This window comes from Athene noctua, chromosome 5, assembly GCF_965140245.1.
Source record: "Athene noctua chromosome 5, bAthNoc1.hap1.1, whole genome shotgun sequence".
In the NCBI taxonomy this organism is placed as follows: domain Eukaryota; kingdom Metazoa; phylum Chordata; class Aves; order Strigiformes; family Strigidae; genus Athene; species Athene noctua.
In genome coordinates, this window is record NC_134041.1 from 53330076 (window position 1) to 53534388 (window position 204313).

General features: G+C 44.7%; 3 protein-coding genes across 6 annotated transcripts; 1 reads left to right on the plus strand and 2 right to left on the minus strand.

Annotated features, from left to right (window-relative positions):
• Positions 1-2793: 2793 nt before the first annotated feature.
• CALHM1 (calcium homeostasis modulator 1) lies at positions 2794-4671 on the minus strand. The gene is made up of 2 exons (XM_074908445.1): positions 4123-4671; positions 2794-3261 (listed from the first exon to the last, which is right to left on the minus strand). The coding sequence occupies exons 1-2, from the start codon at positions 4669-4671 to the stop codon at positions 2794-2796; spliced, it is 1017 nt and encodes a 338-aa protein (XP_074764546.1).
• Positions 4672-10269: 5598 nt separating this feature from the next.
• On the minus strand, positions 10270-12771 carry CALHM3 (calcium homeostasis modulator 3). Its single transcript, XM_074908034.1, has 3 exons — positions 12485-12771; positions 11630-11885; positions 10270-10659 (listed from the first exon to the last, which is right to left on the minus strand). Exons 1-3 carry the CDS (start codon positions 12769-12771, stop codon positions 10270-10272), a joined length of 933 nt encoding a protein of 310 aa, XP_074764135.1.
• Positions 12772-33633: 20862 nt separating this feature from the next.
• NEURL1 (neuralized E3 ubiquitin protein ligase 1) lies at positions 33634-203698 on the plus strand. Of its 4 annotated transcripts, XM_074907665.1 has the most exons (8): positions 33635-33918; positions 104346-104409; positions 105165-105296; positions 131850-132091; positions 137276-137597; positions 181073-181753; positions 199328-199474; positions 200800-203695. In XM_074907665.1, exons 3-8 carry the CDS (start codon positions 105272-105274, stop codon positions 201039-201041), a joined length of 1659 nt encoding a protein of 552 aa, XP_074763766.1. In that variant the 5' UTR covers positions 33635-33918; positions 104346-104409; positions 105165-105271; the 3' UTR covers positions 201042-203695. The 4 variants fall into 4 exon arrangements, with proteins under 4 accessions (XP_074763763.1, XP_074763766.1, XP_074763764.1 ...); XM_074907662.1 differs by lacking the exons at positions 104346-104409; positions 105165-105296 and adding an exon at positions 90597-90662 and having other exon boundaries at positions 33634-33918; positions 200800-203698; XM_074907663.1 differs by lacking the exons at positions 104346-104409; positions 105165-105296 and having other exon boundaries at positions 200800-203694.
• Positions 203699-204313: the final 615 nt, after the last annotated feature.

Consider the following 204313-nt stretch of genomic DNA (forward strand, 5'->3'; position numbering starts at 1 on the left):
GGCGCCTGCCGCCTCGGCTGGGGACCCTGGGGCTCAATCCATGCTCGGGGCACTGCTGCTAACTGGGCTCAGCTCTGGGACTGCAGCCAGGCTGAAATCCCAGGGGCTGTGTGGAGTTCCCTAGCAAAGGCTCTTCTCCTGAAGGTGATGAATGATGTCCCCAAAATCTAGCAGAAAGAGGATAGCCTGCCTGCCCTTTGGGGACTTAATGGGACTGCTGAAACTGCTGCATGGGAGCAGAGCTCTGATCCTAAAAATCTAAATTGAAAGTCCAAAAGCTTCTCTTTGCAAATGCATGGGGGGTTTTTTTGGTATCTTAATGGCTCTGCTGTGGAGCCTGCCAGTCCTGAATGCTGCTCACCACTGTGAGTACCCTGAGTGGGCCTTTCTGGGTGAGCCATTAACAGTGCTGAATAGGAGTGGAAATTGCCTTTATCTTTTAATCTCCTTTGCTTTGTAAATCAGGTTTTGTGCCTACTAATTTCTGGGCAGGTGCCTTAATTAAAGTTTAGGGTGTGAAGATTAATGATAAATCTGTGTCACGCTCCTTTCTCCTGAGACTCAGCCACATTCAGCCTGCCCTTGACTATGGGCTTGCTAAGGCTCTCTCACAGCTGCTGGGAGAATTTCCTCGTCATTTTGTTCCTTTGTTCTCTCCCCACAGCCTCTGTGGAGTTACACACTGATAATTAAGGTTTATGCAAATGACAGTCACCTCAGTTACCAGCCAGCTATAATAAGTCAGTTTAAACAAGAATGAGGGGATGAGCATTTTGACAGGGACGCGGCAGGGGTAAAACTCATCCCTCAAAAGGGGTTTTCTTTCTGCGTATTGGTAATAAAATCAGGGCCACCAGGGAACGCTCTTCCGGGCTGCAATTTCCATAGTCAACTCGAGGGTGTGCATCCCGTCATCCTCAATTTCTATGGAAATGGGCAGCCACCTGGTATTGCGTAGGGTTGGCAGCACCTCCCCGGCTTCTTTTCTGAGTGACAGCTCCAGTTCACCGCTGGCTGCCACGCACCGGCAAAATGTGCCAACTTGCATGGCCTCAGCACCCCAGGCTTAGCCCAGGGCCCCTGATACAGAGAAATGATTACTTGTTTTGAGACTTATTTACTTATAGCAAACTGCTTAGCAACTTATTTACTTACTTATAGTATTACTTATAGTGTTTTTTAATATTACTAAGAATCCTGCTTGCCCGGACTGTTCTGTGGAATTTTACCCAGGACTACTGTGTTCATCAAAACAAAGCAGTTTACTGTGAAAATCTACCAAGAACTGCAGTGTTCAGCAACATATCATGTTTTTGTCCTTGGGAAACAGATGTGCTCTAGCTGGTTGGGTCTTAGTAACGAGTAAAGGTAGCCATATACGGATGGTATAAGTTCTATTGGTTCTCTTAGATAAGACAGAATGAGTAAATCAGCTGAAAAACACTCTCGTTATTCAAGAAATTGGCCAAGAGAATCTGCGCATGCTCTGGGAAAAAGTACAAGGTGAGAAAGACTACAAGCCTTCCTCCCAAAGGCCCCCGAAGACAACCACCAGAAGGCAATGCGCAGGTGCAAAGAGAACATAAACGACACCAGCATCTAGAACTAACCCCGCCTTACTTATGCATGTGTATATTTGTGTTATGTAATCTAATGAATATGTATATTTACACTCTATAAGTTTTTGGTAAAATGTGTGGTGGGGGTGCAAGCTTTGTGGTGAAATCCCCTTTGCACCCCAGTGCTGGAGTAAACGTACCTGCTTTATAACTCTCTCTGAGTTGTAGGGTCTGTTTTCTGCAAGTCATCCCCCCAGTCCTTTGCATTGCATTCAAGTAAAGAAACACCAACAGCTTTTGTAAATAGCTTTTATGAATCATTGTGCCTGAGCACAGAGCTTGAACAGTAAGCCTGAATTATTTATTTGGTTCCTTAAACAAACACCCAGGTGGGTTTTTAACATCAGTCTTTGTGTCAGGGAGGAATCCGGGTAAAATGGCAAGAACAAAGTGTCCTGCAGCAAATCTGTGGCAAGAGGTTGGCCTGGCCCCCACCCTCCATGCTGCTGAATGATAGTTGCTCTCCTGTCTAGACGTTCCCTTTGAGGAGCATCTCTGTGGGCTCCTCATTGAATAGTACCTGTGACACCAACCACGCTGCTCCCATCACATGTAATGCAATATGGGATGTCTCTTCACTAGCTCATTGCTTGGATCTAATTTATTTTAAAGGTTTTCTTGGTCTGGAAGCTGTATGCGTCCATGGGGACATAGTGTGTGGAGGAGTAATAGGGAGATTTTTAGGGTTTCACAGCTTAGCATGAGAAAGGGGCACCCCCAGCTTGTTTCCCACAAGGGGGTTTTTAATATGATCTAAACCCACATGCACTGCCCAGTGCTGAGCATGTGGTAAAAGAAGGGAAGTTTTGCACATTTGGTAGTGTCTGCCTTGGCAACTGCAACAGCACCAGCCTGGTGCTTGGTGATGTGGAACACATGGCACATCTGTTTGGCTGCCACATTGCACCCTTCAGCATCCACGGGGCTTGTTCATCATGACCTTGAGTAGCCGTCCGGCTCAGCACAAAATGTGGCCCGAATTACCAATGCTATAGGATTGGATGTGAGAGCAGATGAGATCGCACCGGCACTGCCGAGCCCTTTGGATGTCTGTCCCCCTGCAGCCCCCATGGCAGTGCCCCTCGCCTCTGCCCAGCTTGGACCTGCCTGTCCACCCTCTCTGCAGCCCCTCTCCCAACAGCGTGGCTCTGCTTCTGCACAGCCCTGCACCCCCTCACACCCGGCTGTAGTAGGCAGCCATCTCCCTTCGGGGCACAGGGGGGTGGGGGGGGGGCTGTTCTTCCCCTGCCCAGCCATTGCCACTGGGGAGGGCAGGTGGGTGGAGGTGCAGCGGGGGCTTACATCTGTGCCAGCTCTTCAGGGCTGTGTTCATGGTGCCCTGGTCAGTGATACCCAGGAGCTTCTCAGCAGCTTCCCCCACATCTGCAGGGGCTTTTCTGGGTGGGTGGCAGCGAGCAGACGCCAGGTCCGTGCTCATACCCTCGAAGAACTGCTGGATGCAGACCTTGGCAAAGCTTCTGGCATGCTCCGCACATGTCTCGTCAAACAGCTTGCGCTCGATGTCTATGTAGTGGGACCAGTACCTGCTCTTCAGGAAAGCGGCTTGGGTGAAGCAGGGCCGGAGGGATCTGACCAAGAAAGCCAGCGTGGTCATCAGCAGGATAAAGCACCAGCCCAGAGCCTGCAGGGACGAGGAGGGAACTGGACATGTCATAGGCAGGCAGAGCACCCGCCTGGCACTTCCCACCAGCCGGCAGGAGCTCCCCAGGCTGCGAGTGAGCCTGGCTCCACTTTGGGCTGTTTGACTTTTGGCTGCATTTACACTGCAAAGCTGGATGAGGAGACCCTACGTATCATGTCAGTGCATCTGCACTGAAACTTTGTTTGCAGCACCCACATAGGCAGCACCTCTCCACTTCTTGCCTTGTATAGCATCAGCAGGCAGTGACCGTAAATAACACCAGACTGAATCCTGCACCCATCCCTCAGTCCTGCCTTTGATACCACCATGCCTCACCTGGGTCTAGATGAGTCCTCTGACTCGCAGCTAACGTTGTTTCAGATGCTCTCTGGTTAATAAATACATGTTGGTTGTTTTCATGCAAGTGGCAGAGGCAAGTGGCCTAGATGGTTATTAGCCCATTGCTTGCATATGTTTGTAATAAGCAGCAAGAGCAACTGCAGGCAACCAGTGGGTTATGGGAGGGGGTGACACCCCACCAGACAGGCAATAATATCTACATCAGCCCCTTCTGAATGCAAGATTCTAAATGAATCTCTTCATACACCTTTTGCTGCCCTGCGGCCCCAGGCTGCCCAGGGAGGAGGGGGACTGAATTGTCAGGTGACCTACAGCTTCAATCTCTGCACCGCTGGAGGTGTAACACTGGAGCTGAGTCTGAACAACTTGTACCCTTGCAAAATCACCACCCTCTCCTCCTGCAGCCTGATTTCAACAAGGAGATTCCCTCAAGGGAAGAACTAAGGCTGGCAGTGCTTAACCCTAAACCACCAGCAAGGGCACAGCCATGGTGCCTCTTACCTGCGAGATGCAGCGCAGGTACCTGACGGCCACTTCATTGGCAATGAGCTCCTGTCCATCGTAGATCTCCTTGCAGGGAATGCGGGCAAGGACCCGCTTCATCTCTCCCTGGGAGAGGCCGGGGTGGCTGGTGTTGCCCAGGGTCTCCACAGGCACCGAGGTGCAGAAGGCACAGGTGATGCACTTGCCATCCAGCAGCGTCACCGAGACCCAGACCGCCGGGGCGATCATGGCCCGCTGTGCCATGGAGCAGAACATGTAGCGCAGGACGGCTGGGTCCTTCCCTCGCTGGCCCTGGGGCCTCCTCCACTCCTCTGCCAGCATCGAGACGTTGTTGTTCAGCACGAAGCCCAGCAGGAACAAGATGAAGGGAGGTACCAGGAGGATGCCCAGCCCATAGGCCAGGTTGTAGTGCGGCAGGCAGGGGCAGTTGAAATCAAAGGCTGAGTACATCTGGGCACTGGCGAGGGCCATGATCCCACAGATGCCATTCATGAAGGATTCCTGGTTGGACTGGAGGAACTGGAAGATCATCCGAAACTTGTCCATCTTCTCTTGATGTGATTCCTTCCCCCACTGGGGTCTAAGATGTGGCCTTAGTTTACTTCATTCTTTCAGCCCCCCCTCTTCAAAGATGGGCATCAACAAGTCTCTGTGCAGTTCACTGATTTATTCATGCCCTGTTACAACCCCAATATTTAAAGTAGGAAATTAAAACATTATTTTCTGCAGATTTTGCTGCTTGCAAAAGTTCAGAGTTTGCTTCCTCCTGCTCTTCTTTGGGTCTGTGGGACCTGGGTTGTTTCTGGTTTGCTAAACCTGGCTTTGTTCTTCTCCACATCTCCATTTCTGCAGTCTCCCAGCCACTGGTCCCCTTGCCTGGAGGGTGCAGGTGTTACCTGTGCCCTCCCCAGAGTAATCTGTGCCCTGGGCTGGAAGGGGAGTTGGCTGGTCGGCCTCTGTGAACCTGTTTGCAAATACAGGAGGTGGGTGCTCCTCCCACGACCGAATGGGACACCTCACCTCTGCCGTGCCAGTGCCAGCACACATGGAACAGCGGGATGCCAGCGCTTCCCCCCTCCCTCCATGTCTGCGTCACATCAGCAGCATCTAATATAAATACTGTGCAGGTCTGCCAGCCCCCTCCTCTGTATCTGCTTTACTGGGAAATGCTTTTTCTGTTTTATTCTGCAGAGGGAAGGAGAAAAGGAAAGGCAGAGGAAGGAGGGATAAAGCTCTCAGTGCTCTATGATGTTGTATCTGTATTGCCAAGATCTGCAAACATCCACATTTCAGCCTGACTTAGAAGATGACACTTGTAGCTCCTTGGTTTTCACAGCCCTGTGCTCTGCTCTCAGGGCTTGCTAAAATATCCTACAAACTGTAGTTTGGCAACATCCAGAGGCACAGTGCTTTTCCTGGCTTTGGGGCTGGGGAAAAATAGGCATAGAAAGGAGAGAGGCCTGCAAGGGTGCAGGGGATGCATGCTGCTTTGCAGGTGGGTCCTGCTGAGAGCATGTGAGCCCTGGGTACCTCTGATTTCTCAGGAGAAGCCCCCTGACCAGCAGAGCTCTGAGGTTCAGGTTTTTCCCTGAGATTTCTTCTTTTCACCCACTTTCAATGATCATTTCTGAAGGGCTTGAGTGCACTTTGCTCTGAATGACAGTGATGGAGGCTGAACAATTTTCTTGCAGCTGCCTCTTGTGGGTATAATCCCAGTCCCTTGACAAATTTGGGTTGTGCAGGAATTGGGAATACAAAGACGATGAGTAAATCCTGCCAGTGACCTCCCTGGCCCAAGGGCAGCCACTGTTCCCTGAGGGACTGTGTTTCCCAGCAGTACCAGATCACCTGCAGGCATGGACAGTGCAGAGCCCTTCCTGCCCATCAGGCCAGCCGGTACCAGCAGCCCTGGGGGCTGAGGCTGCAGTGGAGCTGCCACTCTTCTGAAAGGGCAGAGCAACGACTACCTGGGTAGGTAGTCCTCCGTTTAGCAGGAGTGGTTGGGGCTGGGATCTGGCCATGTGCCTTCACCTGAGGCTAAGGTGTCTAAGGGCACATTTCCTATGCAGCCAGTGCATGGTGCAGGAAGGACTGAGCTAGCTGGGTGCTGGGGTGCAAAGCTTCCCCATCCCTTCCGTCCCTCTCTCCTTTCGCAAGGGCACAGCTCAGTTCAACTGTCAGCTCTGCAGACCTGGGCGTGTTCTGGTGCAGAGATCCTGGGCACGTTTGCCAGCACAGAGCCGACCATACAGACTCCTCCCCATCTTGCCAGAACTACGACAAACAGTAATGAGATGGGATAGCTATGGCTGGGCCAGGCTTAGCTCCTACAGCACAGACCTAAAAGAAGTGGACTGTGGTGTTGGTGCCCTCCTGCATCTCTATTCCAGTTCACAAAGCAGCTTTGATGCACTAGGTTGCTCCCTCAAGCTGTCCAAAAGATGGGGGAATATTGGGACTACAAGTGGCCATAAAACAGATGGTTGCAGTATTGATCACCTGCAAGGTGTTCAGTCCCTCTGATCCAGCACCACCTGTGCTGTGGACATGAGTATCAAGATACATCTGACTGTCTGGGCACCAGTGTGGCTGCATTGGTGGCTGTGAGACACATCACCGAGGCAAGCTGTACGTAGGTGGGTGGCATGTGGGAGATACTTTTCCCCAAGGTTTTGCAGTGCGTCAGTACAGAGGTAGGAAGCCAGACTGGGTATTTTGATTATGAGTCAGCGCTGCATTTTCTGACGTCTCCCCCCACACCAGCCCTGGGGCTCAGTTGATAATACCAGGTTCACCCTTAGATGCCACCACATAGGTGACCAGAAAGCATATAGGTAAGTGGACAGTCTTAGCTCTGCCTGCTGTGGAAAGGTTAATTGCATGATCTCCTCAAACGGGAAGAGATTTGACTGCATGAATATAGATGAGGCTTATAGTATTGCTAGCTAAAAGCTCAGGCTGGCTTCCCTGCTCACCTGGCGAGTGGCTGTTTGAAGGGCAGTTCACATCAAAGCCTGCATGAATCAACCTCGTAAAAAGCAGAGAGCTTTTTGATCTCCAGGAAAACTCTGCCTTTCATTAAACATGAATGAAGGGTCTGAGCCTGCTTGGTGTACAGTACTGGCAGTCCTCATTGAAGCCAGCAATAAATCAGTGGGATCCAAAACAGAGCCCATAGAAGCCAATGCCTGGGTCTTTCTTTCCATGTTGCCTTGTTAGGGGGAACCTTGTTTTCATGAGCTTGCCAACAGAAAGTTCACTCCAACCAATTTGCAAGAGAAGGCAGAGCTGGTGCTTCCTCCCATGATCCCAAAATGCTCATGCTTTGAAAACCAGGTTCTGGGAAAGATGGCACATGCCCAAGTCCCTCCCAGCATGGGGTCCTGCACCTGGATGCCAAGACAGACACCAAGCCCGGAAGTCAGAGAGGGCTTTGTGTGTTCCAGTCAATGTAGGATATAGAGAGGAGGGACATGAAAACAGTCATAATTCCTATCAGAAGAGTTTGAGAAAAAATTGGGGAAGTTGTCTTGGCAGCCAGCCTTGCTGTTTCATGGGCTCTTGGCAGGTGAGGATCACTAAGCACAACAGACATGTCTGTAGGTCAGGTATCAGACCAGCCCTGAGACAAAGAGCTGCTAAAGTTTGTGTATGACCCTCTCTGCTCCCACGTCCACAAGAGGGTACACACTCCTAGCAGACCTGGTGGGAAGGGACGTCTGGAGATTATCTGGTCCACTCCCCCTGCTCAAAGCACACATCTAATAGGGTTGTGAATATCTCTATGGATGGAGGTGCCACAGCCTCTGGGCAGCCTGTTCCATCACCCTCTAAGTAAGTAAGTGTTTTCTTCTCTTTAAATGGAATTTCCTGTATTTTGGGTTTGTGTCTGTTGCTTCTTGTCCTGTCATGGGATGCCAGATACTGTTTTCCACAATGGAGAAGAGTTCTCTGACTTCAAAGGGGGACACAGCACAGGACTCAGGGAGGCTGGGAGGATGAAGTCCCGTCCAACTGGAGCTACTCCATGACCAGACTGACCATCCCAGCAGTGTGTGAGCCATTATAGACCTGCAAAGGTCTATGGCTGTGCCCTTAAATCCTCTGGCTTTCTTCCTCCTGAAAGATATAGCAAAGCTGTTCCTCTTCCCCTTTTTTGCATTTCGTATTTTGTGGCCACTCTGGGATGACTTAGAATCTGAGAACATGGAAAGCAGCATGCAAAGGGGAGCTGCTGACCCCTGCTCTGAGCTGGTTAGGAAAATAGCCAATTTGACTGGTGTGGAGGGGTGAGTGCAAACTGAGTCTCAGCCTGAGATTTGTGATGTTGTGTCTGATAAAAGTACACCAAGAGACGAAATTCAAAGTGCAGTGACGATTTCAAAAGAGAGCTTGGAAAAGAAGCTCCCTGGACCTAAAGAGCTTCTGGTGGGAAGACCACTGTGTTGTTCCCAACCAGCAAGCGTCACACCTGGCTTTGTGCCCTCTCTGAGCACATCCAGGGGGCTCGGGCATTCAGCCAGAGTTGATTTTACTATGCAAATTAAAAAAAAAGATCTGCAGCCCATCCCTCTGTACCCCACAGCTCCTGGCTGGGCCTCAGCTGGCAGAGGCATGCAGCTGCCCACGGGTGGGCCATGGAGTTATTTGGCCTCCCTGTGTTTTGCCCAGCATCTCCTCCCTCCTTGACCCCCTGCACACAAACATCCTGGGGAGGAGGTTACCCACCTCCCAGCAGCTCCCCAGGCAGTAAATCTGGGCGATTAATATGTGTTTTCAATTCAACCTCTTGTTTTAGATTTAGTCACAAGATGGTGGCAAGTTTCTTTGCTCCTTTCCCACCCTCTTCTTTCCTCATGGAGGCCCTGCTTGCCTCATCTATCCATGCATGGCCAAGAAGACATTTCTTCTTCACCCCCCCCTCTTCACAGCCCCTCCACCTTGCACCCCTCACTCCCAGGACAAAGTGGGCATCAGTGTGAGCCTCAGCCTGGAGGAATGTATGTGTCTGTAGTAGGTTAGTTTGCAGTAAAGAGTTTAATGCATCCAAGCAGCAATGCTGGACAGAAATATCAGTCAAACTGGTACCATGGGTGGCACCATCTACAGTAGGGGCCGGAAAAAGGCAGGTAGGAAAGTAATTAGCATTAGAGACTCAGAGATAAGGTTACATTCGAACAGTTTTGAAACTAAGGGTGGAAATGACCAACTAGGTGATCCAAGGACGATCCTCTGAATCAGTTTGTGTTAAATCTAGCAGGGGAGTGTTTAAAATCTGTGTTCAGACTTCTCAGGCAGAGTCAGTGTGTCCTTTCCATGGCCCAATGCCAGTGCTTAGAGCAGCCACCTGAACCCCAGCACAGTCCTGTGGTTCTGGATATGTTAAGCAAAGCCTCTATTTCCTTTTCCTTCTGCAAATCCAACCGAATCCAGGGACATTTATCCAGAGGTATCGTCAATTAAATTTATACTGCTCCATGAATTTCAGTGTGTTGCCATATTTTGTTTTGAAAATGCATGGAAGTATTGACGAGTTGTTAGAGGGAGGTGGAACAGTTTGGCAGCTGGGCTGGGGGCAGCCAGAGCTCTCAGCAGATGGGAAGACGTAGGAGGTGGTTTTGCCTTTTTAAGTAAACATGTTGGTGTGGTACTAAAAGAGTTGCCAATTAAATCATTTCAGTGACAGCACTGCAAACTCTCTGAACCAGGTTTCACTGGCACGGGCAGGAGCTCCTCACACCTCTGTGAAGCTGCTGCTCCAGTCAGTTTGCATACGCAGCCAGATATTGCTGCTTTGGTTAAATCCTTCCTGGAGCCAGAAGGGTTTCATCACAGCTGTAAGGAGCTGCAAACAATTTAATATGACAAAAGTGCTATGCAGAGCCCTTGGTTGAGAAATGTCATTAACAGCAATTCTGGGACCTTTGGATTTTCAAAGCTATTTTATTTTGAAGGTTTTGCTAGGCACACCCTGGAGTGGAGCCTTTGGTGTTGGGGTTTTGGAGGACGATGTGAACACCACTGTCATCTATCTGCTGGTACTTGCTTTGTGCAGAGGTATGGCAGTGTCCCTCCAGTGTCTGCAGGACAAAGCCCCCTTCACACATCAGTGTGCTGGGAGAATTTGTACAGTGTACACTGGTCTCACCCCAGGGGATGCCTCTGGGTTGTTTGGCTGACATTCAGCGGAGGTTTCTCATAGTACCACATTTTCAAAAGTTTGTTCACCTGGTCCTTATCTGTGATGTCCCGGAGAAGATTTTCCTCTCCCACAGCCCCCTCTCCCTCTCTAGGCAAGCTGAAGCTGTGCAGTTTCATCTCTTGCCGCATGCTTTCAAAGAAGTGAAGGATGCATTTGTGAGCAAAGAGCCGGCTGTGCTCACAGCACGTTTCCTCAAAAATCTTTTGCTCGATGTCAATGTAGTTGCTCCAGTGACGTGCCTGCAGGAGGCTGGCCTGGTTGAAGCAAGGTCTGAGCCAGCAGGCAAGGAAAGCTGCTATGATAAGGATCAACAAAATGCTCCAGCCGAGTGCCTGGGTGATAAGAAATAAGCAGTGGAACAGGAGCAAGACAGGCACAAGGACAGGCACGAGCTGTTTGCCTGTATCACTGATCAGGGAATCTATGTGGCTGGAGGGGAGATGTGGCATATCTCGACTCCCATCCTTGATCTGTCCCTGAAATCCAACAGCCCCAAAATGCACTCAGAGGGTCAGTGTAATCTCCACCCAGTGAATATAGGACATTTATCTATGCAACAGTAGTTCAGTAGGATCACTGTTTGCAAAGTTAGCCTGGAGCAGCCAGGCATTGCCTTTGAGCACAGGAGCATCCCAGGGGAAGGGGACTTCAGTGCTCTCCTTTGGTGCTCACTTATCTGCAGTGACACCTTCATCTGCCACCTACACTGGCTCCAGGGCCCAGGAGTCCCAGCAGTGGGGTGAAGACAACCCAGACGACATGCAGCTCCTTTGGTAAGAAGGAAGGGCTTTTCAATGTACTCCTACTGGTCCTAATACCTGACCTGGCACTCCTGTACCAAGAGCAGGTGCTGGCCAGGCCTCCACTCCCCATCGTGTCCTATTCTATTGTTCCTGAGCAAGCTACTTTCATCTGTCCCAGCTTGCACTGTCCTTAAAACAGCCAGTCCTATCTGCGAGGTTGCAGTTGGAAAGGTCTTCTGACACTGGACAGGGCCTTAGGAGACACCTATATTCCTTACAACCTACATTTTATTGTCTGGGTTTAGAATTTGCTGGTTCTTTTAGGAACAAAGTTCTTTTAATAAAACCATCATTTATTTCCTTCCTTTTCCTTACCTGAGTGACTCTGGAGATTATCACTGAGGGTGGCAAGAAGCACTGGGGCATAAAGAAGCAAAGAGCAGTCTTGCTCCCAGCCTGAGCATGGTGAAGCAATGACAAATCAAGGAAGAGTCGGAGCAGATGGCACATGCCCCAGGCACCTCACTGACATGGGGGGGCTCTTCCGGCAGTGACCTACCTGGGACCAGCAGCGCAGGTACCTGGACACTGCCTTGCGGGACGTGTTGTTCCTCATGAGCTCATCATCCTTGCAGGGCACCTTGGCCAGCAGCTGCTGCACCTGCACCAGGCTGGTGTTGGCAAAGCCCACAAACTTCTCAGGATCCACAGAGCTGCTGAAAGCGCAGATCAGGCACTTGCCATCCAGGAGGGTGACTATGATCCAGATGACAGGGGCAATCATGGCTCTCTGCATGATGGAGGAACACATGTACCTGGGGCAGGAGAGGGAGAAGTGAGTGGGTAAATGCTCGGAGCTTTCTCCTTATCCATAGTCTTGCTGGATGCAGGCAGCCCTATGCCAAGCACCCCTCCCAGACCCAAGGAGCTAACTCCCTAGACTGTCCCCAGCATTGCTTCAGCTAATGCCTCTTCTGCTCTGGGATCGAAAAAAACTCAGCTAAAGGCAGGGAAACCACAAGGCTATCAATAAAGAATGACTGTGATGGAAATCAAACTCTTTCTGTACATTTACGTGGAAATGCCTTGTCTTTTTGCACAAGTAAGCCCCAGGAGAAACCCTGTGTGTGCACGACAGGGCGGGAAGCAATGCAGTTTCCCAGGGTGGCAGCATAATTCCAGCCATTAGTGTGGAGGCATACCTGCCCTTATTTGCTGGGATGGGATGACACTCTACCTTCGTTTCTGCTGTTGGAAATGCATTTACCATGCCCCTGCCCCTCCAGGCCCATGTGAAAAAGTCCTGGGAGCTGAGCTTAGAAGAAAGTTAATTACCAGAAGGATCAAAGCTATGGAGGCGAGACATCTAAACGGGAGGTTAAAGGAGGGACACCACTCCCAGTGCAAACCCCACCTGATGACAGCTAGGTCCTTCTTTCTGCACCCCTGCGGTCGCCTCCACTCCTCCAGCATCACCAGAGACTGTCTGTTGAGGATGAGTCCACAGAGGAAGAGGGCAATGGGGGGTACAAACATGATCCCCAAGCCATACGCCATGTTGTACCGAGGCAGACAGGGACAGCTGAAGTCAAAGCAGGTATACATCTTTACACTGGCCAGGGCTAACAGCCCACAGATCCCATTCATTACAGACTCTGAGTTGGACTGGAAGTACTGGAAGATCATCCGGAAACGGTCCATTGTGTTCTTTTGACCAGGGGGTCCCCTCCTGGGAAAGCCCTGGCACAGTCTATTTCCCTTGTCCCCACTTCTGCTGCCACGGGGTGGGGGATACAGCTCAGCCCACCGTCGGTTGGGGCAGGAGGATCGAGATGGAAGAGAGCTGCTGTGTCAGGGGGAAAACCCCGTGCTGAGGTCTCCCCAATGGCATACAGCTTTCACAGGTCTGTCTCTCACCCAGTGCTGGTCTTCCCGGGCAGTTGGTAGCTTTTCTAGGTGAGCAGATGGATACAGCCTCCGGCAGATGTTTTTTCCACCGCGATTTTCATTTTCAGGGCTGTCCCACATGACAACCAGTGACAGCCAGTGGTAGTGCTCAGTCCCTCCCTCCCAGAGGTGCTAATTCTCAATGGAGAGACATAGGTGGATGCCTGTGAACTGTCCTGTCTGCTGATTGAAGGCTGTTGAGCGATTCATTGGCTGGGAGAAACAAGACGAGTCAAATGAGCTCATCTGTGTTACTGCTGCCACCCCATTTCTTTTCCGTGAAGCAGGTCCCTAGCCCCAAGCAGGGCAGGGGGGAGGCAGGGAGCACATGCCTGACTCTGAACATGCCACATCACCACGAGCTCAGATTTCCCTATGAAAATAGGCTGAAAGGACAAACCCTTCAGTCAGGAGGCTGTGAGAATTGATAGCTTTCAAAGCCTGGAAAGGCACTATGGGGCAAAGACTGCTCTTGGCTACACATCATACACATACTGTGACATTTGTTCGTACCTACATCCATGTCCAAGGCCCTTGCACTGGGGCTCCTTCTTGCTCCCTGTCAGAGGGCATGGTAAATCAGAGCAGCTGACTCATTTGTCCCATGGGACTGGGTTATCATCTTCTGTCCATTTAAAATATCCCAGAGGCAATTCCTCTTTTCCTCTCCAAAGTTTATTTTGCAGATAAATACAGCTCATTGCCACACAAGGATGCTCTTTTTTTTTCCTGACATATTCAACATAATTTTTCACTCCCCAGCTTTCATCTGAAAACATTTTCAGATTTCTTCTCAGCTTAGGTTTCCACATGCATTCAGGAAAGTGGAAAAAAAAAGGTGTTACATTTACCTATTTTGTTAAAAAAGAGGAACCATCTCTACAGAAGTACACTAGCTGCCAGCGCTGAAGTTCTGCCCACGCCAACTCCCATTGCAGGGCTGATTGCCTTGATGGGATCACGCCAAAAGGCAGCAGTGCGAGGGGTACCTGTAGTTGCTCACAAGCACGTACAGCAGGTGTGCGACACACGCTGACTCACAGGGCCACAATGATCCTCTGATCTAAGCAACGACTCACACAATTACTTTAATGAAATACAATTGCACCAACCATGATATTTGTGTTCTCCTTTAACATCAAGTGGAAATGACTGTTAAAGTTCATCCATCAGCAATAAAAAACCTGTGGCTAATCAGCTGATGTTTCCATTTTGTCATTACAGGACATCGGGACCCCTCCATTTTGCTGTTACAGGGCATCAGGACCCCTGGCTGAACTCCACAGGTGATTTTTAGCCAGGGTGCAGCCTGTCTCTGTTCCCAACTGCTTTAATGCTCATTGAGTTTCTCATTTGCATTTTTGTGCTGACTCGGGTTCAGAAAGCATTGTGCACTCTCTGTAGAACAATTACTTTAGACAAATAATTATGCCTTTCCAGCTCTCTTGGGCAAAAACATAGTAAAGGCTAAATAGTTCCTCACAGCTCAGGAAAATAAGATGTAAAAAGAGTAGGAAGCATTCTCTGGACAGCACTTCTCCCAGATGCAATCGCCTGGCCTGGATGTTAGAGATCTGTAAAGGATGCCTCAGGGTAATTACTGCACTCTGTTGTGATCTGTGATCTCACCAGTAACTCAGAGCTGAGACACAGAGTTGTTGAATCATAGAAGAAAGAGAATATTTCTTAATTTGCAGCAGAAGATGTCAGGATCTTCTTGGGGAGAGAGAGAAAGGACCCTTAAGGTAAGTAAATTGCTAGACATGGGCAAATGTTCAGAATTGTTCTCAAAATGAAGCACATTTGATTACTCAGTTCTTAGGGTGAAACAAAGAGGAAACAAGGACTAAAATCATCTATCTATCTCCTCTGCTCCAGCAAGGGGACCTGCCCCATGTCCCCAGTGGTGTAGTCACCCTTCTGAGCCTGCTGTGAGGCTGCCTGTGACTCCTGGGCTGCTGGAGAGGGGCACCATCCTCAGCAGAAGGCAGCTGCTCCTTGGCAGCAAATCTCCAAAATCGCGCTGGAAGCTGTTGTTCCTCAGGGCATCTTTTGGACATTCACGTTGGACAAACCTTTGCTTTTGCCTCAGCACTGCAGAACATGGCAAGAGGGAGGGGGATGCCCTTCCCCTCTCCTTTATGGAAGTAAAATACCAGCCATAGGCTTTTTGCCTCTGATGATGGACAGGGTTCTGGGTACAGATGCAGGAAACCCTCACCCTATAGGTGAGAGCCCTTTTGGTGCAGCACAGCCATAAGTCCCTCTTGCTTTGCAGAGAAGGTTGACTTCATCATCAAAATTTGAGTTGGTCATTTAAAAGAGGACAAATTCACCAGAATGATATGGTCAGTTTTGTGCCTGAACCCGTGATGCTGGAGCAACACTGATGCTGTGCACGCGGCATGCATGCCTTCGGGGTGTGTGTATATCCAGAGCAAGACCTTAAACATATATTTAGGTGGGTAGCAGAGAGCCAGCAGTGCAAGTCCACTGTGTCTGGGGCTGCACCCTCGGTCTGTGCCACCAGCTCCACCTCACCATTGTGTTGGTCCCTGAAGGACAGAGGCAGGAGGACTGCGGCTGTGCCAATAACTCTGCTTGCTTCCTGGCCTCCCTCGAGTCCCAGCAATGGGTGAGCTGCTGGGGATATGTGTTGCTTTGTCACACCTTGTTTTCCCTTTTCTGTTCTGGGACTGGACCTTCTTTCCCCAGGAAGGCCAGTGTTCAGGAACAAACATTTCACCCATCCTGAAGCTTGATCTGTTGGAAACAGGCCATTGCCACCAGCACTTGTCCCAGCAGTAGGGAAGGGGCCTCAGGGCTCCAAAGGGAACACTCCTGGCCCATGTTGTGGGAGATGATGGGTTATCTCATTAGGAGCCGTTTGCAGTTGTTTATAACTTTGACAAATTATTTAATTATCCAGAGTGATTTTTTTCTGTCCTGAACATCTGCCTCAGGCAAAATATTTTTAGAAAACTGTTACATGGGTTGGTCAGCTGTTCCTGAGATGATGTAAGGGCAGAAAAAAAAAAAAAGTTATTTTCCCCTGTTAAAAAACAGGGCGTTGTGCAATTGATCTGCAAAGGCACAGCAACTCTGACACCTGACTCAAGGACACAGCAGTGACTATCCTGCTCCAAGTGGGTGCTGCAGGTGGGGTTGCCCCCCCCAGCACCACAGGAAGCTGAGTTATCCCCCTGCTCCTTTTTGTGCCTCTGTTGCCAGCTGTGGAGTTACCCTAGGAGAAACCAGGATGGAAAAATGACCCAGCACATTCCCGGACTGGAGGGGATGGCTATGAAATTAATTTAGCTCTGAATTCCTTCTTAGTTTCTTGACTAATTGCCACATGAGGATGCCACCTCCACACAGTGCTTGGTTAAAATGAGCACTGTATGGTCACAAGGAGCAGGTACCTAGCAACGTGTGTTCCTCACCGCAGTTCCCCTTTTCAGGAGTAAGTGTGGATTCACATAGAGCCCCACATCGGGTACTGGGAGGATGAGTAAGTCACTGGTAAAACATGGCATCCCTGAGGCATGAAAGCAACTATGTTCTCCCAGGTCACCACAGGAGGACTGTGGTCCAATCTCTGTTTTCAGCACCTCTCAGCCAGTAAATTGGAAAACCCCTTCCACCTGTCTGTGTTTATTCAGAGGACAAGAGTTAATGTTTTTTCAAGGTTTAGAGGAAATATATCTTCTTGTGTTTAAGTGAAGGCTATTAACACCATAAATCACGTTTACCAGCAACAGTGCCTGCAGACGAACATCTTGTTCCTCTGTAGTTCAGGTGGGCCTGTTGCCAGTCCTTGGGCACACAGGTAGACACCTCTGAGAGCCTGCCTGTACTTGACCAGCAGGTTGCAACTGAGATTTATTTTCTATTACCTTTTTCAGACAGTTTGGTGACCAGTCTCCCACTGGTATCTGAAGACAGTGGAGCAGCATCATCGCCGCCTTTCTTTGCAAAGCTGGCAAAGGATTTTACTCCTTGCTGCCTAAAAATCTTTCAGCCATCTTCAACAGCATAATCATATCACAGCAGAAATCACCTTCCATTTCAACTGCCCATGAATAAGGATATAGGTGGTATTTCCTCCCTCCAAACACTACACAAACTCCTGATGGTCACTAGCAGCAGAGACAAATTAGAGCACTGTTGGCTCTGTGGGGCAGGGACCACCCGAACCCGAGTATTTTTTCAGTTGAGTATACTGCCCAGACTAAGCAAATAATGAGTAATGACCATTAAATGATTAATGAGATGCTAGCAAAAATAATGGCAGCATTGTGAAATGTAGTTTGTCTTCACTAATAATGTTCTCTGGAGATTAGATACTCCTGTGTTCTGCCTTGTAACTTCATTAAAGCACCAATATGCAGCTGACTGCCAGTGAGGAAATATATGGCTTAGTTATGTGTTGTTGTTCTTAAGAGCTCATTATATATTGCTCTCCTGGCCGTTAGCACTTAGTTTTTTGGCTTATGTGGAAGCCCTCTTTCCTGATCTCTGCATTATCCCAACCTTGACCTAATTCACACCATTTCTGACTGAGAGAGCTTTTTGCAAGGCCATTTATCTGCTTGTCTTGGAGCTGATGCTGTGGTGAGATCATTTGAAATGGAGTCTCCTCTCATCTTGAGAGTGAATTAGGGAATAAGGTGGAGAATTAGGGAATCAGGCTGATCTCTTAATATCCCAGCTCAGTGATTTTCAGACTCTTTCTGATTTGCTAACGCTCACATATCTTCCAACAGGGCTGAGGGCCCCAGATAGCAGATTTAAGGCTTCTGACATTTCTTGTTATTTTCTTGTTATTTTTCTCAGGCTCTTAAAATTAAGCTTCAGCCTGGGGAGTCCACAGTTTACAGGCTGAAAACCACTGATAACAAACTCCTCTTGAGAGATCAGTTTGTCTTTAGTTTGCAGAGATGTCAAAAGAAACTATTTAGGTGCTTAAAGGGAAATGGGGGTTGGGTGGGTGATGAAAGTGCCATGACCCTGAGCCTCTGCAGCTGATGGGGTTTGGGGCTGACACAGTCCTTGTCTGGTGTGACTACTCCAGGAAGCAGACCAAATCCTTCAATAGCTGGATTTATGGCTTTTAAGCCAAAATTTCTGTCTGTGTCATTAATTGACCGAAGACGCTCAGGTGAGTTACAGCTAAAAGCTGATTCTGCCCCCTAGTTTTTGCCAGTGTCCAGAGATGCTCTTTGTTAGCAGGTGTACGAGCACTCGACTTGCAGATGTTGGCTGCCAGTGCTCAAAGCCCATGCACAGGTTGGTTTACTGTCACTTTTCTCCTGGCTGTTATTTTGACAGTAAGAAAATAAAATCTCGTTTGATATAACCGTAGGGAATATGGCTTTATAAAACAACCTCCTGATTATGTTTCCATTTCTCATTACAAGTTGTTCCACATTGACAGCCAAGAACACATGTAATATACAAAGTCAACTTTCAGTTGACTCTTACCAGTGACTCAGGCAGTAAACATTTGGGGTACTAGATAAGGACTCTTGAATTTTCGAGTTGTAATCCATAGCACAGATTTCTTAAAACACTCCTGTGGCTACAGATATGTTGTTGTAACATGAATCTACTTGCACTGACTGTGATTGTGATTGAATTTAGTCATTCTGGGATGCACAAACAATGATGTATGAGTTCCCTAGAGACAAACTGATTAATGTCACAGATCTTTCGTAAAGAGTGAATCCTATATTTCTCTAATTTACATGTCAGGAATGGAAGAAGTTTGTAAAGACAGAAAGAGAAATTTATTACCAAATTTCACAATCCCCCCCCCCCTTTTTTTTTTTTTTAAACTTGAAGCCTTAAGCAAAACTGACTGTGTTTTTGAGTCAGGAATAGTTACAAAGAAGGATCCCAAAGAAGTATCATTGCTGTACACTCCGGTGCAGGAGAGCAGGGCTTTAAAAATGAGGAGTGAAGTCTGTTTGCACCCAGAGGGACTAGAGCTGGGGGGAGGGAAGAGAGTGGAGCAAAGCCTCTAAATGCCTTGGAAACACCTTTTCTTGGTGCAACACAAAGTGACGCACCGGTCTTATATAGCGCATTTAAAAAGAGCAAGCTTGCATCCGTGTGCTGAACTTGCAGAGGGACCCATCACCACGGAGCGGTGCTGCGGCTCCTGCCAGCTCGCAGCCGCTTCTCCCCGCACTGCCGCACGCTGGAAGGGCTGGCTGGCCGGCCGTCCCTTCCTCCGGCTGGCCGGTCATACTCAGAGGCAAGAGGCAGATTTTCCAGGAATGCTGAGCATCCCTGGAATTGTCGCCAGGCAGGCGTTGATCAGTGATGCAGCTGTCAGAAGTCCTGCGGCATCCACGTAATGCTGGAAGGTGAAGCACAAGAGCAGTTGTCATTTGGGATGCTTGGGCTCATCTCATTTTATGTATCTCAGCTACAGATCTTTATTAAGTTTTAAGAGACATCAGGCATTTTCTGGGCTAAAAGTGTGATAGAGCCATGTTAACTCTTTGTTATGCACTGCAAATAAACTGCAGAGGTTGTACTGGTAACTGAGAGTGAAGCAATCCCACTGGCAGGGCTGGGTGGTCGTAAGGGTCTGCTCCTCTGTGCTGTAAACCATGAAACAGAGTTTCCCAAGAAAAGTGAGGTGTGCATCAAGATACCATAACCAAACCACTACAGGTGTTTTCTTATTACAAGAAAACACAATCTCTCTCCACAGGGGTTAAAATTAATCTTATCTCCATGTTCCTTGGTGCTGTGAGGTGGAAGATTTACTCTTCCAGTGCCTGGTGTAGTTATTACTCTTGTATACAGTGATGGTTAAAAAACCCTCCCTCTGTGAGATAAGAATGCGCATTCAGCGAGGCACGCTGTCTGCTTTGCAAAAGTGTAAGCCATCACACACAGCAGTATTTAATCTGGTCAGGGTTTGAGTTTGTCTCAGATTTCTTTCAGGCACCAGTGCTGACTCCAAACTTGCTTCGGAGTGAGTCACAGACAGAAAACTCAGCTCATTGTGGCATTTCTCTGAAGAGAAAAAACAAACAAACAAGCAAACAAACAGCAGCCATTTCTCATCAGAAGCTTTCAGTCACATCCTTTGACAGCCCCCTTTGCCAACCACACTGGCCCTCGGCAGCACGGTCACAGGGGTGAAGCTTCAGCTGCTCCTTATCCGAGCAGACACGACCCCGCAAGGGCAGCAGCTGCAGCCGCTGTCACCAGGGATGGAGCCCGTGCAGGAAGGACTGAATGGCTCTGACATCTCTCTACCCCTTGCTGCTGCTGCTTTTCTAAAAGCTTTTTTCTTCCAGATAAAAATCTATCTTGTTTTATGGACTCCTGGAGTACAGATATCTTTTTAGGTGTCTTGTTCAAGAGTAGCGGCGACAGGATTGCTTAGAAACTATGAAGAGGACATCTTAATCATCCAGGCACATATCCTAGCTTCTCTGTACCTGCTGTGACAAAGGAGCTTTTCCAAGCATCTGAGGCTCAGGCAACAGCTTAAATACAGGAGTTGTGAGAGCTTGTTATTCAGCGTATGCACATACACACATCGGTTCCTCTGCTGAGTAATAGGTGACCTCTGATCCTAAGTAAAATCCATGTTCTGATATGAAAATACCATTTCATTCTCACACTGACGCTGGGGTCACCTAACCTAAAACACATATCCCTGAAGCATTTAAAACTTGGTGCTTCACAGTAGCTGCAATTCATCTTCCAGCAAAATGAGTCCCGTCTCACAAGTTTGTCCTGTCATCTAGCTCTTGACTTTATCTGTGCGTCTAACCCACCTTCTCACATTGTTAATCTTCTTCTCTGTGTATGTTATATGGTGTTCGGTGTTTTCAGAATGCTGTGAACACAAATGCAGTTATCCAGCTATGGCAATTCTTTCTCCCAGGAAAATACCAGCCTGCCTTAACCTTCTCATGGGCGTCTCTTCCTTTCACCAGCATCAGATATTCTCTGTGATGACAAGTGACTTGTGAATGATCCCTGTGGCAGATTTCATCTATGCTTGGCCATGATAAATGGGAAACCAGCAAATCCTTGGAATCTCAGGATGTTCAGACTCGAAGGTACAGTTTTTCTTTCACTGCCCAACTCTTATTTCTTCTGGCTCACACATTCTGATTTTGGAGCTTGTCTTTCATCTTAAAAGCCTCAGAGCTTGAGCTCTAGCACCTTACCAGAGGGAAGATGGGAGGATAGAGGTGGCTGCAGGGTGTTGTGGGTTTACTGCTGCATTGCTGATCTCTGGCATGTTCCTGTTTACTGTCCCTGGGTACATAATCATGAGTTAATCATAATTCATTCATGTCTTTAGAAGAGACAGTCCCAAGAAAGCAATAAACTTCATCAAAAGCAGCAGGTAAACTAATAGAAACTGTATGGTAAAACCAACCATCCCAGTCCCCCCACAAACTCTTGTAGACAGTTGAGGACAAAAACATGCCATCATCAGAGACCGATGGTTCTTCACAGAACAGACTTTTCTCTCATAGTCCTGGTCCTCAGTGCAGAGCACAAAATACCTTTGAAAGACAAGATTATGGACTGCAATTTATAACTTTACTTAATTCTAACAATGATAGACTCATCAGAAACAGTATTTTAAGGCATATTGCAATTTTCCATATTCTCTGTCCCAAGCTAAATCCTTGTGGTCCTACAGGCAGTAATTACCTGCTGTGCCTTGTGTTCTGCAGAGGATAATCATCTTCTCACTTTGCCTTTGGTAACATCCTGTCTCTGTTTAACCACCCCTGCCTTTCTGAATCAAATAGCTAGAATCACATCGTGTGGGTTGATAAGCAAATGGCTAGAATCACATCCTGTGGTGTCATAATAGCCACCCCTCTGCTCCTTTAGGTTTTATCTCCAGTAACAGGGCTTTGGGTATGGGCCTTTTCCAAGGTTAATTTACAACAGCACATTAAATGCTGCATTAATCCCTGTCCCTTCATCAAGACCTTTCATAGGTAGACCCTCCTGTGCCCCCTGCCTCTTTCGCTCCCTTCTCTGTAATGGGCACATGTCCCTTTGAGCCCTTTCTTGTCTTTAAACCTCATTAAATTTTCCGTTTCCTTTAGCTGATGGCAGTCCACCTCTGCAAAATACAGTGTTGTAGTGACTCTGAGGGGCACTACTGAAAATATTTTAATTTCATGTCAGAAACAATGATGGAGTGATAGTGTAGGTGAGTGAGAAGGGTCAGGACAACTGATCCCTCTTTGGCTTAGTCTCAGACAGGGTCCTCAGCAGTTACTGGCTGAGCAGGTTTCTTACAGCTAATTTCCCAGCCATGAAGCATCACCTTCAGCTCAGCTCAGTGCCTCTGCATCATTTTTGGTATTCGCCTCCACTTTCCTGACCCCTTCTTTTCATCTGGCCTCCCTGGATTCATTACCAAGAAACACCCTTGCTCGTTAGGAGTAAATCATGTCTGTGTGATTGAAGCTGATTTTGGGGGGAACCAAGACAGCACACAGTGGCCACAAAAAAACCCACAAACTGGCTTCACTGCTGCTGGTTACAAGCAGTGCCCAGAGCTGATTTAACTTGGATGTTTGCTGGCTTCCAGCCATGGCTTTCTGACCTGAGCAGTGGAGCAGAACAATTAAGCCATATAAGTGCAAGGCAGGGTTATATTTTAGGTTATTTCGGATTATCAAATTCTCAATCTTTGCATCTGGCATAATAATTGTTTTACCGCCTGTGTCCTCCTTTAGTTAGAAGAGCGTGCTGGAAGCAGACAGAAGCATTGCAAACACAGCTCTTGCTATTGAATTCCTTCCCAAAATGAGGCTAGATTCCATCCTAAAGGGTTTTGACTACTGCAAAGATGGAGAGGGTGAAGATAAGAACTTTAAGAATTATATAAAAGCAAAAAGTCTCCCTTGGCAATTGGTCTTGACTACTAGTAAGGCTGTAACTAGGACCTTGACCTGTTCAATTTGTGGAAAAGAAGGTTGAATGGTGGAACCACAGTTCGTAAGTATCTACTTTGACTGTTGAATCAAACAGAAAAATGAGCTCCACTGACATGGAACTTGCAACTCAGCAAATTCAGACTGGAAAGGAGTTGCAAGTTTTTAACAGACAGCCATTTAAACAGTGCAAAAATTACCCTAATAATTCAATTTTAAAATTAAAAGGGAATTTGTTTTCTAAATGTCTCAGAGACACTGAAAATCTCATCATTAATTCACAGGCAGAGAAGTAAAATTTCCTTTTGAATCCAGTAGGTGTAACTCATGCAGAATCTTTTAGAAGAGATAATAATGTCAGGGATATGTTCGTCAGTAAATGAGAGCTGAAAATCTGTATCTGTTTGTAAAGTGAGTGATGATGGGTGGTGCTAGTTACTAGGTTCTAATGCTGCCTGCAGGATTTTAGTGACAGCATGAACAATATGAGTGGTGCAGTTCGAAACGGAGTATGTATTCATACGGGAAGGGAGTGTTTAGTCCGTATGTTCACATTTACCAGAGCCCAGTGACAGTATCTGATTTCATATTGTGATCTGTTGTGCAGACTGAGAATTCTGAGAAAAGAACAGATCTGTCAGCAAGATTATTCAAATAAGCCCTGGCGGGGACTTGTACTCTCCTCTGTTCCTCCCTGGTTTAGTTTATGCATTTCAAGATTATTGTTTTGAAATGCATGCTAGCTGTTCCTGGCTGTCGAGCCAAAATTAAGGCTAATATTTGCCTGTGGGGCTAGTCCTCACTGCTGGGACAGGTCTGTACCCTTGGAAAAAGAAATAGTTGCACCTGTTTTGCTGAATTCAGCAGTCCCTGATATTCTCCTGGTGAGAAGTGTTTCCCATCATGAATGCACTACAAATTGTCTTTGAGAATTGATGGGGCTTTATGATACTAAAGTTGACATTTTGAGTTTCTGGCTGGCTCCCACTATCCAAGTCAAGGAGCAAAGAAAAAAAACGGTGACTTCAAATGCTGCCAACAAGCTGCACATCCAGTGCCACCAGCAAGGTTCTGTAGACTGGGAAGAGAAAGTTTGTTGCAGTTTCCAGGTCATCTTTTTGAGATTCAGCCAACTCCAATGCAATCTGCTTGAGACTCCTCACAAAGGCCAGGAGGGAACTAATGAGCAGCCTGGTCAGCCTGCCTGGGGACCTCTGAAGGGTGTTCAGCTTCAGGAACTACACAGGGGCTGACCAACTTGGATGGGAGCTTGTCAGGAGGACAAGTACTGGATATGTCCTGTTTCTAAGATCAGTCTAAGGGTGCGTCTGATGTGGGAGGACCATCTTTGTTGGCTGGCTGTTTGGTAATGCTTTTGTTATGCTGCATGGTGGTGTTGGGGGGCTGTTGGTTGTCCAAGAGGTCTGCAGACTGTAGAAGAATGGGAAGTCAAAATCCAGACTTTTCTTATTTTAAGTTATTTAAGTTTATTTAGAGTTTGTAAACTTTGGAGACTGTGAAGCTGCACTGCTGCCCTGGAACTAGATGGTAAAAGGTTAAGGGAGTCTGGATGGGAATAGGATCAGTTTGGGCCATCACCATGCTAGCAGTGTGGCCAGGGGCTATAAGCAGCCCTTCCATTGATGAATGTGTTGAGCGGGAAAAGGAGCTGGACCTAAAAGGTGTTAAAACATCACCAGTCCTCATGTGCAATATGGTTGGGAAACACTACCATAAAATAACTCCACCTGTAGGCAAAACAACATGGAGGATCAAGACATACTTAATACTTTGACAGCTGACTACTGAGAGGCATAGCAAAGCTGTTGTGTGCCTTCCCTTTGGTAACACAAACAACCATTTTAGGCACTGAGGATGTCAAGAACATTTAGAGGTACAGGCTAACAGCCTTTAACACACTTCCCCTTTCTCTAACTGACCACGTTTAGTAAAAGGATTTTTTTTTCACAATATTTCCTGAGGAGGCTGACTTCTCAGCATGATGTAAAGTTGGTTTGTGATGATCCAATTAGAAATCTGGGCAACTCAACTGTTAATTTGGGCAGTAAATTTAATTAAAAGCAAATATTTGGATGCAGAAATAAGATATGAGGTTGGCACTGGCATCTGTCATCAAAGTCTGGATTTGTCTCTGCTTTAACAGAAGTGCATTTAGGTCTGCAAAAGAAAGTAGGATCTTCTTTAGAAGGCAAATGTCCTTCAAACTCTGTGTTCTGCCACCTCAGTAGAAATATCCACCATCTTGACCAAGATGTGAAAGTGAGAAAGAAAGTGAGAAAGTGTCCAAGAAAATGTTTCAAGGGAGAAATAACCCAAAAGTAAAGTGAATGGGAGAAAAAAACCCCTGCAATACTGGTAAATCTATGGAGCTGGCAAAATCACCATAAAGTGCCAGGGAGGAATTCCTAGCTCATACTGCTGGAAGAAGGAGTTCAGCCTGGCTGACAGGCAGTGAAACTCCAAAGGGAAGAACAAAGGCTTGGTTATTAGCCATGCTAAATTCCTCTTAGATTTCTCTCATAGATCAAAGCACCCTTTAAAGAGGGAGGAGCTGATTCCCCTGGAAATATCCTCTGCTCAGTACTGGCCTTTCATGTAAGTCCCAGCTCAGTAATAAGATCTGGGCCTTTGGGATATGGCACAAATGTGCCTCCTGAATCTTTCTGCTGTGGAAGGAAGCAGCCTTGGGGTTGCTCTACCATACACTTGGGGTTCAGCAGGCTCTGCCAATTTCCCCAGTGTGAGAAGGACAATAGGCTTGAACCAAAAGGGACTTAAATACTTCCCACCTAAGTACTGCAAGACTATAACTGATACATGCATGCCAGAGCTCAAAAAAATACCAACACTATGTGTGGGAGAAATTAATATTTTCTAACCACCCTATTTATTCTCCCTTGTTCATAACTGTCTTTATATAACTGACTTTGAGCATAGTTCATAACAAATACATTAAAAAAACTTTGAAAAATGGCTCCTAAAAAAAGCGAAGATTTCTCCAGCTTCTGCTTGTCAGTGTAGGGGTCAGGCCCTTACTATGACCTCTGTCCTATAAGCAGGCTGACTTCATTCATTACAATGAAACTTCCCAAATGAATCAATTGTCCAAAGAAAGCAATTCTCTTTTTCTTGCTCTTTCATATAGTGCAGCTATTGGATTTTTATGTATTTCACACAAGCAGCTTCAGAGGGAATGTAGCAACCAAGTGCAGGAAATGGAAAGTCAAAAGGTGATAACATAAAGGCATGTCTACAGCTGGATCTGGTTCTGGAAAACCTGTGAGAGGACAGGATTCCTTCATCTGTCAGATGAAAACACTACATGATGCCAGGCTTGGAAGTCCAAGTTAGCAAGCTTACAGTGCGACAGTATGCACACAATTTTAACTGTGAGGTCAATTGTTGTTGCAGTAACTTCTCTTGAGTATGAGATCTCTGCTATTGCACAGTGCTTTCAAGTCAGGGTGCAGATCCTCCTGAAAATGCTGCTGTGGGTGAGCCCCATGTTGCTCCTGCGGTGGCAGGAATTGTGGGGTGGAATTTCATGTCCTCTGTTGCACCAGAGCGAGATGCTATTGGGATGTTGGATATCGTGTTGAGTGGTGGTCTCTGCACAGCTGCACTGACTGCTGGGGAAGGCTTCCAAGGCACTGCAGCAGAGTCTTTATTTGTTAATTTTTAAGACAGATAAATGAAAATGGTAAGTAACTTTTATGGAAAGTGTCTTCTAAACAGAAAGGGCAACATGAAAGAGGTGCTCTCCATTAAGCTGGCTGATGGAAAATTTAAGAAGTGGTTGATACAGGGCAAGAGATCTCAACCTAGCAGTTGCAGAGCATGAGAGGGAGGAATGTAGGAGGACTGGAGGAATAAGAAACCCTATGAAAAGTCCATGCAGTCTCTCTGTGCCTTTCTGTCTTCTTAAAATTTTCCCTTTCTGGTAGATGTGAAATAAAACACTGACTTAGAACAACTGATGGGAATAAAAGCCAACAAGGGCTAGGACAAGCTTTGCCAGAGCTTGCAGGGCAAGAAAGAATATGAATTTCATAGTGTGGGGTGCAGGGTTGGAAATAGGCAAGAACTTCAGGGTCTATGAGTGGACTGGATGGAGTCTGTATGTGAGCATGGGCTAATTTCTACAGAAAAGGAGAAGAGGGCATAATGACAGGCTGATGGATGCTGGCAGTCAAAGTTAACTAAAGACAAGAGTCAACCCTGTTGTCCTGCAAGATGGAGCTGGGGCTCTGAAAAGCTTAGTAAAGCAAGTCTAGTAGCTTGATGCCATCAGGAAGAGGAATCTGCTGGGCTGCACAAGCATCAATCCAGGAGAATGATTTTTCCAGCAGCCTCCAGGATGGATTCTGTGTTTATGTGAGGCACCAAAGTGTCATGTAAGCACTACTGTTGTTCTGCCTTGAGGGTCAGGCAGCAGCTTCTGTTCTCATGCAGATCCTGTGTTGATGAATGAGAGAACTGCTAATATGCATGTCAGAAAATAAACAGAATCTGAAGTATCAAGCTGGCTGTACAAAACATGTTTTCCCAGTCTGCACACTGTAGAGCCAGTGTATCAAGAAACCTGGTCACTTCTTTCCTATCCCACTCAAAGAAAACAAATATCTACATTTCTTACAAAAGAGGCAAGCTAGGATTTAGCTTTCCCCAGGAACACCAAATTAGATGATCACCTGTTGTGATCACTTTTTGTTGACTGCTGTCTGAAACTAAGCATTTATAAAAACGTTGATGAGGCTTTACATCTACAGATCTGTTCCCCCTCTTCACTTTAAGCTAATACTTCTAGAAGTATCTGTGCAGACTGTGCTGGCTGCTGCTGTGAAACCTGTTGTCCTGTTAGACACAGAAACCCACAGGCAAGTAGTTGTTCACCTATGACTGACAGCAGACTCTTGCCATCCTCTCCTATTTTAATCCATAATGCTGAATTTGCTTACATCCAGCTCTGCATTGGTTTCAGAGGTGACAGGAAAGGGGGACAAACCTTCCTGATGTAGCAGCTGCAGGGCATTTTGTTTTGGGGTGATGGTGATGGATGTTCTGATCTGGCAATGAGCAAAGAGCCTGGGTTTCAGTGCAAGCCTCTTTTTTCAAGTGAAACCAACCACCGTCAAAAGACGAACAAACTATTTAGGTTTCAGACTGAAATGCTGGGGTTTCAACCCCAAGCCCCAAATTAAGGTTGACATATGGGTGATTCCCACAGCCCTTCACAAAGGGGGGGTGAGTTTGCCTTTAGGCTTCCCTCCAGGGTGCGGCCGGCCTTGCAGACAGAGCCATTGGGTAAATGACCCCAGGTGTCTGCATTAAGTAACCCAAGGTCAGGTGTCCCACTTGGGGATAAAAGCTGGGACCATTGCAGGCAGGGGCAGTGTCTGTGTGTGAGGTGGATGCCCTGCGCAGAGTTCCCTGTTGGGGAAGGACCTCCTGCCTCCCTGGGACTGGGCTCCAGTCAGGTCTGGCTTTTGTAAACGTGGGCTGTGTAGAGATTCAGTATGTGGCTTCCTTGGTCTTATGTGTTTGGCTTGTTGACTCAGTTGTCTCCTGTCCCTTCTATGGGAGACTGCATGTCACCCTTTATTCCACCCATTGTTGGTTGTGTGGTGGTGTTGTTGGGGTCAGTGGGATTGATGTTGATTATGTATAATCTGACTGACTTGTTTGTACTCCCAGGGCTTACCCATGTACTGACCCTTTTGTATCAAATACAATTTGGTTATTGGTTCATCTTTATGCTGGCTGTGTCCTTTAGGCTAGGCCTAATAATTGGCAAAACACAAACCTGATTATTCATGATAATATCATTTTGGTTGAAGAGGAGGGAGCAATGAATCCTGGGCTGCATCAAGAATGCCATTGGCCAACTGTCATTCAGGCAATTAAAAATAAATAAATTAACAGAATAGCCCAAGAATTAGGTGCAGTGAATATCTCACAATTGATCTTTTCTCCCTGTAGCATGCAGATCTGTACTTTTCATGGATAGGTATGGCTTTTTCTTCCAAATCTGTTGAAGTTCTGATGTCAGGCATTTAATTATAGCAAATCAAGCCACAGCTGACTTCTTTTGCAGATCATTCTTTAATGTATAAGGCAAAGAATTAGAATAACAGGTGTGTGAAATCAGCAGGGTCTAGTGTAACAAACCTCACTCTGGAAGGGACATGTGGCATATCCCCATCCTCAGAGCCTTTGCTGCCTTGAGTGCCACATATGCCAAATCAGCTTGTTGCCTCAGTTTCTCCATCTGGAGATGGAGGGAAACAGGAAAAAATGAGTAAAACATCCACTCCTTTGGATTATTGTTGAGATTAATGTAACGTTTATAATGTGTAAAATGCGGTCAAGACATGGTATGTCCAATTTCTTAGCGTGGCAGTGAGTGCTCCAGGCTGCTGGAGCCCATGAATTTCAAAGTCAAAAGGACCTGGGCAGCATCTACTCTCTCTTCTGATGCTGTTTTATTCTGTGACACTCTTTCCCTGGGTCACACCTCCTTCTGTAAACATCCTCTCATGGTGTAAGTTCTGGCATGTGTTTGCTCAAGACTCTGGCAATGGTGGTTCAGGCTTCATGTGTTCTTGTGATTCTTCATAATTATACCTTGTTTGTGGTTGCCTGGTTTCTTGTATAACCCCTTGAGGGATGATGTATTTAGAAGGCACGAATGCAGGCTTTGCAAAGACAATTTTTAACTACATTTGCTTCATTGCTGCATAGCGTTTCAGAGTTAGATCTTTGCAAAATACCCAGAGTGCTTAGATGCAAATGTGCTCATCTGGTCTTGCCCCCTTCGCAGTCTGAAAGCATCCCTGTGCACCAAATCTACCAGTCTGTCTGGTCATCTTTCTCCAACAAGCTATTTTGTGTCTAGATGCTACCCTCCAGCTGTCTAATGAATCCTCCTCCACTTCTCTCCATGTCTCTTTCCTCTTTCACATATGCCTGAGCTGAACAGCTGGAGCTCATCCTTCCACCCGGCTTTTGGGTAGGGAATTCACGGGTGGTGTCATGACTTACGGCAGTAGATGTTTTCCATGAGCAGATGTGACTGTGAAGTGCTTGTCTCCTTGTGTTTGTTCATAACGATAACCATGATGTTAGCACCTTTCCCTGAGCTGATGCTCTTCTCAGACGAAGTTCAGGGACTGACTGCATTGACTCCATTTGACTTCTAAGCACAAATTACAAATTAGTAGTCAGCTGCCCATGCACAAACAGAGAAGGTGGAGAGGAATTACAATTCAGTGCAAACTCAATCTGCTCTATCACATGACACACTCTTTCCACCGGAACCCCCACTACCTGACAGGATCGATACCAAGAAATTGCATGTCTTAATTAGCCAGTTCAATTGATACCACTAATAGTAAGACACAAGGAATATCCTGATTTACTGGCATGAAAGCCCTGCAGTTTGGCAAGCTGTTTCAATGCTCCCTGTTGCTACAGCACAGGAAAAAGGCAAAAACCCAGAATCAGTGTGATCCTGTTTTGTCTATCAAGAGCATATTTCTCATCCTGCTCAACATTTTCTGCGGGAAGAGCTGACATAAATTGGCAAGGACAGCATGAAGCCCCTCCTTACTCCTTCTCCAACCAGTGTCAGGAGCAAATTCAAAGATTCTTTGATAAAGTGAACCAAGATACAATCACAGCAAAACTCTGGTGCTGTTTTGCATTCCTCCCCATGGTGTTAACTGCAGGCTACAGTGTCAGGCAAAACAAAGCCCATCCCTCACAGAAGCTGAACATGTTGCTAAGGCCGATCTATGTGCCTCCCTCCTTTCACTGATGTCACCATGCTTTACCTCAGTTCTCTAAGGTGAAAAGGGAGCTGGTCGAGCCATATGGGGTATAGTTTAATATTCACACTATGGTACCAAGATTAAATTGGTGCCTGGAGTGTAAAACTCCAAGTGGATTTGGTGGAAGCAGAAAGCACTTGGTTCTTCTGGGAGCGGGTCTACCAGGCGGTGAGCTATCATACAAGGCATGATGCACGCATGAGTGCCTGTAATTTAATGGATGACTGCACAGAAATGTTCCCTGTGCTATTATATGGATGTCCCCTATGCCTCCAGTCCAAAACTCTGGTACCTTTCCTTTTTCAAGATCTCTTTTATACAATGGAAAGATGCCTCTTTCCATTAAAATATGCCTTATGCTGACAGCTTTTTCTGCCACATAAAACATGAAGCTTCCCAGAAAAGTGACAGTCTTTACTCAAGACTTCTTGCAATTCAAGGACAGGCACAGAGAGAGATTAAAGGAATTGAGAAAGAACAGGAATTTTTTTTGTTGGTTGCAGGCAATTAGGTTCAGCAGGATGGAAGGTATTGCATGATGAGGAACCAGAGCTGTCTGTCTAAGGGCCAGTCTAGTCCTGCGTTTCTTCATCGGCTCACTGTAATGAGCTGGCTGGAAATACAATGTTCACAGAGGATTACAAATAAAGATGGGACTCAGTTTTACTTAATCTCTGTCCCACCTCTGCTCATGAGCTTTTTGCCTGTGGAGGCAGCTGGTCGACTGCTGGTCAACTTATGGGGCCAGAGCAAAAGCCGATACAGGGGGAGCACTGAACATCAAGAGGCTTGTGTCTGAGCAGGAGTTCAAGCCCTGCACTATCATGGCAGCACTCTGACTAGCATGGTCATCCCTTTCTGCTTCTAAGAGAATGAGAAAGAATACAAAAACATTGTGCACATCTCACCAATATTGCAATCTAAGGCTGGGTAGGATGGTGATGATTCCTGAGCCCGGCCTCCTGCATCACATGCACCAAAAGAAATCCTCATCCTGATCTCAGCATCAGATTTTGGTTGAGATTGTCAATTGTTCTCATCAGGTCTTACTATTTAACCTCAGAAGGCTTCCCCTTCTCCTCTAAAAGTTTTGTACTTGAGTGGTTTCAGGGAATAGTGGGCCTTTTGTTTCTCTGGGTGGGGAAATTGTGTCAGTAACGGTTTTCAAGGTGAAAATGTTCATGTGCGGTCCCTGATGAGGAAGGGCTTTTCTTACATTTACTAGGAGGTAGGAGAGGGAAGGGTGGAGGTGGATGGGGAAGATTACTTTTTGGAAGGAAGCTGAACATTAAATTTTTTATTCAACAGAAGGAAGGAAAAAGACATTTTACAGCCCTCGACACAGCTGAACTGAAGCTGCTCTCTAGTCTTCAGCATTTGCTGAAACTCCAGATGAAGTAAATGTGTGTGTCTCCAGAACCTACAGTCCTCTTTAAAGACAAAGGTAATGTGAATATGCAATAGACCAGCATCAGCTGTGGATTTATTTTAATGTGCTACCAGCTGAACTCCTGGTCCTGGGCTGTCTCATCATAGCAGAAATCCCTGTATGGGAGAGGTGCTGCTGGGGTGAGGGCAAGGGGAACCTCACCATGCTGTACAGTCCTGGCTGCTTTCATGGAGCAGCTCTGGGTGGCTCCAGAGTGGGCAAGGCAGAGAGGAGCCCCACGTCTGGTGGTGGCCGGCCGTGATATTAACCCAGGACCTCCTTTCTTATGGCAAGAGAAAGCCACGTGGGCATGGCTTGTGCAGGTAGGAGTAAGTTTGTGTCTGCAGCACAGCACGGATGCTCGTGAACACGCTGCTGTGCAGAGGCTCATCTCTGCACAGAGGGCTCCAACCGCACAGGGCCGTCCCAGATCGTGTTTATGTCGCAGCAGCTTTCAGAAGCTGTGTGTGCAGGCACTGCCCCGTGCTAGCACTTCCCCAGCACAACCTCCTGACCCTCCATAGCAGACCTGTCAGTGAAGTGTTTCCCTTCACCCCGTTCCTACCCCACCCCACTTCCCTGAGCTTGGCTGGAGCTCCCAACTGCTTTGAGCCACTGGGGTGAGTAAAGCGGTGGGTGCGGGCACCCACCCACCTTGCTGGGTAGGTTGGGGACCAGTAAGGGACCTACTCACCCCTCTGACTATCTGCCTTCTTGTCCCCCTGCCCCAGGGCTGGGGAAGGAGCCGCTTGCCCTTCTGCTTTGCCTTCCCCTGAGCGCTGCGCTGACATACTTGCACGCGTGAGAACCCTCACCGCTATAGGACAGCTGCATCCCAGCACAGCACGTCTGCCTGGGTGGATGCGCACGCGTGGGGCAGCTTCTTGGAGGGGCCGGGATTCTGGGGTCAGCCGCAAATTTCCTTACCCGGAGGGTGCTGGGCTGGCCCTGGGGAAGCGGGTTTAGGGCCAGCAGGTGTGCGGGAGGCCCAGCCTAGCACCGTCCCCGGGAGATGGAGGTGCCCCACGCCACGAGGCGCTTTCCTCCTGGGCTGAGGAATAATGTCCCTGACCTGCGGCTGCCCCTCGGGGGTGTTTTAAGGGGCAGCCGGGGCTGCGGGGCCCCCCGGGGGTGGGGGTGTGGCCGTGTGTGCCCCCGTCCCCCCCGCGGGGCCCCGGCCGTGTGCCCGGGACCGAGCCGAGGGGGGTGGCGTGGGGGTGTCGGGAGAGGGTCCCGCATGCCCACACCTGTCGTGCCAGCGGTGGCACATCTGGACGGCGCGCGGCGGCGCTGTCCCCCCCCCTCCCGGGGCGGAACAACTGTCTCCATGGCGACGGGGCGCGGCGGGGGGGCCGCGGTGCCGCCGCCGCCCCGCCCCGCCGTACCGAGCCGCGGCGGAGCCGAGCGGAGCCGGCGCGGCCCGGCGGAGGGCGATGGCACGGCGGGGCACGGGGCCCGGCGCGCGGCGGGCAGGAGCGGCGCTCTCGGCGTCGGAGTGAGCGCGGGAGGCGCCGGCGGAACGCTGCCCCCCCGCCACCCCCGGGCAGAGACCGTGCGCGGTGCCGCCCGGCCCGGCCCGGCTCGGATGCCGCCATGGGGAGCCGCTTCTCCAGCATCCCCGCGCTGCCCCGCGGCGGCCAGGGCCGCCTGCACCGCGCCCGCCACCACCACCTCAAAGGTACGGCTCGGCCGGCACCCCCCGTCAGGAGCGGCACCCCCCGCAGGACGAGCGCCCGCGGCACCCCGCTGCACCCTAAGCACCCGTGCAGCCCGGAGAGGCGTGGGTGCTCCGGGCACCCCGAGGTGGGACGGGCACCCAGGCAGGACACAAACCCTGGGCACCCGAGGGACCCCGAACTGGGATGAGAGCCCTGGGCGCTCCCCGCACCCTGAGCACCCCACGCCGGACAGGCAGCCCGGGCACTGCGGGCGGGCAGCGCTCCCGGAGCACCCCGGGCGCCTCGGGACAGGCTGGGCTCGCTGGGCACCCCGGGGTGGGGTGGCCCCGCGCCTGGCACCCCGCGCCCTCTGGCGCTGCGGGGCCCCCCCTTTGCTCCCGGCCCTGCCGCTGCTTCCCCGGCAGTGCCCCATGGGTGGCTGATGGGCGCGCAGGGCTCCCCGGGCAGTGGCACCCCGGGAGAGCAAGGGACAACATGTTGGAGGAGTTGGACCGCCAAAGAGTCCCCAAGTGTTCCTTGGTGAACAAAAGCTTTGCTCTGGCGTATTATCTGGGTGCTCCGGGAATGCGTGTGGGGGACTGTCAGTCCTATTTGGAGGAGGGCAGGGGGTGTTTGGGGCTCCTTGTCCAGTTTACGTGGTTATTCTGTTCCTTATAAATCCCTCTTCTGAAATCCTGGGGAGCTGTCGGAACCAAATCGGATGGGGATGCTTTCTGTAAGGTGGGCAGCAGTGGCTGCCCAAGGTCTCCTCTGTCCTTGCCTTTTTTTGCCCCCTTTTGCTGTAAGCTGGGAGGGTGGTAGCAGAAAATAACCCATCATTTTTGAAAGGGATTTTCCTGGGCAGTGGTACGCACTGTATGTGTTCAATGCTACCTGGGTACCTTTTCACTAAGCACCTTTTCACAGCCAAAGGCACTGAATGATGGGGGTAGAGGATGCCAGACATCTCTCAGTAAGCAGGGAATGAGGGAAGGTGCTTCTCTCACAGCCATTTCAGGTGATGAAAACTTGTTGCAGCTTCCCCAGTGTGTTGCAGAATTTGCAGCCACCAGCATGGAAATAGGGATGTTGCTGTTCACCCTTATTTTTACTGAGCTTTTGAATACTACTTTGGCATGGTCTAGGGAACTGGAAATGGTTAATGATGAGCTGGGCAACTGGTTGTTATACTGAAGGATTTTCTAATGCTAGCATTATTCTTCTGTTACACTTGTCTGCTCCCTTCCTCTGTACTTGGATGATTTGAAACAGTTGTGTGAACTAAGGGTGATTGTATCGTAGTTTTTTTAATAGCCATGCAGTATGTTACAAATGCTTACTGCTCTGTCATGGACAAAGTCAGTCAGAAACTCAGTCCAGACAATAGCTGTGCTTAAATTTAGACTTGCAAGGAGGGGGATGCTGATACCTAAATGATGAACCATCATTCTCTATCAGTTCAAACATGAAGGCACATGCGATGCTGTAGTAGTTGGTATGCAATTGTAAACTGCCAGGGAGGATTTGTCTCTTAAGAATCATGCTGTCAGCTGAAAATCTTTCTGGAGCAACCTTAAGCAGATAAGAATTCATAAACTGGATCCAGAAGGGACACTGCCACTTAATCCATTATCAGTGGCTTACAAGTGATTTTGAAGATGCTCTGTATGGATCACCTTATTTTGGGGGGGTGGGGGTGTGTGTTGATGGCTTTTTGTTTCTTCCTTTAATTTCCATTTTAATTAAATTTTACCTGTGTTGAGGCAGCAAGCAGAAGTGTTCTCAGGACTGTAATGTAGCAGAGCACTGAAATAATTGTGATTTGGAGTAAAGAGTTAACAAGGCATTGCCTTCTCTGTAAAACCCAAGCAACTGCCAGGGACAATATGTGCCTCTTCTGCCTTTTTTGAAACTGGACTGCCTCAGGTTCTACATTTAAATGCAGAATAAACAAGTCTGATTGCATCTGACAGGTTCTGGTAAAATAGTCTGGAGGCATAGCTGCAAAAGTATGAATGTCACACAGTTTTGTTACAGATCTGCCATTTAACATTTTGTGAAGTGTATTTTAATTGAAGATCCCCTGCTGTTCTTCCCTCAGTGTCCAGCTCAGTGTTAGGGATACTGAACTTGATAATTTGGCCACCATCTAGTACCACCCTTCTGTGACGATCTCTCCCTAACCTGGTGCCGGGTTGATTTAGGCTCATTCTTGCTAAAGAAGCAGCAAGATTGCATCAAGTTATGCTAAGCTATGATTGCATTAAGTTTCCCGAGATGGTCTGGGGACTCTGAAGGGTGTCCCTGAACCTTACAAGTTCATCTCTGCTGTAGAAGAAATAAGACCTCCGTACATAGTAGAGCTGTTGCCCACATGTACTGAAAATTTTTATACTTTTCTGTTAATCCTGCTAAAAATGGTCACCTTTGATTAAGCAAATCTTCTGAAGACCATGTGATACTTTTGGTGGTATTGAAGGAGTAACACAGAAATATCACTGAAGACTGACATGGCTGGCAGAATACTTGCTTTGCTTCTGATGGTCTTGCATAAGAAGGAAAGCACCCAACTTGATTCTTAGACTTCAGCTGCAGTTTTAAAACCAGGTAGTTGAAATAGTTAGGCCTTTACTGAAGGTGCCTGCAACAGTGAACCCGTGACCCTGGGCTGATGATTTTAGAGTTGCTTTCAGAGTAGGACAGTACTTTAAAATATGTTATGTCCAGCCCTTTATAAAAGGACTTCACATTGCTGTTGACTAGAAACAGCTAGGTACGAGCACTTTGGAATTACCTGTTCCGAAGCAGTATGTCATGCCTGGATTGTTAATCCAGATTTTGGTGTCACAGTTGTGCCTGCAGATTTTGGCTGGTTTGGAGACAGTGAAAACTGAAGTCAGTGAAAACAGAAGTCCTCCAGGACTGCAGCTGATCAGATGCCATGGTCCTGATGTGGCTATTAATGTCATGGCCGGTGGTTGGGAGGAGGTTGTCACTTGGTCATACCATGATGGGGAGGTTGAGGTGAGATTATTTTCATCATTCCTATGAGTATTTCCCTTCCCGTAACACAGACATGGCTGTTTCTCTGGAGTGACAGAAGGTGATCCATTGTGTACTTTCCTAATGCTGAGCAAAGGATTATGATTATCTGGTAACAATCTCCTTAATGATGAAGCCAGATAAACTCCAGGAAATTTTTGCTGTCCACCCTCTCTGAAATATGGTTTGTGATAACTATCAAACAAGGTGTGTATAGCTGTTTGGAGTGGAACAGAATGGGAAAACTCCAGCCGTATCTATCTCCTGGATTCTGTGACTGAAAAGATCAACCTTTGCATTGGTGTCTCTGTGTACTGTTTATTTACTAGTGCCAGGGCAGTCTGGCTTGAACTATTCCAACCAAAGAGATTTCTATTATTTCTCCAGACATACATCCCCAGTCCAACCCATGTCCCTGCTCCAGGGTTCTTCCAAAATAGTCTATTCAATCTCCTTTCTTAATTCTCCTTTATAATCCTGGTGTGGCTTTGTAAATTACCCTCATTGCCTACTGTTGCATCTTCCAAATCTCTGTGGCTGTTGCATTCCTTCCTGATGCTCAGCCTTGCTGGATGGGTTTAACTCTTCCTAGTGTGATGTGTGGGCTGTGTACCCTGTTAGAGATTTGTTGGTCCAGGATGCTAGAAATGGAGTTTCTGCAATCCCTTGGGCCAGAGGTGAGGCACAGGACCTGAATGCCATCTCCCAAGCTCCATGGGCAAGCGGCTCTTTATGCTCACTTGTCTCCCTGTCCTTAGCTTCAAGAAGGCTTAGCCATTTCTGTGGATGCCAGATCAATATTACATTGTAAAAGCTAAGCAGCATTACTATCTTCTCTCTTAAATCCTTTCCTCCAGCCTCCTGTTCAGGTTTGCTACCCTATCCTGAGCCCCCTCTTGCCTTGGAAGGTAGCTTTCCATGGTGAGTGACAGCGAGCAGGATTTCTTCCTGTCAGTTTTCTCACAGGTTAATGCACCTATGATATTTATGCAAAAGAATGCATGCGCTATATTACAGAGACAGCCCGAGCTAGTCAGAGATATACTCATTTCAGCAGTGGCTGATTACTCATGGGTTATTCTTTATTATTTGTATTACAGTGTCATCTGGAGACTCCCGTTGAGATCTGAGTCGTGTTGTGCTGGGTACTTCCATGGTCCCCTGTACTTAACTGCTCATTCAAACAGATAGCTATTACTCATGTGTCTGGGTGTTCCCTGTGGGATGATTTGGGATTTGTATCCTCAGAGTATCACCTGAAGCAGACTGGCACCTTGGCAGGACAGTTTATAGTCCCTTCTTTTGCTAGGAAACCTGAAGTCAGAGTCAGCAGTGGGTTGCTGAAGGGTGTGACTGCCTTTCTGGCTGCAGGTCCCCTGAAACACTGCCTGTTGTGCAGCCCTTTATCAAGGAGGCAGGGGCTTTGCTGCTTTTCCTGGCCCACAGGGGATACCAGTCATGATTATACAGTCTTTGCCTGCATTTTTGCAGTTGCTGTTCCAAACTTTATATCCCACCGACACATAAATATGTCGGACTTTTTTATCTTTTCACTGGTATTTTATGAGCTTCTGAAATACATGCAGAAGATAGCAATCTGGCTGGTGTAGGCATTTCAATAATTGTATGTTGTTGATAGGAAAGACTATCCTGCTGCCAGCTCCATTTTGTGCACTCACTAGGTAAAACTAAGTGGGAAGTAAAAGGACGTCAGCAGCTGATCATCGTGGGGATTAGAAGTTGGGGTGCAAGCAGTGCACTGGGAGACGATGCCAGTAGTGATGCTGTGAGATAACCTCAGCTCCCACTGCTGTCATAATTGGTTCTTCTAAGTGCTGTTTCATTTTCGTCCAGCCTTAGAGAGTTAGAAGTTTCATCATTCAAAGCTTTGAAGGATGCCTCCTGCTTCCTGCCCTTCTGCTTTCATTCTGTCCAGGACTGTGCTTGTTTCCCTCTGACCTGTCAGTGTGTCTGGGTTGTAGGTATGAAATTTTTCCTGCCTGAGGTTCTTAGGTTTATGTGACCTTCTTCCAAGTGCTAGATTTTTTTCTCAAGCTACTGAACTTTGATGTATTGCATTTAAACTGCCTAAAATTGCTCAGTGCTCCAAACACAGCAATTTGTCAATCTTACTTTTCCTTTCCCATTGTCCTTTTCATAAGGTGCTGAAACTTCTTGGTGGAGCAGGTAATGGTGCAGCTTGTCAAAAATTTCCCAGAAAATCATGTGCTACTTTGCCCACAGGTGATGCTCAGTATTTCTCAAGGGCAAGAAAGGCTACTTTTGAAAACCAGTAGGAACCAAAACATTAGTGGGGTGATTGAGTTGAAAATGTTAGTGCAAGGCTCACTAGCAGTTATAAAAAGCAAACAAATTACTAGAAATTATAAGGGAAGCCAAAAAGAAGAAAATAGAGGCCATGACTAAATTGTTTTATAAATCTGAATGTTGTGTGTAGTTCTGGTTCTTCCCCTTCTACCATCTTAAAACAGGAGAACTGGGGGTGGAGGGGAAAGGGGATTAATATTATATAGAGAGTGATTGAATAAACTAGGACTCTTACCTCTGGAAAGAGGGACAACTAGGGTGGGAAATGACTGGCATGTGGAGAAGGGGCAGAGCTCCATTCTTCACTGTCTCTTCCAGAACAAGAATTAGGAGGATATCAAATGAAGTTGGTAGATTCCAGGTCTTTTTGAATGAAAGGAGACTGTAGCCATCTGCAGTGGCTAGTAGCTCTGTAGAGCTCATTAATAGTGGATGTTATGGATGCTAAATGGGCCCAATTTTATGGGAGATTGGAGGAGATCATGAAAGAGGAATCCTTTGAAGTTTGCTATATACAAAGACCACACACTTGCCCTGTTCATATGGACTTCCCAAGGGCATCTTCTTAAGGATACCTGTGTTTAGCTGATAAGGATAATGCTGAAATGAGAATTTAAAACTACTTCACACCAATGAAAGCTGGAGCTGGGTTGTTCAAACACTGCAGTGGTAGATGGAGGGATAGAGCCCGCTCTGGTGTTGGTTGGTCTCTAGATGGATCCATCCTCTTTTCATGAATGTCCCTGCCTGAGTGTTTACAGAGCAGTTCATTGCCATGGCAGCATCAAGTCATGCACAGAATGTCCAGGCTTTATTTGGGAGACAGTAGAGATTGTTAAGAGGTCCCTTGCAAGCTTTCTCTGATGAGGCTGCATCTCCTGTGTTTTGTGATTTTCACAAAGGTGTTTTTGCATTTGTGGGCTCTTTTGGAGTAAGAGAAAGGTCCTCTTTGCTTACATTGACTTCCCAAATGACAGAGGCCTGAGTAGACCCCACTTCGTTTCCTAGACTGTTGAAATAGCAGCTTTTGTGAATATCTCCATACCTGGGTAGATTTCTAATACAGAGGCTTGGAAGATTTCAGATTTGGCAGCTGTTCTTGCCTACTGCTGCTAGGATAATTGCAGGAACCCGCTACTTCTGCATCGCTGAAATTGTTGCCCGTGGCAAGTACATAAGTACATGTTGTTGTACTTAATGGTGCATACCTTCATGGTGGCTACTTATTTCAGGCTGGGGATCCACACATGCTCTGACTGGTTTGCTTTGAAATTTTAGGACATCCAGGTAATCCAATTCTGAACTGTCCTGAGGAGTGGGGTCTCAAATGCCTGTGTTTCAGGACTGGCTCCATCCAGAAATGGTTGATCTAAGATTAACCTTAATCACAGCACAGTCCAGGTGCTCAGTGCTGTGCTGCAAACTGCCAAATCCCAAAGTAGTTTCTTACTTTAATCACAGCACTGTGCAGGTGCTCAGTTCTGTGCCACAAGTTGATAAATCCCAAAGTATTTTCGGGGACAAGAGCTGAGTTTTAACTGAAATTTAGCAATGGTTAAAGTTTCTGCCGTGACTGGAACATCTATACATGAACCTGAGCTAGTTTTTAACCTAGCTAACTAGGGTGTTGCTAGTTGTGTAGCTGGGGGGGACGGCAGACACTTGGATATTTTCCCTAGGGTCTGGTTTGATGCAACTATGTGGTTAAACTTGAGGTGGGGTAGTTTTAAACTCCATTCATTCTTGGGGTTCTCTAGCTGATAATAGCATGTTGTATATAAGATTCCAGTTCATGTTTACACTACTGGTTATTTGACCTTCCAGTTACAGGATTAAGATAGGATTGTGTTTTAAAGGTATAGGGCCGAGGATGCCATGGTGGTATTATGTTTATACAATTCTTCATTAGTCTGCCTCAGCTCAACTCTTTGGTGAAGCACAGGGAAAGATTCTGAGCTCTCAGAAAACTGTCTGGTTTAAACTTCAGGGCTATTTTCTGCAAAACTCTGAAAAGTAAATGTTAATAGTTCCCAGCCAGTCTCAGACACAAAATACCATGCAGGGTTTTTTTGTCTTAAAAAACCCACTTAATGTAAACATTTTTTGGAAAAAACAGTATTCAAATTTTAGACAAAATAAATTCTAATATAATGACATTGCTTGCAGAGTTTCCTTCCTTAATGTGTTCCTTTGTATTCAGTGTTTGGGTTTCATACTGGTAACATTGACACTTGCAGATGTTCCTGCATGTGTGGACTTACACACATGTGCATGGGCATATGCAGAGATTCCCTATTGACTGCTGAACTCATCATTTTTATGATAGGGCCAGAACACATCCTGTGCCTAGCATCAGGACTTGAGAAGATTGATTCAGCACAGCAATGGCTGGGGAGCTCTGTAACTGGCCAGTGACAGTGACAGTAACTAACCAGTGGGGTAGCAAAGAAAGGCCCCAGCTTAGGAAGAGGCAAGGGACCATGGGTTGCTGAGCAGAGATGGAAATCCGGGATCTTTTGTCCCAGCGGAATTAATCAGGGGCTGTTTTGGCATATTGGTTTCTTACTTGGGGAGATGAATGGGAGCATGGAAGTCTTTGTGTGCAGCCCCTGTCTGCTCATCTGGCCTCACCTCTCTTGAAAGCTGTAGCTCACACCCTGACCCAGTCAGAAGAAACATAATCATGATATGTTTGATTCATTCTAATTTACATTGACTTCCTGTATGTCAACATACAATTTAAAAACCCTACTGATCATCTTTTATCCTCTGTTAGGCATAAGCTCTGCTTGATTTCCCTTTAACTGCTACTTGGATGGAGATGTGACTGTGTTTTGTGCTCTGCTGCTCATCAACACCATCTAATGGAAAGCTTAGTGTTAGAGTCTTAATGTGCTACTGGACAGGCTTTTGCCAGATAAGCCAAGCAGCTGTAGATCCAGAGCTTATTTACCATTCAGATTCCAACTCTTTATCAGAAGGTTAGTTCAAATCTCCCCATTAAGGGATACCTGTTTAATATAGCATTTAATTGCATTGATAACATACAGGATTTCTTTGATTTGAGCAACCGATGCCATTGTGTTTTTAAATATCTGTCTATCTTGCAAGATAATTTTTGATATATATGATAAATGTCTGGTTTTTGTATTTAACAATTATTTACTAGGTAGGAAGGGAAGAGCTGGTTTCCCATAGAAATATCGAGTCACTGTAGAAGACAGGATACAAATAACTGTAAATGTTGCAAACAGAATCTGTGTATTACGTGAGTGAGTGAGTCACTTGAATGGATGTGATAGAAAATGGCAAAGAGAAAATGTGCCTCACTACTTGATTATGTTGCAGCATTTCAGCAAGTGCTGAAAGAGAAGTGGTTGAAATAATTTATTAAAAAATGCAGCAAACTCATTATAAGAGACCTGGGTAACCTCTGATGTTAGTACTAGACTTCTACATTCCCACTCCTATTCTGTATATCATTTAGTGTACCTGTTCAATGGTACAACCATTCAGCAATTATGTCCTTTAACGGGCATCAAATAAAATAAAGGTGCAAAAAGATCTCCCTATTTCAATCCAAGAATACCTTTTGTTTTTAAAGGTTTAGAGTTGAGATGCTAAGTGATAAGTACTGTCAAGTTGAGAGCTTTGCTCCTCCACTTGACATCAGCCCTGCACATCAGTTGTGGCAGAAAGTTCTCACCATCTGCTGGGTGCCTCCTGGCCTGGGGAGATCATACGGTGTTCGGTGCATTTCCTTTGAACAGTTGCTCTCAGACCCTTTTGGCATGAACTGGAGGATTTAGCAGAGAGATTAAAAAGCAGCTTGAGGTTTCAACCAGAGAAGTCCTGCAGGTGGGACCTGTAGCAGCGATGGGAGTGAGCTCTGGTTGCTCTTGCCCACACAGTGTGTGTTTGGTGACTGAGCAGATATTGTCAGTCTCCAGTTGTCAGTCCAACATGAAGCCCAGGAGGAAGAATTACGGAGCGATGGGTGGAAACAGAGGCTGAGGGTAAACTCCCAATTTGAAATGTTAATGCTACATCCATTATTAATAACCCCAGTGAGAAAGAAAAAATGCTTTGCTGCAAATGAAGCCATGACACAGGGAAGTGGCAGGCAAAATTAAAATTTCATACTTGCCATGGTCTTACAATAAAGGGTTTGTGATACACCCAGCAATGCCTCTATAAATAGTCTCGTTATCTAATCTTCCAACTCGGAATATGACAGAAGATTACAAGTAGGAAAACAGTTCAGTGTTGCTTTTAGCTATTTTCCCACTGCTTCCCTTGCTTCTGCTGAAGCATTATTGCTGTGCCCCTTATAATTCATATGGAGACAACATTATTCAGAAGTACAGAATGTCACTAGGAGGAGAAGAGTTCAGATAAAACCCAGAAGATTTATGACATAGTTTAGATAAGACCATGTAGGAACTGAGATGAGGGAAGTAATGATAATTTGCAGTCCAGGGGCATTCTTTAGGGTGTGGTGAGAAATTCATGCCAACACCATTGGGTCAGATATGGAGCGGGGCATGTTTTAATAAGGTGCTCTACATGCTTGATTGCAGAGGGAACCCTTTTGCTAATAAATAATCCAGACACATACAGTATGGGCTCTGTCCACATGGGTCTAGGACCTGATCCAAAACCAACAGAAAATCTTCAGAAAATTTCACAGGCGTAGTTAGCACAGAGAAAACGTCTTTTTTCTTTTGATCTTATTTCCCATGGGAGAAGGAGGAGTTTGCTGGTGGCAAGGATGATGCCTCGGCTCCTCCCCTCTCTGCCTTGCTGCTGATGCAAATCCTCATTTTTGACCCTTCCTTGGAGCCCTCCCCAGCATGTTTCACATGGGGTACCTGAAGTCATCGAGGAAGGCTGAGTCCTGGGAAAGCTCCACTTGAGCAAGGGCAGCTAAAAACAACCTTCTGCAGACTTTGTGCATGGACACAAGTAACCCTGTCCCATGCAGGACTGTTTCAATGTAGGACTGACTCTTTCCATGTAGGATTGCTTTCTAAACCTTCATGAAGTTTTCTTGTGGCACCCATGGGAGAAGGCATGAGGGAATACAGTTGTTGTAGATCAGAAATCCCATGAGACTTGAGCCATCTTCTTTTTGCTACATGAGGGGAGTTAGGAAGACTTTGAGTATTTATTCAAACCCCAGTACTGCTTGCTCACTGCAGGGTGGCTTCCCCACCATGTGGCTTGGAGAAGGGTCTCCACTGGCATCATGTTGGTACATGTCCAGGCAGCTCAGCAGAGTGTGCTGGTGGCACACACATGCTCTTCAGCCATGGCCACCTACAGAAATCTTCTGTGTCTATCACACCTTCTTGTGGAGGAGCTAAAACAATGACAAAATGTGAGGAATTGAGCCTCACCACAGCTGTTGAAGAGAGGTGGGAAACAGAGCTTGACCCATCCTCTCATTCTAAAATAGGCTGATGTCTAGGGAAGCAAAATTATTTATATTTTTCACAACAGTTCAGCAGAAGACTCAATTCATCTGTGAACTCAGTAGTCCTACATCCCCCATTTCCCATGGAGTTCACGTGATCCAGACTTGGGATCCAGTTTTGCCTCCTAGAGAAATGCTGGGACTTGAGGGCTTCCCCCTGTATTTCCAGCCCATCCATGCAGCTGAGCAGGTGTCAACCTCCATCTGCCCACATCAGCCCCTCCCTGCTCAGCAAAGCATCAGCAGCGTCCTTCTGCAAGGAGGCAATGGTGTTCAGCTGCCACTGACTCAGTTGGGCACTTCTGTCTCTTGCAGCCCTCTGAAAAGCATCTTAAATATTATTAAAAGCACAAGAGCCAAAGGATATACCTGCCTGGCTGAACTGGGGCCTGATACTGCTAGCAAATTCTTTACCAGCCCAGATTCTGATATTTCAGCTTAAATTCCCAGGCATAAGCAATTACAAGTGCTGGCAGGCGAAATGCTTTCTGGACATGGGCTTTCTGATGCTGTAGCCTATTCAGCAGGAAGGAGAATTACCTCCTTATGATTGGATTCTGTAGGCAGATCAAATTTGCTGTTGGAACAGAGGTTTTATATCTAGTAAAATACTCCTAGGTGTGCTTTTTTTGTAGTGCTTCTGACTAACGCAAGGTCTTATTAATAAGAGGCACCCAAACCATATTATGCACTGAAGCAAAGCTGGCACAGGGTGCTTTTGCTCTGATTTAGAGAGCTGATTGAATTCAGTGACTGATGCCAAGTATTTATGTCCTTGCCTGAGTTTATCTGTTAAATTTGAAAGTGTTAAAAGCAGGAGTTATTGTTGGAATAAACATATTAAATAGTGACAGAGAGTTCCATCTAGGTATTGGTGGGATGGTATTTTATTATTATGTGTTGTTGTCCAAAGTGTACTGCTCAGACCATCAGACTAGAAAGCCGTTGTGTTAATACATTGCTCTGGATTTGCACCCGAACACTTGAGTTCAGAGCCTGGTGCCCTTGCTTGTGACATTGCTTGGTATCATGAAGAATACAATTAAGTTCTATTTATTGGATATGTACAACTGCATATAATATAGTTATGCAATTGTTATATTTGCTGTAAAGTTCTAACAGTTGTGTGTATTTCTACATTAACTGGTGTGTGTGTGTGTATTTTAAGTATGTTTTTTAGCATATTGACAACTGTCCTAAATCTAGAAAAGCTGTTACTTGCCTTGGAAACCATTGCAAACCACCTCCTGGTTCCTTTTGCTCACTCTCCCTCCTACCAGTAGTCTTTTGTGTTTCTTTGTTTAGTTTATTCTGTAACTTCACCTAAAATAGCCCCTGGCCTTTATTTTTGTTTATAGTTCTTAATAGTTTTAAATTCTTTGATTATCACCTCTCTAATGAGTATTTGACACTATTCGTCATTATTTAGCCTTTTAATCTTTCCATGGGCCATCTTGAAGTCCTTGAATGGTGACTCTTTGCAGCTGAACCAAGACTGATAGTGAGGATGAACAGCTGACCCATAATCTTCAGGCAAGTTGCTGCATTTCCAGTGCCCCTGAGCCATCTTGTGCCTCAAAAATTAATGCTACTTACAAACTGCCTTCTGCCATGCTCCACCAAATACTAAGTTTCTGTAACTATTTATGACAGTTAAAATTTTCGAATGTATTCAAATAATAGCTAAACATACAGAGAAAACACATCCTGTAGAGGAAGGTTATAGTATGAAACAAAAGATGGCTTGCTTTGTCTGCAGGTCACATTGACAGGTAAGCTAGAAATACATGGAAGAGATGGAGACCTAGATGTGCTAGATTTAAGGGGAAACTCTGTAGCTGATGCCATTGGACTATTTTCAGGTGTTTGGATGAGTGAATGACTCAAAATTAGTTTAAGCCTGTGACTGTTTCATTTCAGTAGCAATGCAAATACGGTAGGTGAAGTCTAAGAGCACTGCATCTAATTTAGCAGTGTTGCTTTAGCAACATCGTGCAGGATGCAAATAGTCTCCTTGGTAACACTTCCTAAGTGTCATTAGATAAGCAATGGTTATAAACACGGAAGCAGATCAGAATGAGAGACATGCTCTTGTGCTGTGCCTTTTTATAGCCCCAGACATCATGATTAGCAGGATGGCAAAAGGAGAGAGAAAAGCTGTTTTGAGGATTATAGTACTTGTTAGTGTTTTATATATTGTGCTTTGGAGAAATCACGCTAGTGGTGATGGTGTCTTCTGATTTGGTTTAAATAAGGTTTTAAATAAAAAATCTTATTTAAACCTGCCCACTGATGGCACCTGTCAGACACATACACTAAGTGTCATCCTGTCTCTCCGGGGGATGCGGATATTGACCCTTCTGCCCTCTACCCTAAGGGCATACTCATGTCATGTGAATTTTGAATCTACAGGTTAGGAAGGGGAGATAAAAGGACACCCCAGAGCTCAGCGTGAGTGTGGCCCTTCCATCTTCACCCTGGAGAGGATGTGGAAGTTGAGGTGGTGGTGGAGGATCTGCTTCTGGGCTGGGATCAAGTACAGGATCTACTCTCCTGCTGAGCTTCCCCTGCTCTGATATCACTGGCAGTGGATTACCCCTCCAGAACCAGATTTGGGTTTCTCTGTTGAATTCTCAAGACCGTTTCCTAGGGATCAGCAACACAAGAGAGATGAAGGGGAGAAATGGGGTTACTTAGTGCTCAGAAACAGGGCAGTTGTTTCCGCTGTTGGCATTGTCATGTAGAAAAGAGTAATGAATTGAGGCAGCTTTTCTAGCTCTCATGATAACTGATTTTTTTCCTAAAGCCTCAGCTGCTGGACTGAAGGGATTACATGAGAATCCTAGCTCTTGTTTAAACCCCCCTCAACTTTCTGTACTTCTCTCTTACAGAGGAAAGCTGCAAAGTATAGAAGTAATATGACCTAATGGCTCAAAAATCAGAAAGTGCACAAAAGAGCGACCAATGCTTTTGTTTTCAACTGATATTTATTTTAATCCCACTGGTTGGTGCCTGAGGATCTCATCCAAGAAATCTGAATGCCTGATAACGTCAACTAGAGCACATGAAAGACAGGGGAAGGAGCCAAGTCCACAAGGGCATCAGAAATAGGTTTACTCTGGTTTGGGATGAAAGTCTGAAAGAGCAGGTGGTTTTATTTTATTGTGAGCTTGACCCTGCTTCAGTAGAGGCAGACAGTTGGTGGACTTTTGTATTTTTTCTGGAAATTCTCTGAACCAAAGCTAAGCCAGACCCTTTCAGCCAAACACCTCTGGATCTGTGACCTTCAGGTCCACACACAAGTCCAGTGACTGGACAGTGGCCAGTCCAAGGGTCCCTTTTTCATTCCAGCAGTGTTCAGCACCTTGCAATTTAGATAAATGGCGAAAGACTGACTGCAATTTTTCCTATTCTAATGTAGAATGGAATTTAAATTACAGCAGTCTTTCTTTAGGAGGAAAACTCAGAATAAAACCCAAAACAAACCAAAACAACCATCCCCCACAGCCCTTTTTTGCTCCCAGATCCTCTTGGAATTCATCCATCTTCATATCACTCATATCTCATGGCTTCTGTTCTAAACATCAGTGCTAATTAATGAGACCTTGGTGCTCCACATAGTTAAGATGAGTAACAATCCAACGTTTGTTTGTGAGATGGTGGCCTCACATCTCCCCTTCCCAGGGGAAGGTGCTGTGGCTGTTAGCCTTGTGTGTGACAAGGGGCAAAGTCCGAACCACCACTCCACCTCTGGCGTCAAAAGCATGCAAGTGAAGCTCTCCTGAGCTGCGTGAGAGAAGTGTTTCCTAAACCTTTTAGAGATTCAAATGGAAAGTCTGGGGTCCCTTTACTGAATTGCCCCTATCCCATTCCATCTCATCTCTGTGCTGGGCTCCTGGGAACTCATTTAAAGGCACGGGTGAGTTTTCTGCTTTGTGAAGGAGACACTGGAGTTGCTGGACCATGGGATGCCATTCCAGCCCTAAGGCAAAATGCTGCTGCTTTCCCTGTAACAGTTTTCATGCAGTGGGTCTTGGGACTGATTTGAAGGCAAACTTTGTCTCTGCATCCAAATTGTTTTGCAGTAGAGGGACTGAGCAGCTGTTCCTCACCACTATGGCCTGTGGCTTAGTAGGACATGGGAATTTGGACAAATGACTGCTAAATGGGAGCTCAGCCCTCAACCTGCCCTTCCTTCTGCTGTATGTAGAATAGAGCGTTTCTCTCCAAGACAGCCAAATTGCTGTGCTTCTGCCACGTGTGATTTGGATATCGAGTTCTTCAAAATTTGTAGGCATTATTTTTTAAACCAGCTTGGGATAGGAAGATTATCTTTCTCCCCAGTATTCCTGGCATGTTTCTGCTGTAGAGAGATGGGATGAAGCCTGTGCTTCCTGGGGAGCATCAAAGGGCAGGAGGGGTAAGTGAGGTTTTTCTGCATGTCGTCACATAGCACATCGGGATCTCCCAAGTAAAAATGTATGAAGGACAAGAACAGACCTAAATCCTCTCCTTGTCATTGCTTAACATGTCTCTGTGACTCTTCACTGAACCCTGATTTTGCAAAACCAAACATGAAACTATACAGGATAGTTTAGACCTGATTCTGACTTGGTCTAGCTGAAATGCTGGCTGGCATTTTGTTCCCACAAACACCATGAAATGAAAAGCACTGTCATATGTGACATTAGCAGACTTTCTTGTTGGACACGGCCCAGGGTGGAGTTCAGCCTGAGACTCCGTTTCCATGACAGGTAGGACCATGCCAGCTCATCCAAACGCATGCAGTCATTTTTCTACCTGTGGGGATTTCAGGGGGGTACCTTGGCCCTGCCTGGCGCCCCCCAGCTCAGACATTTCTGCACTTGCACTCCAGTCTCATTCCAAATAGCACCTCTGCAAGATGCTGGTTCATTGCCCGTTCAGCAGGAAGAGCAATGCTTTTGTATTCACCGCCCTGCTTCCTGCAGCACCTGGGTTTTCCTTGGAGATCTCCTGTTGAGGCATGGAGCCAGCTCTGCTTCTTGGGGCTGATGGGAGCGCAGGGCCCTGTGGTGAGGCTGTGAGCCAGAAATCCCCCAACATCACCTTGTGCACCTGAGACCAGAGGGCTCTTGTTGTTGTGCAATTGTAAACTCCCTTTAAATCAGTGCTTCAATACAAGCAAGGCAGCTCTGGCTTTTCTAAGATGTTTTTTTTTTTTGTCTACAGTGGGAATCAGGAGTTTCATACCCCATTGTGGCTTCCTAACCCACAAGGAAATCCCTTTTTTTCCCTCTTGATTAGTTAATGCTGTGGTTTTGCAATTCAGCCTCAGTTAGAGATGGAAGAGCAGTGCTGGATCACACCGTGGCTCTGACAAGGGATGCTCCATCCCACTGGGGGCAGTGACAGACATTGCTCCCCAGCTCCTAACCTGCACTGCTCCTGTCGCCTGTGCAGTGGCTGCTTTGTGACTGCCAGCCAGGCTCTCTGTGCCAGCCACTCATGGCTAGACACTGCCCCTTGCCCACCTCCTGGCAACTGCAGGGCTCTGTAGGTGGGGACTGAAGTGTGTTCCCACAATAGGAGGGCAGCCCAGTGCCCAATCCAGCAAATGAGACTCCTCTCTCTAACTCCCCCCTTCTGACCTCTGGTTCTCCCTTTGCTGCTTGTTTCTGTGAGTGTACTCCTTTTTTTGCATTTCTTCACAGAAAAATAGAGGAGATAGCAGCCAAAAATCCTTCCCAAGCAGCTGGGGCAGCCGTGGGGCAACTCTCCCTTTAACACAGAAGTCCCTTATTCAGTATTCACCTCTGACAGTAGCTGACTTTTGGCCACTCTGTTCTTGCTTAGATGCAGGTGTTATCTGTCACTTGCTGGGCGCTTCCTCTGCAGCTGGGAGCAGCTTTCACGCCTGTGCAGTCATCCATCGTGTCTCGGACTGGCACCCCTCTCTGTTATTTTTATATTTTTAGTGGCCTTCCTTGTGCAATAACATGAATTATCTTTTTTTTTTTTTAATAAGAATCTTCTTAGCAGAATATTAATGTATATAATTAAGATAGTATTTGGCTCTTCAATCACACTGTTCGTCCCAAAATTAACTTAATTACACAGCTGTTCCTCTAGAATGAGACTGTTTGTTTAAAAGCTTAAATAGGGAGATAGGGGCAAAATTTCTTCCTCCAAGGAGAAAACCTCCATTTCAGACTTCTAGCTATGTTGAAACAGTGACTCCTCTGTTTTAAGGAGGGGAAGAAGTCAGGGGAATGGTACTGCTGATTTTTGGTTTAATCCTCTACATAGGGAGTGAGCCACAAAGGCCCTTGATTTGTTATTTTGTTTGTTTGTTTTTTCCCTGCATTATTGAAGGTAAAAAGCTTGAGGCTCTTACATTCCTTGCGTTGGTTCACGTTCGATTCCTCAGGTTTTCCTCTCTCTGACATTGTGAAACTCAGGTATCCCTAACAGCCCAACAAAATCTGTTGCATAAGGCACATGGTTTTCACTAGCTTCCAGTTTGTGAACCATAAACCTAGCTTTAACTGCAGTCTTAACCTCTCAGTGTTTCAACAACATGGAAGAAAAATGCCTCCAAACAAGGCTGCAGGATTACTTCAGCTTTCTGCGAGGCAGTTGAGAAGTTATGTTCAATTTTGCTGTCAATTCTTCTGCTTCAAACATTGCTGCTGTAAACTATCAGCCCCTCCTGCGAGTATGTTCATGTTTGGAACTATGCAGTAAATCAGATTATAGTGCCCTTTATTAACTCTGATGCACAAGATTTTAGCAGTAGAGATTTGATTCAGAGAAAATGAATGAGGATAGTTAAAGTCAAATATAAATAGAGCTCATTAAAAAACAAACAAACCAGCCTCTGTTTCATTATGTGACTCTTAACTGCACCATGAGAATAGGAGTAGCTCTCATTAAAGTCCCCTGGCAGCCTTGTTCTCTTCATCTTCTGCAAACTCTCTCACAAACTCCTAGGAGCTCTTGGGGACATGAACCTAATCTGCACCTTGGAATGGGAGAGAAAGGGAGAAAGCAAACAGAAGCAGCCTGCTTGCGTGTGTACGCAGTAAAATGAGCGTAGCCCTGCCAGCACATCTGCATTCCATCTGAGCTCCTAACTGTGTCTGTGCAGAGTACCACTGCTTCCTTGCACCTGAGACCCGTCTTCTATGCTCACAGCAGCACCCTGTCCTCACCTGGTTGGACTAAGCCAGAGGGGCCCCCCCCACTTTCTCCTCCTTTGCTCAGTGCCTTGGTTGGGTGTTGTGCTGTGGAGTTTCCCCCCCATGTACCGCTGCAGCCAGCTAGTACCTGGGGATGGGCTGTGCAGTGGGGTCAGGAGCGCTCCCCAGCTGGGGGGGAGAGCTTCGCCTCTGTGCCCCCCTGACCACCACAGAAAAGCCCAGCATTGTCTCTAAAATGAGAATAAGCTCCTTATTCTCAAGCGCAGTCTGTGCGGACCCTCTGTCCTTTCATCACCACAGCTGCGAGAAGAGCTCAGAGTCTGATTTACACACTCACCGTCCCTGTGTAGGTGGGTTTGTTCATTTCTGGTGGGTTTTTAAGTACATATGTTTTGGGGGAAGGGAGAAGGTAAAAAAGCAGTGATGTAGTCAGAGCATGGGAAAAATCCAGCTACAGTAACAAAATATAGTGTATAGGAGTCTGTGCTGAAGAAGGAAGGGTTGCAGAATGGTCCCCAAACCTTCCAGTTCACTAATATACAATCAACCATTAAATTATTGAGGCTTCAAGCTATTGCCTTAATAAATAGGACACACTTACTTTCATGAGATCCTGAGCATGCAGGTACAGTGAATGGGAAAAGAGTCCTGGAAAGGAGATTGGACAGCATTCGAAAGGGAGACTTTTAGCTCTGGAAAAGGAAACTACTTTAAAAGCAGTGTTAAAAACATACTTTCTTTTAAAAAGGATCTATTAAAGAAAAGTCTGCATGAGTCTCATTAGTGGTAGTACAATAGCACAAGTGGGAGATTAATATCCTGCTTAAGGGAATAAAGCTGCAGTATCTCTTGAGCAAACCTATTCCCACATGAAGAGGGGAGCTCAAAAGCAAATAGCATCTTTATGCTACTTAGAATTGCACTCCTGGAACACATGTGGAGCCTGCAAGGGACCTGGCTGTATCAATTGCACTTACCTCATGGTTTCCCCCTGTTAGAAGCACCAGTTCAATCCCATCATTAAGTAGCACTGGGAACATGAGGTCATGGAGTCCTTGGTATTCTAAAGCAATGCATCATCTACTGCTCCCTGCAAGCTTAACTGGCATGATGCCTGAGCACCCACCACAAGGGCTCGCACCATTCCAACTTTATGTGGAAAACCATTCCAAAGTTTTAATTAATTTTAATTGATGATTGCAGAGCAATTTGGTGTGTGCAGATGGAAATCAGTAGAGAAGTGTTAGTTCATCGTGCTTTAGTATTTTTTATGAATACATATGTTTTTGCAAAGAGAATTGCAGCTTGCTCAGAACCTGGACTGGACTGTGCCTGACTGTTTAATTACTGCTCACACAGAAGTAATTTGCAAAGTGTCAATTTCCGAAATCAATGCACTCTAGTCCAATAAATATTTAATGCTTCCATCTGCCATTTTTAGGTTAGTTACCAACCCTGTTAGATGGAGTCTAAGGAACAGTTGTCTGCTGTTGACATAAAGAAGGGTTTTGGGATCCAGCTTGCATGGAAACCTAGAAAAAGCAGATTTCCTGAACCCAATTATATTATCTTTTCTATGTTATGTATAGAGAGAACATTGCATATGGAGACAGGTTTACAGCATGCAGGCCCTTATAAAATTTCATCTTAATTTTATGAGGGGAAATACATTGAGTCTTCCCTAGTGAGACTGTGACTGCAGATCCTAGGTCTGAATTTTGGGACGAATCTTGCTGGAGTGTGCAGCATCTTTTCCAGTGGGAAAAGCCTCCTAAACAAAGGCATGGTGGCCATTTCAAAGAGCAAAGAGGAGGTGGAGAAGCCCCCTGCAGGAGGGAAAGTGTGGGGCTGCACAGGCAGCCAGGGCTCCCATGGGTGGTGGTGGGATGTCGACCTCGCTTTCTGCGTAACTAGGGGTGGCAAAACTTGCCTCCCTCTGGCTGTGCGGCAGACTATTTAATTACTGATATTCATGGAGGATTTGGAGCTCTCCGTATGGGAATGCCCTGTGCCAATGCAAATGTCACTGCTCGTGGTACAACATGGGGGCCTCGATGATTAGTTCTGTTTTACTGTTTTTCTAGTATAATTATGTTTAATTCATGTGTTGTTTCATAAAAATGTCTGTCACTCAGGGCTTGGTCTCATCTTCTTAAATAGCTGGGTATAAAATTACAATGTGTTCCTCCAGTGAGACCATATTTCCAGAACGTCATGACAGCTTTATTATGACACAGGGCTTTCTGTTTAGCTGAACGGATACACTGAATTATCCTTTTAAAAAATCAAAATCTCTTGTGGTTGGGTCATAAGACTTATGCCATATTCCATACAGGGTTACTCTAAATCAACATAATAAGGATCTTGTGTGGTGGCCTTTAAGCTTTCTTGCTGGGTCATGGTGGACCAGTAGTTATGCAGGAGGCACCTTGCAAAGCAGGGCTGATTTTCCAGCAGCAGATGTTCTCTCTTTGAGTCCTCTCACAGCCTAGTGGCAGCTTCCAGGGATTATTCAGAAAGTAGTGAACTAGTGGAAATGACCCTCGTGTCCCCATGGTGCCTAAAGCCCCTGTAGGAACTGGAGGAGCGTTGCTGCCAGTACCACCACGCTTTGAATACCAGACCCCAAACCACCTGTGTGGGCTGCTGCGAGATGTGTGGAAGCCTGTTCCTGTAAAGATGAATCTGTCGTTTAGATAATGATTTTAGCAATGCATTCAAATTATTGCCCAAAGCTATTCCCCACTACACTCTTGCATGTAAAAAGACCAACCTGTCTAAGCCTAATGGGACCCTAATGAAATTGTTTCCTATAGCTTTATGCTGTGCAGCTGGATGTAATAACTCCAGCTAATGCACCAGGGACATGCAACAGCAAAGTTCTCAGTGCAGTTGATGAAGCTGCTGCTGCTGTAGTGGATGGAGGGCTTTTGGGATGGGTAGATGTGTCAATCAATCTATAATGAGACTTCTAGATTAAAATTGCTGGATTAAGGAACAAGCTTTTGAATTGCTACTGTGATGGGCTACCCTTGTGTAACCAGGTACCACAGTCTCTTTTTGGCTTTCATGTGGGTGGTAATGTGCCAGAAAGGGAGAAGAAAAGAGAAGCATGGGAAATTGTGTTGGAAGCATAATTTGCAGTATTGCTTTGGTAAAGTCCCTATTTTTTTAAAAAAGATGGCTTTTAAACTTTGTGGGGCAGGTGCTGAATGGTTGTTCTGTGGTTTGATTAAGCAGCATCCAACCTCAGGAAATCCCCAGTGTCTGGAAACAAATATTAGATTAAGCAATCCTTTTGGCTAATGGCTGTGCCTCTACTGCCAGTAAAGTGATGTCCTGGGCAGTTTTCTTGCTGCTTTTATCTGATTTCCTGAGGGAGCCAGGACCACTGCAGTCAGGTGAAGTGCAGGGCAACAGGAACCATCTCGCAGTTTCTTACTCTTGATTTCAACATATGCATGGTGGTGGGGCAGTCCTAAAGAGCGCAAAGCAGTTTCTGTCCCCATCATCTCCTTTGCAGCAACCTCTGCATGAGAACAGAATCTGAACACTGCAGAAATCTGCTTGTTAATGTAAGACAGCATGGTCTACTAGTCACAGCAGGCTTAGTGGAGATAAATCCCTCTGCTTCATGTTCCCTGCTCTCCCACACAGATACCAAGGCATTTCACCTCTCTGTGCCTCACAGTGCCTGTGCATAGGGATAAAGGAAAGAGAGACATACAGTTGCATTTTTGTTGTTGTGGTCTAATTCTAACCAGAATCGAGCAGCGGGAAAGAGAGGCAGTTCTTGGTTCCTTCTATCATCATTTAGACCCCAATTAGTGACTCAGTGTGAGTTCAAAGGAGGCTTGAACTGATCAGTATGCTGCAGGCCCCCATTTCCTTCCCCACCACTGGTGGTCACGTGAGAAAGTTCATCTCTTTTGGTGAAAAAGCAATTCATCTTCTCCTCACCTCTTATTTTGAATGTTTAGTTTTCAGCTGGGTCAGCTCCCCTGTATGGTCTTGCTCTGCCATGTGATGTGTCCTGAGGCGAGGGATGGGGTGGGATGGTGTGGTGAGGGAGAGAAGCCAAGTCATCCCTGTGGAAGGATTATCTCACATGGCTTTGCTGAAAATTAAACTTCATTGGAAGGTTTGTACTGAAGACTGAAAGCATGTTTGAACTCAACATGTGAGTTGTCATTTGACCAGCTCGTTGGCTTGAATTGATGAGCTTTTGTGTAATTTAGGGGAGATTCTCCTCCTGTTGACACCTCTTCTACTCTCTGTGACAGCCCTGTGCAAGCAAGACCTTCCTGGAGATCATAGAATCATGGAATGGTTTGGGTCAGAAAGGGCATTAAAGATCATCCAGTTCCAGCCCCCCTGCCATGTGCAGGGACGCCTTCCGCTAGCCCAGGTTGCTCCAAGCCCCGTCCAACCTGGCCTTGAACACAGCTTCTATGGGCAATTTGTTCCAGTGTCTCACCACCTTCACAGTAAACAATTTCTTCCTTAGATCTACTCTAGATCTACCCTCTTTCAGTTTAAAACCATTACTCTTCATCCTATCCCTACACTCCCTGATAAAGAATCCCTTCTCATCTTTCCTGTAGGCCCTCTTTAATTACTGGAAGGCCACTGTAAGGTCTTCCTGCAGCCTTCTCTTCTTCAGCATGAAAAACCTGCTTGAGCAGGTCTGTGTCCTTCTTAGATTGGGGGCCTCAGAGCTGGACACAGCACTGCAGGTGGGGTCTCATGAGAGTGGAGTGGAGGAGAAGAATCACTTCCCTCATCCTGCTGGCCACACTTCTTTTGATGCAGCCCAGGATATAGTTGGCTTTCTGGGCTGCAAGTGCACACTGCTGGCTCATGTTCAGTTTTCCATCCATTACTGCTACTCCCAAGAGATGGCTGTATGCACACTGATTTGCAAGGCTGTCCCTTGCAGCCTCCTGAAGGACAGTTTCCCAGGGCTGTGATTTTCATGTTTTTGTGAACCAGGAGTCCAGATGTGCTTCACAAATTCACCAGATGAAGCCAACAAGGCAGCCTTGTCCTACTGCTTCCATCCATGTATTTCCACCACAGGGGCTGATCTCCTGTCTTGCACAGAGGCCAGGCAAGACAGCGTGGTTTGTGGAAGAGCGGGCCTCTTGCAAGACACAGTACTTTGCCTCTTCATCATCTCACTACAGAGGCCTGATTGTGCCGTCTCTGTAAGCTTGAATTGAGGAACTTGCTTCCAAAGACCATATTAATATTCTGCAAAGAAAATAGGAGTGCTTTCTTCATTGAGTCAGCTCAAAGGACTAGTGTCTGTCAGCTGTTGTTGGAAATAAAATGTCTGCTGGAAAAAATAAGCATTTTTTTTAAACTTATGTTCTGCACTGAATTATTTAGGTTCAAAAAATAAGTTGGTTTAAAAGGGTGGGGGCTGGCTCAGGAGAGCAGTGCTGTGAGAGCCAGCAGCCCCCCATGCCTGCAGGATGAGACCCCTGGGTACAGTTCGTAGTCTCCTGCAGGGGAGCCAGCACAGAATGAGCCTTGTGAAAGAGATAAGCAAAAGCAAGCTGGGGAATAACAGCACTTCCATAATACTACATTTCCTGGGTATTAGAGTAATTCTATGATACAGGAATTTAATAGTACAAATCCGGCTGATAACCATTTTAGTAAATAATAATGAAAGAGCTGTGACAGTTCAGCTCTAGCTTGACTAATGCAGTGATAGTATCTATCCTGAAGAGAAAAATGCACTAGCACAGAAAGTTTCTTTCTGCAATTTGCCAGGCCTGCAGATGTCATTGGGTGACATTCAGGTCTGTGTAAGGGACCAGCACACACTTACACACCTTTGGGTCTGTTTTAAGCCTTCTTAAAAAAACCTGTTTCTGTGTCCTGAACCTTTATGCTTGATGTATTTCACCCATTGTATGGAAAGCAGCAGCTTCCTTCCCATATTTAATGTGGGAATTACTTCTCTCTAACAGGCAGGAAAGAGTGAAATAACAACCCAGGCAATCTGTTTCTCCTTTACTATGTTAATAGCATTTGCTAGTGTTAAGAGACCTCTGCAGCCCTAGGCAGCAATATGGGTTGTGTGTTTTTCTTATTTAATGACCAAGAGGAGCCAGAGATAGGTGATAAACTTGGCTAAACATCAAGTAGTGAATGAAAGGGCTTAATATCTGACTAGGTGGGAAATAGCAGGTTCGTTGCTGTGCCTTCCTGTACTTCCTCAAGTGTACCTTACATTAAAAACTTGGCATTATTTTGCTTTGAGTAGAGTTAATTGAAATTAATTGGAATGGGCTGCTGAATCATCTCCTCCAATCTGCATATTAATGCAACTTCACACAGTTCTTTCTTTCCCATTCAGTCTGAAAGCAGAGGGATGAGAAGACTGCCTGGGAGTATCTGTGTGGCAGAGGGTGGGTGTTGAAGCTCTGAGACCTGGCTCCCCTCAGCTGTGCGGTAACTGCTGGGAAATGCTCCCTTCCACTAACTTGTTTGCTTTAGATTTGCCTCTTTTGCTTGCAGTCAAGGTACCCTACATCTTTCTCTCCCAGATAGACACTGTTGTTCTTGTGTGACTAGTTCAGGAGAGGTCTGCATTGAGCAACAAGGAGATGTTTGGAGCTCTGCTTTTACCTGCATGTGTGCAGTTCCTAATCTGTAGCCCAGATGAATTGTCAGCTGTATTTTCATTTAAATTATGCTTCTTAGGACAAAGAACACAGAGGCTAACCCTGCTCTCGTTTACTTGGATGAGAACAGGCTGTGGCTTTCAAAGTGGTAATAACCAGTGTTGTTAGAGTTTATTTTATGGTAAGCCAGAAGTCCTAGCTAGGATTATGGTCCATGTGCTCTTGTGCAGTAAGAAATATGCAGGCTCTGTCTTGGAGAATGTGCACCCTTCTTAAAACGGTCTCCTGTAGATTTGTATGACTTGCCTGCCAAGCCTTAGTTAGCTCTGTGTCAAAAAGAACAGTTTTAAGTGCCCAGAAGTTCAGCTTCATTCTTCTTTCTTTTTGTTGTTTTCAAAGCATAACTAAATTAATTAAAATGGCCACTTAAGTAAGATAATGTTATTTCCAGCTTTCTAAGAAAGTGTTGGAAAGGGAAAGTGCAAGCCTTTGCTAGATTTGGCAGCTTGCTTGGAAACTCTATCACTGTGTGAGAGCGCATTAAAAATAATGCTCTCTGGCAGCTCTTACGGAGCCTGGGAGCTGAAAGGTAGTAACCAACTCTGTATCACAGACTTCTTACATCTTCATTAAATCAGAAATCGTGAATATCTCAGACTTACTACTCAAACTCATGGGGAGAAAAGCAGCTGGTCACACTTAATTTTAATGATGTTTCAGTATTACGTTGTTCTTCCTCTTTCCCCAAGCCCTGCCATAAGGTGTTTGCTCTCATGCGATAATGCAGGATGAACCTCACTAAGTCTCTCTGGCCAATTCCTGTGTGTAAGTTTGCTTGGAGCTTCTCTGCTGATGCCTGCTGCTATATTGTCTCTTCAGCTGGGACTCCATCCAAGTTTGTAAGCAGAGATGAGGCTCAGCCTCTGAGTTTGGACCCAGCTCTTGAGTTTTCCTGCAGTGCCAACTGGCTGAGTGTTGGGTACCAGCTGTACCAACTCCCCTAATAAATCACATTATTTCGGGTGACAAAAATAATTTTCTAAATCTAGGATACCAAAGAAAGTGGTAGCAGTTATTCAGTGGGGAAATAGATTTCCTCTCCAGTCTGAGTTATACTAATCAGATGTGTGTTGCTGGAAACATCCTCTTTATTTTTGTGTCTCTTTCCTTTATTGAATAAAGATTTATCCATTCAAAATTTATCACAGTGCAAGAGTATTAGTAAACATAAGCTTTTTGATATTTGGCATTCTGATGCTCAACTGGAGGAAAGATCTACAACTTAAAAGGGGGTTGGAATAATAAAACCCCAAGCCTAACCTATGCTTGGGAAATAACAATGGTTGATACTAGCCCTGAGGGTGTTGGGTTTTTCACTGAGCAGTGAAATGAGATCCCTGAATGAGAACTGTGTAACTGTGCTGGAGCTTTGTGTCTGGGGTTGTGGCTCCTGTTCATCTTCAGTGTGACATGTGACCTGAAGAGTTGCTTTGCTAAGGACACTGGGAGATTTTACTGCTGTGTCTAGCTACAAGGTACCTCTGTGATATCCCTAAGTATAAGAATTGGTTTCTTTACTTCTCTGTTGCAGGCAGGGTACTTTCTCACTGTTACCTTAACTAACAATGATAGATGTTCAACAGAAGCATCCCTTGAGGTCATGCTGTACCTCAAGAAAACAGATACTTTTCTCACTTTGCACAAATGTTTTATGTTAAGCAGAGTTGTGTGTGTGACTCTGGAGAGGAGCTGGGGAGAAGGCACAAAGGCTGGCTTGACAATGTCATATATGCAGTGGTTTAGTGACATGCACCCTGATTTTTCATGTTCATTATCCCACAACTGTTTCAGCTCCCTGGCACATGGCTTGGGTCCTCAGCACATGCTTTATTTCTAGCACAGTGATTTGATGCTCTTTTGCAATTGACTGCATTTAGTCTCTTGCATTAATTCTGGACACCTCGTTACTGGAAAGACTAACACTCAGAAAAGAATAAGTATATGGTTATCAATTGGGCTGAAAAGATTGATTTTTAAGAGCAAAGATTAAAAGAGCTGAGTATGAGTAGCTCTGCCAAGTAAAGTCTAAATAAGTAGATATGTTTTTACTGTACTTGATGGGTGCAAACGTGAGGAAGACTCATTCAAAGTGCTCACTGGATACAGCAAGGATGAAACAAGAGTGAAAGACTTGATGTGATTAGCATGTAAACTCTGAGACATCACTGTGCTATAGAAGTCACAGGCCTTGTAACACCAGACCTACTGATTGAGCTCTTGGGTAATAAATTCAGTCTAGGAACAATCCTTCTCTAGTAGAGAAAAATAATAGATTTGTGCCTGTAGGAGTGGTTCTGATCTGGTTCCTGCTACAGTAAGTCTTTTCCACCCTGAGTTCTCAGTGGTGGTATGCAGCCAGGGGACCAATGCTAGCCTTGCAGGGAGTTGGCTCAGGGAAAAGGAGAGCAACATTAAACCCTTGTGGAGATCCCAAGAGGATCAAAATCCGAAGACCTGGTCTTCCCCACTGTTATCTGTTGAGGCTGAGAACAGACAAAAGCATGAGAGAAGGGGCCACACCACCTTCCACACCAACAGCCAGGAAAACTGTAACAGGGAACACACTAAAAGTAGGGCAGCAAACATCAACCACCTTGGACAATTACACAGTGCTTTTCTGCCACAAATCTCATTGCTTTTTCCCTACTATCCAGGAAAAGCCAACTCCCTGCAAGGCTAGCATTGGTCCCTTTGCACAGCCATCTTGCTTTGCTTTCAGCTTGAGCCCCTTTCTCTGCCCTTTGTGTCAATGGGACAATGCAAGTGTTCTGTGCAGCAGAAAACATCCTAACCTCCTGAGGGATGGCACTGTCATCTTTACCCCCTCTCCTTCTACACAGCTGCATGTGTACAAGGGTGTCAATGCCTTCTTTCCACACCCTCCATTACCCAACTGCCTGGTTGGACTACAGCCCCTGTGAATTTGTGGCTAACTGCAGAGCCTCTCATAATTTAATAACAAAAAAAACCCCACCCCAAAACCCCACCCAAATACAAAACCAACCTGCAAAATAATCTTTTTTTTCCCCCCACCAGTTTTCTAATTTTATTTCTAGGGCTCCAACTTTGCTTGCAGGTGGGTTGGGAAGTGGAGGGCCACCCTGCATGGAGCAGAACTGTCATGTTGCTTTTGCTTCAGCAGCCTCTAGTGGGGAGGATTCCTCCTGGGCTGTAACTCTTCTGATTTTGTAGACCAGCCAGGGGAGTGTTAGTGTCTGGAGTCTGAGATGAACTCTCTTTTAATCTGTGTCGTAAGCGAAGACTTATAAGTAGAAGAATAGGCTATTTTTTTTCCGAGAGGCCAATGTGGGAGATTTTTTTTTTCATAAATTTCAAATGTGGGGGAAATAAAACTATCTGGAGGTGAATGAATCACTTTCATGAGTCACCAATAGTGGGAAGAGGGGATTTAATATTTGTGAATCAGAAGCAGAAAGTACAATCTGTTCCCTGCTTGGTGTGAGAGAGAAAAAAGTGGACAATTTCAAAAAGCTATTTTCTCCCCAGAAGAAGAATAAGAATCTGGTTTTAAACTCTTCAGCATCTCAGGGTGAATGGCTGCCACCCTTCCTGGCACTTTGGTCCCTGGGCTGACTGTACCCGAAGGTGCTTGTTGCCTTGTGAGTTTTTTCCAAATCTCAGGACTTCTGTCCACTCAGCCCCTGGCTTTCTTGGTGTCATCTTGGGTATGCCTCCCCACCACTTGTCGCTCACTTTCTCCTTGATGATATGAGGACATTGCCAGTAAATTGAAGTTTTTGAAGATCCAGACATCGTGCCTTCAGCAGCCCATTTTCTTCCCCACAGAAAGATGTGCCGCAGGGAGCAGGAGGAGGTGGCAAGCAAGCTGCAAGGCGGTAGTAAATCATGCCCTGGCTATGCTAATAACTCTTTCAGATGCCTGGTTGGTGCTGCACGTAAGAGTGTAACCACCCAAACTCTCCTCAGAGGGAGGGTGTACAGCCCTGGCGGTAACAGGACCGGGGCGGGAGGGCTCAGGCCTGGGCGCTTTCTGCTCAGAGGGCGCAGGGCCGCGGGCACGCTGCGTGGTTCCTCTCCCCAGCGCCTGTGGGTTTGGATTCCGAGGAAGCAGAGGAGGATGGTGGGGCTTTCCCCCCGTGTCCGCCAGCTGTCACTGTTGCTGCACACATCCGGGGTGGCCGGTGGATTTTGTCTGGCTGTGGTTTACAGCTGAGCCTTTCAGCACTGACCCCCCTCCACGCAGAACCGGCCCCCTCGGGATAGACGTAAAATGGGCCCCTGTGAAATGCGTAAGATGATGTTAGCTGCCCTGAAGGATTGAGAACTGAGGATGTTTGGCTCATCTGCAGTGTTATTTAGCCTCATCTTAACAACCTGTTCCTAAAGCCGCAACTTTATTGCCTATTAAAAGGCTCTGTAAGAGCTCCGGAGATAATTTTAGTGCATACATATTTCCCCCCTTTTGGGTGTAACCATTTTAGAGAGATTTTTTTTTTTTTTTTTGACAGATTGTTACAGAACTAAAACTCCCTCAAAGTGCTTCTCTGATTAAACAATGGTTTGTAAAACTATGGGGGGGTAAAAGTAATAGTCAGTTAGGAGGAGTGGTCCCAGCAGGATCTGGCAGGCTTTGGCAGCTTGCATACACACACAGAATCAACCAGGTTGGAAAGGACCTTGAAGATCATCTAGTCCAACTGTTAACCTAGCACTGACAATTCTCAACCACACCATGTCCCGCAGCGCTATGTCAACCCAACTCTTAAACACTTCCAGGGATGGGAACTCCACCACTGCCCTGGGCAGCTCATTCCAATGCCCAACAACCCCTTCTGGGAAGAAGTACTACACACGCATATCTACATACCGATCTCTGTGTACATAGACACTCGGCTTCTTCCACCTTGTATTCTGTGTGAATTTCCCTGATTTAGTTGAATTAATGAGAACTGCTTGTGCTTGTAAAGTGAAGGAGATGGAGTTTTGCCTCTCCAATGGGAAACAGCTCAGAGATGGAGGCGTTTCCGTGTGTGCTTGCTGAGGGCTGCTGTAAGACTACTTGTAGAAACAGTTAGCATCTCTTCAAGGTACTGCACTTTTACCATCTGAGCTGATAAACTCAGAATTTAGTTGGTACTCAACCCAAGACAAGTTGTCTGAAATTAGACTGACATTCACCCTATGGTTTAAGAGACCATATAGCTATACTGTAATCAAGTTTTGCTTGAGTTCAGATATCCCACAACTTGATACTTGAGAGGACTGAGTCAGCATAGTGTTACTTGAATTTACTGTTGATGTACTTTGTGGTGATTATGCAGCAGCAAAAACCCACCACACCATGTTTTACATGTACTCTTTTTTGGATTTGAGTTTGCAATACTTAAATGAACCAGATTCTGCTGTGAGAGGTACAGATGTAAACTAAAAGTCACACTATCCCTCAGTGGTGCTCCTCTAGACGTTCAGCAAAGAGCAGCATCTGACCTTTAAAACTGAATTCTGGTAAAAACAAGCAGCAATCTACACAAATTTCTCCATTTAGGTTAGATCCTGCCTCATACAAACATAATTCAGAGGAGAAAGTGAGCTCCTGGCAGAGACAGATGGATAATCCCAGCTCCTGCCTTGTGCTCACACACTTGCTGCTGTCTCCTTTCAAACCTGTATTTTCTTGTTGGTTGTCTCTCTTGAAGCTAAGTGTTGAGAACAGCAAATTGATGTTTTTCAATAGTTTTCTCAATTCCTGACTGGATTAGCAGTGCTGACTACAAAGGGGAAGAATTTGTGGGGACATGTGGCTGTGCACAGCCAGAGCTGTGCGAGGAGTCTCCTGGGAAGAGCTTGGTTGAGTTTAAAATGGATTTCCTCTTTTGCCTCTGCGCTACTGTGTCAGTTGGACATCTTCTGTGCTAGGTGGCTCTATGGCTGGGGTGGGGAGGGCATCTTTTCCGTCTGCATTTCTGCTTTTAATTTGGCAGCGCAGAGGCCTGGTTTGCAGCCAGGTGAGTAGCCGTGCTTGCAGCCGTGCCTGCGCCGTCCATGTCGCTGTGTGTCTGTACCACAGGCTTGGGAATGCAGAAGAGGCGAGTTATGATCAAAAAGGCCATTTGTTTCTCTAATAAGGTATTTACATGTGCAGTTCAAATAAACACAGCCAGAAATGAGGAATCCTAGTGTGTGCTTTGAAAACATCGCTGGACTTGGGGATGTGGAAGGAGGCTGATAAGGAGTTTGATCCTTTATGAGCTTTTCTTGCTGCCTCTCCTGCTTGCAGCTGCCGCTGCTCAGTGCTCCTCCAGACTATTTTTAATTGCTTTCTACTGATGTGGTGGCTTCTGTCTGCATCTCCAGGGAGCCAGCAGCAACACAGGTCATGCTCCCTGCACAGCAGTAACAGTGGTCGGTCCTTAGCTGGGAAGCCTCCTTGTTTTTCTGGCTACAACAGTTCTCTGCCTGCTGCAGCCCCAGTGCTTTGCATGTAGGGTGGGGAGCTAGCAGCCCACTGCACTGGGCTTTGGGAAGAACAAGGCCTCTCAATAGCTTAATTATGGGCAGTAATGTATTCATAGGTTTCATGGGACTTAGTCTTGATTTATGCAAGAGCTGGGGATGGGTTTCCTCTAAGTGTTGGTGAATGACTCATAGGACCTTCCCTTGTTTCTCTTCTGTCTCTCCCTCTTTGTTTAACCACAAACACTGTATTGAAATTCTGTTGGTGAATAAATGTCACATCCTCGGCAGTATTTGTCTTTGTTTTCCATATTTCTTTGCCACAGTGTGGGCTTATCTTGTTTATCAGTTTTGAGTAAACAGCCTGTGGCTATACAGAGATGGTGAAAAGCAAAGGAAGGGTTAACTAGGCAGTACCCAGATACTGCCAGCTGGGATGTGAACATATGTCCATGTGTCAGGCAGAGGCAAATTCAGTTTGCAGAGGCTGAACCTGAGTAAATAAGCTCTGCTGTGAAGTGGTAATATTAGGTTGAGCTCAGCACTGCACAAAGTGGTCATACAGCTTCCATGTGGCTTAGGGAACAGATAGAGTAAGGCTGCATCTGTTCAAGGAGTGCAGCCTAAAATTACCTGAATCAAGCCTTGCCACACTATCAGCAGTCCTGATAGACAACTGAGTTTAATAACAAGGGAAATAAAGTGACCTGCTCGTATTTACATTCATGGCAGCAGTTAAAAGATACAGGCTATATGGTGTAAGCTTGCTGCAATCAGTGAAATTTCCCCAGATCTGAAATTTAATAGATAAGCTTAAAAAAAAAAAAAAATCTAATTTCTGCATTGGCAAAAGTAATGGGGAAATACAATAGAAAAGCTGCCATGGAGCCACACATTAAGCCTCGTCCACATTGGGATAAACTGGAGGCAGATGGTGTGGTGGCACCAAAGTGTGACTTGGGCCTTGCACGTGCTTACTCCTCACTGAATCTGTCCCACAGACTCTTAAGAAAAAGGAGATAACCCGATGCCGTGTTCACTGTGGCGTGGTTTCCAAAAGAGGCCGCTAGCCGCAGGACTCTCCTTCATCTGCACTCTGGAAACAAACAACCAATTTTTCATTTTTAGTGGTTAATTCTGAAAATATGAAGGTCTGTTTAGTCTTGTCTCCCTAACATAAACCAGCCAGAACAAGGCAGCTTTAGGGGTTTGCAACAAGTTCCCTTATTTGGAATAACAGTCACTGCTGTGATGTGGCAGCTGTGGGACTCTCCCACCTCAGTGGGGCTCGGGGGGTCAGGCTGGTGTTGCGATGCATCACAGGGCTGCCTCGGGGGAACCGAGGCGGTGGTGTACATGCCCTGAGCTCTGCCTGTTGGTTGCACCCAGTTTGTAGGAGCAGGTTGTGATGTGAATGGGTCCTGGAAAGGTGAAATGCAGAAGAAAGTAAAATTTGTGTGGAGCCAAACATTTTCATCTAGCTTCCATGACTGATTTTCTGCTTTCCTTCTATAAAGCATAATGCCATCCTACAAGCTCTTCCAGGAAGAGCTGCTGTCCCTTGCCAGTCAGGTACTTGTGTGCCGGTGCCGCCTTTGCAGGACCCTTGTGTCATGGCCGTGAACAGGCTGGTGCAGTGCCTAGATGGCTGTGGACCTGCCCAGCAGCTCCCTATTGCTGCCCTCCTTCCTCCTCCTCCACAAAGCCATTCTCACCCTGCTGCTCACAGTGATTTTCATCTTGCGGAAAGGACCACGCAGTGGTCCTTTTGCACATTATATTGTGCTTCATGTGCTCTATTTTTCTCTACGAGCATCAGATTTTCAGTAAGTTGCTAATGGTACAAAGTTGTAAGCCTTTCGAGTTTACAACTTTGTGTGGTCTGAAATGACATCCCTTCGTTCTCGGCAAAAGGGGGAATGATTTCTCTGAGCTAATGCTGAACGTGTACTGGGAATTAGGTTTTGGTGAGCTGGGCTCTGCTGGAACTGTGTCATGTTCTTCATGTTTGAGGCCTGGTTACTATTTACCTTTGACAAAAGTAGAAAAAAAATTTAACATGTACATTTCATTTCTCCATATGGCTTTTAAGTTGAGTTATTGTCACTTATGCTGAACTATTTGTTTACACTCTAATGCTATCTTTCTCCCTTCCGTGGTGGTATAAGAGCTTTCTTTTGCTCAGCGGTTGCTGGTGAGTGCTCTTTCTTTCTTCTATGTCTTCCACTGTTAAAACATCTTTATTTGTTCTCTTTGTTGGAACTACATTGCATGCTAATATTGTATGGCAAATGCTAAGCACACTTAAAATATGATGATACTTGGATATGCATTCATCACTGAAAGAGCCTCTTTTTTATTTGTTCAGTAAAGCACTAATGACAAGTTCAGATCCCAGACAAATTCTGTGTCCTCCCAAGATTTTCTGCAGTATCAATAAACTTTATTTTTAATGCAGCTGTCTTTTATTAAATTTGTTCATAAATTTGCAAGGTAAACTTGCTTCTACAGGTAGATATTTATCATTTCATAGTCTTCTAACCAGATTTCCATAAATGGAGTTTTAAGCACTGTCTAAATTATTTCCATGCCATCTCAAATGTTTCACAGACCATTTTTGTGTCCTAATGATGATTCTAAGACAATGGAAATATGCATTGACATGAAGGAATGTTTCCTTTCACACAGCTTTTTTTTTTTTTTTTTTGAGTCGCTATAATAACTTGTATTCCTGCTCAAGGTACTTTATAAATTCTGGATCTAGTTCAGTAATACATTCCTATTTAACAAAGCATTTAAGCATATTTGAATTATGCTGCCACAAGAGAATGAATCCAAGTTCACATGTCAGGAACAGGAGAAGACCCAGAAGAACCTACTTCTTGGCCCTTGAACTGACTAGAGGATCTTGAGGCATTGCTGTGAGTGCTGCAGTTACCTGCCCAGGGTTTCAGCCACATCGCCACTCAGATTTCTTCTTGAATGAATTAAGATGGGATTGGGTGAGCCAGAGAGCTCATCTGAGACAGTCTGTTCAACACTTGTAAAATCAGTAAGTTTTGTCACAATTGCCGCAATTAGCTCATGTTCTGTGCTTGGAGGATGGAGCAATGTGGGAGCTGCCCTGGCTCTGGGGATGGTGGCAGCGGGCTGTTTCCAGGAGCTCCTTGGTCCTGTTCAGACTGCGCAGTCCCATGGCATTTTGGAGCAGCCAAACTCTTTACTTTTGCCTTCTTACTCAGATGGGTGGGATGAGCTTTTGTAAATTTGCTTCTTTTTTAATATTTCCATTACTAACACTTGCTCTTAATTGACAGTCAGAACCATAAGAGTTTATTCCCCCTTTCCACCCACCTTTCCCTTTAAAGCTCCCACTTCCAGCTTGAGCAATTATTACAGATGCCTTCACATTACTTTGCTCTCTCTGTAAACACAGAGCCTGACATCTGGCATATTTTGAAGTTACTTTATTGAATCTTGATTGTTTCTGTAACTAGGCTGTGCATGTGTCATACCTCAGTGACAGTAAATAGATATATCTCTTCCTGCACAGACTGAATGGGAGGTACTCTTCCAGGAAACTCTGTGGTGGCCACAGGTTGGAGGACTGATGCCCTCAAGGCTGAACTTGTGAAACAGGGATGGTTTCTACAAGAGTGGGAGGGTGTACACATGCTCATGACTACACATTGGTGTCAGGACACTGGTAAGAATGGATCATAAGATGGATAAGCAACACAGAAGAGACAAAATGCTGTTAGAGTTTATGGCTGAGTCAGTTTTGGGGGAAGTTGTGTTTTGGTAGACTCAGATGGGGATGGGCATGAAGCTTTTCCAGATTTAAAACCTTTTTTTTTTCTCCTGTGAACAGAAGTTCCTTGCTAGTGTAGTATGAAACTCTATAGCTTCCAGTATGAGCCAAGTGTTAAAGTAGGTTTTATTTTTATAAATTGGGAGATACTCTGCAAAGCTCCCCACATAGCTCTACAGTTGAAAAAACCCAGGAGCTTCTAGCATGATGGTGTGGAAATCTTGTATGTATAGCATAAAATTCAAAGACAGCCAATGGCATAGGAACCAAGAGAATTAACCTGATTTTTAACTTAAAGGTGAAGTCAGTGTCTTATGCACATAGCAATCTGGATAATTGGTGCTCTTGGGTTTAAGATGGCATTTCCTGCCTCCCTATAGCTAAAAGTGGCCCTAAAATCGTTAACAAAGGCTATTTTCAGGCTTTCTGCTGATGTGGAAGTGTTGTGCCTAACTTACAGGTTGAGGAGGAGACAGAGGGAGGCGAAATGATTTGTCAGGGGTCATAGAGGAAGGTTAGTAGGATTAAGAATTGATCCCAGGTATCCTAAAGTCTCTTCTGACTTTTTGGCTGTGTCAGGAAAATCAAATTTTCTGCATTTACTACAGGAACTGACAGAGGATAAATGTTTTTTTTAAGTTACATTTGGTATAAACACAATTCCTTTTCAATACTTTGTGTTCGTGCGTGTCTTACGACAAAGACTGAAATTTGTTATGAAGGGCTATAATTCTTGCACGTTGGAGGGGGAGGAATGAAATATTTCAGTTAATCTCTATAGCATATTCCATATTTTTCCTTGCTTTGGTTACATTTTTTGTGAGGCGAACTATGAATTCCCTTGCCTATTATTAATTTATTGTTACTGGAACATAATAGTGCAGAATGCAGTTCGTCCAGGAAAAAACTTCAGCAGGGAGTGAGTCATTGATGGTAATAAACTTCTGTCCCTCTCAATAGACCATAGGACCGTTTAGAAACATGTTTTTGCCATGATTCCTGAATTGCTTGTGCTTTGTACAGCAGCTGGTAGAGATAAAACTGAATGGAGCTGGGCAGACTCCCTGTCTCCCCGCTATTACTATAGCATGTTTCTGAATCATACACAAAAAATGGTTTTGGTATGTAAAAGTGACTTCAGAAAAGCAACTCTGACTAGAAAACAGCCAGCACTGCAGTGAGGATGCATGATATTGAGTGTGATATCTACCACAGATACAGTGCTCAGGGAGTTAGCAGTGCATTGACCTGCAGAGCTGAGCTCTCTCGCATTACCCTTCCGCGAGATGTGTTATCTCCTAGGAGCCCTGGGGCCTTCAGGAGGTCAATCTGAACTGAATCAGATAGTGTTTCAAAGCTGCTCTGGTTAGGATGCAGCTTTGCACGTTACTGTCTGTAACCTCCATCTTGTTTGGTGTGCAAGACCTCAGTTGCAAAAGGCTGGTCTCTTGTTTGATGGAGCTGTGTTGCATGTTCCCTGCTCTGCTGGATCCAGGTACCCAGGAGCACGTGCCCTCTTTGGGTCCAGGAGAGTAAAATGTTTTTCTGGCCCTGATCTTTTGCTCTCCCCATGAAGAGGCAGTGTGGTTAGTGACCGGGTAGATAATAAACATCTTTTGAGGATCTTGGATCTATTAAAAATGGCATTGCTGAGGCGTGAAGAGCATAAGCATTCCTCAGGCAGAGAACAGTTTCTGTGGCACGGGTCTTCAGTATGTGGTGGGAAGGGTTAAATGCTTTTAATATAATTTCCAGCCTTCTTCCATCAGAGTCCTTTCAAGGCTCCTGGTCCTCCAAGATACTACTGCATCCATAGGGGAGGGTGCGTTGTAGCATTGCTTTCCAGAGTATTCAGGGAGCTGTGTTGTTATCAAGAACTGAGCATATAACCGCAAGGGCCAGATTCGGTACAGCTCATTAGATGGTGTGTGAGGAACGCTCAGTTACCAGTTATCAACGCCTCGGAGAGGTGCGGGGTGAAGCACTCTTTATTACGTTCTTGCAAGACCGAGCGCCCCACCAGGTGGAGGCGCCTCACAGCCCTCGCGCAGTGGTTTATATCCCTTTCTCCCAACCTTGAGTTCCCTCCCCTGATTCCTCACTGCCTGAGTACTCCAGGGTGTACAGACTTCCCGAACCGCCTACCGACGCGCCCCTTCATGTATGCGTTCATACGTCGCATGTTCATGGAAATGAACCTTGGCTTTCTCCGGGGCAGAGAAGTTAATATGTATGAGCTCATCACGCAAGTGTACTAAGACAGAAAAAGTTCCAAATTTATTTTCCGAGTCCCTCTGCATCCATCTAAAGCTATTTCTAGGTACTGGTCATCACAGTTGACAAAAGGACTACCTGTCTTCTCACCCTAGGCCAGGAATTTCAGTGGTTGTGAATTTCTCTCGCTAATTGTTTTGGTGAATCGCTCTTGCCATTCCCATCAGGGTGAATATGCGAAAACAACATTCTTTCCCTTACAGCATATTATGTATCTGTGCAGCAGGCTGCCCCATCACATTAATGGGCTGAGTCAAGTAAACATCATGACTGAAGGTTTTCCATCCCAGCCCTAAGTGAATGGGAAGGAGTCGGGGTAGGTGTTGTGTGAACTCTAGAGCTATGGCTGGACAGACACTTTTATAGCCCAGTGCAAATGGAAAGCTACATTGCATAAACAGTAAATGAACCCAGCTTTGTCTGAATAATGCTTTTATTTCTAGTTTATCATATGATGGCTTTAGCTGACAGATTTTATGATTCTAGCGAGTGCAAATTGCTGTTATCCTTCAGGGCATGTTTTCATTGTAAAGCCTGCAATTGGGTGACTTTTCTTGAGTGCTGTGGTGTTATCTGTAACACTGCCTATTGGAGTGCCAATACAAACTTCTTTATTTTTTTAGTAGAGTATCAAGCCATATTTTTTTTTTTGCAGGCGATAATAAGGTATTATGAAGTATTTCATCATTTTTATCAGTGTTTAACAGATTTCCAAATGTTTCTTCCTTAGAATAGCCTTTGTAGATTTCACATATTTGCAAAAATATTTCACTTTGTATTTCTCCCAAGTGTCGCACTGCTTCTGGAGTGGTGCACAGCAGCAGCACCACGGGTGGGGATATGCAGCATGCCCAGGTGAATGGCACACAGACAGTCAGGCTATGCAGGTTCCCAGCCTGTCATTATCTCTCGTACAGGAAAGCTGTAGGAGAGATGCTCAAGTATCTTAGGGTTTATATCTCCTCTGCCAAAAGAAGCTTTTTTTGCAACACTATGACGCTATCATGAGACTGGTGAAGCCTCACAAAAAGAACCACTTCCTTCCCACTTTCAGCAAACAAAGGCTTTTCTGTATTATATATAAAGCTCCTAGCCTTCTGTTTAGGACTTTGAACATCCTGCAGATACCCATGTACCTGGCTTCCTGTTATTTACTAGAATACACAGTCTGTATATCAGCATCCCGTGCAGGTCAAGGTTGCAGACAGACTTCTTGCCTCTCAGTCCAGAAGGTACCCTCCTAAATATTTGATGCTGCCTACTTGCTAGGGTTTTAGGCTCCCTCATGCCTGCTGCTGTGCTCTCCATCCTTGTTCTCTCCATTAGTATATTCAGGAAAGCAAATTGCACACACATAAAAAAGGAGGTATTTGCATTCACAAAATGAATGTTTGTTTGCACCACTGCTTGTCCTTCAAATGCTTTCTCAGCATGCTCTGAAATGCTTGATAAATCTCCACAAAACTCCACTTGGATGTATCACTAGCTGTTGATGAGATAGATCCTCTAGACATGCAAATCCCACCCCCAGTGCAGAGCTGGGCATCTCGGCATTTTCGTGATGCAAACTCCCAACAGCTGAAGACTTGGAAGTGCTGTGGTGTGCTACTGTAAGGGATCTTGGCAACTCACTGGAGAAGATGGAGCTGATGAGGCTGTTGCAGAGGTCAGAGGAGAGCTGGAGCAGATTGTCCCCAAAGCACACAGCCTCAGCCTAGTGCAGTGCTGCCCACTGGGGCAAGGGGGAATAATGTTTTTTGCTGATTCTGCTCACAGAAACAGGTATCACTTGGGAGCTGCTCTGCACCTTGCTTGCATACAGCCCATCACGCTGCCTGCTCTTCCTCTCTTGCTGTGATCTGGAGCACCACTTGCATGATGCTGCCTTGTCTAAGTCCAGCAGTGGGGCAGTGGCATCCTCCTGGGCTGTCTCCATTTCTTGAGGCTCAGTGGGCACCTGACTCTGATGTCTGCCTAAAATGCCATTGACTTCTGTGGAGTAATCCTGATTTGGTTTTACACAAACAAGATTGAAACTGGGCTGCAGCACACAGATTCTGAAATTTTAAATGAAATACATTGTTCGCTCTGTCTGGAAATCTTAAATGTTGTAGGTACAGTCAAGGGGGTGACTGGAGACCTGACTGCCAGGGGCTCTGAGCTCTTGGTCCTCTGCTGAAAGGGAATGGGAGCTGCACAATCACAGCACATTTATCAGTCAGGGACATGTGTGTTAGATGCACAAATATTGTGGGTTTGACCAACATCCAGAAGGTGTTTATTCCCTGGCTAGGACTGACTTCATTTGTTTTATCATTAATTGTTTAATTTCTATTCTGGGACAGGCCAGCAGAGTATAAACAGAAGAATAATACAAGTCACTGCAATTGTATTTAAACTGTTTGAGTTCATAAAGCAGAAGAAAAATTATTACATGTACTCCTGTTTTACCTAATGAGCTCAATGAGTGGCAGGAGAGGAGTGCACAGTGAAATGCAGGATGGACTGTGTGTGCTCCCTGGTAGTGCTGATATACAGTTGTGTGGTTGTTTAGGTATTTTTCAGTGCTCACATTTAACCATGAGACAACGAGGCTGAAGGTAAGGGAAGGAAAGGGCAGAAGGTAAAAGAAGACAGAGCATACTTTTTTTTGGACATCTGGATAACCGCTGCATTGATGTTCAAAAAGGGCTGTGCTGTGGGTACAGGGCATGCAGTGTATAAATGTGAATTGCAAGTGCAAGGATACCCTCTTTGCCCTCCGTACATGCTGCATCACCAGGCAGTCTCAATGAAAGGGTTATCGCAGACTCCTGACCAGCTGCAACAGGTTTGTAGAAAGCCCAGGAAATTCAGTGCCAGTTCTGAATAGGCTAATGAATCTTAAAATCCTTGAGAGCTGTGTGGGGAATCTCTAAAGAAAATAAATGTGGAGTGCTGCAGGGAAGGATGGCTGGATGCTGTCTGTCTGCTGTCCCTGGGTCTTGGCTGCTGTATTCAGCTGCCCTTGTAATCCATCAATCACCTCTATTCCTGTGGGATGTTCTCCTTCCCTGGTCCCTGCTGACCACACTTGCAGGTTGCTCTCTTTTCCCAGCCTGTGCAAGCTCTCCTGACCTCTTCTTGGTCACCCAAGTTCACCACACAGCACTGCTGCCATGTAATAGTAAAATGCAGCAGTGCTAAATCTAACAGCTATTGCTTTGCTTGAGAGATACACAAGTCCTCTAGAAACATGGTTCATGCCAATGTTGTGGTCATACTGGGGAGCTTTTGCTAAAGTTGTGTTGCTCACACTATGTTGAAAGAGCAGTCCATGCTATAATTTGGTTCCGCCACTCCAGACCCATAGCATGGGAACATCTGCTACTGGTATCGTACAAATCACTGGAAATCTTGTCACTAAATTCAGCCTGGGCAGGGCTCAGTGGTAAAGTTCCTTCTTTGCAGGGAAGAAGGAATTTGCTAGGTAGACATCGTTAAGTTTTGTAATCAGATAAATATGTTTCATTTCTGCATTCTACTAAATATAAGGAAAACAAGTGCTGTCCTAATTAATTCTAGATAATTTTAGGTAATGTGGATATGTGGTGTCTGGCATTGGTTTTTGTCTGCATAATTATTGGACGTATGGGCCATAAGCTCCCCTGGACATCTTTCCCAACCTAAAATTAGTAGCAAAGAAACTTTCTCCTAGATTTCATTACTGCTAATTTAAGCCCCATGTGTTTGCTTCCTTACAGAAATGGGATGCCTTTCTGATACAGGAATTACTTCTGTTGATTCTTATCCAATACAGATATTTTGCAGAACTTTTCTGTCTTCAGTGACTGGTATGGCTTTGCTCTAAGCTTTTTTTTCCTCTTGTTTCCTACTTCTATGATTATCTGATGGCTGCAGCAGGCAGTGATCTGACTATCTGCAGTTGGTTCCCATTCTTGTACGTATTTTTATCCTTTCAAGCTAACACACAGCAATTGCTGTCATTTTCACTGAAAACTAAGCATACAAGTATCCATTGTTACTTGTTCTCATTTGCTACCTATTCTTCAGAATGATGGCAGATGTTGAGATATAGTTCGAGCTTAACACTGAACTCCATCGTGACCAAATGGAGAGTGCTTGTAATCTGTGAAAGGAGTTTGTGTGCCCAACAGCTTCCTAGTGGATGTGTCTGGAGTTTACTCAGGTCACCTCAAGTTGTGTTGCAGGTTCAGCATAGCAGGTGTTCATTTAAAAGGCAGAGAAGTGATCTATTACATTTCATTGCAGAGCTCTTCCCTTTCGATCAAGCGTTAGTTATACAGGATGGGTGAATAGTGGTCAGTTTGTATAGATACTGTGGAGAACAGCTTCTTCTGGGTATCTCTGTTTATCTGCACTCAGAGGTGTTTTAAGCAGATCTGTGAGGAGTAGGTGTTGCTCAGTTAACATGGCACGTTTGGTTGACACTGTGTTTGTTACATTAAACCTTAAAGAGGAAATAAAGAAAAGTTGCTGCTTACTGGCAAAAGCTGGGTTTCCCCCTATAGCAGGCATCTCTCCAACAGGGCTCTGTATTTTGTCTTTTAATGTTGTGTAATACACTTTAAAATCATTGCTTGCTTGTAAATATTTTATTGTTTGAATACACTTTAAAAGGCTCTTAATATTTAAATCTGCACCCTGAAATGTTTTCTGCATGGCAATTAGAGTGCAGCCAGAGAACAGTGCTTCAGCTTAATGGCTTGTGAATTCAAATTGTAGCAGTGCTGTTTTCTAACAAGCGTTTCTCTAATTTTCACCAGCAAAGACCAGTGCAAAGCTAAAATATTCACCATGTTGGAAAATATGTCTTTAATCCCAGGACTGTGGAATCTGAAATAACGATGTGTGACCCAACAGGACTTTATTGTGGGTGGGAGATTGTTAGCTGAATGATATAAATTTAGCCTGCCTCAGTTGACTTCAGAAATAATTCTACTTATTAAATAAATATTCTTACAGATTTTCCACTCATAAGAATGGACTGGAAATTTCTGTATTGAAAGTATATTTCAGGTGTAATCACCATATATCATACACGATCACAGAGACCATAATAATCCACATCATCATATAGTCATCCCAGACCTCTGCAATGACTCAGGTTTTTGTGCTGGCCTCATTCACGCTTGTATCAAATTTACTTTTCATTAGTGCTTGTTAATACTCTTCAAATGGGTAGGTTTCCCTTCCCCATGGAGTTTATATATTAGGGTGTATTTTCTTCAGGATGTAGCACATTTGTATCCTTGGGAGTCTGCTCTCCCTCTCCTGTCTTCTGCCATCTTTCCAAGTGTCTCTTGCTTATTTATTAATTCTTCCTAGTGATTACATTTCCTAATTAGTGTGTTCTCTCATTTCACTTAATGTGCTATGGCCCTCTTCAGGTGATGTGACTGGATGTGCATCTGTCCATCAGGTATCTTGTGGATACCTTGGCTAACTTCCTCCCTAACAGAGGCATCTGTTTCATAGAGTGTAATTATTAGAAAACATCATGAATATCCTCATGGCTGCTGGTTTCTTTCCGTCAGCTCAGCTACTTACATCTATTAATGGACTTGACTGATGGAATGTGCATTATTCTCAATCAGCTTTTGAAACAATTCCCGTCTGTTAAATTATTTAATAATTCTATCAAATTCCTTTCACCCACTTTTTCATATAATTTTGGATTTTAGTTAATTTCATTTATTTTATGAAACAAGTGTCTTTTTTCTGAACAGACTTTTTTCTGTAATTGTCACTTTTCTGACATCTGGTAAAATATCTCCATCATCAGTCATATTTTTCCATTAATTCGCTTTCCCAGCTAATTTTGCTTGTAATTGCTTTCATTTTTGTGAGTTGGGTCTTTTTATCATATGCATTGTTCTGTAATCACTCTTTTGAACTTAGTATATTTCACATGCCAAATGTAATCAAGTTGAGGAAGTGGAGCACCTGTCTGCTACTATTTTTATTCTTTAACTCCTCTTTCTATGTGAAGATGAGATCTTATGTGGCATTTCTTATGCCCTTACTGGCAACCTCAGGAAGTGAACAGTCAAATTACAGTTTAACTTCAATTAAACACTTGGGTCTTGCGAGACGTGATAGGAGCTTGTTGCTGATGGCATTGCTGGGTCAGGCTCTCGCTGCTATGGCTCTGTGTTCTGTGTCAGCCATACCCAGTGGGACCCTCCCTGTTGTCCTGACTGGAACTCTCCTGCAAAAGTATTTGCTGTGTCTTTTTCCCAAATGACTTCCCAGGCTGACAGCATCCGAGATCCTCACTGTGGATTTGAGGAGCCAAACACTGGGCTTGTGCTTGCCTTGCTGCTGCACCAGGAGTGCAAAAAATGCAGTGCTGCATCTGACAGCATCAAGGCTGCTCTGAAATAGCTGGTAAGAAGAAATAGCCAGTAAGCTCCTTTGTTTTGCCTCTTCTCCTGGAGAGTCTTAAAATATTTGAGTTATTTGGTGAAGTAGTCTACTTGTCACAATCTCTCTGTATTGATTATCATTTGTGTGATAATTAAGATGTCATTTAGGGCAGGCTCTTGATGCAGAAGATGTTTCTAAAATAAATATTGCTAACAAACCTTCCCTAAGGAATAGATTCACCTCCATGATGAGGGAAGCTTTAACATTTTACTGTGTGTTTCAGCGGGGTGCGAACTTGGACGTTGCCAATTAGAATGGCTCACTTCCTGGAGGGTAATTAGTTAAGTAACTAGTTATGTGCCCATGTCTTTAATCCTTTAACTAGATCAAAGACTTAACCTAGCACAGTAATTCCTAATTCCTTTATGAAACTTTACTGAGATCCTGGACTCCTTCCAGTCCAAGAGGCTGCTGCTGTTTCATTAGTGGTTAGCTAGGAAAGCGGCTAAGAGCAGCCTTTAGGATTGGTGTCAAGAGTGACGTTAAAGGAATATTTGTTCTTATTTGAGGTGCAATAAATCATTTTAAAAGCAATGAATTGGCCCGAGAAAAATCTCTCAGTCGATCAAGTACCTCTCTGCTTGTGATATTGATCTTGCCCTGAAGAGATGAGCTCTAAAACAAAGATATGAGGTATGACTGCTGGTGATGACTTTTTGGGAAACTAATTTTTTCTAGTGACCTTAAAAACTGATAATTAACAACTGTATCAATAGCTATATTTGAAAAGATTATTATCTGAAAAATGCCTGCCTGTGTGCTTTTGGTGGTTTAATAGCTGAGGCAGGCTTAAGTTCATACAATTCTCTGAAGGAAGTAATTTCATTTGAGTGAAATGTGCAGAAAGGTAAGTGCAGTATCTGTTACACCAGTGGACCAGACCTGGAAGCTGCTTTACTCACTAGAAGCTCAAAATAATCTTGATGATACAGTTTGAGAAGTAATTTGGAGTTGGCAGATGTGACTCAATAGAGACAGCAGCGTAATGCTGTTCTTGGACAGAAGAATTCATGGGTGCAGATGAATATTAGTGCAACGGGGATCTGGGAGACAAATTAAGCAAGAAGTGGTGAGATTCTGTTGCAAAGAACAAAATTTTATTCTCAGAGGAATTGGCAGAAGCCCCAGAGCTAGGTGGGGACAGTTGTTCCCCTCAGTGACAGGGTCTGATCTGGGATAACATGTCCAGTTTTGACCAGCATGCTTCGAGAAAGATGTGGAAACACTTAGAGCCCAGAGGAGATGAACAAGAACAATGAGGCAGAGGGAGCTGTTTCCAATGAGAAAACTGTAGAAGTGGATTCATTTCCTTTGAGGAGGTGAAGCTTTCCTTGGAGAAGACTATGAGAAACTGCAGAGCAATCTCCTGTCCTTCAGCAGCAGAGAAGGGGCAGCCAACTTCGGTGGAATGTTTTAGTCAAATATGTGGGAAAAACTTCTAGTGGTAATGATAGATAAGCAGTAGGACTGGTTCCTGCAGGAGAAACCTGTTTCATGGGAGGTTTTAGTAAAAGTCAGACAACATCCATCAGGTCCAGCTCCTCACCATGCCTTGTGCCCTGTGCATGCTGCAGCTCACTCTGTCCCCTCTCCTTCACGTCCATCCCTGCATGCATGGTACACCCAGGCCTGTCCTACTGACGATCACAGGCTGAGTCCTTGCAGAGAAAGTCCACCTCTAATCTATGCAACAGGTATCCTGCAGGCGCACCAGTGGGATGAACAAGAGGACAGTGGTTTAATCCTGACCTGGTGGGACCACCTCAGGGGTGAAAGGGTGCTCAAGCCTGTGGAAGAGTATTATATTATAGGATTAGGATTGGTTAGCATAGGGGTCAAATGGGCAATCCTGGATTTCTTTTAGGAAACTATAGGTGAAACCTAAACTACAACCTTAGTTATAAAATCTAAAAAGTGAAAAAGCCCCTATTTGTAAAATTCATAAAAGCAATTTATAGACACTTTGCTGATCTTATCTCTTGCCAGTGGAAAGGAGGAAAAATCAAGGTGGCTGTATCATGTATCTGAGTCAAGAAGCTAAGAAAAGTAGGCAGGTTTTAGGTCTTGTCTTAGTGAATTTGTTTTCCTTTCCTCTTCATTATAGATGTACCCGTTTGGTAGCATTTTGTACCTCCATATGTCTGACACAATGAAGATTTTTCTGTCTTTGATATAGGAGTATATTGGGAATATCACTTGAGAGCTGAATTTTAAGGTTTAACTCATTTAAACTTCTAAATAATTGGTCAAATTTTCACAAATTTTGAAACACTGCAGTCCTCTTAAATTCTTTCTGAGGCCTCCGGAGTTTGACTGCTCAGTGATATCCAGCCTCTGAAAATCAGGCCTGTTTGTTTATTTGCTCTGAGTGGTGCTGCTTAAAGTATTGTGTGATGGGTGAAGCTAATTGCTGAGCACTCAGAATACACCTGATCTGGTGCTCACCCTCCACCTGTATCCAACCTCCTGTTCTTTGTGAGCATCTGCACTATGCAGCAGGATCCCATAATATGAGAAGTAGTCAGGACCGAGCAGAAATGAGCTTTGTGAGAGCGGATAAGAGCGACTTGTGCTGGAACAGCAGTTGTGATTGTTGTTTTCTACAAGTAGATGATTCTCTAATCCTCTTAAGGACAGCCTGGGTAAAATCCCCTTTGTGACATTAGGCGCAACTCTGGGCCAGGTGGCCTCAGCTTCTGTCACTGGCTTCGTGAGCTGCTTTGCTCAGAGGAAGCTCTCTGTGCTGCTGCTGAAAAGACACCATAGAAACAGCTGAGCTGCCAGGTGTGCGGGAAGAGTCCTGGGTAACAGCCAGCGAGACCTTTTGCTGAGTACAGCTAAGCTAAGCGGTCCTGTGTGTTTTTAGGTCCTTGGAGCCTGTGGGTGTCACAGAAATGCTGAGTGCCCTTCCTAGCAGTTACATATATAAAAGTATAGTAAAATATTGGGCAAAAATAAAAAGGGATGGCAGTGTGAGGTGAGGGACGAATGAGATAGTATGGGAAAAGCTTAATGATGTGAGCTGAGCTGGCACAAGGAATATTTTGCAGCTACCTCTGCCTTTCTCTAGGGAAAACCACTCCTTTCACTGATGTCTCTGGCCTGTGCAGTTGCAGAGGAAGGTTTCTCCATGTGGTTGGATTGTGACTAGCATGGTGAAGGAGAGGTCAGGAAGTGGGATGGTGGTCTGACACCTGACATTATTTCCCTGCTATGTCCTAGACTTTCTATGTGACCTTGGAACATTGAAGGGACCCAGACTATCTAAACAGTCTGAAACAAGGACTTCGAAGCTGGGACATTTCTCCCACTTGCCTTAGTTGATATTCCTTGTACAAGCCAGTAGTGACCTGTTAGAAAGTGTTATTGTCCATTATTTCATGCTTAATAAAACGTACCCTCATCAGAAGTCAAAACTCAAGCTCCATCCCATTGCTTTCCTTCTACGGTGCTTTTCAGTACCCCTTCCCTCTCCCATCTCCTTGCACCATACTCAGTCACCAAAATCTGCATCTTGAACACTCCTCCCTCTTAGCGCTACAAGTAATGATGAAGACTCTGTATGAATGCCATATGGCCACCTTCGTATTTGTAGCATAATGCTGAAATTGTTGTAAAGACGAATGGCTTTGAGATTGTTTTCCTTTCAGTTTGGTAATTATTTTTGTCTTTGCTGTGACTAGCCAAAGAATTTTGGTAAGCCAAAATTCATCTTTGGAATGATACAAAATGCATTGTGGGAGCACATCAGGGCTGTTAAGTTCTCTGGATTTTGGTGAAGATAATTTTGGAGGGTGCAATCCTGAGGTTTTTACTTGGGCAAATCTCCCACTGACTCATCCAAGACTACCATGTTAAAGTCATCAAGAGATTATGAAAGGGTCTGAGACTGTATGCGGTATGTTTCTGTAGACATTTTTCAATGTGTCCAAAGCGACTGCTATTAGCTTTATTTTCATGTCTTCTGGTTTATTTTTAATTCCTTCACCACTCTTGCTTGTCTGTTGTAAAAAGACCCTTCCTGATGTGAGAAAGGAGCCAAACATTTCTGATCTTTCGTCCTTTGTAAAGAGACGGTGATGGCAGGGTCTAGGGTTGCTGGTAGTAACATCTTCAAGGGGGAGAAGATAATATTTCAGTCCAGTTAACCACAGCAGCTTTTCTGTGGTGACATGTACCACCCTCACTTAGTCCTTTTGACTCAAGATTCAATTGATAAAGCAGTTGGGGTGCTGGAAGCATCTCTAGGCTGGAAGAAGTTCAACATCTTGGTATCAGTCAACTACTGACTCTCTTCTACAGATTGTATATGAACAATATTGTCGTGGTTGGAGCACAGAGGGCAACTCAGCACCATGTAGCTGCTTGCTCACTCCTTCTCCCTTAGGAATGAGAAGGAGAAAAATACAACAAAAGGCTCAGGAATTGAGATAAGGGCAGGGAGGGATGATTCACCCATTATGGTCACAGATAAAAGACAGATTCATTACGGGAAGAAAAAGAACATCAATTTAATTAAAACACGACCACTGTTTAATAAACAGAGTAGGACAGTAAAAAGTATAACCATATCTTAAAAAACATCTTCACCCCACTCCTCTCTTCTTCCCTGTCTCAGCTTTGCTCCCAATTTCTCTAACTCCTTCCCCTCCGTCCCGAGCTGCACAGGGGCAGGGGATGTGGGGACTGTGGTCATTCCCCCCTCTCCTTCCTCCTCAAGGGGAGGACTCCTCACACTCTTCCCTGCTCTAGCATGGGGTCCTTCTCACAGGAGGCAGTCCTCCATAAACTTTTTCCCAACATAAGTCTTTCCCACTGGCTGCAGCTCTTCACGAACTGCTCCAGCATGGGTCCCTCCCATGGGCTGCAACTCTTCCCAGACTGCTTTGGTGTGGGTCCCTCCTGTGTGTTGCAATCTTCCCAGCACCAAACTACAGCAGCAGGGGCTTCCCACAGAGTCCCAGCCTTCTTCAGGCACAGCCATCTGCTGCAGCATGGGGTCCTCCACAGGCTGCAAGTGGACATCTGCTCTACTGTGGACCTTCATGGGCTGCAGAGGCACAGCCTGCCCTCTCACCACGGCTGCAGGGGAGTCTCTACTCTGGCACACATCTTCCCCTCCTCCTCCTTTCTTCCACTGACCTCAGTGTTCTCATAGGTGTCCCTCTCACAACTCCAACTCCTCCTCCTAGATTCCCCTCCTTAAATATGTTACTACAGAGGTGCAGCTACTGATGCTAATTGGTTCAGCCTTGGCCAGAGGCAGCTCTAAGTTGCAGCCGAGGGAGCTTTGAGAAGCTTCTCACAGGGGACTACCTCTGCAGCTCCCTCCCCTGCTACCAAAACCCCTGCCACACATAGGAACCCAACAGAAATGTGTAACATGCAAGATGTGTCAGTTCACAAAACAACTTTCAGATACATACTGTGATTTGCTTGCTCTTTTGTGAGTTTAAATAAACTTATGCATTTCAAAAGAGCTTCCCTCTTAACTGTGCCCTAACATCTTGCTGGAGGTCCAGTGTCTGCCATGGAAATCGATCTCCATGGCTCCATCATTCAAGCAGGACCAAACCGCCCTCTGAAGGTATTTTTCTCTGTTCAGTATTCTTCCTGAAACTACTGTTTACAAAAACAGACTACATGAAGGAGTCTGTGGTCTGAGCTTTTAGATGTTGAAACATCTGGTTGTTGAAATCTGGTTACCCCAGGACCTGTTCCTGGCTTTGTGGAGCTCCAGTCTTCCTGGGTTTGGGTGCATTTCATGAATAGGTAAAAAGATGATTAAGAAAAAAATCAAGGCAGTGTTTGCTTCAAATTAGCTATTAACAAGCTGTAAGGCATGGGACTGTTGCAGCATTACTTTTTTGCTTCAGTGGAGCTACTCCACATTTCAACTGATGTAAAGAAGATCTGAATCTGTCCTCTTGGCTGCTCCGCTTCAGCAATTGATTCTAAATCAGCCTTGCTATCCAAGCACGTAGAATTAAAGATTTGTTACTAATTATGTAGCTGCAATTCCTGACTATTTTTCTTCCTAGTTTAGTCAAAATCTTTCTGACATTTAGCAGATTGACATTCTCTTAGCATCTCCACAACAATCTGTCCAGTTTGTTTAAGAAGGCAACATTTTTGGAAGAAGCTGCAGCATCTCTGCTGGAAACTCAAGTACCTGGCAAGAGACGCTTGAGATACTTGTTGAGCTGGCCAAGTTCTGCTGCTATGCTTAATGATTGCAATGGACAGTTGTGTGACCTCATGTGTCTTTGATTGTCTAGGGTTCACCTTTTGGTTTTTTTGCTAGAAGGCTTGGGAAAAAGCCATGTGGGGTTATAGACCACAGCAAGAGCCCTGTTGCCCTGGGTGGTTCATTCTCTGCAGTGCTGACTGCTCTCTTTGGTGAGAGGTGATCGATGCCAGCATGACACATGGTCCTATTTCTAGTGTGTTTGCACATTTCCTCATTCCCATGGTGGGAATAATGACTGCTTGCTGGTCAGATGTTGTCATCAACACTCAGTGAATATTTGACTCACTCACCTCAGGGAAGGTGTAAGTGGTGGATGATGGTTCCTGTTCCCAGAGGTCTGGAGAAGACTGGGGCAGGGGGGAAAGATTTCCATATTAAACTTGCTGTTTTGTGACTTTATCTTAAGGGTCTACCTAATTAATAATTAAATCTGTCCTAGGCTAAAGATACAGGACCCATGTCCTCTGAAACCAAGTAACTACTGAAAGGCAGTCTTCACTCTGAAAATAAACATGATGGTCAAACAATTTATCCCTTACCTGGGGGCTCCCAACTCTGCCTGGGGACTGCATTTCTTCAGCCATCCAGGCTGCTCTCTCCGCTGCTATCTAACAGTGCTCTGAGAGCCTCCTTGCACTCTTCCTTGTGATACCTGAATAGCTTTGCTCTGCAGTTGATTTTTATTTCCACCAGTTAGTGGTGAAGCGGTTCTGTCAAAGAGCCTTAACAACTGTAAAAACACTTTGAAGTGCATAAAAATACTTTAAAGACTCAGTCTCTTATTGTTTTATGTTTTGGGCTGCACTCTTCTGGGTGTTTACACCTGATGCATTTCACATTTCAACATGATCATGCTGACCTCTGCTGATGCCTGTGCAGATGGAGATTGGGATGAATACGTGATCTGTGCTCAGGGTGAGGATCAGCTTTTTTTGTTCACTTGTTTGTTCTTTATTGCAGCAGTTTGGTGGCTGCAGGCATTGTTCCATCTTGTCAGGCACATCAGTTATCTTGCAGGATCAGCCATGCTTATCGTAGGCAGAAGTGGATTGTGTCTGTTTTTTACATAATTTACTGCACAGCAACAATCGTTTTCTGTTGTACATGATGACAGGTACTGAATTCCAGGTTAGTCATATTGAAGTATGCGCTATTTTTGCTACAGTCCTTTGTGGCCATTAGTGAAATGTAGTGATGACTTCGGGTGTTACCAACTGATTCAATAAGGGTTACTCAGAGTTCAGCCTTTTAGCAGATACTTAGCTTATCTGTACTTGTCCCTATTGGAAGATCACTGTTTATTCTCATTTTGAGCCCCATGATTTGGATAGCTTTTTACACATTGCTCATTATAAATTATACTTAGTGTGTTTCCATTTGGCCTGGATTCCTCTCCTTTTAAAAGCCTCTTCCAGGATTTGTTCACTATCTCTGTTTCATATTCAAGTGGCCCTTTTATAACCTTGGTGAGAATTTACATGTAATTTAAAGCCTTGTGTCCAGTTTCAGTTTACAGCCCCCTTTCATTTATGGCAAAAGCACGAAGTTCATTCTGCTGTAGATACAGCAGTTAAATCAATGTTGTTGAAAAGTGGTGAAGACTGGGTTGCAGAGACAACTTACTGGTAAACCAGTCACTGTCTTAATTTCAGAATGACAGCAAATACGAGGACTGTGCTGAGCCAGAGCATCAGTGATAACACTGTAGCAATCAATACCTGTCAACAAAATATTTGCTGATGGATTCCCACTTGTCAAAACTTCGGGGTAAAAAAGGCTGGAATAGATAAAAAAGTTCTTTCCCTCTTGTCCAGGGCTTTTTGTCTATATCTAAAAGATAAGTTCTGCTTTGTTCTTGGTTGAAGAGAGAGTATGACTTCCTTAGGCATTGCTTACTCTGCCTGCTGCTTTGCTGTCTAAGAGGCCATCTATTAAGTAGTACGCTGGCAGAAAATTATACTCTTTTATATAGCACTTGTCATTTGAAGATCTCTAAATCTGTCCAAAGTGGAGGAAATTTATCATCTCTATTTTGTAAATTTAGAAACTAGAAACAGACAGACACTCAAGGTCAGAAAACCATTGCCAGCACTGGAAATAGAACCCAGCTCTTTTGAGTCATGGTTTCTGATCTTGGTAAAATCTAGATTGCAAGTGGGAAAGGAAAATGTTTTTTAAAACTACCGTTGTTAATTTACTTCTGAACCTATTTTCTGTTGCAGTTAAGTTGCTAGGCTGCCATGGTCTCTGATTTACGTATACAAGATAGATAACAATATAAAGCTGTTTGTACAGTGTAACCCAAAACATTGCTTTACATGCAGTGGCAGTAAACCACTGCATATCTTAGGAGTGTCCGTGTCTGCTCTGGGAAGGGTTGGGTTGTGTGGGCCAGCATTGTCCTGTAACGCAGCTTCAGCTATAGAGCAGGATTCAAAGGAATGGGAGTTGTCTACCCGTAACTATGTACAGAGCTGGCAAAATGATGTCTTCATCCTGCTTTGATCCAAGATGTTACTGAAATGTAAATAGTATAATAATAGATTTTTAGATGCAAAGGCAGTGAACGTGTAAAAAGCAAATGGAAAATCCTCATGGGTTGCAGCATCCAGTGAACCTGCTATGTTTTCTTGCTTCCTCAAGTCATTCACACATACTGTTTCACTCCCTGTTAGTGACTAGGAAAACACTTGCAAACCTAATTTGGAACCAAGTACAAGAGAAAAATAGTTCTTTGTGCAGAAGAGTTACTGAGACTTTGTCTTCTGTATGCAGCTGTCTTGGAGAACATTACTGCTGCTTTTAAAAATACCAGATTCTGGCTTGCTGTGCGAGGCAGCATCTCCCTGGGAAAGAAGCTCTCCTAAATTCTACCAGTCTACAATTGGAGAAAAGGGTGTTAATTTTTCATCCTGGTCTTTAGTGAAGGCATTTCCTTTCAGTGAATCACAACTCATCTCTGCTAGGGGTGGCTGCAGCCTCATCATAATGAAAAAATTTCAGTTATATCTATGTTCATAGAATGGTTTGGGTTGGAAGGGACCTTAAAGATCATCTAGTTCCACCCCCCTGCCATGGGCAGGGGCACCTTCCACTAGCCCAGGTTGCTCAAAGCCCCGTCCAACCTGGCCTTGAACACTGCCAGGGAGGGGGCAGCCACAGCCTCTCTGGGCAACCTGTGCCAGTGTCTCACCACCCTCACAGGGAAGAATTTCTTCCTTATATCTAACCTGAATCTGCTCTCTTTCAGTTTAAAGCCATTACTCATTGCCGTAACACTACATGCCCTTGTAAAAAGTCCCCCTCTGCTTTCGTATAGCCCCCTTTAAGTACTAGAAGGCCACTATAACATCTTCCCGGAGCCTTCTCTTCTCCAGGCTGAACAACCCCAACTCTCTCAACCTGTCCTTCTAAGAGAGGTGCTCCAGCCCCCTATTCATCTTCGTGGCCCTCCTCTGGACCTGCTCAAGGAGGTCCATGCCCTTCTTATGTTGGAGGCCCCAGAGCTGGATGCAGTACTCGAGGTGGGGTCTCATGAGAGCGGAGTAGAGGGGGAGAATTGCCTCCCTCCACCGGCTGGTCATGCATGTTTTGATGCAGCCCAGGATACAGTTGGCTGGCTGGGCTGCAAACGCACATTGTTGGGTCATGTTGAGCTTCTCATCGACTAACACCCCGAAGTCTTTCCCCTCAGGACTGCTCTCAGTGTTCTTAAATTGTTTTCCATCACTGCGTTCAAACATCTGCTCCCTGGGGAAGACCATTTGCTTCAGTATTTTGATTTGGAAACTGTAGTGGCGTAAATAGAAAGCAACATCAGATTCAGCATCTTGAATGTGCTTTCCAGTCTCTGCATATCTTTAGGCTATCCACTAGGAAAAAAAGATTGAAAATATTTCTAGTGAATTCACTTAGATGTTAAGTCATTTAAATTCTCAGACTTTTTAGCTGCTGTTGTTACCAGACGTTTGTATGATGGCACAAAGAAGTGGTGTTCACTGCCTCCCCCTCCACTTTCACCCCAGCGTGTAGTCAGGTGGGCTTGGGGACAGCAATTTAATGGGATCCCATTGTTAAAATGGGCAAATCATCTCTGAAATGGAAGGCATCTTAATCTGATTGTAGATGGTGGGGTTTCTTTTTATGGATTAATGCAACAAAATGCTCCTGTGTTACACTGACATAATAAGACAACTTTAAAAATCCTTGGCTTGAAGTTGTCTCAGGTGACTGGTGCATCCAGCCACCCTAAGAGCAACTGGGAGTCTGAAAGGGAGCCTACCTCTTGCTTTTTTCTCTGTGACCGTGCTGGGAATATATTTTTCTAATTCTGAAATGGGAACTAATTGAATGCTGAAGACCATTTCTGCAAGCTGCTGCTGAAATAAGGTGATAAAAATTCCTGAAAGGTTTGTTAATCTAAATCAAAGTGAAGGTGTCTGCTGTGCTTTGCTACAAGATGTCCCAGCAGACCTGTTGCGTTAAAGATAGCTTATGGAAGGGCTGGCCATCCTATTGTGTTGTCTTTTCTGTTTTATGTCACGTAACCTAAAAGTCTTTCTTTCACATTCTGTTGCGGTTTTTTAAGTTTGGGGTTTTTTTCCCCCCTTTCAGTTTTGCCTGCTCTAGAAAGGTACTGATACAGGACACAGTGAGAATAAAAATGAAATCTCGATGATCTGATGGAATAAAACGTTTTTAAGTTGAATGCTTGGACACTTTCTTCAATTAATACCCACTGAATTCCAAAATCCAAAGGGCAGTTTAGATTTCTGACCTAGAGGTTAAACGCTTATTGAATTCCCTTTGATTATCCTCACTGTGAACAGGCCTGGTGGCTGTCAGGGTCGTTCCAGCAGCACAAATGGCCAGATTTCATACTCTTAGCGTAAAGCTCAAAACCAAGCTGGGAACCAAAACAAGTCATTCTGTATTGTCCAGACTGCTGAAAGCATCAAGAACCGACGCTGTTCATGGTCCCACCTTTAGTGAGTGTTCTACAACTTCTCAGTAGAATCTCCTTGAAGAAGTTCATTGCTCATGGTCTCAGCTCCCCTGATAGATGTGCAGGTATCAGGAAGGCTTTGAAGGACTGATATAAGAAAAATAACATTCTGCTTGGGCTGGATCAGATAGTCTCTTGCATATTTATATGTAGTTTTTCTTTTGCAGGCCTGCTTGTCTCAAGGTGGATGCTGTAAGCAATAGTGAACAAATTTAGGACTAAGCTAAACCGAAGATGTATGTTTGGTTCTATAACTGTAGATTATTGTCTTAATTACTTCCAACTGTGGAAGAATGCATATATTTGTAAGGTAGTGAGTACCTTGGTCTCTTAAACTGTAAAACATTTAGCACCTGTGGGATTTAACAAACCACGTGTCTCTTTTTCTCTCTGGCACATGTTGTTTTCAGCTTTATCAAAGTGTGAGAAATAGCTCATGAATCAGAGGATGACCTAGGTCTATTCTAGTTGTAGAAATAAGGCAGGCGTTTTCCATCGGTGCTGTATCTCTGTTCCGCCCCTTTAACTTCTCACTACTCATTTCCCAAATGAAGCTCCTGGACTAGAGACTCTGGGGCTATCTGTGATGGAGGTACCCACTGCAGAGGCATAGGGAGTAACATCCTTGAGATTAGCCACTAAACTCAGTCACTTTAAAAGCAAAGTAAAAATGCTCTTTGTGTTGTGCTTTTCATTTGTGGGTGTTTTGTTTTGGTTTGGTTTGGTTTTGGTTTTGTTTTTTTACCATGCAATGAGCTTTTAAATGCCTCAGAAAAAACGTACTGCTTGGTGGGATTCAATGCACAAGGAGAGGCTGGTCTATTGAATGCAGCAGGGTATCACTCTACAGCCTCCCCTTGTCCCCAAGTCTTCTCATGCTATTTCTGTAGTCGGTTTCCCCCATATAACTGCTGCTGGCAGTATGACCACCTCTTTCAGGCAATAGAAAGAAGGAAAGGCTGTGCCCAGCTTATGTGTTTTCATCACCTTCAGAGAGATCTGTTTATGAATAATATCACTAAACTCCCTACTCTGCAGGGCGAAAGGACCCAAGCCCGGGGTGCGTGTCTGGAAGAAGGCTCAGTGTGGTGTGTTGCTTACAGTGTCATCCAGGGGTTGTCCAAAACAAGAATTACTCATGTGGTTTTATGCTAGTGTATATTTAGGAATCCTGAACTAGACTATGTGAGAGATTTTGAAGCTAGATAGAGTATCACTGGGCTGGCAGTGCTGAGGGTAGGAGACATCATCGTGCTGGACTTCCTGCATCCTCCAGTTGATTATCAACTGATTATTTCCTGCGGTCTCTGCTTGCAAATGCTCCCCTCTGCTTGGCAGGCTGCATGGTGAAAGCTTGCTGTCTGGCAGGCTGCTTCCAAACGTCTGAGGTGTCAGATTGCAGCAATGCTAGCAGTGAAAAGAAAAGTGTTAATCATGGTAATACCTACTCGATCTTTATGTTTACATATCAGAGCGTTGCACATTTTGCCCCTGTAGACCAAGTGCATCGCATATACAGCAGTTATTTATGTCTCTATATTCTTCCCATAAAGATCCCACCTTTTCATCCTGCATTTTGGAAGCTCCCTGCACCCCTGTCTTCTGAACAACATTTCTCTTCCTCTCCTTGCTCAGAGCTCTGTGTATCCCATGTGCCACTTCCCACAAGCCAATGGTTTGTGTGGCTCCACTTCTCTAGCTTTATGGAAGAAGTCATGTAACTTGTGATTTTCCTATAAACTTTCTAGGGACGGGGGACAGAAGTGAGATGAAGCGTTGTCTTGGCCACCACTACCTGTTCATTTCATCTGCATGTAATTACAGAAGCAGCAGCTGTAGCATGTGCAAGTTGGATGCAAACAGTCTGTGTTGCCCCTTTTTTTCCTTCTGATTTTTTTCTTTTCCCTAATGATCCTCTCCACCCCCAGTTGATAGCTTTCTGCCTTGTGGCGCCTGGAAGACTTCCTTGCATTTTGCAAGGAATCCAGCAGGATGTTGCAGAGTTGTGCTCAGAGAGAGCAAACTGATTGCTTATGATCTGAGCAGAATAACTCGCTCTTCTCACTATTTTGAGTCAGGAAAGCTTTATGTGTTGTCCTATCAAACATCTCTGACAGGCATAGGCTCTTGGGAGATGCAGTTCACAGCAATCTCTCTCTATTGATGGGTAGCTGAATGAGGGATCTGTTTTGCTATTACTTATTGAGCCATGGCAGAATGCTGCCTATGAGCACAGAGTGGACTGTGGCACTGAGCAATGCAACTCTCACCAACCCTGGATAATACAAAGATTTAGAGGTGCATTTAGTTTCCTTGTCTCTTTTTTATATAATTTAGCAAACAGTGCTCTGCTCCACAAATGTGAAAAGGCAGTCAACTCAGAGAGAAGACGGCACGTGCAGCAAGCATCAAGTGCTGTGGCAGCTGCCCCACTGCCACCTCTCCTCATGTTTGGAGGAGAAAGCCCTTCTTTCCATGGTGTTTCCTTGGGTCCCATTTGGATAAGGATAACCTTGTGCATCCCTGTCCCACCCTCAGAGCCACAGAGGGGTAAGCAAAGGCTGGTTTGTGGATGGGAGGAGAGTGGGCATGTGAACAGACTCTGCTCCACATGGAGAGAGGAGTGATGACTGGTGAGCGATGACTCCATCCACAGCCTTGGTCTGACTCTGGCAACCACCACACCAGGCTCTGTCCTGTAAGAGACATTTTGTTCTTAAGCCTCAAAGCAAGAAAGTGCATTAGTCGTGTTTTGCCAACAGCTGATGGTGTAAACACGTTGAAATGAGTGAGCTGCAGTTTAAGAGGGTGCTGTAGACACGTTATTCTCTGTAGACTGGGCATGGAGCAAACGCTGTAACTCTTACCAAGGGTTACAGCTGTGGGTTTTTTTCAAGATTTCATTGCTGTTGACAGTCATTTATCCTCCGGAGTCCCTCTGGATGCTGAAGATAGCATATGCTGACTAAAGTTGCTGTGTGGGTGACCCCTGGGAAAAGAGATTTTGCTTTTGATCCAGTTCCATTTTCACATCACAGGCAAGAAGAATCACCCTTGAAATTGCTGTTTTGCTGAGAGCGTAAGCAGAGAAGCCCAGGATGGTGGTGGCTACACAAAAGGTTTCCTGTAGAAGGTGGTCTGGGAACTGAGGGAAGGGTTTGCTGCAGTGGCACCTCAAAGTGGGTGCACTGTGTGCAGTGAACAGTTTGCGTTGTCCTGTTCCCTGTTCCTTAATTGTCTTTAGTAAATCTGGGATGTTTACATTTGTGTTTGTTATCTAAAGTTTGTCTGCTCCTGGTTGAACAATTAATTGCTTCTGACCTGTTAATAATAACTGCTCACCTCCCTGGCATGTGACAGATCTCTTCAAGATAGTACCTCTACTTACTGGTAGAGTGACTGTAGCTGTCTGGTTTGGGATGGGAAATATACTTTCTCCAAATATTCCTATTAGCACAATTTTGCTTGTCTGAGCACTTATCAGTGGTGAATACAACTTATTTCTGTGTATGGTGGATTTATATTTGCCATCAGTGTTTCAGAGCATTACAAATGTCTAAGGTCTGTTTTAGGGAGAACTGTGATATCATGGCCATGTTGTAGGGCTTGGGCAATGAGGAGAGGCATTTATGTTGTTTGATTTTTGCATTTTTTAACTTCAAACTATGTTTAAAACAGTTGTTTGGGGGTTTTTTGTTGTTGTGGGTTTTTGGTTTTGTTTTTTTGTTTTTTTTTTTTTTTTTAATTTAATGCTATAAATACTATTTTAATATGAAGAAATAGCAAAAAAAGAACTTGCTCCATCAGGGAAGCTTCCTGTACACAAACAGTAATCAGAAAAGATGCTGAACTTAAAACCACATGAGATTTGCAATCTCTGGGGCTGGTAATGAGGAACTTGCCAAGTGTCACAGCTGGTCCATCACCAGTGATGGTCCATTAAAATGTTTGCTGCTTAGCTTCCATCCCTTGTGCAAAGAGGGGCAGAGGAGCAAGCAGCTCTCAGGCACTGTGGTCCCAGTTCTGTGCATCTGGTGCTGGTTGCTGCTTCCATCTCATCCGAGGTCTGACCCCCTGCTGGTTGGGGAATGGCAGTGTGAGGTCCTCAAAGGATTTGGGATCTGACCCATCTGTGACATCCCTGGCTCCTGCTGGCCATGTTTAGATGTCAGCATTCATCCAGCATTACTCTTCCTCCTCCACACCTTGCCTGATGTCAGAGCTCTCTGGTGCCTCTTCGTATTACTCTTTGCTTATTTAAAAAGGGGAAAGCCAGGTGGTGTCAGGCTCCATTGTGCGTGCTGTGAATTCACCCTCTTGCAGCCCTACTCTAATTTTTCATATGTGACTAAAGGGGAATTATTCCATTACTGTTCCAAAATATTTTTCAGAAATTTCTAGCAAGAGTGTAGAGAATAACTGATGGACCCCCACATTTTCTTTTTTTTAAGATGAAACCTCCACGTTTTATTCTTTTGACTAAAAAACATGAACACCTGACATTAGGTAGAAAACATATGGCAGAAGCTTGAGGGATAGTGTGCACACACAAAACATCTGCTAGGCAGACAGTATTTAGAAAATTATGATATCAGAGCCTGTTGCATTCTGAGGGTTGTAGATTGTGGAAACATCTCTAACAAGCACAGTTCCCAGAACAGGACCTAACCCCAGATTTGGCTGCCCTGAAATGCTAGACCTGTGTGTAGTTGTGGTGACTTGGTAATGTTCAGCTATTTACCCAAAGGTTAATTGTTTGGGGTTAGTGGGAGATGGTCTGGCCAAAGAATCTACAGCCTTGAAGTTGGTGGCCAATCTATATGTTAGGGGCACCTCTAAGGACAGTGAGTGTGTGAGTAGCAGTATGGGGGTGTCAAACAGGAATTTTAATAATTCAATTGTGGACAGATTAGCAGTGTAGTTATGTAGGGTTTTGTGGTCCATTCAGTCTTGATGACTCTGGAGGGACTCTGGTGTGATTGAGCTGTGAAGGTGTAACCACCATGTGGATAAGGGCCCTCCAGCAGCATTTTACTGGCAGCATCTGAACAAGTGACTTCTGGGGGGGAAGGTGACACATCTTTCCTACTATCTTATATGTCAATATTTGTCTTTACTATGGGAATCTTGAAAAATACTTTTTTTTGTTTTGAAGCTTGTCTTCCTCCTCGTGGCTGGGGGATGGATTGTCCTTGCTATCATCAGAGGCTGCTCAGCAGCTGCCTCCCTCCTGCAGATGCCCAGGAGAGGAGCCGGCAGGGCAGACCCCATGCTCCTGGCTGAGACTTGGAGCTTCGTTTACTGTGGTGATATGGTGAGTTTGTGCTGGGGGACACAGGAAAATTTCTTCACATCTCAGCCGTGTGGCCTTTTGCCATGAGGTTACCACTACATTGTAATGTTTGGGTGACACTCCATGCTAAGTGTAGGTGGTGCCTGTCTGGCCTCTAGCTTCAGCTAAACCCCCTGGTAAGTGAAATATCAGCAAAGATATAGCAGGTAATTTTTAATTATGTCAACCAATGTACAGCCTTGCAATTTTCAGTTTTGAAATGCTTCTAAATCAAGCTATCAATTGTGAAAAAATAGGTATGCTTAATGACTAGCACACTGCTGAATACCTTCTTGGCTCTGTCTCTGGGAGCTGCTAAAATCCATGATGGTGAGAGAGATGAGCATTTCTACAGGTGCTTTCCTTCTGCAGTCATTAGGCATTTCCAGTGCATCTGCAAAACTGCAGCCCTTGGAGTGATGCATCTGACACTTTCTGTGTCCTGGAGCTTGGTCTGTGCACGTGCCAGGCAGACTGCCATTGCTGCCAGCCACAAGATGTGAAGGACTGGAAATACCCACGTGAGGTACAGACTAGCTCACGCTCAGGTTGGTTTAAAATAAAAACGCACAAAATGTTGCTCGGTGGGAATCTCTGTGCCTAAAATACATTGAGCAAAATCTTCACTTTTTAATGTAGTGGGAGTAGGACATGGAGGGTCATGTTTCCAAGCATCTGCCATGCTGTCAAGGGTTTAATATTTGCAAGTCTGGTTAGGAAAAAGATTGGTGCCCCTCTTGCTGAGAGCTCTTTAAAAAATACAACCTCCTTGTCTGCCAACTCGATGAAGTCGAGAGCTTTCTGAAACGTCTCATCCCTCCCACCCTTTTTATTTCTTCTTTCTCATTCCTCTTCTTGCTTTCGGGCTGCTGGGTAAGTTGCGCTCCAGTTTCTCACCCCGTTCTTCTGCTGTTTCCCAGTGCGGGTCTGTTGCCTGCACAACTAAACTGCTGAGTATCCCTGGGTTTTCATGTGATAGTCCAAGTCCTGCTTCTCTGTTCTGCCTTGTTATCTTCATTATATGTTCTGTGCCCAGAGAGATATTAATTTCTGAATACCATGCTTTCCATAGTGACTGCTCAGCGGCCATCTCATTATGATCTTAAAGATACAAGTCCAGATGTTTTCATTTATAGTGGATAAGGAGTTTGCCTCTGAGGCTTATATGATCAGTTCCCAAACATTAATAATTTACAGAAATATTTTGCCTTTTACATTCCAAGAGCTTAAGTTTATGAGGGCTATTTCAACAATAAATTATTTACAACAAATTTTATCCAAACTTTTTCTATTCTCAAGCATGCATCTTAATCTCTATGTTGTTTGGGGTTTTTTTTCCTCTCACATGTTCTTTTGTTTGGTGTCTTTATAGATTTAGCATGACTATCCAAATGGAAAATCTCTTTCTAAATATGACTCAGCATAAGCAGCCTTTACAAGCTTCAAAACTCTCCAGATCATGACACCCTCATGCTGTGAAAATGGAAGTTTAAAACCATCCAGTGCCTATGGTATATTATTTATCCATCTCATAGGCTATTAACTACAGCAATTTGTATGAGTAACATAGCAAATGTCAGATGTTGTTTCCATTTCTGCTTTTGTTTTGCTTCACTGGCAAAATTCTTATTGATTTCAGTGGTGGCAGATTAAGCCCTGCATATGTTTCATTTTCATGAGCCAGCAAAAATGTCTTTTCTCTTTATTGTGCCCATCTCCTTTAAATATTTCTGTGTGTCTTTACACAACTCTCCCACACGAATTTTAATGTCTTCCAAGTCTCCTTCCTCAGCTCAAGTTGTCTAAATCCCGACAAGTATTGGCTCAGACTGTGGTCATACACAGATAAGTGTCCATCCCAGCGGTGTGATAGAGACACTGCTTCTGTTTGCTAGAAGGTGAAATAAGGTATTGAATAAAGATAATTTTCAGCGACACCCGAGTTCTGAGGTCAGAGTGTTAGGTGTTTCACAGGCTTGCAAAGCAGCAGATAGCTAAATGGTATCAGCAATATACAGTAAGTTGTGCAGAAAGAAGTATAAGCTACTGATCTTTAGGTCTGCTTGAACAGTATCCAGACGGAATGACCAACAAGAAAACTATGGCCTCTCAGCATCCAGGGACAGACGGCTCCTCGCCTTCCTCAACAAGAGCAGCTGATTTGCAGGGGAGTTGCTGGCGTCACTGTGGTATGGGTTGCCCACATGTCATACATATTCTCTTAAATAAACCTCTGCTTTGACAGGTGGTACTGGGGTTTGTCTTGAAGCAAAAACTTACGTCTGAGAAGATCATGAACTCCTAAGACATAGATATTGAATAGACTTCTAACTGTTAAAAGGACCATAATCTGAAATAACATCACGTCCATGTAATGTACAGACCTGTCCTGCTAACACTGAACAAGCAGAGATATTAATATTTTTATGACCATGTCTGATTTTCCTATCTTAATCTAGATGGATGGAAAGACATTTATACTTCTAAGCTACTCTATATTAATGAAAAACGTTCTTCTGTTCTCCAAACACACTCTGCAGCTGCAGGGGAAATAGGCTCTGAAGTGGGAGTGAGACCGTGGTCAGACCTTGAGTCAGGTCTTGGAAATGTTAGTGGTCTGAGTACATTGTATGTGAATTAGAAGTGAGTCACAGCGCAATGTGATGAAGATCTGGTTGAAACTGGGGAGCACAGAGTGTCAACTGTCTGTGTATTCTCCTTGGAGATGAAAGCTGGGTGACAGTCAAGTGGTGATTTCCTCTGGGAAGAGCAAAAGTCTCCTATGGGCAAGGGCACACTGATGCCTCCAAAGCTTTGGTATTGGCTTTCACACAAGGCAGAAGATCTGTGATAATGTCCACTTCTGCCGTGACAGGTCAGAAACGTTGGCAAAGAATGTGGTGGCTGATCCACTTCCAGAGAGACACATGGAAATTTGCTTTAAACAGAGCAGCCTAGGTGGATACTTGGTGTAAGCCTGGTTAAAGACAGTATCTGCAGTATGAAGTCTCTGTTGCTACAACTGTGTTGATAAAGCCATTGCAGATGGGAATTTTGTCTGTGTGGCTACAAAAAAGCTAAAGTGACAAAAGTTATTGTAGTTGACATGTAGCTGCACAGGTAAAAATGCTTTTGTGTTGATAAAACAACTCCAGGACATAAGAACAGCTGAGTTAAGATGGCCTGATAGGGACGGAGAGACGCTCTGTTTGGGCTGATGTTGTAAATGATGTCATTGCTGATTTTTACCAGCTTGGGGTATGGCTCACAGGTCACCTTAAGAAAGCAAATAGCTGCACGGAATAGCTTAGAGTTTTTGAGTTATCCTGTGGAACATACATTTTAGTCTTAATAAACAATGTTTATACCTCAATGAAACTAAAATTCTTTTGTTCTGATTCTGTGTAGGAATCACAAACATTATTTTTAGACCCTCACAATGAACGAAGCTCAGATGTATTTTATCTGTTCAGTGACCAGTTGTGCTGGGGTCAGATTCTGTCTATTATTAGGAATGTGTGAATTTAATAAAATCTCTTGTTTTATCTAAGTTAACCATTTTTTGGTTTTCAGATAGGTGTGATTCAACCTATAATGTTCCTGTATTAAAGACATTTTCCTCAAAGAACGTGTTCTCTCAAAAACAAATAATAGTTTGGGAGACTGAGTGAAAGAAGGGTGGGAAGAAGCAGACATCTAAGTAAAACATATGTTGAATGGGAAAAAAATCAGTCATCCTGGGTTCTGGGCCTATGATTATTTCCACATGCCTGGACTGTATCGCTGTGCTGTGTGCCATTAATGTCATTAGATGCTTTATACCAGAGTGGATTTTTTTGCATATGTAAATGAGATTGCAGGATTGGGACCTTGATGGGTAAAGACTGCTGGTGCTGTGTTGGCACCGTGGGGGTGCGTGCTGTGTGCAGATGTCTGCATCTTTCCAAATCCCCTTCTTGTGCTGCATGTGTGGGCACATGCCCAGCCAGCCCCGCAGTCCCTGAGGTGTTGATAACCGCCTGGCTGGTTAACCAGCCTCTGGGCAGCAGAATTTGTCCTCAGCCCTTTTTAAGAAAAGCAAACAAGAAAACTGGCTAATCAAACCCCACCTTGTAAAAATGGATATTTTTAACTGGTGTTTGGTGCTGGAGGAATGCATAGTTAAAAATAAGCTTAATGTTCTTGTTCAAAGGTGCCTGTGTGTCGGGAAGAAATGCCAGCCTTTCCCCATCATTTTTGTTGGGGCTGTTTTGTGAGAACATGAGACCTTGGGAGCCATTGACATTCCCTTTGGTTCCTGGTGAAAGGAAAAGAGATTTGATTGCTCCCTCCAGATGAAAATACGGAGGAGTCTTCTAGGCCAGAAAACAACTTCTTTTTTTTCTTTTTCTTTCCTTTTTTTGTTGTCATTTGAGCCTGCCAGATTGGTCTGCTCTCTGCTCTCCAAGTGTGTGGGCGGCACAGAAGAGGATGCTGAGACAAAGAATGGGGGAGGGAGGAAAGAGAAGTTAAAAGGACCTTTGGATTGGAAGCATGGTGTATAGGAGGGAGAGAACGCAATGGCAGGGGCAGTGTTGTTTTGGTTTGCAAAAGTTTGCAGCAGATCAGAAGAAGCTGTGGTAGGTCAGAGACACTCAGTCTAGATGCTGTAGTGATGACTATATTAGCATGGTTTAGATCCTAGGCATAGAGACATTTTTCTGCATTTGGTAATTTTATGAAGCTCATGTCCTACTGATCTCTCATCCTTCCTCCTGGAAATGGGGATGTCAGATGGAGGGGAACATGACCATTCCTCTACTCAGCACAGTATTTGCATTTTATGTTCATCTGCTTTGTGCTTTGGTAAAGTAGATCCAAAAGAAGTGGCATTTTGTGAAGGTAACACTCTGATTTTTATACTGGTTAAATCCTGTTTCCTTGAGCTGAAGAACCAAAACTCATTTCTCATTCCAATTACTGCTGCTCCCAGTCTACTGCATCTGGCCTGTGATCTTCCATGATACTTCTGTGAGACTGAGTTACATGCAAAATGTCTTTTAGTTTGAGGAATATAAGAAATGAGTTAAAAGATACAACAAGGGAAGAAGGGTAAATTTCAGATAAAGCTTGAAAAGCCACAAAGAGTCTAGGAAGGGGAGGTACAAGACAGCAGTATCTCGCGAGGCAGAGCAGGAGAACAGAGAAGGGTGAGCACAAATGAACAGAGGGAGTGGGAAAGGGCAACACATGTAACAGGCATTGCATGATTTGTTTTGTATTTACACCTGCAAGATTGATCTTGCCTGGGCTGGAAAATTTCACCCTTGCTGTGCAAAGTTTTGCCCTTGGAGTATTTGACCTCCAGCTCCTTTGGTTCCCTGAAGTCTAATGTAAAAGAGCTTGAGAAAGCAGCCCTGTGAGGACAAGTTTTGTAAATAAATCCCATTTCCTATAGGTTGGCTCTGTAGCAGGAGGCAGGGGAGTTTTGGGATGAGAAGGGGTGCATGTGGAGTCAGTCCTGGGAGGGGATCAGGGACTTCTCTCTGTGACCCTGGGAGCCTTTCCAAGCCCAGGCTGAGACTTTGTGCGGGCACACGCGGTGGGGGACATTGTCTCATGGATGGGTGGCATGTCCCTGCCTGCCAGTCTCACCAGCCCAGAAGGTTTCTTTTGGACCTTGCTGCCCTTCGCTGCCTTCTCTGAAGGACTTTCGACAGGGTCATAAAAGGGTGTTTCTCTGTTAGACTAATATTTACATCACAAACATACTGGTGCGTTTGCTTGGTTACAAACATCAGTGCATTCAAGTGAGAGGCTTTTCTCAGGAAGGGTGGGATGGGAAGTACAGAGGTTATTCTCTCCTGTCACGCTATTTGCTAAGAAAAATCTTTAGAAATTACACCTCTATGCCAAGGGAACATTATTAAGATTACAAAGTCAAGCTCTCAAAAGCTCTCACACGCTGGAGTGGAAGCTGTCTGTCTAACCTTCATTTGTACTCTGGTGCTGGTGCTGTCTGATTACTTTATTTACCTCTTTGGTTTCACAGACCTCCTGCCTGTGCCGTTTCCAGAAAGCATTGAATGAAGATTGTTAGAGCAAATTAACCTGTTGCTTGTAAGATCCTTGCTTAACTTTTTGCAGAAATTCAAAATACGCTGCTCTAGCTCAGGCAGAGGTGCATCACCTCTTCCTACAGGAATACTGTGAAAACAAATGTGGTATTTACTCAACAGTCACATGTTAAAGGGAAGATGCCATAAAAATGCTGATGATTCCATCTGGTAATTTCATTTTTCAGTGCAGAGTTTGGATACTGCCTATGATAAAGTGTGAATGAGCTACTTTATATAATATAAAAAGTATATACATGTACCAGTATTGCCTCTAGCTCTGTATGGAAGAATACTACGCTTTTGTCGCTAATGGCTGTCGTAGTGCCTTATCGCATGGGATGATACTATTTGAAGTTTCCAAACATTTAACAGCCACAGAACTGGGCTTGAAATAATGGATTTCTTGGTTCTGCCATGCTGCTGTTGTGCTGTGCCTCCAGTCAGAGTAAAAATATTCACATGAGACTAAAGAATATATTTTCTTGATGATAGAAACTGTAGTTTTCTCTCTGGTTCTTATGCTTGTTCTGAAAGCAAAATTCAACTTCATCAGGTGAGTGTTACCAATCAGCATTTCTTTGTTTTTTTAAGTGACACTGTTTCTTCTAGTGAGATGCTTTTTTCTTAATTTTCCATTACGTATGGATAGGCCTAAGATTCCTCTGAATCTTGTTGTGCTTGAAGAGTTAGTCTGAAATGGCAGTGAGAGGCTAAGCTGCTAATATTAATTTATCATATAAACGAAGGTGAGGACTGGAAGCATTTGAAGGTGTAGTTGACATCATGAACAGCATGATACTTTTCCCTTGGGAATGGGCTTTGGGCAGATTCCAGGGGTATTGCACCAAAGCAGGCACAGGTTTTCTGTATCATCTAAAAGCTACTTTTCAGAAATGCTGGTTAGCCCAATGCACGCTCATTTGCAGTTTCTGCTACCTTGTACTGACCCAGAAGGTTTTTGCAATATATTATCCCAAAAGTATTCAAGGAGGAGGGGTCACTCTTGGCTTTTGGGGCATTAATTTCTTTCCTGACACCTTCATGCACTGAGTCACTGTCTTTGAAGATAAATCCAACATCCAGTGGGGGCTTGCGAGCATTTGCATTCTGATGGAAAAACGTCATGCACCTTGGCCTGAGGTCAGTTCATTTCTTTGCCTTGGAAATCCTACTCATTGCTCAGCCTCTTGCCCCTCTCCAGCACTGCAGACAGTTGCTCAGGGAGGTTATGATAAAACGCTGAGCACTGGTAGGGTCAGAGTTAAGCTTGGAATGTCTGTGGCAGCTTTGGCTTTGGGTGAACAGGGATCACAGCCCCCGAGGAGTGACATGAGACCTCGGGCTCTCCTACCATTGCTGTGTTTCCTTCACCAAATCAATCCATATTCTGGACATCCATTACAACACCTCGCTGACGTCTTCATTGCCCTACCAAGAGGCAGCCTTTACCACTGCGCCGCTGCGGCTCCTGTCACTAAAGCAAACGCAACTGATGTCTCATTTAAGCTGAGTGCAAATGTGAGGTGGATAATCAGCCTAAAGATTTTCCCTGTCCTTAAATTCCCCTTCCTGCTGTGTCTGCAGAGAATTGTACTGGGATAATTGAGTGCTTGGGTTAGTGGTTGTGGTGACGTAGTTTGTAGGTGAGTGGTGATTTTGATTTTAAGAATTTCACCCAGAATTTTGAATATTCTTTGACTTACACATTGAGATTTGGCTTTCATCCAGAGCTGCAGCTTTATAATTATGCTTAATAATGACATAACTCATTATATTCTCAAATGGCTGCATAAGTGTCAACTAATCAGCATACCTTTTGCTAGGGCAGTATCTGTATCGTTGCATTACAGATAAAGAATTGAAAGCGAGACATGTCTTTAGTCTAAGCCCCCTCCATTAATGGCAATAAATTAATGTTAAAAGCAAGCATAGAATGCAGGATTTCCTAGCTCTGATTCCTGTTCATTGTGCACTAGCACATGCTGGTGAGATCTCTTGGATATTTTCCTGTTGAGAACATCATTTTTCCTCTGGAGTTAGAGTGGCAGAGGTTCCTGGAAGAAATATGTTTTCTGTACAGGTAAAGTTTTCCCTTTAATAGCAGTCAGTGACTCATGCTGAAAAAATACCTGAGAATATGTTCCTCTAAATTCTTCTATCTTCCTAGATGATCTCCAGCTGTTTGCTGAGAGCTACTGTACTGAGTGAAAAAGGACAATTTCTAGTTAATCTGTTTGTTACCATAAAGTCAAGTGCAAGTGGTAATACAGAAATTGATGGCACGTTTTCAAACATAAAAAGCATTAAGAGAAGATTCCACATCCCTGGCAAATATCAGATTGATTTCCACAGCTCCTCCCTTTTCCCCATACTGATATTCAAGGAAACTTTTTGGACTGTTTCTCGGCGGGATGTGTCTACCTGCAGCACCGTTAAAGTCAGTGAATCCCCCACCAAGAGAGGTTGTTTTGTCATCCTTAGGAAGAGTAATCTCCAGTTCTCCATAGAGCCAAATCCAGTCCCAAGAGAGTTTTAGCTACATGAGGCTCACATGAACTGAAATTTCATTTTCCTGGCCTGGCCTGTGCGTGTGTATAATCTTATCCTTGATCTCCATGAGATGGATTTTTCATTCTATCCTTCTTCCCTGTCTCTTTGTACCTTTTTTCTGTATCTCCTCCTGTGCAAGGCAGGTCCTGCAGAGCTGGCTTTCCCTGCCAGGGTTCCTTGGAGATATCTCTGCTGCTTTCCATCAGTTGGGGTGGAATGGGCTGTTTGGCCACGTTGGGATGTCTTTTCCCAGATCATGGTGGGTCTCCGGCATGCTCCTTGCTGACTTTTAGCTTTCTGACCAGGACACCAGGGAAGCAGTGAAGGTGCTCATGACCCCTCAGCTTCATACCCAAACCCACTGCCCAATGCCCAGGGCTGAGGGTTTTATCCTGGGAGGGGTGGGAGAGGTGCCCTGATGTCTTCTCAAGGCTGCTTAGAATGATCCCAGGTTTTAGTCTAATACACAGCCTGATGACCGTGAATCTATCTACAGAAGTCATCTGCAGCCTCAGTGTCCTACTCTTCTGGTTAATAGGTATATTTAGCAAGATCAGATGCTGCCTCAAAATACTCCTGCAGCAGATTCCTCCTGGCTTGGACAGCAGCACTGCTGCTTGGCCAGAGTTTGCTGGACGCTGTTCACGAATGGGAATGGATTTAGGGGCTGGGTTTCTGTTGGGTCCAGCCCTAATAACTTTGTCAGTGATTTAGAAGGGAGCACAAATGGTGATGATATTGATTTTTATGCTTATTTTTATGTGTATTGTCAAGGGCAAAGAAATACCCCCAAGGGGACCTAGAGGGTATTGTCAGAATTGTAAAATAGGAACAGGGTTGTAGATAGGTTTTATCTATGTCTAGAGCAAATCAGAAACATGAAGGACTGAAGAGGAATTTGGAAGAGGGCAAGGTCTGAAATGAACTTGGAGGTGATAAGACCAAATCAGGAATAAGTTCCAGCACAACATGGCTGTGAAGGGAAGATTTGCCATATGGCAAGTAATCCTTGAGGAATTATCATGGAACAGGTCAGATGTAGGCTGTTTGACTACCATGGATGGCTCTGTTGGGCAGCGTCCCCCAGGAGCTGCTCCACAGCAGTGGGGGAAGTTCAGGAGGGGGGTGCTGGACTTTTTCTGAAAAAAAGGGCAATTTTTAAATCAATTGAAATTGTTTATAATTTTCTGCCAAACAGGATGACTCATTCTGGCAGTCTACCCTCTCCACCCTCCCCCTCAGACAAACAAACAAAGCCAATAAATTGCAAAAAATAAAATAATCTGAAAAGATAAGAATTCAAAATTTCCCTTTTGGTATATTCAAAACAAAGGGCTTAATGGTTTTTTTAAGACATAATTTCAGAGCTAGATTCAATGACCATAACTTGAAAAAATGAGGTAAAAATAACTCCAAAAATAAAATGCTTCATTTTGAGTTAAAGAAACATTTTGTTCAGTGAGATGCACAAAGCATTCAGTTTTGGGCCAACATGAAATGAATTTTTTTTTCCCTAGCAATCTCTTGGTTGAGGCAGTGAACCAAGAAGTCAATTATTCACAGAGCTGTAGCAAGATTAAGGTAAGGATGGAAAGCAGAACTAAAATGAGAAACTGAGGGAGAAAATTTGGGGTTGAATGACCAGGTAAATCTTCATTCCTCCGAGTGAAACGTGGTAGTTGATGGTGTAAGCGCTCGGGACCCTTTGCCGTCAGCCCGAGTGGGTGGGCAACCTGCCAGAAGACGAAACTGGCAATGTCCTTGTGGCATCTGTGGGTCCCCAGTGGCGTGGCAGGAGAGCAGGGTGCTGTGATGGGTTGATGTGACCCAAGAGGTGTCCTCCACCGTTGGGATGCGGGGACCACGCTGCGGTGCTCCTGGGGATGTGTCCTCACCCCGCACCACTGCTGCTGTAAATGCAGCATCGTCTGGGAGGGGAGGGGGAAAAAATAGAAGGAAAAAAAAAAAAAAAAAGGAAGAGTCTTCTGCCAAGAAGCTGCCGTAAGCTCTGCAGAGTGTGACTTTGGGCAGGGAGGAGCGGAGCGCTGCCTGCGTGCTGCTCAGCTAGGAAAGAGCTGCTGCTTGGCTCTGGGGTCCGGGTGCGTGTCTCCTCGGCTGGGCAGGCGGCAGCCAGCGGGTGAGCTGGTGGTGGTGCCCGCCTGCTGCTGGCGGGCTGGGGAGAGGCTCCTCTCGCAGGTTGGAAATGCTGGGCACAGCTTTCCTCACGCACGCAGCGTTAGTGCAAACACCCTGACTGTGCTTTACGGCTTGGGCTTTTTTTGCACTGTTTTGTGGTGGTTTTTTGTTTGTTTTTGGTTTTTTTTTTTTTTTTCCAGAAGTGCTGAGACCTCAACACCCAGCCATCCTAAGCAATAATCCTTACAACACAGGCAAGAGAAAATCTTATTTCCCATTTTTCCGGTGGCAGAGTCGAGGCAGTGGGATGGCAGGATTTGCCCAGCACCATGGTAAGAGTTGGGAGGCAGAGCTGCACTTGCGGCTGCATAAGTTTGACTCCCGCTCCTTTGCAGAGTGAAGAGCGACTGCGGCGTAGCATAAAGATGCATGAGCTAGTTTTAAATGATCCAACTGGGATATCCCATGGCCGGCTGTGGCAGCTCGGTGCCTGCTGTGTTAATTTACCCTTAGAGCAGTGGACAGAAGAGATGCCCGGAGATGTGTGTGCGGGCAGGGGCGTGCGGTGCTGGAGATGGAGAGGAACCGCAGGGTGCAGAGAGCAACCGAGGGACCAGCCCTGGCTGCGGCACCCAGCGCACCTCCCTGCACCACCCTTGGCATCCCTCTGCTGTAATAACACTGGCCATTATCCATCAGCAGAGGGAATGAGCTGGAGAGCAGGAGGCGTTCTATCTGGGCTGAGCGTGCAAGCCTCGCACAAAAGAGTTTACGGGGGGTAATGTTTTTATTATTACAGTCTGTAGTGAACCGTTCTGCATTTCAAGCACTTCTTTGGTATTGAATAATTAATAATTAACCAGCAGAGGCCATATGAAGACTCTGGTGCGGTGATGTCTGGTAATAATTTTTTTTAACTTTTTCTTTTTTTTTCTTTTCCCCCATTCTAATTTATTCCAGGGCTTTGCGCTAGGATACCGAACCACTGGGTAGCGAAAGTTTCAAATGGCTAAAGTCGTTTGATTTTATAAATGAGTCCTTACTTTTTTTTTTTTTTTTTTCTTTTTTTCAGTGAAGTTGGCAATGCCTCCTGCTTTGTTCGTGGTGTTGCCGGGCAGCCGGGTACCGCCGGGTTTCCAGCCCGGCCAGCAGCCCCCTCCAGCAGCACATAGCGAGGGCAGCATCGCACGTGGATGCCTTTGCCCGCTGCGTCCTGCACTGTGGGACTGCGTGCGTGTGAGGGGGGGGGGGGCGAGTGGGGAGGGGACGGGGGGACACGCTGCATCGATGAAACGCCGGCAGCTATTTCAGGAAGCCGCGAAGTCTCCTCCTTCTTATGTAAATAAACATGACAGCTCCTAGGGCCGGTGCCGCGGCGGGCGGCGCGGGAGTGGGTGGAGGCAGCCGGCGCGGGGCAGCCGGTTCCCGCGTGGGCCGGGGCGGCGGAGCGGGAGCCGGCCGAGCCCCCGCCGGGCTGCGCGGCCATGGGGGGGCAGGTGACGAGGAGCCTCCTCTACGGTAAGGACCGGCCCGCCGCCACCCCTCCGCCGCGGCGCGGAGCGGAGCGGGGGGCGGCGGGGGGATGCGGGCGCTGCCCGGGCGGCGCTCCCGGAGCATCCCGCTCCCGGCGGCGGCGCGGCTCGGGGGGTGTGTGCTGCTCTGGCCGTGCGGCCGGGGGGCGGACACGAACCTGCCCCTGCGGGGAGCGCTCGGGGGAGAAAAGAAAGTGACTGTGTCGGGGTGTGCGCGGTCTGACAGCCCCCCCCGGGAAACACCAGCTGAGCGATGGTAAAGGTTACTGCAAGGCAGCTTGGTAGGCGCTCGAAACAGTCACCTTGTTTTTCCTTTCCACCGCCAGTTTCTTCTTAACACAAATTCTGGTTTATTTCGTTTTAAATTGCTACGGCTTGGAATGAGCGTTGGTTTGAATTGACTGGTTTTAGACGAAGCTAAAGCCGCTGAGAGCAGCTCGCTGTCTGCGTTTGCTGGCTAATGTAAAGCGGGGGAGTGGGGGGAGCTGGAAAGGATCTGGAATATCCTGCACAGGCCAACGTTAAACCAGAATTTGAATCTATAGGCAACGTGCGATACTAGCCATGTCCCTGTCTGCACAGATCTCATGCCATAAATACTTCTGCAAGAATATTGCACTCCTTAATGTTAAACTTGCCTATTGCTCTGAAATGTTCCGGTTAACTCTGGATGTAGTAAATGTGCTGCGTGTTCGGTGCGGTATGAATGCATTTTCAGAGACACTTCCTTGCTACAGTAGTAAATATGGGTATGAAGGACGCAGGTAAAGCATCGCGTGGGCTTGGAGTATCTCCTATCCTTTGAATAGAGATGCGTGAGGTATATAGGCTTAGGCTGTGAATATTCACCTAACAGTCTTCTCATATTTTCCACCAGGTCCAAACCCTGTCGTTTAAGAAACAAATGGACATAGTTAGGAAGTAGATTACTTTCTTCCTAAAGATACTTTGCAAGCATGTCTCAATAGAGATTTTTATTTGTTCATTGTATTCTGAAGTTTCTGTGGCCTGACCATATTTCTTCTCTAATCTCATGATATACATGTAATATGCAGAATAAGAGTACTGTTGGTCAACATAAAAAATGAGCTCTGGCTGTTGTCTTGTGATTTTAAGTGCCTTTTCCCCTTTGAAGCATTATTTGAATGAATTTGAAAAAAAACTCTCTGGGAAAGAATAATAGTTATACATGTTTCCTGTGTATGCCAGGGACTTGGCATTCCTTCTTTCTCCTGCCTGCAGCCGACAGCGCACTGCACAGTAATCCTGCAACTTCTGCCTTTCAGCGATTCTACTCCAGCGAGTGTGCTTCTCTTTAATTTTTATTTTGCTGGAAGAGGCACACTAATGAGGAGATGTGGGTAATTAACTCAAATTTCCCTCTTCATACAGAGGGGCTACAGGCTTTTTTATATTCAGAGGTGATGCACTGCTGTGTTTAGCACAGTGATGCTTTAAAAAAAAATGGATATGCATCATATTTTAAAAAAATAATAATAAAAAGTCATGCAACAAAGCACATTTAACAAAAATAGCCTGCATCTGCACTTGTGGTTTTTCCGTGGCTACCGTTCCTCCAGTTCCATCTTTCTGTTGAATATTTCTGTTTCAGATGTGTCTCAAAATAGCTGGGGAAAGAGAACTGAAACCTTATCCATTTCTCTGAAGCATAATTGAAAATGAATGTAAGGATACTGAAAGGAGTTGTATTGACAGCCCTGGGGGCTGCCATCCTTTGTTGTTAGAAAGCACAGGTAAAACATAAATTCATGTCCTCCAGACATTTCTGGTGACCTCTCTGTGTTGCAAGGATGGGCTGGAATTTTCACAAGCACCTAAGTAATTTAATCTCACTGAAAATTAGCTCAGATGGGGAGATATTGCACAGGCTGTCTGCTTGTGGCTCTGCTGAGCTGGTCCTGGGGAGGCAGCTGGTTTCCACAAGACGTGTGCCCAGAGCGGTGCCCCGGGTCTCTGGCTCCTCTGGGGGCCCACCCTGACCTTGGCAGGGGTTGGAAAAGTAATTTGGGACAAAAGCTCCTGAAGTGGCTTCATAAGGGAGGCACCCTTTCAAAAAAGCATAAAATCAGGGTGGTGATGTTTAAAAGCTGTAGGTGCTCTGATATAAGGATAGAAGTTTATAGCAGTTGAGTGCGACCATACACAGACTGTCATGATGAGGAACACCTGGCATCATTTTACCCTCTTTCACCCACCAGTCTGCTTTCAAACAGCAAAGCTAAGCCACGCAGCATTCCTGCTGGGCAGAGGACTCTCAGTATCCTTTGGCAGGAGGAAAGCCATGGGTGGGCGATGCATCATGCGCAGGGATGTGTGGGTCGGTGGTGGTGACGCTGGATGTCCCCAAGTCTGTGCTGCTGCTCAGGTCTATTGTATGAAGCCCTGCAAGGTGGTGCTGTGCTGATCCCATCTGAGCCATACAGTGAGGTACATGCGTGTTCGCATGGGCAGGCATCTGCCTGAGTGAAAACCCTGCTTTCCCATTAATACAGTGGCAGTGCAGGAGAGCTGCACTAGTCTGTCCTAATGGTGGAGTTAGTGGGTGCTGAATGGCTCCTGAGTCACCTGAAGGAAAGTGTCCCACCTGATGGGACTGGGAAGAAAAATAAGCTTTGAACCTGGGTCACTGAAGGATCAGTTGCCTGAGCTTTCCAGGAGAGACCCACCTCCAACTTCATTGCTCACAAGCAAACAAACCCCAATGGCCTTGTACCATGAGAGGCAGCACCTTTGTTTTTGAAATGAGGCATCTGATGGCTTGACATGTTGGGACATGGGAGCTGGTCACTCTTCTCTGTGAAATGATGTGCAGTGCTGAAGTGCACTCACAGTCTCCATCTGTTTCCCTGCACTTGGCACCCTAATAGTCTCTGCTCCTGTTCCCCATTCCCTCTCCCTTTCCCACCGTCATCAACAGAAGCCCTTGGGGTGCTTTCCAGAGCTCTCTATGCAAAGAAAAGAAAAGTTGAGATAGGAAGTTCAAAGGTAACACAACCTTGATGGACAGGATGTTTACTTGCTATTTAAAAAGTAATATCTATACATATTTTAAACAGGAAATCTTAATATGATTGCTTGTTGTTTGCTTTAACAATATTTTAACAGGAAATGTTAATATGGTTGCTTGTGTTTCATCTGCGGCTGGTTTCTTCAAGAATAATTGTATACTATGGTCTTCCTATAACATAGGCAGAATTTACTAAATATTTATATTAAGCTACTTGCTACCTAGTCATGTTTGAAACATATCTCTAATAGATGCATATGTCATAATATGTATGTTCTTGTTATGAGTTTGATTTAACTGTCACCTACTGCAGTAATTTTTAATTCCTCCTTAAGGCTATGAGCAAGGAACTATTTGCAGAAGATCCTATTCTTAATTTTATTGGGCCAAGTCCAGGAGTTTCTGTCTGAGGAAAAAACCCACTGAAGTGTTTTTTATTCCTCTTTCACTCAGAACCAAACTGACACAAAGTGATGGTTTAGCCAAGTAAGCTGCTGCACTGTGCTGGAAGAGAGATTCAGTGTATGTAGACGTGCAGAGGTTAGTGATTGACTTGTACGCATCTCTACAGAGGGCTTTTGAGTAGCTAAAGCTTACACAGTGGATTAATTCATGTGCAGGGAATACGTGAGTCTGTACGTACCTGCACATTTGCTCAATAACCTTCCATCCTACAAGTCATAATTACTATTAAGCCCCTCATTGCATGACTTAATTTTATTTTTGTTTTAATTACAGCACAGGCATTCATCAGTATTTTGCAGTGAAATAATTTTTACAAGAAGCAGGGAAAAATATATCTGGTGCCACATTTTCCAAACTGTAATTGTATGGCATCGATGTCGTTGCAAAGAAGTCCCTAGTGAGAGCACATCAGCTTTTTATCCTGGGAAGCAATACTGATTGACAGATATGATTTTCAGTTTGAATGGATGAGTTTTTCAGCTGCTTGCAGATGATGCTCTATAAATTGTGGATACAATATAAATAATGGCTAGGGTGCCTTTGTGTGGTGTATATAGAGGCCCATATAAGTGTTACGCATGGCCAGATTTTGCCCTTACCACGTGTATAGGCCTGGTCAGCAGCGCAGCCACAGTTGCGTGGTTGTGCTGCAGAAAGGGAGAGGGAAGCAGGAGTTGCAGTGTGGCAGGACTCCATCTGTGCTGTAGGGCAATAACTTTTGGGTGGCTGGCTGGATTCATTTCCCATTTCATCCGGATCTTATTTTCCATAGACTTTCCTGCTTATTCCTGTGCAAAAGACGCATGAAGCACTGGCATTGTCCTTCCTCTGTGTTTTGTTCTCCCAGAGAACAATTTCTGGGTCTGGCTCACACTCTTTGGCCGGAGGTACCGGATATTCAGGTGCTGTGTGGAAGCCCTCAGCCCTGGGGAGAGCTGCAGAGCTGCTGCTTTGAGAATAGCAGAGGGTGGAGGCCATTTCCCTAGTGTAACATAGCTACCCTATGCAACGTCGTTAGTCTTACTTTGCACAATAGAGCTCTGTTTTTGTCTTCCTCTTAATTCATTGTAGTGTAGTGAATGGTATATCTATATGCAAGTTCTGAAATCAGCCACATGCTTTGTTTCTCACTGTATATTCATTGTCTATACCGCAGTGACCATTCAAAATATCAAATTTCACGCTGAAGTTAGTATCACTAAACAACGTACTCCACGCCACACTGTTGTATGCACCTTTGCATTTAATAGTTTCCATCTTCTTATACCTAATTAAAACTGCAAATATCCAAGAAGAAACAACAATAATGAAAAAACAGAGGCCTGACAGCACCAATCGTTAGTGAGATGTCTTTGCAAATTACTTTGTATTCTTATCATCTCTAAATTATTGCCTAGTTTTTGGGGTAACTTCTCATTTGATGGAGTTGCTGGTGATGGGATCAGCCTCACTAGGGGGTTAACATCTCCCATATCCTGCAATTACTTGTTGAGAACTGATACAGAACTGGGGAGAAAAGGCTCTTTCTAAACTCATTTTGCTTTCAGCACAATTGGTATATAGCCCTGAAAGCGAATGAGTGTGTGTGTGTCTGTGAGAAATTAATCCTGCTCAGGGTTGGATTAACTGGTGCAGAAGACCCTGGGCAGGGTGCCAAGGCAGTGTTGGCATTTGCTAAAAGTGGAGCTTCCAGAGATTATTTCGGTTCATGCCTCTGACCTGTAGGTCACCTGCCAATGTCCAAAGGTGGCTGATAGTAAAGTGTATTGACTGCTGACAACACTTCTGAAAATGAAGTGTGTAGTACCTCTGTATATAGAGTTTTAATGGGTAACCATGTTTACACTTGAAAACTGTTCTATTTATCGTGAAAAGCAAATTACTTTTTCATCAGTTGTGGCAGTATTTGACTGTAGGGGTCCTGCTACAAGTGGTGAGAGCAGAAAGCATCCCCGTTCTCATTTTGTCCTTTACTTTCATGGCATTTTTGTGTTAGTTTTTCTGTGATGAATTGATACTCTGTTCTGGTGGGACCTAGGGAATGAATGTTTTTTGTCAGATTTTGTTTCTTATTTGTCTCCTCTTTGACTGATCCTCTCTCCCTCTTTGAAGTGGAAGCATTCTTACCTCTTGATTCTTCTTCACGTCTTCCTTACTTAACGCCTGTTTTCTTAAGAATTATGGGTGATCTGTTTAGCTATCATTCAATTAATTTAGAGGTACCATGTGTCTCTTCAGGAAGGTTTGTAGGATCCTTTGACGTGTCCTAGGGAATCATTTGCATGCTTAATCAAAACAAGTACTCCCACAGCCAGAAGATCCATGTTGTTAATAGTATAAAATAAATTTGCTAAACAAATACAATTACCATCTAGCAGGAATTAAGAAGAGGTGGCCTCTAGACATATATCTCAAAATTGAAGGGACTGCTTTCATTTCACTAAAGAATTTTACATTAATGATATCCATACATGCAGATGGTTGCATTGAGATCAATCTGAAAAAGGATTAAAACTAAGGGAAAGGGAGTTTCCTGGAAAGTGAAAGCAAAGCATTGATCCTGATCGATTGCCCTCGGGAATTGGCAGGGATTACTGATGGCTCAGCAGGGTACTGAGCTGGAGGTCAGGAGAGATCTTGCCTCTCAGAGACTGTAAGAGCGTGGCTGCCAGCTGCAAGCCTTGTGGTACAGGTGCCCATGGTCAGAGCATATGCTGCAGCCCTGCATATCTCTGTGCTGTGCTCTAGAGTTGCTCCCTATCAGTGTTGTTGTCTGTTCATTTTACTCGCTAGCTATCCCCCCCATCTAAATGAATGTTTTGCTTTGAAAACGTATTTATCTGAGTAAAGCTGGTCAAAAATGAGTCAGAGCCACCTTCTCTAGCTCTTGAGTTAGTCTCTCCAGTATTTCTGTTCCTTGTTGCTGTCCTCGATTGTCTCTTGAAGGCTGGCATTAAAAATAACATTCAAGATGACTGCAGTTGGTAGGGCTGGGGAGAGGAGTCCTTTGGTTTATCAGAGTTTATCTTTGGTTTATCTGTGGGGTCTGACAGCACAGCAAGGGAGGTGGGCTCAGAGAGCTGTGATAACTGATTGGATGCATTAGCATGTTTTTTCCTGTTAGAAATGTTGATAGCACTTTTATTTTAAAGAAAAAGGGAAATTAGTAAAAAGGGGATGCAGTAAAAGCTGTATACATTAATAAACATGACACAGAATGTAAACAGTGTGCCTCTGGTTGCCTTCCCCCAACAGCCAGTGTCAGCAGAAATCTGGAGTTCTTGCCCTGTCCATCAAGTTAAAATCACTTTTTAATGAGAAGCCTTTGTGATAAACCAAGGTCCCTTGCTATGAAAATCAGCTCCTTTTTGTGGTTCAGTTTGCATCGTGTTCTGCCTATACTAGTAAATACTTTCTAATACGGAGGGGAGGCATGCAGGCTCAAGTAACACAAAGTACCCGCGGTCTGGATTTGCCCCATCACGTTGTAGCTAATATGGCAGTTCTGTGCGGGGGCTGTGTGAGGCTGGTCCGTGTGAGGTGACCTACCCAGACATGCTGGTTTAGGCCCCAGGGCTCAAGAAGTCACTCACAGCTGGCATTGTCAGTGAAGTCTGGAGAACAGCGGAAGACCCAACATTTGTCGCAAGCAGGATGGATGTGCAGTGACCTCTCTGTGAAATTTACCTGGATAGGAGAAACCGGTCCCATCTTTGACTACCTTTGGAGAGAAAGCCTTATGGATCAAAGCACACAGAGACCTAATGAGACAGTGCCCACAACTGACTTCAGATGGCTCAGTGTGGCTCTGAGAACGCTGTTTTAGTCTTGCTGCAGGTAGTCTTTGGGTTGCTTGCTGCGATTTCATGAAACTTTCTCTAACACTGCCATATTTTCTCTGTGATAGACTCTCCTGTGCAGCCACGTGGCACCACGTGGATATGACACTGGAAGTTTTTGGCCAACAGATTTGTCAGGGAAAAGCAAGACCTGCTGTGAGATACCAGGGCAGGACTGAAAATGTGTTTTTCAAGCGTCTGTCAGGCTTGTGGCCTGGCTTAGGCAGAGCTCAGGCATTAAGGCTGCAACCTCAAAAGCAGTGCCTGTTGAACCGGGAGGCGCTTTGAAGGAAGCATATGCCTGTGTTTGAGTTGCACCTTGGCAGGTCTGGAGGTTGGGGTTTTTTTTGACTCTGACTCCTGCAAGGGCCTATTCTTCTTCTGTTCCCTGAGGTGCTTCCTAGTGACGGAGCCCTTTGCTTGCTTTCTGATCCTCAGACTACTGCAAGTCCCAGACCTGTGTAATCAGCCAGAGGGAAGCTGTGTAGCCTCAGGGAGGGTGGATGGGTTTGAGCCTGGGAGAGCTCTTCCACTGTGGAGAGGAGGTCTTCACCTGCAAAGCAAGGATGAGGAAGGTCCTACGCAAAGGCCCGCTGCGATGCTACCCCCTGCTTGCAAGTGTAGAGGGGGAACTGAGCTGTAAACCACACCGTGTCACACAAAGAAGCCATTTTGATTTCAGTCTCTGCTGGAAGCACCACATGGAAAAGAAAATGTGATCAGTGTAAAAAGAAATGTTTATGTTTCTAGGAGCATAGACCTCCCAAATAATTAACATCACTTGACAAACTGCTGTTTAAAATGCAAGTGGTTTAAGTGCTGCAGCTCAACAGGCATTCGTCACAGCTCTGGCCTAAATGCTGTGGATTGGTTGCTACTTTAAAGATTTCCGGTAAACACTTGAGGAAAATAATCTTCATGATTTTACTTTTTCTTGCTTGGAAAAGCGAAATGTTAGAAAACTGAACAAATGGCAACTTGGTGGCAAGGGCATTGGGGATAGAGTTTTTGAATGAGATAAATCCTGGATTTTAGTTTCTGTTGCACAGATCAGGCTTTCAGTCAGAAGAAAAACAATTGTCTTATTGGATTTAGCTTTTGAGACGAGGAGAGACAAGAGAAAGGGCTTTTGGGAGGAGAGTTTTGGAAGCTACAACTTCAGATTTGATCTGCCTATCTTTAATATTCACTAAAAGTACTTTAAATAAAACCTTACTTTTCCCTAGGGCTGTTGGGAGACTGACTGGAGTCGTAAGGATTGTCAAGAAATGGTATTTTTCAAAGGTTAAAAAATGACAGCTGACAAAGAGACAGATAAAAAACAAAGTTAAAAGCAAAAGTCTCTCTGGAAGATTGAACTATATGGGTGTCTGTAATGAACTGAAGCATCCCAGATCAAAATGACTTCTGTCTTTGCACACCAAATAGAATCAGATTATCAAATATAAATAGAGCCTTAAGAATCTAATTCCTTTTACAAAGACATTACTGATGCCATGAATTTCATGCAACTTAGAAAAGGAAAATTGCTCAATTTATTTTTCTGGTTATCCTAAAGTAGTTCAATGCCACCCTCTGATTTTTCATCTCCAAAGGGAAAGAGGCTGTCACTCATGCTGCTGCCTTGTTTTCCGATTCTGAGTGAAACTAGGCATTTAGAAGAGGTGCAACTTTGGGAGTTCTGATGGGTGCTGGTCCATCTTACATAGAGCTGGAGCTGCAGCATGGTGGCATGGTAGGAGTTGCTGTCCTTCTAGTTAGGCTTAATCCTTCTGTCCATCAGTGGCTTTGCAAAATTATCTAAAGAGACCTTGATCAAGTGGCACGGATGTTCCTGGACAACCTATCTCCTTTCTGTCCAGCCCAAGGCTTTATTGCTTGAGCAAGGGCAGGTGATTCAATACTGAGATACCATGTCACTGTACCTCATCGCGTGGATTTTGTATGGTGACTGACTGTAAAATGATCTTACTCTCCTTGACCTGTGCTATTCTGTACATGGCTTCTAGCAGTCAGGTTTAGGTGGGAAAGGGGGCAAGTCTGTCTTTGGGATGTGGTAGAAGATCTTGGATCATGTTAGAAATGAATTCCTGAAATGGAGATGCAGTGATTACAGCTCCCTGTATCCTTCCTAGGCAGGTGGCATTTGTCATACAAAGGATAAAACATTCAGGCTATCTATTCCTATGGTAGAAAGGTTAAAATGCAGAGAAATATCTTGCAAATGTCCTACAAATAGATTTGAAAGAGCGTTAAAGTAATTCAGCGTGTTTTCAAGAGATGACTGCAGTTCTTAATGCTTTTCACCAGAGATCTGGCACCTCAGCGATTTTGCTGGAAGGTGTTTCTATCCCATTATCTGTAAAGTGACTACCTGAGCTGTCTTTACGCACTTGTGAGTTATCCCACAGAGACTTTTCTGCTCTGAACCCTCATACAGCAAAGCTGCTCACTGGGGACTCCAGGTCGAGCCTCATCCCAAGCTGGTTGCAGCTTCAGACTGATCAGTGTACTTGCTTGAAGGAGACTGAGAAATTCTTTAGCATGTGATAACTGGAATCTTTTGAGATTCATTGGCTATATATACATGACAGTATACACTTTGCATTTTCTCTTAATCCTACACTTTGGGAAATCTGTGCTTGAACCCTCGTGGACTGACTTTATCCGTTTTGTTTTTAGCGTGGGGCAGAAGCAGTAGTTTTATGACATATGGGTGCCTGGTACTGCTAGCTCAGTTGATGCAGGAGGAGGTGTGTAGTGTTGTGTGGGCAGCTGTAATCAAGTGTAAATATGTGCAAGTTACCTTAAATAACTTCAGTAGTCCAGAGAAGTGATTTTGCAGTGCATTCTCTGGGAAAAAAAAAAAGATTGATATCAGTTCTGGATTTGTGCAACTTCAGTTTGGTTACAAATATTTTTTGTTTTTCTTCTATGTACTGTATTTACAGCAGTAGGTTCAGATTATGCATTGAGATCTGTTTTTAAGTGCAGAAAACTAATCAGGGAAATGCTTCATGGCCCAGAGGTCTGGATTTGCAGATTCCAGTTCAACAGCTGCATCTCTCTAGGAAGGAGCATCTGTCAGGGATGCAGTGTGGTTCTTATTAAATTATAATTCAGTGCTGTGGCTTAGAGAAACAGGTGCAATTACAGACTTAAAAAATAAAATCCAGTGGTCTTTGTTGTCAGAAGAAATGCCCCTTAGCTGGACAAAAACTAAAGGATTTTCCACAATTTTTCAAGCTACAAAGAGCAAGGAAAATGGATGAATGAATTGGCCTCCACACTTAATTGTTCCTTGCTCTCTGAAATAGTGTAGGTGTCTTTCCACCAAGAGAATAAAGCTCCCTGAGCCCTTTAGGCTTGTTTCCTATTCACATATGACCTTCAAGGCAGTCACGCCATGAATGTGGCTACATCAGGAACAATGCTCTGAATCGCGTGACATCAAATTTCTTCCTCTTTCTGCTCTTATCAATACCCCAATATGCAAAGATGCCCTTTTGCATGAGTTTTAAAATAGTGTGTTGTTCCTATTCCAAGCTGTCTTGCTTTTCTAGCACATCTCTCTTCCTTCAGCTATTTAGAACTGCAGTCATCTTTGTCATCATGATGTTGCTCCCGAGTCACCTGCTGTATGTTACCCAACTTCAGTAAATGGAAACTGGTCATCTGAGTCAGGAAAGGTCATGCTAGTAAGTCTGCAGCAGTATAAAATGGCTGAAGACTGAATCATTGGGAAGTTTTCTTCTGCATAGCTTGCACACATTGATGTTAACACAATTTCTAAGCTAAGGGTGGCAAAAGTTTTCTTGGCACCCTCTCACAAGAAACACTGGGGTAGTCTCTTCTACAATATGACTCCATTACCCAAGTCATAAGAAAATAATAATGAAAGTTTATGGGACTTCTATGAGGGCTTATAATGAAAAGCCTTTGAGCTTATAGTCTGAAGTGTATTTTTGCCTATGCAAATCAGAGGACTGAAGCTCTTCCATATTCTGTTATGGTGACAGAAGTGTGAAGTCACCTCCCGCTGTCCTCTGGTGCAAGGAATTACATCGGCTGTAGTTATTGAACTACACATGTCCTGACAGATTCATTCAAATCAACTGAAATTCAGATAAAACATACTATTACTTACAAAGTTATCTTCATGTTAGTCCCATTTATTTGCTGGTTCTTTTCTTATATGCAGACTGTAAACAGTTTGGGGGCATGACCCATCTCTTCTGTCTTTGAGATTCAGCATGAGGGGGTGGCTACCAGGTAGGATCACTTTTAAAGAAATAAAACATCTCTACGTGCTCTTGTTCTCAGGCAATAAGGATTCGACAGCCTTGGTCTTTTACTGGCTGACCTGTTGTAGCAGATGCTAAGGAAAACAAGTTCCTGTATGGACTACTCCAGCAGCTATTTATAGCAAAATGTTAAGTAATAACTCTGTGGGTCTGGCAGTGGAATTGCTAGGATGGAATAGGGTGATGGAATAGTATACATGCTTTTTCTTTGGAATAAGCACCAGAGATGCGGTTTATCTTTGTTAAAATAAACTGTAACTTTATGCCCTGACTGGCTGTTGGAAGTTTCATGTTTTAATTGAGTGGTCCAGGTTCACGTGCTGGTCTGCTAAAGAAACGGGGTTCATTACTGGTAGAGCGTGTTTAAACTGGTTCAAGCATGTGCTGCAGAGCCAGATGAGAGGGGGAAAGTCAGTAATTTAGATTCCACTTGTGACTGTGGTACAGAAAGTGCAGATTAATGAAGGAATGAGTGCGTGGATGGCCAAATTCTTGCGTAAAGGGAGAAATGTTGCCCTTTCTCCTGGTTTCACCTCAGCAGTACTTAAATTATTTTCCTGCAAAAAAAGTAATAATTTGATTGTGTGGTAGCTAACACTTCTAGTGCTACTGGAGACCTTTCTGGTCTGGGCAAAAGTCCTTGGTTATAACTTCTATTTGTGCAACGAGAAGTTGCTGGAGAGCAGAGCTGGTGTCCTGCACTGGGCTGGCAGCTTTACTTCTGTCCCTTGTGCCACTCTGCCAGGTAGGCTGGAAGTTTAACAGCTCAGTGGTGGGAGCTCTCATGCTTTAATCCCAGCAATGCACCTGAAAAAATGCCATTTTGATGAAAAACTCTGTAACCTCACTTAGTACCCAGTGCAAGTTACTTTACAGGAATACCTCACAGATTAACTAGTGGGGGCTGCCAAAATAAATCCATCTGATTTGTGAGATTTGAGAAGCCTCAGTTAATCACTAGGACCTGTTATGTTTCAGGAGAGGGATGGTGTTTTGTTTTGTTTTGTTTTAAATAAGAAGATACAAGGCATGTTTGTCTTGAGGAGAACAAACCAGGAGAGTGCAAAAGATTTTTTTAAAAAAAAAAAAAAAAGTAAACCTAAGTGAAAGAGAAATGTTCTGGATAAAGTGAGGCCAGGGAAGGAAGTGGAAGACGTGTAAGAGGAAAGTGGCTGAGAAACTTTAATGCTTGTGACAAGGGAGGTGAAGGAGGAAGAAGATGTGTTGAAGAGGAAGAGATGGCAAAGCAAGCAGAGGGGAAGGTTGTGTGTTCTTTGAGTTTTCTTCAAGGGGAAATGGGCAGAGGGAGAGATGAGGGAGAAGAAAGGAGGGTTTGAATAGAGAAATGGTGGAGGGGGAATTCAAGGAAGCAGCACATAGCTCCTGTAATCCTGAAACATTTAAATGTGTTAAACATGGCTAAATAGTAAAGGCAATAGTAAATTTTCACCTGCCTGATAAGGTGCTAGCTCTAAGAACCCCATACTGTAAGGATTTATTTGCTGCCAAACATAGTCAGGAAAAAAGCCACTGGAATCGGTATCTTTTGGATCTAGTCAGTGTGTAGCAAGGCTAGGATTTCAGGTGCATTCTTCCTTTGTGAGCAAAGAAAATTCATGTTCCATTTCACAACGACGTAAACCCTGCAGCCAGGAGACCCTCAGCAGATGTGTGTTTAAAGATCTTCCCTTTAGGATTGCTTTTGGGCTTTATACTGAATGAAAATCTTTGATATTTGAGTAACTGGTGTGGGTGGAAATAGTTTGGAGACTGTACTGACAACAACGTGAGCAGTGCAATTTTCTTGTGCTGAAAAAGAGAGTTTTCTGTTGATCAGAAAGAAATGAGAACAGACAAAAAAAGACGTAGGGAAGACATACTGGATGACAGTATATCTACAGCCACCAATCTGCAGAAAGGAAAAAAAGCAATGGCCTGAATATGAGGATATCAACACCAGAAGGTTTTTGCCAAAGATTCAGAGGCCTGCTCACACAGCTAATTGTCCTTAGACAGAACTAAATGCTCACTCAGGTGGCTCCTGGGGGAACGTGGGCAGACCCTCAGCCCCAGTTGATGAGAGCAATGCAGTTGCAGAACGGACGCTGTGGCAGTCTGGAAATTCTTGTGTCCCCATTGAGTGGTGGAAGATCTCCATCACAGGAACATCTGTAGCTGGACATTGTCCTTCGGCCAAACTGTCACCTGGGGGTGTCCCTGGCCGCTCTGTGGGAAGGGGAGTGCTGGCTCTTGGGTCTGGAGGCAAACTGTTTCACATGCACTTGCAGGCAGACATCAGTGGAGATGGTGCAATTAAACCACTGAAAGGAGGCAATAGGAGCATTTACGCAGAGCACCACTTGGGCTCCAAAAAAGTATCACTACATCTCAGAAGTGCTTGTTAAGTTTTAAATACGGATGGAGTAAGGAGCTGCTTCTGGCAGGAATGCTCTCAAGAGACACTGCAAGGAACAATAGCAGGGGACTTAAAGAGGAAGAGTGTGAAACAGGTATGACTTGAGCACTGCGTTTTTAAACAAGACTACAGACGAAATGACCCAACTTTATAGTACCTCAAAGTGACTTTATAGGGATGGTTTATATTAGGAAAAAAAGCACACTCCACTGTCATGGATGTTAGAAGAAAAACTTCTTCCTGAAATACTTCAGAAGTGGCATTCCGGCATAAAAAACTTCATGGTATGTGGTACTGAATGAGAAACATAATCTACACTGTCTAGCTGGGTAAGAGGAGAAGTAGAAGAACAGACTCTCTGATATATATCCTGACCCATCCAAATGCTAAATTAAAGTGAGGGCATACACATATGACATTTGCAATAAATTCAAGCAGCCAAATGCAGAAGAGGCAACAAAGCCACTGGAGATTTCACAACTGCAGTCCAAAGTTTTCAACAATGTTTCTGAACTGACAGGAATGCTGACACTCTGCTGTAAGGCAGGAGCACATCAGGGCTGTGCTGGGTGTACCTGTGCTGTACTCAGAGATGGGTATTTACAAAGACACAAATCACATGTGGATGCTAAATCCCCAGCATGACTGAGCCCATGAGCTCTTGAGGAAGAAGCTCTCTGCTGTTCGTTGTGGTCTAAGCTCACCTAGCGTGTTGGTCTCTGAGCTTTTTGTGGCTTTGAGGAACTGATAGTATTTGAGGGTTAAATTGCTATCATCTCAGGGATATTTCAGTCAGTGCAACTCTAGAGTTTGCTGTGATATGAATGGTGCTGGCCCTGTCTTGGAGTGTTTTCCAGGCTCTTTCTAGAGGCATCCCTCTAGCAGTCTTTGTTCTCTGCCTTGGAGCTACAAATAAGAGTCCAGCACCCATACCACCTTCTTGCAAATGTTGTCTCTGCAGAGATGTTCCTGCTTTCTGTCCTGTGTTGGGGAGCTTGTGTTATTCCAAGGTCTTACTGTTTACTTGCCTTATTCCAGGGACACTTGGAAAAGTCAAAATTTTTGCAGAGAGCAAGGTTGGATGGCATCTCCAGCCTGGGACTTTTGTCTTTCTTGATGAGAGGTGGTTTCTGATTAGAGAGCTGTGCTAAACCAGACACTTAGGATATGGGAGGTGACACAGGAGATTTTTGGCCACAGTGTTCTGCATCCCTAGTGAATAGTCTCATGCACTGGGATTAACGGTAGAGCAGTGGAAGAGCATCCTCCTGTTGATGATCCAGATGAGAAGCATGTTGCAGAGATGCTCTTTATTCAGAGATCCTCTTAAGACCCTATCTCTTTCCACTGGTGACAGAGGGAGTATAAAGAACAGCATCCTAATTTAGCTCATTATATTGTAAATATGCAGTGTGAGTAGACTGCTGCGGACCCAATTCGGCATCTTGAGTCTAGAGGCACATCTTTGATTTTACACAGGTATAACTCAAAGCTAATTCAAGGGCTTGAGTTCAGAACCACAGCTTCTCTAACTTGCATTTTGTCTGCGTGGTGGCTCCAACATTTTCTACCATCTTTTGGATTTTGGTTCTACAGATCCATTTGCTTGTCTCTACCACTCTTATGCTTGTTTTTTTCCTGCTCTCCATTGCTCTTGCCTTCCTTCGTGTCCTGACAAATACCTAAAGTTTAACCTTGACAGGTTACTTCTCTTTCTGGTGAACTCTCAATATGCAGACTTCCAAGCTATTGCACTGTACATGGAAAATATGCCCAGGATAGACTTTCCATTAAACTGTATTTAAATTGGAAGAGAATGCTGGCACCTCTACAAGTATTCCAGAATTAGATCCCAAAATACTGAGGCTAGTTAATCTTTTGGAAGAACAAAAACTCTTACTGATTTATATTTAGCAGAGGGAATGCATTTTAAAAACACAGTCTATATGAGGCCCCTTGAAGAAAACATCTTTTACATTGATTTGTAGTGCATGGAAATACTACATGTCCATAAAATATTTGCAGTTAGGCTCTGCTTTTATGTAGCTACTTCTTTCACAGTGTGAACTGTCATGAACCCTCTGAGAGTGGCTGCTCTACTGACTGTGGGCTGTGCAGGGCAACGCAGCTACCTCTGGGGCAGCTGTTCAGCTGGTCATCACAGCTGTGCCCGGTCTTGCAGGAGGGGAAGGGAAAAAGCAGCGTGCAGCTAGCGCTACAGTGAAAACACTAGCTCATTGAGGATGAGGCTTTGGTTCAAAACTGATGCAAGGTTTGTACATGTACTGCACCCTGGGACCCGTCTAGCCCAGGTGCTGGCCTCTGGCAGGGGAGAGGGGATGGGCAGAGCACATCCAGAGCCATGGCAGCTCCTAGCAGACCCGCAGAAGGACATGAGTGAGAGCAGAAGCTGAACTTGCCCTCTCTGTATGCTTGTACGAGATTAGAGAGGGGCGGAGGTTGTGTTTGCCCTAATCTCAGCAGCACTGCTCTTAGTTAAACGTCTGCAATAACTAGTTAGTCCTAGTTTACATGGTTATAAATTAGGAGGAACTCTGTAATGTTAATGCAGGTGTAAAATGTTCTGTGTATAGTTCTGATCTATACGAACAAAATGAGTATCTGAAATTATGGTAGATGGGAGAGTTCTCTGGCTTGTCCCAAGTGGACAGTTTATGGGAAAGGAGCTGTGGTGGGGAACTGGTTCATTATGCAGTGGGGCAGAGAAGCAAACATAATTTACTTTATAAAGTACACATAATCTTATGGCAAACAGTATATCTGCTTATCTTGGAGAAGATAAAGATTATCAAGAGGAGGTAGCATGGAAAATTTTGGGGTTTTTTCTTCCTTCTGTCCCACCATCTGCAGCACAGACAGATCAGCCATCACCCTGGGCAAGCTGTTCCTCCTCTTCCTGAAGCATCAGATATTAGAAAAGGAGAAGATTCCCAAACTGCACATTCGCCAAGAGAAGGATAAACAGAATTTTTAAAACATCCCTAAATCTTAAACTGAACTGGATTTAATCTTGCTTTCTTTTGTTAGAAGACATAAATACGTTTTTACATTTCTCATTAGACTGCTGACAGACCTGACCTGATTACAGCAGAGCAAAAATGCTCTAAATCACGAGAGAGATCTTGGATGCTTCCAAAAGCACAATTTTTTACTTTGATCTTCTAATTTCTTACTCAACATCTAACTTATGATGCCTTAGTAATGATAATAAAGATGCGAAATCACCAAGATGCAAAGAGAGTAAGGTCAGAAGTGCCTTGCTGCTCTCTAAATAATTATATGGCGTGTGCAAGTCCTTCCCGCCTGTGGATCAGAGGAGCTTCTAGAAGATAGTGTGGAGAGAAGTGGCTGCTGCTGACGGAGGGATCTCAGTCTCCTTTTCATGGTCTAGCTGGACCCTGAGTGTCACAGCTCCTGAGGCAGTTCATCCTGCTGCTGCTCCGCATCTTTCGGGGGGGCTGCTTACTCCTTCTGTCCTTACCCAGCAGATGGGAGCATATGGCTGCCTACTTATGCTCTTGCTCTTCTTATGTGCTTAGCGGACTTATGGTCTGCAGGGGCTCAGGGGGATTTGCACAGGGAGAGGGTGAGGAGGGTTCGTGCAAAGGGTGGACTGCACCACTGGGAAGCGAAGCAGTGCTGGAGGTCTTGTGGCCATCCTCCATGGCGTGCCACGTTGGCAACTGAATTACTGTGAATGACTGTGAGAGATGCTGGTAAACAGTGTCTCATTAGAGACCAGGAGATGGTTAATGATTACAGAACATCATCACTGAAGATGTGAAGTTTTAAAATTAATTTAGAAGGGGAAGGGGTTTCTTCTTGACAGCTTTATGTGCATATAGAAATACTTATAAGTTCACACATCTCCCTTCTGATATCTTCCCAAAAAAAAGGTGTGATCAGCCATCATGGTGCTTGGTATTCTTAAGTGCTTTCAGTGCCATCAGCTGGATCGTTCCTCCTGTAGATGGTGTGTGTGAGGATTTGCCTCCCCAGCTCAGTCGTGCCCTGCTGTCCTCTCCTGCCTCTCCTGCATTTTGAGGGTCTTCCTCATCTTCCTTTCCACATCTGACAGAGTCTCGTCTAGGCTCTGCCCAGGAACATCTCATCTCTTTCTGTGTAATTTCAGCCACAAACATTAGTTCAGCCATATCCTTCCTATAGTCAATTAACAGATTCATCTCTCCTCTGTAGTATTAAATCTCCTTTGCCCAACTCAAATTTTTGCTCTGGGTTTGTGTTGTTTTTTTTAAATAAAATACTACAAACAACTCAGGCTTCATATAACTGAAGCAGAGCTCTTATTCTCTTGTCACTCCTCAGATCTTTCACCTTCTTTTTTCAAGCCTTACAAAAATTGCTACCCTCCTGACCTTTACTAATACCTCATAGCCTCAGCATCGTCTTCAAGCAAGGCTTCGTAAAGCCTCACATCCCAGTTGTAACCAGGAACTTATAAGTCAATGGGTTCAGCTGATGCTGCTAAAAAAGCCCCACACCCAGGTAGTCCCTGGCACTTCTGCAGAGGTTATTGTCTTTGCATCAGGAGTGACTGTTGAACAGGACACATCCCTGCTCCTCAGCTACTGCACTGCATACGATGGAGGGCAAATGCACATCCCAGCTGGGCAGAGGGGCAGAGGAAATGGCAATCTGTTTCAGCTCATCCTTATAAATCTGCTCAAACATATCAGTGTCCTGAGTCTTGCAGATTCTGCCTGCATCTGTCCCATCTTCAGGACACAGCTTTTCCCCTTCCCTTTCCTTTCTGCAAGCCTCAAAGTCTTTTCTCTTCTGCTGTTGACAGAGTCTTGCCACATTTGTATTTATTTCAAATTTGTGCTCTTGCACCTGTTTACCTGCCCTCTGTCCTTATTGTCACTTTTTGCATCTCTTTTGCTAATTTTATTTTTCTCTGTGAAATTAAAAATTGGCTTCTTCACTTTGAAGGCACCTTGCAAAGTGACCACTCCCTACCACCCATCAGTCAGGTTTGAAAGATGGATGCGTTGTAGATCATCCTTCAGTCAACTACAGCTTCTACTGCTCACTTTTTATACTGGGCCGGAGCTTCTCATAAATGTCTGTAAAACCACACTTGTTGTCTTTCAGATCTATTAGTTTAAACACAGCTTTGCTTTTTTGGCCTTAAAAAAAAAGGGCACTACTCCAAGCCTCACCCTGACTGGTATTATCTCCTTTCATGTGCATGTGGTCTGTCTGCACCTGCCTCTTGTCTCCTAGTTTGCAATTTAAATGGAAAATCTTACACTATGTGCAAACTTACTCTCTTGATACATCTCATCACTGCTAAAATAGCACAGATGAAAATAAGTTACATTTCGGCTTTGACTTGTTTTGGAGTCTTGGATGGGAGTGCTAGATCTGACCTGCTGGCTGAGATCCACCTTGTAGATAGGTCCCTAATTCTCTAAACTTTAACCCAAGATGGTCTGTAATTTCAGGTGTTTTGGACTAATATTCCAGAATTAATCCTTTTCATTTTCTATCATTGAATACCCCAACACCTGCAAAGCTATAGTCTGTCTTCATGGCAGAGGAAAGCTTTGCTTTTGCTTCCTTGTCAACTCGTCATGCCAAGAGGAGTAGTTGACTGTGGTGACAGCAATCTGATTAGGGTCATTATCATTACAACAGCACAGTGAGAGCTGGATATAAACTGGAGATACATGATTACTTGTTCCTTCAAGAACAGCAAACACGTTTTTTAAAGGCAGTGAAGAAACTGTGGTTTTAATTTGCATTAATTTATGGTTCTTCTTCTGTGCACATGCCCTGGGTCAGGCTGCATGTGAGAAAACAAGGTTTGCAACCCCTTTTCAGTTTCCACTGGTGTTAAGCTAATATTTATTTTTAGTAAACTGTATCTCAAAGTATGCTTTTAAGAATCCATTTGCAAAGCCTAGCACAATGAATTCATTATGGTTTTCTCCCTTTGAACTTTATTAACAAATGTAAAGGATTAGTGTAACTAGTTACACTGTATTTCACTGATAATTCTCAAAAGTATGGGACCACCTCAAAAAGTGGTAAGACTTACACGCATTCATCTCATAGCTGTTTTTTTTCTTGCTGTGCTGCTAGTAATCATCCAGCTTTGGAAAGGCTGTGCAGGTACTCTTTCAGGGCTAGGGCTTTTCTGCTGAACCATGCATGCGTCCCTGGGGCAGGGCTTCCCTTGCATTCCCCACACCCGAACATGGTTTCCTTTTCTTCTCACAATCCTTCCTTTTAAATGCTTACATAGTAAGGCTACCTGCCAGATAAAGCACTGTCTGTCAACCTCTTTTGAAAATGTAATAGTTTAGAAACCCTTTTCTCCCTTCATAGTGTGGTGTTTTGCCCCATCCACTCTTTTCACTGTCGCTAGCCTGTGGGACAGGTACCTCTGTCAGCACCCCCAGATCTCTCCTCCTCCCCAGGTGGACGGGGATTTGTCATTCCCACTTGCTACTGCATGTCAGTCCCTAGGCTCTGTTTTGAAGTCTTATTTTCTCTTTCTTTCAATTGTGAATGCCACTTATTTCACATGCTCTAAGAAGTTTATCTTAAATACCTTGCAGTTAGTTTGTAGTCTGAAATGAGTTTTGACAGTATTCTGATAGGTGCCTGTCGAGATTTTTTCAACTGGAAAAAATGTATTTAAAAAAAAATCCAGTCACTTTTTGCAGCATTTAAGAAATCCCAAGCCTTTAAGATTATGCCTAATGTTTGCAGAGCATGAACACTCCTGGTGAAAACCCCTAATAGGCTTTGGGATGCATTTTACTAAGCTGAGAACATCTAGTGCGGCCTTTTATACAGTGTGTTGATGTTGCTCAGGAGTTGAGATTCAGGACACCAGGGATATCTAACGTACATGGAGGGAGAAGTGTGCCACCTTTGAGGCTGTCTCAAACAGGGCTCTGAAGAGGATGTACTTAGGTGTGGGACACGGACGGCAGAGCGGTTCAGACTGCTTCACATTGCAGTTCATGTTAACGTCTCCTTCAACTTGGCTTGCCAAGGGTTTCAGAAGATCCAGCCCACGTCTTGTGGCTCAGGGGAACAAGTGGTACATTACCACTTTTGCTGCTCTCTTGGTGGGGTTTATGGAATAAGGGGAAGGTTGTGTTCATGGTTCAAACAGCATCTAGTACTGGGTGTGAATTGAAAGCTGAAGTCTGTCAATCTTTAAAACCATAAGAGTGAGCAGATGCTGTTCTTTATGACCCCCAGTGTGAAACTTGGAAAGCTGTACAGGGGTCCATGGTGCATCTCTAGATTTGTAGCCCTTTGACACAGAGGCTGTTTTCAGACAGGCATGATTTTGCTCTTGTGACTTTTGTCACAAGATACCAGTTTGCGTAGTCCTGGCATGTTGTTACAACTCCTGCTTGTCAGGGGGAAGTTGTGTTAAGTTGTGGCATGGGAAACTTGCAGTGCCCTTGAACATGGTCTCATATATCAGCCTTCTTTCAAATACTTATTTGTTTGCGATTTTTATTTCAAGCAATTACTTCACCTTTGTTAGGTGACTGATAAGTCAGGTTGCGGCACCGGAGGAGTCTGGGTTAGACTCTCAGTTAATGGAGTCTTGCATGGTTGCTGTGAAATCAGGAGGACTGGGTTTGTGAGTTTCACTCAGTTCTTTTATATAAAGAAAAAAAAATTTGAAACCTACTGTAAGGGCCTCAGCTGTATTGTACTAGTATTGCTGGTAGCAAAAGCTGGGCATGTCAAAATGTGTAGTGGTTTAAATAAGGGCATGGGAGAAGAATGAAGTCCAGGTCCAGCCCAGTGAGAACAAAAACTTTAAGCACATGATTTATTTTATTTTTAGCTGGCCAAGCAGGGACAGCAGTGTATCTCACCAGCTTATGTTTCTGAAGTGTCCCTTTCCTTGTCTAAGTCCAGTCTTAGGTGTTTGTGTTGCCATCTGAAGTTGCATGGTGTCTCCAGCTTTTGGAATGGATGTGCTACCCTGAAGAATTTGAGCAAAGGCCTTTGTATTTGACCCATTGCTTTGTAACTTCTTCAACTATTTGTAAGGTATAAAACTCCATTATTAAATAGTTGCACTTTTCGAAAATTAAGACCTTTTCTGGTCCTTACCTGAGTGTGTTCATCATGCAGGAGTCGTTACTGTGTAAGAGCGTTTGGGAGAAAGGAGGAGGTCTCCCCATTTGCATTATCTGCCTCTATAAGCTGATCCTGGGATGGTTTCTTCCATTCCCATGAAGCATGGTTGCCCTGTGTTTCAGCTGTCTGCGTGGGGGGCACTCATCCTGCAGGCATTGGTCTGGCATGGGTTTGGCCCGTTCTTACGTAACAGTGTGGAACTGTCACAGAAAATAAGTATTTGTCTAACATCCTTTCCCTGGGCTCAGGCAGGACCCTACGGCTCCCTAACGTTGGTTCAGCAGATGCTCTGGACATATGCGGTGTTGTTATCAGAGACTGTTTTGAAAGCTGTGGGCAGTTTTGGTGTCTCCATTACCACATTTTAAAAGGGCACGATGTCCTGTGGAGAGGTGCGGCAGCTATTACCACAGCCAAGTTATCTGGTTATATTAGAGCACTGAGATATGTGAACAGGTTAAAATTTTTGTGCCTTTTTGCTGGGCAAGTTTGTTTTGGTGAGTGACTGCTAGCAAAAAGTTTGAGTTACAAAATTTAGATCTGGATGCAAAGATGACATGCATTGAATGTATATTCACTGCTAGTTTATTCTCTTTCGCATATATGCACCCCTAGAAACTATCAAAGAGGTGTTGAAAAGAACAATACTGGAAATCACCAGAAAAAGTTTTTCGTATTTTCCTATGGATCCTTTGACTTTAAATTATCTCAAACAATTGATTATATCCCTCAATACATGTCTTGTTTCAGAAATGACTGTGACTTTATATGTATTTTAGAGAAGCTGAAAAATTTAGGAATGGAAGTTTTTGCACTAGATATTTATTTTTAGTTAGTCTACCTATAAAAAAGAGATATAGCAGAAACAGAGAAACAGCTAAGAGATGAGCAACGAGGAGTTCCATCAGCCTGAAAAATTTATGCCAGAAGAGAGACTGGGATGGTTTGCTTTGACCATCTGTCAACGGACTTGTCCCTACAGACCAGCATGACCCACTGGGGAGGTGGAGTGGAGCAAGGTTAAGTTGGCCGGTTTTGCTGTCTCTGGCTCATAATCATTTGTGATGCTGAATAGCATCATGTTTGCAGTGATAAAGGAAATACTTCATTGCAAAATACCATTAAGCTTGGGGGAACTCATCAGCAAGGTATCACTAAAACCAAGGGCTTAACAGGGTTCCAGAGGGGTGATAGCAGAGAACACACCTTGTTTGGAAAAAAGCTAGTGATACTGGAAGGGCTTCAGCTTCCTGTTATTTTGGGCATAAGACAGCCTCTAATTAAACAGGTCTTAGGAAGTAACCTCAGAAGGTTCTATCTGTGGGGCTGCTGCAGCTTGTGTTGTCGTCTGACCTCCCAGTCTGGGCTGTGGGAAGAGACAGGGTGCACTGCCCTGGGTCACTAGTGTGCCTAAAGGGAGAAGGTCAGGCTTACATGAGCAGTTGCATCCTGACCTTCTCCATGGCAAGTTCCCCCTTCCATGCAGTCCGTTCTGCTGAAGGTTTCCCTCTCTGACCTGCTTGCTCAGGTGAACCTGCACCTTATTTCTCCCCCTCCATGCGTGAGGAGCAGAAGGAAGATGACTTATATTCCACATATTTTTTAACATCAAATAAATCCCAGTTGGTTCATTTCTCCCTTAAAGCATTAATGAAAGTATTTAAAGATAACAGCCCTGTTTGGCCTCCCTGCTCTGTTATGAAGGAATAGCAGTGCTGCTGAAAATGAGAGAAAAAAAATCATGAGAGATGAGAAGGCTGGCGTGACTGATGCTGAAGTTGAATTAAAATGTTCTCATCGGAAACCAGGATTGTAAGTTTTGTTGGTAGTTATTCAAGCTTGCCCTGATGATACGCCATTACAACTTCATATAGCTACAATCTAAAAGTACCCCAAAGGCTGGGAAGAATATGGTCCAGGCTTTTTATTACAAAGTCAAAAGTTACATTAGAGGTGTAAGCATTTGTTTATAGTAGGTATATAAAGACATAGCTGTCAGCAATTAATTTCTGTGAGGATTGTATATAATTAATTTCTATAGTTTGCATGTTTGAGGAATAGAGTTTTTAACCACAGTATTTAGTCACGCATCTTTACAGCTCAAACTGGCAGACTGTTAAGGTCATATTTGCTTTTGTTGCATCCCTGACACTATCACAGAATAATCCTTTGTTCTGTTGATACTCTGTTTCCAAATCTACGAGTATCTCCTCCCAAACATATGTGCATAATGTAGTATATATGTGCACACAAGGAAAAGGAAGCAGATGACTTGTGTTCAGTATAATGATTGTTTTGTGCTTGAACTGCTGCAGGGTCCCTGTTGAAAAGAAACTCATGCATCCATTTGTTCCTGAACAAAGCTGCTGTCATGACTGTGTTGATCATGCATTGACTCTTTGTGTAGGGCCTTGGTTAGAGAAAGACGTAATCTCCTTCCTGTTTCATAGCCTTTCTCCCTCTTCTCTTTCCTCACCGTAATCGTAGTGTGCTGATCAATGCCTTCATGGCAGGTGGCATCTCAGATGAGGTTCCCATCAGTGGAAGAGAGAGGAGAATGGATGGTGGTTGGTGGAGGAATCCAGGTGGGTTATTGCTGAGGGGTGTTTGAGTATAAATTAGCAATGTATGTGTCTGAGCTGGCACTTAGCACAGGTGGATAGGACAGCATCCAAACACACATGGGTTCAAGGATCCATGGAGTTGCTCTTGCAAAGGAGGAGTGAGAGAAATGATCAAGTTGTGTGGGAGTCCTTGGGAAGTGGAAGATTTTTCCCTGAGCGTGACGCTTTGATATAGAAACTTCACACATGCTTTCTTCTAATTTTGGAACCAATTCTTGCCTTCTCTTCTGATATGTGGCCTCAAGGGTGGCTGTGATTTCAGTGCTGAGCAGTCTCTGTGTCATGCTCTGTACCATCAGACTGTCCAGATGGGAGCCTTCAGTATCCTCGTAGCCTTTTATTGTTCAAGATGCTCTAGAAACCCTTAGTGATACACAGAGTGGGGATTTGACTAACTTTAATTTTGTTCTGTAGTTCCCCTCTGAAGTACCCCTGCTTTTTTTGGCTTGGAAATTTTTTACTTATTACTCACAGCAGATTTGAAACCCTTTTTCCCCCATTCTGCTTTCAGATTCCATAGGTGGATCGTTTTCGGCTTCCTCCCACCGATGCCACCACAAGCAGAAGCACTGTCTCCCCATCCCACAGTGTGGAGCTCTGTCCATCAGCCCTCTGCTTTTCCATCCTCACACGAAGGGATCCCAGATCATCATGGACACGACGCAGAAGGCCGTGAAACGCCAGGCTAGTTTCTGCAATGCCATTACCTTCAGCAACAGGCCCATCGTTATTTATGAACAAGTCAGGCTTAAGGTGAGTAAATGATACCTTCCCTTATTGCCATGGGAGCTGCTGTGAATGAATGTTGAGGTGTATCAGGCTTTGGTGCCTGCACCAAATCTTTAGCCCTTCTGTGAAAAGCACCGTAGTCAGATTCTGGCCTTAAAGATCCACAATCTTTGTCGGTACATCTGCTTTTGTCTCTGTAGTTCTTGGAGCCATTTGTACCGATCGCTGTAGAAACTGGGAACAAAAGTGAAATCCACACTCCAAAAGAGTTTATCTTGATGTTAGACAAGGAACAAGAGATTAAGTTGAGATTGATTGGAAAACAGCAAGAAAAAAGAGCTGTATTGGTCATTCCAAAAGGCAGCTGCCTCGGTATGCCTCTAGCCAATGTGTCCTCTAGGCAATGTGTCCTCTAGGCTTTGCATACATCCTACAAAGGAGTTTTACTGGGCAGGCTGAGGGAGGGTGAGGAGTTAGTTAACTGTTCAGTTCCACAATAAGCACTTTCCTTCCTATAAACAAGGCGGTAATGAAGGCTGGACTGATGGAGGTGGGAGTTAGCCTCTCCATAGCCAGCAGGTAGGAGGTGTAAAGGACCTGGAAGTGAAGGTGCTTGTTCATGTGCTTGGCGGGGAAGATAAAAGGGTTTGGCTGACGGGGTGAAAGGAGCTGTTTAAGAAAAGGATCTTTCTGGCAGTCTGCTGAGGACTTTGTTGAATCAGTTGCCTTATAGCATTAAGGTCAGATGAAAGAACATAGCAGTCATCATATTTTTCTTGCTGGCAGAGGCTGATTTCATGTCCTTTGTGTCTGTGGTAGCCAGGAGAATGGAGCTGGTACCCCTTGTGCTGCATCTGACATGGGAAGTTGTGCTGGTTTTGGCTGGGATAGAGTTCATTTTCCTCATAGCAGCTAGTATGGGGATGTGGTTTGGATTTGTGCTGAAAATAGTGTTGATAATACAGGGGTGTTTTGGTTATTGCTAAGCAGTGCTTACACAGGGTCAAGGCCTTTTCTGCTTCTCACCTCACTCCACCTGTGAGTAGGCTGGGGGGTGCACAAGAAGTTGTGGGGGGACACAGGTGGGACAGCTGACCCCAATTGACCAAAGGGATATCCCAGACCATATGGCATCATGCTCAGCATATAAAAAGCTGGGGGAAGAAGGAGGCAGGAGGACGTTTGGAGTGATGGCGTTTGTCTTCCCACGTAACCATTACACGTGATGAAGCCTGGCTTTCCTGGAGATGGCTGAACACCTGCCTGCTGATGGGAAGCTGTGAATTAATTCCTTATTTTGCTTTGCTTGTGTGCATGACTTTTGCTTTGCCTGTTAAACAGTCTTTATCTCAACCCACAAATTTTCTCACTTTTTCACTTTGAATTTACTCCCCCATCCCACTGGAGAGGAGTGAGCAAGTAGCTGGGTGGGGCTTAGTTGCCGTCTGGGGTTAAACCATGACAGAAATTCAGCTTGTCTAAGACAGCATGCCTCCGAATGTACCTGGAGCTGCTTCTTGATGAAGAAATTCATCAGTCCCCTTTGGAACTGAAGCACTTTTTAGGGTCTCAGCACCTTGTGCTTGGGGCCTTTTAAACTTCACCCACAGATAATTTCCAATCTTTATGCCCTCTAGTGTGTGGGACTGCATTTTTCCATTCTTAGCTGATTTTATGCCTCTCATTGGCACAAAGTAGGTCATCTTCTTTGGCAACTTTAGTTCATGGCACAGATGAAAGATCTGCCTGCAAATCTTTAATTTATGCACAAGGAGTTTTCCAAGAGGTTTATCTGCATGTAGCTACTGAGTCTGAATGATCCTGCTGTTGCCCATTGCTAGAGATCCCAGAGCACTGGGCCCTACAGCAGCGTATCAGCTTTGCCTGCCTCTTCCCTTAAGCCAGCAAAGGAGCAAGAAATTAGGAAGATGCCTCCTTTTGAAAATAGATATTTCCTTTCCTGTGGAGGTCTTACTGCTTCCATTCAGGCTAGAAACCCAGCAAGACTCACTCACATTGCCTAATGGGGTATTTTTCATGTTGGCCAGCAGTTTGGACAAACAACCACAAAAAACGATTTGGGAGGAGATGAAAGGAACATTTTGTTTTTGAAAACACCGTCAAAGATTTGAGTGGGTTTAGTGGTTTAGGCAAAGGTTCTGGGTTATTTCTTCCTCATTCTGAAACAATGTAGCTATCTCTGGAAATTCACACTTGTTTATCACTGTATATTTTAGGATTTTAGCTTGCATAACATATGTGAAGAATACGCACAGGGGATTTATGAGCAGAACTCCCGCTGAGTCCAGTGGGGAGGTCTCATGGGAATAATCAACAGACTTAGCAGAACTTGTACTCTAGGGATGAATGGAAATGTGAAAATATCTTTGCTTTCCTGATAAGTCCATCCTGCAATTGCCTTGTTAGTGTGTGTGCCTGTGGAAAATGGTTTCTTAAACCTTCTTACCAGCTAAAGACTAACCACGAACCCCATCATTCAGGTCCTATAAAGTCTAAACTCTCTTTGGAAAAATAGAGGAAAGAAGTCAGGAGATTTCATTCTGTTTATGAGATATTGTATCTCAGGTTTTATTCTGAGATTTTTTTGCAGCTTTGGGAATAACCATCAAGCAGTCAGATTTCCTCTTTCTTTGCCTCTGACGTATATGTCCCAGTCTGATTTCTCCTGTGTAATTCAGGGTACTGATAGAGAGTGGTGTGAGGCTGTCAAAGGTGACACAAAGCACAGGGCAGTAAAGAGCAGGAGCCTGAATCTGTGGAAGCAGCCATGGCTTAGCAGTTTGGGTGTAGATTGTATCTTTTTCCTCCCCTTCTAGTACCCAGTGGACCTCCCAAGCTTTTCTGCTAGCAGTGGCTGCCGAAAAGATAATTTGGTCCATCATTAACCATTGCCTTTTTTAGCAAAACTGCGTACCCTTTGTCCAGCTGTGTCTAATTCTTGGCAGGCTTTATACTAGATTTTAATTTGGATATTAATTTGCCTGTGGTCAGATGGTATTGAGAACTGTTTATAGGTGCTGATTAATACATGGAACATGTGCAGCCTTCATTACCATATGAATATTTACTTCATGCAGCCTGTGATTGCTGTGAAGTATTGGCAAGAGACTGTGAAAGAGTAAATTGTACAAATAACAATGAGGCCATATTTATCTCAGACCCAAAAACTTTTAGGGTTTGCAGTAAATTTGCTGCAATAAATAATCCAGGCTGCTTCTTGGAATGTATGTATGTGCCTCATTTTGTTATGTGCGCATCCCATACACCCCCCTTCCGCTGGGGAGATGCATGATCCCATCCCATCCTGGTCAGTGTATAAAATAGCAAATCTGCTTCAGCCCTTTTTAGTGCCACCCCAGTGTGGATACCACAAGCAGGAGCTTCCCATAGTTCCTGGGACTGAGGTCAGTGCTCAAGTGTTTTATGTAAACAGTTTAGGTGCTTGGCTGAACTGAGTAGGGATAAAGAGCAGCACTCACTTAACCAAGGAACTGTCTGTTGATGACATTTTTCTGAAGCTCTATTTTCTCTGATATGCTAATTATAAGACAGAAATCTCTAGGCTTTGAACAATTCTTTTGTTGTGAGCTTGTTGTGCCCCTAGATTTGCCTTGGAGAGGAACATGTGAAAGAAAAATGCAGTATTTACAAATGTGATTAGAAGAGAATTCTAAAGTCCAAAGAAAATGTCGTGGAGGATCCCTTGTTGAAAATCCTGTGCTTCCAAGCTGGGACATGAAGGGCTGTTGCCAGGCTTTTGAGGACAAAGTCCTGCAGTCCTGGGCAGTTCAGTCTCTGGCACTGCCACTCGTCTCAACCATTAGTAGTTTGGCAGAGCAAGAAATTACAATAAGGTAGCAAGTTTTGTGTGACATCTGGTAGGTGGTCCCTGTCCATGTTTCTGCTGTTGTCCTTCAGTCAAGAGTGAAATTGCTTGAGGCTGCCAAGGCTTTGATGGAAGAGGTCTATCTCAAGTGCTCTCATGTTTGCTGCAGGTTCAGTGCATGAACAGAAACACCAGTTATGTGTCAGCTGGCATGCAGGAACTGTCCTGGCCCCACATCAGGACTGGACCCAGCTTCCTTAGGTCTTTCATTTCATAACCTGTATGCTGACAGGCTGAATCCCTTTGAGAGGAACAGTTCCCAGCAGGTTCATACTCAAACAACAAAATGAAAAGTTCTCCAAGGGCATCATCTCAATCTGGGGACCATACTAACCCTGCTTCCATGGGAATAAAGAGTCCTTGTAACTGCATGGTGGTTTAGATGTGCTGTACATGTTTAGGACCTGCTGCCTGCTCCCCTTAGATCCCCTTCAGTCCAGGGCTCAGATCGTGTGAGAAGCTGACGGCTCTAGAGGCATCTGTGATCTTTTGTCCTGATGTCTCTCAGGTGCAGAAGGGTGGATGTGACACATGCACCATCCCAAAAACTATAGCAGATATTCTTGATGCCAGATACACTGAGAAACCACATACTGACAGGTGGCATGTAGATGTGCACAACATCTTTTGAAAAACACCACTGGCAGCTGAAATAAATAGGTTTTCCCCAATCACAAGGCAACATCTATCATTGCCTCCTAACTGTGTGTTTAAATACAGTTAAATACTTTAAATTGTGTTTTCCCACACACAAGTTCTCTGCTGCAAGGCTGTGATTTCATCCAATCTGACAAGCTAAAACGGGGGAAGACTGTCTTTTACTTGACTGGGAAACACAGAAAACCCTATAGTAGTGGCTGTGATCCTGGAGCCAGTGTTTTTCCCTCAGGTTGTGAGAGACCCCATCATCTGAGCACTACAGGGGGTAGAGCTCTGCTGCTGCAGGTGCTGAGATAAAAGCTCTTATGGCCATTTTGGGCACATTTTGTGAGAGGATGATTCTCAGGCCAAAAGGAATTACCCGAGAAATAGAAGTGAGTCATCATGCAGCTCTAATTACATTTCATCTCTCCACATAGATTTAATTTGATTTTTTAAAAAATATGTGCATTGTATCCTAAGTGTGCAGCATTGCTGCTTGCAGCTGAAAAAGCTACAGCAGTATTTGGTGGGTAAGATCCTTCCTAAATCTAGTGGGCTCATCTGAGTGGTGGTTGGTGGTGCTTGATGGCATTGAGCTTGTAGTGTGTAAATAAATGTTCAAGTGCCAAACACTGTTATTGCTTCTGTTATCTTTGCAGATCACTAAAAAGCAGTGTTGCTGGAGTGGGGCTCTTAGACTTGGGTTTACTTCCAAGGATCCATCAAGGATTAACCCTGACACGCTGCCGAAGTACGCGTGCCCTGACTTGGTTTCCCAAAGTGGTTTTTGGGCCAAGGCTCTTCCAGAAGAGTTTGCGAATGAGGGAAACATCATAGCCTTCTGGGTGGACAAGAAAGGACGGGTTTTCTATCGGGTGAACGACTCTGCTGCGATGCTTTTCTTCAGTGGGGTGAGGACAGCAGAGCCCCTCTGGGCTTTGATCGACGTCTATGGACTCACCCGTGGAGTGCAGCTCTTAGGTGAGTACCTGGGCCCAAATGCACAGGGGTGATGCTGAGCTGTCCCTGACGAAGGGCCACCCTGCCACTGCCTGCTGCCCTTGCTGTGCTGGGGCAGGTGCAGGGAAATGGCCATTGTTCCTCCCCAGAGGATCTCACGACCTCAGCCTGGATTGGTGGGTGTTTGAAACTTAGCGTGTAAATATAACGTGAGTGGGAGGTGGGAAACAACCACTACAGTATAGGACTAGAAGCCATCTGTAAATAAGCGGATTTCTGCTCAGGGGTGTTGCTCTATCACAGCATAGTCTGGAGCGTGGCATATACCTTGTAAAACTTTCTTTTTTATTTTACCTGCTGCTTTCCCCATGCCGAAGTGGGGAAATACATTTTAGGTGTTACAGATAAATCCTTTCTGGATGGCGCTATTATGATTTTCTGGCTGGTTTAGTGGGGAGATCTGAAACATGGATATCTTCCAAATTACTTGGGAGAAGATGTGGTTGGTTTTGCCAGGTTGTTGCTTTCACAGAGGAGTTTGATTCATCCTCTGGAGCCCTAAGGTTTTATGTACAGCTGGGGTTGGAAGAAGAGGAGTGCTGAGTGCCTGTGTCTTCTGCCGTCCTCAGCTGAAATGGAGATAGTTTGTCATTCATGAGGACTCAATTTAGCCCCAAATGTGCAGGTTGTCAAGGTTTGGGCTGTGTGAGTTTATGTATCTTAGAGGAACTGATAAGAGTCTTCAAGGACCCAACTTAAGGGGTAGCTAGGTTGCTGGGGGACCAGAGGTGTCAGCATGCAGCCTTAGAGTTGGCTTTGCATTGTCACTGGTGGGCAAATCACTGCACTTCTTCATGTAAGAGTAGTTTCATTGGTCTTGTTTTCACCATGGAAAGCTTAGATTGTAGCTGCAGACCATCATAAGCTGAAGTTCCATCTGAAGATGGGATGATCTTGCTAGGCTGAGAGAGATCCTGGCTTTTTCCTGTTGTGCAGCCTGATAATCTCTGTTAAAATGATATCTTCATGCCATATATCAAAAACTTTAAGCTTTTCTGACAGTTCTGCCTCCTTTCTGCACTGCTTGCTTTATTAATAAATGTGTGGCAGGAGTGTCTGTAGCAACCTACACGTCAGGGAGGAGGGATGTCGGTTCAGGAGGTGAAGAAATGGGACTGACCTCTTCTTGCTGCAAAAGCTACTGGCCCAAGATAGCACAAGGCAAAGGAATTAAAGAATTTCTCAGCAGCTTTTTGCTTTAAGAGCAGAAAGATTTATCCTTTGTTGTGAATCAGCTTGAACCAGAGCCACTAGGCAACTGTTTGTAGGCCAAGGTGGTGATATTTGAATTGGGATCTAGAGTTTGGGCAAATGTCATGCCAAGGGTTCAGTTAGAAAGAGCTGATAAATGACTCCAAGTCCTCCGGCTGTTCTTTTGAGATTTGGCACCTTGGGACTCCTCCGCCTGATTAATGAGGGCCCATAACTCTGGGTTATGTGTTTCCTTTCAAAACACCCGAGAAATCATTTCCTATCCATCATCCTCCCCTGCATTGTCCTAGCATCTTCCACATCTCCTTTCACAAGGAAAATGTGACTCTTGCCAGTCACTGACTTGCCTCTAGTCTAACAGGCTTTGGACTCTCTGGTGGGTATAAAGTCCCTGAATGAAGCAGGCAGCTTCTGAGTTTACACAGTTGGCGTGGAGCTCAGATACGTATTTATAGTTAGTTCCAGCAGCCTTCAGCAGGCTTTAAGCCTAGAAATTGTGCTGAAATGTCTTCAGCTTGAGTCTTCTCTATCTCCATTCATTATTACACAGCACTAAAAGTCAGAGCAGGGAAATAGTCAGCTGTGTTGCCTCTGGATCCTATAGACATACCCACTGCAATGCTCTGCGTGCCTGTTTTAGTGTAGCAGACCACACATATAGTACAGGACAACTTGCCAAAACCTCCTGGACTTGATAAATGAATTTCATAACTTTGCTACAAACATATGGCTGAATTCAGCCTGGTATGGCATGCAGGGCATCTGATGGAGGGTGGGGATGCTGGAATGGTATGTTGAACAGAAGAGCCTAGCATTTCAGATTCTAGTTTAATGATTTATTCTATCCCCCAACCCCAAACGTGTTTCTTGTTCTTGACCCTCACTATTTTCCTAATGACTGTAGGGTAGCAGGGCCATACTGCACCTCTGCACTGTTGCCATTTGCTCTTGTGTGTATTTCAGCCAAGAATTGACCAAAAATTTTACCATTTCTGGTGTCTGTCATTTTGTTTCTTGCAGAATTATTCCCTCCCCACTCCCAATAATGCAACTTCACTTCCAACATCAGATTTGCCCCAAGGAAAGATGTGCAACAGCAAGTCTTGTGTCACTGCAAGATCCCAGCCATGCAGGGGAATGCACAGTGTGCATTTGTGGCCCCAAAAGTCACAACTTCCAAAACATCACATTTGTGTTTTGCTTATCTGCATAACAGTAGCAGTTCCAGCCAAAATAAATGTCCCAGTAAAGCAGGGCAAAGACCAAGTCTAGTGACACTGTTTGTCTTACAGATTTAATGAAGAGGCACTTGAACAAAAGGGGGCCCAAAGCCTGGGGGATTGAATGATTTGCCAGAGCTTATAAAGCAGTGCCACCTGATTCAGGGATGCTATCAGCCGTGTTGCCCAGCTCAGTCCTGCCTCCCTCTCTATCAGCATCACAGGCATTGCACAACACTCTGGCATCACTAAATTGTGCCTGTGGATGAAAGAGAAACAGCTGGTTTGTACCTTAATTTTTCATTTCCTTCTTATGGCTTTAGCCATAGCATCAGCCTTACTGGCAGTTACCCACATGTCATTACTGCTGTCAGTGCACTGTTGCAGATGTTTCTGGGTCTGACTGCCCTTGCTGTATCTTCAGAAGCAGAGCCCTTTAAGCAGCATCTTTGCCTGCTTGATTTTGTTCTGAAACATGCAGAAACGGCTTGCACAGTCCACTGCATCTCAGCCGAGGGGAGGTCAGGAACTGAGTTTGGACCACGTCTTGCCTGTGACCGCTGGTGTGAATCAGAATGAGAGACTGGCTTAAATCCACCTTGAAGTGCCTTCAGTGATGAGGTTGACAGTGCTCACAAGCTCAGTCACAGTTGAGAGGCTAGTGCTTGCTCTCCTTGCCTCTGCCCATGTTATAGAGATAAAAAGGCTTAAAGTCACCCAGGAATCTGGTCTCCTCTGATCACACAATCTCAGCTGGTTTCCTGCCACAATGTAAAGGCCTGCATAGGTGAGGTTGTTGCAATCCAGTGCATGCAAGTTCTGTGTTTTAGGGCATGAGTTTCAGTGTAGATGCAGGCTTATGTGACCTGTAAACATGCCCTTATACAGCGACTCTCCTGCCAACATGCTCAACTTGCAGGCAGGATGGTTTACAGCTCTGCTTCCCTTTTTGGGCAGCTAGTTTTGCACAAGTGCACTTTTACATTCCAGGATAATTTAAAGTAATATTTACTAGAAATGTGTCTTAGCCTTATGTTATCACTTCAACATACACACATGCTCATTCACACTTTAAAAAGAGTCCGAGAAAAATGGAATATATGCAATCTGCTGCCTCGCTGCTGTGATAAAGCATCAAAAAAGAAAGGGAAAGGACCAGCTGTTTAAATCCTGGGGTCCTCGCAGCCCTGGAGGAAGGATGGCAGCTCATGGAAACCAAATGGTGGTGTCTCACAGTAGCTAACTTCTTTCAAGCACTTGGCTAGTTAGCCCAGCATAGACTAAGAAGTGTTCATGTACACTTTCTGTGGACTCACTGCAGGACGGCAAGGATGATGACTTTCCTCAGTGATGTGTATGTTAAAGCATAACGTGTGTTTTCAGCATTTTCCTGTACCTTTTGGTGGGGAATTCGAGGTTTATCTGTTCTATGGTGCCTTTTTGAAAATGTCACCATTTTTTTTGCCATTGACTTTGTAGCCCAGGATTGCAGAATGGTTAAGATTGGAACGGACCTATAAAGATCATCTAGTCCTACCATCTAGTGTCTTATCTTTCAAAGCACGACACGTGCTCTGAAAGCATGGAAAATGGGACTGCAAAGAAATTATGATTTCGGCATACCTCTCTACCCACCCTGTATTTCCAGTGGTCCCATTCATGACCAGCATGGTCAGCAACCAGACCCTTTTACTGCTCATTATTACCCTGTTCATGCTCTTCTCCCATCCATCTGTATTTTCATTCATGCAGTATTCAGTGTAGTCTTGGTCTTTTACCAGCACAGACTTGAAAACCAAGGATAAGACACTGAGAGGCACCTGTTGAAAGCAAAGCTTTATCACCTCTTGTAAATATAAAATATGTGAAAAACTAGTAAGGCCTTGCAAACTGAGAAAATGTTAAATGCATATGTATTTATATATGTATTTAAATAACATAATGCATTTTTATGTATTAGGTTTACCTGAAGTAGAAACAGTATAAAAATATACTTCAGTCATAAATGCATATACTGATCCTTGTAGAATTAACTGGCAGCACTGTATATTATATTAGATATTTAGGAAATCTTTTCTTTCTCCAGATTCTCTTCCTAACTTCTTACTGCTTCATGTTTACAAAGTATCAAAAGTCAAGATGTGGACTGTTCATGGATGGAAATGTTCCCATCTCAGGACTCAACCTGGTGTATATTTGGCAAGGAAGTTGCACATTTTGTAGGGAAAGAAGGAAACGTTTTTATTTCTTCACTCCTGTCAGTTTTTAGGTAAACTGAATCTCTAGCTCCAGGGCACCTTTAGAAAAAACATTAAATAAGCCTCAAATGAGGTGGATTTATGGGCAAATTTCAGGTGTGAATGGTATAAGACTGATGATAAATTTGATTTATTGCATGCATCTGGAGTTTTACCATGTGGTTATTACCTTTTTATTTTCCAAGTGCAAAACTTATTTTCCATTGCCCACGGGAATCCATTTTTGTTGCTATTCTGACACATGCAAATAAGCAGACTGATCTGCTGAGAGTGCTTCGCACTAAACAAAATTGGATAATCAAATATGACTGCAGTGTATTTTTATAGTGTATTGTTGAAAGTGGAAGCTATAAACTATTTACCCTCTCTGTGGAAGTCTGTGACTATCTGATGGAAAAGAATAATATGTGTTTAAACAGAGTCCTACTTAATGAAGGCAAAATATACACGACCTGCAAACAGTCAGTTGTCGTTGTTTCTCCGCATCTCCTAGGGGGAGAGAGAATTTAAATTGCTCATAAAGTTTTATTGTCTGTAGCTGTTATCTCTATGGCAGCTGCAGGAAGCTCTCTAACACGACTAAAAATGTGAAAACACTTTAATAAATAACTCATCTCTTGCCATTTTAATTAATCCCTGCTTTGCCTTGGCACCTCTGGAGGGATGTATTTTTCCAGATGTGACAGATACCCAAAAGCCCACAGCCCAAAGGCAGGTCCTTGTGCTTGAAAGTCTGTCTGTCCTCCAGGTCTGTCTTGCTTAGGATGATAAGGCTGCTGGACACAGCACTTTCAAGCAAGCCAGAGATCTTGGCCACATCAGTGCAGTGGGTTTTTTTCTCTCTTTTCATTGGGTTGTAAACAGTGGAGAATTTGTGCCCATGAGCTTGGGCTGGCCCGAGAGCCTTTCTGCCCTCCCGCTGCCTGTGCTGGCAGCGCTGCGGGGTTCAGGCTGTGCAGCTGGATGGCACATAGCAAGTCAGTCAGAACAGCCAGAAGCCAAGTAAAATAAGGTCTCTGAGGGATCATCGTTTCAGGCTTCACCAAGTCTTGATGAGGTGCTGAATTGCAAAGTGGCACAGAGGCAGTGTGTGTTACATATATTTTACCAGTGTTGCTCGTTGGTGTACCTGTTGCTTTCACCTGAACCACCATTGCCTTAGTGGGACTGCTTGTGGAGCTAAGGCATTGCTGCAGGTGAACAGGAGGGACAAAATCAGGCACATAACGTGTTATTGGGCACATTATATCCACAAAATATGCACATTGGTGTCGAAGAGCCTGCAAGAGGACCAGGGTAAGAATAAATTTAAGAGGGATTAGTCTGGCTGTTGTTGCCCAGACTGGGAAAAATGAAGACTGTAACAAGACAGAATGACCAGTGGAAAGATAAGTTACTTTAGTTCTGGTAATCTGAAATATTGTTCCTAACACAGGCAAAAAGGGCTACATAATATTTTCCATGTTACCCGTAAAAGCCCAAGGATATATGAAAACTCTGACAATTGTAAGTGGTGTTTACATTATAGGTATGTGTACACTGTAGTTCAGATGCTGACACTGCAAAGATAGGCCCCTGTGTTAAAAAATGTGATGTCTTCATATTAAATATCTGCTGTAATGATTGATTTGGCTGTTGCTTTAAGGAGGTAAATATTGATGGTTTGCACTAAGAAGTTTATCTTGCCTTTGCTAAGTGTTGTTATTTTTTAACAGAAGTGTGGAACCTGTAGTCTGGAAACAGAGATTTCCAGATAAAAGGGCTTTGACCTTCTTTTACTTCTATTAAAGGTATAAACTACTGGAATAATTGAATATATTAGACAGCGATAGTTACAGAAGTTTCTGGTATAGACAGGCCCTTAGAGAATAATAACACACTGCTAATGGAGCAGTGTATTCTTTTGAGAAGCATTTCAGAAAGTTCCTATGTTAGCAAAGATTTTGGTGTTCTGATTTAAACCATTAGGATAAGATATCTATGCTGGTTTTTTAAAAAAATGCATTCCCTTAATTGATACTTAATGCCACATATAATTGTATTTTCCTTAGGTTGTCTAATGTGATTCCTATTGTAATTCTGTACTAAGTGTCTTTAAAAAGAAAGGTGAAGAGAATATCTTGGTACAGGGTATTAATCTTTGCAGCTTTCTTACTGCCTTTCTCCAAAATATTCAGCAAAATAATTTAAACTGTACAAACCTTGGTCTGTAATGCTGAAACCTAGTTCCTCTTCATTTATAAAGCTATAGCTTGACAAAAAGACTGCATTTACGCCAGTGTGAGACAGTTGGAGCTGGAAGTAAGCTTTGAATGTGAACTGAGTAGATGATATGGTAAAAGTATAACAACTTGTGTTAATCTTACAATTCCAGCTGTTCCAGCTGTGGAGGCCCTTTCCCCTAAGCCTGTATGACAGATGATGGCTAAGCATTGCTTATATGATAAAACTAAACACCATCTCTGTACATTATGTCTCTGCTGGTGTGAGATAGCAGTTTGTCATTTGAATGTCTAATTTGCATCACAGCTGCTGAATACCCAATTTTCTGTACAGAGAATATGATTTTGTTATCCCTGTAGGTGTCTGGGTTATTAAAAACATTTGTCACCTTTAATAAAATTAAATTCGCTTTTCCATCCATATCAGCAACACAGCTAAAAAAGAGATTGCTTTGTACTCCAAAGTCTCAATTTTTTTCTTTTCCAAGCTTTATAAGCAGAACTGTTGTTGCACTCCATCTGGAAAACCTTACCTGTAGCCCAACTCTACTCTCAGTTTTACCAGCCTAAACTTGGAGCCACCTGTGCGGTCACTCTGGTTTTATACTGTGAGCATAATCTAGCCTTGGGTTTTTGCTCATTCATCACTTCTCTTTGGCCAAACACTGAGCAGCAGAAGCTCCTCCAGACCTTGACTGGTTTGTCCCGAAGAAAACAAAACATTTTGAGTCAGGGAACCTGTGCTGATTCAAGCCAGGGCCTCTCCTTCCATGTACTGTTCTCCAGTCCAGGAGAAATGAGCCTCTCAGGGTCTGTGTAACTGTAGCTGTTCACGAGTAGCTGAAAGATGGCAAAAATGCAGGTGGCATCATCTGCTTGTGCAGACTCAGATCTTTCACTAGTAACTCGGGTCTGCACTACCTGCAGGCTGCTCTCCCAGCACTGATGGACTGGTGCAGCAATGCCCAACCCGGTCAAGTAAGCAGTGCTGCCTGCCACAACATTATATAATGCTGTCGATAGAACTGTTGCTAAATTCTTTGATACGATTCCCCACAGCCTCCTTCTAGAGAAGCTGATACGTTAGACAAGTGGCCCGTGCAGTGTGCAGGGATCTGGCGAACAGGCTGCACCCAGAGGGTGCTGGTAAATAGCTCTTTTTCAAACTGGCAACCTGTCACAAGTGGGGTCCCCCAGGGATCGATATTAGGCCCAATGCTGTTTAGTATCTTCATAAGTGGTCTGGATGATGGGATCACGTGTACCCTGATGAAGTTGGCTGGTGATGCTAAAGTGAGTGGGGAAGTGGACACTTTGGAAGGGAGAGCCACCCTGCAGGAAGACCTGGATAGGCTGGAAGAGTGGGACAAGAACCTGATGAAGTTCAACAAGGACAAGTGTAAGGTTCTGCACATGGGAAAACATAATCCAGGAGTGCAGCACAGACTGGGATCTACCTGACTGGAGAGCAGCTCTGTGGAAAGGGACCTGGGGATCCTGGTGGACAACAAGCTCAATGGGAGTAAACAATGTGCTGCAGCGGCAAAGAAAGTCAACGGGATGCTGGGTTGCATCAACAAGGGCATCACCAGCAGAGATAAAGATGTTGTTATCCCATTCTATTCAACGCTTGTCATGCCACACCTGGAATACTGTGTTCTGTTTTGATCCCCACTATACAAAAAAGATGTGGACAGGCTGGAGAAGTCCAGAGGAGGGCCACAAAGACAGTCAAGGGACTGGGAAGCCTGCCCTGTGAGGAAAGGCTGAGAGAATTGGGTTTATTCAGCCTTGAGAAGGCTTAGGGGAGACCTTAGTATTTAAAGGGTAACTACAAAGATGATGGAGACTCCCTTTTTACAAGGAGTCACATGGAAAAGACGAGGGATAATGGGTACAAGTTACTCCTGGGGAGTTTCCAATTGAACACAAGATGAAAATTTTTCACAGTGAGAACAATCAGCCACTGGAATAATCTCCCCAGAGAAGTGGTGGATTCCTCAACATTGGACACTTTTAAGATTCAGCTGGACAGAGTTCTGGGCTGCCTTGTCTAGACCATGCTTTTGCCAGAAAGATTGGACCAGGTGATCCTTTAAGTCCCTTCCATCCTGGTATTGTATGATTCTAAATCATGGTGCATTCTTCTGGCATCAAAAAGTTATTGTCCATGTGTGATGCATAAGAGTGTGCCTGCTACCTGCTACCAGTAACTGCCCTTAGACACTAAGTTTCACACTAAATTATGATGATAATACATGGGCTAGAATGACCCCCTTTCTTCATTTATGCTGAAAATATTAACTAGTTGGGATTTCATAGACAGAAAAAGCCTCTCTGCTCATCAACTGTACGTGACTTTTCTGGTGGGTATGAAATGCAATTCACATGACTGTGGGTCAGTACAAACAATACAGTGCAACTTTGGGGTTGTCTAGATAGAGGATGGATTGAGTCAAATGAAAAAATTTCTTAAGTAGAATTTCCAGTGGTACTTCCAGGGCAGGCAAATGCAAAGGTATTACTGGTGTTCTCAGGGGTTGGGGAGAATTGGAGTGTGCATGGAGGAGGGATCCCTGTGCTGGCCCACGTGTGTGTGTGTGTTCTTCCCTGCAAATCTTCTTCACCCCGTGCTGGAGGCAGAGCCTGAGGCTGAGTGAGCCCTTGGTCTTGCGCCACTCTTCTGTTCTCAGCTTGCTGCAGTCTTGTTCTTAGTCCCAGCCTTAGCTTGGGCCACACACACTGGGTCACTGAAGGTCCACTGAATCCAGTGTCCTATCTCTGACAGTGACCAGCATCTCTAGGTCCTCCTTGGAAAAAAATTCGGCAAGTACAGATGTTATTTTCTCCTGCCTTTCATTTTTAGTCATGCTGAGCTGCTACTTCTGTTCTCTAAGATGTACTACCTGCGTTGAATCAACTCCTGATTTTGATGCAGATGTTACATCAGATCTGCTTATGATGCAGCTGGTCCTGCAAGGTGCTGTGCTCAGTGAGATGCTGGGCTTCTCTCTCCTGCTCAGACATTTAGGAAAATTCTTGCATTCTTCTGTCACACTCTTTTAATCATATCTTCACAATAAGTTCTTCTGACATTATTACATGTTTCCCTTATGTTGAGGCATTTGATGAAAATACCATCCATTGTACTGACATGTACTAGATAAATGCTTCTTCATATTGTCATGAAATTATAGCAGGTTACTGTTGGCAGAACTTTGCAAAATTTATAAAAAGCATTTCTATGTATATAGGCTAGAACAGTATGTCCAGTCACAAGTTTTGATTAGCATAGTTTTTGTTAAAAGCTTCTACAGAAATATTTAAAGAGAAATTTCCATGCCATCTACTCCTATTAGATTTTGAAATTAAACTTATTTGCGATTGATAAATTTTTAGTCTGTAGCTGGGGATAAAAGATGGATAAATCAGATTGATGGCCACTGAATCAAATCTTGTACCACTAGCTATGGCTGGTGTGTTTAAGAAGATGAAAATCTCTTGTGATTCATCTGGCCACCAGTGTGACCCTTCACAGACAATTAATTCTCTTCAGGGGAAAAAATAAAAGTTTAATTGCTCTATCTTCTTTTAAGAGGATAAAGACCACTCCAGGGAAAAAGCCTTTAGAATCCAATAATCCTATTCTTGCACTGGTACCATGCCAATAAATACTGCACCACTTGCATGGAAACATCTGAAGCCTCCAAAATCTTTAATGCAGTGTTCCCCCTCTCTCTGCATGCCCGAGTCCAGAGGACCCCAGCACCTCAAAGCCATGTAAGTGTTTACTTTAACTGAGAGACCGATGACAATTTGTTTGATGTGTTTCCATAGACATTTGCATTTCCTTCTCATTGTGCAGCGGTGTTTCCCTGGTTGATTTTCTTTGCCCTCTTTGGTGTCTGTGGGCAGCAGCCATCACTCTCCTGAGCCTTTCACAGACATCAGCAGACAGCTCTGTTATCCCAGCATGGCCTGTGTGACAGTATGTTTTTGATAAAAACACTGGTCCTGTTGGTTTCTGCTTCTGTTTCTAGGCCTGGTGGGTTCTAGGTGGATGTGATTCAGTGACCCCATACACAGCAATATGCTCAACATCTGAGGTCAGTCTTGATGTTGCCAGCATTTGTCAAAAGAGTTTTTTATTGCTTCTTTCCTAACATGGAAGAGTCTGTGATCTTGTCTGTGACACTGCTTGGCCAGGTGGAAGGAAATTGGCTTCATGCTGGTCAGTGATAGAAACTGCTGGAAAGAAAACTGAACTGATGGAGAATTTCACTGTGGAGCTGCGGGGACTGGCAATTTCAAGTCAGCCTAATTGGTTCACTCAAGAGAAATGCATAAATAATTTGATCTTAGGCCATAAACACTATTATAACTATTTGTATGATAATTTCTAGTGTTTCAGTTTTGGATGAGAGACCTAAAAGTCTAGTGCTCTATAAAAACTAGATGAAGACTCCAGAGAGTCAAAGTAACAATCTAGTGGTGAGTCAGAGGGTGCTCTGCATTTGCAGGCTGAGGGGTGAAGGCTGATGGAGGAAGAATTCAAGTGGGAAGTAAACCACTATTTTTTAAAGGTGTGTGATTTCCAGCTGGACAGATTACCTATTCTCAGTTACTCAGAAAAGAAGACTGATTAGGCTGCAGGGTGGTTAACTACTAATCATCAGCAGGATGGTTAACTACTTACCCACCTCTTATGGATATGTAGTTGTATCTGGTATGCCAGAAATCAGGTATATGCTTGAGTAAGTATGTTAATTCACATTCCTAAAGATAGCTATGTGCTTAAGTGCTTTGCTGGATCTCTTTCTTTGGCATCTGCTTGTTACTGGGTTCTGTGCAGGGCTTGCTAGGTCAAAACCATTGGTCTGTGGTTAATCAGTAATCAATGGTTATGCAGGGATTAGTCTCTGTGCTTAATGTTTTTTCTGAGAAGCAAAGACTGTTTTAGGAGGAGAAGAAGGAGGAGAGAGATGAGCATGAGCAGGGGAGCGTGGAATGCACTGCTGAAGTTGGAGGGGAGGTAGAGAGGTTGCCTCCCAGCAATGCTTGCTTTTTTTGGAAAACATGGCTAGTTTCTGTGCAGGAAAGTTTAAGAAGGGGTCCAGAAGCATGAGGGGAGTAGGAAGATGAAAGCATGGAAACAGGGTGTACTGCTGTCTGAAAGCAGTGGAAGAAGGACAGGTTTGGCAAAGAGAGATCAGGTTATATTGATGGGGAAGTCAAGAACAACAATCCAGTGACCAAGATACCATTCCTTTCTTGCCTGGTTTCTCCACTCACAAAAGGTTCCATTTATACCTGTAAATCACTGGCTCATTTTGACTTTGTGGTGATAATTCATAACCCAATGGCTTTGGTTTTTGGTTTCCTTTTTTTTTTTTTTTTCCTTTATCTGGACAGCACAGGGTGTTAGGTGTGTTTGAACTGTTTTGCATGGGTCACTGTGGATGCCTGGCATGTTCCTTGAAGATAAGTGAGCTCTTTTATCAGGTCAAGTACATACTACCAACACTATCAAAGGGATCATGAAGATACAGGAGAAAAATGACACATGGGGAAAAATCTGAGTCAGATGTGTTTCTTATGTCCCAGATTAGTCTGGTGGCTCTTTATTCCGCTCTTGATAACACCTATTCCTCTTTGTGCAATGGATCTTTTAATCATATAGTTAATTTATTATAGAAGTCTTCTGCTAACAACAAACATTGACAGATCTGTCAAAGGACCGTTTTGGATGAAGGTGAGCAGGCTCTGTGAGGAGAGAGGAGATACTCTTTTGTTTGGCAGTGCTTTGCAGTTACACTCTTTAGTCTGTGTCTGTGGAATTTGCTGCCAGATAAACTCCTGTCTATGGAGTCGCACTTTAGAGTCTAATCTTCCACTTAGTAGCATCACTAATTTGCTTGGCTGAGAAAAAAACCCCCACAAAATCTTGTTAAAATATGTACTGAGCGTAGTCTTTTCCTACAGAGGGTTTAGTTACAATGGACAACCTAGAAAATTAGTGCAAATTCATTGCAAATATGGCTTTAAAAAGGACTAGTAATGCTAACCTGAATAATTTCTGTGGGCAAGCATTTAGAATTGAAATAGCCTGACTTTGGTTTAGCTAGATTCAGAGTGAGCTCAGCTTTACTTTAAGAGTTTTGTTGGCAACCACAAAAGTGAGGAAAAAAAATCTTAGCCCTTCTCTGAGATGGGCACAGGGGTAATTGGCAGCTACTGGAGAAACCCAGGCACCCATCTTTTCCTGGCTTTAGCCAAAGGGTGAAAACTAGCAGTGAATGATAGGAGCTTGTCAGACTGTTCTAGGTTGACCTAAAGATAACTTCACCATCAGTCCTGGAGATGTGTCACTGTTGGTTATTTTGGCATAAATGTAGGCTGGGGCATATTCGCAGCCAGCAGTCCCAGATGCTTACAACTGCAGTCCCCTCCTCAGGATGTTTCTATTGGCAGCTATTTGACCAAGCTATTATTTTATGGTATATTTAGTTCTTTTTTATCTTTCCTCACTGTCAGTCTCTCCAGCCCAATAATCATGTTTTCCTCTTTACCACAGCCTCCATATCCTGCTGTCATTCTAAAAATGTTTCTGTGATGTTAAATCTTTTCCAGTTATATGATGAGAATTAATTCATTCTGACACAGCCATGAAAATCTGATTCAATTCCTTTTTTTGGTATCTCAGTCACAGTCCTTGATCACAAATCAGCATGAGTCAGAATTTCCCAGGTTATTATTTCCTCAAAAAGGCTGATTGCAACCCTGTCTCCATATTTAATATCCTTTTTCTGACTGGTGGAGCCAAGCAGTTGAGGCTGCAGTGATTTTGTTTGGAGAGGTGTCTGTTGTTCTGACATTCAATGCCACTGGTGGAAAAGGTAAGACCAAAGAATATCCTACACCAGTTTTAGTGTTGTAGTTTCCCATCATCAGGTAGTTGAGTCCACATTGGCTCTACAACATAAAGAGGACTGCAGAAACTAACAGGATTTATTCCTCTGGAAACTAAGAAATCTTGGGTCTCAGGTGGGGAGGGAACACAGTGGCCTTATCAGCTTGTGCCAGGACATGAGAATTTAGTAATGAAGGTTTTCAAACTGGCCATATTGTGCTGAGATCTTCTGCCAAAACAGACTGTCCTGAAATGTTTCAGATAGATAGGGTTTGAATCCTTTTGGGTTCAACTGGTTGAGTAGCTTATCTGGAGTTACTAAAAGTAGACCACAATGAAAAACAAGTGAGAAATACTCTCTTTGGGGCCATTATCATACATTTATTCTTGCCAATACATATTTGTCTCTCAAATTTTATGTCTGGAGGCCAGGACCACGTTGGCTGCCCATTGAAAGAGTGGAGTGCCGTCAGACTGTTCAGCGTTGGGCTGTGCTTTGGCTAGGAGGGGTTTGGCGGCACGAAGGAGGCTTCCTTTTCCTTACACAGAGTCTCTGCCTCCTGAAGCAAACACAGGAGGAAATCCTGCTTCCACTTGCTGCTGTACTTCCCCTTATTCTGAGGGATGTGCTGTCGGCTGAGCAGCAGCTGAAGGGGCTGCAGGAAGGAGTAGGCATTGCTTCTTGCAGGTCCCAAGAGGCAGGTGAGATCCCTGAGCCTGCCTCAGGGGGTTGTCACTGCACAAACTCAGCCTGAGGACTAAGGAACCATTTCCATGTTTTCTATTGATTGCTGCAGTTTCCTTTTGCAGTTCTCTTGGGTTCTTCAAATAGGGCAGTAGTAGCTTTAATACCCACTTGGGTTTTTTGCTTGCTTGTTTGTTTCTTACCAAGCTCTAGGAATATTTTTTTTTTACAAAAAAAAATGCCCTGACAGATTGGTCCATTATTTTTATGAGGGAAGACTATTTATTAGGATTTAATTGTGCAGGAAAAGCAACCAAGCACTGCCTGCAGGGGAAAGCCTTTACACACTGGTGTGAGTACATCAGATCAATAACTAATGGTTAACAGGAAGGGACAAAAAGTAATCCTTAATTTTAGCCATAAAGGATTAGGCTCCTGATTCAGGCTCAGATTGTTCATCTTCCTGAGACAAATCACACAAGTGCCTGCTTTCTGCAGGATAGAGATACCACTTTTCTTCTTGACAGGGAACTGTGGGTTTCAACTCCACTGAGTTATTGGATTCCTCATGTGCTAAAGTGGGCAAGCCAAGCTACTGGTCCAACCGAAGTGCTTTATCTTTGTTTGACTTGCGCGCCTTGTGAGTGTGTTTCTGGCAGAGACTTGAGTTACTGTTTCATGACTCAGTTTTGTATTGTGTTGCACATGCTAAAGTCTGTGCTGTGATGCTCCTACCCTGCTTGACACAATGGTTATTAAAGCTTAGGTGAGTGAACTCAATTTCCTCTAAAATTTCCAAACAGTTCTAGGCATTATTGGTGAGGATAATTAGGATAAGATGCTGATAGCTGAGCAGAATGTGAGCCTTTGTGAGACTCATCCATTATTAATCAGCCATGTAATTTCCCTTAAGTGACAAGGTGTGATTGGTTTTTTTTAGGCCCAATTGCATCTTCATGCTATGAGCAGAGATGAAACCCTCTTGCCTGCATTATTCTGAATTACCCATTTGGGAAATGAGGTTGCCATAGGTTGGAGATACTGCCTGGGAGCTTGCTCATGACAGAGAGAGACAATCAGATGCTGAATAAGCAAGAAATTAATTATTCCTTCCCTTTTTTCCACATAAGAGATGGGTTTGTTTTTGCTGGAGTTTTGCCTGTGTAAAGGCTGCAGTATGGCACGAATGTGTGCTGTCACACTTAACCTTTGACACGTTAGAAAGCATCTTATGGTGGGGGCAAAAAGCCTTCTCCGATGGCAGTATCTGCTGAGCCTGCCGGGGGGGGCTGGGGGGAGCCAAGTGCAGGGGTACCAGCCGCATTACATTAAAACACTGGAAAACAAACTTCACAGATGAAACAAATGTACTGATTTAATACAACCTAATAGTTGTGCTTCAAATGACTTTTAATGAAGAACAAATCAGTATACTCTTTGTTAAAAACAGAGTGATAGCATAATAAACATAACCTTATTGAACTCAAGGAAGCATAAATCACTTGTAATTATAAAAATTATGATTCACTGCTGAACTCTGTTTTACAGTCTGTGAAAACTTTTTATGTTTTGCTTTCAAAAGGCATTTCTCTTAATCAAAGTTGTTGCAATTAGAGGGAGTGGTAATGATCCAGAAGATAGCTGAGTGATGTTGCCTTTTGAGGATCTCTACAGCTGCCATTTTCATAGCACGTTGGCGGAGAAGCTCCCATGGATTAGAGCTCCAGCAATTGGAAATGTTGTGTTTTGCAATACACCCCCATTCCCCCAAACCTACCATGATGTTGAATTCCATCCACTTAAAACACAGCCTATGTTTAACAATAATTTAAATCATTACCCTGCCTGTCAGCTCGGAGTTAAGGGGCTATGCAACTGTGATTCTCTGTTTAGAAACTGCCTGGAATAATAACTTTCAGATGTCTCAAATATGCACCACTTATCTATAACATCTAAATACAAATGTCTCCCTGCTGAGCAAGCCCGACACTGTTTACCTATCGTGTCCAAACCATTCCAGAGGGCTTGCTTGGCGTGGAGCGGAAGGCCCTACATCCGCAGCTCTGACAGCCCTGTCAGTGTAAAGCTTTTCAACTCCTCCTCACCTTTAGGTGATTGCAAAGAAAGAAACAGCCTAAGCCCAGAGGTGACAAGTGAAGAATGTCCCTGTGTGTGCATGCTCCCCTCCCACCCCCACTCCAAGGGTAAAAGTGCATGCGAGCCAGCCCCGCGCTCTTGCAGACGGGATGATGCTCACGCCGTTGGGTCCCTGCCAGCCTGCTGTGAGATGATCCAAATGCTGGATCCCGCATGCCCCGGGCGCGCTGGGGCTGGGCAGAGTCGAGGCGCTGTCGCCGGCTTGGGGGCCTCAGGCTCTTTCTCCGTGTGCAGACCTCAGTGGGACCTGTCAGGTCTCATTGAACATCAGGCTCCGCAGTTGGCTTGCGCCATATGCTCCCCCCAGCTATGGTGTGCCAACGCCGTGTGCCGCGCAGCCGGATGGCTCTGCTGCTGCCTGGGGAGCTGCTGTGCTGGATGAGGGCACTCAGTGTGTCCCTCACAGAGCTGCAGGGGTGAGGGTCTGTGGTGTGGGGCTGCCCCTGCAGCTCATCCATGAGTAATCAGAGCAGGGAGAGTGAAAACACCCTCCTTGCCTTGCTGTGGCTAACCTGAGGCTTGTCATGGGGGAGCCCCTGTGACTTTGGGGGCTCTCCCAAAGGCTGGGAGTGTCTTACCACCCACACCTGGCATTGGGTACCAAGGGCCTCTGCACAATGCTGTGCAACCTAATGGGATACTTAGCCTCCAAATATCCCAGGGAGCCCCATGCAGTGCTTGGGCTTTGCTTCCCCTGGGCACACCGAACACCCTTAGCTGGCTGCACTGTCTTGATGCAGCCAGCAAACATTAAGTAAGGAGAAATGAGAAGCATTTAACACATCTTTGCATCATCTCTGGTCCCCAGGTGAAGTCTTTGTCACAGCTTTTATTTGGTATATCAGATGTACGCATATGTTATTGACTTTCTTTCTGTGTCTCTTATCCATTTGCTCTCAGTTAACTCCTGCATTATTGTCCAGCCCCTGCAGCACTGCTGCTCTCCTCATATTACACAACAGCAGGTTGTCTGAAAGGTACGTGTTCTGGGCATTGAAAATTGCTGTTATTTTATTAGTTCTTAGAGAAAGCATGAAAGTTAGACTGTTAGCAGGGGCCAGACTTGGTACCAAACTTTTTTATGTGGCTGTGGCTATGGAGGCAGGCCTTTTGCTTTGTCCAGTTTAGACAGCAGTTAGCATGCGTGTGTGTCCCCCACAGCCACCCAGGGCTGCCACAAAGGAGCACTGCTGATCTGTTGCCTCTGTGGCCAGGTTTACCTCACGATAGTGTTTTTCAGAACAGCTGCAATTAGTGAAGTGTGCATAGCATTGGCTGAGCTCAGAACATGGTTTCTTCTTCCGTTTTCTTTTTTTAATACAGGCTTCCTTGTAGGGATGTGGCTTGGAGAGGAGTTCTTTGTAGCTTGCTCTCAGCCTGCTCAGGAAACCAGATCAGTGGGGCTCAGTATCTGATGGCTTCCTTTATGCAGCATGCCTGCCTCCATGCACGTGAATATGCAGTCCAGTTTGCTTGCTTGAAATGCCCAGACGGTGTTTCTGTTCTTCATGAAATATTCATCTGCTTGGATGTAGTAAGCCAGTTTTTTCTGGTGGAGGCATTTCTGGACAGAAGCACGCGCAGGCACGTGGCTCCTGTGCCTGCTCAGCTTGCTGGAGCTGCCTGTCCCTCCTGCCGGTCCGGCACGGTGGTGCCTGGGGAGAAGCTCTGTCTGGGGAGCTGCGTGGCTCTGCCACACTCAGGAAACGAGCTGCTCTGAGGCCGCCTTCCCTCCATTCATCCTCCCACTCTGTATGGTCGGAGGCTCCATCTTTATGGGCCTGTCCTCACTTCTGCCAGTATCGAGTGGTTGGGGAGGGGAATGAGAGCAGCATGCAGGACACACGGCTCTCTGTCCTCAAGCTGGCTCCTCCTGCATGCTGACTATTACATCAGTTACTTGATCAGCATCTTGTCACCTCCTCAGCAGGTCTTCACTGACTTTCCCACCATCAGCCATGCCAGAGGGCCTGGAGCAAGCTAGCACATCAGGAGAATTTAATACGTTTAACCTGTTTATCCATTGCTCTGTTGTGTACCTGCATTGCTTTTGTGTGATAGTTGAAAGCTACCTATTACCACTCACACAGAGTATCATCTTTACCAGGCATTCTCTGATAATGGTTTGCAGCTTGGCCATGTGTGCAGGAAAATAATTTGCAGGTACTGGAGTTGCCTTCATGCTGTTTGTTGATCTGAATTTGTACTGGGTGTTTGCTGCCTGGATGGAGAGAAGGCTGCAGTTCTGGATGCCGGCATCTCAAATGTCTCCAGTGAGGGATGACCAGTGACATGTTTATTCCAAAGTGGCATCCTGAGGTGACATGACAGAATGACAGACAGATGGTGTTAGGTTGCACAAGAAGCACTGCTGGCCAAAATGGTATAAGCAGCTAGTGTGAAGCCCTGTGATCAAGTCCAGCCATTCTCTGCAAGGAGCCATGGGGAGTTTCATTTATTGGGGGTGGGAATTGTTTGCTATAGTAAACTAAAGGTTCAAAGCTGAACTGAATCTCAGCTCCTCCAGAACCCCCAGCACTCTCTGTTCTGGTGTTTTGATTACCTGAGCCCATTTTAAATGCTAGCTCAAGCATCAAGCTCTCAGATTTCCATTTAGCTGTTCAAGGAAAACAATTTTAATAGCTACCCAGCTATTCATCAGGATTAGGCCCTGCTGGACTAGTTTGGATAACATGCAAGCTAAGTGTAGTGCAGTGCAGTCTGAGCTTAACTTGGAACATCCAGAGGCACGAAAAGACATTTGCTTCAGTAACTCAAGCGCGTTCCTCAGCCCCCGCTCTTCATGCCGCTGGCCATGTCCCGGTACCAGGAGAGGAGGGGCTGGGGGAGAGCCCACTCTCCTGTTATTCCTGGCCCTGATGGAAACAGGAAGAAGAAGAAATACCAGCAGGAACTGTGCACTTCTGGAGCTCCCACACCGGAGTCGATGTGGATGCAGAGGAGAAAAGCATCCTCATACTTGGGTGCTTCCCCAGCTGTCCCCCATGGCAACAGCACCTCTGCCCATTGCTCACTGGCATTGCAGCATGGAGCACAAGCAGCCTTCCAAAAGCACCTCTGGGATTCCAGTGGAGAAGGAGAAGTTAATTCTGTATTTATTGTCTAAGTTTAGATAGCTAGTGTACTGCTCTGCCAAGTGTTGAGGGAAAAATTCCTTGTTCCATCTTATATGTTTCTTGGAATGGACTGTTCTGAACTGAAAGCCCTTGGCCAGCCAGCGCTGAACAAGGTTCCATGTTGGCGCTGAAGATGCTGGTTTGTTGGTGGCTTCAAGACTCAGGGATGCATATGGGTGTCCTCTCTTGTCCACATATCTTCACACAGTTCTGCTTACTTAATTTCCAATATTTAGTGGGAAAATGCTAGAAAGCGTTCTTTTTTAAAAAAGAATTAATAGAAGTTGAATAGATTACACTGGTTTCCATGCTGTAGCTGCTGGCTGGATTTTCCCTCTCCAGATCTCACTGGAAAACGTTGGAGGATTCCTGTGAGACGCTCAGGCACCCAAACAAATTTGGGCACTTAATTGCCATAGTGGTGGGGACCTGTCAAGGGTGATACTGGCTGCCTGCTGTGTAATCGTTGAGATTTGGAAGTGGGAGTTGGAAATCCCCTAAGAATCTGGTTTCTTTAAGTGCTTTGACCCTTTGGATTGTCTGTGGAGGCTCCTAGGACAGCAAAATTTATGCGAGACATTTTGCAGTGTCATCTTTTTTTTCAGTTTTAGGAAATGTTGAGGCTGGATGGAGTTCATCAGGGTGAAAGAAATGGTTCTCTTGCATTTAATAACTGCTGCTGCTTGTTTCTGAGGTGTGCTGGTTGCTTTACAAGAGGAGGGAGGATAGTATCTGCTTCCTATCTGGTAGGACAGCGACCATTTTATTCACAGAATGGCCTGAATAAAGATAAATTACTGAATCTTGTAGAAATCCTCATGGTGAGACAAAGACCTCTCACTAGCTGAAAATAATAATGACTTTTTGAAAATCTTTATATAAATATTTACAGCTCTCTCTATGTATGTAGGTATGTATAAAAACAAGCAAACCCCCCCCTCCCCCCCAACAAACACTGCACGAAGACCAGAAATCTTCCAGACTTTCACCATTTTCATGAAAAGCAAGGGGAAAGTAATACATTAAATTGTTCACAGTGTTTTCACTTGTCTAGACAGTGCTACACTGAAATAACACAGTGTGTCTAGTTGAAAAGGGAATTCACTTAGGACTGCAGATCCCATGCAGACAGCAAGGAGGAATTGTTGTAAACCTTTGGAGAATGGTGAGAGCAAGCTGCTCACTGTTCACCCACCTGAGCGTTGGAAGAGGTGCTGCAGCTGCAAGTGGCTGTCAGCTGTCCCTACTGCTTGGTGCTATCCTTGGCACCGTGTCCATGGGAGGGAGCAGGAGTTCAGCTGGGACCTTCAGCACATCTGGAAAATACAAATGGTACGGGAAAAGGGGCCTCATCTCTGCTTCTCTTAAAAATAGAGAATTACCCATACTGAAAGTAAAATTACAAAGGAAGGAGTTTAGCTCTTACAGTTTATGCCTTCACAATACTTTAAGGATCTGAAAAAAGGAGAAGAGTGAATGTGTTGTTGCTTCTGTTGTCATGGGACTGTTCTCCTGGCCCTGTGCTTCCCTGCATTGCGCAAGCACACGATGCAACTTCTGTATAGGGGGAAGTGTGGCAATTCCCTTGAATACTTAAATACCTCTTGATTCCTCTGTTGGACATGCAACATCATGCTCTTATTGTTCTTTCCATCCTCCCCGCCCTGCCTCCTCAGTCAGGGAGACACCCAACACTGCCAGATGGGCCTGGGCAGAGCTGGAGCAGTGCTGAAATATTCAGGCTCTCTCACCTGGGTGGCTCTTAGAGCAGGAGCAAGTGTGAAGACAAACATCTCCTTACAGACTATGTCCTCTCTTCACCCTGCTTACCTTCAGGCATGGGATGAAACCTTTTCAGTTGAACACATGCTGTGCAGGGAGTAAAATCAGAGCAGGATGTGATGTGTTTGAATTTTAGGCATCCTAGAGTTTTGTAGATCATAGCTAATCTGTTTATTTTTCATGTGGGCAGAAGATTCAGCACCATAACTGCCTACCAGCACAAAGTCCATCACCTGTGGCAAAGTGATCTACCAGGAAAACATTCAGGTATGACTGGGGTGGACCCTCATGTTGGGAAGCACATTAGGAGCATTGCAGTATAGGATGGTGGATGCCCTCAATGAAGAAGCACTGAAAAGTTACACCAAGTGTCTCCTCTCTATCTGTCAGCATCGTCTTAACTGAGCAGCAATATGTGTTTAAGCCAGTGCTTTGTATTTCTCTTTGGGGATCCAGGAGATACCTCTCTGTGTACCTGCTAAAAGCAGAGACTCAGGTCTGAGCATTTGAGCCATCAGACGTGACGTCTCTGATGATTTTACTTAGATTCTGGATGGTGACAAAAACTTTGGCCATTGTGGAAACTTAAAAGCAGAGTCCTGGCTGGGAAGGGAGAGCTGATCCCAGATTTCCTCCAAAAGTAGGGAGTAAGAGTTCCCTGCAGCTCTGGGAAGGCTCACAGGTATGTTGAAAGCACTTCATGCTCAGCCACAGAAAGGCTCTGAAACAGCAAGGACAGGGTGGATTGTAAGTGACTGTCACTATGCAGTCTACAATAGATTTATTTAAAGTTTTATAGGCTGTGTTTCCCACTTAAAACCACACAGATTTCCAGGAGAAGTTCAGCTGCTGGCCATCTGCTCCTCAGAGAAATGCTTAAAAGGGCCCTTTCTCACTTTTAACACCTAAAATGTTTCAACAGTTAACAAGGTGTGCATGGGATCTGTCAATGAGGGCTTCTGGACCTTGCTCCCCACAGACACCCGAGGGCTATTCAGAGCACCGAAAGCTCCTTGCAGGAGGAGGACTCAGGTCACAGATCGTGGAGGTGAAATGGCCTCCAGAAGGCCTTGCAGGGAGGACAGACAGGAATAGAAACTGGGGAGCCTGACTTTCCGCCTCTTATTCTCAAGCACAGTTAAAGCACAGTCTGTTTACATGGTGCAGTTGGTGACTGCAGGTGTGGTGGGAGAGCAGTGGGAGGGAAACTTTGGACAGGGGTGGGATGAGGAGGAGGTGAGAAACAGGAGAATGGGATGAGATGGACGCAGATGGCTGTGGGTATGGAAAGAAGGGAACCTTAACGGTGAAAGCAGAGGTGTAAAGTCCACCAAAAGGGTCATTACAGCAAATACTCAATTTACTCAGTTTGGAGAATCCATAAATTATTTTAGAATGTGGTCACAGGACAACCCTCTCAGTGTTTCTAATCTGAAATCCTGTTGTCTAACACATTTTTGGCTGTTAATATTTTCCAATCTATTGTGTAAATAGATTCTATTTTAACATTTTGGCAAACGGCTTCCCAGGAAAAGCTTTATTCCTCTACCACCCGTCCAGGGTCCCATTGTCCGGGGTCTTATTTTTCCTTCCTGTTTCACATGAACGTACAGAGCTTTGACAATTGCATTTTGTAGTCTTGAAATCTGAATGCCTTCCAAGGCTGGAGAAGTCTCTCAGTTTTTGAGATTGACCTTTGATTTCCAGTGGCAGCCAGGATGGATTTCTGTGATTTTTCATGTTGCCCAGGGCCTGACATTGACTAATAGGACTGGATATTCAGCAGGAATGGCAGGAAACCCTCAGTGAAGAGATTTATTCATGCTGTCCATGCATAGTTTCAAAACTGTAGAGCTAAGTTCCTGTTTAGGGTGAGTGGAGCAGTGTTACAACAGGAGTGAAGTTAGACCATTGCTCCTGAAGGCACAGAGCAGCTCCTTCATTCAACCTCCCCCCAGATCTGTCCGATCAACAGCAAGCAGTCTGTGCTGCTTCAAGTATTGCAATAACGACATGCAAAATTACATGGTTTTCTGTTTAAAAGCAGCAGCGATCCCATTGCATTTGCCTTTTGTTTATCTTTCTTAAGAAAACAGCGGATTCTGCCTAGTTTTACTGGAATAGTCCCTTGCTGGCTGGAAATTACTAGCTATAAAAAAAATGTAGCAAGATGTAGCTCACTGTATTTGAGGAAGGTTTCTGCAGAGCTTCTGTACTGACCAAACAGGGGGACACATGGGGGAGACAACTCATGGGAACTGGGGAGCATCTAGAGAAACCATTTTGCATTCTGGTTGTGCTTTTATGGCCAACTGGGGTTGCTACCAGCCTCCTTGCGACCCACTCCTTTCTCCCCTGGATGCCTGGGAATAAATACATCAGAGACCATCACGGATGTGCTACAGGGCAGCTTCTTCAGGGCACCAGGAGGGTTGGCTGTGCCACCAAAAAAAGGAAGATGGCCAAGTGCCCATGCCATCCATGGTGGGGACTCTGCATGGTCCAGCTTCATCTTGGTGCTGCTTCATCTTTCCCAGTGGGGCAGATGCAGGCTGCAGGGGAGAGGAGAGGGAGCTTCGTTGCTCTGCAGTTAGTTGGAGATCTCTGAAGCTGTTTGCAATTGTAGATAAATGGGGTAAACAGGCCCTCACATGGAGCTTGTTTGCAGAGCACTGGTGATATAGTAGGACCTGGTTACATTGGGGTTCCCATTTTAAAATTCTTCACTCAGATCACTAGATGTCCATGAGTATAGTTTCACATGATTAAAACAAAACTGACTTTAATAATTGATTCATTCTTCCCTCTCTTTCCCCCTGTCTGGGGCAGGGAGAGTAAATTAAATTAAACTTTTTTTTTTTTTTTCCTCCTGTTCACTAGTTAACATTTGCATTTAACCAGCACTGGTTGAAATTAGGGGAGAGTTTGATATTTTGTTTTTATATAAGTGAAGCAGTTTGTGAAAAGAATCCTCGTTTACCTTAGGTTTTGTAAAAGACTATGCTACTTTTTACAAAACACAACTTTTGGACCAAGTTTGATCTGACAATATTGCTTTCAATACAGGATTGCTTTGAGCCAGCCACTCATCCTCCTATGTCCTCAAGGGCACTGTGGTGGTTTTCACAGAAATTCAAAATCACATTTCCATCAGTTTAAATACTCTCAGCATCCATTAGGGGCCCTAACATGGCTCATCCCTTGTGCAGCAGCTGATGGCTTCTTTGCCTTTCTCCCTGCTTAGTATCACCTGACAGGCAGTGTCTGGGCTGTGAATGCTGAGCCAGGAGGGAGGATGTCCTGACTGTCCCTCTGCAATAAAACCCAAAGGCAGAACTCACAAAGCACAGCATTTTGCCCCTCTTTGCAATGCTGCATGACCTTCTGCTTTCTTTGTGTGTTCTGGCACTGAGCATCCTCCTGGCCTGGAGAGCATCCCCACCTTGTGAGCCAGCCTGGAGGCTCAGTGATCCCTCCCAAAAAGGTCACTACTAAGGGATCAGCAAGCATTTACTAGGCTTTTTAAGTGTCCCTTTCTGCCCCTTAGATCAGAATTTGACCCTGGTTCAGGAAAATCAAGAAATAAGCAGCTGCTTCTCCAGCATTTACAGCAATGCAAGAATTTTAAACCAATTTCAAAATAAAGACATTCAGATGACAATTCATTTGGGCATAAACATACACTAACCAAAGAAAGATCCTCAAAAAAATTTGGCTGCTGAATCCTTGACCTCCAAAGGACCCCTAAATATAGTATTGTATGCAATGTGCTGCTTTTTGTGGGTGAGATATTAAGAGCTTATTTATTTATTAGAAAGTGGTTTACAATGTAAGTAAATTAGTGAGTTCCAAGGCCCTCTCCCAGCTGCCAAATGCTGGGAGGATGTTTATGGCCACTCTAAATAATTTCAAAGCTTAATACAAATACATTTTTAGAAATCAAGGGCTGATGATTTCATGTTTATGGTGGAGTTGAGGATTTTTCAATTCCTCCAGAACATGAGAAAGAAAACAAACAGTATTTCAGATATTTTAAAAATCCATTGAGAAGAAAAACCTCAAAGGTGTTCCTCATCCATGGTGCTGTGGGCTCAAGTCTGCACTGCTTTCACTGAGCTCTACCAAGTCTCATCGAGTCAGTGAAATCAGAAAACGCTCAGCATCCTTCAGGACCCAGCCCATGTATTTTGGAGACTGTGAAGCTGGATTATTAATGGTACAGGCAGGTTTTCCCTGCACTCAGTATGTATTTGCAGATCACTTTGCAGCTGCTGAATGACCTTTGCCAAGGTCATCTTTAAATGACAGAAATCAGATCCTTCAGTCAGCAGAGCAGCAAGCTGGAGCAGCACAAAGGAGTTGCTTTATATTGTGGTTAAAAGGTAGTAAGGACTGGGCAGCACCTGTGGGTACCAGCAGAAGGGCGTCTCCGGAGGGAAACCTGCTTCCCAGACAAAAATAGGACATAAAATGAAAATGGGGCTGGAAGGAATTTCCTTTTTGAGGCATGTGTGCAGCGAGGAATTAGAAATTGGTGAGGTGACGTCAGAGTGTATGTGGGATGCTTGGTATGATTTCCGTGAAAAGTCTCAGTGCCTTGGGGAGGAACAGGCAGAAATGAAGTATTACAGATGCTTCATTTGAGCTTTAGGTCTATTTTCAGCCTTTGTGTGGATGGCAGTGGATGGCCTGCAAATATCAGCAAAAGCTGTGGGCTGCTTCTGCCGTGCGTTGTGGTGGCTGCATGTTCCCATGCTGCGCTCTCCATAGCAACTTACTTTCAATGTAAAACCACAGAACCAGCTGAATAGCTATGAACGTTTACACTCCCTTGTGCATGGGGGAAAACTGATGATGATGTTGAGCTGCTGTGAGGCTGAAATGGTCCTTCCTTGCTTTAAACTGCAGCCTCACCTGAGTTTTAGGTCTGGAGTTGAAATGTAGTTTGATGATGGGAGGTGCTTAGATGCATGCACTCACAGGTGCCTTGTTCCTTTTTGGGAAAAAGTGACCCTCTTCTTATTACCTATGAAGTGCACCAAGAAGCACCTTGTTTTGGGGGTAGGAGACTGCCACGGGTCTACAGCAGGCCAGAGTTAGATGGCTTGACACAACAAGGTTTGCCCAGGCGAATGGTGCCAGTGCTAGCTACAAATAATTCAGAGCAAAATAGCTTTTTTTGCAGTTTGAGATATCAGTGAATCCCAGTTTGACCCTATCCTAGATCTAGCAGGCTGAGATTTGGGTACTGTCATTGCAGCAGTGTCATTTTTTGCAGCAAGTGTTGTCTGGCACCATCCTGAGCATTTTCCTTGATGGTGCTAGATTGCCCAGCCTTGAATTTAGCTGCATGGGCTGCAAGCTCCAGCAAAGCAGAGGCGGCTGTGCAGTGCAGACAGCCAGGCAGTGCACAGCCATGGGCACGGCACCAAGATAGCCAGGGAGGGGAAGTGAAGGAGCCGGCAGGTCTCAGTGGCTAATCCTGGCCATGCCTGGCTTGCTTTTGTCTGTCCCTTGAATCGTTCCTCTCCTGCCAGTTTCTGGAACCTGACCTGGGATATGTGTGCTGGTGATGACTTTGAGGTGGTTTTGCAGGTACTGCAGCAGCAGAGCATCCTCCGAGTGGGTGCATAGCTGCTGTCAAAGGAGCTGGCTCTTGTGGCTCTGCCGCTAGCCACCTGTGGAGGAGGCACACTCAGCAGGATGGCAAAGCCACAGTGACAGCGTTCGACACGCCTTTGCTGTATGACTGGGAGTGCTGGGGAACAAGACTGCTGACCTGGAAAACAAGCCAAGATTAAGAAATGTCAAATTTCTGGGGAGAAGAGGGTTTCCCGGAGGGCTGAGAGGTGGAAAAAGTGGACTCTGGAGGTTACTTGGGATTGCTAATTTCAAATGGACCATGAACCCTGTCGTAGCACTGGTGCCTCTGGGAAGGACCACACTGACACCCTGAGGTGGAACTCCCCTCACAAAACTGAGCGCTGGGGCATGGGTGGCTGTCAGCAGGAGGACTAGTGTAGAGGTGAGTGTGTCCTCCTGGGGACAGAGCTGGAGGGTGATGCCTTCGAATCAGCAGCCTTTGGGGAGCTTCTCTCAGGGTTACTGTAGCAGTGGACAGAACAAAGCGGGCACATGAGCCACACTGTCCCTTCTGACTTGCACCCACAGGCGCTGCAGCTGGCTGGACCCCCGGCAAAGCCGCCATGTAGCAATGAACTGGTACCCTCAGTTCTGCAGCAGCTTTACCTGCAGTTAAAAACCCTGCTGACTCCATAGATGTTTTGATTGTAACAGATGTAAATGTGAACCCAGAAGCCATGCTGTTGTTTCCTTATTAAATTCTATTTGCTTCATGTTGCCCATAAATACGAATTTTCAAAGTACTGCAGACCTCATTTGGGAAGGAATTGCATGGGTGACTGAGGCGGCTTTAACAGACCTGAGTGAAATGCTTCTGACAGGACAAAGCAGTGAAATGCAATGGATAGCAAAGTTGTCATTTATCACCATTCCTCCAGATGCATGCCACAGTGGCAATATCTGTTCATTTCTCTGCAGATGGGGCAGTTTTTCTGCTGCGGGCAGCTCTCCCAGCTGGCAGCGCGGGTTGGGTGAACCTCACCACTCCCCAGTGGGATGCAGGGGCTTGGGATGCGCCACGCTGGCTGTCGACAAGCCAGCAGACAGAGACAATTTCTGTTCTCAGCACTGTGAGTCTGGCCCCAATGCTAGTAAAGTTTGAGTGGTGCATTGGGTGTAGGGAGAAGGCTATACTAACCTGGAGTGCCCATAACTCAGCTTTCTCTTTGCTGTTAAATCCTGTTGCTCTCAGGACAAGTTCAGGCCTACTCCAGCAGTCCTTATGAGCCTCCTAATTTCTCCATGGCAATTCAGGGACTAAATGCTGGCCCCATTTCTTCCTGGATGCTCGGATGTGTTGGAAATGGTAGGTCTGCGGACAGCAACGCATTTGACTTGCGTGCAGTACAGCACTGCGACCTAGGGGAGGGACGATGCTTGGCCAGGGGGGATTTCACAGGCCTGGCAGCTCCTCAGAAAGGCTGTTTAGCTCCAGTGTTGAGGGTCCAGTTTTGCCTGGAGAGGCCACGGAGCCTGTCCCAGCCAAGGCTGTGTCATCACCGAGTGGCTGCAGCATAACAAACCAGCAGGACATGTGCAAAAATGAGCGGGGATGCAGAGTCCTTACAGTGTTTAATAGGAAGAATGGAAGAGCTGACAGGGTGTGTATGCAGCATCTCACCATCTCACCTTGACCCTCTTTTCCCTGTGTTTATCGTACCCTCTCGCTGTGTTATGTCTAATTGGGGCTGTAAGCTCCCCTAGGATGGGACTTGCCATTTTTAACTGCCAGGCGCAAGGCACACCTAAGCCACCTTATAAATAATATTTCTGTGCAGAGGGAAACTTGACCCTAGGACGTAAAGGGGTGGCTATGGCAACAGCTGTCTGGGTGATTTGTGTCTCCTATGGACACTGAGCAAAAGGGCCTGGTAACACAGCTTCAGCCCGGGCTGGAGCAGAGTGTGCAGTGCTTCCTGGGGCCCTTTCTGCAGGTATCCACTGGCTTCCTCCTGAGCACAGTTACCTACACTCCTCTTCGGGATTTTTTCTTTTTTTTCCCCTTGCTTACTTTGATATGAAGAAGAGTTACAGAACAGGAATACAGCCAGTAGTAACCCTTTCTTCTCTTAGATATAAGGATAATTTGAGCACATCATCTACTTTTTATTTTCATCTAGCTTTCAGAAATGTGTGGGTTTTTAGCTCTGTGCCAGTACCATCCAGTGGTGGGTAAGAATGAATGCTAATATGAATTCTCCAGGCTTTTACTCTGATGACTGGACTACATCTGTGCTTGGAAACAATATTTTCGCAGTTGTAAATGAAAAAATCAAGCATACCTTAAAGTCAAAGCTGTTATGGTACCAGGAATAGAGGGACTGTACTGAGCACAGTGGAGAGAGGCACCATTTTTCTCTGAGTACCAGGTCCCAGACAGACGTGGGATTGGTCCCAGATTCCTTAGGGTGAGCAAGATTATCACTGGTGCTGGTGATGACATTTCAGTTGATGTAAGCCCAATAATTATTATTATGGAGCAAAGGTTTGATAGTTCCCTACAGCAGTTCAAAATATGTGCAGAAAGGTTCACGATAACATTCTCACCAAATACTGCTTTAAACTTTGATGCTGAAGGAGGCAGAAGGTGAAGAGAAATTAGTCTGTTAATGAGATGAGAAATCCCTGAGTTTGGGAGAGTCCCCCCTATATTGGTTACCATCTTTCTAGCCCATATAGATCTCAGCAAGGTTCTTGCCTGTAATGTTGCTGTACTGGATCTTTTTGTTGCTGATTATACCCAGTTAAGTCTAATCTTCAAAAGTAAGCTTGTTCACACATTCTGAAGCTAAACTTTAACTTATACAAACCATCAAAGAACAGAGGGTTGAATAGCTGTTTCCCAAACCCTAAACCAGAGAAGTATAGCATCAAGGGCTCAGGGAAATAGAGGGTAAAAATAAAGACATGGGATTTTAACAGATTGAAACTGGACAAGTGGATGAATGAACACTGGTACACCTTCCTAGCCAAACTGGTGCAAACCCAAGTCATTACCAGCAGGTAAGTAAGAGATTTAGACCATGTGCCAGTCAGAAAGAGCGACCATCAGCATAAACCGAAATGTTAAATCCTAGTGAAAATGCTTTGACCATACAACAGGGCATCATATGGCAAAAGGAGGCTACTGAGAAACGGCAGACATCTGTCATGGCAGTTTAATGAGAGGTCAAAGAAGAAAAGGAAAGTCACCCTGTGTAAAGTGAAAAAAAACACCTCACTGCATTTTTGGGTGTATGTGTCTTACCCACCTCCCAACCCTTCCTTGAAAGGTCTCAGGGACCGGTAATAGCACAAACCAGTTGCGAAGTCAGACATCTCTCCAGTGCTGTGCTTATGGCTGGCACTTCACTGGTGCAGTGTTTTGGCTGGGGAAGCTGCAAAATAGTCAGTACCTGGCTCCCATCAGACAGTCAGCGTTGTCCACCACAGGGGCCGTGTCCCAGTTTTAGGATCTAGTTTCCCTGAAAGACCATCCTCTATCTCATCCCCAGGATTCCAGCAGGACCAAGCTTGTTTGTGCACAGAGTGTCAGGTGGGGAAGGGAGAAAGAGGAGGAGGAAGAGGAAGAAAAGCACAGTCCTGTGGGGACTCAGGGGGAACAGGAACCTTTGGGAACCAAAGCCTCGGGTATCCTTCCTCAGGGGAGCGAGGAAGTTTGGTTACTGGGTCTGCAGCTGCATTTACCATCCGACAGCGTACACTGGACCTTGTTCTCCATGTGAATCGTGTGGCTTCATCAAGGTTGCACTGCCCTGACTAGCAGCCAGACTGTGCCCCTCTGGCTGATCTTTGTTTATACTTTCAATTTGCAGCTTCAGAAAAGCCTCCTGTCTTTCTGTCTAAACCTTTTGAGGCCACATCCCATGATCTGTACATTTAAATTAGCTTTACTGATGGCCAAGGTGTTGAAGCTTTCCCTTGGGGTAGGTGAGAGTGGAATTTGTCTTTTTGCTTGTTACGGAGTTAGCTGAAGCTCTGATATCAAGATTCAGCTCTTTGGTTCCTTTAGATCAGGATATCAAAATAATTCATAAAGAAATCACAAGCCTAATGGGAACTTGCTGTGGCAGAACATATGAAGAATTTATTGAAGAGATGAACTTTTCAGTTACGTACCTTGGCAGAAGTGGGCATTAACTCTTTGATTCCCCCCTAGTTTTGTCCAGCTGTGACAGCTAGAGTGACTGATTTAGGATTAATGTTTCAGGAAATCTCCTTTGCTGTTCATTCCAGTGGCACAATCTAATGGGACAATGATGGAAAGTGGAGTTTAGCATAAGAACTTTTTGTTTTGACATGGAATGTAATTTTTAAACCTTACCCTGTGCCCCTGATTTGGGACTATTCATATGCTTGTGTGTACATCTCATTACCTTCAGTGGGATATAAATACTTGTTTAGTTGAAGTGGATGTTTAAGTGCTGTCATGAAATGGACCAGACCTAAACGTGTGCTGAAATTTTCTGAATTGGTGCAGACTGCAATAATTGTGCTATTTGAAAACAAGCTCGTAAAACAAAGCCTTGATTTACTGTTTCCATGCATAACTGGGGAGTGCATGACTGCACCAGTGGATGGGGTGTAATGGCTGCACTTTTATTTTGTACATGTGGAAAATAAGTCAGAATTTTTTTGAGAGCTTCTTCATGCTGGATTCTGGGATGGAAATTCTCCAAGAAAGAGATATTAAAAGGAATTAAACCAAAATATTCTGGACAAGTAGCATTATGTGCATTCCTTCAGAAATATAGTTGTTGGATCTTTAGATGGGGAACCAGCTTGAAGAAGAAGGAGAGTTTATATGTAAACTGAACTAGTTACGGCTGAAAAATTGAAACTCTTTTGGCACACTGTAGCTGTTTTCTTTCACTGTTTTCAAAATCATATATTTCAATTTTACATCTTGAAATAACATTTTAATCTTGAAAATGGCAAGAGTGATTTCCAAACAAGACCCAGAAATTAACTGGAGAAACTCTTGGTCCAGTATTGATATGCTTTTATAAAAGGAAGTAAGATAAACTGAGCACTTTGTTTCAGGTTAGCCTGAAATAATGTATCTTTCCAATTTATTTTATTTTTTTTCTTCAGGCAGTTGATTGAAATATTACGTATTATTACTGCCCTTCACAAGTTGAATCTAGAAAATGTGCTCTTACCTCTGGCTAATGAGGTAGCTGTGGGACAGCAACATTCTTCTGATGTCTGGGCAATTTATCATTTAGCAGTGCCTTTGGGCAGCTCTGCCAAACCAAACAGAACTGCAACAAGCCCAGGAAGGTGATTGCTAGCCGCGTTTCTGAGTTTCCTCAGGAAGGAAAAGGGGGAAGACCCAATGATGGCGTTAATTCAGTGCAGTAAGCAATGGTGCTGAGTAAAATGCTGGACCCTAGGGACACCTTGACAGGGATGAGGTGATTGGTGGTGGGTTGAATTCTCCCTGAGCAGCTGTCTGTAAAACTGTCAGTGATGGCAGGAGCCTTTCACTGGGAAATGTGAAGTTGGAGAAGGAGTCATCATCTCCGTGCCTACATGAAAACACAACGGGAAATGAAAGCAAGTGAAAAAGGATAAATGCAGGATACATAAATACCACAGGAGGGAGGATGATGAATGGGAAGGAAGAAGAAGTACTACTTTTGAAGAAAATTGCTGTCAGATAATTCAGGGGATAAAGGGATGTGTCTGATGTAGCTTGGGAATTGGCTGTGAACACTGAGATGCTCTGGAAACATTCACACAGTAACATAAGGAGGATTGGAAATAGAATTGTTGGAGGGCCCATAGCAATCTGCAACAAAGTACATGAAGATAAAGTTATGGGGTTAACACTGTGTGCAATGGTGAACTAGGTGAGACAAGAGGGTCAAGATTTCTAGGAGGAAAGGAGGGTAAAAGGGATGATAATGCCAGGAGTAAGCAATGGAGTCACTGGGTGTGAGAAGAAGGCTCTATAAAGTTATTAGACAACCAGGAATTGCAATTACTGTCTTAATTTCCCATGAAGAAAAAGAAAAAAAAGAACTTTTCTACAGAGAAAGTTACATCTTAAAGATCAGGAAGCATCAGATAAAGTGACAATTTACAGTCTCCAGGGAGAATTAGGTCTTGCATGGGTAATTAAAACAAGTAATAAAAGACTTGCCAGCTGTAGAAAGAATACAAGGAAATGGAAAGAAAAGGTGGGGCACTTTACAGAGAGAGAGACAGGACTGAGATTAAGGTAATGTCAGTATGGTCCTAAAAGTGGTAATTGCTTTGCTGTGATTTTCAAGAGGGGTAATAATAGCTGACAGGAATTGCCTAGGAAGCCTGGGGCAGTGGAGGTAGAAATCATTGCATTGGCATGGGAGTAAAGTTCAGAGGCTTCATGTGTAGGAGTGGAAGATAGATTAAGGGCTGAATAATGGGGATTAGGTGGTCTCCACAAAACCCAAGTCACACGATTTCTGCTCAAACCATATGTCTCTGACTTCAGAGGAGTTAGTAAACATCAAATGGAAAACCCATGAACACAATAGAGGGAATCAGCCAAGGAGGTGCCGACATCCAGAGGTGGCTGTGGCAGTGGCTAAGCACATCTTCAACCTGAAGGACATTTGTCAGTCTTGAGGATCGCTGTCTGAGGAGGGTGAGTTTACCGTGGAGGAGAAGCCATCCTGAATGAAACCCAAAATGTGTTGTTTGTAACACAAATGTTGCCAGCACCCTGCAGACTCTCTGAGCATTGTTTTTTGTAGAAAAGAAAACAAATCCACAACTGTAACACGCATATGGAAGTTTGTTCTTCATAATCTGTCAGACTCAGAACATCCATATTTGCTAAAGAAAACAGTAATTTATTTCAATTTTATGAGGCTAGTTATGCTTTTTGTGCCATTTCATATGTGCAAATCAATTTGACATGCTTACAGATGTTAGGCATAATTGTATGAATATTTGTTATGAACCAGAGTGGCTCAGAGCACTTTATTAGATAGCACATGTCCCAAAACTACAATTTATCAGTCAGTACTCAACCTTTGTACCTTCAGCTGCATTCTTACTCATATATGAGATCTTATGTTTTCATTCCTTAAATTTTATTGAAGAATATGCAGATGATCAATTCAATTACTAAGCTAGCCTGGAAACCACACTTGTTCATTCTGGTTTAAAAAGAGCTGCAATTCCCTACAGTTCAGGGGTTTGTATTTTTTCTTTTTGAATATTTCAACTTGAAGACTGGCAGTACATGAGCTCTTATTCTTTTAGAATTTGGATTTGTTTGTTTATGATTTGTTTTGCTGTGATATTTTATCTGTACTATTGGTACTGCATTGACCTTCCATGACAAGAAATCTGTGATAATCCCAGTAAGCCAAGGGAAGATATTTATATCCTGAGAAAAGTATCCTGAACAGATCCCAAAGGTTTTGTGAGATTCACCTGGCAGGACACCAGCTGCTCTGTGCCTAATGGGACAAAGGCACCATTCCCTCAAAGCAGAATTTGGTGATAAATGCCCACAGGAAGCCACCAGATTTGCACAATAAATGTATCAAACACCTAGCAGTTGATAACAGCTAAAAGGCTAAATTTATTCTCTTCCATCCCATTTTTTATCACCTCTCCCAAACTGAATCATGCAAACCAAATAGCTTTAGTGCTCAATCTCTCCCAAAATGCCTGGAAAGAAATGCTGATTTTTATCCAAGCAATTGCAAACACAAAGCAGACAACTCCAGTGAGATGCTTGTTGAGCAGTGTTGATTTTCACTCATTTCTGTTAAAGTGACAGATGTTTGTAGCCTTGCAATTGGTTCCACGGAGTCAATGGTCTGTCTTCTTTTGTAATCCAGCTTTAAAATCTTTAGTGTCATTTTAGGGTAAACATGAATTATTTCTCCCCCAGACAAACTCCAGATTTGGGCTCTTTGTAACCCTTGGCATGGACTTTGACTTCTGCCCCTTGGTTATAGCAGAAATTCTCTCAAATGTTTTCAGCAATATTGGAAAACCACCTGAGCATCTTGTCAGAAAGCTAATTTGGATTGTGTTGATCACAGGCAAACAAATGCAGCAAGTTGATTTAAATATCTGCCATCCCTGTAATGAAAATGGCTGTTTTGAATAGCAGTTAGCTTGCCTTCCAAATTGCAATGAGCAGGAAGCCAAAACTTGCATGTAGCTATTAACTCCTGCTTTAACCACGTGAATGCACACAAAACGTATGTTTGCTCTCCATTGACTGTGTGGTGATACCAAGATGATGTGTTGGTGAAGCAGGGATTCTTGAACAGAGTTTTCTATACTGACCATGGGGATCCCTATATAATGGATGAGGAGTCCCAAGTATGTTGAATTTTGAGGTAAGACGAGCAACCTGCACATGGAGGCAAAGGAGCAGCAGATAGAGAATAAGGCATTGGATGGAGAGTTAGAAAATGAGAGGGTGCACTGTGGAAAATGGGCTGGTTTTGTTGTGCACTAGGCTAAACCCCAAGAGGTTGCACTTAAGAGCTCTGCTAGAGGAGTCATCTGTCCCCTTGGACAGCTTACTCCATCCCACAGTAGCTATAAAATAAGAACATTAATTCTTCTTGCCTCCCACTCACCATTTATATATCTTTTCTGTTTACATGGTGAGCAGTGTCTTCTGCTGCAGAGCCCAGCAGCTGAGTCCTGATCTCAGATGCTGTTGCCCAGAGCAGATTTTACTTAAATAGCAGCCTGGGCATCTTACATATATAGCTGATAGAAGTGGCATTGTCTGTTGGCTGTAGTTTTGCATATTTTCCTGTAAGTATGTGCAAAAAGAGAGGAGCCAGAGCAGCAAGAGCAGAAGGAAGCAACTTTATTTGAAATGGGGTATTTATACTGTCAATGAAATAGAGACATGCACATATGCAGGTATTGTATAAGTAAGTATTTACTTAACTGATGTCCTTTCTTTGATGTGGGTGTTTTCAAGGAGAAGAAATGGTTTATCTGAGGCAATAACTCAAGCAGTTTGATTTCTCGGTTGTTCATAAAGGGAAATATATTTTGTAGAAGTGAATTCCTAAGTATATGGCAAAGGAGTTTTTCAGTCTGAATCATTCCTTTGAGGGATTTTAAACATTTGCCTCCCACATGCTACAATAATGCTCTGAAAGTGGCTTCGTTGTATGATCTGAGAAGCTGCATTCTGGCGCCTGATGGTTTATGAGAAATAAACACAATGGAGTGGTCTCGGATTATATAAATTCAAGATTTATCAGTAACAAGCAGGGAGGGGAGGAGGAAACCTGTGTGCAGCATCAGAGCAGAAGCATCCCCACAGGAGCATGGTCTCTGCAGTGTTACACCGAGCGCTGCAGAGCCCAGCCTCCTTTCCAGACCTCACATGGAGAGTGCAAGTTTTCAGAAAAACAAATAGTTTTACAAGTGTCTGCTCAGACGCATTGCCAGCAGGCAAGAGCACTTTGGACATGCTCTATGAGGGGAACTGTACGTCTTAATGACTGTGAGCGTGGCCTCGGCTTTCTTCACTTCTCAATTTTTCTCCTGTGTTTATTTTAAGTAAGGGCGATTTTCACTCCCCTGTTTGCTTAGCTCCTCCTGGTGCAATAAAACAGCTAAGATACACGTGGCAGAGACTGAGAGAGCCTGGAACAGAGCATCCCACGGTGGTGAGGACATCTTTAACACCATGAGTACAGCAGGCTGCATAAATATCTACTTTAGTCGCCCTTTAATTTAGGTGGATTTTGAACCCAGGGCCACGCAGTGTTCTTTCTATTATTCCTGGACACAGTCACAGCTGCTCTTCTTCTTGCCAGTGGAGGTGATGTTGTCATCCTTGTTTTAGGAGGGATAAATGAGACTCTAAGTTGTTTCCATTTACCAGATTTTCAGTCCTTGGTCTCCTTAAAGTACATAGTAAATTGAGCTATAAACAACATATAGAAATTGGTCTGGCTATTTCTGTGATGAAGCGTGGTGGTTCATTGGCAGTACACATCAGCTTGCTAGGACTGAGTCAGCAAGGGAGCAAAGATTGCCACAGCACAACACGGGCAGACTTTGCAAGGGCAGGCAGCTGAGCTGGGATTAATACCTGCACTCCTACGATGGGGAGTACGAAGCTGTGAGTGACAGAAGGTTTCCAGAAGCCAGGTTTATTTCTTGTCTTATGACTGATTGCTTTTCCCAACTGCCTCTGAGTGTAATGTTATTTTATGGTATGGTACATCTGCCTCATATTTCAAACATGTCTCCCAACAATGTCAAGGTCTTGCCAAACGGACTGTTAGCTGCCTCAGTCTGCTGTAGACCATGGAGGAGATAGTGCCAGCTGTCCTCCCTGCATAACCTCTTGTGACAGGTAGCGCTGGTGGTGGCAAAAGGAGCCTTCACCTGCTTTCCTGAGTAGGAATGGAGCCCCTCCAGTGTGATGGGAATAATACACTATACATCCTTCGGCAGATGTACGTTTACACAGAATATTTTAGTAGGGGACACTGACTTCAATACATCTTTTGGTAGCTTAGCACCTCTGGAGTTCCTTGGTCACGGAAGTTATACAGTGAGCACCATTACTCACTAAAAATACTGTTACCCAGCAAAGTGAGGGGTTAAGAGAAGAAAAATGCACTTGTGAAGAAGTAAAGCAAAGAACAGAAGGCAGGAGAAACACAAGGCTTTGCATGGGAAAGGAAGGAGCATGCCAGCAAAGTTCAGACCTTACCAGTTTTTTATTCTTCGCTTAGTAGCTGAGGACAGAAATGTTCTCCAGGTACAAGGAATCACTAGATTGTTCCTTGACTTCTCAGCGTTTTTCTCTCCTGGGAAGGAATATCATTAAAAATGGGATAGGTTCTTAGGTTATCAGTCTGATTCCCCAAATTTTAAGTTCTTTTTTGTAGTAGTAAGTCTCAAGATTGGTTTATTTATACCAGGTCTTCCACAGCTCATTCTGGGGAGTGGTTGCAGCCCTCATACTCTGAGGAAATACAATTCATGTGAGGCCGTAGGATTACACCAATTTCAGAAAACTCATCAAGAGAAGGAGATCTGTGTTCCTAGAACTTGCAGTTAAATATTGCACTCTACAAGTTTCCAGCATGTGTGTGCGTGCATGCTGAGTTTGCTCTGCTTTCTCAGATCCTTTACAGGTGTGTGAATACTGGCTGCTCATGACCTTGGAAAGTCAAGCCTTCAGGCAGGAACAGACAGTACTGAAAAAGAGAAATAATGGTTTGACTCTCTGACAGCAACACATCCCCTTTGGGTTTGTGTGGGGCTGAGATCATCTGTGCATGCTGGTGGTTAGAAATGCATTTGTGTTTGGATGTGCATGTAGTTATATTAAATGTGCATGTATGTGATATTTATAATAAATATGTATTATATGTATTATACATGTTTAAGGAAATGGATGATTTTAAGAAGACAACATTTGTCAGTGGTTCAGAAAAAAGGTGGTAGTGAAATACTTCTGATCTGAATGCAGCGATTACACCTTTATCTGGCTGCTCACCAGCTCCTTTTAAGTGCTGTTTTAGTGTTACTGCAGTCACACTGAGCCTACATGAAGTGAGAGGCTCTTCCATGCCCTTTGAGCAGTAAAATGGAGAGCTTTGAAGCCTCAGGTCTGAGGAAGATACTTCAAGTTAATTGTCTGTGTAAGGAATCAGCTGAGAATCTAAATTTTGCAGATAAACCCCACTAAAGAGGAGGAGAAAACAGAAGATGGCTGAACTGCTCAAGTGCCATTCATTTCTACTTTGCTAAATTAATTACTTCTGCTTGCCTTTTTTCCTAAACAAATCCAGAAAAAGATACAAAGGGATTTATGAATTTAGGCATCCTTTACAAAAATTCAGTGTCTCGGTTTCTCAAACTGGGGAGCAGAAAATTTGTATTTAGTAGAAATCCTTTCACTTTGGCTATGTCTGTATTAATACTTTAAGTCTCTAAATCCAGCGTTAACATCATAACAGCACTGATGCAGAGTTCAGAAAAACCCCTCTCTGGAAGGCTACCTGGGCAGCCAGCCTGCATCGAGCTGCTGTGGTCATGGCCAGCTCACTGGTGGTACCCCAGCCGGTTGGGTTAAAAGTTTGCTCTGGTGACTCAGTGAAAGCTCTGGTCTTTGCTCACAGGTCTGTCTATTCTCACCCAAGGAGGTCTCTCACCAGTTGACTTTTCCCAGAGAAATACTGTCAACTGCCTTATAGAGGAAATTCTATAACTTTGAATATTTAATGAGAAGGGATGGTTTCCAAATTCTTCAGGCTGAAGCTGGGCGGTCTCCTCAGTAATGTACTGTTGGACCTGGTTTGTATTTTACAGTCTTGTCCCATAAAGCCGTTCCATCTTTTTGATGTGTGCTCCAGGGTTGGTCTCTGCAAATATAAACGTGCCTGAACACTCCTACATGGAGTCCCTCCTTTGTAAGCACTAAAAGTCAGTTGTAAATGTTCTTCAGGAGCATCATGGTTTAAGCCCAGAGGGCAACTGAGCACCATGCACCTGCTCACTCACTCCTTCCCCCTCAGGTATGGGGAGGAGAAAATAAAACAAAAGGCTCAAGGATCAAGAGAGGGATGATTCATCCATTATGGTCATAGGCAAAAGACAGACTTCTTAGGTGAAGAAAAAGAACATCAATTTAATTCAAACACCACCACCACCACTTACTATACCAATCAGAGTAGGACGGTGAGAAATACAACCACATCTTAAAAACACCTTCCCCCCCACCCCTCCCTTCTTCCCAGGCTCAGCTTTAGTCCTCATTTCTCTATCTCCTCCTCCTGCAGCGGCACAGCGGGGCAGGGGATGGGGGTTGCAGTCAGTTCATCACCCACTGTTTCTGCTGCTCCTTCCTCCACCGGGGGAGGACTCGTTACACTCCTCTCCTGCTCCAGTGTGGGATGCCTCTCATGGGAGACAGTCCTCCAAGAACTTCCTCTGATGTGTGTCCTTCCCACAGGCTGCAGCTCTTTATGAACCACTCTGGCAGGGGTCCCTGCCATGGCTGCAGTCCTCCCAGCAACAGACTGCTCCAGCATGGGCTTCCCTCAGAGTCCCGGCCTTCTTTGGGCACAGCAATCGGTTCCAACATGGGGTCCTCCACAGGTTGCAGGTGGGCATCTGCTCCACTGTGGACCTCCATGGGCTGCAGGGGCACAGCCTGCCCTCTCACCACGGCTGCAGGGGAGTCTCTGCTCTGGCATGTGTGTGTGTGTGTGTGTCCCTCCTCCGTTCTTCAGCTGACCTCAGTGTTTGCATTAGGTGTCTCCCTCACAACTCCAACTCCTCCTCTCAGGGTCTCCTTCTTAAATACGTTATCACAGAGGTGCAGCCACCATCACTAATTGGGTTGGCCTTGTCCAGAGGCAAGTCCGACTCGGAGCCAGGGCAGCTTTGAGAAGCATCTCACTGGAGACACGGCTGTAGCTCCCTCCCCTACTACCAAAACCCCGCCACACGCACACAAACTCAGCACAAGGAGTAAGGCTGCATTACAGGCCACTCCAGCATGAACAGCTTGTTCTGTTTTTAAGAAGTGACAAGTGAAGCTTTAGTGGAAGGAAACACTAATTCCTGGGCATCTTCTGGTGAAAGAAACAGCTCAAAGTCAAACTCATTTGTTTCACATTTCACCAGAATTGTTCATTCATAGCCTTTTGGCCATTATCAGTTATTCTGGATAAATGACATTCCACATTTCTTCCAACTTACCTACCACCCCAAAAGATGAATCCCGCTTTTGATTTACTTCATATTCAGTGGGATTTTTTTTCTTCTTTGGCTGGGTATTTTGTGATTTATCAAAACATAGAGCCCTGGAGCAGGCCAGCCTCGCTTAGAGATTCATCTCTCTAAATTTTCACAAACCCACTTCAGATACCAGTAAACTGTAATCCTTTCTTCCATGGGTATTTGCAAACATTAATGAACTAAGTGTCACAGCCAATCCCATATGCTTGAGACATCTTATCCCTTAAGAGACCAGGCATCTGAGCTGCCAATGGATTTAAGTAAAACAGTTGGATGTGTAACCCTGGTTTGCTATCACTGCCATGTGTCTTGTCTGCAGAAGAGCTCCATCTCTCTTAACCTCTTTACAGATGGAAAAAGATATTTTGTCCAGCAGCCAAAGGGAAATGCAAGCATCCTGGTGGAAAACAAGCTGTTTCAAAACCCTGGCTGCAAGCTACCCACACATCACAGTTGTCAGCCAGGCTGCACATGCATAGTTACAGGGAATAAAATAGAGAGGACCTTCTGTTCCTATTCAGAAAGGTCTTTACCCATTCACCTACACCAAAGGATTGTTGTCGACTGCCGGTATTAATTTGTTCTCCTATGTAGGTTTCCAGCCAAAGGAGGGTAAAATAAGTCTAATTCAATCCAGCAGGAGCACTTGCAATGCAAATGCTATCCCATATATTACAAAGCATTAATGCGACCCACTTCTAGATTACTTGGGGTAATTTCTGATTTTATTTATTCCTCCTTTCTTTAATTAACTTCTGGGAAGAGAAGCTGAAATATCAGTATGGGGAAAATCAAATACGAGAAACAAAGCCCATTTTTATTTTGAGACTCTGCTTTCCTTGTAATAGCAGTTTATTTAAAGAGGAGCCTGGAATAATCCAGTTTAAGCAAAGCAAAGAGCTCAGCTGAAGCCAAACTGTGTGTGGGTGTACTCTTGTCAGGCCTCCCAGAAGAGGAGGGCAGGAAAGGCTGTTAGTCAGACCTCAGATATGGCAGAAGATGTTGGTTATTCACTAGCTGCCGTTTTTCCTTGACATACCGGTACCGAGCCACTACTGTGGTGCACTGGGAGAGGGTACATCCCATTGGGAAAATCCTCAGATAACCTAAGGTCTTGCTTTTTTGTTCTTGTAAAATAAAAATCCCAAGGATACATGGCTGGAAGAGGTGCCCAATGCAAGGGCCAAGCAGGTGGGCTAGGAACAAGTCTCTACTCCTTGGCCTCTTCTTGTTTTTCTACTTTGTGCTGTGTTTGCGGCAGGTCCCAGGCTGGGGTCTGGTGGTGTTGCTTTGTGCTACCTGCCCAGGATTGTGTCATATGGGGTGGTTCCACCTCATACCATTTGGAGCGGGGCTTGAAGCCACAACAGTCTTCAAGCTTAGTTCCCTCAGAGTAACAGTCAGTATGGGTCATAGCTTATAATGTTTGCAGAGAATTACCCACGTGCTGAATTTTCTCACAGTGAATAGTCTCTTGATGCTGCGGGCTTTACAGAGTACAGAAAGTCAGGCATAAGTATAAATCTTTGCATTATCTCAGCTTACTTTTATGATCTGTTTAAATACTTTTTTTTTTTTCCTCAGTATATTGCTCTTTAAAATTTCTATGGCAACAGCACAGATAAGGATATGTTAAATAAAAGTAATTTAGGCTTTAAAGGCAGGTGATTGTGTTCCTTAGAAAAAGAATCAACTAAATTGATGGTTAGCTCTTGAAACAGCAGGTGAGACTAACAAAGAGGATAAGGTGCAATTCTGTTTCCACTGATGGATTTGAATGTGTAAACATCATCTTTCTTTGTTACATATCCATGGATTTGATTTTTAATTATTTGGCTTGGAGATAATAAATGATTGTATGTTATTTATAGAAGACTGTGTGTTCCCAAGTTCTGCACTGTGAAATCCATATCTGTACTGGTTTGCAGTGAGCACCAGAATACTAATGATAATTATATACAGGAATATTAATTAAATTTCAAGTGATCATAAAAAAATAGAACCGAATATAGCATTTGTTTTAAAATAAAAACAATGTGTAATCAGTTATTTATTTCCTAGACCTATGAGAATTACTGTAGACAATAAAGAGGGCATGAAAATTTGGACCAATAGATACTGATTGGTATGTTCAGGGTATATTTCAGATATTTGCCCTCTGCTTCCCCTCTCCAAGGAGAGCCTCCCTTGGTCAATTCTTTCCATCGATTTTGAGTCTGCCTGCTCAGAAGCTGAAAATGTTGGTGCTGGTGGGAAAAGTACAAGAACAGCAATCGATTACAAATACATTTTTTGATACTCTGCTTCCATATTTTAAAGGGGAAAATTTATTAATGGCAGCAGCTCTCCAATTTTCCCTTTTGAACTATAAATCAAAACAATAGCAATTTCCGAACTCCTAGATATTTTAATTTTCTCTGAAGAGACCCCTTTTTTATTTTCTTTCTCCCCACAGACAGTGAAATCATTCCTCCTGACTGCCTGCGTCCCCGCTCGTTCACCGCCATCCGCCGGCCCTCACTGCGGCGGGAGACAGAGGACACACGCCTCTCGGTCAGCCTGTGCGACCTCAACCTGCAGGAGGAGACCTTCCATGTGACAGCCACCACGTGTCCCATCCCACAGAACTCCCTCAACTCCCAGCACTCCCACCTCCTCCCCTCCCAACTGGAGAGTGACCTCCGCTTCCACCACCTCCGGGGACCCCATGTCAAAATCCTTGATGACCAAACTGTGGCCCGTCTGGAGCATGCCCGGGAGGAGAGGACTTTGGTTTTCACCAGCAGACCCCTTCGGATCAACGAAACCATTTTTGTCAAAATCAACAAGTCCAACGCCGTGCGCACAGGGACACTGTCCTATGGGGTGACGTCCTGTGACCCAAGCACCCTGCGCCCCAGCGACCTCCCCTATAATCCCGAGTCCTTGGTTGACCGAAAGGAGTTCTGGGCCATCTGTCGAGTCGTGGTGCCCCTCCAGAGCGGAGACATCCTGGGATTTATGGTGAATTCAGATGGTGAGCTGCACTTGAGTCACAATGGTGCTGGCACTGGCATGCAGGTCTGCGTGGACTGTTCCCAGCCCCTCTGGATGTTCTTCGTTTTACATGGCGCAGTCATGCAGATTCGATTGTTGGGTATGTTGGACTCCCGTTTTCCAAACCTTATGCACAAGAAAGCAAGGGGAGCTGGGGGGGAACATCATGGGGAAGACTGGAGGGAATGAATGGCTCCCTCCCTGCTCTAGGCTCAGGTACAAATTTTGATTTTATAAAAGGAAAAATAAATAAATACAAAGGCACATATGTAGCACATGGATATGAGTGAAAAGTCTTACCTCTTGGCACTTCTTCACTTGATGGTCTCAAAGCCCTTTTCATATAATGAAGCCTCAGAGACCTGCATTAATTTACAGATGAGTCACCGCTGACCTAGGGGAAGCAAGGAGGGGGGAGAAGAGGTGCTTTGGGCTGAGCTAATGTAGGGCATAGCCAGCAGGAAAAATGAGGTCTGATGCACTTTTCCGTCTATTAGCTATCTGGCATGACCAATTCTCAAAAAGAGCCATCCCCTTGCTTTCCTCAGGCTTCTATGTGAGAGGCAGGCTAGCAAGCAGTGAGGAAGCCCTATGCCTTATGATCCCAGCGGTGCACAGAGCATGGCACTGATCAGCTCAACAGGAGAGGGGTTTCCTTGTCCTCCAACCCTGTTTAAGGTAGTGTAGCTCATACAGGTTGACAGATCTCTGAAGAGCTGTCCTCTTTCTCTTGATATATTTGCTCAGTTTTTAAGCTCTGTTAACTGAAGTAGTTTAAATGCTGAAAATCATGTTTTGAAGGTGTGGAGGGAAAAGCCTTGAAATAGCATTTGCTCAGGATCAAATTTACTTTTTTGTGTGTGTGTGTATTGGATACAAGTGTAGGATGTGTTTGGCCATAAATTTGGACCATATCATGGTTCTGCTGGTGTCAGTGTCAGAAAGTAAATAATGGATTCTGAGGACATAATGTAATTTCTGGTATTCCTCTAACTGGAGATGATTTTAAAATGCTCCTTTCTTGTGTATACTGTTTTATTCCTTTTTGCTTCAAATCCTCACTACAAAAATGCCCCTATTACCCAACAGGAAAAAAAACCCAAACCCAAAAGCCAACCAACACCTCCTTTTTTAGGATTTATAGACAGGCGGTGAAGATGAATTGTGGTGAACACACACATCTGTCTGCAGGGTCTAGTTCACCTAATCACAGTATGAGGTGCCCTATATGATTTGCTCACCTAATCACAGTATGAGGTGCCCTATATGATTTGCTTAAAGTTGACCATAGGTCTGTGCTGTGAGTGTTTTGTGGCTGTTAAAGGCTCACAGATGACAAATGTAATACTGCAATTTATTTCCAGGAGCCCAACACTCAGTCCCTGATAATTCAGCCTGATTACATTTGCTGTGCGTACTGTACATAATCCATGACTAGCTCTGCTCTCCACCAACATGTCATTGTGATAATGGTAGGTGAAGTCAAACAGATCCTGTTAAAGTAGGAGATTAAATGCTCCTGTATACATTAGAAGGAAAACATCCTCAGGTCACTGAGCTGCTGGTAAAACTAACTCATCGACCAGTGCTTCCTTTTATATGAGATCACTAATTCTGGCAGTTTTGCACAGGGCAAATAGCCTCCTTGCAATGGGTCCTGAAACAGCGCAGCGAGGATGTGTCTCAGCAAAGGGTCAGAATCGTGTCCTCATGCACAATTCAACAGAGCATGACTTGAACGCAGGCCTCGTGTGTCCTGGGCAAACCTCCTGCTGCGCATACCCTGCGTATGTCCTCCCTACCTGCTCACAGCTTCAGTCCAAACCAGTACACTCCCAGTGCTTGTTTTAGATGAATCTGCTTTTGGATCTGTGAAATTAAATCTGCTGAGTTGTAAAACTACTCAGTACCTGTTTCTGACTATATAAGAGACTTTTCTGGCCTAGGTCACTGGAAGAGAAGCTGAAGATGGGCTATTGTTCTTATGTGAGATCTAAATGAAAAGAATGGGACTTGCTGATCTTGCCTCTCTCAGGGAAAGGGTAGGACCCTGCTGCGTGTACAGCTTTATCCATGTTGCCTTGGGCAGTGAGCTGCTATCTTCCAGTTAAAAGCTATGAAATTGGAGCTTGCCTATAATATTTAACAGGTATTAAAATACGAATAGAGCTTTTCAGACCTGTGCTTCCAGTATAAAATGCTGGGAGCAGTGTAGTCCCAGTATCAGTACAGTGCAACTGCCCAGAGAAGAGCACTGACACTGTCCCAAGACTGCACATCTCTGCAACTGCAGTAATTATATGGATCACCAATATCCTGACAGAAGGCAAAGAAAATAATGAACTCCCATCCCTAGTTTTTGCAATGTTATTAGGGAGGTGCTGTGCACTGTTTGCACTGCGGTGGAACAGATTATGTATGGTACTTTCTATAATATCTGTCATCATTATATTAGAAAATGTCATCTTTCTAATGACAAGCTCCGTCTTCAGAATGCAAACAAGAGTAATTTTGTGTGATCTGTCTTTTGTAGTTTGAGCTTTATATCACAGGAGAAGACATGTTTATAGTTATCTTTTTCTAGTTTTAATACAAAAAGCGAAGTTCCATATCCTTGAAAGAAATGAGACACAAATACTGCAAAAGGCATAATTGTACCAAATCTGTCTTAAATAGCAGATGTCTTTCTATTTCTGGGGGCATGTCGTTATTAGATTAATCAAAGCAACGTTATGCAGTGTTAAGGGAACATCAGCACTACAGACATCTATAAAATGAGATTAAAGTTGCTGGTTTTGCTTCTTCTCCAGCCTTTCTGTTTTGTTTGAAGGATGGCAAAGATGGAGAGCAGCAATGCTACTCTTGCACTTAGAGAAGATTTATTTTTGACTCAGAGAACAAGATGGCTCATGGTATTGATCACTGGCTACTACAATTCACACCTTGAGATTAGTTATTTGGTCCTGACCCAGAGCAGGACCAAGCCCAGGTCTCTCCTGTCTTGTGTCTTTACCACAGAAGCTGACATTTGCTGACTGCAGTTATTCCATGATGTTGGGGACACAACATTTATTTCCTAATCTAAATATCAGGGGAGACCATCTCTACCCAAGGCTGATGGTCTTACAGAATGCTGTAAGAGAGGAGGGCACTGTGGAGTTGGTTTGATAGTAAAGAATTCTGACTTCTGTTTCCATGGCATTATATACTGGCAATATATTTGCTGTAGGAGAAATAAAAAAGCAGAAAATAAAGATGAGGCTGGAAACACTATTTTTCTTAATGTCATCCCAGCAAAGGGGAAATAAATTAAACCCAAGCACCACTATAACATGGTGAGAGGCCACAGTCATCTGTAGTGGGAGATGGGATGTAAATTTGTTGCAAAGGATAGGTTAAAAGGCAGCTTGACCAACATGGAGGGAAGATAAATTGAAGAGGAGGGCACTGTAATGTAGCAGATAACAGCATAAAAATATCAAGCTGCTGGGAAATGAAGGGACACAAATTTAAATTAAACATAAGTGAGGGTAATTAACTACAGGAACCAGCTATTGAGGGAGGCAATAGATCTTTTTGTCAGGATTGGAAGTCCTTCTAAATATTTTATATGTAAAGTGCTGGTCTTAATTCAGAAATTCTGTGGGTTATGCCCATAAAGACAACCAAACAGAAACCCAGATCATTAGGCATGTAGAAATGAAACAGTCTTTGCATATCCTTTAGGAATTCCATTAGTTCAGGCTTGGGTTGTTTTTTTTTTCAGGCATCATTCTTGTACAGTCGACAAAACCAGCCTATTAAATTTGATTTACTGCTTTCAATTTTTGCTGGTAAGCATTTCAGCTCACACACAGTTTTATTGACAGCTCTGAAAACTTGAAATGAGCCAGTCTGGATACATTGGTCTGGTTTTGGTCTGGTTTTGGTGGTGTAATTCATTTATGAAGTTAAACTGATTGACCCCATAAGATTTTAAAATTTATGACTCATGTCTGGAGGAGCTATCACAGCAATAAGTTTATATATTTAGTATTTGGGGAGATTCTTTCTTTTTCTTTTGTCTCAGAGTGAATCACCAGCATGTAAAAAAATCTTCCTTTTTTTTTTTTTTTTTTTTTTTGGTGTGGTTTCCCTTGTGAATTTCATCCTGTCCAGTAATACTGAAGTTTCTTTTGAGCAATAAAATAACATGGTCCATCAATAGTCATACTAATGAGGCTGAGTTGCCAACTTATCTGTGTTTTTTCTATCCAAGCACTTCAATAACTCCAGCCCCACCAGAAGAGCTGCATAATATTGCAGCTCTCTGGATGTCTCCTAATGCTGGCCAAGAGCCAGATTAGGCCTGAAAAAAACAACCCAAGAGCCAGCAGTGTGGGCAAGTCTGTATTTACATCCATGCTGGATAAATGCAGGGTGTGCGGGCTAAGCTCTCCTGCCTCCTTTACTGTGAGCATATCAGTTGTGGCTCCTGCATAGCTGCCTATTGCAAAATGTTTAGAAAGCAGTTGTTGCTGAGGTTTCCATCCTTCTTTCAGACTTTATTGAAATTGGTCAATGGGCTCAAAACTGAGAGCACAAGGAAGAAAGAGCTGACCAGGGACTTGCAAACAGAACAACGATGAATCCTTGGTTTCTTGGGATTTCTGACAACAGCAGTTGGCAAAGGACCAAGTTGGGAGTTAGTACAGCAGAGTACTGTGGGACAAAAGGTGCTGGCAAAAGGCTCTTTAAGTCAACAGTGAAATTTGATTTGAAGTGGCCTCAGTGACAGTGTGTGGAGGTAAACTGCAGTCAATCTCATTACAAGCAGGCTTGCTCAAAGTTGTGCCCAGTATGACTCTTAGATCAGTCCTAGCAGCCCTGGTAGTGATGTCCATGTTGCAGCAGAGCCCTTGTCCTGAGGAACCAACTGGAAAGAGTTGCAGTTTCATGGGTGAATCAAATAGTGTCCTGCTCAAGTGACACAGAGCAGTCAGGGGAAATTACTTTGCATCCTTCTGTGCCATTCATCATGCTGCTCTGTTTGGTTTTCTTTGACTTTAGCTCCATTCCAGGTGAGTGGCTGGTGCTCCATGGACTGCTAGTGATTCACAGGCCGTATCTGAGCCTTGAAGTCCACCCTCTCCTTTCTAAGCAGGATTATTCCTCCACATTCCAGGATTCCTCACATCTTGCTGATACAGTTCCTGTCTCCATATTATCTCCAAGGGAGACTTTCTCCTCTTTTGTCTGGTCTTTGCTGCAGCACTTGTCTGGCCTGATCCTCATAAGACTCTGTAGGGAGCTGATCTCATCTTACCCCCTCTCTTCCCAGGCTTTTGTCCATTCCTGTGTAAACAATTTTCTTAGCTTGTGGTTAGTCTTTGACTGTCCCAGGACTCCAGCATCCCATGGCAGAGTATCTGTCCCTTCTAAAAAACCTCTCCAGTCTAGGCACAGTTATATAGTCCCTTTGCACATAAAATTATTCCAGCAAGCATACAAAATATTTAAATGATAATTGGTATGTACAGTTGTTATACTCACTGTCATGACGCAGGCAGTAGGTACAATTTGTAGAAGATTATCTCACAGGAAAAAGAATCTGGGATCTTGGTTCTCCAGCTCTGAATTTATAAACTGCTCCTGTTTGAAAGAAGATAGTCCTTTGGAGTAGTAATCGCACACCCTCATCTCTGAGCTCAGAGGTGGCTAGTGTGTTACCCATTTGGGAACTTGATCCTTCTCCACCTTGGTTCATTCCAATGATAGGGAAATTGCTGAGTTAAACACAGCACAAGAGAAGCCTGGTACATGTAAAACATTTTGCGCAGAAATGCGTGTAGTGAATCTCTTCCTTTAACACGTATTCAATTAAGAGTGCCCCAGAGTTTTATCATCCATGATTTTTTTTTATTATTTTGTAAATACTTCCCACTTGTATGGAAAATGGCTTCATTAAGCTCATTGGGATCTAACAGGGCTGTGTTGCGTGGCACTTAACTGCCTGGAGTCACTATGTACTTACTGCAGGGTATGTGGTATTTTATGGTGTTAGACACTAGGGGGGAAAGAAAAGAGTTAATATTCAGTGCCTCTTGGAAAAAAATCCACTGTGTTAATTGATGCCTCTCCATAAACCTGCCTGTCATGCATGGTTTTTCTTTCATTGCAAGTGAAGTACACATTACTGATGTTAAGTTGTAAGAGCTGCACAAGAGTATTACAGCATCTGTAACTTATGGGCTTGATTTCTAGCACTGCACAGGGCTCTCCATTCACGTCCTGTTTTATATTCACTATTTTAAAGGTGAATTAGCACAAAGAGAAGCTGTTGTGTTAGAGAGGACAAGTTGCTTTATTACTTATGCCTTGGAAAACTGCATGGTCACGGACAGTTGGATGCAGTCAAATGCTTGTCCCTTGTGGTCAGTGTCAGCAATGTCAGAGTTAATACCTGCTCCTGGCACCTTTGTACCATCCCACTAAAGATCTCATCACAGGTGACACATAATTAACCCACACTTGCCATGGGTAAGTCAGTGAGCATTAGCCTGCGTACTGAGGTATCAGCTAGCGTCTGGGTAAGGACTGGGTAAAGCAAACAGACCTCTGCTAAGTGACAGCCACAGGGCTTGCAAATGACTCGTCCTCTCCACACTCTCCTCCACAAGAGCGGAAATGATTATCATCACTATAATAATAAACTATCCCTGGCTGCAGTGAGACGTTTGTAGTTAGTGATGTATAGATCTTCCTTATCTCATAACGCCTTTGCCTGCCTACAGTGAATATACAGGATATGGGATCATATTCCAGCCTCTTTGAATTGCAGCTTGTCTGTCAGGACAGATAAAATCTGCCTATTCTTTGAACTAACAGTGGCATGAGTTAGTTATTCGGGCTACTGTGAGAGTGACATAGCAGACTAAACTCTTTCTTTTCCTTCTTTGTCAGATGCATTTCCATCCAGCAGTGTCCCATAGAAATTCAGAGCAGTGCTGGCCAAGAAAAGTGAAAGTATTGGTTTCCTGTTGCATCTACCACCCTATTTATACATGTCCCTCCTCGAGAAGCACAGAGCTTGGAGGTGCTGGGTTAGGCAGTGATTTTCCTTTTGCTTACAGAACTGCTTTTGCTGTGGTCTCCCAAATACTCTGAGTCAAACAGCCTTTTTGAGATTGATCTGGAAAAGGTGCTGTTTATGAACAGAAACATTTTTGGTTGGGGTAATTAATACCTGTGATCTTTCAGAGAGCTTTTTGTTTTGTTTTTCTTAAACAAGATGAAGTCTCTAACTCTTTATTTTTCATATGGTTTGGCTCCTAAATCCAAGCTTCTCCTTTTACTTCTTCTTGATCTAAGCATCTGTCTGGGTGCTTTGTGGGTCTAGTATTTCTCATGTTGAGAGATCGAGCTCCATTAGAGAGTCTTTCACTTCAGTTCAGTTAGAAGTTGACTGCGTGCTGTCCAAGCCCTCAGGATTTTTCAGGATGAAGTGCTGAGTAACTGCTGAACTTCACCCGTCAGGTCAGGAAGGATACCCTGTAAGTTTGCTGCATGCTCTTTGCTTTCAGACAGCTTGGGCTTGGGCTGTGAGAGTTGCTGAATCAAAAGTTTCTGTGGTGTCTGGAGCTTTCATGTTTCTCCTGCTTAGCTGGAATGTGTGTATGACTGCAGGAGGGTTATAGATGTGCTGGTGCCCTGCTGCCATTCTGGACACAGCAGACAGCAATGCTCCAGTGAACTTCTGATCCACATGAAAGTCTGAACTGTTGTTCTCCATGTGGCTTGGATCTAACTTCTACTTCCCTGAACAGTGGTTTTCTGAACCCATCTGCAAACACAGGCCTTATGGATTTGCATGCAAAATCTGCCAGGCTGCTTTTTGACCTATTTCTGGACATTGTAGCATCCCTTATGTTTTCATGGGCTTGTAAAGATCAAAATGTAATATTGTTCTCTTCAAAACATAAAAATTTTAAAATCTTCCATAAGATACTTGAATGCAAAGAACCCCACGGATCATCAACTGATGTCGGTTACCTGAGAGGCAGAGATGAGCTGCAGCACAGAGGCTGGGCTCTGAGAGCATAGTCGGCAAAAAGACATTGAGCCCAAGGGGAAGGAAGCTCTGGTTTCTGGTCAGTGCAGTATTGTTCCCATCACCAGGGGAACATAACAAATGGCTGTGTACATACATGTATTTTATACCATTCAGAAGTGATGGATATGCTTACATCCTTCCCTAACATTATTGTTGATCTTTAATTGCCATGTGCCCAGGCAGCAACAGGTGCTTTGTTCCTTTGTTTTAGCATGATGGATTCAAACGTCCCTGTTGGGCAAGACCTTGGTGGCCCTGGGGTACAGAATAGCTCTCCTGCAGCCTTGGCTGGAGGCAAGAAGATGTGGAAATGCATATGACTGCACTTTGCAGCAGAGAACATGATGTGGGGAGGGCTGTCATTTTAGCATTGAGACTATCTTGCTGAAACCATGTTTGGTATTTGCAGTGCTCTATCTCTACATTTGGTGGAACATTTGCATTAGTAAAAACCAGTTACTGATATAAAACGCAGAAGGATTTAGCTCTGGCAAAGCTTGTCTTGATAAGACCCATCTTTTAGTGGATGTGCCACTGATGGAATACCAGGGTTTCTAGTATCAGTGTCAAGGGAGAAGTGTTAGTCTGACATCTGCCTGGGGAACATCCAAAGACAGAAACTTTGTCTTTCTGAGAGAAGACAGAGGGAGGAACCCAGGAGAGCTCAGTGCATTATGTCTTGCCACTAGATTGCGAGGGCAAGAGAATACACGTTGAGTGTACTGTTCCGGGTTCCCCACTGCATCTTTAATATGGGCTTTTGCTCTTGTAATATGCAAAAAGCTGTGTAATTCTACCAGTCTTCATTCTCTAATAGATAAAAGTATATCTCTACCTTTTTCTGAAATGGGTGAACAAATACAGGAAAAAATAAAGTGGGAAAGTTCTATACGAGCTACATCCATGAGCAGAAAAAAACCCAAAACCCACACCACTTTATATGCAAGATTTTTCAGTTAAAAAAAAGGACCAAAACTGAGGTCCCAGTCCTACCACTATTGCACATGATTATTTATCAAGGGTGGTCACTAGAAAGCCAAAATTATTAGTAGATTAGTTTAACCAAAGATATGACTCTTACAGGGTTAAGTTGCTCTAGTATCCAGTCTCAGTAACGTCAGGGCCCACACACTGCAGCTCACGTGTTATGGGACAGACCTCCTCAAGCAGATGTTCATATGAGCTCGGTACCCACAATTGTGACAGATTTTTGAAAGAACCTTGATCCTATTTAGATAAAAAAATCAAAGGCCCTAATACATTGAGAGCATTAAATGTGAGAATGGATATTGAGCAGTTTTTGAGATAGGGGAATTATTTTAGCTGACAGGGTTAAAAATCTGGCTCCTAACAAAGGGAATTCAAGTTGAGAGTTTTGAAAGGCATCTAAATGACTATGTCTGTCAGGTGCCCAGTGCTCACTGGACTAAAACATATGAGAAATACACAGCTCTCTTGAGCACCCTTAAATATGCCAGCTGAAGTCTGCAGCCAGATTTCAACAGCTGTTTTAATCTTTTCCACTGTGTGCTGGAAGCTCTGGGATCTGCAGATGGATGGAACAAAACTGAAAACCTGTGATTACTATTTGTAAGCACCTGATCTTTATTAGCTGTCCTATTTATGCAGCAAATCTGTTACAGAAAGAGAAGGGGCTCTCAATGTTCTCCACATGATACTCAGCATATAGGCAAGTCAGTATGTTGCATAAGACTTTATCTTCCTTAGAAACTATGTCAGGAGGCTCCCATATTTTGCCTTCCAAGTACAATGTTTAGTTAAGATCTTGTCATAGTCCTTAAGATGGGTATGGGTGTGTAACACCTATTAAAAAGGTGAAGATGATCAAACTATGTGGACTGTGAGTTGGACAGTAGCGGTCGTTTACTGACAGCGCCGTGTTAGCCAGGAAAACCAAAGTTTAAGTTGGATGGGTTCAGAGGGGAAAAAAAGGATAGCTCTGGAGTGCAGACCAAGTGGTTATGCATTATTTTTATAAATACAGAATTATAGAATCATAGAATAATTTCAGTTGGAAGGGACCTTAAAGATCATCTAGTTCCAACCCCCTGCCATGTGCAGGGACACCTTCCACTAGACCAGGTTGTTCAAAGCCCCGTCCAACCTGGCCTTGAACACTGCCAGGGAGGGGGCAGCCACAGCCTCTCTGGGCAACCTGTGCCAGTGTCTCACCACCCTCACAGGGAAGGATTTCTTCCTTATATCTAACCTGAATCTGCTCTCTTTCAGTTTAAAGCCATTACTCATTGCCGTAACACTACATGCCCTTGTAAAAAGTCTCCCTCTGCTTTTGTATAGCCCCCTTTAAGTACTGGAAGGCCACTATAACATCTTCCCGGAGCCTTCTCTTCTCCAGGCTGAACAACCCCAACTCTCTCAACCTGTCCTTGTAAGGGAGGTGTTCCAGGCCCCTGAGCATTTTGTGGCCTCCTCTGGACCCATTTGAACAGGTCCATGTCCTTCTTATACTGGGGACCCCAGAGCTGGACAACATACTCCAGATGGGATCTCGCAAGAGCAGAGTTGAGGGGGAAAATCACCTCCCTTGACCTGCTAGCCACATATCTTTTGATACAGTCCAGGATATGGTTGACTTTCAGGATGTGAGTGCACATTGCTGGCTCACAGTCAGTTTTTCATCCACTGATACCTCCAAGTCCTTTTCCACAGGACTGCTCTCAATCCACTCTTCACCCAGCCTGTGTTTGTGCTTGGGATTGCCTTGACCCATGCACAGGACCTTGCACTTGCCCTTGTTGAACTCCTTGAGGTTTGCACAGCCCACTTCTCCAGCCTGTCAAGGTCCCTCTGGATGGCACATCACTTCCCTCCAGTGTGTCAACCGCACCACACAGCTTGGTGTTGTTGGGAAACTTGCCGAGGGTGCACTCAATCCCACTGTCCATGTCACCGACAAAGATATTAAACAGCATGGGTCCCAGTACCAACCCTTGAGGAATGCTACTCGTCTCTGCTCTCACCTTGGACATCAAGCCGTTGACTGCGACTCTTTGAGTGCAACCATCCAGCCAATTCCTTATCCACTGAGTAGTCCATCCATCAAATCCATGTCTTTCCAATTTAGACACCAGAATGTTGTGTGGGACACTGTTAAATGTTTTGCACAAGTCCAGGTAAATGACATCAGTTGTCCTTCCCTTATCCAACAATACTGTGGCCCCATTGTAGAATGCCACCAAATTTGTCAGGCACAATTTGCCCTTAGTGAAGCCATGTTGGCTGTTGGCAATCACCTCCTTATTTTCTATATGCTCAGGCATAGTTTCCACGGGGATCCACCCCATGACCTTGCTGGGCACAGAGGTGAGACTGACTGGTCTGTACTTACCTGGGTCTTCCTTTTTTCCCTTTTTAAAAATGGGGGTTATGTGTCCCCTTTTCCAGTCAGTGAGAACTTCAGTGTACTGCTACAAATTCTCAAATATGGTGGATAGTGGCTTAGCCATTTCACCCATCAGTTCCCTCAGGACCTGTGGATGCATCTCATCAGGTCCCATGGACTTGTGCACCTTCAGGTTCCTTAGATAGTCTCAAACCTGATCTTCTCCTACAGTAGATGGTTCTTCATCTTCCCAGTCCCTACCTTTGTTTTCTGCTTCTTGGGCAATGTGGCTGGAGCAGTTGCCAGTAAAGACTGAGGCAAAAAGGTTGTTGAGTACCTCAGCCTTCTCCATATCCTGGGTAACCAGGTCTCCTGTTTCCTTGCAGAGAAGGCCCACATTTTCCCTAGTCTTCCTTTTATCACCAACATACCTACAGAAGATTTCTTGTTGCCCTGACATCCCTGACAATCCTGATACATTGTATCAGGGCTTTGGCCTTCCTAACCTGACCCCTGGCTGCTCAGACAATTTCTCTGTATTCCTCCCAGGCTACCTGCCCTTGCTTCCACCCTCTGTAGGCTTCCTTTTTATGTTTGAGCTTGTCCAGGAGCTCCTTGTTCATCCATGCAGGCCTCCTGGCGTTTTTACCTGAATTCCTCTTTGTTGAGCTACATCGCTCCTGAGCTTGGAGGTGGTGATCCTTAAATATTAACTTTGAATATTTCCCTCCAGGGCTTTATCCCATGCTACTCTGCCAAGCAGATCCCTGAAGAGGCCAAAGTCTGCTCTCCTGCAGTCCAGGGTAGCGAGCTTGCCATGCACCCTCCTCACCGCCATAAGGATCTTGAACTCCACCATTTCATGGTCACTGCAGCCAAGGCTGCCTTGAGCTTCACATTCCTCACCAGCCCCTCCTTGTTGGTGAGAACAGAGTCCAGCATAGCACCTCTCCTCTTTGGATCCTCTATCATTTGGAGAAGGAAGTTATCATGAGCACATTCCAAGAACCTCCTGAATTGCTTATGCCCTGCTGTGTGGTCCCTCCAACAGCTATCGGGGTGATTGAAATCCCCCATGAGGACAAGGACTTGTTGACGTGAGGCTGCTCCTATCTGTCTATAGAAGGCTTCACCCACTTGGTCTTCCTGGGTGGGTGGCCTGTAGCAGACCCCCACTATAACATCTCCTGTCCCTGCCCTCCCTTTAATCCTGACCCATAAACTCTCAGTCAGCTCCTCACCCATCCTCATAATGCTTGTGAAATGAACATTGAGAGCCTAGGCAGGTAATGGAAATAGCAGGTGAGTGAAACACCTGAAGTGGTGTTTGGCGTTGCCAGAAAGCATTCTGGTGGCAGAAATCATGGTATTCATTCCTGTTTGCAGCCAGCAAACACTGGATATTGCTCATTAGTTTCTTTTCTATCTTGAAAACAAAGTCTCCAGACTATGTAATACCGCATTTCCACTTCAAAACAGCAGGTGTTTTCAGCCTGTGGAGCCTGGTTTCTGCAAGACTTCCACAAGCACAGTCCCAGTGCTCTGATGAAAACATTGTTCTTGCAGACCTTTGGGTTAAGATCTGAAAAAGTCCAGTGGAGCTATATAATGTTGAATTTAATTATGAGGGGGAAAGGGTTAAGAGAGGGAGTCAGAGATTTAGTAAGGTCGATTGAGTCTTGCTTTTGTCTACTTATGAACATGAACACTCCCCCCTCATAGTGGGACAGTATGAGGAATGCCCTGGTCAAATCCCAATAAATTACTGGGTACCTTTCACTGGCTGATGAATGCTTTTCATAATCAAATGGAGTTCCGCCTGTTGTTGTTATTTGAGTTCCAGGAATGGTTCTGCCCCCCTATCACCTCTCTTAGGAATAGATTCCAGATAAAGAAATGCATTATGAACACCTTAAACTGGCAGTTTCCCAACCTTCAGTGATCCAAAGTTAACACTAATAAGAAAGCAACATGCTCTTTGGCAATACTCTACTTTTCTTTCCATCTCAGCTGTAGTTTGAATCTGGGAATATTAACATACCGCTTGCTAGCAATGGGTTGGGAAAAGCTGCAGAACAGATTCATGGCAGCTACTCCCTGCTCTAGGCCACAGACATGCCCTGGGGATTTACTTGCATCATAGCAAATGCTCCTAAGTATATTCAGAAGGAAAATGTAGACATTGCTCTTCCCACCTGGTTTTGTTGTTGTGGTTGTTTTCTGACTCCCTCTCTGGAGCCTATGCAGTAATAAGCAGGTCAGCATAATCACTTTGTTATGAGAAAGAAATGTAGAAATAATATTTTTATAAATTAATTAAGGGGGAGAATTAATTGAAAATTTTCTGTATTTTTAAGGAGCATTGACTTTGTATCCGGCCTACTTACCAACATAAATCCTTCAGCAGTGTGGCTCTCCCCAGACAGCTGCCATTAAGAATGATGCTTAAAAGTTGGAACAGCCTCAGGAGCTATCCCCTGAGAATGGATTGCAATGTTCTGGGAAACTACCCTGTTCACCACAATAGACACAGAGAGGCAAAAGCATCTCTGACAGCCACAGCTGCTGTATTTTGGTCACAGTCAGGACATTCTATAAAAGGGCAATTATGGATACAGATAACTTACTCTCATAAAAATCGTAAATGCTGGATGGGATCCCAAGAGACTACCTACATCACCTTCCTGTTCTTAAAGAACTCGAATGGTGGAGATGCCGTAGTCTCTCTAGGAAGTCTGATTGGTTTACAGTGCTTCACTATGTAGATAATGTCTAACCTGAATACCTTAGGAGTCTGAACCCATGATTTCTTGTCTTATCCAGAAATTTCATGAAGAACAGATTGTTTCTTTTCTCCTTTTAGCAGCCTGTGAAAAATGTTGCCATCTAAAAATCATAGAATCATACAACATTTAGGTTAGAAGGGGCCTCTGGGAATTATCTAATCCAACCTCCTGCTCGAAGCAGGGCTAACTTCCAAGTTAGCACAAGACCATGTCCAGTCAAGTTTCCAGGGACAGAGATACTACAGTGCCTCTAGGCTCCTGCTCTGGTCCTTAACCAGCCTCATATGACCCTGGATTGGTGCAACCTTTTCATAACAGGACAGCATTGTTGATTTACGATCATCTGGTGACCTCCAGCAATCCTCAGGCCTCTTTCTGTAGGACAGCTGTAATTTTAATTGAATAGACTAATTCCCCATCCTGTATTTGGGTAGCTGATTTTCTCTGCTGAAGTGCTGCATTTTGCATTTGATCATATTGAATACCATCCCATTTATTTCTGATCCTATTTCCAGTTTGGCAAGACCATTTCGAATTACAAACCTTTAGCATACTAGCAGCCTTTTCTGGAATGATGTTGCCTGTACATTCCATGGTAATGCTCTTGTCTACTGAAAATATAATACTCTCTTTCCTTTTGTGGGTGGACATATAGGTTCATTCATTTGCACTTCTCCCAGAGCGATGACAGAAGTGCAGAGAAAGAGTCAATCTGCATTGAATTTTGCTAATAATCGGACTTTGCAAAGACAAACAGCAAATGGAATTGGCTCAAAATCCATTTAAAGGTGATTCCAGTGTGTTCAGTGTGTTTGAGATCAAGCATGAGACAAGTTAGCAGCAGAGACAATTTATCTGGGGGCTTCAGGGGGAGGAAGAATGTTTAAATTGATTTAGAATTATTTAACTTTTTTATATCATGGTTTGAAAGCTAGCTCTTGGTGGGAGCTCTGTGCACACAATGAGCGTGTTTGGCCTTGAACACATGTATCTGGTTTTAGTTAAGCCAAGCTGGCCACACTCATTCCACCCTGCACATGATCTCATTCCATGTTCCTTGTCATGGTATCTGCACACCATCCAGCAATGTATTAACAGCGTGAGTAACGTGTCTTACGTTGATTATTCTGTCACCAAGGGAGAAGTGTGTCTTGTCTGGTAGGGAACTCAGATTGTTTTAAACAAATCACTATACTTATGCTGGAGAAAAGTCAAGAGCTACGCCTTGTGTTAGGAAAAAGATTTGGGAAGGTGTGTGCTGGGTCTTGGGTCTTGGGTCAGGCCATTTTGTGAGTCAGACCAGCTACAACCAGAGAATATTGCGGTTCCTGCTCTGATGAGCTCTCCTTGTACTGTGAAAAGGCATTTGCACTGCTGCCAGCATGCTTCAGCCATTCATACTCTGTGACACTTTGGGCACCTCCAAACTCTACTGTTAGTCTGGGAAGAAAAATGCTCCTAATAGTCTTTATTTTGCATTTAATGAAATGACCAGGTTGGTGTTAGAAATGCAATGTGCTGTGTGTCAGCCAAATGGAAGAAGTGTCTCCAGGCTGCAGGGAGGAGAGGGAAGGCTTGAAAAACTTGTTCTGCTGCTCAATGTTTGTATTTGTTCTGTGTGCAGTGAACAAGCTGAAATCTGTGTCCCTGCTGGGCCTGTTTGCAGTGTGTGTTACCCACAGGGCAAGTTTTCTGCTACAGTCATCTGTCATATTTTGAGAGGAAAGGCTATTGCTAGTGGCTGTCATTAAAGGTGCATGATGCTCTTTGCATATTTTCTGAGCTAAACTCCAGCCTTAGCTCTCATCTGTGTGATAAAGGAGGTGCCTCTCTGCCTCTCTACAGCATCTCAAGTGTAAGAGCCCCAAAGCCCTGTTTTATAGAGGCTAATTCAACTTCAGATTGTGCCTGGGAGCAAAGCGCTCCTCATTTGATGAAGAGGGGCAAAACCGAGTGATCAAAGGATGAACCTAATTGCCTCTTCTCCTATACGCAGGTCTCAGAACAGATTTTGACCCAAATATCCCTGCCCCCCCAGTCCCTCTGCTACACTTAAACTGCTCAGTCTTGTTCGGCTAAAAAGGGCAGGAGAATCTGACATTGGCTGCTGCTGTGCTTTTTCTTTTTTTGCACAATCCACAGTTGGCATTTTGAGTCCTGAGTTCCCAGGTTTGGTCCTCCTTGGCTTGGCAGCCTCCCTGCAAATAGGAGCTGAAGGATCTTGCAGGCACATGGGGTTTTCCTGGCCTCCTACTGCTGCTTTTTCTCTGGAGAGTAGCCGCAGACTCATTGAGGACACTGCAGATCCAAACCCTCTGTATCTCTTGGCTCCTTATATGGTAACGTAAGAAGTCTCAGCATTTGAGTTCTGATTGGGAGTTACCCTCGTTGTTCACTCAGCTGGGGAACTAGAAGCTTTAAAACCACAGGCAAACTAGTTCTTACCACCAAGAAACCATACCTTGGTTCATGCGCGTGTATGCTGCTGTCTCACCATTATCCTACTGAAGACTAGGCTGCATCGTTAACAATAAAATGCCCCTACAAAACCTTTGCATCAGCTAGAGTTTAAGCATTCCCATTTTTTCCCTTCCGGAAGGAGCTTTAAGGTACTTGTTGTAACAGCAGAAGAAAAGAGGCTGAGACTGAGGGAGGGGCAGAGCTGGCTCTTCTGGAAGACAGCACATGAACACAGAGGTGATGGTGGGTAGTGAGAGCAGAAGGTAATGGAGATGGGGACACCTAGAAGGCACTTAAGGTGCTCTGCACTTGAGCCATCACATTCAGACATTCAGGGAGTGAAGAGACTGTCCTGAACAGGGGGAGAGGTGTTCTTGTTCATCCCAGAGCCAAATACATTTTGGTGACTTATCCCCCACCTCTGAGAGGCACAACAGTGAGCAGAGCTAAGTTTTCCTGATTGCCAAACCCTTGCATTTGTCTCTGGGAAGTCCTTGAATGTCTTTGCATGGATTTGTTTAAGCCTGGAATTACGCAGTTTTGCACTGGGTTAGTGAAGAGTGCTTTGACAAGGTGATATGTTCTCGTGCTGGAGTCCGGCCCACCCTGCTGCAGGCTGTGTCCTTTACTGGCTACAAGCCCATTGCTGGATATAGTGCTGGGGGCGCATATGAACATGAAACCATAAGGAAAGTAACTGCACTTAGTGACTTGAGACACATTTAAGGGCAGAAACAAAGGGGTTTGATGGCTAAAGGAGCTCCAGCAAATTTCAGGGGCTGTGGGAGCTTGATGTCTCTTCAGGGCCAGCTGCTAGCACTTAAAAAGGCATATGAGGGGTTTTTTTCTCCTTTCTCTTTTCCCTAGATTACATGCTGATGAGACACAAATCCTGACAAGCACTGAGAGCTGCACTCCCTTGTCAGCCCCAATTTTTAAAAGTAACTATTGGTTTCTTTTCTCATGGTGCAGGTTCCACCATATTAGCTGAGCGGCTGGGACTGTCCACACCAAGCTCGCCCACATCAACACCCAATTCCCCCACCGTTCTCTGCAGCGGCGTCTCTGACCCCATATTGTCTACATGTGGCTCTGGCCCACTCTGCAGCTCTATCAGTGGTAAGTGTGGTGGGATTCCTCCCTGCTTTGCCTCCCCCTGCCTGCTCCTGCACTGTTTCCCTTAACAGTCTCACACTTGTCTCCCAGAAGGACTTTAAAAATCACAATGCTCAACAGAGTCTTTTGTCAGCTCCCTTGGGGATGAAGGGAGAGCCTCTGCAAATGCTATTTTCAGTCTGGTTTACGTGGAAGCCACTTGGATGCCTAGACAGCAATATTTCTCCAACCCTTTTCATCATGAAAGGTCCCAAGGGAGGCAGCAGGGTTTCTGTTATGTAGCATGGCCCTGTGAGCACAGCTCTTTCTGGAGAGCTGTGTGGCAGAGACATGTTGCATGCTAGCCTAGACTGGAGCTACAGGTATGCCTACAGACACCCTTTCCCTCTCTACACACCTTCAGTACCCTCTTCAGTAAAAGGCAGTATTGATATTTCTAATACACCAATGAATTCCAGTGAGAATTAGATAAATGTACATGCAGTAGAAAAATTATAGGCTGTTCAGCAGCATTTTTAAAACCCCAGGCACCTGCATGATCCCAAGGTGATGGTAGGATATATTACTTACCAAAGCCTTGTCATTGTTGTCCAAACCAAGAGTGTTTTTCACTGAAGTGACTTACCAGTCTCAAGTCTAATAACTGGTGACAGCAAACATTCAGATTTGTAATGGGTTTTAGGGAAAAAAAAGTAGAATTTTTCTCATTGTCTTGCTACCTCATCTGGCTTCATTGGTGAGGCCTCATAATGGGTGTGCCATAAGCATAATTACTGCAGCCCCTCATAGCTCTCGAAGCAATGACCCACTACATGCTGTCCATGCAGGTACCACCCCACCTGTGTCCTGAAGGAACCACATGGAGTGATTTGTAACCAGGCATTGTGGTCCCACATCCCTGGATTTGCCCTAGAGAGAAGTACTGCTTGTATTGGGAGCTGCTGCCACCATGTGCCACCCAGCTCCTCCCTTTTCAAAGCAGATGCCTTGATCCATCCCTCCTGATTTCCTTCTTTATTAATATTTAGTAGTTTGAAAATGTGAAACTGCTCTTTCTCCCCACTATGTGGGAACAGCTATCTCTTGGTCTGCTCTGCGTTGGCAGCAGATCCCAGAAGATGCTGCCTTTCTGCTGCCCTGAGCTTTGGCATGTGTACCAGGACTCAGCGAGTGGGACAGTAGGTCATAGGAAGGACCCCTGACCCTGGAGCGTCCATTTCTGCTAGGGCGTGGTTCTTCCATCTGTAGCTAGCTTCAGGGCAGAAATTACCCTGGGATGTCAGGAAGCCTTTTAAGCAGCATGAGTGACCCTGTTCTTTGTGTTTCAGGCACGGCTCCCAACTCTCCAATCAGCTTGCCTGAGTCACCCATCTCCCCATCCATCTCAGGGCCCTGGGGAGATGAATGCACCATCTGCTATGAGAACATGGTAGACACGGTCATTTACTCCTGTGGACACATGTGTCTCTGCTATTCGTGTGGGCTGAAGCTCAAGAAGATGGCCAACGCTTGCTGCCCTATTTGCAGACGGGCCATCAAAGATATCATCAAAACATACCGCAGCACTTAGAGCAGCAGCAGATGCTGTGGTGGGGACTGGGCAGGTGGGGAGGAGGCTGTGAAACAACACAGGTCTTGGTCTCTATTAATCATCCAGGAGATTAAAAAACTATCACCCACCACCACCCTGATCCCCTCATCTGTGGACAACACATGAGACAAGCTTAGACGCTGCTCTTCCTCCCTCCAAGAAAGCCCTGGGGCTGAACTCCAGTGTGTCAGGGAAGTTGTGATGGACTAATCTCCCTTGTGGATTTTAAACTTTATCTCAAAAAAAACCAGCTGGTGCAATCATCCCTTTTCTGGACCATGCACAGTGGAGGGGAGTCTCCACTGTTTAGCAGGGACAGCAAGCAGTAAAAGGTTCAGTGCTACACATTGCCTTCCAGAGACACCCTGTGTGCAGAGAACAGCTTAGCAAAAGAGGAGAAAAGCTGGGGCCAGTGCAGAAAAGGACCCAGGATCTGTGAGGTGAAACCCACCCCTTGTCCACAGGCAGAAAAGCAGCCCCATGAGGGCTGTCCCCTGCTCCTCCCTTGCTGTTCTCTGTCCAAGGCATTCATGGCAGGTTTGGCAGCCAGTACCGGCACCGGCCTTGCTCCTTCCCAGCAGTGTCCAGCCATCTCCTGTTGCCATCCCTTTGCATGACGAGCAGCTCTCAAACCCCATCACCACCAATTTGTGTGTGGTCTCCACGCAGCACGAGGGATTCAGCAGCATCTCTGCCCCCATGGGCCTGCGGGAGAGGGAGATGTGTCTCCCTCACCTTTCCTCCTCCTACCATCCAGACAGCACTTGTGAGGGAGAAAATAAAATAAAATAAACAAAAACAAAACCCCCAACCCCACTGGGGAAGAATGTATAAACCCACGTGTCTGCGGGTTTCATTTACTGGTAACTTTATCACTGTGCTTTAAGACAAAACCAGCCAGGTGGTACTCAGCCCTTCAGAGCCAGCCTGACAGCAGGACACAGCTGTCCTTTGTGTCATGAAGAAAGAAAAGAAAAAGTAGCTTGAGGGGTTTGGTTGGCTTTGGTTTATTTAAATATAAATCCCCTTCACTCCTGCCCCAGTTGAGAACCCCGCTGTCCCTGTGGCAGGTGCCTGCAAGGGCAGCCCCCACGGTTGCTGTGATAACCACCGCTCCATCTCGGCCACTGGCCTGGCGCAGGGCTGCTGGCCCTTGGGCCTGGGCAGGGAGGCTCTGCAGCAGCAGGAGCTGCCCGTCTCCCCTCCAGCCACATCCTGCTGCTTTCCAGGGCCACACGGGAGGTAGAGACAGTGTCTGGGTCCTGAGGGGTGATCAGGGCTGGGGTGCAGCAGCAATGGCATTTGCCCTGCCATGTTGCCCACCAGGCCAGGCCAGAGAAGGCCATGGAGTTTTACCCCTTCTGCTGAGCCTCCTCCTGCACCCCAATGTGCAGCTGCTTACAGGACATGGGGGACCAGTGTGACATAGGGATAGAAGCATTTGAAATACACAGCTGTTCACTGCAGGGGGCATCATGCCCCCCCAGGCAGCAGGTGGGTGAAGGAGCACTTGCAGAGGCTGCTTCCAAGAGCGCCCGGAAAAAACATGTCTTTGTCCCGTCCTCTTGAGGAGATGAAAAAAAGAGGCTGCTACAAGCTGTAGAGCCTTTTTCTAAAGGCACCACCATCACTGCAGCCTACCACAGGGGTCTGCAGCTACCCCCAGCCTGCCCCGGCAGACAGTACTAACTTGAATGCTGATATTCTGGTTACAGGGATTTGCATACCTCTCATGTACACCCCTAACCCAACCCAGCCCTGCACTCCAGGCCAGCTGTTGAAAGCCCTGTGAAAGCATCATGGCTCCTGTGCCCAGATTCCCTCACTGAGGGGTGGGAGGAGGCTAGGTTGCCACAAGTCTGGTGGAAGTCACAGCAGCCATGCCAGGAGCACGGCTGGTCTGCAGGCACACAGCCAGCCTCCAGCTTGCCCGAGGACAGAGCCGTGACTGGCAGACACAGGGAGCCTGTTTCAGTAGTTACACAAACTCCAGTGCAAAGATTTCAGAAAGGACAAACCCAAGGGGTAGGAAGGTATTGATGAAACAGTGGATATGGGGAAACGTGCAATAAGCAGCCTCCCGAGCCTTCACTACACCAGTGGAATCAGTTCCCCTCCATGCAAGGGGTATACTTTATTTTTCAAGAAACTCCATCGATGGGTACCAGTGCAGTGGTGTGAATTCCCTCTTCACCTTTTGAATTCAAGAGTGTTTTAATATATAACTGTGTTTGTTTTACTGTGGACCAAACTCTAGGAGTTAGCAGAAGCTGAAAGCTCCCCCAGCATCAGAGCTCAAAAATTGGGGTTAAGTCCTGCTCCCAGCATCAGCTGGCCTCCAGTTCTGAGCAGGGAAGAGGAGAGCAAGTCTCTCTCCAGGGAGAAAAAAAACCAAACCACCACACAGCAACAGTAGCAATCCTAACCTTTTATTTTGTTTGACTGGTGTAGGTTCCCATGTACCTCCGTGTTCTTGTGTCATTTGCATTTCATGGCTTTACTTTAAGATGTTTTGTGTTCTGTTTAAAGAAAATAACAATTCATTGTGAAAAATTGGATAACTGTGATTGTGAATAAAGTTGATTTAGGTATCCTGCAGCAGTATGGGTGACTGAGTATTTACCACTTCCACAAGTGTGGCAAAATATGATGGGCAGTGCAGTGGCGAGAGGCTGAAGTAAGAGCTACGGTGGTATGAGAGCCTCTTCCTTGCAGGGAGCTGAGTGGAGAGAGCTCAAGCTTTCCTTTAGAGCCTGATAATGAGGGGGTGTTGAGAGCTGGATAATGAATAGGCTCCTGATGGACCCCATACACACATAAGGAGTAAAGGAAGTCACAAAAGTAAAAGCAAGGGCTAACTGTACTCCTGCAAGCCTAAGCCCCATGCTCCTGAGTCTCTTCACACCCTCCCCACAGCTTCTTTACTCTCATTGCTTGGTTTGCACAGTCTCTCCCAAGTGAGTGCCTCTAACCACAAAAAAAGCCCTCCACCAACACAAAAAAGAGAAAGCATACTGTGAAGAAATGTAGGACCGTGCTGCTCAGCCTGGCAGGGACCAGGTAAGGTGGCTGAAGATGAGGCAGAGCAGTAGCAAAATTGCCTGGTGTCTGCACCCCAGCTCTGCAGAGATATGATAATCCAACACCTGACAGGAGGATCCCAGCCCTGAACTGAGCAAGATGTTGAGAAAGCCCACTGACAAGCCATGGTCTGGCCAAGGGAGATGCTGGGGCAATATGCAGATGCTTCC

Coding starts and splice junctions, on each gene's coding strand:
- NEURL1 (XM_074907662.1), top strand. CDS start 33,834: ATGGGGAGCCGCTTCTCCAGCATCCCCGCGCTGCCCCGCGGCGGCCAG. Junction 137,598..181,072: donor CCGTGGAGTGCAGCTCTTAG/GTGAGTACCTGG, acceptor TTCTCCCCACAG/ACAGTGAAATCATTCCTCCT. Junction 199,475..200,799: donor ACTCTGCAGCTCTATCAGTG/GTAAGTGTGGTG, acceptor TTTGTGTTTCAG/GCACGGCTCCCAACTCTCCA.
- CALHM3 (XM_074908034.1), bottom strand. CDS start 12,771: ATGGACCGTTTCCGGATGATCTTCCAGTACTTCCAGTCCAACTCAGAG. Junction 11,886..12,484: donor AAGGACCTAGCTGTCATCAG/GTGGGGTTTGCA, acceptor CTCCTGCCCCAG/GTACATGTGTTCCTCCATCA. Junction 10,660..11,629: donor ACCTGCGCTGCTGGTCCCAG/GTAGGTCACTGC, acceptor CTTATCACCCAG/GCACTCGGCTGGAGCATTTT.
- CALHM1 (XM_074908445.1), bottom strand. CDS start 4,671: ATGGACAAGTTTCGGATGATCTTCCAGTTCCTCCAGTCCAACCAGGAA. Junction 3,262..4,122: donor ACCTGCGCTGCATCTCGCAG/GTAAGAGGCACC, acceptor TCGTCCCTGCAG/GCTCTGGGCTGGTGCTTTAT.